General features: G+C 41.6%; 1 protein-coding gene and 2 non-coding genes across 3 annotated transcripts; 2 read left to right on the top strand and 1 right to left on the bottom strand.

Annotated features, from left to right (window-relative positions):
• Positions 1 to 53541: 53541 nt before the first annotated feature.
• On the top strand, positions 53542 to 212125 carry LOC126176846 (beta-1,3-glucan-binding protein-like). The gene is made up of 9 exons (XM_049924034.1): positions 53542 to 53729; positions 123379 to 123606; positions 130115 to 130275; positions 131919 to 132052; positions 132342 to 132508; positions 143573 to 143818; positions 156389 to 156525; positions 166445 to 166546; positions 210970 to 212125. Exons 1-9 carry the CDS (start codon positions 53609 to 53611, stop codon positions 211069 to 211071), a joined length of 1398 nt encoding a protein of 465 aa, XP_049779991.1. The 5' UTR covers positions 53542 to 53608; the 3' UTR covers positions 211072 to 212125.
• Positions 135970 to 136044, top strand: Trnat-ugu (transfer RNA threonine (anticodon UGU)). The gene has a single exon. It is a non-coding gene; the product is annotated as a tRNA-Thr (tRNA).
• On the bottom strand, positions 137083 to 137157 carry Trnat-ugu (transfer RNA threonine (anticodon UGU)). The gene has a single exon. It is a non-coding gene; the product is annotated as a tRNA-Thr (tRNA).
• Positions 212126 to 212444: the final 319 nt, after the last annotated feature.

The raw sequence follows: 212444 nt of genomic DNA, 5'->3' as shown, positions 1-212444 counted from the left end.
CTTATATTTAAACTCCAAAAAATCTATAAGTATTCATACATTGTGACCCTGTTAAAAGCCTGAGTAACTACCTATGGAGTATAAGTAGATACTATAATACTGAATAATACACCCATTTTAAAAACACTGATTTATTGTACTTGACAGCACAATGTGTACAGCACAAAGACAAAAAAAAGAAGGGTGCCAAGACATGGATCTCTGCTTGACACTCCAAAGAACATGGCAAAGAGAAATCAAACCTTTGTAGTTGGTGACGGTTGATGTTTAACTACTTCTGTGAACGTCGCCACATAGCTGCCCCTCCCCCCCTGCCCCCCCCCCCCCCTTTGCAGTATGGAGTACCAGTCAGTTCGCAGGGACAGTGTGTGATTGGTAACTCCTCGGTGTCGTCTGGGATCGGTGGCGATGGCTGTGCTAGCAGTCCGAGGGGCGCCACTGGACGGTGTAGTCATAGAAACTCTGAGGGTGGCGAAAGCGTCGGCCGGCCCTGGAGTGTGGGTGTGGTGAAAAGATCTGTGACGCACACAGCACATGCACGAAAACGAACCCGTTAGGGCACATGAATGCTCTGGTAGCATCGCCAGATGTGGAGGGTGGGAGTGGGAATCGTCACACTAATGACGTGGTTGGTGTGGAAATAGGGGGCGATGCACTCGGTTTTACCAACAGTATGTTAGCAGAATCTCCTCGGATGGTGATAGAGAGGTTCGTGGTGTCCTCTGGGGAAATGTCCACCCGCAGTTCAATCGTGCCCTGGTCAGTTCTGGGTAGGGGTGCTCAGAAACCTTGGAATGGGGAGCCGGGAGGGGTCAGAGGTTTGTGCCGACCCGGCGAGGGAGTCACGGGAGTGTGGGGATAATATGTGCTCTGTTGGGAGTACCTTGATGTTCCCATCGTGGGGGCAGAGGTCTGAGATGGGGGTAAAGAGCTTGACAGAGAGCTGTTAGTGTCACTGGACTCGGCTCGAGATGAATTGGACAGTGAAGGTCGGGGCGAGAAACCTCGGAAGGGTGAGCCGGGAGTGCTGCAAGTTGCAGGGGCCTAGAAGTGGGAGTGGCTGGGGGTGAAATAAGGGAGCTCTATTGTGAGCTCTGAATGTTATTAGAGGAATCTGCATCCTCAACACGAGGGGGCGGGGATGTCAGCTCCATGTACGCTGGTTTTATCCTGTGAAGTGATACAGTGACTGGGTTGCCTTTGACCTTGATGTCTAACATCTGGTCTGAGTGTTTCATAATTTTATGTGGGCCAGTATAGGGAGGCTTTAGGGGAGTCCACACTGTGTTGTCGCAGAGCATTATGTGTGTGCAGGTCCTAGCACAGTGAGGTTTGCTGGGCGTGGAGTTCACACTGAAGAGTAGAGTGGCTCGGTCAGCAGTGCGGATGCGTTCTCCAGTTGATTGATCTTCGTGGCTGGTGATGGCAGTTTGGACAGAGGCAGTTTCCCGATCCATATTGACATGAGAGTGTCATTGGGCAGGGCCTGTTCGTTGACGAGGAGTCGTAAGCATCACCACAGCTGTGACAGAGTTTTGTCACTGAGGTGATCCTTGTAGATGAGGTTCTGCCCCTTTACCGTTGATGCCTGGGTGACACGTTCCAATATTATCTCCTTGACAGTTGTGTATTTGTCCACCTGTAGGGGTGTACTTACTAAATCATGGATCAGCTCTACACGGTCGTGGAGGTTGATCAGCAGACAGATGAATCTTGAGTCATTATTGAGCTAATAGTATTGAAAAGTTTGTTCTGCGAGAGCGAACCAGAATTCAGGGTGCCCTAATGTGAACGCTGGTTGTTTTGGTAGCCTCTCAGGTGGCGGCGGTTTGGAAGCGGCCGATAGGTTAGCTGCAGGCGTGGATGTTAGGTCCAATGTAGGGGGGGTTGCTGTATCTTCGAGCCTTCGCAGTGCGGCCGGTGTGAATGGTGGCACTGTAAAAGTGGGTGGTTGGGCGGTAGGGTAGCTCGGCGCAACAAAGCAGTCAACCGACGGCGCTGGCACAGTACATGTTGTGGTACATGGCTGAGCCTTAGGCCAGCGTTCAGTCAATGTTACTTGGTCCCCTGGCGGAATAGTTCACTGTGCTCAACTGGAGCAAAGTGGTACTACGTGACCACAGTGCATTGTTTACAATGTTCACATGGCACGTCTAAAGAGGTTCCATGAACTGATATGAAAAAGTCTTGAGGTACGGTCTCTGGAGAAGGTATGGTAACACTCGCATTATTAGAGTAACTGCCTGACAAGTCGACAGAGGGATTCGTGAACTGTGCAACTTGTTGCTGTGCCACGTTTGCAGAAGGATACTGTTGAAGTCTATATGGGACAGAATCAGGTCCATCTACGGAATTAATGCTGTCTCCTTGCACACTGTAATTAATGTTTCGTGGCACTGCTGTAGATTTAGGAGATGCAAAAGGGTTGTTCCGCTGGTGGGATTCATACACTACTGGCCACTAAAATTCCTACACCACGAAGACGACGTGCTACAGACGGGAAATTTAACTGACAGGAAGAAGATGCTTTGATATGCAAATGATCAGCTTTTCAGAGCATTCACACAAGGTTGGCGCCGGTGGCGACACCTACAACGTGCTGACATGAGGAGTTTCCAACCGATTTCTCATACACTAACAGCAGTTGACCGGTGTTGCCTGGTGAAACGTTGTTGTGATTCCTCGTGTAAGGAGGAGAAATGCGTATCATCACGTTTCCGACTTTGATAAAGGTCGGATTGTAGCCTATCGCGATTGCGGTATATCGTATCGCGACATTGCTGCTCACATTGGTAGAGATCCAATGACGGTTAGCAGAATATGGAATCGGTGGGTTCAGGAGGGTAATACGAACACCGTGCTGGATTCTCCAACGGCCTCATGTCACTAGCAGTTGAGATGACAGGCATCTTATCCGCATGGCTGTAACAGATCGTGCAACCACGTCTCGATCCCTGAGTCAACAGATGGGGATGTTTGCAAGACAACAACCATCGGCATGAACAGTTAGATGATGTTTGCAGCAGCATGGACAATCAGCACGAAGATCATGGCTGCGGTTACCCTTGACACTGCATCACTGTCAGAATCGCCTGTGATGGTGTACTCCATGACGAACCTGGGTGCACAAATGGCAAAATGTCATTTTTTTCGATGAATCCAGGTTCTGTTTACAGCATCATGATGGTCGCATCTGTGTTTGGCGACATCATGGTGAATGCACATTGGAAGCGTGTATTCGTTATTGCCATACTGGCATATCACCCGGCGTGATGGTATGGGGTTCCGTTGGTTACACATCTCGGTCACCTCTTGTTTGCATTGACGGCATTTTGAACAGTGGACGTTACATTTCAGTTGTTACGACCTGCGGCTCTACCCTTCATTCGATCCCTACGAAACCCTACATTTCAGCAGGATAATGCACAACCGCTTGTTGCAGATCTGTACGGGCCTTTATGTATACAGAAAATGTTCGACTGCTGCCCTGGCCAGCACATTCTCCAGATCTCTCACCAATTGAAAACATCTGGTCAATGGTGGCCGAGCAACTGGCTCGTCACAATACGCCAGTAACTACTTTTAATGAACTGTGGTATTGTGTTCAAGCTGAATGGGCAGCTGTACCTGTACACACCATCCAAGCTCTGTTTGATTCAATGCCCAGGCGTATCAAGGCCGTTATTATGGCCAGAGGTGGTGGTTCTGGGTACTGATTTCTCAGGATCTATGCACCCAAATTGCGTGAAAACGTAATCACATGTCAGTTCTAGTACAATATATTTGTCCAATGAATACCCGTTTATCATCTGCATTTCTTCTTGGTGTAGCAATTTTAATGGCCAGTAGTGTATTTCAGTGTAACATGGGGGAAGCATGGTGTCACAAAACCAGAGTCACTCAGATTGTTGTTATGTACTCGAAGTGGCGTGGAAGAAGGTTCCGGCGCTGTAGCGTGAGCTGATATCACTGTAGCAGGGTGTTGGAAATCCAGCGGGTTAAACACGCCTTCTTCATTGTGCTGGTAGACGCTGAACTCCGGGTGTGTGTTGCTCATGGTCTTGGTCTCCGTGATGCGGTTGAGTCGATGGATGTAAATAGTGTTTTTCGCGACACCGTAGTCCCGAACACTTAACTCGTGCGAAATGCTGGAATAACGAAGTCGGGGTCACCATTATGGGGTATAAGTAGGTACTATAATACTGAATAATACACCCATTACTAAAAACACTTATTTATTGTACTTGACGGCACAATGTATACAGCACAAAGCAAAAAAAAGGGCGCCAAGACGTGGGTCTTTTCTTGGCGCTCCAAAGAACATGACAAAGGGAAATCAAACCTTTGTAGCTGGTGACGGTCGATGTTTAACTACTGTGAACGTCGCCACATATCTTTTGCATCATGAACTGCTGCAAGACATGGAGGAAGTGTCAGTGAGATTGTAGAAGGTGTAAACCTTGTTGACTCCAGTGACGTCGCAAGCCACGCTAGGTTTCTTCGTTGAGGATACACTGTGTGGTGAAACAAGCTAGGATACTTTTACTTCCCATCTTGTTTTGCCATCTGCCTCCTTAAAATTTATTTTTTCATTTTTGAATTAATTACCAATAATATATGAGTGTAATCTGTATTTTCATACGAGAGAGTTGATCTTCAGTTTTAAAGAATGTAACACCAGATTTAATTTTGTGCCTAGTTTAATTATGTAATTGATTTTCTAATTTATTTTGACTTACTACTTGTATTATAGGGTGAAATCAGTAATTCTTTCGTAACATGAATTCTACCTTTGATGTATAAACAAATATAAATTCTATATTATTAACTTTTTGAGGAACAGCTAATAGTAATTTTAAAGTATCTATTAGGCTCTCTTTGAAAACATGTTAGCAAAGCCAGCCCTTAATTAATTCCAGAGTAATTAAGTTTTGTCCAAAGTATAGTCTTGTAAGTAGGCTGTTTTTGTTTTCTTATTGGCAACGTTACGTAGCGCTCTGTACGAAAATCACTGGCTGTGCTGTGTGCAGTCTGTGGCTAGTTTGCATTGTTGTCTGCCATTGTAGTGTTGGGCAGCGGCAGCTGGATGTGAACAGGAGCGTAGCGTTGCGCAGTGGGAGGTGAGCCGCCAGCAGTGGTGGATGTGGGGAGAGAGATGGCGGAGTTTTGTAATTTGTCATGAACTGCTATATATATTATGACTGTTAAGGTAAATACATTGTTTTTCTCTATTAACATCTTTCAATTGCTAACTATACCTATCAGTAGTTAGTGCCTTCCGTAGTTTGAATCTTTTATTTAGCTGGCAGTAGTGGCGCTCGCTGTATTGCAGTAGTTCGAGTAATGAAGATTTTTGTGAGGTAAGTGATTTCTGAAAGGTATAGTTTAATGTTACTCAGGGCCATTGTTTTGCAGGGATCTTTGATAGTCAGATTGCGTTGCGCTAAAAATATTGTGTGTCACTTTAGTGAATGTTTGAGTACGTTCAGTTTTGCTCAGCTGTTGAAAATCAAATAGTGTAAGAGGTTTATCAGCACAGTCGTGTATAATTGTTCCTAAGGGGACGTTTCAGTCTGTGTACTTATATTTGTAAATTTCATGATTTAAACAAATAATTTGGCCTAACTCTTGTAGAACTATTATAAAAGAAGAAATATTTCGATGTATTCAGTTAATTTAGTGAGTTAAGTTTTAGTTGTAATTTCTGTAAATTTAATTTCGAACAATGTGTAGTTTCGGCACCTATTATTGTGGTCATGAGACAGTCAGTCCACGGCAGAGTTTCAGACGAGGAACCTGTGTTGGTTAGTACGACGACAATGCATCAACTTAACAGTGAAATAAGTGTTACACCAACAGGCCGTGCGTTAAAGTAATAACAGTGGCTGCTCAATTTGAAAGATTGTGAACTGTGTTGTCAGGCTTTTACTGCTCGTAGATGTTCATCAGTAAACTATTGTAGCAGTATGTGGATGTTCGCCTGCAACCTATTAATGAGGCTTATTGAAAGTTAAACAATAGTGCACTGGCCATATAACTGTGTAATATTGGGTGGTTGTGAACAGTGAAAGTAACACAGTGAAATGCAACTGGGCATCTGTCAGCTACATCATTTACAGTAGACAGTAGTTGTACTTCCGCAACCCATTTTTCAGCCAGTGTAGCAGCCAGTACGTGAACACAGAGGACAACAAACGAAGAGATAAAGCAGGGAACATTGTCACAATTGAGCAAACAGCATGATCGACATGGTCCTAATGACTGTCAGTTGGGTTTAACTCTGGAAGTTTGGGCAGGGTAGTATGGTTGAAGTCACCCTGATGCTCTTTGAACCACACACATGTACTGCAAGATGTGTGACATGTTGCATTGTCCTGCTGGTAGATATGCCAATGAAAAACGTGTGTAGGGGTGGACATTGTCTCGAAGGATAGCTGCATATTTGTGTTGATCCAATGTGCCTTTCAGAATAGAGATATAACCAAGGGAATGCTATGAACAAATCCCCCATACCATAACACTCCCTCATCTGCCCTGGACATCTTGCTTTCAGATATTTCATGCCATACACACTAACAGCCATCTATTTGATGTAGTATAAATGTGAGTCATCTGAAAAGACTGTGTGTCGCCACTCAGTGAATGTCCAGTTGCGGCAGTGGTGTTAAAATTCCAGCCTTCATTGCTGATGAACAGCAGTTGGCATGGGTCTTTGAACAAAACACCTGCTGCAGAGGTGCGCTTGTAGCAATGTTCTCTGAGGAGACATTGCTGATAGCTCCAATAGCTCCTTGATTAATCTAGGCAGTCAGATGTTTTAACAGTTGCACGTCTGTTGTCCCCCATACACATCTCTGCAGCCATCATTCAGCCCAGTCATCTGTGGCTGATGGTGCACTGCTGTTGCCTTGGTGCCGATTTTGGATAGCACCATTTTGCCATGCATGGTGTACTTTAATCACAGCAGCATGCAAACGGTTTAGATATAGCTGTTTTCGAAATGATTCTACCCTTGGCCTGAAAGCTGATGATCATGTCCATTTGGATGTCACGTAAATCACTCTGTTTCCACATTATGACAAAGACTGCACTATTTCAGTGTCTCCCCGACTCGCTTTATATACCTTCCACAGCTAGTGCTACCTCTGAGTAGTTATCGCACATTGACATCGAACGTATGCAGTAATCATATTAATGTGATTGGATTATATATTTACCTGTGCTAGTTATTTTCTTTTTATATTCTTTAATTGGAAAAGGTTTTTCATGTGTCACAGATGCAAAAACACATTCGAAATGTGTATCAAAGTATGACTAAAGTCTGTGGCTTAATGCTACAACAAGAATTTTGTATGACATTTTAGTATTGGAGTACACACTTAACATTTTAAAGTTCTGTAAAGTGAACTTTTTCTGATGTCTTGCAGTACCTTTTTGTACACTTTGAAAAATACAGCACAAGAAGGCAACAGTGCATATTTCATTGACACAATTGCTCATGGGGCCTCAATACAATCCACTTTTCAACTACCAGAATTCCTCATATGAATGTTCCTCAATTTAGTGATGCATGCTGTACCCACTGAACTAGGAATCTTCCCCCGGGTAGATCTGCATCTTGGAGATATCTTCACCATCTTTCACTAATGTAACATGCACACAAATTTTAAAAATGAAAATCATAAAAAGTTTGTTGGTTCATCAGTGGTAGGCTAAATGTATTATACACAACAATGAATGTGCACATGAACTGTGAAAACAATGATTAACTTACGCATTATTGACAGGATTATTAAATAAAAACTAGCTTGATTACCTACACAACATGCAAACTTACTGTAAATTACAGGCTGTAATGAATCCTCCTCCTCTAACATTTTCTTTTATTTTTTATTTTTTATTATTATATAGAGATACCTGATACCATGTACAATCTCGAATCTCGCGCAGGTTAAACTTCTCAGCTGTTTCATTAAAATAATTCATATGATTTTGTATATGATGTAATACATTACAGGCTAACATGTATAAAAAAGAAACTGTGCTAAAATTTATATGTACCAACAGTTCAAATTATTCTTCGGTAATTTCCAAGAATGATTGCCTATCGAAGTCGCGGGGTCCAAACGATGCATATCAGAAGTGCGATTGTAAATCGATCATGCGACCCTGGTGGCGGGTGTTATGAGTATGTTTATGGTGGTCACTACAGCAGCGACAAAAGAGCGTTGCAAAATAATTGTAATTACAAAGGAGACGACTTACGTTACTCCTCGTCGGTGTTGTCCTTATGTGAAAGTCCATGTGATGTGTACGCTACGGGAACTATTCCCTTTTTGCCACAGCCTTGGTAATCACGCAAAAATATGGGTAGTGTCTCACCTGCATTAACTTTCCTGCAAACACAACTTGTGGAAATAGAGGTACCGAAACAAGTATAGTTCGTCTCTTTGTCCTGGACTTCCTTCTCTTTTAATGGAAGACTTCACAGATTTCCATAGCCGCTCGATGCACACTGGGGTTATCCGAAGACACAAACTCTACAGAGTGGTTGTCGAGCTCGTGGTCGAATCCTTCTGCTTTGAGTGTCTTGCAGGACTGAAACCCATCTGTAGTGACTTTTCTACCAGGCAGTATGAAGTGCTTTATCAGACTCACGAAAGTGACCTTTTCTGTGGACAATACTATGACAATGAAACACTTCTGGGACTCTCGTTCTATTCTTCCGAATAGCCAAATATGGTCGATTTCACTCTTTGAAGGTTGTCCTCTGCTTCTTCCTTCTTGCTATGTGAGATTCGTGCATTTCAACAACTTTACTCAATCCACCAATAGGTACACTGTCGTTCGTCACTACCACATAACACACTTCTCTGCAAAACCCGAAATAATCGCGCACGGTAGTAGCAGTTTCCGATGCTGTTACTTGCAAGGTGCAGTCTCGAATCCAGCAAGATAGAATTACGCTGGTTAGATGGATAATTTGGTAGAGTCGAACCACGTATTCTTCCTGATACTCGTTCGTTTTCCGCACTGTCCGCAATGAAATTGTATCGGTATTTCAGCATTGAAATTCTTCTTTCAAAGTTTTACACACTTCGCACCACCATAGTCTATGCGATACCTCCTTTTCTCGTCCAGTAGTATTCCATATTTGCGACAAAAAGTGAAACAATTTTCTACGCTGGATAAGCATGGAATTAGATTTTCCCAAGTGAGAGAATCCGCCGAAGAAACGTGAAGAACACCAGACATCCCACTCACTACCAGACATAAATCGTCTGGGTTTCCCTAGCGATTCACAAATAATTCGTGGAGGTATGTAACTTATAGCAACTAATGGAAGGACGGAAAACAGATAAAAATGACGATCACAAACAATTCATCATACTGACCGCTACCAGTTGCATGATCCATTTACAATCGCACGTTGGATATGTATCGTTTGAACCCTGCGACTTCGATAGGCAATCGTTCTTGGAAATTACCTATTCTTTTGAAATATTAGAAATGACAATTTTTGGCATACTTAAAATTCGAATTATTAATTGCACAATCTAAAACTAATTACTAAAATACCATTTCTGGATTAATATATAAAATGATATTTTAGTGATGATTCATCTTTTGTTTTGTAAAGACTTTTGCTTTGTAAATTCTTAGGAATAGTGAGTGTGCTGCAGAATGTAAGGAGTGGTGGATATGTATGCCTCTGATGAAACTGCATGTATTTTGTTAAACTTGTTAACAACAATGTAATTGTTGGTTTTTTGAATGTGGAAATTGTAAAGTCGGCGTGATTCAGAAAAATGGGATAAAATAAACATATTCATAGCAACAGTCAACTCTTCACCAGTTATTTCTCCAACAAGGGCTTAAGAAATCAAAATTTTTCAGCTGCAAGAACGTACTCTCTAACGTTCCCGACTTAAAGTGAGAGTGTTAATCAGAGTTATTTCGGTTTATTCCCCCAAACCACCACCCTTAAGAGGTGACTTGGAATTTGCAGCCACTCTTCTTCACTGGATAGCTGGCTTCTGTAAACCCTCTTGACTTCTCCGTCGAATAACGCTAGGTACAGGAATTTTCAGACTCTTTCTTCTTATGAAATAAGCAGACATACAATCTTTGCTTTTCGTCGATTAATGATGTATTTCTTTCATACACAATAAAACTCTCACTTTCAACATAAATATATAACTTCTGGTAAGTACCTCGTACAGTCAAACGTCAGAAACAAATTACAGTTAAAAGAAAGTTGGCTTTGATACCGTAACTTTTGTTAATTTAAATCAGAAAATTGCTATTGCCTATAGTAGGGTGACAAAACGTCCCGGAAAACCGGGATTGTCCCCGTTTTCATCCCTGTGTTCCGGTGTCCCGAAATTCAGTTTTTAAATACATTTCGTGAAACTTTCTCAAATTTTTGGGATTTCGCTATATTAAAGGAAATACAACACAAGAAATTAATATATTTTAGCTTATTTATCTAAAACCTCCATTGTCCCATACTAGTAATCACAGTATCAGTATTTATACACTCAGGCAATAATTTACTTTGAGCAGTACTTTGGCCAACAAGTAGTAAGTTGTATTATTGTAACAGAGCTATGAAACCGTCCTATTGTCGCGCCACTTAATCACACACTCATTGTCAGAACAGTATAGTAGTTGTTTTGTCAGACAAACTGCAATAGTTTTTTCTCATATTAGTGGTATTATTGCTGCAGTACTGTGAAACGCAATGCCGAAACATGCCTGCAAGTTCAGTGACTGTTATTCCAAGGAATGGAATTTCATTAAGAAAGGTCGTTTTGATTACGAACCAGTGTGTTCCGTATGTAACTGTTTTATTAGTATAAGTCATGGTGGACGTTCCGACATAGTTGATCACATCAGTCCAAAGAAACACATTAACAGATACAGTGCACCGAGCTGCAGTAAAACTCTACAAAATTATTTTGTGAAACATCAGTCAAGTGAAGAGACGAAAGATCGAGCAGCCGAGCTTATACTAGCCTACCACACGGTAAAACATCACCAAACTTATAGATCTAGTGATTGTACTAATAAGCTTAACAGCATTATGTTTGATGATTCTTCCATTGCAAAAAAGTTTAGTTCAGCAAGAACTAAAGTGTCAGCTTTAGTGAAAGTAGTTATTGCTTCCCAGATTGTAAAGGAAAGCCGCCTTGAATACATCAAAAAGTCTTGTTTCTATGGGATATCCAATGACGCCAGCAATCATAAGGCAACTAAAATATTTCCGTTTGTTGTTCAGTTTTTCGATATTAATCAGGGAATTCAGACCAAAGTTTTGAAGGTGAGTTCCCTACCTAATGAAACATCTGACGAAATTTCAAGATTTTGTATGAATACTATCGAAATGTTTGATCTTGAGAAAAATAAATGTGTGGCATTTTGTGGAGACAACACGAACACAAACTTTGGTGGTTTAAAAAGACAAGACAAGACAAGGCAAATGCAACGTATTTACCAAATTAAAGGCAACATTGCATGAAAACATTGAAGGCATAGGGTGCCCTGCACATGTTTTACTCAATAGTGTGCAGACATCTGCTGACAGTTTAAGCTGTGATGTTAAAACTATCGTCATGAAGGTATACTCACACTTTTACATATATACTGTTAGAACAGACAGGTTTAAGGAGCTCTGTGATTATGTGGGAACTGAATATATGAGTGTAATGTGTCACTCGAAAACTCGCTGGTTATCACTGTTTCCAGCAGTTGAAAGAGTAATCCGCCTGTTGGAACCGTTAAAAGATTTTTTCCTAAATGAAGACAAAGCCCCCAAAATACTGGTTCAGTTTTTCAGTAACCCTTTAAGTGAAGCCTACTTATGGTTCATTCACAGTCAGCTTAGCACTTTGCAGCATGGGATAAAGGAAATTGAGGGAAACACGAAAAGTGTAATAGAGGTAAATGACGTTTTGAAAAATACTCTGGAAACTGTTACCAAGAGGAGAGAACAGCAGTTCATTTCTTTTATTGTTAAATCTGTCCTTAAAAGAGAAGTAGTATCGGAAGCAGCGGAAAGGAGTTTGAGAGAAGACGTTAACAAGTTTTATGACACTTGTGTAGAATATCTCAGCAAGTGGAGCGCCTCATAATTACCCTCATCGCCGGTGTTTGATTGGATGTTACTGAAAAGAGTGCCCTAATGGGAAAGTGTTGAAGAGACAGTTTGTTATTTGAAGAGTAAAGAGATTGAAATCGATGATTCCATTCTCTTTGATCAGTTCGGCATACCGACAAATTTTGTTGAAGAAAGTCTTCACAAGTGGAATGATAAAAAAAAACCACCACCATTGGAATGTCATGAGAAGTGGGTGAGTTTTTTTTAAAAGCTGTGACTGTCTTCAGGATTGCTCTGAGTTGGTAATAATTGCAAGGTATTTATTTGCAATCCCAGACCTTAATGCCAATGTGGAAAGAATATTTTCGTTCATGAATATCCAGTGGACTGATGAAAGTAACAGAATGGAAGTGGACTCTCTTGAAGCAATCCTGTAGATCCTGTACAACTATAAAATGGATTGTGCCGAGTTTTATCACTGTGTCTCAAAGAACAAAGACATGATCAAGAAGGCTGGAGGCAGTGAAATTTTTTATATGAGACTGTCACTGTAGCGCAAACTGCTGTCGTAAATATTTTGGTAGGAAAGTTAAGTGACCTTCACGTAAAGCGTGGTGGGCAACCAGCTGCGCGATACTCGCCTGGGATAAAGCCATTAGTGTGTGCCTTTCAGAGGCACAGGTGGTGAAAAAAAGAGACCATTAATCTCGCTATTGACATTCCTTTGTAGAAAGCATCACAAATATGACACGCCCATTACTTGAAAACCTATGATTACTCGTACTTTCTGCTACTTACTGAAATGCTTATGAATTGATGAGAAATATTCGTACATCTGCGCACCTGATTATGACAAGTGTCTTTCTACGAGAATTGAGAGAATATCTACTAACTTATGAAATGCCTCATTAATACTGAATGATTATTTTATGCTTTACTTCGTACATAGTTGTTTATTTTATTTGATATCTGTTTTCCAGGTGTGTTGCATCATTGCTTTTATAAAATAAAATTAAATGCATTTGCTAATGTGAACACTTTCTGTCAACAGATCTGTTAGATAATAATTTTATGATCCACATTCTTCAAATAAATAAATAAAAGGAGCACTTGGAAAGGAAAGAACAGTAATAAGGGACTAATAACAGTAACTGCATACATAATTTACTTTTCAAGTACTTGGTAATTTTTATGGTAGAATAAGTTGTGGTGTACCACTTTAATTACATAGACATTAAGATGTGAATAGACATTTCCCTTATCTGCATTGTTGTCTTTAGTGTACTATTTTTTCTGCTTGAGCTTTGTCATGTTTAGGTATAAGTTATTGCGTTTGCTGCTGCTGTGTGCCAGGCATAGTGCTACTGAATTTCACTTTCTATTACTCTGTTAATACAGTTTTACTACTGATTTATTTTTCTTGTTGCTGCACATTGGCTCATATTAGTTGTAATGTTGCATTTTCTCTGTTAATTTAGATGTACTGCTGCTTGCTTTGCCAATTTGCATTTTTTGTCATTGCTGTTTGTGTTAATTGTTTTGTGCTGCTGCATTGCCTCGTCCCTTAGTTTAGCATCTGAGCCCAGTAGATTTAAGGTAGCTTAAGATGGGGTAGGCTATATAAGAGAACAAGTTGTGATGAATTGGAAGAAATGCATTGAGAAGCTATAAGAAAATGGTTTGGCCAAAAAAGTATTTTGAAAGAGGATATGAACAAAAAAAGTAGGGTCTAGGGACAACAGGTTTAGGTAGGATTTTCCTGGAAATAAATGATGAGGTAAGATAATGGAAAATAAATAATGAGGTAAGAAATATGTGAACACATAAATACAGAAAGCATGCTTGGATAGGATTTTTTTGGTGGAAAAAAATGTTGAAATAAGACGAAAGATCTATGGAATGAAGTTTTGGGTTGGACTGAAGTACCAAATGTTACACTGAAAACAAACCCTGTCCTTTCCTCCTCTGTTATTCTGCTATGTGTTTGTGTACTATTGTGTATTTGTGTTTTTCCTGTCGTTATGTGTTTAGCTAATAAGATTTATGTTGTAGAATTTTTCTAATACTCAGCTACATTCACTATGATGAGGAATACTGTTATCCTCAGATATAATTTGCATTTATAATATGTTATTTACTTTGTAAAGATGTTTAGACATTATTTATTCTGTTCTGTTTTAATGCTCATGTGTGAAATTAATGTTTTGAAAACTATTCTCATTATTTTATATATTTACTTATGTCATAATTCCTGTAACACTGATGTATATGTTTATTTCTATTCTTTTGTAAAGCCCCTATTACTACAAATGTTATCTGTATTGTAATGTTCCTTAATGATGTATTTTGTACCTTTGTTATTGTATTCTTATGTTATAAAATTGTAATTGACACCAGTTCATCAAATTAAGTAACTTGTAAGTTACATTTCACTGCACACGTTTCTGTTGGACATAGTATATGGACAATATGTGAGAAGTAGGGACTGATGGTGTTTGCGTGTGTTAATAATTCAGCAAGGGACTGGATAACAGCATTGCTGGTTCTAAAGACATTTCAAACACATTTTGTGTGAGTGGACAAGTGGTGGTTTATGAACTTGCTATATTCTCCACAAGACTCTTCGATGGTGCTTGGGCACCTGCACAGTCGCAACAGATGGCTGCTGGCTGTCTCTAAAAGGACTACAGTGGGTCTGCACCTTTGATGACCCACCAATACCGTAATCTCTAACAAGACTACAGTGGTCTGCTCTGTGATGACCTACCACCAATATTCTCAAACTTCGACTGACTCTGCTGTGGGTTTGCTCTGGTGTGGCCCATTACCTGTCAGCATGTCAAGAGTCAGCACTGTTTTTCCGTTGGAAGGACAACACTACTTCTTCAAGACTGCATGGAAATCCACTACTTCCGTGTGCATTTTCTTTGGCTGCTCAGACTTTGAGAAAAAAAAAACACTGCAATTTTACTGTGATGAATGATCAGGACTGTCTTCATGGACTGTGAGAAAATTTTAGCTTTTGACCAACATTGTATCAACAAGTGTGTGCATTTGATTTCTTTGTTATTGTAATTATGAAAATTTTTTTCAAATCTGTATTGGCCACTGCCCAAAACAATTTGTAAAATTTTTTGTGGGGAGCATGGGGGCTATGTAAGTAGGCTGTTTAGGTTTTTATATTGGTAACGCCACGTAGCGCTCTGTATGAAAATCACTGGCTGTGCTGTGTGCAGTCTGTGGCTGGTTTGCATTGTTGTTGGCCATTGTAGTGTTGGGCAGTTGGCTGTTAACAGCGTGTAGCGTTGCGCAGTTGGAGGTGAACCGCCAGCAGTGGTGGATGTGGGGAGAGAAATGTCGGAGTTCTGAAATTTGTAAGACTGGATGTCATGAACTGCTATATATATTATGACTTTTGAACACTATTAAGGTAAATGCATTGTTTGTTCTCTAGCAAAATCTTTCATTTGCTAACTATGCCCATCAGTAGTTAGTGCCTTCAGTAGTTTGAATCTTTTATTTAGCTGGCAGTAGTGGCGATCGCTGTATTGCAGTAGTTTGAGTAACGAAGATTTTTGGTGAGGTAAGTGATTTGTGAAAGGTATAGGTTAATGTTAGTCAGGGCCATTCTATTGTAGGGATTTTTGAAAGTCAGATTGCGTTGCGCTAAAAATATTGTGTGTCAGTTTAGTGTTGATCAGAATAGGTAAAGAGCGAAATGTCTGAGTGCGTTCAGTTCTGCTCAGCTGTTTGAAAATAAAATAATGTAAGAGGTTTATCAGCACAGTAATTAATAAATTTTTCTAAGGGGATGTTTCAAATCCTACTATACTTCACTTCCACAAACAGAACACCACATAAGTTTTCACATAAATGAATCACATTTCGAAAGCCCAATTACTCGCAGTCCGTCAGAAACTATTACAATAAATACAATTCCAAAAACGTCTCAAAGTTCTCGCACGTCCACCATCCGCAACTCTAGAGAGTCAGCAGGTAAGTAAAAAGTATTTTCTTTTACATAATTCAACTGTTCACAATGACTGACGTAGCACCGCCACGGAGTAAGGCGCGCTTGCTCGTAGTGCTGGGCATGTAACTTCTGTGACGAGCGCGGCAACCACTTGCCCGCGTTGATCAACCGTCCACCTTGTAGCAGTCTCTTGGCACACGTTCACCCCGCGCACACAGAAAACCGGCGCTAGGTAGACTCTCCCGTCTCTTCTTTCTCTCACGCTCGTACGTTAAATATCGGGTGTTCGAGACGGTGGAAAGCCGAGGGTCTCTAGAATTTACACCGAAGTTCTCGAGGCACTACAACGCCTGCCCTTTATACTTAGTGAATGCCAGGTACACCCCTCCCCCCTCCCCTTTATCCTTTCTGAGTAGGCCTCACGGTTCATTAACCTAGTATGCATTTCTATGTATACCATAATTAAGGATCTTCTGGCAAAGATACAATTCTATCTTAAATTTCGCATTCATTCTTTAATATATCATTTACTCCCTCGAGTCCTCCTCTACTTATCAACTTCTATATTTTCAATAGATACTACGTCTACATTTACTCTTTTACATCCCACTATCCTTCAGTTCATCAGAGTATTTATTACACTGATGTTTCTCAATGATCAATGTGACTAATTCCTCTCCTACTTTCGTTTTCTTTCTTTGTTCACGCCTCTTTCTTATTTACCCATTACTCATTACTACTTTATAGTTGTTCGTTATGCAGCATTTTTGTTCCATAAACTTATATCCTTTTCTCTCATTGCACACGATTTCATTGTGCCTATTCTAATCTCTATTTAGAACTGTCACCATTCTTTGTTTATGTGCACCTCTTCTTATGCACATTCAATGTAGAACCGTCATAGCTTCCTATATATGGGTGCATAATTCCATATGTACACACATTTTCCCCTACAGTACTTGGCAGTTGTCACATTGTGACAGGCTTTGTCTTATGTGATTTTATGTTTGTGTAGAAGTGTGTATTTGTGTGTATGTGGATGTGTGTTCGTGTAGTCTGATTTTTCGGCCTTCTTATCTAAAGATAAGATTTAGGTTTCTAGTAAACACGGAAATAAGGAAGGACTTTAGCGATAGAAGTTTGTGAATATGAAAAGAGGGAAAAATACAGGTCCTCAAATGAGAAGTAAGAAAAGAAAAAATGGAGGTGGATGCTAGGATTGAAGAAGAGAAAGAAGATAGCCCCAAAGACAGGAAGTCCTTCCAACCCCCCTTTCCTAGGATCCCTACGCCTCAGGTACTTGAGTGAGAAGCCGGTGTAGATATGCTGTTTAATCGTCCCCTACAAAACGGACTTGTCCCACTTTCACTCTTTGAGGTCCCCAAAGGAAATCCTAGCAACCCTATGGAAATGGCAAATGAAGACGCATCAGGCACACTTGTTTGTGATGGTTGTTTGAAAGGTGTGACTTGTGTTAGTCATGATTTATCAGTTCTTGTAAATCATGCTTCTAGGTACAATACTCACCACTTTCAAAATTTATACAAACCTTCACATCTATTTCACATCTCATAAAAGGTATAAAATACTATATACAAAATAGAAAATCTATACCCTATGGTATAACAGTTGTTCAGCTAGTTACATCATATATTTTCCACAAATATAATGCTCTATTCAGTTTATTTCGTCTAGATATCACTTTTCTTTTGTGATTTTCTTAAGTTGTCCTCTATTATATAGTCATATCCGGTTTTCTAAGCAATAAGATTACAGGATAGTTCTAGATTTTAAAGGAATGCCGTGCAGGAAAGCTATTTTGGAAGAAACACCGAAGAGAACTCGGGATCTGACAGTCGTTACTCTGCCCGTTAACATAGAAAGTTAACGTTCCTGGGGATATGCAATTTTACATCCTTTACACTGTATTTCCTCTTCTCTAATCCAGTTGTGGGATCTACTAAAAATAACGTCTTAGGATGGATCACCTCTTGTACCCGGTACAGTCCCTTATACTTTTGGAAAAACTTATGAGTCTCTTTCTTCAGAGTTGAGCTGTGAAGATGTTGTTTTATAAGAACCAGGTCATCGACTTGGTACTGAGGTTGCACATCATTTTCGTTATGCTTGCGTACTCTTTGTAGCGCCTTTTCAGTTAATTTCTTAGAAACTATTTCCTGATTTACTTCGTAATTGACACTAGGTTGTTCAGGCCAATTAAAACACTTAATTAGAGGTTCCCCTCTTAAAGGTTTGTGTATGACTTCTAAAGGTGTCAACCCAGTCGATAAATGGGGTAATTCATTTAGGATAAGTTCAAAGTCCTTAATTTTCGTTGCCCACGAAATAAGGTTTCATGGCAGTAAGTACAACATAATTTTCCAATTCCCTTCATTACTCGTTCACACAATTTGATGATGGGTTATGATTGGATATTAACACTTGTCAAATACTTACCCACGTTAGGAATTCTCTAAATTCGTTACTCAAAATCTGGTCTGTTATCCGTTAGAAACCATTTTGGTTTGCCTACTTGTAGAAAGTATTGTTGAAAACATTGTATAACCGTCTGCGTATTTACTCTTTTAATGGGATAGAGTTTAACATATTGTGACCAGCGTTCTATGATAACCAAAAATATGATACTCCTCCCTTTCCTTGTGCAATTGGTCCAAAAAGATGTGCCACTGTGAGGTCGTGTAATGACTTAGAAATAATAGGATACATTTTGTATTTCATGTGAGTATCTTTCTCTTTTATTTTCTGCCCGATTTCACAGGTTCTAATCAAAGATGCTATTTTATGACCTAGTTTCTTGAAATAATAAAACTTATTCATGTTGTTGTTGTTGTTGTGGTCTTCAGTCCTGAGACTGGTTTGATGCAGCTCGCCATGCTACTCTATCCTGTGCAAGCTGCTTCATCTCCCAGTATCTACTGCAACCTACATCCTTCTGAATCTGCTTAGTGTATTCATCTCTTGGTCTCCCTCTACGATTTTTACCCTCCACACTGCCCTCCAATGCTAAATTTGTGATCCCTTGATGCCTCAAAACATGTCCTACCAACCGATCCCTTCTTCTGGTCAAGTTGTGCCACAAACTTCTCTTCTCCCCAATCCTATTCAATACCTCCTCATTAGTTACGTGATCTACCCACTTTATCTTCAGCATTCTTCTGTAGCACCACATTTCGAAAGCTATCTTATTCATATGGGATACCCATTTTTTTGATTCTGAAGTGTCCATATCCTGTGTGAACATACCACACAAGTTCGTCTTCCATTACCTTCGGAATACATAAGCGCCAACGCTGTAATGTTACGCCGTCTCTCCAAAAGTAATGATCTATAATTTTCCATATTCTTAACTGATTAGAAGGTAACGAGTTCTGGATACACACAGAAAATATTTCTGTGAAATAAGGATCATGATGGATATCCCAGTTATTCTCTTTTCCCTTTCCCTTTACAATGATGTTCGGATATTCCACCGACATAAAATTAATGGAAAAAATAACGCCAGGCCCTTCCATACATTTCAATTCTTCCATTCCTATAGGTAGCCTCGATAAAGCATCAGGTGCAATATTTTCAGAACATTTTATGTACCGTATCTTAATATCATATTCCTGTAGAAAAAGCATCCATCGCATCAACCTACTGTGTAGAAATCGAATACTCATCAGAAAGGATAAAGCATGATGATCTGTATAAATATGGATTTCTGATACCCATGCTAGTTTTTGAAACTTTTGAATACTCCACACAATCGCCAATAGTTCGTTTTCGGTAGCTGTGTAATTTAGTTTGTGCTTATTTAGTTTACGGCTAGCAGAAGCTATGGTTCTGTGTTCTACATTACTTGGATCCCACTGTCATTGGAAAAGTTTGGCAGCAACACCGTAATCAGATGCATCTGCCGAAAATTTAAACGGTTCGCCCATAACTGGATGATGTGATATGGGTGACTTAACAAGCGCTCTTTTAACGTTTTAAAATGCATCATTTGCACCTTGATTCCAAGTCCACGGTACTCCCTTTCTTAATAAACTTAAAATTCTTGGGTCATTTAACTCTTGCCCTTGTGTGTACCGTCGATAGTATCCGGCCATACCTATAAATCCTTTTAATTGTCTTTCATTTCTGGGCTGCGAATATTCTTTTATAGCTTTTATGCATTCAGTGTCTGGTCTGATTCCCTTTAATCCTATAATACGGCCTAAGAACTTAAGTTCTTGGTGCGCAAAAAACGATTTAGACAGCTTCACTATAATACCTTTTTCTTTAAATTTTTTCAGAGTATTGCACAAAGTTAGATAGTGGTCCTCCCAAGTAGCAGATATTGTTAAGATATCTTCTACGTATATTATCAAATCCTTCAATAAGTATCTCCCTATTGCTTCATCTAACACACGTATAAATATGAACACAGAGATATTAAGTCTGAATAGTGAAAATTCGAGATGCCTCGAGCTAGTGATGAATGCTTGCGTTAGATACGTATGCAATATACGGTTGTATGATCATATCAGTCCTTCATACTCCCAGCTAGGTTGGATACGCCCACATAAGGCACGCGATCTCCACACGATGTGCTTACTTCATCGATTTCTTAGCCACTGGTGCCCCCAATACTTATCTTCTCACATTAAACACCTATCATCATTCCACAACCGCAATACCAGATCGGATATGTCTAGCATCTTGGCTGTACCTTTCTCCTCTCCATCATAGCTTCGAATTTTACCATTCTATTTCTCTTCCTCTAACCTAACTACCTCTTCTATATCTCTTTCACCCCATTCTATCGTCTTATGTCTCTGCTTGATGAGAATAACTCACAAGCTGCAAGAATATAACGAGAAAATTCCCAACTAGCAATAGGACTGACATTCATAAAAGAAAAAATATGTTTACTTTCCTATACATAGTCATTACTATTATTATTATTCTTGATTATTATAATTATTTTTTGATTGTTATAATTATCATTGTACTACTTTTATAATCTCTAATTTTTTTCTGTAGCATTAATACTGTATAACATGTCATATGTCCTTAATGTTCTGTAGAAACTGAACTTTGTTGAATCTGAGTATGCCTGGTTAGGTGTAAGAGAGGGCCTGAAGGCCCTAACCTTGCCAGGTAAAATAAATGCATAAATAAATAAATAAATAAATAGCAATACATTGAAATGATAAGACTTTCCATCAAACAAAAAGGCTGTATACTTTTTGAATTCTGGATTATTTTTATCTGCCAATATCCCATAGTGAGGTCCATTGTACTAAAGAATCTCGCCCTTCAAACTTGGATAGCAATTCATCGATATTAATCGGTCAATCTCTCTCCATTTCTATATGTCTAATGTATGAGCATCTAAGACTAATCATATCCCGCCTGTTGCTTTCTTTACCATGACCAGAGGATTATTCGTTACACTAGAACTTCGTTCTATAATATTATCATCAGTCATTTTGTTAATCTCATCCTGAACTGCTTCCTTCAGACTCACGGGTATTGGATATGGTTTGCAAAAGAATGGAGTGTCATCTTTGATTTTGAACTTACAGATATAGTCGCTGATTTTACCTGGACAATCGGAAAACACCACTTCATACACTCCATTAAAATTTTATACAAAACTCGTTTTTGTTGATCGGTTAATATTAGGGATTCATTAACTTTGTCTTGTGTATCAGTTTGATGCGCCACTTGATCCACATTATCGATTTTTGGTGATAACTGTGCTGTAGCTGTTAATCGTAGACACTCATTTGTTTGTTCCTCAATGTGGCTATTTGTTAAAATGGTGTCCAGCATCTACTGTCCCCTCTACTATAACAAAGAAGATGTTTGTCAAAGTTTAAAATGGCTTTAAACTCTAAAAACCAATCTAAATCAAACAGTACATCTCTATTAATATACTCAACTATTAATATCGTTTGACGAAATAACATATGTCCAATACTACAGTTCACTTGAGTTTCGTATTTTACAAGTTTACTTTTTGTTCCCATTATCCCGATTATGTATACTCCAGTCACTGGCAATAACGGTAAGTGCTGTTTATTCTGTATAGAGTTAAAAATGCGTTTGAGATGGGTGATACCTCACTCCCCAAATCTATATAAATATGTTAACCTCGGAAGCTTCCATTGTCCCTGCTATTATATATTGGTCACGACATTTTGGTAAATGATTGTTGCAGTGTCTGTGTGTTTATGGGTTGCATTTTTTCATATGACTTGTCAAGCCAATGGCACACGGCATCTCTTGCCACAATTGTCACAAGCGTATCTGGCTGCTGAGGCAGGAGCAGTGGTAGCATTGCGAAGCTTTTCCTGCCTTAATCTGTCTAACAAGCCTTCATCATGCATCGACATTCCAGATGATATATCATCACGCCACTCTGGTCTCATGCTAGCCCGTGCCTTCCATCTGTTTGGGTCGATTCCAAAGCTCTCCGTATCTCGTTTACAGGAGTCCTTGAACCTCAATGCAGGACGTCCTACAGGTCTTTTGGCTATAGAGATCTCTCCAATCATCACCTCACGTGGTAATCTGTCGGGATCCATATGGTGGACGTGTCACAGCCAGCGGAGTCGTCTCTGCTTCAAGATAGCTGAAATACTGTTGCAGTTACTTTTAGATAGCACTTCTTCGTTGGTTACTCGGCCCTTCCACGTTACTCCGAGGATGGATCTGAGGCACCGCATGTGGAAAGCATTAAGGCGACGTTCTTGTTTGGCATAGGTAGTCCATGTTTCCGATGCATACAAAAGGATGCTGAGGACGTAAGTTTGATATACAAGAATTTTGGTGGTCAAAGAGAGTTTGTTGTTTTTCCAAACACGTGTAGAGAGTTTGCCAAAAGTTGTCGCAGCTCTTCCAAAGCGAGCATCAATTTCCTTGTCAACAGACATGTTTGATTCTATAGTAGATCCAAGATAGCAGAAGTTATCTGCGACTTGCAGAGTAGTGCCATCTAGTGTGATATTCGGCTTTGTGTTAGCACCCTGAACCGTAATTACTGTCTTACTGCTGTTTACACTCATCGAGAATAGGTGGCATGCGTGACTAAATCTTGATACTAGTTCTTGCAGCTCTTCTGCGGAGTTCGCAACAATTGCAGCATCATCAGCACACAGGAGTTCACGAGCGACTATCTCGTAGCGCTTTGTCTTACTCTTCAGAAGACTGACATTGAAAAGCCTTCCATCTTTCCTAGTATGCAGATGTACTCAAACATTGCAATTCTCGAAAGCCACTTGGATCAGACCCGAGAGGAAAATTCCAAAAAGTGCCAACACACAGCCTTGTCTTACGCTACAGTTTATACTGAATGGTTTAGATGTACTGCCATCGAAGATTACAGAGCCACGCATATTGTCGTGAAAAGATCTTACTAAAGACAGCAAAGTTGGGGGACATCCAATTTTTTCCAATATACTATAGAGTCCCTCCCTACTGGCGGTGTCAAAGGCTTTGTTGAGGTCAACAAAAGCCCCATATAATGGCACTCTGTGTTTGTGGCACTTCTCTTGTAGTTGTCGCAAGGTGAATATCATGTCACTTGTGGATCTGCCAGTTCGAAATCCACACTGTGACTCAGGGTAGATCCGAGCAGCCAAGGTTTCCAGTCTCTTCAGGATTATCCTTGCATACGCCTTTCCAGCAATGCTCAAGAGAGATATTCCTCTATAGTTGTCACAATTACATCTGTCGCCTTTTCCCTTATAGATTGTTACTATATTTGCATCTGAATGTCTTGAGGTACTGTGCCTTCTTCCCAGCACTGCATTAGTATCTGATACAATATCGGCAAAACGCAGTCAAGTTTGATGATTTCTGCTGGTAAGTTATCACGGCCTGTACTCTTGCCTAGCTTTAGACTTTTAAGTGCGAATTTTAATTCGTCAACAGTGTGAGGATCATCAAGCTCAGACATAACAGGCTAAGTTGGTAAGGTACCCAAAGCTTCTGAAGGGTTATTAGTAGCTAATCTTGGTTCTTCAAGCAGCAAATACTCCTTGTGGGTATTTTGTGTGTAAAGTTAACATACTTATATGGAATAAGGCCTTCTATTGCATCTCCACGACCTGGGACCTGGCCCTGGATCCAGATGGAACAATGTTTTCCTAATACCCAGTGTATGATTAGCGGGGGGGGGGGGGAGGGGGGGTATTTCCCCCCCTCTGCATCAGGCCATCCCCTCCTCTGGTCCTAGTTTATGCATCCCAACCTGGGATGTTTCAAATGGTTCAAATGGCTCTGAGCACTATGGGGCTCAACATCTTAGGTCATAAGTCTCCTAGAACTTAGAACTACTTAAACCTAACTAACCTAAGGACATCACACACACCCATTCCCGAGGCAGGATTCGAACCCGCGACCGTAACAGTCCTGCGGTTCTGGACTGCAGCGCCAGAACCGCTAGACCACCGCGGCCGGCTCATTGGGATGTTTATTTCCCACGCACTTGTTGCTTTCGCCTAAGGTGCGTCATCCGTTTACTTGCGAGCTTGCGAGAGAAGTAGTGTGGTAGTCATACCGCAACAGTCGTACCGCAGAATTGGGTGAGCTGGAGGCTCAAATTCCCACCCCTGGCCCTGACACAGGGTGGTGACAGGCCCGGTACCTGTGCGAACATTTATTGTTAGGCTACCTTTTGCCAACGCTGTGGCGCGGACTAACAAGCCTGGAACGAAAGCACAAAGTAGTGCGAAGTGAGCAACGGTACTGGTCAGACGGGATCAGACAGTCTGACTTCGCTAGCAGCGAACCATGTGGGTGGAGCTTACCACAGGCCCCTCAGCATCGTGTACTCCAAATTAATTGGTGCCGTTCGTACGTTGCCTCGCACCCGCCAAACACACGGCGATCTTCACACGTTCCCACTTCAGTAGCTTCATTAGTGAGTTGAGTGCGTCCGGGCCTGTAAGAACTACGGAATTTCAGGATGTCATTCAAACAAAGCAAAATTCCTGATTTCCTTAAGAGCAGTGCATTACCTGATACGTGTACAAACTCTGACAGTCAGGATGCTAACAGTGGTGCTAAAAGAGTTAAAATAGACAGTGAATGTAAAAAAGAAAACGGTAATGATGTTGCTAATACAGGGGAAGAGACTGAATCTCCGGTGACTGAAAACTGTGGCACGTCTCAAGGTAGGAATGGGAGTAACAATACTCTTGAGATTATAGTAGGAAATTGTGTTGCCTCATCAAGTTTTCAAAACTGGCAAAAGACTAAGCCGTGGCTGTCCGTAAATGACAAAAACTTAGTAATATGCACAGTGTGTACAGAGTTCGTGAACTTTAAGTGGAAAGCAGTGAACGTGAGCGTATCGATAACGCGTTTTTAGCTGGTGTTTCTGCTAATAACGTCAAAAAACTAAGTGATAAAATCGGGGATCATGCAAAGTGCAAATCACACATGAAGTGCGTAGAAATCATGAGTATAAAAGAAGCGAAACGTTTAGAAAAATGCGTGAGTGACAGTGAAAAGTTGTGAGGAAAGCAGCATCAAGAAAATGTAATCGCAACCGCTTCGTTGTTCAGATCTGCATATGTAACAGCTAAACAGAAATTATCATTCAAATCGTATCCTGCAGTAATCGAACTACAAAAGCTTAATGGTTTATCAGTCGGTAATATGCTCCATTCTGACCATGCATGCCGAAATATCATTATGTTTGTAGGAGAAGAAATGAAAAAGAATCTTGCTCACTTTCTTGTAGAATCGGGTACAAACTTTAGTATCATGATGGACGAAAGTACAACAGTTTCCAATAAAACTTGTTTAATAATACATTTACGTTTGTCCTTTGAGGGAGTTGCTTGCAATTATTTTTTTGACATTCTTGAATTAGAAAGTGGGACAGGAGAAAGCATTTTCAGCACATTGTTAGCAGCTCTTGAAAAGTATGGCATTACAAATGATGTACTAAAAACCACCTTGTAGGTATCGCAACAGATGGTGCCTCAACAATGCTTGCACCTTACAAAGGCGTAGCCGCTCTACTACGTAGTCATTTACATAAGGATTTAACTGTTGTTCTTTGTGTGAACCACAAAATGGAATTAGCTGCCCACGATGTTATGAATGATGTAGCAGATGTATACCATATACAGTTTTTTTTAGAATCCTTATATTCTGTGTTTTCTCGAAGTCCCAAAAATCTGAGACTACTACGAAGTGATTCACAAGAAATATCCTCGCAGCTGTTAAAACTAAGCAGTATTTGTCGCGTACGTTGGGTTGCTTCCTCATTTAATGCTGTTCGAGCTGTTCTTGAAAGTCACAGTTCTCTTGTCCATCTTTTTGAAAAACTGAGACGTGATGATTCCCGATCAACTCAGAAGAGATCTAAATTTGAAGCTTTACAAAAACATCTCACAAAGTGGTTGCTTGTAATGGAATTAGTTATGCTTTATGAGGCCCTAGAAGTTCTGCAAGTATTATCATTCTTTATGCAGAACAGAAATTCTTCAGTCCTTAAAGCAAAACAAGGAACTGACGTGGCTATAAGAACTCTTGAAACACTGAAAACAAATGACTTGCCACGAATTAGGATGAGAGTACAAGAGTTGGAGGAAAAGCGCACATTCAAAGGGGTATTAATTAAAGAACCATCTTGTGATGAATATAACAGATTTCAGACATTTTGGAAGAAATTTTTTCAGTCTTTGGTAGACAATATAAAAAACCGCTTTGAGGACCTGGGTTTCTTTTCGGATGTAGCAGTATTAAATTCAGATACATGGCCTTCAGATGATTATGAACGTGTGTTTTATGGTGACATGTCAATTTCTCGCTTGTGTAATAAGGTGGATTTTAAATTACGTGAAAGCATGTGTGGGTCACTAGTTAAAGATTTTCGAATCTATGAAGAAAATCCTCAACACATGCCCAATTCTGTGAAGGACTTGTGAAAGCAGTCGAAGTTATACCTATAGCTACGGCTGATTGTGAACGCGGCTTTAGTGCCATGAATTTAACACTGACTGATCAGAGAAATCACTTACAAATTCTGACACTTTCAAATCTAATTTTCATTTCAATAAATGGACCTCAACTGCAACGCTTCGATGCAGAAAAATTTGCAGCAAGGTGGATTAAGTCTCAGCAGCATAGCGCCCTTGACAAACCAACAGGAAAACCCTCGAATCCTCAGGAGCAGCCTCGTTCATCTCGTCTCTTCAATTAAACTCTGTAAGTTAAAATGACAATTATATACTGTAGTACTAGCTGAACTGGTCACACTTTGTTGTGGGTTTGTCATAATACGATGATTTAACAAATTAACATTCACTTATAATTTCAGTGTTAAAATTAAGCACAAAAAACGCAAAAATTTTAATTTGACATTTTATTCATCTCATATTTTAGTATAGTTTGAGTATCGTATATTACATGAATCATTTACATAGTTGTTAATTAACAACATATGAAGATTTATTAATTTTATAAATAAGGTAAATAAACTCGGCATTGCCTGGATGTCACTACCTTCCCCTTATGTCCAAATCCTTCTTTTCCCACTGCCCATCTTCTCCTGCCCTTCTCTCTTCCCATATGCTTTTCTCCTCTATCACCTCCTACCCCCTCCATCATTCTCCCCTTCGCTAAGGTCAATTTCTCTCCCCCTCTAAGTCAATCTCTTCCTCCTCTCTCTTTCTGTCCCTGTGACATCCAACATTTACATATTGAAAGCAGTAATTTGGTCTACAATTGTCATAAGGACAATGCTGGATGTTTTTTTGTAGTTGATGTATTCGCTTCCAGTATTCGGAGGACACATAATTTGCACATGTTTGCATATATGGCTCCTACGCAGTGAGGAAAATTCCACTTCACTTCGAAATTTCTTGCTACCTTCTGCCATTCTTTAGTGCCCTTTGGAATCTGAAAAGTAAAACATGATCATTACTTTCCCTATTTTTTCAGACTGATGGCCCAGAGGACACAGTATCAAAAGATGACAGCGATGTAGCTCTTGAAGAACATGTACCACCCACATATGTCAAGCACATATTTTCAAATGTTCTTTTTAAAGCAGACTTGGGGGAGTATGAACAGCAAACTCTGAGCATCGAAACATTGGTTGCAAAACCTAGCTGTGAAATTGTATATGTGGACAATAATAATTGTGACGAATTTGTTCAAACAGAGACAGAAGAGCTCGAATTAATTCAATTTTAGAAATAAGTATTTTTAACAGTTCTTTAATATCCATTTTAATTTGCTTAAAAATGCCAATAAAACATTACTTAAATGAAATCAGTATTGAATGCTGCGTGCTTACCTTTACGTAATTCTTCAACAACAACGAAAAAGCTTCACATACTTCTGGTACTATGAGGGAAATAGCAGAATATGATACTTTAAATAAGTACATTAGTGACTTGTATGAATCGCCAGTGGCTAAAAATCGTAATGTGATGGCCCATCAAATTCTTGGTGAATAACTGTCTTGGCAGTTGTTATCTTTCTTTATAATAAGAGGTGTAATTAACTCCAGTAATTAAAGTCTGCAGTCGACATTCTCGTAAAATTACTAAATAACGCACCATCGTCTGCTTCTAGTTCCTAGGATACTATTTGGTGGACCTTCTTTAAATACTCTTCTCTTCCATCATCGTTTTCTTTTTCTTTGGTTTTCATCTTCGTTGTTAGCTGCATGTGCAAGTACCAAGTACGCCGCCGCTGTGATCACTTTATCATCCATTATACTGCAAGACCGATACACGTGTGGCACAAATTCTGTTACTTTGGTATAAATTAACCTGCCGCATGCAACATACGCCGTAAGATGTTGCCTGTTATAGCATGCTACAAGACGACGCACGCCACATTTCCCTAGCATGCCACAATGTTGCAAGACGTCGCCCCAGCGTAAATGAGGCTTTAGAGCCAGGTCTGTATTGTACGGTGGATGTGATTTGAAAGTGATGGAGACGTCATTGCTGCGGTGCAAAATTCGTTACAGATGCAACCGAAAAACGTATTTTCCGATGAAATAAAAAAAACTCGTAAAACGTCGGGAAAACTGCATTGAAGTCCAGGGAGGTTACGTATAAAAATAACGCATGTTTCAGTTTTCTATCACCAGAATAAGTACAGCTTTTCCCAAATGTGCCTTTACTTTTTGAATTCCCCTCGTATACCTCTATGTAGATGATTTTGTAAATAAGCTTTACCTATAATGTACTTTTAAAGATATAACAAGGGATGGCTTTCCTCATAGTGCATACGCGTGAATAGGGAGTATCGGAATAACATCTATTTATAAATAACTGTTTAACCATGGATAACGCCACGGTCCAAGCTAGTAACATAAATAATTATACTAACCCCTTACGACATCCCCCCCCCCTCTCCAGTGGTAAAAGCACAAATCGCACACTGCTAATTCCTACTAATTGGTTACCGACACGAGATACTACATTCCCAATCTGTGTTTTATGGTTGTTGTTGTGGACTTCACTCCTAAGACTGGTTTGATGCAGCTCTCCATGCTACTCTATCCTGTGCAAGCTTCTTCATCTCCCAGTACTTAACGCAACCTACATCCTTCTGAAACTGTTTAGTGTATTCATCTCTTGGTCTCCCTCTAAGATTTTTACACTCCACGCTTCCCTCCAATACTAAATTGGTCATCCCTTGATGGCTCAGAATATGCCCTACCAACCTATCCCTTCTTCTAGTCAGGTTGTGCCACAAATTTCTCTTCTCTCCAATTCTATTCAATACCTCCTCGTTAGTTATGTGATCTACCTATCTAATCTTCAGCTTTCGTCTGTAGCACTACATTTCGAAAGCGTCTATTCTCTTCTTGTCCAAACTATTTATCGTCCACGTTTCACTTCCATACATGGATACACTGCATACAAATACTTTCGAAGACGACTTCCTGACACTTAAATCTATACTCGATGTTCACAAATCTTTCTTCTTCAGAAACGCTTTCCTTGCCATTGCCAGTCTACATTTTATATCCTCTCTACTTCGACCATCATGAGTTATTTTGCTGCCCAAATAGCAAAACTTCTTAACTACTTTAAGTGTCTCATTTCCATCAGCATCACCCGACTTAATTCCACTACATTCCATTATCGTCGTTTTGCTTTTGTTGATGTTAATCTTATATCCTCCTTTCAAGACACTGTCCATTCCGTTCAACTGCTCTTCCAAGTCCTTTGCTGTCTCTGACAGAATTACAATGTCATCGGCGAACCTCAATGTTTTTATTTCTTCTCCATGGACTTTAATACCTCCTCCTAATTTTTCTTTTGTTTCCTTTACTGCTTGCTAAATATGCAGATTGAATAACATCGGGGACAGGCTACAACCCTGTCTCACTCCCTTCCCAACCGCTGCTTCCCTTTCATGCCCCTCGACTCTTATAACTGCCATCTGGTTTCTGTACAAATTGTAAATAACCTTTCGCTCCCTGTATTTTACCCCTGCCATCTTCATAATTTGAAAGAGAGTATTCCAGTCAACATTGTCAAAAGCTTTCTCTAAGTCTACAAATGCTAGAAACGTAGGTTTGCCTTTCCTTAATCTTTCTTCTAAGATAACTCGTAAGGTCAGTATTGCCTCACGTATTCCAGCATTTCTACGGAATCCAAACTGATCTTCCCCGAGGGCGGCTTCTACCAGGTTTTCCATTCGTCTGTAAAGAATTCGTGTTAGTATTTTGCAGCCGTGGCTTATTAAACTGGTAGTTCGGTAATTTTCGCATCTGTCCACACCTGCTTTCTTTGGGATTGGAATTATTATATTCTTCTTGAAGATTGAGGGTATTTCGCCTTTCTCATACATCTTGCCTGGCTCTCCCAAGGCTGTCAGTAGTTCTAACGCAGTGTTGTCTACACGCCGGGGCTTTGTTTCGACTTAGGTCTTTCAGTGTTCTGTCAAACTCTTCGCGCAGTATCATATTTCCTATTTCATCTTCGTCTACATTATCTTCCATTTCTATAATATTGTCCTCAAGAACATCGCCCTTTATACACCCTCTATACACTCATTCCACCTTTCTGCTTCCCCTTCTATGCTTAGAAATGGGCATCCATCTGAGCTCTTGTTATTAATGCAAGTGGTTCTCTTTTCTCCAAAGGTGTCTTTAATTTTCCTGTAGGCAGTATCTATCTTACCCCTAGTGATATGCGCCTCTACATCCGTACATTTGTCCTTTAGCCATCACTGCTTAGCCATTTTGCACTTCCTGTCAATCTCATTTTTGAGACGTTTGTATTCCGTTTAGCCTGCTTCATTTACTGCATTTTTTATATTTTCTCCTTTCATCAATTAAATCTCTTGTGTTAACCAATGATTTCTACTAGCCCTCGTCTTTTTACCTACTTGATCCTCTGCTACCTTCACTACATCATCTCTGAAAGCTACCCATTCTTCTTCTACTGTATATCTTTCCCCCATTCTTATCAGTCGTTCCCGACTGCTCTCCCTGAAGCTCTCTACAGCCTCTGGTTCTTTCAGTTTATCCAGGTCCCATCTCCTCAAATTCCCACGTTTTTGCAGTTTCTTCAGTTTTAACCACAGTTCATAACCAATAGATTGTGGTCAGAGTCCACAACTGCCCCTGGAAATGTCTTACAGTTTAAAACCATACCTGGTTCCTGAATCTCTGTCTTACTATTATATAATCTGAGACCTTCCAGTATCTCCAGGCTTCTTCCATGTATACAACCTTCTTTTATGATTCTTGAACCAAGTGTTAGCTACGATTAAGTTATGCTCTGTGAAAAATTCTACCAGGCGGCTTTCTCTTTCATTCCTTAGCCCCATTCCATATTCACATACTAGCTTTCCTTCTCTTCCTTTTCTACTATCGAGTTCCAGTCACCCATGAGTATTAAATTTTCGTCTCCCTTCACTATCTGAATAATTTCTTTTATCTCATCATACATTTCATCCAGTGTACGATTTGTGCTTTTACCAGTGGGGGGGAGGGGGGATGTCGTAAGGGGTTAGTATAATTATTTATGTTACTAGCTTGGACCGTGGCGTTACCCATGGTTAAACAGTTATTTATAAATATATGTTAATCCGAAACTCCCTATTCACGCGTATGCACTATCAGAAAAGCCATCCCTTGTTATATCTTTAAAGGTACATTATAGGTAAAGCTTATTTACAAAATCATCTACGTAGAGGTATACGAGGGGAATTCAAAAAGTAAAGGCACATTTGTGAAAAGCTGTACTTATTCTGATGATAGAAAACTGAAACATGCGTTATTTTTATACGTAACCTCCCTGGACTTCAATGCAGTTTTCCCGACGTTTTACGAGTTTTTTTTATTTCATCAGAAAATACGTTTTTCGGTTGCATCTGTAACCAATTTTGCACCGCAGCAATGACGTCTCCATCATTTTCAAATCTTCTTCCCTGTAGTGCTTCCCTTAAGGGTCCAAACGTGTGAAAATTGCTTGGAGCCAGGTCTCGACTGTATGGTGGATGTTCCAGCACCTCGAATCTCAACTCCTTTATTGCATCGGCTGTCCGTTTGGCAGAATGTGGACGAGCGTTATCTTGCTGCGGGATGACACCTCTTCACAGTTTTCCACGACGTTTGGATCTGATTGCAGGTGTTAGTTTCGTACGCGACACATCACATCCACCGTACAATACAGACCTGGCTCTAAAGTCTCATTTACGCTGGGGCGACGTCTTGCAACATTGTGGCATGCTACGGAAATGTGGCGTGCGTCGTCTTGCAGCATGCTACAACAGGCAACATCTTACGGCGTATGTTGCATGCGGCAGGTTAATTTGTACCAAAGTAACAGAATTTGTGCCACACGTGTGTCGGTCCTGCAGTATAATGGATGATAAAGTGATCACAGCGGCGGCGTACTTGGTACTTGCACATGCAGCTAACAACGAAGATGAAAACCAAAGGAAAAGAAAACGATGGTGGAAGAGAAGAGTATTTAAAGAAGGTCCACCAAATAGTATCCTAAGAACTAGAAGCAGACGATGGTGCGTTATTTAGTAATTTTACGAGAATGTCGACTGCAGACTTTAATTACTGGAGTTAACTACACCTCTTATTATAAAGAAAGATAACAACTGCCAAGACAGTTATTCACCAAGAATTTGATGGGCCATCACATTACGATTTTTAGCCACTGGCGATTCATACAAGTCACTAATGTACTTATTTAAAGTATCATATTCTGCTATTTCCCTCATAGTACCAGAAGTATGTGAAGCTTTTACATTGGTGTTGAAGAACTACGTAAAGGTAAGCACGCAACATTCAATACTGATTTCATTTAAGTAATGTTTTATTGGCATTTTTAAGCAAATTAAATTGGATATTAAAGAACTGTTAAAAATACTTATTTCTAAAATTGAATTAATTCGAGCTCTTCTGTTTCTGTTTGAACAAATTCGTCACAATTATTATTGTCCACATATACAATTTCACAGCTAGGTTTTGCAACCAATGTTTCGATGCTCAGAGTTTGCTGTTCATACTCCTCCAAGTCCGCTTTAAAAAGAACATTTGAAAATATGTGCTTGACATATGTGGGTGGTACATGTTCTTCAAGAGCTACATCGCTGTCATCTTTTGATACTGTGTCCTCCGTGTCATCAGTCTGAAAAAATAGGGAAAGTAATGAGTATGTTTTACTTTCCAGATTCCAAAGGACACTAAAGAATGGCAGAAGGTAGCAAGAAATTTCGAAGTGAAGTGGAATTTTCCTCACTGCGTAGGAGCCATATATGCAAACATGTGCAAATTATGTGTCCTCCGAATACTGGAAGCGAGTACATCAATTACAAAAAATATTCAGCATTGTCCTTATGACAATTGTAGACCAAATTACTGCTTTCAATATGTAAATGTTGGATGTCACAGGGACAGAAAGAGAGAGGAGGAAAGATTGACTTAGAGGGGGAGAGAAATTGACCTTAGCGAAGGGGAGAATGACGGAGGGGGTAGGAGGTGATAAGAAGGTGGGAAAAGAAGGATATGAACATAAGGGGAAGGTAGTGACATCCAGGCAATGCCGAGTTTATTTACCTTATTTATAAAATTAATAAATCTTCATATGTTGTTAATTAACAACTATGTAAATGATTCATGTAATATACGATACTCAAACTATACTAAAATATGAGATGAATAAAATGTCAAGTCAAAATTTTTGCGTTTTTTGTGCTTAATTTTAACACTGAAATTATAAGTGAACGTTATGATAACCCACAACAAAGTGTGGCCGGTTCAGCTAGTACTACAGTATATAATTGTCATTTTAACTTACAGAGTTTAATTGAAGAGACGAGATGAATGAGACTGCTCCTGAAGATTCGAGGGTTTTCCTGTTGGTTTGTCAAGGGCGCTATGCTGCTGAGACATAATCCACCTTGCTGCAAATTTTTCTGCTCGAAGTGTTGCAGTTGAGGTCCATTTATTGAAATGAAAATTAGATCTACATCTACATCTACATCTATACTCCGCGAGCCACCTTACGGTGTGTGGCGGAGGGTACTTATTGTACCACTATCTGATCCCCCCTTCCCTGTTCCATTCACGAATTGTGCGTGGGAAGAACGACTGCTTGTAAGTCTCCGTATTTGCTCTAATTTCTCGGATCTTTTCGTTGTGATCATTACGCGAGATATATGTGGGCGGTAGTAATATGTTGCCCATCTCTTCCCGGAATGTGCTCTCTCGTAATTTCGATAATAAACCTCTCCGTATTGCGTAACGCCTTTCTTGAAGTGTCCGCCACTGGAGCTTGTTCAGCATCTCCGTAACGCTCTCGCGCTGACTAAATGTCCCCATGACGAATCGCGCTGCTTTTCGCTGGATCATGTCTATCTCTTCTATTAATCCAACCTGGTAAGGGTCCCATACTGATGAGCAATACTCAAGAATCGGACGAACAAGCGTTTTGTAAGCTACTTCTTTCGTCGATGAGTCACATTTTCTTAGAATTCTTCCTATGAATCTCAACCTGGCGCCTGCTTTTCCCACTATTTGTTTTATGTGATCATTCCACTTCAGATCGCTCCGGATAGTAACTCCTAAGTATTTTACGGTCGTTACCGCTTCCAATGATTTACCACCTATGACATAATCGTACTGGAATGGATTTCTGCCCCTATGTATGCGCATTATATTACATTTATCTACGTTTAGGGAAAGCTGCCAGCTGTCGCACCATGCATTAATCCTCTGCAGGTCTTCCTGGAGTACGTACGAGTCTTCTGATGTTGCTACTTTCTTGTAGACAACCGTGTCATCTGCAAATAGCCTCACGGAGCTACCGATGTTGTCAACTAAGTCATTTATGTATATTGTAAACAATAAAGGTCCTATCACGCTTCCTTGCGGTACTCCCGAAATTACCTCTACATCTGCAGATTTTGAACCGTTAAGAATGACATGTTGTGTTCTTTCTTCTAGGAAATCCTGAATCCAATCACAAACCTGGTCCGATATTCCGTAAGCTCGTATTTTTTTCACTAAACGTAAGTGCGGAACCGTATCAAATGCCTTCCTGAAGTCCAGGAATACGGCATCAATCTGCTCGCCAGTGTCTACGGCACTGTGAATTTCTTGGGCAAATAGGGCGAGCTGAGTTTCACATGATCTCTGTTTGCGGAATCCATGTTGGTTATGATGAAGGAGATTTGTATTATCTAAGAACGTCATAATACGAGAACACAAAACATGTTCCATTATTCTACAACAGATTGACGTAAGCGAAATAGGCCTATAATTATTCGCATCTGATTTATGACCCTTCTTGAAAATGGGAACGACCTGCGCTTTCTTCCAGTCGCTAGGTACTTTACGTTCTTCCAGCGATCTACGATAAATTGCTGATAGAAAGGGGGCAAGTTCTTTAGCATAATCACTGTAGAATCTTAAGGGTATCTCGTCTGGTCCGGATGCTTTTCCGCTACTAAGTGATAGCAGTTGTTTTTCAATTCCGATATCGTTTATTTCAATATTTTCCATTTTGGCGTCCGTGCGACGGCTGAAGTCAGGGACCGTGTTACGATTTTCCGCAGTGAAACAGTTTCGGAACACTGAATTCAGTATTTCTGCCTTTCTTCGGTCGTCCTCTGTTTCGGTGCCATCGTGGACAACGAGTGACTGAATAGGGGATTTAGATCCGCTTACCGATTTTACATATGACCAAAACTTTTTAGGGTTCTTGTTTAGATTGTTTGCCAATGTTTTATGTTCGAATTCGTTGAATGCTTCTCTCATTGCTCTCTTTACGCTCTTTTTCGCTTCGTTCAGCTTTTCCTTATCAGCTATGATTCGACTACTCTTAAACCTATGATGAAGCTTTCTTTGTTTCCGTAGTACCTTTCGTACATGATTGTTATACCACGGTGGATCTTTCCCCTCGCTTTGGACCTTAGTCGGTACGAACTTATCTAAGGCGTACTGGACGATGTTTCTGAATTTTTTCCATTTTTGTTCCACATCCTCTTCCTCAGAAATGAACGTTTGATGGTGGTCACTCAGATATTCTGCGATTTGTGCCCTATCACTCTTGTTAAGCAAATATATTTTCCTTCCTTTCTTGGCATTTCTTATTACACTTGTAGTCATTGATGCAACCACTGACTTATGATCACTGATACCCTCTTCTACATTCACGGAGTCGAAAAGTTCCGGTCTATTTGTTGCTATGAGGTCTAAAACGTTAGCTTCACGAGTTGGTTCTCTAACTATCTGCTCGAAGTAATTCTCGGACAAGGCAGTCAGGATAATGTCACAAGAGTCTCTGTCCCTGGCTCCAGTTCTGATTGTGTGACTATCCCATTCTATACCTGGTAGATTGAAGTCTCCCCCTATTACAATAGTATGATCACGAAACTTCTTCACGACGTTCTGCAGGTTCTCTCTGAGGCGCTCAACTACTACGGTTGCTGATGCAGGTGGTCTATAGAAGCATCCGACTATCATATCTGACCCACCTTTGATACTTAGCTTAACCCAGATTATTTCACATTCGCATTCGCTAATAACTTCACTGGATATTATTGAATTCTTTACTGCTATAAATACTCCTCCACCATTGGCGTTTATCCTATCCTTGCGGTATATATTCCATTCTGTGTCTAGGATTTCGTTACTGTTCACTTCCAGTTTTAACCAACTTTCCGTTCCTAATACTATATGCGCACTATTTCCTTCAATAAGAGATACTAATTCAGGAACCTTGCCCTGGACACTCCTGCAGTTTACCAATATTACGTTAACTTTTCCTGTTTTTGGTCTCTGAGGACGGACGTTCTTTATCAACGATGATAATGTCCTCTCTGGTAAGCCGTCAGGTATTTTATCGTTTCGCCCAAGGGGGGGTCCCTCTAACCTAAAAAACCCCCGTGTGCACGCCACACGTACTCTGCTACCCTAGTAGCTGCTTCCGGTGTGTAGTGCACGCCTGACCTGTCTAGGGGGGCCCTACAGTTCTCCACCCAATAACGGAGGTCGATGAATTTGCAACCATTATAGTCGCAGAGTCGTCTGAGCCTCTGGTTTAGACCCTCCACACGGCTCCAAACCAGAGGACCGCGATCGACTCTGGGCACTATGCTGCAGATATTAAGCTCAGCTTGCACTCCGCGTGCGATGCTGGTTGTCTTCACCAAATCAGCCAGCCGCCGGAAGGAACCAAGGATGGCCTCAGAACCCAAGCGGCAGGCGTCATTCGTTCCCACATGTGCTACTATCTGCAGCCGGTCACACCCAGTGCATTCAATAGCTGCCGGAAGGGCCTCCTCCACATTACGGACGAGACCCCCCGGCAAGCACACCGAGTGCACACTGGCATTCTTCCCTGACCTACCCGCTATTTTCCTGAGGGGCTCCATAACCCGCCTAACGTTGGAGCTCCCTATAACTAATAGGCCCGCCCTCTGTGACTGTCGGGACCTTTCCGGAGAATCGGCCACTGGCCCAACAGGCGAGGTATCCTGTGGTGGCTCGGAAACGATGTCATCACCACTAGGAAGCACCCCGTACCTGTTGGAAAGGGGTAAGGCAGCTGCCACGCGGCCAGATCCCACCTTCGCCTTTCGGCCAGGCACGCGCGAGCCCACCACTGTCCGCCATTCACCCTGGAGTGATGGCTGACCGGTAAGATGCTCACTGCCGGAAGACGCAGCGACATCAGGGGTTCCATGTGATTCCAAGGCCACCGAAGTAGGCATAGGTCTCACCACAGTTGCCCCAACGCCACTACGAGCCGACGCCTGCGCCTCGAGCTCGATGAGCCTAACAGACAAAGCCTCCACCTGCCCCCGAAGAGTGGCCAATTCTCCTTGCGTCCGCTCACAACAACCACAGTCCCTACACATGACTATGTTTACCCTACCCTATACGGTGACAAATTCCCAAGATAATCTTCTGATGAGCTACTCTGATAATCAAGAAACACTCACTGAAATACGAGACGCGAAAACTACGCTAGGTTTTCCCAGAAAAACTATTTAAAAGCTAAGCGCAGCAAATAAGTACAAAAACGCTTTATACAAACAGTACTCGCTGCTGCTGGTGCTCTCGCTCTGGCTGTCACAAGACAACTGCTGATTCAAGTGACTAGTGGCTAACGGCCGCGAAACAAACAAAAGACGGTTTTAGGGCGCTTTCTGTTCTAAACGATCAAGAAAACACTAAGAAATCTAACACGAAAACTACGTAAAGTTTTATCAAGAACTGTTAGTTACTATGCAGAGCAGATAAACACAAATAGAATCCCTTCCTTAGTAGAAGGTCGTAAACAAAATGCAAAATAAACGCTTTGAAAGTGTCAGAATTTGTAAGTGATTTCTCTGATCAGTCAGTGTTAAATTCATGGCACTAAATCCCCGTTCACATTCAGCCGTAGATATAGGTATAACCTCGACTGCTTTCACAAGTCCTTCACAGAATTGGGCATGTGTTGAGGATTTTCTTCATAGATTCGAAAATCTTTAACTAGTGACCCACACATGCTTTCACGTAATTTAAAATCCACCTTATTACACAAGCGAGAAATTGACATGTCACCATAAAACACACGTTCATAATTATCTAAAGGCCATGTATCTGAATTTAATACGGCTACATCCGAAAAGAAATCCAGGTCCTCAAAGCGGTATTTTATATTGTCTACCAAAGACTGAAAAAATTTCTTCCGAAATGTCTGAAATCTGTTATATTCATCACAAGATGGTTCTTTAATTAATACCCCTTTGAATGTGCGCTTTTCCTCCAACTCTTGTACTCTCATCCTAATTCGTGGCAAGTCATTTGTTTTCAGTGTTTCAAGAGTTCTTATAGCCACGTCAATTTCTTGTTTTGCTTTAAGGACTGAAGAATTTCTGTTCTGCATAAGGAAAGATAGTACTTGCAGAACTTCTAGGGCCTCATGAAGCATAACTAATTCCATTACAAGCAACCACTTTGTGAGATGTTTTTGTAAAGCTTCAAATTTAGATCTCTTCTGAGTTGATCGGGAACCATCATGTCTCAGTTTTTCAAAAAGATGGACAGGAGCACTGTGACTTTCAAGAACAGCTCGAACAGCATTAAATGAGGAAGCAACCCAACGTACGCGACAAATACGGCCTAGTTTTAATAGCTGCGAGGATATTTCTTGTGAAACACTTTGTAGTAGTGTCAGATTTTTGGGACTTCGAGAAAACACAGAATATAAGGAATCTAAAAAAACCTGTATATGGTATACATCTGCTACATCATTCATAACATTGTGGGCAGCTAATTCCATTTTGTGGTTCACACAATGAACGACAGTTAAATCCATATGTAAATGACTACGTAGTAGAGCGGCTACGCCTTTGTAAGGTGCAAGCATTGTTGAGGCACCATCTGTTGTGATACCTACAAGGTGGTTTTTTAGTACATCATTTGTAATGCCATACTTTTCAAGAGCTGCTAACAATGTGCTGAAAATGCTTTCTCCTGTCCCACTTTCTAATTCAACAATGTCAAAAAAAAATTGCAAGCAACTCCCTCAAAGGACAAACGTAAATGTATTATTAAACAAGTTTTATTGGAAACTGTTGTACTTTCGTCCATCATGATACTAAAGTTTGTACCCGATTCTACAAGGAAGTGAGCAAGATTCTTTTTCATTTCTTCTACTACAAACATAATGATATTTCGGCATGCATGGTCAGAATGGAGCATATTACCGACTGATAAACCATTAAGCTTTTGTAGTTCGATTACTGCAGGATACGATTTGAATGATAATTTCTGTTTAGCTATTACATATGCAGATCTGAACAACGAAGCAGTTGCGATTACATTTTCTTGATGCTGCTTTCCTCACAACTTTTCACTTTCACTCACGCATTTTTCTAAACGTTTCGTTTGTTTTATACTCATGATTTCTACGCACTTCACGTGTGATTTGCACTTTGCATGATCCCCGATTTTATCACTTAGTTTTTTGGCGTTATTAGCAGAAACACCAGCTAAAAACGCGTTATCGATACGCTCACGTTCACTGCTTCCCACTTAAAGTTCACGAACTCTGTACACACTGTGCATATTACTAAGTTTTTGTCATTTACGGACAGCCACGGCTTAGTCTTTTGCCAGTTTTGAAAACGTGATAAGGCAACACAATTTCCTACTATAATCTCAAGAGTACTGTTACTCCCATTCCTACCTTGAGACGTGTGACAGTTTTCAGTCACCGAAGATTCAGTCTCTTCCCCTGTATTAGCAACATCATTACCGTTTTCTTTTTTACATTCACTGTCTATTTTAACTCTTTTAGCACCACTGTTAGCATCCTGACTGTCAGAGTTTGTACACGTATCAGGTAATGCACTGCTCTTCAGGAAATCAGAAATTTTGCTTTGTTTGAATGACATCCTGAAATTCCGTAGTTCTTACAGGCCCGGACGCACTCAACTCACTAATGAAGCTACTGAAGTGGGAACGTGTGAAGATCGCAGTGTGTTTGGCGGACGCGAGGCAACGAACGAAGGGCACCAATTAATTTGGAGTACACGATGCTGAGGAGCCTGTGTTAAGCTCCACCCACGTGGTTCGCTGCTAGCGAAGTCAGACTGTCCGATCCCGTCTGACCAGTACCGTTGCTCACTTCGCACTACTTTGTGCTTTCGTCCCAGGCTTGTTAGTCCGCACCACACCGTTGGCAAAAGGTAGCCTAACAATAAATGTTCGCACAGGTACCGGGCCTGTCACCACCCTGTGTCAGGGCCCGGGGTGGGAATTTGAGCCCCCAGCTCACCCAATTCTGCGGTACGACTGTTGCGGTATGACTGCCACACTACTTCCCTCGCAAGTAAACGGATGACGCACCTTAGGCGAAAGCAACAATGACAAAATGATAATGATGATTTAGTTCTAAATATTTTGAAATGCTTAACTACTACATAACACTTTTTCAAAATTAATAAGCAAACATATTAGTAGTATTAATAGTAAGACTGTATTAAAAACTTTCTGTGTTCGGCTCCACAAATTTAAATTATATGTAAAGTTTTACTCCAGTGCGTGGGAAATAAACATCCCAGGTTGGGATGCATAAACTAGGACCAGAGGAGGGGATGGTCTGATGCAGAGGGGGGGAATCCCCCCCATCCCCCTCTGCAAATCGCACACTGATGTACAGTGGATACAAGCAGAAACAGACACATACAAGATGATAGCACAAATGCCTGAAGTGATAATTTTGCAACAGGAAGTCACCCGAGCAATTAATTGTACGCACAATTGGAAAGCCCCTGGAAAAGATAAAATGGCAAATTTCTGGCTAAAGAAGTTCACCTCAACACGTTCACATCTAACTAAATTATTTAACAGTTACATTGCAGACCCATACACATTCCCTGATACACTTACACATGGAATAACTTATGTGAAACCTAAAGATCAAGCAGACACAGTAAACCCAGAAAAATATCGCCCCATAACATGCATACCAACGATATACAAAATATTAACTTCAGTCATTACACAGAAATTAATGACACATACAACACAGAACAAAATTATAAATGAAGAACAAAAAGGCTGCTGCAAAGGAGCACGAGAATGTAAAGAGCAACTGATAATAGACGCAGAGGTGACATATCAAGCTAGAACTAAGCAAAGGTCGCTACATTACGCATACAATGATTACCGAAATGCTTTTGATAGTGTACCCCACTTATGGTTACTACAAATATTGGAAATATACAAAGTAGATCCTAAGCGTGGAATATACCAAGGAGAGTCATTAAGTCCTTTCTGGTTCTGCCTAGCTCTGAACCCACTATCCAACATGCTAAACAATACAAATTACGGATATAATATTACTGGAACATACCAACACAAAATCACACATTTGCTATACATGGATGATCTGAAGCTACTGGCAGCAACAAATCAACAACTCAGCCAATTACTAAAGGTAACAGCAATGATATAAATATGGCTTTCGGAACAGACAAATGTAAGAAAAATAGCATAGTCAACGGAAAACACACTAAACAAGAAGGTTACATCTTGGATAACCACTGTGACTGCATAGAACCGATGGAAAAAACAGATGCCTATAAATATCTAGAATAAAGACAAAAAATAAGAATAGATAATACAAATATTAAAGAAGAACTAAAAGAAAAATATAGACAAAGACTAACAAAAATACTGAAAACAGAATTGACAGCAAGAAACAAGACAAAAGCTATAAATACTTATGGTATACCAATATTGACCTACTACTCGTTTGGAGTAGTGAAATGGAGTAACACAGACCTAGAAGCACTCAATACACTTACACGATCACAATGCCACAAATATAGAATACATCATATACATTCAGCAACAGAAAGATTCACATTAAGCAGAAAGGAAGGAGGAAGGCGATTTATCGACAAAAAACACCTACATTATGGACAGGTAGACAATTTAGGAAAATTCTTTATATAACGAGCAGAAACTAGCAAAATACACAAAGCAATCACTTATATAAATACATTGGCTACACCATTGCAATTTCATAACCACTTCTACAACCCTTTAGATCACATAACATCAACAGATACGAAGAAAGTAAATTGGAAAAAGAAAACACTACATGGCAAGCACCTGTATCATATAACACAGCCACACATCGATCAAGATGCATCCAACACATGGCTAAGAAAAGGCAATATATACAGTGAGATGGAAGGATTCACGATTGCAGTACAGGGATCAAACAATGAACACCAAATATTACAGCAAGCATATTATTAAAGATCCCAATACCACAGCAGATAAATGCAGACTTTGCAAACAACAAATAGAAACAGTAGATCACATCAGAAGCGGATGTAAAATACTAGCAAATACAGAATACCCCAGAAGGCATGACAATTTAGCAAAAATAATACATCAACAACTTGCCATACATCATGAACTAATAAAACAACACGTTCCCACATACAAGTATGCACCACAAAATGTGCTGGAGAATGATGAATACAAATTATACTGGAACAGAACCATTTTAACAGATAAAACAACACCACATAACAAACCTGACATCCTACTCACCAATAAAAAGAAGAAATTAACACAACTAATCGAAATATCCATACCCAATACAACAAATATACAGAAGAAAACGGGAGAAAAAATTGAAAAATACATCCAGCTGTCTGAGGAAGTCAAGGACATGTGGCATCAGGATAAAGTTGACATTATACCAATTATACTATCAACTACACAATATCCACCAGTACATCAACGCAATACAGCTACATCCAAACATATATATACAACTACAGTAATCTGTAATTATTGATACATGTTCAACTATCTGTAAGTTCCTAAATGCAATGTAACATATATCGTACAGTTAAAAGGAAGTCACGCTTGATCAAGGTCCGTGTCACTTTCCATTTTTAACCAGACATAATGTCTGAGAAAGAAATGGCTCTGAGCACTATGGGACTCAACTGCTGTGGTCATAAGTCCCCTAGAACTTAGAACTACTTAAACCTAACTAACCTAAGGACAGCACACAACACCCAGCCATCACGAGGCAGAGAAAATCCCTGACCCCGCCGGGAATCGAACCCGGGAACCCGGGCATGGGAAGCGAGAACGCTACCGCACGACCACGAGATGCGGGCAATGTCTGAGAAAGGAAAGAAATAATAATAATAATAATAATAAATCAGGTAAATAGGATGAACAAAATTAATTATAGTAGAAATTCAAGGAATGGTTGGGTGGAGGATAGCCAGAATGGGCATAGAAATAGTAGGAGAAATTAAAGGAACAGAAATAACAAGTATGTGCTGAACATTCTGTTTTGAATGCAATTACATTGCAATAATGCTTACCTCAGCTCTCTCTAATTTTTCATGTTCCCTGAGGCATTCAAACCCTTCTCCTATCCTATATGTGGTTCATAAGTGAATCAGAAACATTCTATCGTCGACTTTCATGTGATTATGCTGCAGGGTACTTTAGTAAAGGAATATTTTAGAAAAGAGTTCTTCATTGTTATATATAAACGTTGTGTTAGTGATGAATAATGGAATCATAACAAGAAGCAAGAAAAGGCAATATAAAAAAACCATCAGTGATATTTGGTAAAAATCTAGGAGATACTGTGTTTATTCTGGTTTTATGAAATATGATGAAAGTAAATTGGTGTGATGGTTAAAGAATCTGTCAAAGAGGTAAGCTAAACAGAAAATGAAAGGTGTCAGCATATGCAGAGGAGAAGGTGCAGATTATCTGGAAACTATGATTAACATCTGAAGTAATCAGCTCAAGTGCGAAATTAGTATAATTTGGTGTAGCAGTAGGGGCAACATGCAGTAAAAACCATCTTGAATACTAGGTCTTAATATTAATTGTGGTATAATAGAAGTGTTTGTGTTCAGTGCAACAAGTATATGGAGATAACTATATACCTATAGAAGTGTCTCATGTAAAGACTGCTCTAACATTGAGGAAATAAAACTTCAAACATAGTTGCCTGGAGTAATGTGTGTGGAAAAAATAAGCCAGATTTGCATGTATGTTGTCCTTCAGGCTAGGATCTCAAGCAATTTGATAGAATACAGTGAAATAATAGTTTTTCTAGGTGATAATTTTGTCTGATCAATAATGAAAGTTAGCAGGCTGGTGTGGCCGAGCAGTTCTAGGCACTTCAGTCTGGAACCGCGAGACCGCTACAGCCTCAGGTTCGAATCGTGCCTCAGGTATGGGTGTGTGTGAGATGTCCTTAGGTTAGTTAGGGTTTAAGTAGTTCTAAGTTATAGGGGACTGATGACCTCAGATGTTAAGTCCCATAGTGCTCAGATCCATTTTAACCATTTTGATAATGAATGTTAAGCTTGCCTTAGCTATAGGATATGTTACTGTGGAGTGTTTTTCAGTAGAATCAATTTTGCATTACATAAGCAGAGCAGGTGTTTATTTATTAGATAATGAAGCAACAATGAAATAATAAAGTAATGAATAATGTTTTAATGGCTAGGAATCCTGTCTCTGCAGTAGGGATATTTTCTGAGAATGCACTCCACAAGCTAATGATGTAAGAAATCTAAGTAAAAGAATGGATCTGACAGACACAATGGAGTAATGAAAAAGATAACTGTATACAAACAAATGTGGTGTAACTGTATTGATGATGTAATTGTGAACTAGGCAACATTGGGTACTGTGTATATTGTGCAGTTCATGACACTGCAGCTGGGAATGAGAGCTTAACAGAAAGAGCAATATTTTAGTGAGGTACAAGTCATATAATGCTGGATTATCAGATCTATAGATTATTTGAAAACTTCTATTTGTGTTCTGATGAATATTGGGCTTAAAGTGGTAACACTGGAATGAAGAAAAGTAATTTTGATGATTAACTGATAAATGTGGTGCTATAGTGATGTGAATAGTCAGACAAGCCAACTATTTGGTAACATTTTGTGACTTTGTGAGGATTTAATTTTTTGGTTGAATGACAGTAGTATTAAGAGTGGAGAAGTAGGGAAATGATATGGTACAACTTCTGTCCCCTTAATTGTGATTTGAATAGTAGTTAAGTTATGTGACATTGACTTTATTCTTCGTCCGTAATGTAATGATTAGTAAATCTATGCTGCTGCACATCTTGAGTTTTTGCTAGTGGTAATGTACATATTTTTGACATTAAAGTGATATGAGTCTATAAATGTGAATTTCAGACCATGACTTGGCGTTTTAGTGATTTTGCAAATGGAAAAGAAATCCAAATCTTTCAAGTTTAACCAGTTTGAGACGGAGTTATGACCTAGAGTAATGTTTTGTTGTGTAAAGTGCAATTGATTTTAAAAATTTTACTAGTCCACACCTTTCATGCTATAGTCAATCTTAGTGCTAATTATTGTGATGTTATGAGAACGGTGTAATGTATTTATTTATAAAGTAATGACTATTATTCGCCATTATTGTGAAACATTTCTTCCTTATAGTTAGAAGTGAAAGTGAATGTACTAAAGTAGGGTATTTTGTCTAATTTTTTCATTTGCTGTTGCGGAGGAGAACCACCTCCAACGGAACTGATAGCAGTACATTTCCTCACTAACAGCCACTTGAACTTGTTGAAAGCGTGGACGACTTGGTGAGAAAATATGCTAAAACTCAAACACATTAAAAGAGTGCAAGTGCTTGTGCAGAATACTGAACATTGAAAAAGTGAAATTTTCTGACTGAAAATGAACTGCAAGATGCAGTGCAATTTAACTTTTTGCAACCCCATGATCACTTATTCTTTGAAACAATACAGGACTTGTATAAAGTGAAATGTAGAAAAACATAGGCCTATTTAGAATATATTTATCTGGTAAAGAGTTATTGAACAACTGAACAAGACAATCGGCATTAAAGCACAAACATGTAGGGTGCGCATACAGCAATAGAGAGATATTTCTATCGTATTTCTGACAAATGCATCTTTTATATACCACGTCATCATTTTACGATTGAATCTGATGTTAAAGATGCTGTATGTATTGTACTGTACTGTAATTGTATTCAGCTCATAACATACATTTTACAGCTCATCTGATCGTTTTGCTATTAGTCAAATGTCGAAATACAAAAAAATGTGTGTGTGTGTGTTTGTGGGGGAGGGGGGGGGGGGCGGGGATTTCGAGAAAAATGACGTTTTTGATAAATCCGGATGCACTGTTGATGCGGTCATTAACAATCATAGAACTTCTCTTTGAAGTTCTTTTTATATCTATTTGGACAAGAAGAGAATAGAAGCTTTCAAAATGTGGTGTTACAGAAGAATGCTGAAGATTAGATGGGTAGATCACATAACTAATGAGGAAGTATTGAATAGGATTGGGGAGAAGAGAAGTTTGAAAGAAGGGATCGGTTGGTAGGACACGTTCTGAGGCATCAAGGGATCACCAGTTTAGTATTGGAGGGCAGCGTGGAGGGTAAAAATCGTAGAGACCAAGAGATGAATACACTAAGCAGATTCAGAAGGATGTAGGTTGCAGTAGGTACTGGGAGATGAAGAAGCTTGCACAGGTTAGAGTAGCATGGAGAGCTGCATCAAACCAGTCTCAGGACTTAAGACCACAACAACAACATATCTATTCCACTTCCGAAGGTTTTCGTTCAGAAACATTAAAATGAATTTTTTGTTCAAGAGGTGTTTCCCACCTTAGCGACCGTACAGTCACATATAAAAAAATGTGTGTCTTATTTTGCTCTACAAAACATATTCAAAGCCAATCAGAATGGAAGTGGATCCTTTCGGTTGGTTTACTACTTGTTGGTAGACAACTATCAGTCTTTTGAGATACAGTAAGTTTTGTTAACATCATTCCAAATTTAGTTCCTAGGGTGCGACACATTCTCAAACTCACCAAATCAGATACATAAAAACTGGCAAGTTTTGCCCCAGCCTCGGAAAAATTTCTATGGACACCCATGTATGCTTTACATCATACTTGTAACAAAAATTATAAATTCTCCCATGATCGTTTGCGAAAAGGAACGAAACTGAAGGAAGAGAGGAAGAACATAAGTCTACTCTAGCATATTACAGATGTTACACACGATATTTTAAATATAAGTGTGAGGGAGCCTATCTACTGCGAGTCGCCTGTCTGTGTGTGCAGGTCCGAAGTGTGTAATAAGAAGCCGTAGACAAGGCGGTCGAACGGCACCGACAAGTGTTTGCCTGTCGAGCTATGGAAGCCGTAGTTAAAGAACAAGGGGTGTTTATGTATTCTGGGCTGTTTTATAACTTTGACTATTGTAGTGAAAAGAAAAGAACACTTGAAATATTGTTAATTATTGTTCGTTTTTTAAATGGAGGGGATAAGAGTGTGTTCAGATTCAGAATGAGGTTGGACTTGGGTTTTAAGTCAACATTTTCTTATGTGTAAATGAACTCTTTTTTTAACCTTTGGACACGCGAAGAGACTTACTTGATAGTGTTTGTTTACGTGGAGAATGAGTTTTTTAAAAGTTTGATGTTCAAATATACGTCGTGAAGTTAAGCAAAAGAAACTGCGCACGTCTGCTTATTTTTATGAGTAGAAAGAGTCTTGAGAAATTCCTGTTCCTATCAGAGATACTTCAGAAGAAGAAGAGAAAAGGAGGTTGCAGCAGCAAGCTAACCAGCAAGGAAAGGTGGCTGACCATCTCAAGTAAGTCTATCGTTAAAGAAGTGGGATTTTGCACACATACTTCGCCACTTTAAGTCGTCCAAAGCGTTATAAAGTATAGATTCGTATCTGAAGCCTTCGTAGCCCCTTCAGCGCACGAGAAATTTCAATATTGTTATTAGTCTTCTGTGTGGTGTTACAGTTTCTCTCATGATGCATCCTGCTTTTTAACAGAAAACGTTGCAAGTAAAAGGAGGGTCACACATGTTTCTCTACTAGCTTTGAAATAATTATAGCAATCATATTCCACTTACTGACAACATTAATTCCTGTCGTGTTTCAAACTGATTGTTTTTGACAAGTGTGAACTCGTTTGAGGTTCTTTATGGTTGGGACCTTTTCTCAGCCACTGTTCTTATGCCACGTTACATGCCAACAGACGGGGCAGCTTCACTTACGAAGCAGTCAAGGGCACGTGCAAACACCATACTTCCTCTCTGTCATTCTGTCATGGCTCTACATCGACACACCTTAGAACACTGAGTCTATACAACCGACTGGCTGACTGGAAGAGCTAAACGTTTCTACCAAGCTGCGGCCTGGCTTTGCGCTGCTCTTAACATGAACTTGGCCTTGTTAACCTCCCACATTTATGAGGTGCGTGAGAAAATTAATGTGACTAATTTTTTACCTATCAATTTTTTTAAAAGAGTTTTGTCCTCTTGAAAGTAGTTTCCTTCGGCAGTTGTCCGCCAGTATCGGTAGCAGCGCTGAGTGACTTCAACTGGTAGGGCCTTTAAAATGTTGCCTACGTTCTTTTGAATGTACTCCTGAGTCCCAAAGTGACGTCCTTTGAATACATTTTTCAGCTGTGGGGAAAAAGAGTCACATGGATTGGAATCAAGTGAATAGGTGGCCTGTGGAAAAAACCGGGAATGACTTCTGAGGTCAAAAATTACATAATGGAACTGGCTGTGTGACATATGGTGTCGTCACGATGCAGCACCCACGTGTCTTCATTTTCCAGCCTCACTCGGTTCACCCTTTGCCTGAGCCTGTCAAGGACATCTCTGAAAAACACTTAGTTGACAATTGTCCTGGAGGAACAAATTCTTTATGCATGACACCCGCAAACGAGCATTGTTTTGATCGTTGATTTTCTCATTCAAGCTCTTTTAGGTCGAGGAGACTCATTTCTCCACAAACCTTTCGCATGTGCAAAAATTTTGTCAAAATTTGATGTATGGTGAAAGTTCGTGACATGTCACTCATCATTCTTATTGTCAAACGTCGGTTTCAACTCTCAACGGCACGCACACGTTCGACATTTTCACCGGTTTTTTGAAGTTGAAGGTCCCCATGAGCGAGGTTCATTTTCAATGTGTTCTCGTCCTTCCAAATATGATTTGTGCTAGCGCAAAAGTTGTGCTCCTGATAAGGAATGTTCCCCATAGGCCTGTCTCAACTTTCCAAAGGTCACATTCGCGGATTTCCCAAGTTTAACACAAAACTTGATGGCTTAATGTTCCTGTAAATTCCGCTGATCTATTTTCGTAACACACAACAAAACCACAGCTACACTTTGCGCTCTCAAAAATAACATGATGGCTGTAAGGAGCTGAAACTCGGACTGAGCATCTGGAAGGAATGAACACACCAGTCTGAACAAGTAGAACAACACAGTGTTGCCAGTCTCATAACTTTTCTCTCACACCTCGTATTACTCTCATATTTGCGCTTTGTTGGTTTGGTTGTTTATTCATCTCTGTACTTTGGCGACATGGCAGAAGGCTTTGCATAGGTTCACAAATGCTAGGAAAAATCTTTATTTTTCTTCATTCTGCCTTCCGTTATTAGGGCGTGTTTGATTTATGATGCGGTAGAACTATCAGCTAAAGGATAAATCAGTTACCTGCGAACATCATCACCTACGACTTAACAGCTCGTCCCTGTCAGATGCAAAAAACACCGAAATCCCCTAATTTGTGAGGCAATTTAAAAATAATCTTCCATTCTTTCAGGTCTGACTCATCCGTTGGGTGCAGAAGGGCTTAAAGATGCTGCCTAAATTCGTACAACATCTAACGCACTTTCATTGTTGAATTGTTGTCCGTAGAAGCGGAAATGGCGTCAGTTCAGGAGAACGCAAAAACTGTGCTTTGTTACGCAGTTTAAATCCATTGTTATGGTGCAAAGGCAGATTCGTGGTGTTTACAGGTAAGCAGCACCAGACGCCAAGAGCATAAAAGCATGGCACAGTCGGTTTCTGGAAACTGACAGCATTACAAAGGGCCATGGAGGAGGTTAAGAATATCCGCCAAACATTCCAACTAAGTCCACGAAAATCAGTTCGCCAAGCTTCACGACAACTTCAGATGCCTCATGCAACTGTTTATAAAGTCCTCAGATACTGCAGGCCATAAAGCCTGATGACAAGCAGGCGTCGATACGAATTTGCATGTGAAATACTTAAGCGAATCGACCAGAGTCTTGTGTAATGTTTTCCGACGAGGTCACATCCTACACCACCGGCCATTAAAATTGCTACACCAAGAAGAAATGCAGATGATAAACGGGTATTCATTGGACAAATAAATTATACTAGAACTGACATGTGATTACATTTTCACGCAATTTGGGTGCATAGGTTCTGAGAAATCAGTACCCAGAACAATCACCTCTGGCCGTAATAACGGCCTTGATACGCCTGGGCATTGAGTCAAACAGAGCTCGGATGGCGTGCACAGGTACAGCTGCCCATGCAGCTTCAACACGATACCACAGTTCACCAAGAGTAGTGACGGCGTATTGTGACGAGCCAGTTGCTCGGCCACCATTGACCAGACGTTTTCAATTGGTGAGAGATCTGGAGAATGTGCTGGCCAGGTCAGCAGTCGAACATTTTCTGAATCCAGAAAGGCCCGTACAGGACCTGCAACATGCGGTCGTCCATTATCCTGCTGAAATGTAGGGTTTCGCAGGGATCGAATGAAGGGTAGAGCCACGGGTCGTAACACATCTGAAATGTAACGTCCATTGTTCAAAGTGCAGTCAATGCGAACAAGAGGTGACCGAGACGTGTAACCAATGGCACCCATACCATCACGCCGGATGATACGCCAGTATGGCGATGACGAATACACGCTTCCAATGTGCGTTCACCACGATGTCGCCAAACAAGGAAGCGACCATCATGATGCTGTAAACAGAACCCGGATTCATCCGAAAAAATGACGTTTTGCCATTCGTGCACTCTGGTTCGTCATTGAGTACACCATCGCAGACGCTCCTGTCCGTGATGCAGCGTCAAGGGTAACCGCAGCCATGGTCTCCGAGCTGATAGTCCATGCTGCTGCAAACGTCGTCAAACTGTTCGTGCAGATGGTTGTTGTCTTGTAAACGTCCCCATCTGTTGACTCAGGGATCGAGACGTGGCTGCACGACCCGTTACAGCCATGCGGATAAGATGCCTGTAATCTCGACTGCTAGTGATAAGAGGACGTTGGGATCCAGCACGGCGTCCCGTATTACCCTACTGAAGCCGCCGATTCCACATTCTGCTAACAGTCATTGGATCTCGACCAACGCGAGCAGCAATGTCGCGATACGATAAACCGCAATCGCGGTAAGCTACAATCCGACCTTTATCAAAGTCGGAAACGTGATGGTATGCATTTCTCCTCCTTACACGAGGCATCACAACAACGTTTCACCAGGCAACGCCGGTCTACTGCTGTTTGTGTATGAGAAATCGTTTGGAAACTTTCCTCATGTCAGCACGTTGTAGGTGTCGCCACCGGCGCCAAGCTTGTGTGAATGCTCTGAGAAGCTAATCATTTGCATATCCCAGCATCTTCTTCCTGTCGGTTAAATTTCGCGTCTGTAGCACGTCATCTTCGTGGTGTAGCAATTTTAATGGCCAGTAGTGTATTTCTCTAGAACTGTGAAAAGCATAACATTGGAATTTGGTGGTCGCAGAATGCACACAGTGTCAGGAAAAAGATAAGAGAGAGCCTGAAAGTGAACGTTTGGTGTGGCCTCGCGTGTTACAAGATAATTGGACCATTCTTCTTTGCTGAAACAACTGTTACAGGAACGACGTACCTAGGGCATGCTGGAGATCTTTCTTTCCCCAGGTTGAAGACTTGCAGTCAAACCTTCGGTTTCAACAAGATGGTGCTCCACCTCACTAGTCGCTGGATGTTCGGAAAGCTCTAAATGCATTTTCAGGACGCGGGTTAGGACGAGGTGCACCCATGAATTGGCCTCCACGTCCTCCTGGACATCACACTGTTGGATTCTTTTTCATTGTGGATTCTTTTTCTTCGGGCATGTTGCAGCGAACCCGGAAGGAAATTGGAAACAGACTCGACATTCCTCGTGTCACCGGAGGGGCTCAGGTGGAAGTGTTTTGATCTTTTATTGTAATTTTTTCAAAACCTATCTTCACATGCAACCAATAAATTTCGGTGTAGACACCCTGAATATTCAAACACGAATTACGAAAAATCTGTGCAGTTATCTTGGGTTAAAGGGCCGCCATCTCCTCATCGTATCGAACGACAGTACTGCGTGGACCTGGATGGTAGGCAGTAGTCGGAAACTATAGTTTTCTCGTCATTTAACCCCATAATCAAAAGTTCTATTTGTTACTTCGGTGAGTTGACTGCCTATTCCGTTTCCTCCGTTCCCCTCTGACCTCCGGATAGAACCGGGTTTGCATGGGGGGGGGGGGGGGGGGAAGGAAGGTGGATGGGTGGATGGGGAAGGCAGAAGTCGGAAGCGCCAAATGTGGTTTATGTGGCTTGCGAGCCGGCTCGTCACCCGGCAGCCGGGCAGATCGGTGCTAGCAGCCGGGTACAGCCGCAGCCGCCGCCGCAGCCGCCACTATGCCTCTGCTCGTACTGGCGCTCCTGTTCTGCCTCGCGGCCGCCTTCTCTCCGTTCTACGACGTCCCGCAGCCGATGATAGAAGCCCTGAAGCCGCGAGGACTCCGGATATCCATACCAGGTGAGCCAGCCGGCCAGGCGCGTCGCGTTTGCAGGATTGCGGCCGTCAACCGGCGCCCAGGTTGATGCCATGTTGCTTGACTTTCAGAAGGCAATCACTACTCATCATGCAATGCAGGCTTTTACGACCGCATGTTTCAGCTGCTGAGAATTTTTCCGGGTTGTATGGCCGTGGTCCACGGAACTCTTCAATCCCTGACGTTGGACATGTCCAACGCAGCCTTGGATGAAACGTAGTACTGAGTAGTGATTCAGCGGCTGAGAATTTTTCCGGGCTGTATGGCCGTGGTCCATGGAACTCTTCAATCCCTGACGTTGGACATTGTAACCCCCCCCCCCCCCCTCACTTATCGACCTTAATGACAGTGAAGAATTAAACCGCGTGTACCTAATGGAAATTTGGGAAAAGCAATCGTCACCGAAGTTAATTTGTCGGTAAAGAGGGAGGAAAGGGTTACATCTAAATGAAAGGAAAAATGCTAATGAAACAGGTGGAAATTAATTTTGAAAAGGGGTAAACTTAATAAAGAAAGTAAATGTGCGGCCGTTACGTTAACAATTAACTAGCGGTAATTACATATTTGAGATTTGGGGGAAATTACGGTCGCCAGTCCTAAGGACAATTACTATAGTAACTGGAAAAGAAAGGTTATTACACATATAATTAGCACTAGAAGCGTGGCAACTGAAGGTTGACACGTGTAGTGTGAAAACTGAAAGTTTGTCAGAAGTAATAAATTTCGCTACACTCTGACTTAATTTAGCAAAAGAATTAATAAAACCGGAAAGTCGAAAGTTAATTTAGTGACTGAATATAATAGTGAACTTTGTTTCAGAAGCACCACGAAATTCAACAAAATAAGGTCAGTCTTGGGCTACCTCAATAATCGTTTCAAAAGCTACTTGAATCTACGCAATTTAGAAATAAGAGATTTAACTCTGAACTTGAATTAAATGATTCTGAACAATTAACAGTAGTAAAATTTAGTACGTACCAAGCTGAGCTGTAGTCACAGGTAAGCTAAAATACGGTAACAAAACTCGCACTCTTAATTTGTGCTTGTGTAATCTAAATATTGTAGCCAGCTATGAATACTTTAACTGAACTTTGAAATTAAAGCAGTGAAATCGAATGATTCTGGCGTTTGAATTTCAACGACACTCGGGTTCATTTCGGAAAAGGAAGGGACCCTGCTTCGCAATGCAATTGGGACAATGAGCAACACAGGTTCATGCTAAGTTGCTGTAATTTTGTGTTGCAACAATTTTAAAAGCTGAGGTCTGCCATACAGTTCTGAAACTTTACGTGCTTTTAGTCTTCCTTGTTGGTTGATTGAAGGTTTGAAGTCGTCGATCGAGGAGGTGGCGACAGTCACTCATTGTCGGCCGTCGCTGTTGCAGAAGCTGGATGTTGGTGCGCCTTCTTCTCGCCACGGTCACCAGGCGAAACGGGCTCTTGATGTGTGCCGGCTATTGCTTCCCGTCCGCGACACCGTGTCAGAAACTATCATAACAAGTCGAGCGCAATTACATGCTGCCCAACCCCGAAAGCGCGGCAACTCGCGGGAGCTTCACACAACACACCTGCTCCACTGCACCACCCCAGCCAGACTCTCTCTGCTCAGCCCGCGCTCCACGCGGCAGAGTTAACACTACCAAAGATCCCAAACACTTTCGTTCTCCACACGACCTATCGATGTATTCGTTCGAAAGTATAGTTTTCCCTAGGCCAGACCCAGTGTATAAATACAAATAATATTCACAAAACAAACCAATTATACATGCCATAACTGCATATATATACAAATAGTAAAACAATTACAATATATAAAGACACAGAAATGTTATATCTTCAGGTACAAAATAAGGAAAAAAATTTGCAGTGCAATAGATGGAAATAGGAGGATATGCATTTCCGGCGTTACAACATCTTAAGATGTCCAACGTAGCCTTGGATGAAACGTCAGGGATTGAAGAGTTCCATGGACCACGGCCATACAACCCGGAAAAATTCTCAGCAGCTGAATCACTACTCAGTACTACTGCTCAGTCAACAACGTACGAGAATGACATTTTCACTCAGTAGCGGAGTGTGCGCTGATATGAAACTTCCTGGCACATTAAAACTGTGTGCCGGACGGAGACTGGAACTCGGGACCTTTGCCTTTCGCGGGCAAGTTCTCTCGCTTCGGCACACAGTTTTAATCTGCCAGGAAGTTTGATATCAGCGCACACTCCGCTGCAGAGTGAAAATCTCATTCTGGAAACATCCCCCAGGCTGTGGCTAAGCCATGTCTGCGCAATATCCTTTCTTTCAGGAGTGCTAGTTCTGAAAGGTTCGCAGGAGAGCTTCTGTAACGTTTGGAAGGTAGGAGACGAGGTACTGGCAGAAGTAAAAGCTGTGAGGACGGGGCGTGAGTCGAGCTTGGGTAGCACAGATGGTAGAGCACTTGTCCGCGAAAGGCAAAGGTCCCGAGTTCGAGTATCGGTCCGGCATACAGTTATAATCTGCAAGGAAGTTTGACAACTTACGAGATTACCAGATACTGGACCAGAGTTTCAGATTGGATTCAGGACATATTAGCACTCAGTACTTAATCCTAAACGGGACGAAATCGACAGACGTAAACATACCGCAAGGGAACGTTGTGGCGCCACTACAGCTTTCAATATAGGATGATTCAGTTGCCCTTACCGATGTAGTTTTATGCAACCCTAAATTCTGTACCTGGCCTTCAAAAACCGTGCGTGAGATTCTCATTTTCAGTCGCTAGATACGCGCAAACTATTAGTCCTACAGAAAAAATGAACAGGACCTTTTTTTGTAGAATATTTCATGTTGTTACGTTTTGTACTGAGATACGGTTTCTCTAGCGGCCGTAGTTTTCGACTTATTCTACAAAAAAGTTCAAAAATGACCTTCAAAAATACCTACACCCTCACCCACACTCATCTCTCACTAGTCAGGTTTCTAGTATGTTGTTCGTGGCATTACCTTCTAAAACTCATTCCGCACAGCCCATGAGGGCCAAAAGGTGCCGACTGGCCGCCGTGCCATCCTCACCCCACAGGCGTCACTGGATGCGGATATGGAGGGGCATGTGGCCAGCACACCGCCCTCCCGGCCTTGTGTCAGTTGCCGGGACCGTAGCCGCTACTTCTCGATCAAGTAGCTCCTCAGTTTGCCTCACAAGGGCTGAGTGCATCCCGCTTGCCAACAGCGCTCGGCAGACCGGATTGTCACGTCACCCACCCAAGTGTCCGCCGCTCGTGGTCTCGCGGTAGCGTTCTCGCTTCCCGAGCACGGGGTCCCGGGTTCGATTCCTGGCGGGGTCAGGGATTTTCACCTGCCTCGAGATGACTGGGTGTTTGTGTTGTCCTCATCATTTCATCATCATCCAGGAAAGTGGCGAAATTGGACTGAGCAAAGGTTGGGAAATTGTACGGGCGCTGATAACCACGCAGTTGAGCGCCCCACAAACCAAACATCATCATCATCATCACACCCACCCAAGTGCTAGCCCACCCCGTCAGCGCTTAACTTCGGTGATCTGACGGGAACCGGTGTTCCCACTGCGGCGAGGCTGTTGGCGCATTACCTTCCACCATTGTATAAAATTTACGACTACACGAACTAATCCTGATATTCGATCTCTTTTTGGTCTCTACTGAGTGGGCTATCACGCCGCCAGCATAGTCATTTGTTTCGTTAACATTATTAAACATACCATTGAGTGCAATGAGAGAAAAACGACTTTTGAACACATTACGCTGAAACAAATTACGTTTACAGTTCGGTCCAAATTTATAACTTACAGGCAACGTAGTTTCTTAGCCAGTAGGCCTGACGGATACAAAAATCAAACCTTTCACTTTCTGCTGTTAAAATTCCGAAAAATATTAGATAAAATTTACATAAACGTCAACTCTACAATTTTCAGTGGTGCTCGACTAAGCCAGTGGTGTAATAAGGCTAGTCAGTGAAGCACAAAATAAGTCGACTGTAGCAAATAATTCGTACAGTCCCAAATTTTTGTACATTGATAGGAGGGAGTGACATGAAAAACATACCGACACTCCTGACCGGTGGGGCTGGGCGTGGGACTGGGGGTGCGTTTGATGGTCACTTTTCTACATTTTTCTTGAATGATTAAAAAATTACGGTCCCTAGCGAAAATACATCCAATATTTGATTACATTTAATTTCCTCCAAACAGGAGCTGTTCATCTTTTCGATAAGTCTAATTGTTCGCGCGTAGCGGGCGAAAGAATATGAAAATCTAGTTTGCGGTTTTTGAAGTCGAGATATAACACTGCGGGCTGCATAAAACTACATCAGTAGGGGCAGTTGACTCATCCGGTATACAGGGTGGTCCATTGATCGTGACCGGGCCAAACATCTCACGAAATAAGCGTCAAACGAAAAAACTACAAAAAACGAAACTCGTCTAGCTTGAAGGGGGAAACCAGATGGTGCCGTAGCTGGCCCGCTAGATGGCTCTGCCATAGGTCAAACGGATATCAACTGCGTTTTTTTAAAAATAGGAACCCCCATTTTTATTACATATTCGTGTAGTACGTAAAAAAATATGAATGTTTTAGTTGGACCACTTTTTTCGCTTTTTGATAGATGGCGCCGTAATAGTCACAAACGTATAAGTACGTGGTATCACGTAACATTTCGTCAGTGCGGACTGTATTTGCTTCGTGATACATTACCCGTGTTAAAATGGACCGCTTACCAATTGCGGAAAAGGTCGATATCGTGTTGATATATGGCTATTGTGATCAAAATGCCCAACGGGCGTGTGCTATGTATGCTGTTTGGTATCCTGGACGACATCATCCAGGTGTCCTGACCGTTCGCCGGATAGTTAAGTTATTTAAGGAAACAGGAAGTATTCAGCCACACGTGAAACGTCAACCACGACCTGCACCAAATGATGATGCCCAAGTAGGTGTTTTAGCTGCTGTCGCGGCTAATCCGCACATCAGTAGCAGACAAACTGCGCGAGAATCGGGAATCTCAAAAACGTCGGTGTTGAGAATGCTACATCAACATCGACTGCATCCGTACCATATTTCTATGCACCAGAAATTGCATGGCGACGACTTTGAACGTCGTGTACAGTTCTGCCACTGGGCACAAGAGAAATTACGGGACGAAGACAGATTTTTTGCACGAGTTCTATTTAGCGACAAAGCGCCATTCACCAGCAGCGGTAACGTAAACCGGCATAATATGCACTATTGCGCAACGGAAAATACACGATGGCTGCGACAAGTGGAACATCAGCGACCTTGGCGGGTTAATGTATGGTGCTGCATTATGGGAGGAAGGATAATTGGCCCCCATTTTATCGATGGCAATCTAAATGATGCAATGTATGCTGATTTCCTACGTAATGTTCTGCCGATGTCACTACAAGATGTTTCACTGCATGACAGAATGGCCATATACTTCCAACATGATGGATGTCCGGCACATAGCTCGGGTGCGGTTGAAACGGTATTGAATAGCATATTTCAAGAGAGGTGGATTGGTCGTCGAAGCACCATACCATGGCCCGCACGTTTATCGGACCTGACGTCCCCGGATTTCTTTCTGTGAGGAAAGTTGAAGGATATTTGCTATCGTGATCCACAGACAACGCCTGACAACATGCGTCAGCGCATTGTCAATTCATTTGCGAACATTACGGAAGGTGAAGTACTCGCTGTTGAGTGGAATGTCGTTACACGTATTTCCAAATGCACTGAGGTTGACGGACATCATTTTGAGCATTTATTGGTATTTATGTGGTATTTACAGGTAATCACGCTGTAACAGCATGCGTTCTCACAAATATGTTCACAAAGGTACATGTATCACATTGGAACAAACGAAATAAGATAGTTCAAACGTACCTACGTTCTGTATTTTAATTTAAAAACCTACCCGTTACCAACTGTCCGTCTAAAATTGTGTGCCATATGTTTGTGACTATTACAGCGCCATATATCACAAAGTGAAAAAGTGATTCAACTAAAAGAGTCATATTTCTTTATGTACTACACGAATATATAATAAAAAATGGGGTTCCTATTTTTAAAAGCCTCGTGATGACTGGGTGTTGTGTGATGTCCTTAGGTTAGTTAGGTTTAAGTAGTTCTAAGTTCTAGGGGACTGATGACCATAGATGTTGAGTCCCATAGTGCTCAGAGCCATTTGAACCAATTCTATTTTTAAAAAACGCAGTTGATATCCGTTTGACCTATGGCAGCGCCATCTGGTTTCACTCTTCAAGCTAGATAAGTTTCTTTCTTTGTAGTTTTTTCGTTTGACGCTTATTTCGTGAGATATATGGCCCGGTCACGATAAGTGGACCACCCTGTATACAACTGATCCGATGGATGCCGCTCGAAGTTCCCTGCGGCTTTTCGCAGACGTTGCTGTTGCCTGCAGGATGGTTGCAGCTCTGGAAGACGACCTGCAGAGAATCGACGAATTCTGCTGGGCATGGTAGATGATTTTGAACGCAAATAAATATAACGCATTTCATACAAAAACGCGAAGACGTCCATTATTGTTGCATAACGCTATTAGCAAGAAATCGCTCTTAACTGAAACAACTATAAAATCGTCCAGTGCGACCTAAATTGGAATGACCATGGAAAACCAGTTATAGGAAAATCAGATGCCAGACTGAGGTACAATGATAGGCGTCCACAAGGGTGAGATGGGACTGGGTGGGGTGGGGGGCGGCAAGTGAGGTCAATTTCCCCGTCCTACAGTCTGAAACAGAAACACAAACTTTTTATTCATTGCGGAGTTCTCATTTATTACGATTCTGTGATTATATTAAACCTATTCTATTCTATTATACAGTACCCAGACTATTCAGCCATTACGTAGCCGAGTGTGATAGGAAATACTGTGATCTTTGCAGTCGCTGCATAATTTTTTATTTCTTCGCTTGGCGAGGTATAACCTTGTGGGTTGCGTGCAAAAACATCGGTAGGTGCAGCTGAACCAGCCTGTATAAACAAATGATCTGGTGGGTACCACCCGAAGCTGCCTGTGGTAAATTAAGCCATTTCCTTTGGCTCGGTCGTGGTTTCGGCGTCGTGTTACAATGAAGACGATTGTGAATCGTTGCAGAACAGCTCCAAATTAAAGTCCTTTAATATTTCTCTGCCGTTTCCTCGTAACCGGCCTTACTGTGTACCAGCAAAGGAAGCGTCCAGCAATCGGTACGGGGAGTCAGTCGCCAGTTCCTCGGACACCCCTCTCCTCCCACATCGGTACAACATAAACATGGATGTAGTATACCAAGCCGGCATCGGTCGTAGATTCTCAAAAGCACACTGCACAGTTTAATTAGCACAGTTGTAGACTGCAGTGCATATAGCAAAGTTCGTAGTGATACATAGCAGAGATGTTTTTGTATCATTTATAAACCCAAATGCATCATTCGGAAGTAAAAAACATGCCTTTTCTTGCACTAGTAATGAAAACCAAAACAGCATGAAATTTTAGTGACATTTCTGGGAGCTGTCACGTTCTCGAAAACGACGGAACGGCAATATTACTCGATAGACAGAGACTGAATTGTAAAATTCTGCAATATATCACCGGCAGTGTAGCTCAACAAACTGTCAAACAGAGGATACGACGGCTGTCTTGGTTCGATGAAAGGGTTGTTGAGAGACAGTTCTGCCCTCCCCCTCTCCCTCTCCCCCCTACCGCCCCTCCAGATTTTAGTGTGATTTTTGGAAGCTTACGAAACAAATTTAGGCGTATGCTCGGCCAGAATTATACTTAACATCAACTACACGGAATATTTAGCATTTTGCACACATTTATTAAACTGTGACTGCCAGTGAAACATAGGAAGTAGATGACATAACTATGTAATCCTTTAACATGATCAGATGTGATTTCTTGTAAGTGAACAACGTGAAAGCATAGGGTATGAAAGAAATACAGTAACAAAAAATTTGCCGGTTGGGGGGAGAATGGATGGGCTGAGGAAGAGGAATTCATTGCACCAAGAGGAGAACTAAATACATAAATCCTCTGTTTGTTTTCTTGTGTTCCGCTCTAGTTCACACACAACCGTTCAAACACCAGTGGACTGTGTCAAACGCCTTTTCTTTTTGTGGGAGTGGCAATTGATCCTATGTAACGAAAAGTGAGACGTCATCCACATGAATACTAAAAGGAATTTCGGTTACATGATATATCACACAAATCTAAAGGCTGTCAATTCAACTAAATACCTAGGATTACAATTACGAAGAACTTAGATTTGAATTTGACTGTTTTTCACAATGTTGAAGACCATCTAATTTAGAATCTGTGGAAGGAACATTACAAATCAGTTCTTTCGCAGTTTGTTTTAGGTATTGTTGTTTGTCTGATACCTCTCACATCCTCGTGGATTTCCACACGGTGTGTCTACGAAACGAACAGAGTATGAAACCTAATCTCTGATTTGCTATTACTCTCTACCGGCACATTCTGAGTCACATCTTACCTAGACTATTTCGTTGCTCGTCGCTAAATGGGAAACCATCTACAAAACACCGGTTCACTCAGTCTTCCTTCGTCGTAAACGTCGGATATTAGACAGCGAATGTATGACGTCATCATATTTCATGGTTTCAAGCGATGGATCGTGCTCTGAACTTCACATACGACCACTGTTTCTGTCGCGCACATCTTTATGGACACGTGTCACCAATGTTGCGCGACATTCAACTAATTGCAAATGGCGCCTGTTTGTCATCCAACACAACCTTCGCGCAATACAGGTCCAAAATGTCAGTGACGTCACCATCAACCAATGGAAATGTTTCTGACAATAAACAGAAATAACTTTGCCCCCATAGAAGCAAAGGGCATGTCGATTGTGTTCACTTTTTTCAGACAGTAGTGGAAGCGGGTAGCGGAATCTGGTAGTTTCCAGCTGCGCTTACGTATCGGCAGTTGTGTCAGACATCCGTGTACGTTTGTTACAATAACATGTAAAGGAAAGTGACAGTCACGCACAGAACAGGAAAACGTGCTCTTGGCTTCAAGGATGTGGCCAGGCTGTGGAGACGCGTTTTCCGTTCCAGGCAGGACAGGCGGGCAACATGGCAACAGCCTGAGGATCCGTCTCAGCGGGTTTGCGAAAACAAGAAGTGCTCACCGGAAGAGTGCAGCATTTACGGTCAGGGAATCAATGATCTTCCGATTTTTGGTGTAAAGGAAGGTAGCGATTACTCGTAACAAGTGATAGCGTAGCAGTCTGGGTTCAGACTCGCTAATGTTCAGGTCCTGTTCTCAACTTTAAGACAAACATGGAGGAAGGTTTCCAGAAGATGCTAATTACTAGTACTGCAGTGGTAGAACTGTTGGCGGCATATGACACTATACATCTAACACTGCTTGTAAATCTATATACAACTTTCTCGCACGACCATTTAATTTGTGCGAGGGGAGCTCAATAAATAATACATTTTTTGTGAAAGCAGGTTGGATTTATTGAGGATTTCAATAATCATACACTACTGGTCATTAAAATTGCTACACCAAGAAGAAATTCAGATGATAAACGGGTATTCATTGGACAAATATATTATACTAGAACTGGCATGTGATTACATTTTCACGCAATTTGGGTGCATAGATCCTGAGTACCCGTGGTCTAGGGGTAGCGTCTTTGATTCATAATCAAAACGTCTTCGGTCCCGGGTTCAATCCCCGCCACTGCCTAAATTTTGATAAATAATCAGCATTGGCGGCCAAAGACTTCCGGCATAAGAAGTCAGCCTCATTCTGCCAACGGCCTTGTCAAAGAGGGCGGAGGAGCGGATAGAGGTTCAGGGCACTCTCCTGTCCTAGGGGTGGGAAATTGCCCCTAAAGGCGGAAGAATCAGCAATGATCAATGACATGAGGATGCAGAAGGCAATGGAAACCACTGCATTAAAGACATGTAACGTGTATCCACAGGACATGTGGCCTGTAATTGAAGAAGTGTCATGATCTCTCCATTGGCAAAAGATTCCGGAATAGTCCCCCATTCAGATCTCCGGGAGGTGACTGCCAAGGGGTAGGTTACCATGAGAAAAAGATTGAATGATCAACGAAAGGATAACGTTCTACGAGTCGGGGCGTGGAATGTCAGAAACTTGAACGTGGTAGGGAAACTAGAAAATCTGAAAAGGGAAATGCAAAGGCTCAATCTAGATATAGTAGGGGTCAGTGAAGTGAAGTGGAAGGAAGACAAGGATTTCTGGTCAGATGAGTATCAGGTAATATCAACAGCAGCAGAAAATGGTATAACAGGTGTAGGATTCGTTATGAATAGGAAGGTAGGGCAGAGGGTGTGTTACTGTGAACAGTTCAGTGACCGGGTTGTTCTAATCAGAATCGACAGCAGACCAACACCGACAACGATGGTTCGGGTATACATGCCGACGTCGCAAGCTGAAGATGAACAGATAGAGAAAGTGTATGAGGATATTGAAAGGGTAATGCAGTATGTAAAGGGGGACGAAAATCTAACAGACATGGGCGACTGGAATGCAGTTGTAGGGGAAGGAGTAGAAGAAAAGATTACAGGAGAATATGGGCTTGGGACAAGGAATGAAAGAGGAGAAAGACTAATTGAGTTCTGTAACAAGTTTCAGCTAGTAATAGCGAATACCCTGTTCAAGAATCACAAGAGGAGGAGGTATACTTGGAAAAGGCCGGGAGATACGGGAAGATTTATATTAGATTACATCATGGTTAGACAGAGATTCCGAAATCAGATACTGGATTGTAAGGCGTACCCAGGAGCAGATATAGACTCAGATCACAATATAGTAGTGATGAAGAGTAGGCTGAAGTTCAAGACATTAGTCAGAGAGAATCAATACGCAAAGAAGTGGGATACGGAAGTACTAAGGAATGACGAGATACGAAAAAAATGGTTCAAATGGCTCTGAGCACTATGGGACTTAACATCTATGGTCATCAGTCCCCTAGAACTTAGAACTACTTAAACCTAACTAACCTAAGGACAGCACACAACACCCAGCCATCACGAGGCAGAGAAAATCCCTGACCCCGCCGGGAATCGAACCCGGGAACCCGGGCGTGGGAAGCGAGAACGCTACCGCACGACCACGAGATGCGGGCGACGAGATACGTTTGAAGTTCTCTAACGCTATAGATACAGCAATAAGGAATAGCGCAGTAGGCAGTACAGTTGAAGAGGAATGGACATCTCTGAAAAGGGCTATCACAGAAGTTGGGAAGGAAAACATAGGTACAAAGAAGGTAGCTGCGAAGAAACCATGGGTAACAGAAGAAATACTTCAGTTGATTCATGAAAGGAGGAAGTACAAACATGTTCCGGGAAAATCAGGAATACAGAAATACAAGTCGCTGACGAATGAAATAAATAGGAAGTGCAGGGAAGCTAAGACGAAATGGCTGCAGGAAAAATGTGAAGACATCGAAAAAGATAGGATTGTCGGAAGGACAGACTCAGCATACAGGAAAGTCAAAACAACCTTTGGTTACATTAAAAGCAACGGTGGTAACATTAAGAGTGCAACGGGAATTCCACTGTAAAATGTAGAGGAGAGAGCAGATAGGTGGAAAGAATACATTGAAAGCCTCTATGAGGGTGAAGATTTGTCTGATGTGATAGAAGAAGAAACAGGAGTCGATTTAGAAGAGATAGGGGATCCAGTATTAGAATCGGAATTTAAAAGAGCTTTGGAGGACTTAAGGTCAAATAAGGCAGAAGGGATAGATAACATTCCATCAGAATTTCTAAAATCATTGGGGGAAGTGGCAACAAAACGACTATTCACGTTGGTGTGTAGAATATATGAGTCTGGCGATATACCATCATACTTTCGGAAAAGCATCATCCACACAATTCCGAAGACAGCAAGAGCTGACAAGTGCGAGAATTATCGCACAATCAGCTTAACAGCTCATGCATCGAAGCTGCTTACAAGAATAATATACAGAAGAATGGAAAAGAAAATTGAGAATGCGCTAGGTGACGATCAGTTTGGCTTTAGGAAAAGTAAAGGGACGAGAGAGGCAATTCCGACGTTACGGCTAATAATGGAAGCAAGGCTAAAGAAAAATCAAGACACTTTCATAGGATTTGTCGACCTGGAAAAAGCGTTCGACAATATAAAATGGTGCAAGCTGTTCGAGATTCTTAAGCTATAGGGAGAGACGGGTCATATACAATATGTACAACAGCCAAGAGGGAATAATAAGAGTGGACGGTCAAGAACGAAGTGCTCGTATTAAGTAGGGTGTAAGACAAGGCTGGAGCCTTTCGCCCCTACTCTTCAATCTGTACATCGAGGAAGCAATGATGGAAATAAAAGAAAGGTTCTGGAGTGGAATTAAAATACAAGGTGAAAGGATATCAATGATACGATTCGCTGATGACGTTGCTATCCTGAGTGAAAGTGAAGAAGAATTAAATGATCTGCTGAACGGAATGAACAGTCTAATGAGTACACAGTATGGTTTGAGAGTAAATCGGAGAAAGACGAAGGTAATGAGAAGTAGTAGAAATGAGAACAGCGAGAAACGAACATCAGGATTGATGGTCACGAAGTCAATGAAGTTAAGGAATTCTGCTACCTAGGCAGTAAAATAACCAATGACGGACGGAGCAAGGAGGACATGGACTTGGAATAGCAGTTGAACGGAATGGACAGTGTCTTGAAAGGAGGGTATAAAATGAACATCAACAAAAGCAAAACGAAATTAATGGAATGTAGTCGAATTAAATCGGGTGATGCTGAGAGAATTAGATTAGGAAATAAGACACTTAAAGTAGTAAAGGAGTTTTGCAAAATAACTGATGATGGTAGAAGTAGAGAGGATATAAAATGTAGACTGGCAATGGCAAGGAAAGCGTTTCTGAAGAAGAGAAATTTGTTAACATCGAGTATTGATTTAAGTGTATGGAAGTCGTTTCTGAAAGTATTTGTATGGAGTGTAGCCATGTACGGAAGTGAAACATGGACGATAAATAGTTTGGACAAGAAGAGAATAGAAGCTTTCGAAATGTGGTGCTACAAAAGAATGCTGAAGATTAGGTGGGTAGATCACATAACTAATGAGGAGGTATTGAATAGAATTGGAGAGGACTTGACTAGAAGGGATCGGTTGGTAGGACATGTTCTGAGCCATCAAGGGGTCACCAATTTGGTACTGGCGGGAGGGTAAAAATCGTAGAGGGAGACCAAGAGATGAATACACTAAGCAGATTCAGAAGGATGTAGGCTGTAGTAGGTACTGGGAGATGTAGCAGCTTGCACAGGATAGAGTAGCATGAAGAGCTGCATCAAACCACTCTCAGGATTGAAGACCACAACAACAACAACAACAGATCCTGAGAAATCAGTACCCAGAACAACCACCTCTGGCAGTAATAACGGCCTTGTTACGCCTGGGCATTGAGTCAAACAGAGCTTGGATGGCGTGTACAGGTACAGCTGCCCATGCAGCTTCAACACGACACCACAGATCATCAAGATTAGTGACTGATGTATTGTGACGAACCGGTTGCTCGGCCACCATAGACCAGACGTTTTCAATTGGTGAGAGATCTGGAGAATGTGCTCGCCAGGGCAGCAGTCGAACATTTTCTGTATCCAGAAAGGCCCGTACAGGACCTGCCACATGCGGTCGTGCATTATCCTGCTGAAATGTAGGGTTTCGCAGGGATCGAATGAAGGGTAGAGCCATGGGTCGTAACACATCTGAAATGTAACGTCCACTGTTCAATGTGCCGTCAGTGCGAACAAGAGGTGACCGAGACGTGTAACCGATGGCACCTCGTACCATCACACCGGGTGATACGCCAGCATGGCGATGACTAATACAGGTTTCCAATGTGCGTTCACCGCGATGTCGCCAAACTCGGATGCAACGATCATTGTGCTGTAAACAGAACCCGGATTCATCCGAAAAAATGGCGTTTTGCCATTCGTGCACCGAGGTTGCTCGTTGAGTACACCATCGCAGGCACTCCTGTCTGTGATGCAGCGTCAAGAGTAACCGCAGCCACGGTCTCGTAGCTGATAGTCCATGCTGCTGCAAACGTCGTCGAACTGTTCTTGCAGATGGTAGTTGTCTTGCAAACGTCCCCATCTGTAGACTCAGGGATCGAGACGTGGCTGCACGATCCCTTACAGCCATGCAGATAAGTTGCCTGTCATCTCAACTGCTAGTGATATGAGCCCGTAGGGATGCAGCACGGCGTTCCGTATTACACTCCTGAACCCACCGATTCCATATTCTGCTAACAGTCATTGGATCTCGACCTACACGAGCAGCAATGTCGCGATACGATAAACCGCAATGGCGAAAGGCTACAATCCGACCTTTATCAAAGTCGGAAACGTGATGGTATGCATTTCTCCTCCTTGTACGAGGCATCACAACAACATTTCACCAGGCAACGCAGGTCAACTACTGTTAGTGTATGAGAAATCGTTTGGAAACTTTCCTCATGTCAGCACGTTGCAGGTGTCGCCACGGGCGCCAACCTCGTGCGAATGCTCTGAAAAGCTAATCATTTGTATATCACAGCGTCTTCTTCCTGTCGGTAAATTTCGCGTCTGTAGCACGTCTTCTTCGTGGTGTAGCAATTTTAATGGCCAGTAGTGTATTATTCCCCACTATTTTTGCTACAAAACCCTATTTTTGAACATAATTTCCTTTCAATGCTACGGCGTTAACGCCACATTACTGGGAGCGTCTGTATGCCCGCATGGTACCGCACTACTGGTCGACGCCAGGGCTATGTGTTGCAGCATCAACAACCTTCCCATCACTTACGTACTGCTTCCCGCGGAGTGCATCCATCATTGGGCGAAACAGGTGGAAGTCGGAAGGTGCGAGGCCCGGGCTGTATGGTGGATGAGGAGGAACGGCCCCATGAAGTTTTTGCGCTCCTCTCGGGTGCACAGACTGCTTTGCGGTGTCGTGGAGAATGAGAAGTTTGTTTACATTTTTGTGGTGACGAATCTGCCAGAGCTGTTTCTTCAGTTTCCTGATGGTAGCAAAATACACTTCGGAGTTGATCGCTGCACCACGAGTCCCAGAAGACCGTCACCATGACTTTACCGGCTCAGGGTGGAGCCTTTGATTTCTTCTTCGGAGGAAAGGTGGTGTGGCACTACTCCGTGGATTACCGTTTTGTTTCCGGTTCGAAGTGACGAACCCACGTTTCGTCACCCGTGACGATTTACACAAAAACTGTCACGATCATCTTCGCAACGTGCAAGCAGTTCCCCACAGGTGACCCTCCGCAGCGCTCCATGGTCTTCTATTAGGCAGCGAGGAATCCAGCTGCCACACACTTTTGAGTACCAAAACTGGTGGAGGAGTGTGTCAGAACGACCAACAGAGACGTCCAGTTGAGCAGCGAGGTGTTTGATTCTGGCCCGTCTGTTACCTGGAATGGAGTGCGCGCACGTTCCAACATGTAGGAGTCATAGCTTGAAAGGTCCCCTTTGAAAAATTATACGAGACTGTGCTTAAACTGACACGCAATATTTTTTTTAGCGCAACGCAATCTGACTTTCAGAAATCTCTACAAAGGAATGGCCCTGACTAACATTAACCTGTACCTTTCACAAATCACTTAGCACACAAAAATCTTCGTTACTCAAGCTACTGCAATACAGCGAGCGCCACTACTGCCAGCTAAATAAAAGATTCAAACTACAGAAGGCACTAACTACTGATAGGCATAGTTAGCAATTGAAAGATGTTAATAGAGAACAAACAATGTATTTACCTTAATAATCATAATATATATGCCATCCAGTCTTACAAATTTCAAATCTCCGCCATTTCTCTCCCCACATCCACCACTGCTGGCGGCTCACCTCCAACTGCGCAACGCTACGCGCTGTTCACATCCAGCTGCCGCTGCCCAACACTACAATGGCAGACAACAATGCAAACTAGCCACAGACTGCACACAGCACAGCCAGTGATTTTCATACAGAGAGCGCTACGTGGCGGCGGCGTTACCAATATAAGAACCTAAACAGCCTCCTTACAAGCTCTGTGCGTCCGGCTGGCACGCGGGTATCGGAGCTCGGTAAGTATCTCGAAAGCGTGAAACACGTCGGCACAATACATCCACTGTCTCAGACGCGACGTTTACGAGGAAGAACGACTTGTTGAATCACTGGTATGAAGGTGGATGTCCATTTCAGCGCTGGGTAACAAAATCCTCTACCGTCAGACGTGGCTCACAAAGTGGCGTGAGGAAATAAGAGCAGATCACAGATTAGGTTAAACATTCTGTTCGTTTCGTAGACACCCGCCAGGGTAGCCGAGGGCGCTAACGCGCTGCTTCTTGGACTCCAGTAGGCGCGCCGGCCCCGGATCGTATCCGCCCGGCGGATTAACGACGAGGGCCGGTGTGCCGGCCAGCCTGGATGTGGTTTTTAGGCGGTTTTCCACATCCCGCTAGGTGAATACCGGGCTAGTCCCCGTGTTCCGCCTCAGTTACACGGCTCGTAGACATATGAACACTTTCGCACTATTCCATGGATTACACTCGACACAGGCGGTTGGGGTACATTAATTCCGACCTGGGGGGTACAGGGTGGCGGCAGGAAGGGCATCCGGCCACCCCTTACACTTTAACATGCCAAATCCGATCAACGATGGCTGACCCTGCGTAATTGCGGGACAAGACTCAAGCGATAGAATTCTGTTCGTTTCGTAGACATATACTGAGCAGATCCACAAGGATATGACACATACCAGAAAAACAAAACAACCTAAAAGAAACTATGAAGAAGACGGTGTAGTTGTAGAATTTTGGAACACATATTGTGTTCGACTATAATGACTTTTCTGGAGACTAGAAATCTACTCTGTAGGAATCAGCATGGGTTTCGAAAAAGACGGTCATGTGAAACCCACCTCGCGCTATTCGTCCACGAGACTCAGACGGCCATAGACATGGGTTCACAGGTAGATGCCGTGTTTCTTGACTTCCACAAGGCGTTCGATACAGTTCCCCACAGTCGTTTAATGAACAAAGTAAGAGCATATGGACTATCAGGCCAGTTGTGTGATTGGATTGAGGAGTTCCTAGATAACAGGACGCAGCATGTCATTCTCAATGGAGAGAAGTCTTCCGAAGTAAGAGTGATTTCAGGTGTGCCGCAGGGGAGTGTCATAGGACCGTTGCTATTCACAATATACATAAATGACCTGGTGGATGACATCGGAAGTTCACTGAGGCTTTTTGTAGATGATGCTGTGGTGTATCGAGAGGTTGTAACAATGGAAAATTGTACTGAAATGCAGGAGGATCTGCAGCGAATTGACGCATGGTGCAGGGAATGCCAATTGAATCTCAATGTAGACAAGTGTAATGTGCTGCGAATACATAGAAAGATAGATCCTTTATCATTTAGCTACAAAATAGCAGGTCAGCAACTGGAAGCAGTTAATACCATAAATTATCTGGGAGTACGCATTAGGAGTGATTTAAAATGGAATGATCATATAATGTTGATCGTCGGTAAAGCAGATGCCAGACTGAGATTCATTGGAAGAATCCTAAGGAAATGCAATCCGAAAACAAAGGAAGTAGGTTACAGTACGCTTGTTGGCCCACTGCTTGAATACTGCTCAGTAGTGTGGGATCCGTACTAGATAGGGTTGATAGAAGAGATAGAGAAAATCCAACGGAGAGCAGCACGCTTCGTTATAGGATCATTTAGTAATCGCGAAAGCGTTACGGAGATGATAGATAAATTCCAGTGGAAGACTCTGCAGGAGAGACGCTCAGTAGCTCGGTACGGGCTTTTGTCAAAGTTTCGAGAACATACCTTCACCGAAGAGTCAACCAGTATATTGCTCCCTCCTACGTATATCTCGCGAAGAGACCATGAGGATAAAATCAGAGAGATTAGAGCCCACACAGAAGCATACCGACTATCCTTCTTTCCACGAACAATACGAGACTGGAATAGAAGGGAGAACCGATAGAGGTACTGAAGGTACCCTCCGCCACACACCGTCAGGTGGGTTGCGGAGTATGGATGTAGATGTAGATGTAGATGTAATGTTCCTTTCACAGATTTTAAATTAGGCGGTTCTCAACGACCCGGAAAATGGTTGAAAATTTTCAACGTTTTTCTTTTACATCTTAATTAAAAAGATTTTATAAACGTTTAAATTTATACGTAGTGAAGTAGGTAAGATAATTCAGAAGCAACTGTGGCCAAAAATCGTCAGAAATAAAAAAGTTCGTGAGCCTAGACAAATCGCCTTTTTACACTAAAGTTACACCATAGTCAGGTATTAAATGACGTGTGTGTTGTGAGGTGTAGTTAATAAAAAACACATCGGACAGGTTTGCGCGACCATGCTGCGAAGATAAGAGGCCTCACCCGACGACTCGCCGTGCTTTTGTTGACTGCTAGGTGTCCGGAGTCATTCTGCAAGCACCTATAAAGATCTGTGATGCTCTGGTTTTCCGCCACACAAACTCGATCAGATTTGTTCTGCTTGGATCATACCAGCGCTAGAGACGCCATTTTGAGGACTACGTATAGCGCAGTGACCTGTCGGAACTCCATGAAACTGTAGGGGTTGAAGCGGAGATATTTCACGATGTCCCACAGAAAAGAAAAGTTTGTTTTCAACCGAAACTAACCGACGAAAACCTGTGTTGCGTTACTTATTGAACGCCATTCATGTAATCTAACTGCACTTTTTAATACACGACTGTTTTGAGCAGATAAAGAAATGCAGAGATCTAAACGTCTTGAGACCGTTGATTGTTCCCTGGAGGGGGGGGGGGGAGGAGGAGGAGGAGGAGGAATTAAAGAAACAAACTCACCCTACGTTTAGCAGACGTTGTGGTCCGAGGACATCCATCGGTCAGTGGACTGGGGCCGAAGTGTGCCCACGCCTGGATTAAAGTACAGTCTTCAAGCCAGTAAATTTGAATTAAACTATTTATACTTCCTTAGCCCAAGTAAACAACCTCCACGTACAGTAAAAACAAAGAACAAATATTTACAATTATGTACACAGATGGCCTAGGATAGGAATGCTAGGGTAAATGACGATGTGGTGATAGAAAGTGCTGTATTCTGAGGGAAATCTTACATGTGAACTACAAACACGCCTTATAAATATCTAAAGTCCGGCGTTATACAGGATGCGTCGCGTAAGATATAACATCTATATTATTTCCCGAAAGGTTTAAGATTTCGAAATGGAGTTTACGGCAAATGATAGCACATAGAGAGCCACGTAATTTTGTTGTACGAATTTCGGAGAATGTGCTAAAATTGAATGCCACACACACACACACACACACACACACACACACACACACATTCACACTAAGCCAAAAAAAGACTCACCATGAAGGAATTACTTGAATGAGACGGGTATTGGTAGATGTGACGTACTGTAGTACCCAATAGGATCCGATCGACCAGAATTGCTTATAGAGTGATTCACGTGCAGCCTGCCGGCCGGAGTGGCCGTGCGGTTCTAGGCGCTACAGTCTGGAGCCGAGCGACCGCTACAGTCGCAGGTTCGAATCATGCCTCGGGCATGGATGTGTGTGATGTCCTTAGGTTATTTAGGTTTAATTAGTTCTAAGTTCTAGGCGACTAATGACCTCAGAAGTTAAGTCGCATAGTGCTCAGAGCCATTTGAACCATTTTTGAACCACGTGCAGCCCTCATAATGTAGCTGTCTTGTAAGTCCCTCAATCTCTTTGCTGTACAGTCGTTTGACTATAAAAAATGGATACCACAAGAAATCAGTAGAAACACTGTTCTTTAAAGTAATCAGTGCAGATGTTAATCAACATCACGATGCTGCAAATATTAGGAAATGCGTCATTGGAGATGAGACAGTCCTTAAAGCTTGCTAACTCAGTTTCATTACAGTAAGTGACATTTCAAAAACTCTACCGCACTCATTAGAATTTGAGTTATCTAACTCCGTCTCGTAAATCATTCCAGCAATCTTTAGGCAAAATTAAATATTTTTAAGAATAAGATATTTTGAGACAAAGTACTCCTAAAGTACTCTGACAATTCGAAGTATTTTTTCCTCTTTAAAAGGTTTTCCAACACGTGTGAAATATCGTTCCTGATACGAGTGGTTTGATATAAAATGGTGTTAAACTAATCAGTTAAAAGCAATACGATTAACTCCGACAAGTTCTCTATACAAACCTCAAAATAAGCATCGTAACACCATCAATTTCTCTGTACTCATGATTGAGCAGATATTTGTTCCCATGTTTGAACTTTAAACGATACGACGAACTTTTTTTTCTGGATCTGGACTGAAACCAAGTGCCTATAGCCAATGTAACTAAGCAAAGCCTTGATGCCTGACCGAGACCCGATCTCAGCAACGTTCGTCTTTGGTGACTCGGTATAAAAAGTCATAAGATTTTCGCCATTATCAGTTAGCAAATCCGAACTGAACATTTTTGTGCTCTGCCTGGAATTTTGTCAAGGCCTTTATCTTCCCGATAATTAACAACGAAAAACGTTCAAATTAATTTCAAGCAATAAAGTCTGCACGTGTTTAAAAGGAAGTGTCATGATGTAAAATTTGTGATGGGGACTCGAACCCAGCACTTAATCAGATAGTTAACTAAGTAAATTCAAATTTAGATGCCGAATTTTTCCACAAGCAGCGAGATATTCGAATTTGCAACAGGAATACATTTTTTATTTTTGTCTGACGGAAAATCGAACATGGAACCTACCGTCGTTGCTTTCTGTCCTGTTTGCTCACCAGTAGTGAGGCGTATGCATGTTTGACTAGAAATAACACGGCCTATCGTTATTGGTTAAAAATGAAAATTATTTATCTCTAGTAGTTAGGTGTGCATATGCTAGAGCTTGAAATGAAACCACGAATATGTTTTGTTGGACCGGGATTCGAGCCCCCATACGTGCCTTTCATGGGGATCCGGAGGAGTTAGCAGTCTTGGGAAAACAACGAACTACATTGTTCCATGTGGGTCAAATACCACAAAAGTTGATCCGAATTCTAATCCCAGACCCGGAACAAATTTTTCTACATCGAAAATTCAAATAACTAAAGAGCCCTGTGACCTGAAGCGGCCATTGGTTCGTTAAATAAAATGAGTTTTCTAGTGTAAGGAAGCTCACTGGTGACAGAGTTTCTGTTTGCCGCGACTCGGCATCTGCTGTGGCCCAATCTAAACCGGCTCTGCGGTGGCGGTGGTAGGTTCCTATGGGACCAAACTGCTGAGGTCATCGGTCTCTAGGCTTACGCACTACTTAATCTAACTTAAACTAATTTACGCCAAGGACACACACACACACACACACACACACACACACACACACACCCATGCCCGAGGTAGGACCCGAACCTCCGACGGGGGCAGCCGCGCGAACAATGGCAAGGCGCCCTAGACCGGGCGGCTACCACGCGCGCCAACCGGCTCTACCCAAGTTGGTAGCGAAGAGACAACATGTTTATATGCCAATTCTGAACTACGGTGCAACCTGACTTTCTTTTCTTGACATTAGTAGGCATGAAAGAGATCAGTTCTGTGTGTGTTTAAAATACATAGAATGGGGAATAGAACCCGTACCTCGCAATTAAGAACTAGGCTCAACTAAAAAACAAGGATCAGTCCACGAGAGCACTTTTTTAATGCCGGACCGGAACTCGAATCCGGATTTCCCGCTTATCGTGAGCGGTCGCCTTAACATTTTTCGTTTTATTTTTTTTTTCATTCAAACAGGAACAATAGAAAACACAAAACTACCTTTTTGTTGATATTACAGAATGAGATTGACAGTTGCTTTATATATACAAGCTGGAAGGATAACTATAAACGAGACTGACGTAATATTGACATTGTGATAAGTAGTAAGCTCTGGAACGTAATCGTTTGTCAGAAATAAAAAAAAAAAACATAATTACGTTAAAAAGAAATACTCATGCTATGCTTCAAATTTCAATGAATATCTTTCACAAATTAAAGCAAATCCTGGTTCTCATACACTACTGGCCATTAAAATTGCTACACCACGAAGATGACGTGCTACAGACGCGAAATTTAACCGACAGGAAGAAGATGCTGTGATATTCAAATGATTAGCTTTTCAGAGGATTCATACAAGGTTGGCGCCGGTGGCGACACCTACAACGTGCTGACATGAGGAAAGTTTCCAACCGATTTCTCATACACAAACAGCAGTTGACCGGCGTTGTCTGGTGAAACGTTGTTGTGATGCCTCGTGTAAGGAGGAGAAATCCGTACCATCACGTTTCCGACTTTGATAAAGGTCGGATTGTAGCCTATCTCGATTGCGGTTTATCGTATCGCGACACTGCTGCTCGCGTTGGTCGAGATCCAATGACTGTTAGCAGAATATGGAATCGGTGGGTTCAGTAGGGTAATACGAAACGCCGTGCTGGATCCCATCGACCTCGTATCACTAGCAGTTGAGATGACAAGCATCTTATCCGCATAGCTGTAACGGATCGTGCAGCCACGTCTCGATCCCTGAGTCAACAGATGGGGACGTTTGCAAGACAACAACCATCTGCACGAACACTTCGACGACGTTTGCAGCAGCATGGACTATCAGTTCGGAGACCGTGGCTGCAGTTACCCTTGACGCTGCATCACAGACAGGAGTGCCTGCGATGGTGTACCCGACGACGAACCTGGGTGCACAAATGGCAAAACGTCATTTTTTCGGATGAATCCAGGTTCTGTTTACAGCATCATGATGGTCGCATCCGTGTTTGGCGACATCTCGGTGAACGCACTTTGGAAGCGTGTATTCGTCATCGACATACTGGCGTAACACCCGGCGTGATAGTATGGGGTGCCATTGGTTACACGTCTCGGTCACCTCTTGTTCTCATTGACGCCACTTTGAACAGTGGACGTTACATTTCAGATGTCTTACGACCCGTGGCTCTACCTTTCATTCGATCCCTGCGAAACCCTATATTTCAGCAGGGTAATGCACGATCGAATATTGCAGGTCTTGTACGGGCCTTTCTCGATACAGAAAATGTTTGCCTGCTGCCCTGGCCAGCATATTCTCCAGATCTCTCATCAATTGAAAACGTCTGGTCAATGGTGGCCGATCAACTGGCTCGTCGCAATAGTCCAGTCACTACTCTTGATGAACTGTGGTTTTGTGTTGAAGCTGCGTGGGCAGCTGTACCTGTACACGCTATCCAAGCTCTGTTTGACTCAATGCCCAGGCGTATCAAGGCCGTTTTTACGGCCAGAGGTGGTTGTTCTGGGTACTGATTTCTCAGGATCTATGCACCCAAACTGCGTGAAAATATAATCACATGCCAGTTCTAGTATAATATATTTGTCCAATGAATACCCGTTTATCATCTGCATTTCTTCTTGGTGTAGCAATTTTAATGGCCAGTAGTGTTTAACATGTAAGTGAAGTTAAATTTCGGTAACTACTGTCTTGTCATACTACAAATAATATTTCTGTATTGCTTGAAGGTATTAAACTGAACATTATTCTCGCATTACATTAAAAAAATCACACATCGCATTGGAGAAACATATTTCCAATCCACTCCTGTTCTGCCTTGCGGGTATGTGTTCTCGTAAGTACAATGTAGCCACCGATTCATATCTTCTGTTCATGCTTTCTTCGCATCGATAATTTAACTTGTAAGTAGCCTGTTTATATGTTTGTATGTTGGTAGCCCTATGGACTGCATTAATATCACTGACAGCACTGTGCGCCCTCTGTAAGAGACTTTGGCTGGTCGGACTCGCAGTTGAGTGTTAATAGTTACCAGTGTTGGAGGTTAGCAGCGGACGATTTGGACCTGTGTCCTCCGTGGAGATTTAGTACTGGTTGGACATGGATTGTAAAATGATGATCGATGTATCTCCTAATGTTTGGGAAATGGAATTATTGATGATTATATAATTTTGGAACTGGATGTCACATGAGTAAGGTAAAATCTGCTACATACATTGTTAGCTCTCCAACAAAATGTTTCTTTCGCTAACCGCATGACAATTAGTACTTAGAGCCTATAGAAGTTAAAATCTTTTTATTTAGCTGGCTGTATGCTTGCTGTATTTGCTGTAGTTCGTGTCTTGAAGATGTTCTGTGAGGCAAGTGAGTCATGAAAAAGTGTAGTTTATTGTTAGCATGTCTTCTAATTCAGGGCCATTCTTTTGAGTTAATTATTTGCAGTCAGACTGCGTTGCTCTTGTATACTCTGGGTCATAAATGATTAAGATAAGTTTGAGTTGTATTTGTCAGGGAAAATTCTGTAGGTCAGTGTTGAAATGATAAAAACAAGTAAAGATACAGTAGGTTCAATTTCACTCAGTAGTTTAAGAAAGTTCAGTTGCATTCAACATTTTAAGTAAAAACGTGGAATTCTCAAACTGCTCCTACTCTGGCTGTCCAAGCTATGTGGGGGCTCTTGGAACGCACTCCGTAGGAATTTAGAGAAATACTGTCGGTATTTCGGATTGTTCACAATCTTTTGATGTCGTTCCTGTAAAAAGGTCCGAAAGTCCATCAAATTCTTTGGGCCATCTCTGAACAAATAGAGCATCTCTGTCCTTCAAGCCAAGTTACGTCATTCGTTTTGATACGTGGGTAGTAAGTCCCATCTGGGAAGAATGTAATCCCTGGTTCAATGTTGTGTTGTCCCATTTGGAGAAAAAAAGCGATCATTTGTGTCGCCAAACGCCATACTTCTGCCGAGGGGCCGCATAAGAGACTCTGTTTATCGCTGTCCAGAGTTTGGCACTGAGAGCGCAATGTTGATTCTGTCATACTGCAAGGTGGCAGTATAAATAAAGGTCAATTTCGCACCTTGATAAGTGTTTTATACATAGTAGCGGGAAGGTGAATATGACACCTAACTTACTTCGGCGGTAATGAGCAGATTTGCCTATAAGTGTGTAATGTAAAATGGATGACAATCGACGGTATTAACACACCACTCCTATCTAATGCATGTCAATGAGCAGAAGTGAAACAAGCCGCGAGAGGAAACGTTTTGTGTGGAAGCAGGTGCAGGCAGAAGCAGAGGCTGCACCACGGGAGGTACCACAAAAACCTCTTAGGGGGCGTCCCATGGTAGCAGTCAGCGACCGGACAGGTAACGCATACTGGAGAGTAAGTAACAGGTCAGCAGAAGTAGGACAGAAAGAAGCTTTAGAAACCTGTGTTTCGGAATTCCAAATGGATAAGAACAAAAACAGTGATGCAGTTGAGCACGTTGTAAGTAGGCTGTTTATGTTTTCTTATTGGCAACGTGCACACGTTTCTGTTGGTCATAGTATATGGACAATATGTGAGAAGTAGGGACTGTTAGTGTTTGCACATGTGTTAATAATTCAGCAAGGGACTGGATAACAGCATTGCTGGTTCTAAGGACAATTTCAAAAACTTTGTGAGTGCACAAGTGGTGGTTATGGACTTGCTATATTATCCGCAAGACTCTTCAATGGTGATTGTGCACCTGCACAGTCACAACAGATGGCTGCTGGCCATCTCTACAAGGACTGCAGTGGGTCTGCATCTTTGATGACCCACCAATACCATTATTTCTACAAGGACTACAGTGGGTCTACACCTTTGCTGACTCACCAGTACCATTATTTCTACAAGGACTGCAGTGGGTCTGCACCTCTGGTGGCCCACCAATACCGTAATCTCTACGAGGACTACAGTGGGTCTACTCTGTGATGACCTACCTACCAATATTCTTCAACTTCGACTGACTCTGCTGTGGGTTTGCTCTGTTGTGGCCCATTACCTGTCTGCATGTCAAGAGTCAGCACTGTCTTTCAGTTGGAAGGACAACACTACTTCTTCAAGACTGCATGGAAATCCACTACTTCTGTGTGCATTTTCTTTTACTGTTCAGATTTGGAGAAAAACACTGCAATTTTTCTGTGATGAATGATCAGGACTGTCTTTATGGACTGTGAGAAAATTTTAGCTTTTGACCAACATTGTATCAATAAGTGTGTGCATTTGATATCTTTGTTATAGTAATTATGAAAAATTTTATCAAATCATTATTGACCACTGCCCAAAACAATTTGTAAAATTTTTTGTGGGGAGCATGGGGGCTATGTAAGTAGGCTGTTTATGTTTTCTTATTGGAAACGTTACGTAGCGCTCTGTATGAAAATCACTGGCTGTGCTGTGTGCAGTCTGTGGCTAATTTGCATTGTTGTCTGCCATTGTAGTGTTGGGCAGCTGGATGTGAACAGCGCGTAGCGTTGCGCTAAAAATATTGTGTGTCAGTTTAAGCACAGTCATGTATAATTTTTCTAAGGGGACGTTTCAACGTGAACAGCGAGCGGTCCATATGTGATGCATGCATATAACTTTCAGGCGTCTGGACTGGGCACAAAACGTCCGATTGGTGGAAAAGAACTAGGAAGGAGTAAAGTGCCGAGATTTCGACGTAGTTTAATGGTAGAGCCCTTGCGATTGGCAGAGAGTGTTTCCACAAAATAAGAGGAAAGCTCCTATTGGTCGAAAAAAGCTGTGATGTGAAGAACGAAAGAACCCAGGTGGGAAGACAGTTCGGCTGCGAGAAAGGCAAGAGCAAAATTTTCGGGGACTCTTATCCGAACTGGCGTCAAGCGCAGAACGGGGCACATAATGCTCTGTACGATGCAGAGGAGAAATTTGTGTGAACACCGTGGAGAAACGAACCAGCCAATTAGTTAATAGTTCTTACGAGGACTGAGAGGACATTATAATATGCATGCTGCTCCAGCCATGCGCGTGCATATCGCCATATTCCAAGACTAGGGATGAGTACATGTTTTCTCCCATAACGAGAAACATAGGGAGAGTTTCTGCTGGAAAAATCAGCAAAGCCATAATTAGTTTTTATAGGAATTTCAGAGGACGAGAGCAGCCATGCAGATGACAGCTCATCGCAGCTAAGGTAAGTACTGCGAGCAGAGGCGTAAACTTGCTGGTTCACCAGCTTGTGTCCACTGTAAACTCGAGCGACGTTAGGTAATCTTTTGCTCAACTTGTCACAAAACTAACCATCCTCCGTAGACTTGATTGTCATCCTAAATAGTACCGAACTTTGGACTGGAATCGGATGATTTATCTTAGTGCTGCCCAACATCATGACGTAGTTATAAGAATGATTTTGTAAAGAAACTTCTAGTTAAAATTTACCATTCTTGTGTTTAGGATTATTTCACTTTATGAGGATGAGATGCATACGTTTGACAACTGTCGTAACATTGTAAAACGTGTAAATGCTTGTATTTCTGTAATAAGATTGCAACATTAAACCAAAAACATTTAGCAGCTTACAGAGTTGTTGTTCTTTCCTCAAAACCTTACAATATGAATCGCATGGAGTCTGGATCGGGTGGCATTTTTACCATTAACTGTTAGGTACCACGTTGCGCATGTCTCTGTGTCTAAGGAAACATGGAGTATCGATCGCCATACTATTTGCCAATTGATCTGAGGACGCTTCCTCTCAATAGGATTGCTGTGTCGTCCGGTCATCTCCGGCCGTGGTGGCCGAGCGGTTCTATGGGCTACAGTCTGGAACCGCGCGACCGCTACGGTCGCAGGTTCGAATCCTGCCTCGGGCATGGGTGTTTGTGATGTCCTGAGGTTAGTTAGGTTTAAGTAGTTCTAAGTTCTAGGGGACTGATGACCTCAGAAGTTAAGTCCCATAGTGCTAAGAGCCATTTGAACCATTTGTCGTCCGGTCGTTGGTATCCGATGTGTGGCACGCGCCGTTGCGCGTCTGGTTTCCGACAGAGCCGTCTGAACGTGGCTTTACTCTGTAAAAAAAAGTGCGTATATGCTGGAATGACTGAATGACTGAGAAATGTGCTGGACCGTCGCCGCCGCCACCATGCTCGTTTCGTCATCCGCAGTCGTCGGCTTTTCGACTGGCCTGTCCAACTGTTGGGCACTGTCACTGTTCGGTGAGGCGTCATTCTGGAACACATTTGCATATGTGGGAGGGAGAGACGTCGCCACAGATGTTGCTACAGTTTCACCTGTCGGTATCTGTGCAATTCTTCGTCGGAGACACGCTGAGCGAACGTGGCTTTCTTGACCATAACCTGAGCAACTTTTCAATTGACCGTCGTAAATGACTATCGCTCTGCAGCCCCCAATTGTGAGATAAGATGGCGCATTTTGTGATAGCTCGATGCGTATTTGTCGCGCATCATAAGTACCGGGTACATGGTAAAGGTTGTCCATTTTTCTGCTATGCGACTAAGTACCCGTCCATACGATTGTAACGCGTTAACCACGATCTCCGCCGGAACCTCAAATGCTCTTACAGTTCTCAATCCTAGTCTCGCATGATCAATTGCTATCGTTCCGGCATGGTCGCCTGAATGTTTAAATTTAACTCCATGTTTATGCAGGCGCACCAGCTTGTCGCACACCGTGTCGTTGATCTGTTTGACGTACACCACACTGCTTGTGATAGATAACTGGATGCCAGTCATATCTTATGGTTCAATTTTAATCTCTTCACGTTTAAATCGTTCTATTTCGAATGTCTTCGGTAGCGCAAATTCATTATTAAGGCTGATCTTGAAAGTAGATTGTCGGTACGAATGAGCCATTCTATTTCGTAAGCGCAAGCACTGGCGAAGGCTAAGACGAAGTAAACAACCGCGTACGCGCCACGCACAGCGGCAGGGACCTAAACAGACGGCCGAGCCGCACGACTGCGGAAAGGAGACTTGCCGCTGCTGAGGGGCTCATTTGCTAGTGCCAGTGTGATGTACGTAGCTTACAAATGAGACACGGTGAGAAAATTAAGTTGTCTCTTAACTGGTTATTTATTAGCAGATTTCTGACACAGAAAATATGCTAGTCTCATATTAGCGAGATTGAAAGCTGCTTTTAGACATCATAACGTCACTTCGAAGCCGTTTTGAAATTTTCACCGTTTCAAGAAATTTCTGAGATCGAGAAATACCATTGCAGATTAGGAAGATGCCATTTATTTCGATTAACACTGCCATTACCGCTATTAACTTCTTCATTGTGCTGCTGCTACACTCACGGTTGAAGGAAGCACTTAGTGCTTTTTGGTCACATTTAGAAGCAGTTGCCCCAAAGACAGGTAAATACAGGGTGATTCAAAAAGAATACCACAACTTTAAAAATGTGTATTTAATGAAAGAAACATAATATAACCTTCTGTTATACATCATTACAAAGAGTATTTAAAAAGGTTTTTTTTCACTCAAAAACAAGTTCAGAGATGTTCAATATGGCCCCCTCCAGACACTCGAGCAATATAAACCCGATACTCCAACTCGTTCCACACTCTCTGTAGCATATCAGGCGTAACAGTTTGGATAGCTGCTGTTATTTCTCGTTTCAAATCATCAATGGTGGCTGGGAGAGGTAGCCGAAACACCATACTCTTAACATACCCCCATAAGAAAAAATCGCAGGGGGTAAGATCAGGGCTTCTTGGAGGCCAGTGATGAAGTGCTCTGTCACGGGCTGCCTGGCGGCCGATCCATCGCCTCGGGTAGTTGACGTTCAGGTTTCATAACTACCTTTTTCGTAGGACTCTCCATACAGTTGATTGTGGAATTTGCAGCTCTCTGCTAGCTCTGCGAGTCGATTTTCCTGGGCTGCGAACAAATGCTTGCTGGATGCGTGCTACATTTTCATCACTCGTTCTCGGCCGTCCAGAACTTTTCCCTTTGCACAAACACCCATTCTCTGTAAACTGTTTATACCAACGTTTAATACACCACCTATCAGGAGGTTTAACACCATACTTCGTTCGAAATGCACGCTGAACAACTGTCGTCGATTCACTTCTGCCGTACTCAATAACACAAAAAGCTTTCTGTTGAGCGGTCGCCATCTTAGCATCAACTGACGCTGACGCCTAGTCAACAGCGCCTCAAGCGAACAAATGTACAACTAAATGAAACTTTATAGCTCCCTTAATTCGCCGACAGATAGTGCTTAACTCTGCCTTTTGTCGTTGCAGAGTTTTAAATTCCTAAAGTTGTGGTATTCTTTTCGAATCACCCTGTATTTAATTCGATGCAGGCGGTTGCGGCGTTCTGTGGGAATTGTACCGTAACAAGTAGTTATTTACATATTTCCGCGTCTATGGAATACTTTTCAAGTTGGTATTGTCGGCATTGTAAAAGGAGTACAGCAGTGGGCCGAGCACCGACCCCTGCAGCACTGCACCTCGTATCGGCTGTCGCGTCGATCTTCCGCCGTCTGTGCAGACACGAAATGTCCGTCCGGCGAGGTAGGAGCGGATCAGGACTCCGTACGACGTCGGTTCCCCGTGTGCAAAGATTTTGTATACGAGGCAGTTGTGCCACACGAAGGCCCTGCAAACATCGACTAGCACCGCCCCGAGGTACTCTCGCATCTCCAGAGCGCGCATGGCTTCTTCTACCAGCCGCGGCAGCTGGTGGGTGGTGGAATGTCCGCTCCTGAACCCAAACTGCTCGTCGGGAGTGAACGCCTCTTCTTCGTCGTGGCGCAGCAGCCTCTTGATGTAGAGCCGCTCAAACACCTTCGAGATGGACGGACGCAGACTGCTGCGTCTGTAGCCGGTGGCCAGACGAGCATCGTTGTCTGTCTTCGGTGCTGCCTCGATTTCCGCGTGCTTCCATACAGAGGGGAAGACTCCAGACCGAAGGATGTTGTTGAAAATGCCAGTCAGAGTCCGACGGACTATCGCCTGCAGGTTATGCAGGAGGTGATGTCGACGCTATCAGCTTGTCCCGCTCTCTTGGTGTCCAGCGACCGCAGCTGTTCCGCCACCTCTTTTTCAACGCTGAGAGCGATTTCGTCGTCCTCCCTTGCTGCCGGATACGTCGGTAGCTCTTCCTCCAAATGGCGGATGTGATCCAGGTCGACGACATCGTCAACAGTATACAGTCGGGGCCGATACTTAATGGATTTGATGGTATAAAATTTGATTTTTGTTTTCCACTTGATGTCCGTCAGTACCTTCTGCCTGGCGGCTAGTTGCCGCAGATCAGTCACGTTGCAAAACCGGACAGAACCACTTTGGAACTCCCGTGTTGAACCATCAGCAGCTAAATTCGAGTGTTTCTGACGAGGTAACGCTACCGAACTGCACGTCTACGATTTTGCCGAACAATATGGAGGTTTGGACGTGGTCAAGTGGGGGTGGAACCGCGGCCAACCGCCGGGAGTGTACACACCGTCCGCTCTCTTCTGCTGGCAGCTTCCGACCCGACCAGACGCTCTCCTCTCCTGCGCTCTTGGGCAGCAGCCCATTCAGTTTCGGCGGCTTCTCTAGGCCTGCCTTTCCTTTTTACGGCATTAAACATACATGCATTCAAAATACGTTTGATTTTTCACCTCAACGGGTGCCCACTGCTTTCCCTTCCTCGCCAATCCTGACACGTTAACAACATCTATAAAGTTTTCAACAACTGTTACTGCCAGTACCCTGGCCTTCTCGCCTGGGCTGTAGACGACTTTCTGGCCGACCTGTAGCGGATGGATGCGTTACCGCCGACGAAGGAAGCTCTTGACGACGCACCACGCGCTACCGTCTACCGTCTTGTGGATTAAGCGTTGCCACCATGTCAGCCCAATACCGATTTCTGTGTTCCTCGACCGCTGCCTTGATGTCTCGTCTCATGCCGTTTAGGTGGTGTTTGGTGTCCGGCTGGTGTGTGAGCTGCCACTCGCGGAAAGTCTTGTTCTTCCTGATCGCCACCACAGTGTGTGTAATGTGTGTGTGTGTGGGGGAGGGGGGGGTCCTGCTGCCGATGTGGACATCCTGGTGTGGCTACTTCTGCAGCTCGTAGCAGCTGACGATTGAAGAACTCCAGTGCGGTGTCGGGACCCAAGGTGTCAGGGTCTAGCATGTCCTCCAGCTGGCTGAGAACTTCGTTCTGGGATAGCTCTTGTTCATTTTCTTGAAGCAGCGGCGGCGGGTAGGTAGTGCTGTGCCTTCGATGTCGATCTCGTAGGTGACCAGCAGATGGTCGGACGACAAGGCGCCGGGTGTTGTGGCGGATATGTGTTGCTCGACACCTTTGAGAATTGCGACATTGAGCACGTCCCGCAGTTGGCAAGATAGATCGTTGGATCGAATGGCCGTAGTATGGTGGCGCCGTGCGGGACGACCGTTGTTTGGTCGTTCGGTTGGTCGTCTCATCTTCCGACGTATATTTGGTCCTTTCACCGTTTCCGGGCCTGGGCAGTTGGTCGGTTGGCGTGGAGCAGCGACGAAATCTTCGCGGCGCCTTGTTTGGTTGGGCCCGCTGGCGGCCTCTATGTGGTGTGGAAGGGTGTGGTGCTGTTCTGATTGCTGCGAGGTTCGTGGCTCACCGATCCTGGACATGAAAGTTGAGTTTTGACTTAATCTACCTGCAAGTCACGACTGTCGACATTGTGTCGTTTGGAGTTCGTTGTCGGCAGTTGGGATATTCCCGCGAGCAACAGCGTGTGTTTTCAAGTTGGCAAATTTTAGCCACCCTCTGGTGGAGTTTAACTGTACTTGGTTATTTGAACTGAAGTGCACCAGTGGAATCTTCTGCCTTGTGGTCGTTAGCGTTCCGGTTACCTGCCCTGGCCATTAACGTAAATTCGGGCAGTGTATTTTCCTCATCGTGTTGTCGCTGTCCAGCACGGTGTGTACTTTGACAGGTCAATGTATAAATGGTTGTGGGCGCCAATACCTTCTACATTTTCAATAAAATTCTTCAGGGTATCAGACCGCATCGTCATAATTTAAAATGCGCCAACGTTTCGGCCAGCGTTGCAGCTAGCCTTCATCAGGGCCTTACGTTAAACTGCTAAATGAAACACACTTGGTTCCTTAAATAGCTGCACGAGAAAACCGTGTCGTTACTTGATTGGCTGTAAAAGGAGGAGGAGGAGGGGTGAAAGGTATACTTTATTGGTGTTTCCTTTATTATCTGTCATTGGCTGAAATAGCTGTTTTCTATTGGTCTTTATATTAATCCACCCCATTGTAGGAGACGGACGAATAGCGAACAGGTGATGGCTGTGACGTCACACTGTTTACATGCTGTCCAGAAGCCGGCTGCGGCGTGCCATTGCTTTGTGTGTTCGCGACCACTACTGCGGCTCTCCGCGTGTCTGCATGGGCCGCCACGGCTCTGCCGCCGCTCCGTAGCCCTGCTATTGTAGGCAGCCAAGACCTCGGAAGCTTGTACCCGTCCTCTCTATTCATGTTGGCGGGTCTTTTGGCTATGTCTAGCGCCTCTCTAATCTTTCTTTTGAAAGTGAGAGGCTGTTTCGCCAGGACGCGGGCTTCTTGAAAAAATATTGGTTTCCCTCACTCGTCTCAGTGTTCCGCCACTGCTGACTTGGTGTGTTGTTTCAGGCGGATATATCTTTCATGTTCCGAGAGCCTTGTGCTAATCGGACGTCCCGTCTCACCTATGTAGACTAATCCACACGCACAACCAATTTCATACACGCCAGCTGTGTGTAGTTTGTCAACTGCATCCTTGGTAGAACCGAGCATGTCTGATATTTTGTTTCTGCTTCGGAAAATTGGTTTGATGTCGGCTTTTCGTAGAATTTTGCCAATACGTTCGGTGACCCCTTGTACATATGGTAACACAGCAATGCTCTGTGCCTCCTTCTCCTCTGCAACACTGGCCGAAACGTTGGCGCATTTTAAATTATGACGATGCGGTCTGATACCCTGAAGAATTTTATTGAAGATGACAACGGCCGCGGAAGCCTACGCTTACACCTTCTACATTGTTCCACTGAACTCCCTGTTGTGTGCTGGTGGGGTGAAGCGGTCGTTATCTTGTCGGTGGGTCCATTGACTGTCAGCTGGGTTGTCACCGGATCGACAGTGGTTGGGCCGACTGCCTGTCTCACCTAAGCGAACGTTAGCGTTTGAATTCCAGGCTGACCCTCGGAATTTCTGAGCGCCCTTGGGTGTACTGCATTTTCTTTTTTGTTCTTGTTGTTTGTACTTCCATGGTTTCTAGCCGATTATTATACTAAGGTTGTTTTGCCCTTTAAGTGGCAAATGGTTTGGGCCTTCAGCCTAAGAACTGTTTCACATAAAGCCTTTGGCATTTTTAAAATTAATGTTATTGAGTCTTAAGTGTTGGGCCTTCAGCCGATTTTTAATTTAATTTGTTTGCTCTTAAAGCGCCGGCCGGGGTGGCCGAGCTGTTCTAGGCGCTACGGTCGTAGGTTCGAATCCTGCATCGGGCATGGATGTGTGTGATGTCCTTAGGTTAGTTAGCTTTAGGTAGTTGGAAGTTCTAGGGGACTGATGACCTCAGAAGTTAAGTCTCATAATCCTGATAGCCATTGGAAACATTTTTTGCTCTTAAAGTTTCAGATTCTTTGGGCCTCCAGCCTAATGAAGGATCTGTTTTAAGATAATGCTTTGCCTTTTAAATTTCTGATTCTGGTTGAGCTTTAAGTTATTGGCTTCCAGCCGTTTTTAAATTAAAGTGGTCTTCCCTTACGGCATGAGATTATACGGAGCCTTCAGCCACTAATTAAGTTCCAGTGCTAAAGCTGTGTGTTTTTTAAAATTTTTCTTGGCTCTTGTAATGTTTGATCAAATGAAAGGTTGTATGTTCGAGTGTAACTGACAGCCGCTTATTTTGGCCCCTTTCCACAACTTAAACTACCTGTCCTGTCCTGCGAGTTTAGCAGGGCGTCTCACGTGTGTTTAGCGTTAAAATCGCCCGCAATGAAAAGCCTCCGCCCTTCCCCCCCCCCCCCCCCCCCGCCGCCCCCTCCCCAATTTTCAGCGATGCGTCGATGTCAGCGATTTCCAGGTTCCCACTCGGTGGCCAGTGTACCCCGATGAATGGGATCTGCCCGACAGCGACGTTGACGGCCACTCTTGCGGACTCCTTGGTGTCTAGCTCGGACACGTGTATCACATGACGTTGAAACGATCTCTCGATGTACAGGGCTATTACAAATGATTGAAGCGATTTCATAAATTCACTGTAGCTCCATTCATTGACATATGGTCACGACACACTACAGATACGTAGAAAAACTCATAAAGTTTTGTTCGGCTGAAGTCGCACTTCAGGTTTCTGCCGCCAGAGCGCTCGAGAGCGCAGTGAGACAAAATGGCGACAGGAGCCGAGAAAGCGTATGTCGTGCTTCAAATGCACTCACATCAGTCAGTCATAACAGTGCAACGACACTTCAGGACGAAGTTCAACAAAGATCCACCAACTGCTAACTACATTCGGCGATGGTATGCGTAGTTTAAAGCTTCTGGATGCCTCTGTAAGGGGAAATCAACTGGTCGGCCTGCAGTGAGCGAAGAAACGGTTGAACGCGTGCGGGCAAGTTTCACGCGTAGCCTGCGGAAAATTGGCTCATGCCACAACTGGAGACCGACAGCGCCGACTTCATCTTTCAACAGGATGGTGCTCCACCGCACTTCCATCATGATGTTCGGCATTTCTTAAACAGGAGATTGGAAAACGGATGGATCGGTCGTGGTGGAGATCATGATCAGCAATTCATGTCATGGCCTCCACGCTCTCCCGACTTAACCTCACGCGATTTCTTTCTGTGGGGTTATGTGAAAGATTCAGTGTTTAAATCTCCTCTACCAAGAAACGTGCCAGAACTGCGAGCTCGTATCAACGATGCTTTCGAACTCATTGATGGGGACATGCTGCACCGAGTGTGGGAGGAACTTGATTATCGGCTTGATGTCTGCCGAATCACTAAAGGGGCACATATCGAACATTTGTGAATGCCTAAAAAAACTTTTTGAGTTTTTGTGTGTGTGTGCAAAGCATTGTGAAAATATCTCAAATAATAAAGTTATTGTAGAGCTGTGAAATCGCTTCAATCATTTGTAATAACGCTGTATATGGCGGTGCCGCCACTGGTCGTCAGCCTGTCGTTACGGTAACAGTGATAATTTACGACCCGAAAATTCACGACAGCTTTGAGGTGAGCTTCGCACACGAGACATATGTCGATCATTCTTCCTGATGTAACTGGAGAAACTCTCCCTGGCGAGGAAAAAGACTTTTAGCGTTAAAGCTGCAAACTGTGAGCCCACAGAAGAGTCGACTATACGTGGTGGTTCTTCGTGGCGACAGTGTTGGCCTGGAGGGCCGCCGTGACTGCTGTCACCAGGACAGGTAGTTTGCTGCACGTGCTCGTTCAGCGATCGCAGTCGCAGAAGCGATCGGAGTTCTTCGGCGACTTCTCTACATCTACATCTACACTCCGCAAGCCACCCAACGGTATGTGGCGGAGGGCACTTTACGTGCCACTGTCATCACCTCCCTTTCCTGTTGCAGTCGCGTATGGTTCGCGGGAAAAACGACTGTCTGAAAGCCTCCGTGCGCGCTCTAATCTCTCTAATTTTACATTCGTGATCTCCTCGGGAGGTATAAGTAAGCAATATATTCGATACCTCATCCAGAAACGCACCCTCTCGAAACCTGGCAAGCAAGCTACACCGCGATGCAGAGCGCCTCTCTTGCAGAGTCTGCCACTTGAGTTTGTTAAACATCTCCGTAACGCTATCAGGGTTACCAAATAACCCTGTGACGAAACGCGCCGCTCTTCTTTGGATCTTCTCTATCTCCTCCGCCAACCCGATCTGGTACGGATCCCACACTGATGAGCAATACTCAAGTATAGGTCGAACGAGTGTTTTGTAAGCCACCTCCTTTGTTGATGGACTACATTTTTTAAGGACTCTCCCAATGAATCTCAACCTGGTACCCGCCTTACCAACAATTAATTTTATATGATCATTCCACTTCAAATCGTTCCGCACGCATGCTCCCAGATATTTTACAGAAGTAACTGCTACCAGTGTTTGTTCCGCTATCATATAACCATACAATAAAGGATCCTTCTTTCTATGTATTCGCAATACATTACATTTGTCTATGTTAAGGGTCAGTTGCCACTCCCTGCACCAAGTGCCTATCCGCTGCAGATCTTCCTGGATTTCGCTACAATTTTCTAATGCTGCAACATCTCTGTATACTACAGCATCATCCGCGAAAAGCCGCATGGAACTTCGGACACCATCCACTAGGTCATTTATATATATTGTGAAAAGCAATGGTCCCATAACACTCCCCTGTGACACGCCAGAGGTTACTTTAACGTCTGTAGACGTCTCTCCATTGATAACAACATGCTGTGTTCTGCCTGCCAAAAACTCCTCAATCCAGCCACACAGCTGGTCTGATATTCCGTAGGCTCTTACTTTGTTTATCAGGCGACAGTGCGGAACTGTATCGAACGCCTTCCGGAAGTCAAGAAAAATAGCATCTACCTGGGAGCCTGTATCTACTATTTTCTGGGCCTCATGAACAAATAAAGCGAGTTGGGTCTCACACGATCGCTGTTTCCGGAATCCATGTTGATTCCTACATAGTAGATTCTGGGTTTCCAAAAACGACATGATACTCGAGCAAAAAACATGTTCTAAAATTCTACAACAGATCGACGTCAGAGATATAGGTCTATAGTTTTGCGCATCTACTCGACGATCCTTCTTGAAGACTGGGACTACCTGTGCTCTTTTCCAATCATTTGGAACCTTCCGTTCCTCTAGAGACTTGCGGTACACGGCTGTTAGAAGGGGGGCAAGTTATTTCGCGTACTCTGTGTAGAATCGAATTGGTATCCCGTCAGGTCCAGTGGACTTTCCTCTGTTGAGTGATTCCAGTTGCTTTTCTATTCCTCGGACACTTATTCCGTAGGCTCTTACTTTGTTTATCAGGCGACAGTGCGGAACTGTATCGAACGCCTTCCGGAAGTCAAGAAGCCGTGGCGGCGTCCTCTGCTGCTGGGCGGCGGCTGCTGGCTGTTGTACGGCACGTTTTGCGGGCCGCAGTGCAGCGGGGGCAGGAGGACGCTATGCGCATCGTCCGTGCCCTCTGGGTGCTACTTGTGGAGCGGTTGGTACTCCGACTTCATCGGCTGACTGCTTATAGGCCGCTGTGGTCGACTGCTGCTGTCGGCCTGTTGGCTTCGCCTGGTGCCGTTGGGGGGGGGGGGGGGGCTGCGAGTGCCTCACCCCCCTCCCCCTGTCGGCATCCACGAAACTGGTGCCTGGCTACACCTTACACCTTCTTAAACGGCGCTTCCCTTCTCGCTGGTTGTTGCTGCGCTTCCTGTACGCATTGCAGCCACAGTAGCTCGCGACGTGTGGTTCACTGTAGTTGCAGCGGAGTGGCACGTCTTCTCTCTTAAGGGGCTCCGGAACGCCCTATACTTGCAATGTTAAAATAACGCTTATAAATTACATCTTTCCTCACAAAGTATTTGAGGTAGGAAGTTGAACTTTTCACAGATTATTTATTGGAATATGGGCTACAACTTAACATAGGGATTTTACAAAATTTTAGTTCAGTTATTAAAGATGATTTTTTTTTCAATTGTAATGAAAATTCACAACATTTTTTTGCAATTTTTTATTTATATATTCAGAAACATACAGTTTTTTGGAAAAAGGCTGTGTTAAATTATGCAGAAGGTACTGTGTAACATTTACTGAACGTTTGAAACAAATATGTTTGGAAGATCCTTAGAAAACATGTAATTAGTATGAGAAAATAAAAGTTTTGGGAATCGAGCGACAAAGATTGGATTAACTTTTTAGTGCATTCCAGGTCCATAGGATGGATTATCTTCATCCTCTGCAAACTCCTCCTCCAGCTTCCTCTTGTTCCTCCTCCTGTTTACTCTTGCTTGTATTTCTGGACTCTTTACAGCCCTGTCTGCAGCCCGAAGGCGTTCCTTGTCTAAAGCAAGCATCGCTCGTACCAAGTTAGAACCTACCTTCTTTCCCATATTTCTAAATACGTTGCACCTTACAATGTTGCCATCATTGAAAGTCGCAACAGCAACTTTACTTTTACTCATTATTATACTTCAACAAAACAGAGACTCAAGAAACAGAATTAATTACGAATATTTTCGAGATAACGACAGAGTAAGTAAACATGAAACAATCGACAATCACACCAGCGATATATATTGAACCATCACAGGTTAGCCACAACACATACCTTATCTCACATCACTAAAATGTACCTGATGAACACGGACATTAATAATAACACCATTTGACAGCAGTTTAACAGCGCCACAGTGGGTCACGCCCATGTAGAACAAATTTAAAAAAAAATTTAAAAATAGTTGTACTCTTCGGAATTGAATATATTATATATCTATTAAAAGGTAATAGTCTGCAGATTCAGAAAACGCAAAAAAGTAAAAATAGAACTTTTCATGATTTTGAGCCTTTCCGGAGCCCCTTAAGAGTGCACTCTTTACTCTGGCGCGGGCAGTGCATTTGGGCATCGGGGTGGCACGAAACAGTACTGCGCGACGTGGTCGAGGCCGTGGCGCGAGTAAAACTGAGCTCGCCTCTCCTTTGCTCGAAGTGGTTTGACGGTTACTCGCACTCGGGCGACGCGCTTCAGCGTGGAAAGTCTTACAATCTTCAATGTTGTCGACCAGGACGGTGCAGAATCGGGGCACGTCCAGCGACTCCAGTTCTTCTTTGAGGTGACTCGGTTCGACCTTCATCGAGAGGCGGCGGATGGCCATCTTGAGTAGTTTGAGAGGGTCTACGTGATGCAAGTAGCTGTGGAGCCCCTCCTTCTTAATCAAGTCCACGAGTTTCTTGTGGTCATCGTTGCTGCAGAATCTGAACTGCAAGAAGTCATTTCTGGCAACTGCGACTGTTGCTGACTTGATCTCTATAGTCAGCTCCAGGAAATCGTTGGACGTACCCCAACATCGGACGATGAGTGTCAGAGGGGGAGGAAGTTTCCTCCCCTATGACGGCTCAATGCCACTCACGCCAGGGCCAGCCGACTCAGGGAAGACACTGATTCAGTTTTCCGTCTGCATCGCTTGCACCAACTGGAGCACTTTGGTCCTTGCGGTGCGATAAATCCCTCATCGTCCTTCTCCTGGCTTGGAGTGAGTGGAGCCGCTTCCTTCTGCAACTTTTTCTATGGTCTCGGTGCAGGCGGTTTGTGGTGTAGTGTCATCATCGTCGGACACAGTGAAATGTCCCCTTAGAACATTTATATACGACTGTGCTTAAACTGACACACAATATTTTTTTAGCGCAACGCAATCTTTCAGAAATCCCTACAAAGGAATGGCCCTGACTAACATTAACCTATACGTTTCACAAATCACTTACCTCACCAAAAATCTTCGTTACTCGAACTACTGCAATACAGCGAGCGCCACTACTGCCAGCTAAATAAAAGATTCAAACTACGGAAGTCACTAACTACTGATAGGGATAGTTAGCAAAAGAAAGATTTTAATAGAGAACAAACACTGTATTTACCTTAATAATCATAATATATATAGCAGTTCAATTTCAAAACTCCGCCATCTCTCTCCCCACATCCACCACTGCTGGCGGCTCACCTCCAACTGCGCAACGCTACATGCTGTTCACATCCAAGTGCCCAACACTACAATGGCAGACAAGAATGCAAACTACCCACAGACTGCACACAGCACAGCCAGTGATTTTCATATAGAGCGCTACGTAACGTTGCCAATAAGGAAACATAAACAGCCTACTTACATAAAGAAAACATAAACAGCCTACTTACATAAAGAAAACATAAACAGCCTACTTACAACAGCTCGGCGTTTCCGTGAAGGCTGCGAGGTTTCCAAATATTCTTGTGGCGCGCTGTTCGGGAGTATGCCAGTGCAGCAGCAGCAGCAGCAGCATCCTGGATCGCTGATTCATGCTTCGCGGCAACTCGTGAGGTAGTCTTGTTCTGCACGGCTGCGGGCGGCGCCGAAGGTCGAGCCTGTGCTACCCGCGTCTCAGGCGTCCTAGCGCGGCTGCAGGTAAAGCAGGCGTTTCCATCTGCGTGGCGACGCTGGCAGCGTCTTTCAGGCGGCTACATCCACATGGATACTCTGCAAATCACATTTAAGTGCCTGGCGGAGCGTTCATCAAACCACCTTCACAATTCTTCCTGATTCCAGTCTCGTATAGAGCTCGGAAAGAATGAACACCTATATCTTTCCGTACGAGCTCTAATTTTCCTTATTTTATCGTGGTGATCTTTCCTCCCTATGTAGGTCGGTGTCAACAAAATATTTTCGCTTTCGGAGGAGAAAGTTGGTGATTGGGATTTCGTGAGAAGAAGCCGTCGCAACGAAAAACACCTTTCTTTTAATGATTTCCAGCCCAAATCCTGTATTTCTACATCTACATTTATACTCCGCGAGCCACCCAACGGTGTGTGGCGGAGGGCAGTGGCAGTGGCACACTCTCCCATATTTCGCGATAAAACAAAACGTGCTGCCTTTCTTTGAACTTTTTCGATGTACTCCGTCAGTCCTACCTGGTAAGGATCCCACACCGCGCAGCTGTATTCTAAAAGAGGACGGACAAGCGTAGTGCAGGCAGTCTCCTTAGTAGATCTGTTACATTTTCCAAGTGTTCTGCCAACAAAACGCAGTCTTTGGTTAGCCTTCCCCCACAACATGTTCTGTGTGTTCCTTCCAATTTAAGTTGTTCGTAATTGTAATTCCTAGGTATTTAGCTGAATTTACGGTCTTTAGATTCGACTGATTTATCATGTAACCGAAGTTTAACGAATGCCTTTTAGCAATCATGTGGATGACCTCGCTCTTTTCGTTATTTAGGGTCAACTGCCAATTTTCGTACCATTCAGATATCTTTTCTAAATCGTTTTGCAATTTGTTTTGAGCTTCTGATGACTTTATTAGTCAATAAACGACAGCGTCATCTGCAAACAATCTAAGACGGCTGCTCAGATTGTCTCCCAAGTTGTTTATATAGTTAAGCAAAGTGACTATAACAGTACCTTGGGGAACGCCAGAAATCACTTCTGCTTTATTCGATGACTTTCCGTCAATTACTACGAACTTTGACCTCTCTGACTGGAAATCACAAATCCAGTCACATAACTAAGACGTATCAAAAGTCTTCCGGAAATTCAGAAATACCGAATCGATCTGAAATCCCTTATCAATAACACTCAACACTTCAGGTGAATAAAGAGATAGTTGTGTTTCACAAGAACTATGTTTTCTAAATCCGCGTTGACTGTTTGTCAGCAGATCGTTTTCTTCGAGGTAATTCACAGTGTTCGAACACAATAAATGTTCCAAAATCCTGCTGCATATTGACATTAACGATATGGGCTTGTAATTTAGTGGATTACTCCTACTACTTTCCTTGAATATTGGTGCGATCTGTGCAACTTCCCTGTCTTTGGGTACGGATCCTTCGTCAAGCGAACGCTTGTATATGATTGTTAAGTATGGAGCTAATGCATTAGCATACTCCGAAAGGAACCTAACTGGTATACAGTCTGGACCAGAAGACTTGTTTTTATTGAGTGATTTAAGTTGCTTCACTACTCCGACGATATTTACTTCTACCTTACTCATGTTGGCAGCTGTTCTCGATTCAGATTCTAGAATATTTACTTCGTCTTCTTTTGTGAAGGTATTTCGGAAGGCTGTGTTTAGTAACTCTGCTTTGGCAGCAGTGTCTTCGATAGTAGCCTCTCCGTTGCTATCGCGCAGAGAAGGCATTGAGTGTTTCTTGCCGCTAACATACTTCACATACGACGAGAATCTCTTTGGATTTTCTGCCAGGTTTCGAGACAAAGTTTCGTTGTGGAAACTGTCATAAGCATCTCGCATTGAAGTCCGCGCTAAATTTCGAGCTTCTGTAAAAGATCGCCAATCCTGGGGATTTAGCGTCTGTTTATATTTGGCATGTTTGTTTCGTTGTTTCTGCAAGTGTTCTAACCCATTTTGTGTACCAAGAAGGATCAGCTCCGTCGTCTGTTAATTTATTTGGTATAAATCTCTCAATTGCTGCCGATACTACTTCTTTGAATTCAAGCCACATCTGGTTTACACTTATATTATTAATTTGGAAGGAGTGGAGATTGTCTATCAGGAAGGCGTCAAGTGAATTTTTATCTGCTTGTTTGAATAGGTATATTTTTCGCTTATTTTTGGAGGATTTAGGATTACAATATTCAATCTCGCTACGACAAACCTGTGTTCACTAATCCCTGTATCGGTTTTGATGCTCGTTACTAACTCAGGATTATTTGTTGTTAAGAGGTGGTCAAGCGAGTTTTCACAACCGTTTACTATTCGCGTGGGCTTATGAACTTTATTTATTTATTTAATCGTATGGTGATGTTATACAATCTACAGTTGATATAAGACAAGTGATTTTATACAATATACGTATAATATAAGACAAGATTAAACCTTAAAATCTGTGTTTTTAACCAATTAATTTTGCTGGGTGTGAGAGGTAATAAGTCGTCGGGAATTCCAGGGTATGAATGAAGCGGACTAGATGTTCAATTGTCTGCTCTTCTTGATTACATTCAACATTGGTGAACTGATCCAGCCCCATTTGTACCTGAAGTAGCTACAACAACCATGTCCAGTCCTTAACCTGTTGAGGCGGCAGCAGAGGTTCCTCGGTAGGTCAAAACCTTTTGCCTTCTTTGTGGGATCGAGGTAATGGGCTCTTGTTCCCAATATATTTGTTGACATTCATGTTTCCATCTTTCATTTAGATCAAAGCCATCCGCGATGAGTTGTTCTGCAGTAACACTTCTTGATCGTAATCGTTGCTGTGGTGGATGACAGAATTCCTGGTGCAGTGGTAGAGAGGGTGATGTAGAGATTTTCTTGGCCTTCCTCAGTAGAGCTTGTTTCCGCCTTAAGTGAGGTGGAGGGATGTAACTCAGTACACGTAACCAGTGGCATGGGGTTGATTTGATGGAACCAGTAATGCAGCGCATTGTGTCGTTCAGTTTTGTGTCAACCTTCTTCACATGTACACTTTCCAACCAGACACGTGCACAGTACTCGGCAGCAGAGTACACAAGACTGACGCCATCTAAACGCAGAAGCCGGCCGGAGTGGCTGAACGGTTCTAGGCGCTACAGTCTGGAACCGCGCGACCGCTGCGGTCGCAGGTTCGAATCCTGCCTCGGGCATGGATGAGTGTGATGTTCTTAGGTTAGTTAGGTTTAAGTAGTTCTAAGTTCTAGGGAACTGATGACCACAGAAGTTAAGTCGCATAGTGCTCAGAGCCATTTGAACCATAAACGCAGAAAGTCAGCAGAGGTTCCCCATGTGGTACCACTGAGCTTATATAGTATGTTGTTCCTTGCTCGAAATAATTTTCAGAAAATGCGTTTAGCACAATTTCGTATGATATTTTATGCGTACCTCCGGAATTAAACATGTATTTTTGCCAGCATATCGTGGGTAATTAAAGTCGTCACCAACTAGTATAGTATGAGTCGGGTACGTGTTTGAAATCAAACTCAAGTTTTCTTTAAACCTTTCAGCAACTGTATCATCTAAATTTGGAAGTCGGTAAAAGGATCCAATTTTTTTAATTCCGGTTGATAACAATGACCTTTGCCCGTACTAACTGACAGGGAGTATATACTTCAATTTCGCGACAAGTTAAACTACTACTGACAGCAACAAACACGCTTCCACCAACCGTCTTTAGCCTATCCTTTCGGAACGCAGTTAGGTTCTTTGCAAAAATTTCGGCTGAGCTTTCAGTGCTTCCTGTATCTACGTTCTTCCTGTGTTCAGCCTACACCCTTTGTGACTGAAGCCCTTCTTGTGTTTTCGCGAGACCCTCTAACCTAAAAAACCGCCCAGTCCACGCCACATAGTTATCCGTGTAGCCGCCTCCTGCGTATAGTGGATACCTGACCTATTCAGCGGGACCTGAAACCCAACCACCCTTTGGAGCAAGTCGAGGAATCTGCAGCCAGCACGGTCGCAGAACCGCCTGAGTCTCTGATTCAGACCTTCCACTCGGCTCTGCGCCAGAGGTTCGCAATCGGTCCTGTCGACTATGCTGCAAATGGTCAGCTCTGCTTTCATCTTGCAAGCAAGACTGGCAGCCTTTACCACTTCTGTTAGCAGGTCGAAACCCCGAGAATTTCTTCTGATCAAAAGTGATACACATAATTGGTACCGACGTGAGCCACCACCTGCAGTTGGCTGCACCCTGTGCTCTTCATGGCATCCGGGAGGACCCTCTCCACATCTGGAATGACTCCACCCGGTACGCACACGGAGTGCACATTGGTTTTCTTTCCCTTTTTGTCAGCCAAGTGCCTAAGGGGTCCCATAACGCGCGTAACGTTGGAGTTCCCGACTACCAATAAGCCCACCCTCTGTGATTGCCCGGATCTTGCAGGCTGAGTGGTTTCCTGTGAAACAGTACAGGCGACAGCGTCTGGCTCAGCGACAATGTCAGCCACAGACAGCACCTGGAACCTGTTTGTCAGACAAACCGGGGAAGCTTTATGTGCGGCCGCCTGGGAAGTATTTCGCCGCCTGCTTCGCCCCGGGGCGACCTCCCACTCGACCACAGGTGAGGGGTCAACCTCAGAGCGAGCAGTAACTGGGTTGGCCACCGGTGAGGACCGATCGGAGGACTCGGACGTGCTGCGGAGGTGAGCTGATCGCTGTATGTTAGCGCTAGCTCCCCAGCATGTATGGACGACGCGGAAAGGGAGGCAAAGCTGCTGTCCTGCTGCAATTGCTGAGCCTCGTGCTCGGCGCATCAGAAGACGGGGAACGCAAGAAGACGGCGGAGCGGAAGGAGCAGTGCTATCACTGCCAAAAACTTGGCCATGTTGCCAAGTACTGCTGTAATGCAGTGGCGTGCCTTCGTTGTGCGCAAGCACACGATTCGCGCCACTGCGCCAAGAAAGACGCCGCACGCTGCTGCGCCAATTGTGGCGGCCCTCATGCGGCGAATTACCGCGGGTGCAGCTACATCGAGAACTGGAGTCTCGGCGACAAAGCTAGACGGAGACACAAGACCACCAAGAACTTGGATACAGCCGAGGCCGTTGCGTCCTCGCCACCCCCCGCCTCTGGCGGATCCGTGGTGGCCCATGACGTGGCTGTACCACCGGACGCAGTCAGCGAGGCGTGCGCCAGGGTCCGCGCCGCCGCCGATGAAGAAATTGCTGCCCTCAAAGCCGCAATGGCGGAAGAGAGGGCAACACTCCGAGCCGAACTAGCCGAGGCTCGGCTGCTGATGCACAGTCTCCGTGATGCATTGGCCAGCCCCACACAGCACAGAAGAAGGATGCCGACACGCAGACTGCCGCCCCCGTGGAACCTGTAGTAATACAGGAAGCCGCGAGGGTGGAAACACAAGACGCAGCCGCACAGACAATCATCGCGGCGAAGAACATGGCAACCCAAGTCATCATGGAGGAGGCTCCTTGCCCCCTCTCCAAGACGCAGTTGCAGAAGGTAGTGTCCATTCACTTGGACACTCTCAGGTCCTACAACGCCCGCCCTCCTCTCACGCCTGTTCAGTGGGAAGCTCTCTTCGTCTCAATAGAACAACAAGAACAAGAAGAAGAGAACGCAAGCCAACAACAAGGGGCGAGGACCGCCGAAGACGCCGAAGCTGCCAACTGGGAGGATGTGCCACATACTAAAGTGTCACAAGCAGACACATACTACAACAAGAAGAAGAAGAAGGACAAGAAGAGATACCCTGACGCCAGGAGGACTTTGAAGACTCTCCTCCTCACTGCGCCCGACACCCATCACCCATCACCATCATCATCAAATATCCGCTCTGTCAGTCGTTGACTGACAGTCCCAGGCGTCGACAGGGCCAGTCAAGTAAAGGCCCCTAGCCGATGCATACCTGTCAATTCACGTGACCTACCGTCTGTCTCTGACCGGCAATCATATGTACCCAAACATGCACAACCGTCCCAGTTATTCCCAAACGTCCCAGTAAACTTCAACCCATCTAAGTGGAGTAAATGTCTAACGACAACAAACTCCCCCTTAACATCCTCAAGAAGAGGAATTCAAGTGCAAAGCAGCAGCAGCACGTGCTGGACGTCCGTTGGATCCCCACGGCCGGCCCACAGCAGTGGTGGCCATCCACTGCAGCCTCAAACTGTGTAACCGAAGCCATCGCAGCCTGAAGCTGAGAGCGAAGTTTCACCAACTCGGCTCGCATCCGCACACAACAATCGCAGTCCCTGTCTACACTGAAGATCATGGAAAACTAAACGATGCAGATAAACTGACTATCGGCACGTGCTGCACAACTCTACTGTAGACCCCGACGAAAACGCAGGAACTGTTTCTAATAATACGCAGATATTCAAAACCCTAACTACCGAAGAACTCAGGTGAAACTAAATAACTCGCCCGTCGCAAACGAAAACGCGAGCACTGTGTCTATTAGATATTAAATTTACGCGCAGAAACTCAAGAAACTAAGTTATTAACGCACACAGATGATATAATAAAATTCGCTCCTGGTTAGGAACTCGTAAATGTCAAGAAAGCGGTTACTTCCCTGTTGCTGCGTCTGTCTCGGTCGGCTACTACTTCCTGACTGTCTACGATGACAGTTGCGTCTCCTTCCTGACGGTAGAGGTGGCCGCCGGTTCTCAAGCGGTGCACGATACACATCGCCCGAGTGTGTACAAAATGGTTCAAATGGCTCTGAGCACTATGGAACTCAACAGCAGCTGAGGTCATCAGTCCCCTAGAACTTAGAACTACTTAAACCTAAGTAACGTAAGGACATCACACACATCCACGCCCGAGGCAGGATTCGAACCTGCGACCGTAGCAGTCGCGCGGTTCCGGACTGAAGCGAATGTGTACAGTTTCGTGGGTCGCGTGCGTGCACGTTTAAGGGGCTCCGGAAAGGCTCAAAATCATGAAAAGTTCAATTTTTACTTTTTTGCGTTTTCTGAATCTGCAGACTATTACCTTTTAATAGATATATAATTTATTCAATTCTGAAGACTACAACTATTTTTAAATTTGTTTTGAAATGTGTTCTACATGGGCGTGACCCACTGTGGCGCTGTTAAACTGCTGTCAAATGGTGTTATTATTAACGTCCGTGTTCATCAGGTACATTTTAGTGATGTGAGATAAAGTATGTGTTGTGGCTAACCTGTGATGGTTCAATATATATCGCTGGTGTGATTGTCGATTGTTTCATGTTTATTTACTCTGTCGTTATCTCGAAAATATTCGTAATTAATTCTGTTTCTTGAGTCTCTGTTTTGTTGAAGTATAATAATGAGTAAAAGTAAAGTTTCAATGATGGCGACATTGTAAGGTGCAAGGTATTTAGAAATATGGGAATGAAGATAGGTTCTAACATGGTACGAGCGATGCTTGCTTTAGACAAGGAACGCCTTCGGGCTGCAGACAGGGCTATAAAGAGTCTAGAAATACAAGCAAGATTAAACAGGAGGAGGAACAAGAGGAAGCTGGAGGAGGAATTTGCAGAGGATGAAGATAATCCATCCTATGGACCTGGAATGCACTAAAAAGTTAATCCAATCTTTGTCGCTCGATTCCCAGAACTTTTATTTTCTCATACTAATCACATGTTTTCTAAGGATCTTCCAAACATATTTGTTTCGAACTTTCAGTAAATGTTACACAGTACCTTCTGCATAATTTAACACAGCCTTTTTCCAAAAAACTGTATATTTTTGAATATATAAATAAAAAATTGCAAAAAAATGTTGTGAATTTTCATTACAATTGAAAAAAAATCATCTTCAATAACTGAACTAAAATTTTGTAAAATCCCTGTGTTAAGTTGTAGCCCATATTCCAATAAATAATCTGTAAAAAGTTCAACTTCCTACCTCAAATACTTTGTGAGGAAAGATGTAATTTATAAGCGTTATTTTAACATTGCAAGTATAGGGCGTTCCGGAGCCCCTTAAGTCTGTGTCCGCTTTTCGCGCCCGTGATCTCTCTGCGACGTAGTGAGAGTACGGGTCAGTCGTAGGTTGCAGGCAGGGAGGGGCCGCCGGCAGAGCACGCTCTCCCGGCACCCCGGACAGATTAATAACCGTACGAGAATCTTGATAATTTGCAGAAGAGCAGTAGAAAAGTCCGGTTACAGACAATTCCCACACAGTTATTAATTTGTCTGGAAGAAGCTTCTGTTCTCTCGGAAGGAAAGAAAATTGCAATTACTCCAGTGACGGTTCCAACAGAGGTTATTGTAGCTAATATAGAGGCGGGGATTTGATTCTAAAATGTAGACTTTCACGGCCGGAAATATCATGTCCATTATAATTATCCGGGCTGTTATGCCGTGGTCGGTTGATGAATTCTGTGTCGATTCACAACGTTTCGTCTCCGACTGCGGGAGACATCTTCAAGGGGGTCCGTAGCTCAATGGAAGGTCCAACACACCCACTGGCTCGCTACTGACTGCCGCCAAATTCCGTGTCCGCGCGCTCCCACGCCGCGGCGTGACGTCACGTGTTTTGAAAACGTCAGTGCAATTGGCCGCTGCAATTGTTCGCCCACCTACTCGTTAGCCAAGTTTTTGACTACGCTGCTAAAACCACATGTGGGCCGTTCGGACTCTTATATAAAGAATTCGACACATTTCATCAGCAGATTGAATGGCATAGTGGTCCAGCCGGAGGACATATTGGTCAGCTTCGATGTGGTATCGCTGTTTACCATGGTTCCACTTAATGATGTATTGGAACAGCTGGATCGAATTTTTCCTGCCGATATTTCAGAACTGTTTAAGTGTTGCTTGACGACCACATACGTCAAGTGGAATGAACAGTTTTATGAGCAAACGGATGGCGTGGCTATGGGAAGCCCCCTAAGTCCCGTAATTGCAAACTTCTTTATGGAGAAATTCGAAGAACAGGCCTTAGGTACTGCCAGCAAAAAACCAAATGTATGGTTCCGATACGTGGATGACACGTTTGTGCTGTGGAGACATGGTAGGGAGGAACTAAGCCGATTCCACGAACATCTGAACAGTATAAACTCGAGAATTCAGTTTACAATGGAGGAGGAGGTAGACGGCAAGTTGCATTTCCTCGATGTGCTTGTTTTTAGAAACGAAAATGGTAGTTTGGGCCACTCAGTATACCGCAAACCCACGCACACGGACCGTTATTTGCACCGGGATTCGAACCACCACCCACAACAGAAGCGGGGTGTTATCAAGACGTTAGCGGACAGAGCTAGAAATATTTGTGAACCTGAGTTGCTCGACGCTGAGATGGAATATCTCCACAATGCACTAACGAAGAACGGATATTCGTCCGCCGAAATAAAACGTGCGTTGAGGCAGCCACGTAGAAATCATACTGACGTACAGGCTACCGCAAAATCTAAGGTTTTCCTGCCGTTTGTTAAAAATGTAACGGAAAGAATAGGGAGGATCTTGACGAAGCGGAATATTACCGTAATTTACAAGCCCACCAGGAAGACACAGGAATACCTTAAGCCTGCCAAGGACGCTCGCAAACCACTGGAAAAAGCTGGAGTGTATAGGATCCCATGCAGCTGTGGTGATGTTTATGTGGGTACCACTAAAAGAACTGTTTCTAAACGTTTGGAAGAGCACAAGGGAAATTGCAGAAGAGGAGAAACGGAACGATCAGCTGTTGCGGAGCATGCTTTCCAGCCAGGGAACCACAATATTCGTTTCGAGGAGACGCAAGTACTAGCGGCCACAAGCGGATATTACGAAAGGCTCTACAGGGAGGCAATCGAAATCGCTAAACAGCCAAATAATTTCAACTGTAAGGAGGAGGGTGTGAAATTAAACGGCATATGGACGCCGGTGTTAAAGAAGATGTGTACCACCCACCCACTACTGGGTGATGGCAACGGCGATCGACGGCGACGGACAGCGGCCAATTGCACTGACGTTTTCAAAACACGTGACGTCACGCCGCGGCGTGGGAGCGAGCGGACACGGAATTTGGCGGCAGTCAGTAGCGAGCCAGTGGGTGTGTTGGACCTTCCATCGAGCTACGGACCCCCTTGAAGATGTCTCCCGCAGTCGGAGACGAAACGTTGGGAATTCATCAACTAACCACGGCATAACAGCCCGGATAATTATAATGGACGGGGATTTGATTGTTAGCATCGCATTTCGATGATGAAGTTAGGATGGAAATAGCTAGGATACTACGTAAAGTTAAGCCACCTAGAAGAATTTGTCTCAAGGAGAAAAGAAGGCGTTGCGGGAGAATAATACGGGCAAGAATATTGTCATATTTACTGCTGGTAAGGGTAATGCTACCGTTGTGTTGAAGCGTGTCACAGCAACATCAGTGTCCTCTTGGATCCTACCACAAATAAATAGTTGAAAAAATACCCTCCAACGAAAGTGTTAACAGCTATCAATCTATTAACAAAAAAGTATTCCATTCCTACAGATGATAAAAAATATCTTTGCAAAACGGAAGTTTACCCTGTTAGATAATACAGGCTACCTACGGTTCAAAGCCTAATGTCCCACTAAGACCGATAGTGAATGCTTCTGGATCCCCTAGTCAAGAGTTGGCTATACATCTCGCCTCCTTGTTATTATGGTATATCGGTAAAAATGATAATCATACTAAAAATTCTATTTACTTTATCAAAAAATTGAAGCAGAAGTGATATCATTGTCAGTTTTGATGTGGTATCACTGTTCACCATGGTTCCTATTAGAGAAGCACTTTCTTACATAGCTGATATATTTCCCACTGATATGGTAGCTTTGTTTCGACATTGCCTATCCACGACTTATTTTCAGTAGGCCGATAGTAACGTGCTCTCTGAACAAATTGAAAGAGTGACAATTTAGCATCAGGATGAAGAGAAACTGAATGGTTCCTTGGTGCTAATCCAAAGATACAATTTACTATGCAGACAAAGAATAATGGGTAGCTTAATTTTTTGGATGATTCACTAATTAAACTGCAAGACGGGACTTCGGGTCACAAGGCATATAGGAAAGGTCGAAATACTGGTCGTCACCGTCGTAAGGAGGAAAAGAAGTGTCATTAAAACATTGGTGGACAGGGCTAATAAAATCTGTGAGCCAGTTTGTATGCACGAGGAACTAAATCATTTGCGAACACTTTTAAGAAAAATGGATACGCTGATAATGACATAAATCGAGCACTCCATCCCAGAAGAAAAGTGTCCGAAAGCAGCAACAAAAATAACAGTCGGTGGGGAAAGTTTTTTTCCATTTATTCACAATATTACGGACCGTATTGGGAAAGTTCTGGCCAAGTTTCAAGTTGAAACAATCATCAGAGCCACCAAGAAGATCAGTGAATGTTTTAAGACCAGCGAAAGACGCACGACACCTTTTTGCAACCCCTGGGCTGTATAAAATTCCTTGTAGTTGTGGGAAGGTTTATATTGTAACGACAAAAAGAAGTGTTAACTCCCGCCTAACCGAACACAAAAGGAACTGCCTTCTGGCCTTCTGGAGCACACCGACAAATCGGCTGTAGCGGAACACCTTTTTGAAGACGGTGCTCATGAAATAAAATTTAGCGAGACGAGCGTGCTAGCTAAAACATCGCATTATTATGCATATATGTACAGAGAAGCCATAGAGATTTAACAGAAAATAAGATGGCATAAAGTTAGATAATATAAGGCGGTCGATTTTGTACTAACGATGTGTCAGTCGATTACCTTTGATAGTAATGACGTTTGTCAGACATACACTATGTGATCAAAAGTATCCGGACACGTGGCTGAAAATTATTTATAAGTTCGTGGCGCCCTCCATCGATAATGCTGGAATTCAGTATGCTACTGGCCCACCCTAAGCCTTGATGACAGCTTCCACTCTCGCAGGCATACGTTCAATCAGGTACCTGAAGGTTTCTTGGGGAATTGCAGCCCATTCTTCCCGGAGCGTTGCACTGAGGAAAGGTATCGATGTCGGTCGGTGAGGCCTGGCAAGAAGTCGGGGTTCCAAAACATCCCAAAGGTTTTCTATAGGATTCTGGTCAGGACTTAGTGCAGGCCAGTCCATTACAAGGATGTTGTTGTCGTGGAACCATTCCGCAACAGGCCAAGCATTATGAACAGGTGCTCGATCGTGTTGAAAGATGCAATTGCCATCCCCGAATTGCTTTTGAATAGTGGGAAGCATGAAGGTGCTTAAAACATCAATGTAGGCCTGTGCTGTGATACTGCCATGCAAAACAACAAGGGGTGCAAGCCACCTCCATGAAAAACACGGGCACACCATAACACCACCGTCTCCGAATTTTACTGTTGGCACTACAAACGCTGGCAGACGACGTTCACCGGGCATTCGCCTTACCCACACCCGGCCATCGGATCGTTACATTGTGTACCGTCATTCGTCACTCCACACAACGTCTTTCCACTGTTCAATCGTCCAATGTTTACGCTCTTTACACCAATCGAGGCGTCGTTTGGTATTTACCGGCGTGATGTGTGGCTTATGAGTAGTCGCTCGACCATGAAATTCAAGTTTTCTCACCTCCCGCCTACCTGCCACAGTACTTGCAGTGGATCCTGATGCAGTTTGGAATTCCTGTGCGATGGTCTGGATAGATGTCTGCTTATTACACACTACGACCCTCTCAACTGTCAGCAGTCTCTGTAAGTCAACAGACGAGGTCGGGCTGTACCCTTTTGTGCTGAACGTGTCCCTTGACGTTTCTACTTCACTATCACATCGGAAACAGTGGACCTAGGGATGTTTAGGAGTGTGGAAATGTCGCGTAGAGACGTATGACACTGGTGACACCCAGTCACCTGACCAAGTTCGAAGTCCTTGAGTTCCGCAGAGCACCCCATTCTTCTCTCTCACGATGTCTAATGACTACTGAGGTCGGTCATATGGAGTACCTGGCAGTAGGTAGCCGCACAATGCACCTAATACGAAAAACGTATGTTTTTGGGGAAGTCCGAATACTTTTGATCACATAGTGTAGCTTCACTGTGTATAGCACGTGGCGAGTGGTAGCGCCCTCTATGCGCTCCATATAAACGGGACATCCAAGGCCTAATAGCAAATCGTTGTCTCATTTTCCCGCAGTTGGCAACAAAACGTCAGGATAAAGAATTTCTACTTTTCGACCACTGCCTCTCAGTCCGGAAGTTTTAATTAACAACGGGAAGGAGTGTTTAAGAAGAGAGTGAGACAGGACTGGACGAGCATATCCCCAATATTATCCAATCTGTACACTAAAACCAAAGAAACGTTCGTAGAGGGCACTGAAATTCAGAGAGAAGAAATAAAGATTTTGACGCTTGATGTGACATTGTAATTCTGTTAGCCGCGGAAAAGGATTTGGAAGAGCATTTGAACGGAAGGACAATGGAGGTTATAAGATTAACATCAACAATAGCAAAACAAGGGCTAGTTGAATATGCTTGAATCAAATCATATAATGCTGAGGAAATAAGATCAGGAGATGAGACACTAGTACATGTGTTATGCTATTTGGACAGCAAAGTGACTGACGATGGTGGAAGCGGAAAGATATAAAATGTAGACTGTCAGTGGGAAGAAAAGCGTTTCCGAAGAAGAGAAATTTGTTAACATGGATATAAATTTGGTGTTAGTAAGTCTTTTCTTAAGGTATTTATATGGAGTATAGCCTTGTATGGAACTGAAACGTGGATGATAAACAGTTTAAAGTAGAAGAGAATATAAGCTTTTGAAACATGGTGCTGCAGAAGAATACTGATGATTAGATGGGTAGATGGCGTAAGAAGATATTGTATAGAACTGGGGAGAAAAGAAATTTGTGGCACATTCTGACTAAAAGAAGGGATCGGATGATAGGACACATTCTGAGACATCAAGGCATCGTCGGATTAGAATTGGAGGTAATCGCAGGGGGTAGTTATTGTAGAGGGATACAAAGACATGAATACAGTAAAGAGGTTCAAATGGATGTTGGTTGCAGTAGTTATTCGGCGATGGAGAGGCCATGACAGGATGGAATAGCGTAGAGAGCTGCATTGTGAAACTAGTCATCGGACTGAGGCACCACAACAAGTCAGAAGTGTACGAAGTTTGGTTGAAGTTGCTCCAAGCGTTCCAGACGTATGCTTTACATTTTTATTCGGTTAACTGAAGGCATTGCTCCAGCGAACGTCGTACGATTGTGCTGAAATGCGCGTAATTGAGCTTCCAAGCATGTAGTACACATAATGGTGATTCCACTTTCTTGCATGCCCACTTCACGGCATTGCAGTTTAATGGCCGACAGTGTAGGCAGGTTGGTCAGACACAGCCTGGAGAGCTTGAAAAGGTGTTGTAGGGTGGGTTGATAGGTTGTGCTGAGAAGTAATTGTTAAAAAATTCGATAAGTTCCGCCGCTTCTGAGTTAATTAGCATTAAAGTTAGCCAATCAGGCCGGTACACCCGCAAATTCCAGGGAGCTCCCAGCTGCAATTAGTGTTAGTTGTTCTCACAGCTTAGATGATAGTGCTCGAGACTGCTCAGCCTTTGGCTCAGCTTTGGTATCGCTGTCCTGTTCGGTATAAGAAACCAAACGATGATCACGTTCGGCGAAACCGTCTCTGGATGGCCGCTTGAATTTACACGCACAACGGCCTGACTGTCTAATTCTAAGCTAATTAACTTGGAAATGGTGCAACATACCGAACTTTTTTTTTAACAACTATGTCTCATCACAGCCAACCCTGTAGCACCTTTACAAGCTTTCCATACTGTTTCTTACCACCCTGTACATTCCTTCTTAGAGAGGACTTGAGCTCACCTGCAGCGATAATACAAGGTGATTCAAAAAGAATACCGCAACTTTAGGAATTTAAAACTATGCAACGACAAAAGACAGAGCTAAGCACTATCTGTCGGCGAATTAAGGGAGCTATAAAGTTTCATTTAGTTGTACATTTGTTCGCTTGAGGCGCTGTTGACTAGGCGTCAGCGTCAGTTGATGCTAAGATGGCGACCGCTCAACAGAAAGCTTTTTGTGCTATTGAGTACGGCAGAAGTGAATCGACGACAGTTGTTCAGCGTGCATTTCGAACGAAGTATGGTGTTAAACCTCCTGATAGGTGGTGTATTAAACGTTGGTATAAACAGTTTACAGAGAATGGGTGTTTGTGCGAAGGGAAAAGTTCTGGACGGCCGAGAACGAGTGATGAAAATGTAGCACGCATCCAGCAAGCATTTGTTCGCAGCCCAGGAAAATCAGCACGATGGAGCGCCACCACATTGGCACTTATCTGTCCGTAACTACCTGAACGTCAACTACCCGAGGCGATGGATCGGCCGCCCGTGACAGAGCACTTCATCACTGACCTCCAAGAAGCCCTGATCTTACCCCCTGCGATTTTTTCTTATGGGGGTATGTTAAGGATATGGTGTTTCGGCCACCTCTCCCAGCCACCATTGATGATTTGAAACGAGAAATAACAGCAGCTATCCAAACTGTTACGCCTGATATGCTACAGAGAGTATGGAACGAGTTGGAGTATCGGGTTGATATTGCTCGAGTGTCTGGAGGGGGCCATATTGAACATCTCTGAACTTGTTTTTGAGTGAAAAAAAACCTTTTTAAATACTCTTTGTAATGATGTATAACAGAAGGTTATATTATGTTTCTTTCATTAAATACACATTTTTAAAGTTGTGGTATTCTTTTTGAATCACCCTGTATTTTAGCAGACATACATTTTGACTCCACAGCCGAGAATGCATAGACCGGGATCTTCCTGGTCGACTAGAGTTTCCTGTCGCGCCGGGACTAGAACCCTCTTGGGCAATCGACTTCCGTCTGCCAGCAAGTTTCGCCACTCCGAGAGACGGAAGGTGCGCCTGCAGCTGTTGAAGGAACAGCCGGCGGGACACGATAAGGCGCGGAGATTGCATCTGCACACTCTTTCCGTAACTGTTAATAGGCCACGATTTCCTGCTCTGAGGAACGTGTCATCGACCTTGCCATGCAGTTTCCTTATATTGAAACGATTCTCTAATCTTCTCAGACAGCATTACAGCCGCTGATAACACATGCTGTCAAAATTCACAGAGAATTTACACACAGTATTCTTTTATTTGTTTTCCTGCTACAATATTTATTGATGAACTAGTAACCAGCATTTCATATGTTGTATTTTTTTACAATAATAAATTAAAATGTCATAGACAAACGCAGCATTTACTTACACTATTATACTACAATTTATAAGTTGAAGAATGTGAACTCTAACATCTCAGTTAAAAACTATCTCCAACATATTTCAGGGAAGCAAAATAATGTGCGACTAACTGAAGGCTACACTCCAGACTTAAAGCGCTGGGGTCACTAATTGTTCTGTGTTAAGTTTGGTGAGGGAGATGGGGCGTTATAGCAGTAAGAATTACAATTTTTCTAAACTCCGTTTTTGTTCGGAAACCTCTTCCTCAAAATTCTTTTTGTCATAGGCGTCAAGAGTTACCAAAAATACTAGCAATTGTTTAACAGACCGACTGGGTATGGTGGGGATGGAATGCTGGGTTCGGTTGTAAGCAACATTATTTACAAGACAAATCTTGAAAACGGAAGTTCAGCTGTTTAGAAACACAAGCTATTTAAAACCGACGTCATAAAATTAATGAATCAAACTCGTAATAGATGGGCCGATAATGTCGACCAAGTTTCGAGATTTTCTGCACTTGACGTGGAGATGAAATTAACTGGCGCCAGAAAGGATCTTGAAAGAACACCGCAAACCATTACATAAAAAACGTCAAAATCACTTATGAGCAGCAGAGTGAGAATAACGGCTAATATAAGACTCCGTACACAAGCAGCATAGTAATCCACAAGTGACGGTCGAATACAGTGTCCAGGCCAGAAACCGCTCTCTCGCACTTCGCCCGCCCGTCCACTCGCAGACCCACAAAGCGCCCCAATCGTCAGCTCCGTCGTTGCTGCTTACTTGTCCTGGAGAACCGTCTAATGGTTCAAATGGCTGTGAGCACTGTGGGACTTAACATCTGAGGTCATCAGTCCCCTAGACGTACAAGGAGACGGCACGAGTGTGGGATCGGGGATTTGTCCGAAATTTTGTGTGGTGAAAGAGGACCCCTAACACCTCACGTGGTTAAAATATTAGGACGCACTACTCGGAAAACCCCGGAAAAATCGATCCAAAGTTTCTTAGGTGACTTATGAGCATAAAATGTGAGTCCATTGCCGAGCCGCCGTCTGGCCTAGACGTTTAGGGCTCGGACTCTTACGCCAGAGGTCTCGTGTTCCGTTCCTCCACTTACACTTTTTTTCTTCTGTTTCATTTTCTTTTGTTATTCCACCAGTTATTCAGAAAGTTTCCCAAACCTACATTATCATTAACAAATTAGTTACATTATTAAATAAAAATTATTTTCTATTTGTCCAACAACACAATTCATGGCGGTGGGTTTTCCATTTTCCATTGTGAAGAATGTAAGGAGAATCATTGGGTTTTTAATCACAATAACAAATTCGAATGGGAAACATTCAAATTTTATGCATATAATAATTATAAACAAGAACCGCAGTGGTAATTATCGTAAAAACAATAATTTTTGCTACATCTTGCGCAACATATAAAAGCGGATTTTTTTTTTACAATCACAGGGCGTTTGCAATAAATCTGTACAAAAATATGCCCCATTAACATTTACGAAAATGTTTTGAGTTTCTGATAATGTTGAGGCAAACCAGGCATATTGAATCATGTCTCGGAATATTGGTGACGACAACTGATGGTGAATCATAGAAAGAATTTTTATACAGTCTTCCCAGCAATTAATTCCATGATTCTCCTGCAACAATGCGCTGCAATTTTGCAAGCAACAGAAGAAAAAAAAAGAACTGCTGGAGGAAGAATCGAACCCGAGATCTCTGGCGTAGGGGTCCGACCGCTAACCATGTAGGCCAGATGGCGGCTCGGCAAGCGACTAACATTTTATACTCATAAGGCAGCTAAGAAACTTTGGATCGATTTTTCTCGGGATTTTCCGAGTAGTGCATCCTAATATTTTAACCACGTGAGGTGTTAGGGGTCCTCTTCCACCACGAAAAGTTTCGTACAAATTCCGGACCCCACGGTTGTGCCGTCTCCTTGTTAGAACTCCTTAAACCTAACTAACCTAAGGACATCACACACATCCATGCCCGAGGCAGGATTCGAACCTGCGGCCGTAGCAGCAGCGCGGTGCCGGACTGAAGCACCTAGAACCGCTCGGTCACTAGGAACCGTCTACCGCCAAGATGCCGTTGCTCAGTGCGGAAAAACATACGCTAACTCCCCAATGCACCACTGTCCATTGCTAAATTACGAAATCTGATTCGCAAATTGTGAATCTAAATTGACATCAGCTGCACTATTTATCGGTGATGCCAGACCGGCACTCGAACCGTATTTCCCGCTTAACGTGAGCGATCGCCTTAATCACTTTTTTTTATTACAGAGAGCTGAGCTACGATTTTGGCCTCAGATATCCTGACACGCCTCCACGACCGATCCAAACTTCCAAATGTCACACTTGTCCACGTCTTCTAAGCTCTCTCTCTCTCTCTCTCTCTCTCTCTCTCTCTCTCTCACACACACACACACACACACACACACACACACACACACACACACATGATTCCTGTCACGTTGTGGCCGAGCGGTTCTAGGCGCTTCGGAACCGCGCTGCTGCTACGGTCGCAGGTTCAAATCCTGCCTCTGGTATGGATGTGTGTGATGTCCTTAGGTTAGTAAGGTTTAATTAGTTCTAAGTTCTAGGCGACTGATGACCTCAGAAGTTAAGTCGCATAGTGCTCAGAGCCATTTGAACCATTTTCTTGTTAAGTCCCATAGTGCTCAGAGCCATTCTTTTTATTCATGTCAGAGACGGACATTCGATGTGGTCGTAGCTTTAACCCGTCGTTGCACGTAATTCTTTTTATGTTATTGTACAATTTCTGTGTTGACAATTCACGTTATACAATGTTTCTTCAGACATGAATGCATTTTTTTTAATTGGCTTTCGGAACGTTCCATACAGCCATCTCAACACAGGAAATGTTGTATTACAATCTGTTTTGACAGTTCATAGTGGACATTATTTTATGTCGTACCGTGGTACGAAGTTACATGTGAGTAGCAAAGGACTGATTCGTCATAAAACAACGTTTACAATCAGAGTGTATTGAAACGAATAAACGAGAGGAAAATGGAACACACACACTGGTCAGTGTGGCGTTCGCTGTGTTATTCAGTGGTTTGGTATTTAACTAATTTTTAAATGAAAATGATAATCTTATTTTATTACAGTGAGTAATTACAAAATAATTTTTTCTCCCGGCTATAGATTTGGTCAAATTGCTAAAGAAATCCAAGTTAACGTTGCGTTAAAGTGTTGTCTGTGAGCTGTGTGTCACTAAATCACAGTTCATACAACAGACTCTATACAACTATTGATTATGATGGAAACAGTTATCTTCAGCAAAATGATCGTTAAAACCACCGAATATCAGCCGCGCACAACACTGACGTATGTTAGCTGAAACAATATTCTTCGCAACTAGTGAGTAATTAATTTCGGCTCCATACATCAGCAATAAAAAGTTTGTTATATGGATCGTGCTATGAGCACTGTTTTTAAAGAAGCAATATGATTCGAACTATTTTCATTAAAATGAGTTCGGGACCACCGGCGCACATTTATTTTTACACAATTTTATTACCTTCGGCATTTATGTCTGCAGAGTTGCGTAATTTGAATTTGCCTCTGTGATAATTGTTAAGATGGCGGCAGACAACTGATAGAGACTTTCTATTGTTAGATCAACTTTCCTTTTAACAGGATAAGTATTTGAAATGCTTATTAAACTTTACTTTCATATTGTGCACTATTTAGACTTATTTTCATCAAGCAAACCTTTGATTTTTTCCTAAGAAACACAGATAAAAACGCGATACAAATTGCTATCGTCAATGGCTGCGCTCCTTGCAGCGGAAAGAAATAATTAACACAGATAATGCTTATTGAGAGAGGAATTAAAGTCACAAATAATTATTCACACATTTTTATAATAATAATAATGAACTCTATTCTCAAGTAATAATTAATAAATAATTACAATTTATTAACAGACCTCAGTTTGATATGCGTCTTGCGTCCGCAACCTACAAAAGCCAACCAACAAAAGGTAAAAACAAAGGAAGACAAACGCAGATCATAAAAGGAATTTACAATTATCATTGTCTTTGTGTAATATACAGCGATGTGTCCAATTACATCATAAAATATTATATAAATAATTAATATTTATCATCGTTTTCACTATTTTTTCATATGTCGGATAGATAATGTTCATAACTGTTAGAGGCATAATTTCCTCTCGTTGCACTGTAGCTAAAATTTATCTCGTGGATGTTACAAGGTGCAAGACGACAAAAAATTATTTTAAATTGAGAAATAGGAAAATGAATAAAACTTCTGTACAAGTATGTGTATTTGTTTCCCTTAGAAAACTGAAATCTTCTCATTTACAGATGAGATAAGCACCTAGAAACAATCTAGGGACCATGTGGATTTACATGCAACAAACAGCGAAAAGTTATACTAAACTGAGAATTATGAAAATGAATAAAAATTCCACACGCGTTTAGGTATTGATTCCGCTGCAAAATTGAGACCTGTTCATTTATCAATGACATGCAAAAACTTGTGTTACACCGAGAATTAGTACATGAATAGAAGTTCTACAGGTATCTAGGTATTAGTTCAGTTTAAAAAACTGAGATCTCTTCGTTTACCTGTGAAATACGACTCTAAAGACAAACTAGGTAGCACGTGAATGCACATGTGTCAACAGGAACAAAAAAAGGACTGTTTTAAACGCAAAGTTAGCTTTAAATTGGATCTGCACAAGTTAAGTGAACAGCCACAAAGGACATACAAAAATTATTACTGATCTAAGAACACGAAGCATGATCTCTTCGACTGCTCATCTGAACCTGTGACTGAGCAAAGGTACAAGTTTTGCGAACTCCACTAGTAGCGAAAAATTATGAAATTCAACACATCATTATATGCAAGTACATTCCTTGATTTTACTCGATACATTGATGGAGAAATTAGCCTGGGAAACGTTAAGCAAAGATATGGTTTCTTTGTAATACTACGACACGTGGAAGATGTTCAAACTACACAATAAACGTTTCCCGCAGAAATTACAATTACTTACCCCCATGAAAAGTTGCGTACGGAATGACTACTAAATTCCTCACTGAGAGCCAAAAACTGAAAGTGGAAATTTTAAACAAAACAGTAACTCACATATAAGTCATTCCAGTATCTAACCTCATACTAGTACAGAGTACCCACAAAGACAATCTCTCTCATCCAGGCCCACCAGAAAAAAAGCGTCAGATTACAGCTAGCAGTTAGCGGATCTGCAGAAAATTTGTGGAGGGGAGAACTGACCAGATAAGGACCAGGCTTTCTAATGAACTTTACCATACATCCGTGACCAAACAACCCATACTGTTGACACAGTGAACTTCCGTGTCTTCCTAGTTGGCGCGAGTACACTAGCAGATAACTAAATTCAGCGAGAATTCACATTCATATCGAACATAACCATGCATTCTGGGTTAAATTTCAGGATTAGGACACAGGAAAATGCTGGTACACAAAATAAAGAGGTAATAATTGAAAACACTGTTTTTTTCTTTCTTTGAGGCTGCCGCGAGAGGTAAAGGACGACTGGACAACATGACTGAAATACACTCCTGGAAATGGAAAAAAGAACACATTGACACCGGTGTGTCAGACCCACCATACTTGCTCCGGACACTGCGAGAGGGCTGTACAAGCAATGATCACACGCACGGCACAGCGGACACACCAGGAACCGCGGTGTTGGCCGTCGAATGGCGCTAGCTGCGCAGCATTTGTGCACCGCCGCCGTCAGTGTCAGCCAGTTTGCCGTGGCATACGGAGCTCCATCGCAGTCTTTAACACTGGTAGCATGCCGCGACAGCGTGGACGTGAACCGTATGTGCAGTTGACGGACTTTGAGCGAGGGCATATAGTGGGCATGCGGGAGGTCGGGTGGACGTACCGCCGAATTGCTCAACACGTGGGGCGTGAGGTCTCCACAGTACATCGATGTTGTCGCCAGTGGTCGGCGGAAGGTGCACGTGCCCGTCGACCTGGGACCGGACCGCAGCGACGCACGGATGCACGCCAAGACCGTAGGATCCTACGCAGTGCCGTAGGGGACCGCACCGCCACTTCCCAGCAAATTAGGGACACTGTTGCTCCTGGGGTATCGGCGAGGACCATTCGAAACCGTCTCCACGAAGCTGGGCTACGGTCCCACACACCGTTAGGCCGTCTTCCGCTCACGCCCCAACATCGTGCAGCCCGCCTCCAGTGGTGTCGCGACAGGCGTGAATGGAGGGACGAATGGAGACGTGTCGTCTTCAGCGATGAGAGTCGCTTCTGCCTTGGTGGCAATGATGGTCGTATGCGTGTTTGGCGCCGTGCAGGTGAGCGCCACAATCAGGACTGCATACGACCGAGGCACACAGGGCCAACACCCGGCATCATGGTGTGGGGAGCGATCTCCTACACTGGCCGTACACCACTGGTGATCGTCGAGGGGACACTGAATAGTGCACGGTACATCCAAACCGTCATCGAACCCATCGTTCTACCATTCCTAGACCGGCAAGGGAACTTGCTGTTCCAACAGGACAATGCACGTCCGCATGTATCCCGTGCCACCCAACGTGCTCTAGAAGGTGTAAGTCAACTACCCTGGCCAGCAAGATCTCCGGATCTGTCCCCCATTGAGCATGTTTGGGACTGGATGAAGCGTCGTCTCACGCGGTCTGCACGTCCAGCACGAACGCTGGTCCAACTGAGGCGCCAGGTGGAAATGGCATGGCAAGCCGTTCCACAGGACTACATCCAGCATCTCTACGATCGTCTCCATGGGAGAATAGCAGCCTGCATTGCTGCGAAAGGTGGATATACACTGTACTAGTGCCGACATTGTGCATGCTCTGTTGCCTGTGTCTATGTGCCTGTGGTTCTGTCAGTGTGATCATGTGATGTATCTGACCCCAGGAACGTGTCAATAAAGTTTCCCCTTCCTGGGACAATGAATTCATGGTGTTCTTATTTCAATTTCCAGGAGTGTATATTAGCTTGGTGCGTAAGTTCGTAGCGCTTTTGTTCTGCAGGTTGGTATCCCGGTTGCTTTGTGGTTGATTATCGATTGTCATTTTTTATTTCTAGTTCACTGTTGCTATTGAAGATTACATATTATCGTTTTGTCACCTGGTGATAGTGACTGGTACTGCGGACGCTAAAAAACGGAGTGCCAAGTGGAGAAACCGGATCATTTCCGACATATTCTTCTGTTTGAGTCCAACAGAGGGGCGACGGGAACGAAGACCGCCAGAAACCTTTGCGCCGTGTATGAGGAAACTGCCAATAGACAGAGCATGACAAGAAAATGGCTTTCTTGAGTTAAGGAGGATTGTTTTCACATTAGTGTCTCTCTAAATTTAGGAAGACCTATGGGCGTTTGGTGAAGGTCGTTTAAAATTATTAATCCACAATGATCGACGTCAGTTTACTCAAGAACTGGCAAATGTGATGAAGCGTGATCATTCCACCACCATGCAACATTTGCGTACAATGGGGAAGATGCAAGAATCAGATGTATGGGTACCGCATGCTCTAAGCCAAAAACAAAAATCAGTGGGTGTCCATATGTACATCTCTGTTTGCTCATCATCAATTGGCTGGTGAACAAGACCGACCTCTATCGTTCCTGGTGATGAGAAAGGTGTCTTTATGCTAACGTAAGGAAAACAAAGGTATGGTTGAGCCCAAACAAAGCAGCAACTTCCCGTGCAAAGACCTGTGTGCATCTACAAAAGATAATGTTATGCTTCTGGTGGAACAGCGACCGTGTGGAGTACTATGGATTGCTTTCCCGAGATGTAACCATCACTGTTATTGTCAACAAATAAGACGTCCTGCAGACGCAGTCCAAGAACAACGACGAGGGAGACTATGTGAAGCGATGCTCTTCCACGCCAACGCCCAACCGCATTCTGCTAGAATGACAAAAAACACTATACAGGAGTTTGGTTGACAAGTCATTCCACACCCACCTTATTCACGTGAACTTGCGCCCTCAGATGTTCATCTTTTCGCTCTCTATCGAATAACCTTCAAGGGACTTCCTGTTCGAATGGAAATGCACTCCGAACATGGTTCGACGAGTTCTTCGCCTCAAAACCACGTGATTTCTGCAGCCGCGGAATTGAAAAGTTACCCCAGCATTGGTAGACTGTTTTAAATAGTGAATGAGAATATATTATTGATGACTTAAGTTTCTCTTATGTGTATATTTTGTGTTCATTAAACTTATAAAACGCTATGAACTTATGGACCGACTCAGTACGAAATGCATCTGACAGGGAGGACGATGAGTTAGAATCACTGTCGATCACTGTTTGTGACGGCACTGACAACTTCGGGAAACTGAATTTCATTTGTAAAAGCCCAGACGAGGGAATTATCTGTTATGGGGTACAAGAATGCTGAGCTTCCGAAGAAACTGAAAGTTTTAGCAGTTTTAAGCACTTCACCAAGACTTTGATCAGACTCAGCCATAGGTTTTGCAGCAATCACTTCTCGAATTAATGATTCCACATACAAAGCTCTACAGTTCTGTCACTTGAAATTTTGCTTTCATGCGAGATCCTGCAAGTCAGCAACACATGCCGAGTTTGACAGTCACTGTTGTTTATGGCAGTGATTAAACTGGAGCCTAGCAACAAGAAGGTACTTCCGCTGACCGTAGTATTTATTTGATAGAACACACAGATCACTGAAAGACCATTCATTAGGGTCTGAAAGTGGTTGCAGTTTTTGCACCACTTCGTATAAATAACGACTAGACGACAAAAATGAATCACTTTGGTGCCTGTCAGAAATACTATAAATAAAACAGTAGTTCAATGTGACGGACGTAGACTTTAGTTGTCCAAAACTTGTCGAAGGCAGCGAAAACCGGTGAGAGCATAGCCATGCCCACTGACTGACATGGTTGTTGCTGTTACAATACGAGCTGCAGCAGGGCGGCCTGCAGTTCTTCGTGCAGTTCCTCCTGGAGCTGCAAACTGTTGGTGGCATTGTCGCTGCTGCAGTGACTACCGTTGCTGCCAAGTTACCAAAACTTGGGGTCACTAACACTGACAATGGATGCGACATGTCGCCGTAAACACGAGGGGGCAAGAACTCGTCGCCACTTTTATGTTCACTCCTGATACGAATGCGTAATCCGTAATCAAAGCCAAGTTCTTCGTGAACTGAACACAGAAGAAATTCCAGTGGTGGTAACTATAAAATCAAAGTCCAGAGCCGTGTCAACATCCATATTGAGGCTAGGCGTGACTGAACAGTGAACATGAGGCGTACTGTACTAGACTGGCCTGCAGCTACACGGCTAGGTCCGTTCTGTCGTCGGGCAGGCCAACTCGGGCCACTGGTCGTGTCTCTGGAGGCGCCTGACAGACGCTGACTGTAGTGCTTCACATCCGCTTTCGATCGTGTCCATTGCCGGGGATTTTAATTAAATAATACCTAAGTCACGACAGATTGCTGTATTTATGTTCCAAACGTTTTGTATATACACTACTGGCCATTAAAATTGCTACGCCAACGAGAAATGCAGAAGAACTGACATGTGATTACATTTTCACGTAACTTGGGTGCATAGATCCTGAGAAATCAGCACCCAGAACAACCACCTCTGGCCGTAATAACGGCCTTGACACGCCTGGGCATCGAGTCAAACAGAGCTTGAATGGCGTGTACAGGTACAGCTGCCCATGCAGCTTCAACACGATACCACTGTTCATCAAGAGTAGTGACTGGCGTATTGTGACGAGCCAGTTGCTCGGCCACCATTGACCAGAGGTTTTCAATTGGTGAGAGATCTGGAGAATGTGCTGGCCAGGTCAGCAGTCGAACATTTTCTGTATTCAGAAAGGCCCGTACAAGACCTGCAACATGCGATCGTGCATTATCCTGCTGAAATGTAGGGTTTCAAGGGATCGAATGAAAGGTAGAGCCACGGGTCGTAACACATATGAAATGTAACGTCCTCTGTTCAAAGTGCCGTCAATGCGAACAAGAGGTGACAGAGACGTGTAACCAATGGCACTCCATACCATCACGTCGGGTGATACGCCAATACGACGATGACGAATAAACGCTTCCAATGTGCGTTCACTGCGATGTCGCCAAACACGAATGCGACCATCATGATGCTGTAAACAGAACCTGGATTCATACGACAAAAGGACGTTTCGCCATTCGTGCACCCAGGTTCGTCGTTGAGTACACCATGACCTAGTAGATAGTGTCGGAAGTTCCATGCGGCTTTTCGCGGATGATGCTGTAGTATACAGAGAAGTTGCAGCATTAGAAAATTGTAGCGAAATGCAGGAAGATCTGCAGCGGATAGGCACTTGGTGCAGGGAGTGGCGACTATGTATTCTATGTATTGCGAATACATAGAAAGAAGGATCCTTTATTGTATGATTATATGATAGCGGAACAAACACTGGTAGCAGTTACTTCTGTAAAATATCTGGGAGTATGCGTGCGGGACGATTTGAAGTGGAATGATCATATAAAATTAATTGTTGGTAAGGCGGGTACCAGGTTGAGATTAATTGGGAGAGTCCTTAGAAAATGTAGTCCATCAACAAAGGAGGTGGCTTACAAAACACTCGTTCGACCTATACTTGAGTATTGCTCATAAGTGTGGGATCCGCACCAGATCGGGTTGACGGAGGAGATAGAGAAGATCCAAAGAAGAGCGGCGCGTTTCGTCACAGGGTTATTTGGTAACCGTGATAGCGTTACGGAGATGTTTAACAAACTCAAGTGGCAGACTCTGCAAGAGAGGCGCTCTGCATCGTGGTGTAGCTTGCTCGTCAGGTTTCGAGAGGGTGCGTTTCTGGATGAGGTATCGAATATATTGCTTCCCCCTACTTATACCTCCCGAGGAGATCACGAATGTAAAATTAGAGAGATTAGAGCGCGCACGGAGGCTTTCAGACAGTCGTTCTTCCCGCGAACCATACGCGACTGGAACAGGAAAGGGAGGTAATGACAGTGGCACGTAAAGTGCCCTCCGCCACACACCGTTGGGTGGCTTACGGAGTATAAATGTAGATGTAGATGTAGATCGCAGGCGCTCCTGTCTGTGATGCAGCGTCAAGGGTAACCGCAGCCGTGGTCTCCGAGCTGATAGTGCATGCTGCTGCAAACGTCGTCGAACTGTTCGTGCAGATGGTTGTTGTCTTGCAAACATCTCCATCTGTTAACTCAGGGATCGAGACGTGGCTGCACGATCCGTTACAGCCATGCGGATAAGATGCTTGTCACCTTGACTGCTAGTGATACGAGGCCTTGGTATCCAGCACGGCGTTCCGTATTACTCTCCTGAACCCACCGATTTCATATTCTGCTAACAGTCATTAGATTTGACCAACGCGAACAGAAATGTCGCGATACGATAAACCGCAACCGCGATAGGCTACAATCCGACCTTTATCAAAGGTCCTTACACAAGGCATCACAACAACGTGTCACCAGGCAACGCCGGTCAACTGCTGTTTGTGTATGAGAAATCGGTTGGGAACTTTCCTCATGTCAGCTCGTTGTAGGTGTTGCCACCGGCGCCAACCTTGTGTGAATGCTCTGAAAAGCTAATCATTTGCATATCACAGCATGTTCTTCCTGTCGGTTAAACTTCGTGTCTGTAGCACGTCATCTTCGTGGTGTAGCAATTTTAATGGCCAGTAGTGTATGTTACGAACATTGTTTGACGCAGATATTGTACATAGTATTTGCATTTTAAATTGTTTAGTCCAGCATATAAACGACTCTAAAATACCATTGGCAATGGCTGCGACATGTCGCCGTAAACACGAGAGGGCAAGAACTCGTCGCTACTTTTATGTTCACCTCTAATACGAATGCGTAATCCATAATCAAAGCCAAGTTCTTCGTGAACTAAACACAGGAGAAATTCTAATGGTGGTGACTATAAAATCAACGTCCAGAGCAGTGTCAACATCCTTTAGAGGCTACTGTACTATTCCGATTACATCTGAACTCGACCCTACTTTTATGTTCACCCCTGAGACGAATGCATAATCCATAGTCAAAGCAAAGTTATTCGTGAACTAAACACCGAAGAAATTCCAATGGTGGTAACTATAAAATCAACGTCCAGAGCAGTGTCAACATCCATGTAGAGGCTACTGTTCTATTCTGATTACATCTGCAAACAGCAAAAAGCATTGTTGAAGGGGGGTGGGGGTGGAGGAATGAGAAGGATGGCTACACTTTCCCTACACAGAGCATTCTATTGAGCATTACAGTCCGTACACCCTGGAAACTGTACTTACCTCCTGTGGCTTCTATGTGCCCCTTGCATTTTTGGATATTTCTCGCTATCTTATTAATGAAGCTGCACTATGTACTATCACATATGAAGCACTGAACTTTTATTTCTTTCGCATTCTTTTGCAAGGGTTTGCCGGTAAAAGACTAAAATAAATGGCTTACACACTTTCTTATGTGATAGTTGAGAAGGCGTACGTCTCAATCACTCTGTTGGTTTGTCCGCAGATGATCTGGGTGTGGAGCTGTTTGCTGTGCACGCCAACCTGAACAAACCCATCTCACCGCTGGAGGCTGGCCAGATCTCAGTGGACATCACCAGGCCCAAGGGCAGCCGCTGGGTCTACGAGGACCGTCGGGTGCGCCTCAAGCCTGGTGACGTCATCAACTACTGGCTGTACGTGCAGGTTGATGGGCAGGGGTACCGCTTGGACGACCAGACTTTCGTCGTCAAAGGTACGAGTTATAAGCGTCACAAACTTGTTTAACTTTTCTTTTAAATGGTGCATTTTGAACAAAACCAATTATGATACACAGGACATAAAATCCCATCTGAGGGCTGCTATCATTTTTATGTTAATACTTGGCAACCAGTGCTGTACAATCGCAATAAAGCCATAAGATGTTCAATTGACTCTTTTATTAGAACATGTTACGCATTTCGGGATTACACCCATCTTCGGACATCACAAACTTTAACTCCTTCCTAACCAACCAAGCGTACAGCCTTGATAACTCAAAGAAAGTGTCCAATAACACTGGCTGTGTCGCACTTATAGTCATATGAGATAACGCTGCGCTACAGTCCTCTGTCATTGGAGGAAGCCGGTGGCAACTCACCCCCATCCATCTGTCATAGCCAGGACAGCAACGAAAGATTCCTCGCTGTCCCAAGGCTCATCAACCACCAAGTCTATCACGTACGATTTTCAAAGAAATACATTACATAGGATTTGTCTGGATATAACAACCATCACCACCATTACCAGTTCCGAAATATCAGTAGCCTGCCTGCTGCACACCTGTGGCGACGGCATAAAACTTATCCCTATTATCGTACTTGAGTGTACGCGAGACAGCTTCGCTTCCGCTCCACGTGAAACGAAATCCAATAAGATTCCACCAAACGCGGAAGAATACATGGTGTAGTGTTAAGATGAACATAGTATAGCAATATGTCTTAAAAGCACGACCTTACTCTTTTCAGATTCTCACTTATTGTGTTCGTTTCATAGCTTTGGTTACTGATAATAACTTGTCACCAGTGCCTATGAGTTTATTTTGTACACTACAGCACTAAAGATGATCACTATGTGATTGAAAATCGATTTTGCTGTCAATAAACCATCAATATTACAGCCAACGCTGACCTTCCTTCTAATTTCACGTATAGGGGACTCTATGGAGTCGCCAATCAACAGTATAAATGCGGTGAACCTAATGTTATAAGATGGCGGACGTCGGCTTCAAGTTTGTGGCGTAATGACAATTCCCTTCTTTTTTTACCTCCATGGGTTTAATGTTCCGTCGACTACAAGGTCAATAAAGATGGAGCGCAAGTACGGGTAGGAGAAGGACGGGTAAGGAAATCAGATCGTCCTTTTCAAAGGACGCATCCTGGCATTTCAATAGCGTGATTTGGGGAGAAATCACGGACAACTTCAATATCGTTGGGTGGATGGGGATATGAATCGGTGTCCTCCCGAGTGTGGGTCTTACCACTGCTTTATCGCTCAATTGCTCTCAGAAATATTAGCATCAAAAAGTCATACTACAAATTAATTGATGCAGCTTTCAACATCAGTGAAAGATGAGCCATTGATTGTGAACTGTCTCAACGAATTAAAGCAGTGGAGAAACGCTTCGTCGAGCTTTGCGAGGAGAAAGGCTGAAAGAACCCTTAACTGATCTTAGAAGCAACACTTGTTTATCCAGTAGTTGACATTTATTTACAGCTACATACAACGTTATAAGGAATCATCTATGTTACAGATGCATATGTACCAATACCATCCTTTTTCAAGTCTACCGCATATGACGACGATCTCGAAAATGAAGCAGCTCAGTTTTACAATGACATTATCTCATGACGTTTCTCTGCTGTTTCCAGCGCAGCTAACATAAATAAGCACTTCATTTAAAATACAAATATAAATTGTCTTGTTACAAGAGTTAGCAGGGCTGATATCAGTTATTGTGACTTATTCACAGCCGACCCGATGTAGCTAATAAAAACTATAGCTACTGCAAAAGCTAAGCGTTCCTTTTCCAAGTAAAATACGTTTTAAAAAATACGAATACTTATGATGTACAGTGAGTCAGGGATGGATATCCGGTTTGACAACATTATCAGTAGTAGTAGGGTGTCGCGAATGATCATATGCTTTTTTGATTCGTAAAAGAATGTAACACAGGGGTAATCAACCATTTTTACCTAGCGCCCAATTTTGTATCTCTGTTAGTAGTAAAATTTTCTATTAACCCACCAGTTCCACAGCAATGGCGATGAGTAGAGAATTAACTTTATTTTATAAAATTACTACAGCATAGTAAAAAAATTTTAATGTATATAATAACAGAACTGGCGTTTTACGGATCGCAGCGTGGAGTGTCAGATCCCTTAATCGGCGAGGTGGGTTGGAAAATTTAAAAAGGGAAATGAATAGGTTAAAGTTAGATATTTTGGGTATTAGTGAAGTTCGGTGGCAGGAGGAATAGGACTTCTGGTCAGGTGAATACAGGGTTATAAAAACAAAATCAAATAGGGGTAATGCAGGTGTAGGTTTAATAACAAATAAAAAATAAGAACATGGATAAGCTACTAGGAACAGCATAGTGAACGCATTATGGAGCCAAAATAGATGCGAAGCCCACACCTACCACAGTAGCACAAGTTTATATGTCAATTAGCACCGCAGATGACGAAGAGAGTGGAGAAATGTATGATGAGTTAAAAGAAATTATTCAGATAGTCAAGGGAAACGAAAATTTAATGGTCATGGGGGACAGGAATTCGACAGTAGGAAAGGAAGAGAAGGAAATGTTGTAGGTGAATATGGACTGGAGGTAAGGAATGAAAGAGGAAGCCGCCTGGTAGAATTTTGCACAGAGCATAATTTAATCATAGCTAACACTTGGTTTAAGAATCATGAGAGAAGACTGTATATGTGGAAGGGACCTGCAGACAGGGGAAGGTTTCAGATTGATTATGTGATGGTAAGACAAAGAATTAGGAACCAGGTTTTGTCCGCAGCTCGTGGTCGTGCGGCGTTCTCGCTTCCCACGCCCGGGTTCCCGGGTTCGATTCCCGGCGGGGTCAGGGATTTTCTCTGCCTAGTGATGACTGGGTGTTGTGTGATGCTTAGTTAGGTTTAAGTAGTTCTAAGTTCTAGGGGACTGATGACCACAGATGTTAAGTCCCATAGTGGTCAGAGCCATTTGAACGATTTTGAACCAGGTTTTAAACTGTAAGACATTTCTATGGGCAGATGTGGATTCTGATCACAACTCATTGGCTATAAACTGTAGATTAAAGCTGAAGAAACTGCAAAAAGGTAGTAATTTAAGGAGATGGGACCTGGATAAATTGCAAGAACCAAAGGTTGTGGAGAGTTTCAGAAGGAGCATTAGGGAACAGTTGACAAGAGCAGTGGGAAGGAATACAGTAGAAGACGAATGGGTAGCTTTGAGAGATGAAATAGTGAGGGCAGAAGAGGATCAAGTAGGTAAGCAGACAAGGGCTGGTAGAAGTCCTTGGGCAACACGAGAGCTATTGAATTTAACTGATGAAAGGAGAAAACATAAAAATGCAGTAAATTAAGCAGGCGAAAACGAATACAAACGTCTCAAAAATAGTGCAAAATGGCTAATCAGGAATGGCTAAAGGACAAATGTAAGGGTGTAGAAGCATATGCCACTGGTGGTAAGGTAGATGCCGCCTACAGGAAAATTAAACACACCTTTGGAGAAAAGAGACCACCTGAATAAATATGAAGAGCTCAGATGGAAATCCAGTCCTAAGCACAGAAGGCAAAGCAGAAAGGTGGAAGGAGTATATAGAGGGTCTATACAAGGGCAATGTAGTTGAAGATAATATTTTGGAAATGGATGAGGACATAGATGAAGATGAGATGGGAGATATGATAATGCGTGAAGAATTTGATAGAGCACTGAAAGACCTAAGTCGAAACAAGTCTCCTGGAGTAGACAACATTCCGTTAGAACTACTGGATGCCTTGTGAGAGCCAGATGGGTGAGCAAGATGCATGGCGAAATACCCTCATGCTTCAAGAAGAATATAATAATTCCAACTCCAAAGTAAGCAGATGCTGATCAGTTTAATAACTCATAGTTGCAAAATACTAACATGAATTCTTTAGAGACGATTGGCAAAGCTGGTAGAAGCTGTCCTTGAGGAAGATCAATTTGGATTCCTTAGGAATCTAAGAACACGTGAGGCAATACCATCACTACGACTTATCTTAGAAGGTAGATTGAGGAAAGACAAACCTACGTTTATACTCGTAGTATTTGTAGACTTAGAGAAAGCTTTTGACAACGTCGACTGAAATACACTCTTACAAATTCGGAACTTGGCAGGGATAAAATACAGGGAATGAAAGGCTATACACAGTTCATGCAGAAACCAGATGGCAGTTATAAGAGCCGAGTGGCACGAAAGGGAACCAGTGGTTGAGAAGGGAGTGAGACAGTTTAGTAGCCTACCCCAATGTTATTTAATCTGTATATTGAGCCAACAGTAAAGGAAACAAAAGAAAAATTTAGAGTAGGAATTAAAGTCCAGGGAGAAGAAGTAAAGACCTTGAGGTTAGCAGATGACATTGTAATTATGTGATTGTAATGATGTCAGAGACAGCAAAGGACTTGGAAGAGCAACTGAACGGAAGGGACAGTGTCTTTAAAGGAGGATGTAAGATGAACAACAACAAAAGCAAAACGACGCTAATGGAATGTAGTTGAATTAGGTCAGGCGACGATGAGGGAATTAGATTAGGAAACGCGACACTTACAGCAGTAAATGAGTTTTGCTATTTGGGCACTGTTGATGGTCGAAGTAGAGAGGATATAAAATGCAGACTGGCGATGGGAAGGAAAGCGTTTCTGAAGAAGAGAAATTTGTTAACATCGAGTATAGATTTAAGTGTCAGGAACTCTTTTCTGTAACTATTTGTATGGAGTGTAGCCATGTATGGAAGTGAAACACAGACGATTAACAGTTTAGACAAGAAGAGAATAGAAGCTTTTTAAATGTGGTGCTACAGAAAAATGCTGAAGATTAGATGGGTGGAACACATAACTTATGAGGAGGTACTGAACAGAACTGAGGAGAAGAGGAATTTGTGGCACAACTTGACTGGAGGGAAATGTAGAGGGTAAAAATCGTAGAGGGAGACCAAGAAATTAATACACTAAGAAGATTCAGAAGAATGTAAGTTGCAGTAGTTACTCAGAGATGAAGAGGCTTGCACAAGATAGAGTAGCATGGAGAGCTGCATCAAACCAGTCTTTGGACTGAAGACCACAAGAACAACAATAATAATAGTTGCTTAATTAATTTTAAAATCACATGAAAAAATAATGAAAATGTTTTTAAAACCCCTACCTGGCTATTGCTCACCATGAAACTTGTAACACCCACTGGTTGGCGATAGGCAACCATTGGGCTGTAACAGAAATGGTTGGAAAATGGTACCTTGAAAAACTCGAAGCAAGATACCATATGTTTCTTAAGAACATACTTGGAGAAAGTTCAAGATCTAGAATTCGGTGCAGAAATCATGAATGTTCAGCCTTGTACTACACTGTCATTTGGCAAAATTGCTGATGATATGCTGTATGCGGTGGAGATCAGAAACATTACTCTCCTCAGATAATGACATGTTGATCCTTGTGCTTGCATTCTGGTAAATTACGTGTGTTGGTTGAAGTCCATGAGGAATGCATGAATTACACTTCAGCAACCTTAAGACATGCTGGAGAATGGGTCGAGCACATCTTGTACCTCCCATGTTTTACCACCAGCATTTGTCTCGGTCTGTACAAATGTGATGTAACTCGAGAAAGAATAAAGCTGTGCTTGTGTTAAAGACATTATTGTTTTTCTTGTTAAATTTGCTGTCTGTTTGGTGTCTCACACGACTCTCTTTCCATTCGAAAATTAAGAGTTGCATCCAAGGTGGTGGCTTCCAAAATATGTGCTGTGTTGGTAATGTAGTCCCACAGGTTTTCCTCCCCCACCCATATCATGCTACTTGTAGGTTTCAATACTTTTTCGTTTATTAGTACTAGTATACAAGTCCTCCATCACTGTTTACGTTCTTTTTAAGTTGTTAATTGTACCAAACAGAAATTCCTGCAAGAAGAAAGTGGCCGTGAATTCTTACATGTGTATAGATTCTGCAGAAATTTTTATTTATTTCGCATGAAAACAATGAACTTTTGTAGTGATTAAAATGGATTTTGGTCAATATTTGCGTGATATTGCTTTCTCAATTTGACAATAGGAAATACTGTGACGTTTCTAAGTGGGGCACTGGGTACCTTCAGAGCAGCATCCAACGCATTTTTTTCCTATAATGCTGTCCTATGGCTAGTTACTTGCCAATTTAATTTCATTCTGGTATTTTACTGGTGAATGTCACAGTTTAAATTTGATTTAATTGTTTTAGCAAACAATAGACCTACAGCTTTTAATATAAATACATTTACAATGGTAAGCACACTGAATGTAGGGAAGAGGCTGCAACATGACTCTCTGGGTTTGACCCCACAAGTAATTGTGAGAACATTTTTCTGCAGTGTTCATAATATGTTTCGACTTGTCTGAGTTTCGCGACATATATTCGTAGTTCAATGATCTTGTAAAAATGGTGCATATAAACTAACGCAGCAATTGTTGTATCTGCATTTAAAGCACTTTAGCCAAGGGTTTTTCCTTATACAGAGCTGGTTGAGCCTGGAAGTGGAAAACTACAAATATGTGAACCCACCATCACAACAGTCAATGGAAAGCCTACCTGTAAGGGACAACTAATATTCGAAGAAAGTTTCTCCATATTCAACCAGAGCAAATGGCAGTATGCTGTCCAGCTAGCAGGAAGGCCAGTAAGTAACTTGAAAAGTTTTTCTTTTCCTATTTACTATAGAACATTTTCATATTCAGAATAAATGAAGAACAAGTAGTAACAGCTACTGAAACACATAATAATAGTTTGCGTGTGTATTTGTTTGTGCATGTCTTGATAAGTGTCAATGTAATTTCTGGAGTGAAAACAGTAAACAAGAGTGAAGAAAATATATCAGAAAATTTCACTAGTTTTTGAGGTGCTGCACATTTGTCACCCAAAATGCACATACTGATGTCTCTCTTTCTCCTCCTCCCATCTCTCTCTCTCTCTCTGTCTTTTCCCGCACGCGCGCGCGTGTATGTGTGTGTGTGCGTGTGGATGTCAGATGGGGATGTGAATATAGGTAACTCATACCTGAGGATGAGAGGGGCCCACTTGTTATGAGGATAACAGAAGACAGATGAAAGCTTCGAAGAAAAATGGCTCAAATGGCTCTGAGCACTATGGGACTTAACATCTGAGGTCATCAGTCCCCTAGAACTTAGAACTACTTAAACCGAACTAACCTAAGGACATCACACACATCCATGCCCGAGGCAGAATTCGAACCTGCGACCGTAGCGGTCGCGCGGTTCCAGACTGAAGCGCCTAGAACCGCTCGGCCAGCTACAAATACAAAGCTGGCGGTGTCGGAGAGGGCAACGATCAAGCATAATACTTTGGTGAGCACTGGGGCAACTTGTTTTCAGAGATGACAAAACTACAGTGTGAGAAGTGACGATCAATTAAGAAAAAGACAAATAAGAAATGAATTGAAGAGTACAGTACAAGACCTGTGAGGTGGTGGTGGGAAAAAATCAAGGAAGAATGAGATGGTATAGGAGTTTAGTGGCTTGGTGTTCGATTGGATATGTTTACTATTTATGTGTAGGCTTTAAGGAGTGCAGTATTTGGTATGAAACTGGTGACACCTGCCAAAGTGGAAGTATTGTTCCTTACCAGTGGGTTTCATGAGGACGATGGTTTGAAAGTGATATGGGGATCGGTGTCCAGGAATATGACTTTGGACATGGAAAATTTTAGTTGGGAAAAGCATTACGCTGTTTCAGAAAACGGAGTTCTTCACTGTGAGTTCAGACAACTCAGTTGTCATTGATACCTCTATACTAAGAATAGGTGCCCAACTTCTAGCTTTTTATATCTTTTGTTACTTTTACAGTTTCTTCTTAGTTTTATTAGTTTTGTATGGGCCTATCCGAAGTAATTTTAGATAGAATTACTTCTGTGCACGTAAATACTTTCACCCATTCTACCTCCTTGTAATTATACACTTTCCTCGAGTGAATTTTCCAGTTGGTACATCTGAATTAGTTACTACTGAGACAAAGTCTTAAGCAACAATTTGTCCCCTTAAGAGTGTCTGTATCTTACTATGTATTTTCCCTATTTACTAAACTTTGCTGTCATGTTATAAATAAATATTTCAATTCTGAAATCTGGATACTGAGCTATAATTTGTGTCAGAAAGTATGTATTTGAATGATGAGTTTTTACCCATTTCAGCACCTCGTGGGCGAACTTTTCATATCTGTCTCACAACATTGTCAATTATTTGTAGCTGGTATTTAATCATGGTTGTAAAATTGAACACGTACTACTTTCATCCACTTCTGTTGATAGGATTACCAGTTTGTACTGTATACAGAGAACCCAGAGAACTCTGTTGTGAGAGATGATAAGTTGGTTATTACTCCAACACTGCTGTCTCCAGATGACAGTGATTATATTTACTATGGACATATTTCTGTTCCAAGGTACGTTCATGGTTGACATGCATTGCCTTTAGTAAGTATGTGCTCTAATGTGTTTGGATTCTCTTATGCATCCTTGTTCTGCAATAAACCTGCACATTATTTTTCTGCTTGATGTTCCCTCAGTAAAATAAAAAATACATCAAGATGACACCGTTCTTAGCTGGTACTCAAGTTCTCATTACTAAAGTTGTATAGTTTCCTTAATTATCAGACAATAAACAAAGAGTCACCGTAATCTGAACCTCGACCACGGCTACTTACTAAATTTTCAAATGATTGGCTTTTTCAGATGCACAGGCCTGCCAAACAGTGCTGAATGCGACAAAACAGCTGCTGCCTGGTCAATCCTGCCACCAGTGCAGTCAGCCAAACTACACACAAAGTACTCATTCTCATTTGCCTATGGTGTTATAGAAATCCGCGCTAAGTTACCTATGGGTGACTGGATTTTCCCTGGTAAGTTAATACAAAATCTGCATCGGATTTTTTGCATTAGTGTAATAAGTGCTATATTCATTGTTATATGTAAACAGTCTGTCTTACGTCAGAGGAAGCATCCTTGTATAATAATATGTAGGAATTTGGGTGATGGTGATTGCGAATGATATTCAAGTACTGAATCCACGAATTATACACTTCAACACTTGTTCACTTGGTTCAACTCTTGTTCACACAGTGTAATCAGAGGGCACTTTACACCATAGCAAGAGACACGTGCACACTATAGGACCTGACAACGGAGACAATAATTTACAAAGAAACACACTTGTATTTGTTTATGTTTGTCAATACTGGTGGCTGCTGTCGAAGTCAGGAGTTGAACCGAAACAGACTCCCTCCCTCCCCCTCGTCGCCTCCAGTGCGGAGCGAGTAGGAAGCAGGTCCTATTCCGGGGTGTAGTTACATAGAAGTGCTGGTGGGTGCAGAGGTCTGCCGAAGCAGGATGCTTGGTGGCGATGTTTGGGGCTGGTTGGTGGAGGTCGAATTCTGCTGTTGAAGCAGCGCTGTCTGCGTGAAGTTCCTCAGTGGTGATGTTGGAATCAGATGCAGTTTCTGTCGAGCAGAAATAAAGATAAACGCCGTTGTTTCCATCCAGCACCCAATCAGATCTGAGGCACGCGGCCGAAAATGTGGATAATTTGTCTTTCAGTAGGATTGAAAATGTCTGTTCCTCACACCTGAGGACTTTGTAGAGCCTGGAATACAGAACGGTGTCATCATTAGTATGATGTGAGTGCAGTCGCTTAATGCTCTGCGCACAAAAGCTGGCCTTACACTGCGTGGAAGAGGGTGGGAGGGGTGGATGCTAGCGACAAGCCATTTTACTTTATGCACCAAGGATGCTAAGTCTAAAAGGTGAAGGTAAGACGAAGTCTGCCAGCTATGAACGGCGTGCTCCATATAAAACCTCTGCAAGGGAGGCCTAGAGGTCATGGGACACCCAGCAATACCCATGGTGATGCGTCAGTCCATTGTGCTTTGTGGTGAATCAAAGAGGTCTTGATGGTGCAGTTCCATCTTTCCATCAACCCATTGCTTTATGGGTGGTAAGCAGTTGTATGAAAGTGTTGCATGGGACAGCTCTGCAAGAAGGAGTGACTAAGACTGGCATCTGTGGTCTGTCATGGCCACAGGGCAACCAAAGTGAGATATTAACAAGTCTGCAAATGTCTGTTTTGTAGATTCTGTCATTACATACTCTATTGTAGCGGCCTCCACCCAACAAAGTGTATGGCTGATGGCCGATATGATGTATTAATAGCCGATGAATTCCCGCTAAGATCCGACTAAATCCAGATGAATATGTGGAAAATGCTCTTATGGTACTTTAAAGATGGCTTGCAGTGGAAATGCGTGCTGTGTTTTGCTGTGCTGACACGTAATGCAGGTGTGTGACCATTTCCTGCTGTTTGTCTTAATTCCAGACCAGATAAAGTGTTCCATAATCAGTCTCGTGGTAGGGCGAACAAGTGGATGCGACAGATTGTATAGGCTGCCAAAGATAATTTTCTTGAATGACATTGGGACCAAAGGTCATGGTCCACCCTGTGATGTGCCACACCATAAGTGTACTATACGGTCAGGTATCTTAATGTGTTGGTCTTGTGCTGCAGCCTAATTGTTGAAGTCAATGAGTATGCTGAGGGCAGATTTAATAATTTAATACTAAATTTTCTGTCCCATTCACACGTGAGATATTCGTTAAAAATCGAGCAATAAAATCGAAGCATCAGAAGTGGCGGCGAGAAACATCCCTATTAGGGTTTTGGATTACATGGATCAACGGATGGTGATCCATGAAAAGTGTGAGCGGTCAGCCCTCGATGTTTTCCTGAAGTACATCATCCATCATCACCACCTAATAAAGTGCTAGTAATTCGTCATAGTGTGCCGACTACAACTGTTGGGGTCCTTTTAACTTGCGAAAGAAAATACCTAGTGGTTGCTGCACGCCATTCAGTGTTTGTTGTAAATTTGCAGTGATTTTTGTGTCACTAATAGTCAACAGTGATAGACAGGTGGACCGATGGCGATGGGTGAGGCAATATTACTGCTTCCAGTAATGACCATTTGATAGGCTGAAAAGCTCGTAACATATCCCCCATTCACGAAAAAATTTGGTTTCCCGTAGTGTTCATACTGGAAAGGGTGTTGGTGAGGGGTGCTCGGATAGCTGCCGCTGGTGGAATGTGACAGCAATAGAAACTGATCATACCCAAAAATTTGCGAAGTTCCTTGTAAGTTGAAGGCCGAGGTGTTAGCTGAACGAATTCAATTCTTTGCTCTGTCGGTTTGATTCTCTCTGATCTAGAAATGTTACTTCCTGTTGTTGTAACTGTTCCAGGGTGTTACAAAACTGTTAAATATGATCTTTCTGCTCAAGTGGTGAAGAAGGAAAAACGAGTACATCGTTCAGGTGTGGAAAGCAGAACGGGAGTTGAGCAGTGTGGAGTTGATGAATCTCTGCCACATTTGAACCGTATCTTTAAGTCTGAATGGCATGTATAGTAATTCAGGATAACCCAAAAGGGCATAATAATATCAGTTTTAGGAATGCCCTTTACTGCCATCGTTGTATGCAGGTACACATTCTTGGAATTTATGGTCCTGAAAACGGAGGTATCCAATAGTGAATGGAAAAAGTCTTTAATGTTGGGTACTGGGTATCGACCAGCGATGGTTCTGGCATTGAGGGCCCCGTAGTTTTTACACATAATGTTATATCACAATAGCTTACACAGTAACATCCAAAATACTTAAATCATTTATTCACAACGAGACTGGTTTACACTAGCACTTCACAATCCATAGCAATTACACAAGTACAGGGCACTCCAGTTTGCATCCAAGATAGTTGAGAGAGTATCCTAACCTCTACAGGGTTCCTAGTATGAGCGGTCTCTAACCACAAGTACGAGCGAAGGCAGGAGTAGGATTGGCTGTACGATGCTGTTGCAATGGCCTAGATACCGTCCTGGTAGTTCGGGAATATGGCATGTGGTAGTGCCAGAGGCCCGAGTAGAGACTCACTTCCATCTTGCAACACTGGCCCTGTAGTGGTCACCTCAAAATGGACTACGCAGCCAGTCGGAGAATCTATATGCCCGGTCTGTGTGTGTTATCTTTGCAGCTGCGTGGCTGGCCGCTCTTTGCGCATGTTAACGTCCGCCACTGTCGGCCAGTGGCTGAATGATGGCGGATACCACACATACGACACTTGCTATTCTTTTTGGGTGCCAAATGGATCGGTGAAGCCCAAAAACCATTCAAGTGGTGGACAATGTCCATAGTTAACAATTCAGATGGGCAAACATCTATTAGGAGCTCTACGAATGTAGTGGGGTGGACATGTTGGGAATGTGGGTCTCACGGGGAGCGTGCAAGGGATAATGCCCTGCAGGCGCACTATCCTCTGTGCCCTCGGTGGCTCAGGTGGATAGAGCGTCTGTCATGTAAGCAGGAGATCCCGGGTTCGAGTCCTGGTCGGGGCACACATGTTCAACATGTTCCCAATGAAGTAAATCACCGCCTGTTTGCAGCTAGGGTATCCATTTATTTATCATTTCTCTTACAAGGCACAGTGCCTCCGCCCAGATAATTTACTAATCGCTAAAGCAAACATTCAAATAACCCAAAAGGGCATAATAATAACAGTTTTAGGAATGCCCTCTACTGCCATCGTTGTATGCAGGTACACCTTCTTGGAATTTATGATCCTGAAAACGGAGGTATCCAATAGCGAATGGAAAAAGTCTTTAATGTTGGGTACTGGGTATCGACCAGCGATGGTTCTGGCATTGAGGGCCCCGTAGTTTTTACACATAATGTTATATCAGAATAGCTTACACAGTAACATCCAAAATACTTAAATCATTTATTCACAACGAGACTGGTTTACACTAGCACTTCACAATCCATAGCAATTACACAAGTACAGGGCACTCCAGTTTGCATCCAAGATAGTTGAGAGAATATCCTAACCTCTACAGGGTTCCTAGTATGAGCGGTCTCTAACCACAAGTACGAGCGAAGGCAGGAGTAGGATTGGCTGTACGATGCTGTTGCAATGGCCTAGATACCGTCCTGGTAGTTCAGGAATTTGGCCTGTGGTAGTGCCAGAGGCCCGAGTAGAGACTCGCTTCCATCTTGCAACACTGGCCCTGTAGTGGTCACCTCGAAATGGACTACACAGCCAGTCGGAGAATCTATATGCCTGGTCTGTGTGTGTTATCTTTGCAGCTGCGTGGCTGGCCGCTCTTTGCGCCACTGTCGGCCAGTGGCTGAATGATGGCGGATACCACACATACGACACTTGCTATTCTTTTTGGGTGTCAAATGGATCGGTGAAGCCCAAAAACCATTCCAGTGGTGGACAAGGTCATAGCTAACAATTCATCTACAGCTGCTTTAGCGATTAGTAAATTATCTGGGCGGAGGCACTGTGCCTTGTAAGAGAAATGATAAATAAATGGACACCCTAGCTACAAACAGGCGGTGATTTACTTCATTGGGAACATGTTGAACATGTGTGCCCCGACCAGGACTCGAACCCGGGATCTCCTGTTTACATGACAGACGCTCTATCCACCTGAGCCACCGAGGGCACAGAGGATAGTGCGCCTGCAGGGACATATCCCTTGCACGCTCCCCGTGAGACCCACATTCCCAACATGTCCACCCCACTACATTCGTAGAGCTCCTAATAGATGTTTGCCCATCATACTCATTACTCGTGGCAGATTAATCTACCAAGTCCTGTAAGAGTTTGGGCATAGTGTGTGCGGTCGCACAAGAAGGTCAATGGCCGGGAAGCCCAGGATCTCCTGCTTAAAATATGGCAGGAGATCCCGGGTTCGAGTCCCGGTCGGGGCACACATTTTCAACATGTCCCCAATGAAGTATATCAACGCCTGTTTGCAGCTAGGGTGTCCATTTAATTATCATTTCATTCTAACGAAAGCTGAACGGTCATCGACAGTAACTGTTCTTTCGGGAACAGATACTACCTTCATATATACCTTGTAAGAGACATGATGACCCTCTATGTTTCTGATTCGGTGGGCCGCGCTAGCCTTAATGCTATGGTCGTGTAGGGGCTGAATGCACTGTCACAAATTGCACTGGCACTAACCTGTATGTGAATTGCAGGCGCAGAAAGGAGACAGCTTAGTGAGAAGGTGGGGCAGTCTGCAATGATTCTAACAGATTTATCCAGTGTTGAATGGTGTTGATAGCATCTCTCCAGAAGCAGCGTGTCTTCAAGTTGTTCGAAGAGTCTGTCAAATCCAGATCCATTAAAACCTGTGTCAGTAGCTCATCGAGGTGAACACACTCGTTGTTATCCCCAGGTTTGTGGATGAAGTTCTCTACTCTGATTTGCAGGCCCTCCACATTACGTTGAGTATCCGTGAGGTTGAAGTCCTGTGAAGTTAGGCGCTCTATATTGGCGGCAGGTGCAGGTAACAGTGATAGCAGCTGACATTTGACGTCTTTTAACTGAGTGTGTCACTTAGATAGTGATACCTGTAAGGATAAATTCTCATCTTGTATCATGAGACGTTCTCCTCCGGTGGCATAGTAAAATTTATTGGCTGTTTATACACTCATGCTCTTAAATTAAGGATAATTGCAAAATGTGGTGCCTCCCATTCATGCACCAGTGCCTGTCAGAGCTCCTGAAGTGTCCTAGGGATTGAAGACGTGCAGCGATACGTCGACTGAGAGCATCCCAGACGTGAACAGGAAGAGCAACTCGATTCGCCTGATACCATCTGTTTCGGGTTACTCCTCCACGATGGCAGCTCGATGGGGCCGTGCATTATAATCCACCAGGAGGAAGGTGGGACCCACTGCATCCCTGAAAAGGGGGACATACTGGTGCAAAATGATGTCTGATACACCTGACCTGTTACAGTTCCTCTGTCAAAGTCATGCAGGGGTGCACGTGCACCAATCATAATCCCACCTCACACCATCAAACCACGACCTCCGCACAGGTCCCTTTCAAGGACATTAAGGGGTTCCTGGTTCCTGGTTCACGCCAGATGAAAACCCGGCGAGGATCATTGTTCAGACTATACCTGGACTCGTCCATGAACATAACCTGGGACCACTGTTCCAATGACCATGTACTGTGTTCTTGACACCAGGCTTTACAGGCTCTCCTGTGACCCGGGGTCAGTGGAATAAACTTTTCAGGTTTCTGGGCGAATAAACCATGTCTCTTCAGTCGTCTGTGAACTGTGTGTCTGGAGACAACTGTTCCAGTGGCTGTGGTAAGGTCCCGAGCAAGGCTACCTGCAGTACTCCGCGGCCGTCTGCGGGCACTGATGGTGAGATATCGGTCTTCTTGTGGTGTTGTACACTGTGGACGTCCCGTACTGTAGCGCCTGGACACGTTTCCTTTCTGCTGGAATCGTTGCCATAATCTTGAGATCACACTTTGTAGCACACGGAGGGCCCGTGCTACGACCTGCTGTGTGTGACCAGCCTCCAGTCGTCCTAGTATTCTATCCCTCATATCGTCATCAATATGTGTTCTTGGAGCCATTTTCAACACACAGTCACCACTAGCACGTCTGAAAACGTCTGAACACTTACTCGCTGCACCGTACTTTGACATGCACCAACACACCTCTGCGTATGTAGACTGCTGCCAGCGCCACTGTGCGACGACCGCAGGTCAAATACACCGCATGGTCATACCCCGAGGTGATTTAAACCCGCAGACCGTCCACCAGAGCGTTGTTTCACCATGTATCAGCATTATCCTTAATTTGTAAGCGTGAGTGTAGTTGTTCTTTCAGTGGCAAACATTAACTGCTGAAGCGTCTGCAGTGGTGTTTGAGGGCGTCAGTGAATTGTGGGACAGCCTGAGTCAGAGATCTCTCGATCTTTCCCGGGATGCAAACACCATACTTTCTATAAAAAGAGTGCTGCGTTTTACACATAAGGATACAGATGAAAGTGGCGAAGAAAATCCTCTCCCAACAGTGGTTCGTCCTCTTCCGCCTGTACCAATGTCTACTTGAAGGTCTTTCTGTCGCCGTATTTTCTAATACCCTGAGGTGAGGTAAAATGTGTAAGGTCGGTTGAACAGTATAGGGGACCAGAATAGTGCTGAGTTCGGAGCCAGAGTCTACCCGGAAATGCTGGCTGATATGTAGTCGAATTAAGTCAGGTGATGTTGAGGGTATTAGATTAGGAAATGAGACACTTAAAGTAGTAAAGGAGTTTTGCTATTTGGGGAGCAAAATAACTGATGATGGTCGAAGTAGAGAGGATATAAAATGTAGACTGGCAATGGCAAGGAAAGCGTTTCTGAAGAAGAGAAATTTGTTAACATCGAGTATAGATTTAAGTGTCAGGAAGTCATTTCTGAAAGTATTTGTATGGAGTGTAGCCATGTATGGAAGTGAAACATGGACGGTAAATAGTTTGGACAAGAAGAGAATAGAAGCTTTCGAAATGTGGTGCTACAGAAGAATGCCGAAGATTAGATGGGTAGATCACATAACTAATGAGGAAGTATTGAATAGGATTGGGGAGAAGAGAAGTTTGTGGCACAACTTGACCAGAAGAAGGGATCGGTTGGTAGGACATGTTCTGAGGCATCAAGGGATCACCAATTTAGTATTGGAGGGCAGCGTGGAGGGTAAAAATCGTAGGGGGAGACCAAGAGATGAATATACTAAGCAGATTTAGAAGGATTTAGGTTGCAGTAGGTACTGGGAGATGAAGAAGCTTGCACAGGGTAGAGTAGCATGGAGAGCTGCATCAAACCAGTCTCAGGACTGAAGACCACAACAACAACAACATGACTGGATTGTAAACAGTGTCTGCCGCTGCCGGTGATGGGTGGTGGGACTAAACTACACTCCTGGAAATTGAAATAAGAACACCGTGAATTCATTGTCCCAGGAAGGGGAAACTTTATTGACACATTCCTGGGGTCAGATACATCACATGACCACACTGACAAAACCACAGGCACATAGACACAGGCAACAGAGCATGCACAATGTCGGCACTAGTACAGTGTATATCCACCTTTCGCAGCAATGCAGGCTGCTATTCTCCCATGGAGACGATCGTAGAGATGCTGGATGTAGTCCTGTGGAACGGCTTGCCATGCCATTTCCACCTGGCGCCTCAGTTGGACCAGCGTTCGTGCTGGACGTGCAGACCGCGTGAGACGACGCTTCATCCAGTCCCAAACATGCTCAATGGGGGACATATCCGGAGATCTTGCTGGCCAGGGTAGTTGACTTACACCTTCTAGAGCACGTTGGGTGGCACGGGATACATGCGGACGTGCATTGTCCTGTTGGAACAGCAAGTTCCCTTGCCGGTCTAGGAATGGTAGAACGATGGGTTCGATGACGGTTTGGATGTACCGTGCACTATTCAGTGTCCCCTCGACGATCACCAGTGGTGTACGGCCAGTGTAGGAGATCGCTCCCCACACCATGATGCCGGGTGTTGGCCCTGTGTGCCTCGGTCGTATGCAGTCCTGATTGTGGCGCTCACCTGCACGGCGCCAAACACGCATACGACCATCATTGGCACCAAGGCAGAAGCGACTCTCATCGCTGAAGACGACACGTCTCCATTCGTCCCTCCATTCACGCCTGTCGCGACACCACTGGAGGCGGGCTGCACGATGTTGGGGCGTGAGCGGAAGACGGCCTAACGGTGTGCGGGACCGTAGCCCAGCTTCATGGAGACGGTTGCGAATGGTCCTCGCCGATACCCCAGGAGCAACAGTGATCCTAATTTGCTGGGAAGTGGCGGTGCGGTCCCCTACGGCACTGCGTAGGATCCTACGGTCTTGGCGTGCATCCGTGCGTCGCTGCTGTCCGGTCCCAGGTCGACGGGCACGTGCACCTTCCGCCGACCACTGGCGACAACATCGATGTACTGTGGAGACCTCACGCCCCACGTGATGAGCAATTTGGCGGTACGTCCACCCGGCCTCCCGCATGCCCACTATACGCCCTCGCTCAAAGTCCGTCAACTGCACATACGGTTCACGTCCACGCTGTCGCGGCATGCTACCAGTGTTAAAGACTGCGATGGAGCTCCGTATGCCACGGCAAACTGGCTGACACTGACGGCGGCGGTGCACAAATGCTGCGCAGCTAGCGCCATTCGACGGCCAACACCGCGGTTCCTGGTGTGTCCGCTGTGCCGTGCGTGTGATCATTGCTTGTACAGCCCTCTCGCAGAGTCCGGAGCAAGTATGGTGGGTCTGACACACCGGTGTCAATGTGTTCTTTTTTCCATTTTCAGGAGTGTAGTTTGGTGCACATTTGTGTTCTACAGCATTAGATAGTAGCGTTGCGATCTTTGACAACTAGTGTAGGACACAGGGTACGTTGAAGTGTTTGCAGTGAGAAATGCACTTGCGCATGGTGGTGTCGAAGAATGCGTGAAACTAACAGCTGCACGCTATCTGTTGGCTGCTTTCCATATTCGCAGACGAAGGCTGTGCCTGCCTGATTGTTGTCACGTTGGCACAGTGTATCCCAGCCGTATTAGGATCATGATCCGTACTAGTAGTGTCAGCGTCCGATACTGTTCGGGAGGTGCCTGCTACAGGACAAAATGATTGCCGCTGCTCCGTGCATGGTGTGTCGGCAAGTGATTGGAAGTGATCTGATATGATGGATGCTGGGTATTGAATGTGATCATCTTGCAACATGAAAACAGGAACTGCTAACTGTAACTTAACTTCCTGTCGGAGTGCTTCATTGCTTAGAAAACGATGTTCGAATTTCACGAGACAATTTATCTGTCCATATTGCCCACAGCGTAGGGTCGCTCATTACTATAGCATCCACTAACGTTCGCAACTGGGGCCAAAACTGTTCAATTTTTCAGAGGAGACAGCCTGTTCTGCTTGCTATTCGCGTAATTTATCACGTCTTTGATTCAAAGCAGCTTCGGCTGCATCGAATTTATTAAAGTGCGAGGGTGACAGAATGACATCACTGACGGTAGCTGCATGCCCACCTATGTGAGACAGTAAAGCGGTGCACTTAAGCATCATCAAAAATGTTTTTGGTACTGAACACTGATTCGACTATCAGAAACTAAGTATGTGATTGGTCCAATAAGAAATGTGTAAGCCTCGGAGCCGTGTGTTGTACAGTTTGACTGTTGGGAAAGTGTCTCTAAGGGACAAACGTTATTGTTCCACGGTTATGCGCGAGTGGAATCCAACGATCGATCGCCATGCGCTAGCAACTCCAGAAATCTTCTGGTGTGGCATTGCCAGCCGAACGCTGTCAATGTTTAAAAACCGATTCATTGCTTTAATGTAACACGTACCGCAGTGGGAAGAGTAAGGCATTGCTGTCGTGTTCATATACTGGTATCGAGTATGGGTTCTGTAGCAGAAGTAGATATAAACCCTTGATTTTCTTCCATCTAAGAGAAGTCAGTCAAGTCAATGGAAGGTTGCACTGAATGTTGCCAAGTGGTATCAGCCCATGCAAGAATACATGAGAGAAGCAGTTGATAGTCGTTTACACTCGCGTTTTCTGACTAAGCAGTTCCATACAGCTCGTTGCTCTATGCAATCCTTAGGACATTCCGTCCAAACTGGGGAAAGGCCCTAATAACTTCTCATGCACTTCAGTATCCATTGTCTTGGCGATAAGTGACGTGGCATGTTCATTGAGTACGAAAAAATAAACCGTTGTTGCTGGTCAAAAATGCAGAAATTTGAGTGACAGTGAGTACGAATGATATTCAAGTGTTGGAGCCACAAAGTATTGACTTTAACACTTTATTAACTCTTGTACATGCACTGTAATCAGAATACACTTTGCATCATATCATGAGGCACGAAAACACTAGCATACCTGACAACAAAAACAATAATTGCCAAGAGTCACACTTCTTCTTTGTTTTTATATATATACTGGCGGTCGCTGTTAGTGTTGGAACCGATGCCGCTTCAGGTATTTTATAAATATTTTCACTGACTGAAATATAATAAATTAACTTTTGCAGAGATCTGGCTTGAACCAAAAGAAAATTACTACGGACACCTCAACTATCAATCAGGGCAGATCAGAATAGCAATGGCACGAGGAAATGAAGATTTAACAAAAGATGGGGCCCAACTTGGCAATACTTTACTTGAAGCAGGCTGCAGACTTGGCCTGAAAACAAAAATTCGGAATGAGATGTACACAAAGAGTAACTGGACACCTTTTGGATCTGACTTCCATGTTTACAGAGTTATTTGGGATAAAGGTAGAGTAATGAAATTTTCCATTTTTTTTAAAAATAGTATTGTAAATTGTAGCAGTATGATTGAGGTCTGTAAAAATAAACTAATTTGGTTTAACTCCATTTATTTTTAGTCTACAAATTGAGCCTCTTTGTATTTCTCTGGAGATAACACTTTCTGAACATTTCAGACTGAAACTGTTAGGCATGCATGCACGCACTACTTTTTAAGAAGTCTACAGTCGAAAGTTTATTTAATGGAAACTTCTATTTCAGGAGACGTTTACCTCCAAACAAACCATCATATCAACTGAAGCTGTGAATTTCTGATAAATAAATGTACTTGACATTATTGGCCAAATTCAGCCACTCAGCCATTTTATTGTGGTCATGTGTGTACGATCATAGACAGCTAGCCATTAAAATTACAACAATGGGGAAGATAGGAAATAATGAAATTTTACATATACGTATCATAACAAGAAGAAAACACGATTAAATTGGCAGGTGATTTGGGCGTGTGCAGCATGTTAAATTTACCATGTTTTACGCAACTTAATTTCTAAGCAGTTTTTAAACAACACTTTTCCATTTTTATTATTAGATTTAAGTTGGTCTTCACTGCAATCGAGAGTGTTACACTGACACACTTGTTTGGTTGTAGGTCATTTTAAAGCTTTCTTCGGTGTGAGTTCATTTTGGGTTTCTTCTATCATTCATTTCTTCCATTCCTTTTACATGTTCACTTTAAGTGGTTTATTTATCGAGACATGAAGAGGTTGCAGTTGTGAAGTTAATCCTCTCAAAATAACAGCAAACCCTATATTTCCCTGTTTCAATTTATTTGTTTCACAGAATTTTTAAAATGACTACTGAACTGATCCAGAACAATAAAAGAACTCTTCTTCAATAAAGCACCTTTCCTTCTCTGCGACACTCTGTTAATCCATAATTTCCTACCAGCCTCGTCCATCCAGCCCTTTTTATGTACGTGCACAACAACATCTGACGGTATTTCATAAGATTTTGGCATTGCTCTGCGCTTGAAAATGATCATTGCATTAATTTCAGTACCGTCAGCACAACATGAAAGGATTATGGTGTAGTGCATTTTTCTCATGTCCAGTTGTTTTTACAGTAACAGTTTTAGCACCTTTCATGGCAACAGTTCTTTTACTCGGCACATCAGATTTCAGAGGAGTTCCGTCCATATTCGCTATTTGGCCTTGTTCCACACTGGTTTTCTTTCTACATTGGATAAGAAAGCGATGGAAAAATAAGATTTTCTCTTCATACTCTTATGGCATTTTTTGAGATATTTTGGTTTTGGTTCGCATACTAAGTCGACGATGCTTCATAAACCTGTAGTACCAGCCCCAACTCCACGCTTAATGTCTGTCAAGCTCCACTGTAGTGGTAGCTTACGAGCATGTATTTGGATCTTGCCATTTTGACGGCGTTCTTGAATCCATTTCAGTACGTCATCTTATAGTTCTGGCCATTTTGCTTTCAGTCCTCTATTTGCACATTTAGTCTTTATCATTTTTTTTCAGTTCTTCTTTACTACCCCGCCAATAGCGAGTGGTTTTCTTTCTGTTGGTGGAGGGCTCAGCTGTTCTGTTTCCATGTTCTTATGCGTATGCTATGATCCGCATCATATGCCGGCCGAAGTGGCCGTGTGGTTAAAGGCGCTGTAGTCTGGAGCCGCAAGACCGCTACGGTCGCAGGTTCGAATCCTGCCTCGGGCATGGATGTTTGTGATGTCCTTAGGTTAGTTAGGTTTCACTAGTTCTAAGTTCTAGGGGACTAATAACCTCAGCAGTTGAGTCCCATAGTGCTCAGAGCCATTTGAACCATTTTCCGCATCATATGAATACCATTTTTGTTCATTGTGAAACTAGCTAATACTAACAAAAATATTATATTGTTACCGATAACACAAATCACTTTCAATTCAAGTTCAATGGCACCGTAGACTGCAATGTTACATGACAGGCTAGACAGTGTTCTGCGCGGGTGGGAGACAGTGTTAGCGAGCAAATTATGTTCGTCGCATCGGTGCACTGCTGCTGCCAGTTGAATCCAATGTTGCCAGATATAGATAAGTTTCCCGTGGCATCGAATGTATGACCATATTTAAGACTGGCGGGAATTTTAAATCAAACGCTGGGTATTTTTATCTTAATTTCGAGTATAAGACGCACCTGAATTTTAGAGGCAATTTTTCGAAGAAAAACTTGCGTCTTATAGTCCGTAAAATACGGTACTACACACAGCTGCTGAGTGTGGCAGCAACTATGGCTCTAAGTCGACTGGGCGTTAAGTTGGATCGACCTTTGATACAGGTACGTCATTCCGTGCTGCTTCAACTCTGTGATAGAGTTCAACAGTCATAGTGGCTGGCAAATGGTAGCATGATAGTGTGCTGGCAACCCATGACCTGATGTATTTAATGGGTGAGTGATCTAGAGACCATAGTGATAAGCGATACAGTCAAATATCCTCTGTATTTGTTTAGGTCAGGACAGCTTGGGCAACATGCAGTTTTCTTTGTCTATTGAAAGACAGGGGAGAGCCAAAGGCCTTAATACACCTGCTGCGCAAATTACTAGCTGTGAACCAGAATAAACCATGTTGTGTGCCCAGTGGTACCCATTCCACCATGCAACGTTCACTCTCCTCAGAGCCTCCAAACGCAGATATGCCCAACATAATGCTGCACACTTATTCAGCACTCATCTTGGTTTCAAGCAGCGCTAGTTCGAGAACATTTTTCCACAGTAGTGCCTTATCATTTGGCGCCTCTCTCTCCTTCCTCCTATTCCTCATACACATTCACCCATGTCCGTTCTTGCTACTAATTGTAACACACACCGTAAACAAATCTTGGTCTTGGTCGCCTCTGGTGCTCCAAGTGGCCACTCCCACAGTGGTCAAAATAAATGTTGCATATTGGTAAAACTTTAGTATTGAAAGTTGTGATCCAGAAATATCATATCAATACGTTGTTTTGTTTGTAACGTAATTCTATAGCAGAAACAGTTCACGTTTCTACTGTGAGGGGTAGCGTATGCACTCTACGGCAACCGCACCACATGCAAACATTGCAGTACATGCAGTATCTGCCATTACGAGAGCCGTGTTGCTACACGATGGTTCGGACAACAATAATGTACCATCAGTGGCGCCGTATAGTCACTCTTATGGAGCAGGGAATCAGATAAGTGGACATCATAGAGAACGTTGCTATGAGACAAAAGTGGTGTCTCTAGAATCTGGAACAAGTTTCTAGGAGATGAGGATCTTGACGGAAGTGGCTGCAGAAGAAAAGCAACAGGTATGTAGCATTGATATCTGTGTATAACAGCAAGCAGAAACACTCAATTCAATGCTGCACACCTATAGCAGAAGTTCCAAGCAACTACAAGAATGTAGGTGTCAACACAAATGATACAAAATAGCCTCCATGAACAGAGATTATGTTCCAGAAGACCTCTCACGGCTCATGCTTTAAATTGGGTTCAGAGAGGGGCTCATGTCGGATGGACACAAAACAACTTTCTGGACTAGGCAGCAATGTGACACAATGCTCTTTCCTGTCGAGACCCGCATCAGTCTCCACACTGACAATACTGATATTCGTGTGTGGAAGCAGCGAGGACAACGTTCATATCGTAACTGTATCACAGACCACCACTTTTATCAAAGTGGTTCGTCATGTTTGGGGGGTGGTGTCGTGTGGCTGCAGTACTACCCTTGTGCGAATGTGTGGGAGGATGACTGGTGAGAAATATGTGGATGGCATCCTTGCATGCATTGTGGCTCTTGTCGGTAAACATCTTGGAGTAGCAGTTGTGCTGATGGACGAAAATGCACGCCGCATCATCACACTCTTGGGAACACCTTCCTCGTGGAGCATGGAATGAGTGGGATGTAATTTCCGCCATATTCTCCAGAACTCAGCTGCATCTAGAATGCATGCGCCATGATAAAATGAGTGGTGTGTAATCGTCCTGCCCCACCAGTGATGTTACAGGGCATCAATAGAGGCCGCTGAGATGGAATGGGACAATATTCCACAGGTTTATCTGGCCAACATGGTAAGGAGTACGCTTAACTGCACACAAAAGTGTCTCCATTTTCAAGGAGGGCAAGCTAGTTCACAAACACTGTGTTCTGCAAGATGACAGTGAGAAGTAACTAAGTGTTTGAAGCAGAATCAAAGATTTTGTTTTTGTTTATGTTTATCAAGTGGACACGTATTTATCCTCTTTATTTTTGTTTTCGACTACTTTATCTGACAGGAAAAAAATCAGTTTCGTTTATTATTATGCCCAGTATTGACAATACAACAATACACGGCATTTATTTTGACACTTTATTTGTGATACGTTCTGTTCAGCTATCTTACTGTTGTGATACCTCTGGTGTCCCTCTCAGCTCGGCGTCCCAAGTAGTGACTTGTGTCACTTCGGCCTTAAACTGGCCTTGGCTGTGGGGTGCACGACTCTTGGTGTCCCTCTCTCCACTGTAGCATCAAGGGAAGTTGCAAGATGAGCCACTGAGATGACAGTTTGTGGTGCTCCAGGTGTGACTGCGCAGTCTGCATGGAAACTTGCATTGCAGCAAACATGCCCCTTTTCTGATACAAGGTACATGACATGCTTGTACAATTCTGCATGACCAAATGAACAATTTGTTTGTAATCTTGGGCACTAGTAGATGGAGCTGCTGAGATCCTGTATTGCACAGAGTGTGGCTCCTCTGAAACCATCATTCTGTATTTGCATGACAGTGCAGCATGCAGCAGGTGATAAACTTCAGCCTTGACAGAATGTAACCATAAGGCTCTTCTGTTCTCAAATGTGCTGGCATTTGGGCTCAAAATGGCTTTGAGCACTATGGGACTTAACTTCTGAGGTCATCAGTCCCCTAGAACTTAGAACTACTTAAACCTAACTAACCTAACGACATCACACACATCCATGCCCGAGGCAGGATTCGAACCTGCGACCTTAGCGGTAGCGCGGTTCCAGACTGTAGCGCCTAGAACCGCTCGGCCGTCGCGACCGGCTGTGCTGGCATTTCTTCTTCTCACATAAGGCATAACATGATCTCATAATCAGACAAAACTGAAATGCAGTTTCTGAATGGGTAACATACCCTACCCACATAGACCACCTACCCTGTTCTCATAAGGCGTGTTATGTATTCTGTGTGTTGTATACTTTGAGCTATTGATCTGCATTGCATTCGCTTGAGATTTCCTTGGATGAATAAAGATAAATAAATAAATCTTTCCTTGTGTACAGAATGTAGGTGGTGGTTCCGCTTCTCGCTTTGTACAGTTCCGTATCCAAGCTCGTAATGCACTTCCTGTCAGGATGACATTTGTTGCATTCCATCTTCATGCAATATTGCAATTTTAATACCCAGAAGTTTTTGTGCAGCTTAACATGTGGTACATTCTGTCAAAACAAAGCACCAAACACGAAAGAACATTGCAATAGTATAGGTGCCTCGTAAACCGTACTAAAATGTTGATGGTGTTGAGACAGCAACCAGCCACAAATTTATTTTCAGTTCCTTTATTCAAAAGGTACCGTTACTGGTTTCGAATCATTACGATTCATCTTCAGACGGTTTTCATGGTTTCATTACAACATGTAGTGCGTTTTCTTTTTACAGATTAATTGTCCTAAAATATAAACAATACATAATTATAAGCACGCAACACAGATGGTTGTGTTACAGATTTGCATTCGATATGACTTATGCGAAACGTCGGTTTGGAGTGTTTGTTTTCATAGTTTTCGTCCACCAGAAGTGAATATGCTTCCACAGCATTCTTATCGTTGATTTTCTAGAATAACGTATTTATTCTTTTCCAGTTTATTGATTGCTTCCAGCATTGTGGAGAACGTAATTCGCCGAAAATATAAACAGTATCTTCGTTGCTTGCATAATGCGACTCATAGATTTGTCGAAAGATTCATCGCTCATCATTAAACAATTCCGATACTCATCTGGCTCTACTGCAAGTTCTCTTAGCGTGATAGTATGGCTGTGTGTAGAACATCTTCCAAGTCACTTTTTGCCCACAGCCACTTCATCGTGCTTACCTTTTCATAGTATGAAGCAATGCAATGCAGAGTGATTCCGTGATGATCAGAGATGACGGAAAAGCAAAACATAGCCTTGCCATTTTCTCTTGCTTTCAGGGCCATATTGTCAGTTTTAGCAAGCTGAACTTAGGTTGCAATTACAACACCGAAAGTTGTGTGAAAATTGCCGTGATATGGAATTTCCATTTTTGATAAATTTCTTACATCTGTATCTACATCCATGCTCCATAACCATCTTATAGTGTATGGCAGAGGATACTTTGTTCTGTTCCAACTGCGAATGGTTCACAGGAAGAACAATTGCTGGTAAGCCTCCACTTGGGCTCGAGTCTGTCTAACTTTACCTTCATGGTCTTTTTGTAGGATATATGTAGGAGGTTGACTTCTCTAGCAATGTGCGTTCTCAGAACTTCAACTGTAAACCACATTGTGATGCGAACACCTTTCTTGCAGCATCTGCCACTGGAGTTGACTGAACATTTCTACATCTACATCTGCAAGCAACGAAGATACTGTTCATATATTCGGCGAATTACGTTCTCCACAATGCTGGAAGCAATCAATAAACTGGAAAAGAATAAATACGTTATTCTAGAAAATCAACGATAAGAATGCAGTGGAAGCATATTCACTTCTGGTGGACGAAAACTATGAAAACAAACACTCCAAACCGACGTTTCGCATTAGTCATATCCAATGCAAATCTGTAACACAACCATCTGTGTTGCGTGCTTATAATTCTGTATTGTTTATATTTTAGGACAATTAATCTGTAAAAAGAAAACGCACCACATGCTGTAATGAAACCATGAAAACCGTCTGAAGATGAATCGTAATGATTCGAAACCAGTAACGGTACCTTTTGAATAAAGGAACTGAAAATAAATTTGTGGCTGGTTGCTGTCTCAACACCGTCAACATTTTAGTATGGTTTACGAGGCAACTATATTATTGCAATGTTCTTTCGTGTTTGGTGCTTTGTTTTGACAGAATGTACCACATGTTAAGCTACACAAAAACTTCTGGGTATTAAAATTGCAATATTGCATGAAGGTGGAATGCAACAAATGTCATCCTGACAGGAAGTGCATTACGAGCTTGGATACGGAACTGTACAAAGCGAGAAGTGGAACCACCACCTACATTCTGTACACAAGGAAAGATTTATTTATTTATCTTTATTCATCCAAGGAAATCTCAAGCGAATGCAATGCAGATCAATAGCTCAAAGTATACAACACACAGAATACATAACACGCCTTATGATATTCTGCAAATCGCATTTAAGTGACTGGCAGAAGGCCCATCGAACCACCTTCACAATTCTCTATTATTCCAGTCTCGTATAGCGCACAGAAAAAACGAACACTTATATCTTTCCGTGCGAGCTCAGATTTCGCTTATTTTATTATGGAGATCGTTTCTCCCTACGTAGGTCGGCGTCAACAAAATATTTTCGAATTCAGAAGGCCGCGCGGGATTAGCCGAGCGGTCTTAGGCGCTGCTGCAGTCATGGACTGTGCGGCTGGTCCCGGCGGAGGTTCGAGTTCTCCATCGGGCATGGGTGTGTGTGTTTGTCCGTAGGATAATTTAGGTTAAGTAGTGTGTAAGCTTAGGGACTGATGACCTTAGCAGTTAAGTCCCATAAGATTTCACACACATTTGAACATTTTGAATTCAGAGGAGAAAGTTGGTGATTGAAATTTCGTGACAAGATTCTGCCGCAACGAAAAACGCCTTTGTTTTAATGATGTCCACACCAAACCTTGTATCATTTCAGTGACACTCTCCTATTTCGCGATAATAGAAAACGTGCTGTCCTACTTTGAACTTTTTCGATGTACTTCGTCAATCCTATCTGATAAGGATCCAACATTGTGCAGCAGTATTCTAAACGAGGACGGACAAGCGTAGTGTGGGCAGTCTCTTAAGTTGATATGTTATATTTTCTAAGTGTCCTGTCAATAAAACGCAGTCTTTGGCTAGTCTTCCCCACAACATTTTCTATGTGTTTCTTCCAATTTAAGTTGTTCGTACTTGTAATTCCTAGGTATTTAGCTGAATTTACGGCCTTTGGATTTGACTGATTTATCGTGTAATAGAAGTTTAAAGGATTCCTTTTAGCACTCATGTAGATGACCTCATACTTTTCATTATTTAGGGTCAATTGTCAATTTTCGCACCATACAGATATCTTTTCTAAGTCGTTTTGAAATTTGTTTTGAACTTCTGCTGACTTTACTAGTCGATAAACGGGAGCGTCACCAGCAAACAACCTAATACTGCTGCTCAGATTGTCTCCCAAATTATTTATATAGATAATAAACAGCAACGGGCCTTTAACACTACCTTGGAAACCCCCAGAAATCACTTCTATTTTACTCGCTGACTTTCCGTCAGTTACTACAAACTATGACCTTTCTGACAGGAAATCGCAAATCCAGTCACATAACTGAGACGATATTCGATAAGCACGCAATTTCACTACAAGCTGCTTATCTGGTACAATGTCAAAAACTTCCGGAAATCCAGAAACACCGAATGAATTTGAAATCCCTTGCCAATAGCACTCAACAGTACCTGCGAGTAAAGAGGTAGCTGTGTTTCACAAGAATTTTGTTTTCTAAATCCGCGTTGAGTGTGTGTCAGCAGTCCCGTTTTCTTCGAGGTAATTCACAGTGTTCGAACACAATATATGTTCCAAAATCCTGTTCTTGAATCTTGGTGCGATCTGTGCAACTTCCATGTCTATGGGTACTGATCTTTCGTTGTGCGAACGGTTGTATATGATTGTTAAGTTTGGAGCTACTGTTTCATCACACTCTGAAAGGAATCTTCTGGACTGAAGACTTGTTTTTGTTAAGGTAAGTTAATTCGCTACTCCGAGGATATCTATTTCTACGTTGGCAGCTGTTCTTGATTCGAATTCTGGAATATTTACTTCGTCTTCTTTGGTGAAGGTATTTCGGAAGACTGTATTTAGTAATTCTGCGTTGGCCGCACTGTGGTCGATAGTATCCCAACTGCTATCGTGCAGAGAACAGAGAAGGCATTGATTGTGTCTTGCGGCTAGCATACTTCACGTACGACCAGAATCTCTTTGGATGAAGATTTCAAGCTTACTAAATTAATCTGTAACTAAATGACCTGCTTGTCTTTGGATCTTCTCCATTTTCTCTATCTATCCTATCTGGGATGGATCCCAGAGTGACAAACAATATTCAAGTGTTGTTCCAACAAGTGTTAGCTGCCTGCTTTGTTGTGGACTGCAGTTAATCAGGCTAATGTATTTACCAATCAGGATAACTCTACTTCAACCATCATCAGTTATTTTGCTCCCCAAATAGCAAAACACCTTTACAACTTTAAGTGTCTCCATTTCCTAATCTAATTCCCTCAGCATCACCTGATCTAATTCGACTACATTCCATTATCCCCTTTTTACTTTTGTTGATGTTCATCTTATATCCTCCTTTCAAGACACTGTCCATTCCATTCAATTGCTCTTCCAAGTCCTTTGCTCTGACAGAATTACAATGTCATAGGCGAACCTCCAAGTTTTTATTTCTTCTCCCTGAATTTTAATACCTACTCCAAGTTTTTCTTTTGTTTCCTTTACTGCTTACTCAATATATAGATTGAATAACATCGGGGAGAAGTTACAACCCTGTCTCACTCCCTTCCCAATCACTGCTTCCCTTTCATGCCCCTCGACTCTTATAACTGCCATCTGGTTTCTGTACATATTGTAAATAGCCTTTCGCTCCCTGTATTTTACCCCTGCCACCTCCAGAATTTAAAAGAGAGTATTCCAGTCAACATTGTCAAAAGCTTTCTCTAAGTCTACGAATTCTAGAAACGTAGGTTTGCCTTTCCTTAATTTTTCTTCTAAGATAAGTCGTAAGGTCAGTATTGCCTCACGTGATCCAACATTTCTACGGAATCCAAACTGATCTTCCCCGATGTCGGCTTCTACTAGTTTTTCCATTCGTTTGTAAATAATTCGTGTTAGTATTTTGCAGCTGTGACTTATTAAACTGATAGTTCGGTAATTTTCACATCTGTCAACACCTGCTTTCTTTGGGATTGGAATTATTATATTCTTCTTGAAGTCTGAGGGTATTTCTCCTGTCTCGTACATCTTGCTCACCAAATGGTAGAGTTTTGGCAGGACTGGCCCTCCCAAGGTCGTCAGTAGTTCTAATGGAATGTTGTCTACTCCCGGGGCCTTGTTTCGACTTAGGTCTTTCAGTGCTCTGTCAAACTCTTCACGGAGTATCGTATCTCCCATTTCATCTTCATCTACATTCTCTTCCATTTCCATAATACTGTCCTCAAGTACATCGCCCTTGTATAGACCCTCTATATACTCCTTCCACCCTTCTTCTTTCCCTTCTTTGGTTAGAACTGGGTTTCCACCTGAGCTCTTGATATTCATACAAGTGGTTCTCTTTTCTCCAAAGGTCTCTTTAATATTCCTGTAGGCAGTATCTAGTATCTTACCCCTAGTGAGATAAGCCTCTATGGTTCAAATGGCTCTGAGCACTATGGGACTCAACTGCTGTGGTCATAAGTCCCCTAGAACTTAGAACTACTTAAACCTAACTAACCTAAGGACAGCACACAACACCCAGCCATCACGAGGCAGAGAAAATCCCTGACCCCGCCGGGAATCGCACCCGGGAACCCGGGCGTGGGAAGCGAGAACGCTACCGCACGACCACGAGATAATCCTCTATATCCTTACATTTGTCCTCTAGCCATCCCTGCTTAGCCATTTTGCACTTCCTGTCGATCTCATTTTTGAGTCGTTTGTATTCCTTTTTGCCTGCTTCATTTACTGCATTTTTATATTTTCTCCTTTCATCAATTAAATTCAATATTTCTTCTGATACCCAAGGAGTTCTACTAGCTCTCGTCTTTTTACCTACTTGATCCTTTGCTGCCTTCACTACTTCATCCCTCAGAGCTACCTATTCTTCTTCTACTGTACTCTTTCCCCTGCTGTCAATTGTTCCCTTATGCTCTCTCTGAAACTCTGTACAACCTCTGGTTTAGTAAGTTTATCCAGGTCCCATCTCCTTAAATTCCCACCTTTTTGCAGTTTCTTCAGTTTTAATCTACAGTTCATAACCAATAGATTGTGGTCAGAGTCCACATCTGCCCCTGGAAATGTCTTACAATTTAAAACCTGGTTCCTAAATCTCTGTCTTACCATTATATAATCTATCTGATACCTTTTAGTATCTCCGGGATTCTTCCATGTATACAACCTTCTTTTATGATTCTTGAACAAAGTGTTAGCTATGATTAAGTTATGCTCTGTGCAAAATTCTACTAGATGGCGTCCTCTTTCATTTCTTATCCCCAATCCATATTCACCTACTATGTTTCCTTCTCTCCTTTTTCCTACTCTCAAATTGCAGTCACCCATGACTATTAAATTTTCATCCCCCTTCACTACCTGAATAATGACTTTTATCTCATGATACATTTCATCAATTTCTTCATCATCTGCAGATCTAGTTGGCATATAAACTTGTACTACTGTAGTAGACGTGGGCTTCGTGTCTATCTTGGCCACAATAATGCGTTCACTATGCTGTTTGTAGTAGCTTACCCGTACTCCTATTTTTTTATTCATTATTAAACCTACTCCTGCATTACCCCTATTTGATTTTGTATTTATAACCCTGTATTCACCTGACCAAAAGTCTTGTTCCTCCTGCCACCGAACTTCACTAATTCCCACCATATCTAATTTTAACCTATCCATTTCCCTTTTTAAATGTTCTAACCTACCTGCCCAAGTAAGGAATCTGACATTCCACTCCCCGATCTGTTGAACGCCAGTTTTCTTTCTCCTGATAACGACATCCTTTTGAGTAGTCCCCGCCCGGAGATCCGAATGGGGGACTATTTTACCTCCGGAATATTTTACCCAAGAGGACGCCATCATCATTTAACCATACAGTAAAGCTGCATGCCCTCGGGAAAAATTACGGCTGTAGTTTCCCCTTGCTTTCAGCTGTTCACAGTACCAGCACAGCAAGGCCGTTTTGGTTAGTGTTGCAAGGCCAGATCAGTCAATCATCCAGACTGTTGTCCCTGCAACTACTGAAAAGGCTGCTGCCCCTCTTCAGGAACCAAACGTTTGTCTGGCCTCTCAACAGATACCCCTCCGTTGTGGTTGCACCTACAGTACGGCCATCTGTATCGCTGAGGCACACAAGCCTCCCCACCAACGGCAAGGTCCATGGTTCATGGAGGGGGGGTGTAATACAATAGTGTCTGTATATACAATAGTGTCTATATATACAATAGTGTCTATATATTTTTTCCTTTGTTCCAAAATATAATTTTGTTTATTTGTTTTTGCTGTTCAAATTTACACAAAAAATAACAATATGGTTGAAAAAATTTTTGTTATTTGGTGCTGAGAGAATCACAATGCTAATTAAATTTTCAGATCAGCTGGTGTTTGTTGTCGATGGTATGGAGATTGGAAGAGTTCGACCACCACTAGGTGGCTTTAGTGGCTTGCAAGAATTTGCTTCATCACCTACAGTTCCTTGGAAGTCTAATCTTGCACCATTTGACAGAGAGGTATGATTCTTTGCAATTTCTTTATAGTTTTATATTTACAAGTGCATTGGAAGTGTTATCTTGCACCATTTAACAGAGAGGTATTCTTTATCATTTCTTTATAATTTCTTATTTTTACAAGGGTGTGCTGAAAAGTAATTCCTCTGAATTTTTATGTATAAACTCATAAAGCTTTTTAAGTAAAACAAACATTATTAATATATACACAAAGATGGTATCTGTTCGTTTGGACATGTGGGATACCGTGCAGCTTGTTAGAATGAAATTACAATGAAATAAACACCCTTAGCTGCTTACAGGTGTTGACATACGTCAGTGGGGACAGATGAAAATGTGTGCCCCGACCGGGACTCGAACCCGGGATCTCCTGCTTACGTGGCAGACACTCTATCCTTCTGAGCCACCGAGGACACAGAGGATAGTGCGACTGCAGGGATTTATCTCTGGCACAAACAGTGCCCGAACTCTTACGGGAATCGGCAACGCGCCCCGAGTAATGAGTATAATGGGCGGGGGCACTACGAATGTAGTGCGGGACAATACGTTGAGAATGTGGGTTTCGCGGGAGGTGTGCCAGAGATAAATCCCTGCAGTCGCACTATCCTCTGTGTCCTCGGTGGCTCAGAAGGATAGAGCATCTGCCGTGTAAGCAGGAGATCCCGGGCTCGAGTCCCGGTCAGGGCACACATTTTCATCTGTCCCCGTTGACGTATGTCAACGCCTGTAAGCAGCTAAGGGTGTTCATTTCATTGTAATAAACATTATTAACATTCTGCATGTTTATTCTTCATGTCTATTGCAGCCCTCTGCTGCTAGAGGGCTCCAAATTGTAGCGTGTAACATGGTGGTGTGGAATGTAACTATGTTGTTGCATGAGAAACAGCATGCAGTAATTGTATGTCAAATTCAAAGAGTTCATCTGCACCCTCTCCTTCAGCATGACAATGTCAGACCACACATGAGCTCCGTGACATCTGCAACAATCCTCCACCTTGTGTTCATTGTCATCAAACAACCTCCATACGCTCCTGATTTGGCCCCATTCAATGTGCATCTGTTTCCAAAACTTAAAGATCATCTTCACTTTGATAGTAAAGGAATGCTTGGTGCAGTGATGAGCTTGATGCAGATACCCTGGATAGCATTGTGTTACTTTATTACAATCACAATTACAAGAACATTAACAGAAAATGGTGCTAAAACCCAGAAAGACATCAAAGGTCAAAAGTATAAAGGAGATGACACACCACCCAGTTGAAGTGCAATGAGAATATGCACTGGTAGTTGCATTTGTCTCTCCCATTTGCAGGAGCACTGGTTTAACCCATTAGTGCCGGAATTAATCTTTTTCGTGATTTTTTAAAAAAATTTGCATTGTTATGTCTGTAAAAGACATAAATTACACAACAGAGTTGTTTTGACAAAAGTCATTACCACCATTAGCGAGATATTTCATGTTGCCATATGCCAACGCTAGGCACTTTCACTACCTAAATTTATATGGATTACAACTTCAACTAAAATAAGTAGGTTATTGAAATATCTTATTACATATACAAGTTTTGTGCAAATTTATTATTCAGTCTTCATCATACAATTGATACTTTATAACACAGTAAATTAATAATCAAAAATCAAACCTTGAACTCGGCATTATTTTACATGAAATGGAATAAAACAGTCAATACACAATCCCACATTACACTTTGAACACATTGTTCTCACAATAGATTTACAGTCCTTGTGTGCACACCTTTTCTTCTTCTTTCCTTCTGTGTGCTGGACGAGGTGGTCAGTCTTATCAGACATAATTGAATCTGATATGTGGCTGTTGGAACATGCCCTTGATGCTGATGGTCTCCCGGCTCCTTTTGGCAAAGCTTGGGGTCTTTGCAAGTACACTCTTGCTACTTCTCTCTTGAAATCAAGCTGAGAAATAGTTTGGTTTCTTGCTTTATTATACAAAATCCAACTGTTTTGTATGGCGACATCTATCATCCATGTAAAGAGACACCAGTACCATTTCTTGCTTCTTATTGCAATGCGATAGCATGCTATATTCTGATCCATCTGATCAGTACCTCCCATATATGTATTATATTTGGCTACCAGTTTTAGTCTGGGAATCATTATATTTCGCTTTCTTAGTTGCGAGAATCTCTTGACTTGGCCAACTTCTTGTGCACCACATGAAGAAGAGATCATTGTGACAACTGAGTTGTCCAGCCACTGCACATACAATAATCCATCATTCTTCTCTATTGGTGTCTCAAAATATTCCCGATCTTTCTTGGCATTATAAAGAATATCCAGTGCCTCAGCAAGCGAGAAACCTCTTCTAAAACAAAAGAGAGAAAATTCATCCTTTTACTGAGTACAAGCACCTAGCGTTACCATAGGGCAACACCGATGTTCAAACGGCCTAAATGAACATAATTTATTTCACAGCAAGCAGTAACCTCCAAGGAATATATATTTGAGCATTTAAAGAACAACCATTCTAGAAAACCAAATTATATATCATAAGTTAATGTGTAAAACATACTTACCCGAACTTATACCCCATTTTTCTTCGTCATTCAGCAAACAATGACTTCCAACACTGCTTATGCCACAGAATTTAAATGTATTGTTAAAACTGTTGCATTGTAGTGACCCTTACAGTCTTGCGGAATGGAATCCAGTGCTGCCAACACTCTCGCTTTGTTGATGTGGAATCAACGATTTTAAAAAAGTGTTACAAACGTTGCCATATGGCAACACACAGCACTAATGGGTTAAGACACTTGATGGAGACCACTTCCTCTCAGTCACTGTGCCATATCTTGAAGGAGTGGGGGCTGTGTTGAACAGCTGTAAATGGACCTGTAGAAGATGGTGTAAGTGGAGGAAGGACTGAGTTTTCATGAAACGACACATTTGCAAAGCTGAACAAGTCCTTATGCATAAATATCAGTTTATTCCCATGCAGCTTGGGTAGTGACATATGGAGAAGAGCCATAGTTTCACATAGGTTTGGCCCAAAATTTCCATTGCTGCTGGGAGGTCTGTCGGTTTGTCAGATCACAATTATGCTGGTAGCTGCAACATTTTTCCACAGACTAATTAAGGAGAAGAGTGAGTGCCCTAGTTCCTCCTTGAGTGTAGGCCTCAATCCTAGCAGGACCACCTTCAGAGTGCAGTGGAATCTTTGCACCATTCCATTGCTGGAAAATTGATAACTATTTGTATGGATGTGGTTGCACCCACAGAGATGAAGGAGTTCTTAGAATAATGCTGCCTCACACTGTCTACACCTGTCAGTCATAATAGTTTGTGGCACTCCAAATTGTGCTATCTGTCCACTAAATACTCTCTTGGTCACAGTTGTGGTAATGACGTCTGCCACCAGAAATACTTTGGCCATGTTGTAATGTGATCCACTATGGTGAGTAAATAGTAGTGGCCATTTTAGCAGGGTAGTGGCCCTACCAGATTCGCATGAATGTGACCAAATCTTGCTGAGGATGTGATGATGTTCCCTGTGGGGCCAACAATATGTCTTCCTGCCTTGCATTTATGACATCTCTCACGTTATTGTGTCCTCTTATGGCTGTCTTTATTCACTCCAGGCCACACCACCTTCCTCATCAACACTCACCCCATAGTTCTCACTACCAGATGTTAAAGGCTCAATATGCCTTGAAAACTGCTTGACGGAAATTTCTGGGACTGAACATACGTCATGTTGTCTGCAATGTTGCCCCATAATATTAAATCTCCTGCCGATGTTTTTACATGATTGGGTGTCAGATTAGATCGTCCATTCATTCATAATTCATGTTACTTTGGGTCAAGAGTTCATGCTTGGGCAATGTGGTTCCTGTTTACTGCTTTTATACTCACTCAACACAGTGATAAGCAATCAGTCACAATGTTTTTGCTACTGCTAATATGGTGGACATCCATGGTGAATTATGAAATAAAATCAGCGTGTCTGAGGAATTTCAGCAAGCCTTTTGGAGTCCTCTTGCTGAAGAGTGATGTTACGGTCTGTGTAAATAGTCAAAATGTGGCCTTCAATTGAATCTCTGAAGAGACAGACAGCTGTATATGCTATGAAAAGTTCCGTGTCTATAGTACTCCAAGCCTTTGACATTGGTATGAGCAACAGGGCAGAAAAAGGGAAAGGCTGCCAAGCGCCATCAAGTTCCTGAGTGCTGGCCCCACAATTGTCTGGCTGCCATCCACCATAATGGTGTGATGCATTAATCTGAAGGTGAGTAGCAGTACTGCCCTTGCAGCACACTATTTTACTCTGTCGAATGATATCATCAGCTCTGAGGAACTTTTTGCACCAGCCAAGTGTTTGCCTTTGAGTAGTTTTGTTAATGTGATGCTTGGGGAAGATGATGGTGGTAATAATTAAGCATTCCTAGACACCACCTTAAGTACTTCAATGTTATGTGCAGTGGAACCCGTTGTATGGCTGACACATGCTTCATCACCAGTCAATCCATCCACTGATACCTAAAAACCAAAGAACTTTATTTTGTTATAACCAAAAGATACTTGTCTAAACTGATCACCATGCCAGAATTTTTGAGTCAGAAGGAAACTTGATCTAAATGAGACTTGCATTCCTCCTGAGACTTTGAAAAATTAAAGATGTTATCCATGTAGCAAAATGAAAATTTCAGCCCACACGGCAAATGACATGTTTGAGCAGTGTTTTTCAACTCAAAGGGCAGTTAACAATACTTGCATAAATCAAAGAGCATGGTGATCATCATCTTGTGACTGTCTAATAGGACTACAGGAATTTGTGAATATGCCCATGTGCAATTGATTATGCTAAAAAAATATGCACCTGCCACTGAATTGTTCACATCCATGATATGTGGAATAGGGTATATATCCGGTATAGTTATGAAAGTTAACACTCAATAGTCTCTGCACAGCCTCCATGTAGAGTCTCATTTCTGGGCCATATGTAGAGGTGATGCTTATTGACTATTTGATGGCCTTGTCATGCATTGGTGCATTTTCCTCTCCATATTTTGCCTAGCTGCCACTAGTTTTCCAGGCATGAGATGGCATGACTTGGCTGCTACTGCCTGTCATGGCATGGTGTGTATGAAAAATTGCATGTTGTGTGTGTGTTTGCTCTTGATAGGATATGTGGAAATTCTTCTACTAGGCTGTGCCATTCATTGTGTTAAAACACTGCTGTGACTGTTGCTTTCTGCAATAATCCTCTCTAAATGTCCACTGCGAGGTCAAAGTTGTGTAAAAAATCAGTGCCTAGAATTGGTTTGGTGACATCAGCTACCAAGAAATTCCACGTTGTGTGTTCTTGAAAGCCAAGAGCTAGCATTAATGCTTCTGTAAGCTTTGATTGCTGAGTTATTTGCTGCTGTTAAATGTAGAGGAGCGGCTGTGCTGTCCAGTTGAAGTGAAATGAAATGTTTGTGGCTAGGGCCTCCCGCCAGGTAGACTGGTCGCTTGGTGCAAGTCTTTTTAGTTCACATCACTTCGGTGATGGGGATGAGATTATGATGAAGACAACACAAAAACCAGTCTCTGAGCAGAGAAAATCCCTGACCCGACAGGGAATCAAACCCAGGCCCCTTTGCATGGCATTCTGCTGCACTGAAAACTCAGCTACTGAGGCGGACCACTGTCCAGTTGGAACAGTCCTTTAGGTAACACATTGACATGTGATCCTATATCTCCCAAAAACTTCTTTTTGGAGCATCTATCCATTACTATAGCTGCTTTGCCCAGTTTTCCATGGTTGTGAATCCTAACCTCAGATTGTGATAGTGTCCATAGAAGTAGAGCTCTTCAAAGCAGGAATTTTCATAACCTGGTGTAGCTGCACTGTGATATATTACTTCCATGCTGGCTACCAGCTCAAAGCTGCCTAGCTGCTTGTCTGTTGTTTCAAGCATATGGAACACAGTATCCCATTTGGAGCAGCCTCCTGCATGTTGTTAACATGGGTATCTTGTGCTGAACACCTGAGTGTGCACTGCAAAGATTACCATTTGCGAATGTCTCCTGTGAATCTGGGAGCAAATCACATACGTATGTGGGTGACTTAATATTTCTACGTGATGACCTGGAGTGCCCTTTAGAGGCTGTCAAATGCTTTTGGGTACTGAGATGGTGCAGAACATTTGCGAACCTTGTCACTGAATCTTTGGTGAAGCCAATATCATGAGGATCTGTTTCTTCATGAACTCTTGTCATATTCCATGTAGTCTTGCCATTGTATAATGCCTGTGTTAGCTTCTCCTATGCATTCTTAGTTATGCAGGGCTGCCACCTGTGCAACCAAACTGTGAACTGTCTGTGCAAACTATTCGATTGCGGTAGCTTGTGCCTTGCTCATTATGCTTGATCTTGGGCTACCATGCTCACTTGTTTCCAACATTCTTGGTTCAGTTACTGTCTATAATGTTGCTTGCTTAGTATTCATGCCACCATTGCTTCTGCTCATCCTGGAAGCACTTGCAAAGATAAACTTTTTTCTGCAGCCAAAATGATTCTCATGTTTATGGGGAGTCTTTTAAGACACAACATGTGTACCTATTGCTCTGGCATTAAATCTAGCCCTGCTAGTAAGTTCATGTACGACATGGAGATCTGTTGCCTAAACCATCATCTGCCCTAACTTTTGCGCCCTGTGCCCCAGAGAGAGGGCGAAGTTTTTTATGAAACAATTTTGTAATACCCTATAGTTATGAGTGGGCAAAACATCTTCAGGGAAGATGTATCATTATTGATTTTGTACTGGCAAAAATGCTTTCTGCATCAAAGAACCAAAGTTCTGGACATCCTGAGCGCTGTTAATTTCACATGTTGCGCTGTCCTACCTTGTGTTGTTGGCTGTAGTATATGCTGTTGCTGTTGTTGTGGAGGGTCGGTACCTGCACCAACACTGAAATGTGGAGGCAGCCTGTTAACATAATCCTCCCATTATGTCCCTCTGTTCTCCAGTGGTGTCAACACTTCTCATTCTAATCCCAGTCACCACCAAAAGAATGCTTGGTACAATGGTGAGCTTGATGCAAACAACCTGGATAGCATTATACATCTTCATTACTGTTACAGTCCCAAGAGCACAAAATCAGGATCAGTATGAAAGAGATAACATACTTCTCAGTTGAAGTCATTTGTTACAGATGATTCATTGGTCACCACAATAAAGATGAAGTGGTGGAATCAGAGGAGATGTTGTGGCTCTTTCAACAAAGTCAAACATTCTACAATAATGGTATCAACAAAGTGGTCTCTTGTTGGGAGGAATGTGTTTGTGCCCAGGACAATTATGTTGAGAAATAAATAAGTAGACATGAAGAATAAAGATGTAGTGCGATAATAATGTTTGTTTCACTGAAAAAAGCTGTAAGAATTTTCACATAAAAAAGTTGGAGGCATTACTTTTCAGAATGCCCTCATAGGTACTTCTCCAACATGCCCACAGCATTTGGAGATTTTAGAATAAAGTCATCAGATTGCTTAATATATTTTTGTTTATTATGACTTTTTGACTAATGATATCATCATATTTGTAATCAACACCTAACATTCTTATGTTACTTGAATTTTAATTAGATATTTGATGATCGTAGTAGCCAAAATGTCATAATGAATGTAAATATTTTAAGCAGTCTAGGGCCTTTTGTTTTTAAAAAAATCCACTATTATTACAGACTCATTTAGAGAATTCATTTCCATTATTAATAACCACTTGAATTGCTGAAATGGGAGATCACTGCCCAAAACACTTACATATCTAGGATTGAATATGAGTCTTTGAACTTGTAACATATTATAAATTTGATTTAGGATTATATAAACTTATTAGTTCAGTTCCACTGTCTGACAAGTGAGAGAGAGCCCACTGAAGAAATTTTGTTTTATTGTGATGACATTTAAAAAAGCATTTTAGAATACTTTTGTAATTGTTGCAGTAACAAAATGAAAGATGATAGTCTTCAGCACAATCTCCTCTGACAATGTCATTTTTTTTACAATGAGGAAGTTATTCCTTTGCTGTCCTATAGATGTTGTGAAGCATAGGATTTTCCGTGAGAATATTGGAGGTTGTGTTAGCTCAGGAGCATAACAGTAGCTGTAGAATGCATTAAGGATACAGGATCATGCCAGCCAATAAAGCATTGACAGTGCTAAAACAGGACAAAGACACTGAAAGACTAGGCTCTGAATGCAAAGAAAAAGACAGGAATTACAGAACAAATAGACTATATTGGCGTCCGAATAGTTGTATACACTATGGTAGGAAATGTGAAGTGAAATAGACAAGGAATATTAAAATGATGAAATGTATGAGTAATTTATGTCAATGAGTATGGTAATAAAACAGGAAAAAGTATATAAGAAATTACATTATATGGGAAGCTGTGTGGAAGATTCTAAACATGTGTTAGTAAAAATATCATGAGAAGGAAAGTTAGTACTCAACACACAGCAGAGATGCTGAGTTGCAGATAGGCACAACAAAAAGACTCTCACAATTAAAGCTTTCAGTCATTAGGCCTTTATCAATACTACACATACACACACACACACACACACACACACACACACACACAAACGCAACTCACACACACGACTCAATTTTACATTTCTGTGGTTTGAAACACCACAAAAAATGAATCAGAGGTAAAAAATATATTTTAACTTTGTATTATGAAAATGTACGAATATATCACATCTATCAGTGTGTTTACATGTCTGCTCTATAAAATACAACAAACATGCATGTAAATGACAAATAAAGACTAATGCCTCTCCCAAAGCTCGTCCAAAGCCCAAAATAAAATCAGAGGACATTTGAAGTATTCAGCACTTGAGAGTTACATGGTAGTACAGTATCCAAAGTATGGCTGCCATGTCTCACTTGCCACAATAAAGAATTAAATTTGAATTTCATAAAATCTTAGACCAACACCATGATTATTTGTCAATGGATGGCTCTAACCAAGGGAACAATCTTGACCTCTTTGTCATTTGCTTTCGTCTTGTTCAGGACATTCACTTAATAAAACAAGTTTAGTGTCTTTGATGTAGAAGTACATGCAGTTTGAGCTATGAAAGTCATTATCTGCTCTTGCTCCCTGATGCCACTGCTAGCCATTCAGTGAATGAATGTACCCCGCAGAGAAACCAGCTCAGTCCATGTAAAACAACCTCCTTTGCCTACAATATCTAGGTAAGGTGGTGGAATTTTGTTGGAGCAGTTGGGGCAATGAACTGCGCGCACGTACAACAGCCAATGGGGCCTGTACAGTACCAACAGTGGTAGACTGTGCAGGCTCTCACACAAGTAGTGACATCGTGCGAGAAAGAATCAGGAGTCACTGTGAAGAGAAGTGGCTGCAAGTTAGCAAAAACAAGTTTTGGCTGTGGTGTAACTCCTTCCAACCATTGTGAGAAAATGATATCCTATTAACTCACATCCATATTGAGTACCTGAGACACGTGGTTTTCTCTGAAGCATAAAAATTTTAAACAGTGCGCACAGTCTGTTAAGCACAGGGCTGCCCATCGTTTGAACAAGTTGTTGCTCTCTGATTTGAGTGATGTATCTTAAGTTGTCATGTGCCTGTTAAATTTTTTGCCTCCCATCCTGACACCTACTATAAGTTCTAGAGAGTGACAGTTGGTACCTCAAGATGAGTTATACCATAAAGGTTTAAAAGTTTTCTCTTTTCTAGTTCTTCACAGACTATCGTTCAATTTAATATGATATGATATATACAAATACATTAATAATTAATTTCAACATATATTTATTTGCTAGGTAAATTTAAATATTAGCAAATGACCACTAATAATCATATTGTCATGTATCTGTAGTCTTACAGTAAAAAATAGTTTCTGCTATGCAACACACCTTTTATTACAGTTCTACATTACTTTGGGCGTTGGAGTTGGAGGACATCTAGAATTTCCTGATGGGTGTTTATCACATAAGCATCCAAAGCCGTGGAGAAACAGGGAAACAAAGGTAAAATACACATTGGCTTCAAGTATATTTCATTCCTAACTTGTAAAATTACTGCATTAAGTGTTTCATTGATCACATTCACTATATATTTATGTGATATGGAATGCTTGAACTGGTTTACAAATACAACACTTTATGTCACTGACTCTACAGTTACATGCTGTCAGGCCTGATAATCTAGTGTTAATGCCTGGAAACAGAGAGTTCACAGGATCCATTCGTGGCTGGGCCACAGATTGTTTACAGTCTATCTTTAAACTATCCTTAACTTCTCAGTATGTGAGGAGTGTTGTGGCCTTCACCATTACTATTAAGTTCTGTCTGGGTGTTACATGCGGTAATATTGAGGTTCCCATGTGGAAGTAAAGAACACTTTATTCATGGCACAAAATCAAAGTCACGTGCCAAGTGTAACGTAACTTCTGTTTAAAACAACCGTTTGAAGTATGTGTCAATTAACTGTCTGCAGATAATTCTACTTTGTTAATGGTAACAATACATGGTGCATCAAAAAGAATTATCCAGTTTAAAGAAATCATAACTATTATGTTATTTGAGATACACCATCAAAAGTATCTGGACACTCCCAAAAACATTTTTTTTTCTGTATTAAGTGCATTTTACTTCCACCAACTGCCAGATACTCCATATCAGTGACCTCAGTAGTCCTTAGGCATCATGAGAGAGCAGAATGGGGTGCTTCACGGAACTCACAGACTTTGAACGTGGTCAGGTGATTGGGTGTCACTTGTGTCATATGCGAGATTTCCACACTCCTAAACATCCCTAGGTCTACCATTTCTGATGTGTTAGTGAAGTGGAAATGTGCAGGGACACATACAGCACAAAAGCATACATGACAATGTCGTTTGTTGACTGACAGAGACCGCCAACAGTTGAAGAGGGTTGTAATGTGTAATAGGCAGACATATATCCAGACCATCACACAGGAACTCCAAACTGCCTCAGGATCCACTGCAAGTACTATGAAAATTAGGTAGGAGGTGAGAAAACTTGGATTTCAAGGTCGAGCAGCTACTCATAAGCCACACATCATGCTGGTAAATCATAAACGATGCCTCGCTTGGTGTAAAGAGCATAAACATTGGACAACTGAACAGTGGAAAAATGTTGTGTGGAGTGACAAATCACAGTACACAATGTGTCAATCCGATGGCAGGGTGCTGGTATGGTGAATTCCCACTGAATGTCATCTGCCAGCATGTGTAGTGCCAACAGCAAAATTCGGAGGTGGTGTGTTATGGTGTGGTTGTGTTTTTCATGGAGGGGCTTGCACCCCTCATTGTTTTGCATGGCACTATCGCAGCACTGGCCTACATTGATGTTTTAAGCACCTTCTTGCTTCCCACTGTTGAAGAGCAATTTGGGGATGGCAGTTGCATCTTTTTACACGATCGAGCACCTGTTCATAATGCATGGCCTGTGGCAGAATGGTTACATGACAATAACATTCCTGTAATGGACTAGCCTGCACAGAGTCCTGACCGGAGTCCTATAGAACACCTTTGGTATGTTTGCTGTATGCTGTATGCTGTATGCTGACTTCATGCCAGGCCTCATCGACCGATATCGATACCTCTCCTCAGTGCAGCACTCCTTGAAGAATGGGTTGTCTTCCAGCACCTGATTGAACATACGCATGCAAGAGTGGAAGCTGTTAACAAGGCAAATGGTGGGCCAACAGCATATTGAATTCCAGCACTACCGATGGAAGGCACCACTTGTAAGTCATTTTAAGCCAGACGTCCAGATATTTTTGATCACATAGTGTATGTGCATGAGAAATCTACTGTTGGAAAGGGCAATCTCTCGAGTTTTACATTTTGCGTGGTGTGGGTCATTAATAACTGTTTAGTATGATTTTCATACTAGGAATGGTGTGGATCCTCCTACAGCACAGAGCATTAGACAATGCCATGAACACTTCTGAGAAACAGGTTATTTGTGTAAAGGCAAATCACTGGGCCGTTCCCGAGTATCTGACATGGACGTTGAGCGCATCCGCCATAGTTTCTCAAGGAATCCACAGGAATCCATTTGCCATGCAGCTCAACAGCTCAACATGCCCCCAATGTCCATCTGGTGTGTGTTGCATTGACATACAAAATTTAACTACTGCAAGCTCTTCACGAAGGTTTGGTGTACTGTAATTGCATTTTTGGCAACATTCCATTTAAATGGAAAGGTGGACCATCATAAAGTGAGAATATGTGATATGGAACAACCACATGAAGTTGTACATCATGAGGGGGACTCTCCGAAATTTAATGTGTTTTGCCCAGTTTCACGGAAAACGGTGTATGATCCATTTTTCTTTGCCGAGAACACTGTTACAGGAAGCACATATCTTGATATCCTTGAGAACTTTCTTTTCCCAAAGTTGGAGACTGATTTGAATGACTTCATATACCAGCAGCAGGGGGCACTGCCACACTGGCATCTGGAAGTGCGGGAATTTTTAAATCAAAGGATTACTGAACGATGTTTGGTCGCACTTGACCAAATGATCCAGCCTTACGTTACTAGCCTCCAAGGTCACTGGACCTGACTGTATGTGATTATTTTTTGTGGGCTCTTGTGGGATTCTGTTTATGTGCCTCCATTACCAACAACAATGAATGAAATGAGACATCGCATAATAGCAGCTGTGGAAACTGTAACACAAGACATGCTCGCTGCATTGTGGGAACAATCTGAATACTGCATTGACATATGCAATGCATCTCAATAGGGGTATATTAAAGACCTATGGAAAGGTATGAAAAAAACTAACACTTTTTGAGTTTCCCATTCATCAAAATATAAAATTCATTGCATATGTTTATTAGTTTCAGAAATATAGACATGCCAAACCGAATTATTCTTTTTGATGCACCCTGTATATAGGACACCTTCAGGAGATCTTCACCTCTTTTCAAAGCTCCTTAACTTGCTTTTAATGACCTGTTTAAATGTAAAGTAGATGTCATAGTATATGGAGATTTCAGTATATAATTCAATATATAATACAATATTAATATCAGTTTTCTAATACGCCGCACTGTGAAGACAGGCCTTTAAAATTAGATATATACCTACAACCTCATCCCAGTGGTCAGCTTTCCTACCAGATTAACTCCAAATTCAACCACCCTAATTGACAAAATTTTTGCAGACCAAGGGAAAGTGAGCAGTGTCATTATGGGTAAAATACTAAATGGTTTCTCTGTTGTTGATAGTCAGAGAATTAATTTTAATAATGTGAATAGTTTCCAGAATAAAACCGAACCCTAACAGAAGGTAATCAGGCCCAGAAGTGAAGAAATGATTGAGACCTTTAAATCATGCCTCAGAGATCTAAACTGGAGGCACATCTATTGTAAAACAGATGTCAGTTCTAAATATAACACATTGAGCACTGAAATTATGGCAATATTTGAAGATTCCTTTCCAAAAATAGTTTACAGGAACTGACCCAAAGGAATCACAAAAAAAGCCATGGATCATAAAGTGGATAAGGATATCTTGCAAACAAAAATGAGATTTGTACATAACAGCAAAAAATTCAGGCAACCCTACCCAAATAAATCATTATAAAGAGTACTTTAAAATATTAATCAAAGTAATCAAGCAGTCAAAAAGATTACATCTGAGCTCCAAAATCGACCAACCTTGTTATAAAATCAAAAGTGTGTGAGACTGATAAGGAATGAGACAAAGTGCCAACTGTCTGAGTAAAACCAAAGACTTTCTCTTAAATATTGATGATAAAAAAATAGCAACCAAGATGTAATAGCAAAAAAATCTTCAGTGGCCATTTCTACTACTACTAAACAATTGGGCTGCAAGGGCTCCTTATAAAGTGCTGTGGAAATACTGTAATAATTTTTTCCTAATCCTGTAAGAGAGAGAAATGTACCCCTTTAACTAGAAATGAATTAAAGAAAACCATTGCCTCTTTAAAAATCAGAAGATTGTCAGTTATAGATAATATTCCATTAAACTTCTAAAAGCCTATTCAGATCATTTATGCTAAGTTTTGGCCCTTGTACAGGGTGATTCTCACTAATGTTTAAACACCCTAAATGATTGTAGATGACACTGATGTAAGTAACTTAATATAAGACATATTGGGCTCACAAATGTTGGGAAACACCCAAAGAGTGTATGACAGATACTGGACATCTGACATCACCAGATGACATACCTCACTGAACGTGCAGTGATTGGGCTATTGATCCTATCCCTCTGGTAGGTGGCAGTGCTGTACTTTGCTGTGCTATGCTACTCTCTTTTTGAACACCTTTTGTAAATGTAATCTGTTGTAAATTGTAAATGTAGAAGTTATTATCTTTTTTTAACAGACTTTATTTAGTAAATAAAACTTGGGTCATTTGGTAGTAGCAATGCAATTCGAAAGCTTTTACTCATTTGCTTGTGAGACAGTATACTAGGTTTTTGTTGCATTGTACTTTACAATAAATCAGCAAGGCTGCAAAACTGGTAAATGAAATAATAAATATTACCTCAAAGTAAACACATAAAAGAAAAAAAAAGAAAGAAAAAAAGTTTCTGCCATGCGATGGACATGGGCCTGGAGCCACACCAATGTTAATACTTGAGATGGGTTGACCAATAAGCTCAACCCTGCACATTCTGCGAGGTATGTCACCTGGCACATGTTCAACATTTGTCATTCACATTTCCCATATTTCCCAACATTTATGGGCCCATGTGTCCTATATTAAATTAATTGTCTCAGTGTCACCTACATTGCTTCAGGGCTTTTTAATGTTAATAAGAATCACCATATATTTTATGCCTCTGTGTCTCTGGGTGCCTTCCCAGATTGAATAAAGCTTTAGTGAAGCCTCTTTACAAAAAGGGGGAACAACACAAGTCATGAACTACTGTCCCACCTCTCTTGATCACATTCCCCGATAGACTGAAATATGCCATTGTAAAACCATTGCATAAAAAGGGGGATGCATCGGATGTCAACAACTACTGCTCAATCTCTCTTCTGACAGCTCTATCAAAAATTTTTGAGAAAGTAATGCATCCAAGAGTAGCCTCCCAAATTTGTAAAAATAAAGTACTAACAAAATGTCAGTTTGGTTTTCAGAAAGGCTTTTCAACAGCAAATGCTATATACGCTTTCACTGATCAAATATTAAATGCTCTGATTAACTGGACATCACCCATTGGTATTTTTTGTGATCTCTCAAAGGCCTTTGATTGTGTAAATCATGGAATTCTTTTAGATAAGCTAAATCATTATGGTTTGAGGGGGGGCAGTGCACAAATGGTTTAATTCATACTTAACTGGAAGAATTCAGAAAGTCTAATTAAGTGGTTCATGTAATGTGAAAACAACAGCTGATTCCTCAAACTGGGGGGGGGCTATCAAGTACGGGGTCCCACAGGGTTCGGTCTTAGGTCCTTTACTGTTCTTGATATACATTAATGACTTACCATTCCACATGGATGAAGATGCAAAGTTAGTTCTTTTTGCTGATGATACAAGTATAGTAATAACATCCAAAAACCAAGAACTAAGCGATGTAATTGTAAATGATGTTTTTCACAAAATTTTTAAGTGGTTCTCAGCAAATGGACTCTCTTTAAATTTTGATAAAACACAGTATATACAGTTCCGTACAGTAAATGGCACAACTCCAGTAATAAACATAGACTTTGAACAGAAGTCTGTAGCTAAGGTAGAATTTTCAAAAATTTTAGGTGTGTCCATTGATGAGAGGTTAAACTGGAAGCAACACATTGATGGTCTGTTGAAACATCTGAGTTCAGCTACGTATGCTATTAGGGTTATTGCAAATTTTGGTGATAGGAATCTCAGTAAATTAGCTTACTATGCCTACTTTCATTCACTCCTTTTGTATGGCATCATACTCTGGGGTAATTCATCGTTGAGTAGAAAAGTATTCATTGCTCAAAAACGTGTAATCAGAATAATTGCTGAGCCCACCCACGGTCATCCTGCAGACTTCTATTTAAGTATCTAGGGATCCTCACAGTAACCTCACAATATATATATTCACTTATTAAATTTGTTGTTAATAATCCAACCCAGTTCAAAAGTAATAGCAGTGTGCATAGCTATAATACCAGGAGAAAGGATGATCTTCACTATGCAGGGTTAAATCTGACTTTGGCACAGAAAGGGGTAAATTATGCTACCTCAAAAGTCTTTGGTCATCTACCAAACAGCATCAAAAGCCTGACAGATAGCCACCTAACATTTAAAAATAAATTAAAAGAATTTCTAGATGACAACTCCTTCTACTCATTGGCTGAATTTTTAGATATAAATTAAGGGGAAAAAAAAAACAATTTAAACATTAGTGTCATGCAATATTTTGTGTAATGTAATATCTTGTACAGACATCTTTTATTAACCTGACACGTTCCACATCATTACGAAGTGTCGTATTCATGATCTATGGAACAATTATTAATATAATCTAATCTAATCTATTGTATTACAGAATTGTGAGGCAGCTCTGTGAAAGATAGTTAGGTTTCCAAAAAGGTATACCCATAACTGAAGTTGTATTTTCTTTCAAGAAAGATGTACTGGAATCCCTAGATTAAAAGATAAAGCCAGCTGAAATATTTTGTGATCTTCCCAAGGGTTTCAACTACATGCACATGAAAAGCAGGTAGACTCACATAATACTGGGTACAGAAAGCTGATTGAAACATGAAATTGACAGTAGTGAGATTTTTGCGGAAAATTTAAGTGAATATCGAAATGATAGTCAAAACGGAAATAGTGATGGTGTATTTGTCATAGTAGACAAGACACTCAAATTTACTGAGATAGAAACTGAAGCTGAATGTGAGATTGTTTGGGCAAGACTCAGCATCAGAGGTGGGCATAAAATGATAACTGAATCCTTCTATTGCCCACGAAACTCACTCCCTGATGTAACCAAAAACTTTGGAGGAAACCTCAGTTCACTAGTACGTTCCCCAATCATACTGTGATCACCAGTGGAGACTTTAATTATCCAACAATTAATTGTGAAAATTACACTTTTGTTAGTGGTAGGCATGATAAGACATCCTGTGAAGCATTGCTAAATGCCTTCTGTGATAACTACCTACAACAGATAGTTAGGAACCCGACTCATAATGAAAATGTGTTGACTCTAATGGAAACAAATAGTCCTGATCTTTTTGAGAATGTCCACATCGAAACTGGTATCAGTGACCAAGATGTGGTTCTGACAACAACGATTAACAAAGTACAAAGGAAACTAAAACAAGCAGAAAGATATATCTGTTCATTAAGCAAGATAAAAAATCAGTAGTGTCATATCTTAGTGTGGAACTCGAAACTTTCAGCACAGACAGAACCATGTAGAGGAACTACGGCTCAAGTTTAAAAGAATAATTGACCATGTACTGGATAGATATGTACCCAGTTGAACAATTCATAATGGGAGGGAACTTCCTTTGTATACAGTCACTTTAAAGAACTTCTACAGAAACAGAGATTACTGCATAATTAGTGTAAAACAAAGTGCAGGGCTGTAGATAGAGAGATGCTCAACGAAACATATTTGACTATTAAGAGAGCAACACATGATGCTTTCAATGACTACCATAGCAGAATATTGTCAAATGATATTTCACAAACCCCAAAGAAATTCTGTTCATATGTAAAAGCTGTTAGTGGCTTCGAAGTTAGTGACCAGTCCCTAGTGAATGATATAAGAATTGAAGTTGAAGGTGGTAAAGTTGTTGTTGTTGTGGTCTTCAGTCCTGAGACTGGTTTGATGCAGCTCTCCATGCTACTCTATCCTGTGCAAGCTTCTTCATCTCCCAGTATCTACTGCAACCTACATCCTTCTGAATGTGCTTAGTGTATTCATCTCTTGGTCTCCCTCTACGATTTTTACCCTCCACACTGCCCTCCAATGCTAGATTTGTGATCCGTTGATGCCTCAAAACATGTCCTACCAACCGAGCCCTTCTTCTAGTCAAGTTGTGCCACAAACTTCTCTTCTCCCCAATCCTATTCAATACCTCCTCATTAGTTACGTGATCTACCCACTTTATCTTCAGCATTCTTCTGTAGCACCACATTTCGAAAGCTTCTATTCTCTTCTTATCCAAACTAGTTATCGTCCATGTTTCACTTCCATACATGGCTACACTCCATACAAATACTTTCAGAAACGACTTCCTGACACTTAAATCTATACTCGATGTTAACAAATTCCTCTTCTTGAGAAAAGCTTTCCTTGCCATTGCCAGTCTACATTTTATATCCTCTCTACTTCGACCATCATCGGTTATTTTACTCCCTAAATAGCAAAACTCCTTTGCTACTTTAAGTGTCTCATTTCCTAATCTAATTCCCTCAGCATCACCCGACTTAATTTGACTACATTCCATTATCCTCGTTTTGCTTTTGTTGATGTTCATCTTATATCCTCCTTTCAAGCCACTGTCCATTCCATTCAACTGCTCTTCCAAGTCCTTTGCTGTCTCTGACAGAATTACAATGTCATCAGCGAACCTCAACGTTTTTACTTCTTCTCCATGAATATTAATACCTACTCCGAATTTTTCTTTTGTTTCCTTTACTGCTTGCTCAATATACAGATTGAATAACATCGGGGAGAGGCTACAACCCTCTCTTACTCCTTTCCCAACCACTGCTTCCCTTTCATGCCCCTCGACTCTTATAACTGCCATCTGGTTTCTGTACAAACTGTAAATAGCCTTTTGCTCCCTGTATTTTACCCCTGCCACCTTCAGAATTTGAAAGAGAGTATTCCAGTTAACGTTGTCAAAAGCTTTCTCTAAGTCTACAAATGCAAGAAACGTAGGTTTGCCTTTTCTTAATCTTTCTTCTAAGATAACTCGTAAGGTCAGTATTGCCTCACGTGTTCCAACATTTCTACGGAATCCAAACTGATCTTCCCCGAGGTCGGCTTCTACCAGTTTTTCCATTCGTCTGTAAAGAATTCGCGTTAGTATTTTGCAGCTGTGACTTATTAAACTGATAGTTCAGTAATTTTCACATCTGTCAACACCTGCTTTCTTTGGGACTAGAATTATTATATTCTTATTGAAGTCTGAGGGTATTCCGCCTGTCTCATACATCGTGCTCACCAGATGGTAGAGTTTTGTCATGACTGGCTCTCCCGAGGCCATCAGTAGTTCAAATGGAATGTTGTCTACTCCCGGGGCCTTGTTTCGACTCAGGTCTTTCAGTGCTCTGTCAAACTCTTCACGCAGTATCTTATCTCCCATTTCGTCTTCATCTACATCCTCTTCCATTTCCATAATATTGTCCTCAAGTACATCGCCCTTGTATAAACCCTCTATATACTCCTTCCACCTTTCTGCCTTCCCTTCTTTGCTTAGAACTGGGTTGCCATCTAAGCTCTTGATATTCATACAAGTGGTTCTCTTCTCTCCAAAGGTCTCTTTAATTTTCCTGTAGGCAGTATCTATCTTACCCCTAATGAGACAAGCCTCCACATCCTTGCATTTGTCCTCTAGCCATCCCTGCTTAGCCATTTTGCACTTCCTGTTGATATCATTTTTGAGACGTTTGTATTCCTTTTTGCCTGCTTCATTTACTGCTTTTTTATATTTTCTCCTTTCATCAATTAAATTCAATATTTCTTCTGTTACCCAAGGATTTCTATTAGCCCTCGTCTTTTTACCTATTTAATCCTCTGCTGCCTTCACTACTTCATCCCTCAGAGCTACCCATTCTTCTTCTACTGTATTTCTTTCCCCCATTCCTGTCAATTGTTCCCTTATGCTCTCCCCGAAACTCTCTACAACCTCTGGTTCTTTCACTGGTAAAGGAAAAGCTGAAATGCTTAACTTTATTTTCAAATGTTCCTTTGCTAAGGAAAACACAGGAGAATTGCCCCGATTTAGTCCTTGTACCACTGAAAAGATGAGTGAAATAAGCATTAGCGTCAGTGGTGTTGAGAAGCAGCTAAAATCATTAAAATTGAACAGTTCCATGGCCTAATGGAATCCCTCTCAAATTCTGTACTGATATTGTGGTGAGATAGACTCTCTTCTAATTATAATCTATCATGCAATGGAAAATCCAGGACAAAATGTAACAATATATGAAAATGATAGTTGCAACTCACCATATAGTGGAGACACTGAGTCACAGATGGGTGCAACAAAAAGATTGTCACAAAGTAATCTTTCAGCCAACACAGCCTTTGTCAAAAATAGATGACACACACACACACACACACACACACACACACACACACACACACACACACACACGCAAAGGTCTTGTTGGCTGAAAGTTTACTTTGTGACAGTCTTTTTGTTGTGCCTATCTGCAGCTCTCAGCATCTCCACTATATGGTGAGTAGCAACTATTCTTTTCATAACATTGTTATAATCTATCGTAGATCTCTTGAATAAAAAACTTTGCCCAGCTCTTGGGAAAAAGCATAGGTCACACCTGCCTACAAGAATGGTAGTATAAGTGATCCCCAATAAAGTACAGTCCAATATCAATCACATCAGTTTGTTGTAGAATCTTACAACATATTCTTATCTCAAACATAATGAGGTATCTTGAGCAGTATGATCTCCTCAATGCCAACCAGTGTGGGTTCTGAAAACATGTATCATGTGGAACCTGATTCACACTTTTCTCACATGACATAACCTTAGATCAAGGCAGTCAGGTAGATGCAGTATTTCTTGATTTCTGAAAAGCATTTTACTCAGTACCCCATCTACTCTTATTGTTGAAAGATGATCATATGGGGTATCAAGTGAAATTTGTGACTGGACTGAGAACTCTTTGGTAGGGAGCATGCAGCACATTACCTTGGATGGAGAGTCATCTTCACATGTAGAAGTAACGTCAGGTGTGCCCCAGGGAAGTGTGTTGGGGCCCTTACTGTTCATGCTGTATATTAATGATCTTGCAGACAATATTAACAGTAACCCCAGACCTTTTACAGATGATTCAGTTCTCTATAATGAAGTACTGTCTGAAAGAAGCTGCATAAGTATTCAGTAAGATCTCAATAAGATTTCAATGTGATGCAAAAATTGGCAACTTGCTTTAAATGTTCAGAAATGTAAAATTGTGCTTTTCACAAAATGAAAAAAAAACCTAGTATCCTATGACTATAATGTCATTGAGTCACTCTTCAAAATGTCCATCTTATACAAATACCTGGATGCAACACTTTGTATGGTTATGAAATGGAATGAGCACATAGGCTTAGTAATGGGTAAAGCAGGTGGTAGACTTCAATTTCTTAGCAGTATCCTGAGGAACTGCCACCAGTCTACAAAGGAGATTGCTTATAAATCAGTTGTGTGACCAGTTCTGAAATATTGCTCAAGTGTGTGGGACCTATACCAGGTAGGACCAACAGGGGATATTGAACATATACAGTGAAGTGCAGTTATGTTATGTTATGTGGTTTATTCATCTCATTACATACAATTTTCAAATCATTTGATTTGATGTACAGGAGACATGTTAAGGTTTACAAAAGAAACTTTTTTCACTTTTTTAAGAGAAATACAAAAGTTTACATTATATTTTACATTTCTAAGTTACAGCTACACATGTACATAAAATAATAAATGTATTACAATCCCTGTGTTCAGATTGTGAAGCTGTCCTCAATGAATTCATCGACAGAATAATAACACTTTTCCACCAGGAGAGTAAAGAGCAATCTTTTCAGTGAACCAATCTCCATTTTAAATATATTACTGCCTTTTATTTTATTGAAAATTTTTAACCCCATATACTCTGGCGTTTGGGCATAAAGTTTTAAACGATGTGTTGGAAGTTTGAAGTTATCTCTGTGGCGAGTGCTGTAGTTGTGGTCAAAACGGAAATTGTCTAGTGTATGTTGATTTCTATATAGGAACACCACCATCTCATATATGTAAAGTGAGGGGATATATAGCACTTTAAAATTTTTTAACAGTGGTCAACAGGATTCCCGTTTTTTTGCAACACACATGTTTCTAATTACTTTCTTTTGTAATACTAGGAGCCTAGCGACATTTGCTGAATTTCCCCAGAAGATTATGCCATAACAAATAACTGACTCAAAGTAGCAGTGATAAACTATCTTTCTGGTATCCATGTTTGTGGCACCTAAATGCTAAGTTGTTCATTTTATTTGCTAAGTAATCTATGTGTACCTTCCAATTTAAATTTTTGTCAAGATTTAGGCCTAAGAACTTCACGTTGTTTGCTTCTGTGATATCCTGATCATTGCAAGTTATCTTTATTTCACTCCTTTCTACTGATTTAGCTTCAAATTGCATCATTTTGGTTTTAGTTATATTTAGTTTTAGTCCATTTTGATAGAACCAAGATTCAAGTTTTTCTAAAGTATTTTTGGCTTTTTCTGGAATATTTTCAGATACCTCATTTTCAATTAGAACTGATGTATCATCAGCAAATAAGACTGAATGAACATCAATAGCAAGTGGTAGGTCATTTACTTAAAAAAGAAACAGATAGGGACCCAATATCGAACCTTGTGGGACTCCTTGGGGAACTGTTTTCCAGTCTGATGAATAATTGGTTCCATTTGAAGTTAAAATTACTCTTTGTTTCCTACCTGAAAAGTAAGAGCTAAACCATTTTAAAGCAGTGTCTCTGATTCCATACATCTGTAATTTGTGGAGGAGTAATGCATGGTTCACTGAATCAAAAGCTTTAGTCAGATCACAGAATATACCTGTGACCTTTCTACCCTTATCTAATGTGGAGCATATTTTTTGGATAAACTCATTTATAGCATTCGCAGTGCTTTTACCCTGTTGGAATCCGAACTGGTTTTTAAAAATTATATCATTTACAGTAAGAAAGTTATTAATTTGTTTTGCTGCAATCTTTTCAAACACTTTAGAGAAGACCGGGAAGAGAGAGATAGGGCGGTAATTCCCCATATCTTCTGTCGATCCTTTCTTGAATAGAGGTTTGATCTCACCATATTTCAATACCTCTGGAAAGCATCCCTGTTCATAAGATTGATTTATAATAATTGACAGTGGTTGGGAAATAATATCGTACACATACTTGATTACAGATGTTGTTATTTCATCCCACCCATGTGAGGTTTTGTTTTTTAGAGACAATATTTCCTTTTCCACATCCCTTTGGGTTATTTTTTCAAATTGTTTAAAAGATGTGTTCTGGCTGTTTTCCAAATTTGTGGTGCCCTGATAGAATGTCATATCCACATCCTATCTTACTACGTTTAGGAAGAATTCATTGAAACAACTTGACATCTGAACAGGGTTTACTATAATTTCATTTTCATGTCTAATTTTCAAAATCTCATGAATTTTTACTTTGGCTCCTAGTTCAGGCTGAACAACTGACCACACTGCTTTTGTCTTATTTCTGTGTTCTCATATGAATTTATTATTTGCCATTTTTTTAGCTGCCGCTACAACTTTCCTAAATACAGCTTTATACTGTTTGACATAAATAACAAAATCTGGATTTCTGTTTGATTTTAACTCATTGTGGAGCTCTCTCTTTCTGGCACTAGAGATCTTTATTCCTGTTGTAATCCATTTGAGTTTACCATTAATTTTCTTTTGCTTATATCTACGAGGAAATGATTAATTAAATACCTCTAAGAAACAATTTAAGAATTTGTCATAGTTCATCGAGCTTGAACTATTGTAGTCTACAGGCCAGCTTATTATACTTAATTTACTGTGGAATAAATCCATTTTACTTTTACTGAGATCCCTTTTTATACACACTTCTGGAGGCTTTAGGTTATTTGCTTTTGGGAGCTCAATAAACAGAGCTGAGTGATCTGAAATACCCAAGTCTAAGCAGTATTTGTGCTTATTTCCAGTGTCAAATTTGTAGTTAGTAATAATATTATCAATGCAGGTCACTGATCTGCTGTTTTCCCTAGTGCCTTCAGAAAAATTTAGCTTGAAACCAGATTTCTGAATTAAGTCACTAAATTTTGTGGAATCATTGCTTTCAACTAAGACATTTAAGTTGAAGTCTGCTGCTATAACAACTTTTTTCTTACTTTCTTTCTGCAGTTTTTCCAGGAGGCATTCAAATTTGGTTAAAAACACTTTTGTTACCGCACATCCAGGAATTCTGTAGATTACTATAACCAGTGTATTCAGATCACTCAGTTCTACAGAGCAACTTTCAAACATGCTCTCTTCATTTAAATAATTAAAACTATCTCTTACTGTATAACTTATGGAAGAATTGACAAGAATGCAGGAGCCTCCATGAGATTTGCTTATTCTACAAAAGCTAGAAGCTACCTTAAAATTATTAATACTATTTAGTACTTTTATACTATCTTCTGTTAGCCAGTGTTCATTTAGACAGATTATTTTAATATTTACGGATTCTGAAAGCAGAATTTTTAGTTCATCGATTTTTGAGAATTTGCGATTTGGTAGTTCTGCCCCTAAGCCATTTATATTCCAGTGCATCAATAGATCATTTTTGCTTTCAGTTATTTCATGTGCATGCTTTGTTTGGTACCTAAACTTTTTATTTTCAGTTTGAATTTTTTCTTTGTCACCCCTACCACAATGAATTAGTTTCCCTTGCTTCTTAGGACATTACACACGTCTATGAACATTTTACTAAGGTTCACAGAGCCTAATCTATTCAAGTGCAGGCCGTCTTTTCCCAGACACTTGCAGTTTAAGAATTTGTTTGGGTCAATGAATACTGCACCGAGTCTGTTGCACTGTTCCCTAATGCCGGTATTTATCCTGTTGATGTAAGTATCACTTACCGATCTTTGATGAATAATTCCACTAATTACCAGCCTGGATGTTGGATATACAGTTTTCGCCGATCTAATCAGATTCCGTGTTTCATTCACGATTTCTTCCTCACTGTTACTGCGGATGTAGTTTGTGCCCACGTGGATTAAGACACCTCTGTAATCGTCGTTACTTAAAGTTTTATTACCAGTTTTGCCCGTGTTTCTTTTCGTGGACAATACATTCTTAAAATGTTTGTTGAGTTGATGCGATCGGATTCCAGGTCGAACATCGACCTTGCAGTCCGGCACAATAACATTTTTTAATATAGAATCACCTATTAACAGAAAATCGTTTTTGTCATCTTCCTTGTTCGTTGCACTTTTACATTTGTCCTTCTTATTATAGGAAACTGTTTTCCATTTATACTTATCACTTGTTTCACTGACAGAGTTCTCTGTGGTATTATTTGCCGTATTACACGAATGCGGATGTTTGCCACTTTGTTCAGTAATGGGTTGATTTCTACACACGCAGGATTTTCTTTCAATAACCAGTTCAGAATTTTCTTGTTTCAATGTTAAAATTTCCGCCTTCAGCGCTTCAATGTCACTTTGAAGCAATTTAATAATTTCTTCTTTTGAGTTCACGGTACTTACGAGTTCAGCCGTCTCAATACGCAAACAATGTGGACACGACCATGAAAACTCATCTTTTATGAGTTTTAAATTCACTTTCGCACATTTTTCATGAAACCAGTAGTTACACTTCACACAAAAGATGCCTTTCATGACGCGTTTCGAACATTCCCTACATGATGAACTATTTAATTTAACCTTTTTTGAGGACTGAGATGTGTCACAACACTCTTCTATCGGCGCCATCTTATCAGTGTGAATGGTCACAGGTTTTTGTGATCCATGGAAGAGTGTCACAAAGCTACTGAAGGAACTGAACTGTAAGAATCTCAAAGATAGATATAAGATCTCCTGAGAAGTCTACTGACAAAGTTTCAACAATTGGTTTCAAATGATGACTCTAGGAATATACTACAATCCCATACATATCATTCACACAGTGATCTTGAGGATAAGATTAGATTATTTACTGCACACACAGTGGCATTCAGACAATAATTCTTCCTGTACTCCAGAAGTGAAAGGAACAGAAAAAGACTATAGTAACTGGTACAGTGGGCTTTACCCTCTTCCATGCACCTCACAGTGATTTGCAGACTATAGATGTAGATGTATATGTGGATCACAAAATATCTCTCAACAAAACACACCACTATGACAATAGAAGGATGGCAGGAAACTGACTAAAATTCTCCCTCCAAGACAGGAAGCAGAAGGAAGTTTTGAATGAAAGCAGCAAAACAGGAGAGGAGGTAAAGTCTGACTGGGGCACAGTACTCCTCGTAGTCCCCAAGAGATCTGTCCTTGGTCTGTTGCTACTTCTCAAATATATAGAGCTACCTGTGTCATACAAAACATGCAAGTTCAGTACATTTTCTGATGATACAAGAATTGTGATAAAAAATGAACAGTTCACTAGTCTAGAGGCTGATGTCAATAAATTACTAACTCTTAACCTGGTTCAAAATAAATTCACTGTCAGTAAGCCCGAGCAAAATTAATTATATCCAGTTCAGTTTGGAACCCGAATTCCCACAGGAGATACCTACTGTACAAGACAGTCAGCAATTACAAAGGGTACACTGCATCAAAATCTTAGCTCCCTGCATAAATATCAGTTTAGCTGGGAACATCCTTTACTCCAGGCTACAAAAACATTGTTCTTGAGTATTTTTGCCACAAGGACTATCTCATGTATTGACATACCAGTATCACAAAGTTCACTTACTTTGGGTTCTTCCCTCTTTCTGCAGAAAAATGTGTCCAAATTATAACAATATTATGAGAAGGAAAGTTGTTCCTCACCATGTAGTGGAGATGCTGAGTCACAGATAGGCACAACAAAAAGCCTCTCACAACTTTCCTTATCATAATATTGTTACATTACATCTTGGATTTTCTGTTGCCTGATTTTTGTTTAAATTATATGGTTCCTGCCTTAATCTCTTTAAGAAACTTGGGACACTTACTACAATTTCCCAATATATTTAATCCATTATGAGCTTCATTATTAACAATCCTGTGCACCTTAAAAGCAATTAAATGTACCATGATCACAATAAAAGAAATAAGGCTGATCTCCACTGTGATCTCAAAACTCTAACTCAGGCACAGAAAGATGTACAGCATTCCACTATTAAAACATTTAATTCATTGTCAAATGACACTGAAGGTTTATACATGAGGGTTATCTGGAAACTAAGGTTATGAGGCATGTAGCTTTAGCATGGAATGTCCATGGTGGATGTTGTTACCATTGTCATGTACTGGGAAGGCAGCAGAAGAAACAGGCATTCCCAACGATCAGTAGCTCATCGATTAGTGTTGTGGTGACTGCTAGAAATGAGTATTCTCATTCCGGCTCCTGCCAAGTATGAAGTTCACGCTGTAATTCACTACCTAAATGCTAAGGCATAAATGCTGCTGTGATTCATTGTGAAACTGTTTCAGCTTATTGAGAGGATGTAATGTCAAGGCAGCATGTGATGAAATTGGTATGGAATTTGCATTTTGGAACAATGGAAATTCATGAGGAGGACAGAAGCAGAAGACCATCTGTTGTGATTGGTGATGTGGTGCAGAAAATTGAAGAACATCTTCTCTCTGATTGCCATTCGACAATTGATGACCTGCATGCAGTTTGTCCAAGCATTTCACAAACTGCTGGTCATGAAATCATAACTGATCAACTACATTATTGCAAGTTTTGTGTATGATGGATGCCAAGGATGCTCACCGAAGCACACAGAAGTAACAGAGTCAATGCCACTTACAATTTTCTTGACCACTTTGAGACTGAAGGTGAAGCTTTTCCCAGCTCTATAATGACAGGAGATAAAACTTAGGCTTATCGCCATACTCCAGATAGCAAACAACAATCAAAGCAGTGGCACAATACTCATTCTTCTTCACCCAAAAAATTCAAAACTCAGCTAACAGCAAGGAAAATCATGGTGTCAGTGTCTTGGGACAGAAAAGGGGTTCTGCTCATTGATTTTTTGGAAAGAGGTGAAACAGTAATTGATGCAAAATATTGTGAGACCATAGAGAAACTTTGCAGAGCCATGCAAAACCAATGTCATGGGATACTAACAACAGGAGTCTGTCTCCTCCATGACAATGAACATCTGCACACCACTCAAGTGACCTGAGAGTTGTTGACTTCATTTGGTTGGGATGTTTTGTCACCTGCACACCACTCATGTGACACGAGAGTTGTTGACTTCATTTGGTTGGGACGTTTTGTCACCCCACTCACAGCCCCAATCTTGCAGCTTATGACTATCATCTGTTTACTAAATTGAAGGAAAACCTCCAGGTAAAACACTTTTTGGAGATGTCTATGACACAGAAATCAAAAAACTCGTCCCATGGATGAAAAAATGTGTCATCAGGATTTCCTTCCAGCGAGTTGGGTGAATGATATGCCTCCATTGGTTTCTGTCTTGGTATAGCTTTTCCCTGTCCACTACATCCCATGTTACTCCTCTCCTCTTAAGATCTTCCTTAACCTGGTCTGTCCATCTCTTTCTAGGCCGCCCAATTGGTCTTCTTCCTGGGAAGTCAATCTCCAAATACTGGCATGTAGTTCGAGTCAGGTGCATTCACTTCAAATGATCGAACCACTTCAACCCCAAAGCACTCATCCTCTCCTCTGTAGTCAATGTCACCTGCAGATCTCTCCTTACATAATCATTCCTGACTCTGTTTCTCCTAGTTTTTTGTAGAGCTGACCTAAGGAACTTCATTTCACATGCTTGTGTTTGACTCTCTTCTCTCTTATTTATGACACAGGCCTCTAGACTACACATCATGATTAGCAGGAAATAAGTTTTATACACGGTCTGTTTGGCTCTTAAAGGGACTTCCTTGTCTCAAATCAGATTTTGTATTTGGTGGAAGAAGTAGCTCCTTTTGTTATTCTGTTTAAGACTTCTAGTCTGGAACTTCCATTGAGTGATATGATGCTACCCAGATAATTGAAGCTTTTCACACATTCAACCTTCTCCCCCTCCAGTATGATGTTACAAGATGTGGGTGTCCTGCTCATCTTCATTGCCACTGTCTTGTTCCTACTCACAATTAACTTGAATTTTTAAAATTTTGTGTTCCCGTAATCTAGTCTCCTCTGAACCTTCATTTCCTTCTCTCCCCAAATGATGATGTCATCAACAAAAACAAAAGCATTGAGATCTTCATTTTCTTCTTCCTTGATTTCATTCGTGATTGTGTCCATAAGTGTAATGGAAAGTAAAGGGGAGAGCGAACTGCCTTGCTGAACACCTCTCTTTGTCTTAAACCATTTTGATCTTCCACCTCCTACTTGTATACTGCTCTCACAACTATCATACAGCATCTGGACTTTTTAAATTAATGAATCAGGAACTTTATGTTTCCTCAAGCATTCCCATATTTTATCCCTTGGTACACTGTCATATGCTTTTTCCCAATCCACAAGTACTACTATCAAGTCCTTTCCTTTTTCCCAATACTTCTCCATTAATTGATGGAGGGAGAAAATGAGATCTATTGTTCCCCTATTACTTCTGAACCCATTTTGTTGTTCCTCTAATTGGTGTTCTAGAATTTTCCACAGTCTTTTTTCTATGATCTTTTCCATTCTCTTAAGGCATTGTGATAACAGTGTGATTCCTCTGTTGTTGGTGCATTTCTTTCTACTACCTTTCTTGAACAATGGTATTATAATTCCTTTTTTCCATTCATCCAGCAGTTTGTTTTCTTTCCATATCACCTCTGGCACCATTGTACTCCACAGACTCCTGCACCTTTAATCATATCCACTGTCAGCTCATCTACTGTAGCTGCCTTCCCACATCTGTTTCAGGGAATTCTTAGTTTCTAACCAAAAGATTGAATCCTCCTCCTCCTCTAATTCAATGACTTTGGTGTCACTTTCTTGTGCACCTTCCCCATTCAATAACATTTCAAAATAATTATTCATCTCTTCTCTGATACCTTCCATGTCTCTGATAATACCCCCATCGTCTGTTTCAATCGCTTTTATGTCTTCTCTTTCAGATATTTTACTTTTCAATAACTCGTGTAGCTGTTTTTGGTTCCTTTTGCTATCATACTCTAGTCTCTGGGTGAATATTTCCCAACTCTTTCCTTTTCTTCTTTTACAATTCTCTTTGCTTGGAGTTTCTTTTGGCGGTTTTTTGTCTCCAGTGTTGTCACCTTGTGTTCCTCTTTTGGCACCAGCCCCTGGTTCTGATTTCTTTTTTTTCAAACTCCATGTTTTTATTTGCCATATTACGTTTTTTAATTGTGTCTTTTACTGTATTGTTCCACCAACTGATTTCTTTGTCTTTCACTCTACCCATTGTTTTGCCACATATCTGCACAGCACTCTTAACTATTGATGTTTTAAATAGGTTCCACTCTTCCTCTACACTACCCCTTTTAGTTTATGGCAATTTTTGTGATACTAGATTATGGAAACTTTTCTTATTTTCTTCTTCTTTCAATTTCCATTCCTTAATTTTTGGCATTCTTTGTACAGCATTCAAACTTTTCATCTTATAATATAGCTCAGCTACTAGTAACCTGTGATCACTATCCAATTTCTCACTTGGTATGAGTTTAGTGTCCCTTACTTTTCCTCCAATTAATTTGTCTGTTAATATATAGTCTATAACTGTCTTAGATTTGCCATCCCAGCCATATCTAGTAATCTTATGGCTATCTTGTTTCTAGAAAAATCTATTCTTCACTAAGAGATTGTGGGGCAGCGGGTAATGTTTGTTAATTTGTTTGTTCATCGTTTTCCTCATGCGAGCCTGGCAACTAATTTTGTGGTCAGTCAGAAAGCAAAGGGAAACATACTGACCTAAGTTTCCAGTCTGCACAGCCACATTCTGGTCCAAGAAAAAAAGTTTCTATTCTCTCATTTCTTTGCGGGATCAGGACTATGATTTTAAATAAAAGTATGAAGTTGCAATCAAAATTGTATTGCATAAAGTTTCTAACATACAACACTTGGAAATTCACTATTGGCAATTGAAAGCAAGTCTTTCTATTCTAACAGCACATTTAGCAGTTCAGAGGTGACATCTATGGTACATTCCTACCAGTTTGTCTTTCGCCCTGACTAAAAATACTCAACTGAAAATTTGCAATAAATGTTCAAAATTAATGCTCACCATAAAAGTGGAAATAAAGTCACCACTTGCCATGCAGAATTGTAATTCTCATGGATGGCACACTAACAGTTACCCCGGAAAATTCTAAATGAGCCAGGATGGTGTACAGGCCTTGCAAATTCACTATCTGTTTTTACCGCAAAATATGTGCTTTGACACAGTTTGGCTCTGGCGTCATGCGAGGCAGAGCGAGATCCGATGTTTGACAGACATGAATCTTACAGTAGCTGAATGCGAAGTGAACCTTACTACTGTCTCTCGGGCTGCATTTATATAGGTGCCGGAGAAGACGGCCGTTGCAACATCTGTTGTCTACAGCTTTGTGCATACTGCAGCAGCTTCCGAACGACCACTTTCTCAGGCACATAAACTTAAATATAGTTACAAATTACTTCAGAAATCTCATAATTTTTATTTGTATTCAGTTGTTTGCAATCCCCGAAAAAGTTTCAAAAAATGGCTCTGAGCACTATGGGACTTAACAGCTGAGGCCATCAGTCCCCTAGAACTTAGAACCACTTAAAGCTAACTAACCTAAGGACATCACACACATCCATGCCCGAGGCAGGATTCGAACCTGCGACCGTAGTGGTCGTGTGGTTCCAGACTGAAGCGCCTAGAACCACTCAGCCACTCCGGCCGGTGAAAAAGTCTCAGCTTGCTAGAATGAAAATTTTGCCTTCTAGAATTTTTATAGCGGAACTATTGGTAGATCATTACCTCTGAACTGAATCTTTACTAGAACTTATGTCAGCAATTATTAATACTACAACTCTCAAATTTAATATAGCCCTATCAGTTGGTATCTTTTATCAGCCACTTTAACCAAAATTCTCTATCATTAAAATCACAGGTACTTAATCAACAACAATTGGATACATTTTAGTTACAAAATTGGTTTTTTATTTAATTACTCAAAAACTATAAGAGGTTGCTTAACATGGTCTTTCAGTTATTATTTTTGGGGTGAACTGAAGCATAAAACAAATTTTCATGTTTCTAACTCCATTATTTAGCATCTCTGATTTTTCCTAAAAACGTAGATTCCAGTGTTAACTTTTGTTCTATGGTTTTGGAAACCTGCACCACTTATTTATGAGCTCTAACTGCACCTTCTGACCAAATTCTGGCTTTTCAGCTTCATTATTTAGTGCCACTTATTTTTCTCTTAAAACGGCATTTTTACGTAAACTGTTGAGTCTAGAACATTAGGACTTGATATTTGAAACATTATAAAACTAAACTATATTTTAACAAAGTTTTGAACATAATTTTGATTTTTAATTTCATATTTAATTGTGGTGCAATACTTGCGTGCTACACGCAGATGCATTAAGGTGATGTGGCACTACTAGCAGTGAACTGGGATAAGTCCCGGCACACTCACTCACCTCTGTATCTCACACATGATACAGCGCTTGCTTTGCTTCAAGATGAGGAGCCAGATGAAGTGTGTCCTACAACAACCTATCATTAGCCTATCTCTTATCCTATCCTAAACCTCTCATTTTTCCTTACCATTATCAAACCTTACCAGGGATATGGCAAAGTCCTTAATGGTAGCTACCATGGAGAAGAACATCTTTGGTATGGCACAGCTGGTGAAGGAGGCGCCCTTTCCCTCCTAAGGGCAAATGAGGGGTGGAACCACTGCCTTGTGGTGAAGAGGGATCTTCAAAAGCTGAGGGAGTAAATCCTGAAAGAAAATCCTGAGATTCGTTAGGCTTAGCAGGCCAGAAGATGACAAAAAGTTGTTATTGCTTTCAATAAAAGGACAAGCCTTGGAGTAACTGTACTATGTTTTATGTAATGTACATTTGTAGTCTTTAACTCATTACACATACTAGCATCTCATCTCTTATAATGGATTATGGATTTTTGTTCGTGCTAACTCCATGTACACATCATTGCAACAAAGTTGAAGATATATGTCAAAACAACGACACCTTAAAATGCAATTTATGGCTCTTACTAGAGACAGCTGAAATACTAATTGGTGTAATAATTTCAGACATGGCCTACAATGCTGGAATCACTGTAATTGTACTAATTTAAATGTTCTATTATTTTAGCTATTGCTATCTAATGATGTGCAAGTATCTGTTATACTGTATATCTTATTGATCACAGTATCATAATTATATCAGATAAAACTCGACTCATTACATTTATGTATTTATCCATCCATGGTCAATATCTATTGTATGTCGACCTGCTTAGCTGGGTGGTAACGTGCTCACCTCCTATGCAAGGGGGCTCAGGTTCAATTCCTGGCTGTGGTGAAGATTTTATCCACTCGGGGAATGGGTGTTGTGTTGTCCTCATCATCATTTCATTGTCATCACTGGCGTGCAAGTTGCCCAATGTGGCATCAAATGAAATAAGACTTGCACCTGGCGGCCAAACTTCTCCAAATAGGAGCCTCCTAGCCAATGATGTCATATGCTTATTTCCATTTTTTGTCTATTGTATGGATGTAGTCAAAGGTAGCCTATTCATACTTCAAGCATAGCCAGATATGTAATACACATAGCTTAAACACATATACAGAGTATTACTTCTATTATTTTCCATCTTTCATACTGTTGTCCTTGATCATAAAATTAATTGTCTAATGTGTACATGTGCACAAATAATTTGCAAGTAATTTTAAGCGATTCATTGTTGGAGAAAATACATTCAATATCAGTATCTAGGCTGTGCAGAAGCATTTCAACTGTCAAAATGAAGATACCCTGGTTGGTTCAATGTCAAAAGATGGCTTCGATTTGGAAAAGAACCAACTGAATTTGAATTAGAAAAAGAAGTTAAGCTGTTGCAAGAGTTGGTTGTGACCATAAATGGAGACCACAAAGTTATCATAGATAAATCTGTACCAAACTAGAGAGCAAACTTCAGGGTTTTGTCTAAATTTTCTTTCCCACTTTTTTTTATCTTCATAGTTTTTTCTCCTTCTTTTAAATGTGTGTTGACAATACTTAACATATTAATTCTTGTTTTGTTGCATTTTTACAGTTTTCTCAAATAAATGTACCTTTGATACAGTTATTTAGGGTTTTAACTGTGGTTTTCATATCAAAAAATAAATGACAGTGGGATCTGATCTCACAAAAATTAATGCGCTGAGCTCTCCTGTAACTTTTTTAATGATTACATCTTCTGGCTATTTTTTACCAACAATATTATGCCAAAACTAATTGTGGAATGAACATACAAAAAGTGTATTCCTGTAGCACATGAGCTGCTTTGCACCAAAGTCATTGTTCATGGTGTGTAGCATGATCTTGCAATTTGCTTTCAAAATATTGTGAAATGCTCACTCAGTCCAGTTTAAATGTTAATCAAGATCCATTTGTTTATATACATTTTATAAATGTGTCTTTCACTTTTAGATTGATACTGTTGGGCTTTCTGTCCATATAGAAACTCACACTTTTATCAGATTAGACATTGTAAAAAGAGGGTGGTTGTTTGTACTGAGGTTAAAATTGGATGTGATAGTGAAGTTTTCTGATCACACATAACAGGTCTAGGTGAAACCAAATTAATTGTTGAATGTTTTTACCAATAAGGTCATTTAAAGAAAGTAGTGTCAGTTGTGCATAAATACCTAGATCATACAATTTTAGTTGGTGGTGATGTTAACCTACCAAGTATAAACTGGGACAGTATGGATTCATTGGAGGGGTTACAGACAGACAGTCTTGTGAAGTACTTCTGAACATGCTTTCAGAAATCTGTTTTGAGCAGCTAGTTTGGCAACCCACATGCAATGGAAGTATCTTGGACATTGTAACTACAAACAGGCTGGACATTATCGATGGTGTCAGTATCAGGATGGGGATTAGTGAGCGTGTTGTCATCATAGTGACCATGGTTACAAAAGTTAATAAATCAGTCAAGAGGGCTATAAGAGTATTTCTGCTAGAAAGAGCAAATAAGCTGTTGTTAGCAACTCACTTAGGCAATGAACTGCAATCATTTAGTTCGAGAGTGATGGACACAAATGAGTTATGGGTGAAGTCTGAACAGATTGTAAATTGTGCTGTGGAGAAGTATGTGCCTAGTAAGTGGAATAAGGATGGAGAAGACCCACTGTGGTTTAATAATGAAATTCAGAAAATGCTGAGGAAGCAAAGGCTGTTGTACTCTTGATTCAAAAGAAGGCACAAATATGATGACAGGCAATTATTAGTAGAGATTCCTATGTCTGTGAAAATATCTGTGCACAAAGCATACAACAGTTACCACCATCATACCTCGGCTAAAGATCTGGAGGAGAACCCAAAAAAATTCTGGTCCTATATAAAATCACTAAGCAGGTGTAAGACTTCCATGCAGCCACTTTTTGACCAGTCTGTTTTAGCAGTAGAATATAGCAAAAAGAAGGCCAAAGTTAGGTTTAAGAAATCGTTCATGCAGGAGACTCATACAAATGTACTGTCGTTCAACCATTGCATAGAATCTTTGTGGATGGTATAGTAATAAGCATCCCTGGCATGGAGAAACAACTGAAAGAGTCGAAAACAAATAAGTCATCAGGTTTGGATAAAATCCCAATTTGATTTTACAAAGAGTACTCTATGTCATTGACTTCTTACTTAATCTGCATGTATCGTGCATCTCTCAACCAGTGCAAAGTGCCAAGTGACTGGAAAAAAAGTGCTATTGACTCCTGTATATAATAACAACAAAAGTACAGACCAATATCCTTAACACCAGTTCACGGCAGAGTCCTTGAACATATTCTGAACTCGAATATAATAAATTTCCTAGAGACCAAAAAGCTCATGTCTGTGAATCAGTATGGCTTTAGAAAGCATCGTGGGAAACCCATGATATACTGTAAACTATGGATGAAGGGTACCAGGCAGATCCCATATTTCTATATTTCCGAAAAGCATTCAACATGGTACCCCACTGTAGGCTGTTAATGAAGGTGCATGCATATGGAATAGCCTCCCAGGTATGAGACTGGCTTGAAGACTTCTTAAGTAATAGGACTCAGTATGTTGTCCTTGATGGCGAGTGTTCATCGGAAACAGGGGTAACATCAGGAGTGCCCCAGGGAAGTGTGATAGGACTGTTGCTGTTTTCTATGCATATAAATGATCTGCAGACAGGGTGGGTAGCAATCTGCAGTTGTTCACTGATGATGCTGTGGTGTACAGGAAGATGTCAAGAATAAGTGACTGTAGGTTGATACAAGATGACCTAGTCAAAGTTTCTAGTTGATGTCATGAATGGCGGCTGGCTCTTAATGTAGAAAAATGTAAGTTAATGTGGATGAGTAGGAAAAACAAACCCATAATGTTCACATGCAGCATTAGTAGTGTCCTGCTTGGCACAGTCATGTTGTTTAAATATCACTGCAAAGTGATATGAAATAGAGCAAGCATGTAAGGATTGTGTCAGGGAAGGCATATGGTCAGCTTCACTGTGTTGGCAGTATTTTAGAAAAGTGTAATTCATCTGTAAAGGAGACTGCATAGGGATGTTAGTGTGACCTGTTCTTGAGTACTGCATGAGTATTTGGGGTGTACACCAGGTCCGATTAAAAGAAGATGTCAAAGCAATTCAGATGCAAGCTGCTAGATATGTTACTGGTAGGTTCAATTAGTATGCAAGTGGTACAGATATGCTTCAGAAGCTTATTGGGAATCCCTGGAGGGAAGAAGAACCCTACTGAGAAAGTTTAGAGAACTGTCATTTGAAGCTGACTGCAGAACGATCCACTGTCACCAACATATATTTTGCATAGGGACAGCAAAGATAAGGTATGAGAAATTAGGGCTCATATGGATGCATATAGACAGTTGATTTTTCCTTAGTCTATCTGCAAGAAGAACAGGAAAGGAAATGATTATTTGTGGTACAAGGTACCCTCCCCTATGCGCTGTGCAATGGCTTTCAGAACATGTTTGTAGATGTAGATGTCAATGTAACATAGGCAATTAAAAAATATTTAGCATTAATTTGAAGTTTCCTGTGACACCAACCACATGCTTGATGGTTTCTTCAGCTTTGTCCCTTAGTAATCCTGGTGACTCATTATTGATCCAAATGTGCTTTAATTGGTAAACAGTAGTGTTTTCCCCTGCGTTACGCTCTGAGAAAAGTTTACGTATTTTAGATTGTTGCTGTTTCTCTCACAAGTCAAATGTAAGGAATGTAAGTGTTTGATTTTGCTGATGAGGTGGTAGGGAAGTGCAGATTTCCTTAAATATTTTGTCAATCAGCTGCTTTCAGTTTGTGTTTCAGCATAAATTTATATTTTTGGAAGACTTCTTCAAATCTGATGCTAAATACCAACAAGAGACATGAGATATTGTGATTCATACATGTTCTTAAGTTTACTTCTTCCTTTATTTAACTGTTTGGCAAACTCAAACCTTTTTGTATTACACAAAGCAATTCTGTATGTGTGTATTTTACTTGTACTTTTTACTGTTATGTTTAATGTCAAAACCTGGAGGAATAGTCTGAAAGACCAAGGTTATCTAGAACATCACAACTTTCCTTCTCCATGTCAGTTGGTATGTGATCAATATTAGAGGCTAAATGAAATATATTTGACTGTCAAAAGGGCAGTCTTATGTAAAGCATCTTATAAAACTCAAAAAATTCTGCTCGTGTGTAATTTAGTGTCCAGACACCCATATATGACACAGAAACTGTGCAGAAAAATCAGAAAAGCTTAACTCTGCTTTAAAATGTTTCTTTACAAAGAAAAGCCAGGAGTACTGTCTTAATTCAATTCTCACATGACTGCACATAGTATCATTAACATTGAGAAACTACTGATATCACTAAAATTGAATGAAGGCCCCGAGCCCAATGGGGTCTCTACCAGATTCTGTACAGAATTTGTGACTGAGTTAGTCCTGAATATACAACTATGCTTAATAGATGAAAGAAAATGCAGATCACACATTTCTACAAGTGGGATAACAGACACAATACAAAACTATTATCCAATGCAATTTACATCCATATGTTGTAGAATCTTAGAACATATTCCAATCCCAAACTTAATGTAGTATCTAGAACAGAATGTCCTCCTCAGTGCCAGTAAACACAGACTGAAAATATCAGTCTCGTGAAAGCAAATTCACTCTATGTTTCACATGACATTCTGAAAGTCATGGATCAAGGCAGTCAGGCAGATGGAGTATTTCCTGCCTACTGAAAGGCATTTGACTCAGTACTAATGAACACTTATTAATGGAAGTGTGATCATATGGGCTATCAAATCAAGTTTGAGACTGGATTAAGAGACAGATGTGAGTTTATTGGTGGGATACACAGGAAATACCATCAGTTAAAAAAGTTGCAAGGCTCTTGTGTAATCAAGTGTACAATAGTGTTTACGTGTGTGGGATTCATATGAAATAGGACTAACAGGAGACACTGAACATATACAAAGATGAGTTACACATATTGTCACATTTTTGTCTCTCAAAGGGGAAAGCATCACAGAGATGGAGAAAAACGTAAACTAGCAGATGCTTGAAGAAAGACACCAATCTCATGAACACCTGCTTACAAAGTTTCAAGCACCAGTGTTAACTGAAAAATCTTAGGATGTACTAACATACTGGTCTCATAAAAACTCTGAAGATAAGGTTAGACTAATTCCATAATGCAGACAGGCATTTATGCATTCGTTTTTCCTGTGCTCCATATGTGACCTGGCGAAGATTGCATCAGCATCGAAGCATACTAGTGTAGAGTTTGTATCTGTTCTTGGGCGCCATGACCGACCTCATTTGAACTCTTCTGTCAAGAGAGTTAATTTGGAGCTGGAACGGCTGCTTATGTCTCAGTAGGTGGGATTATACTAGGCATGGCCTTCACCTCAACAGGAAGGGGAAGGGTAAATTGGCTGGGGAAATAGCAGGAAAGTTAAAGGGGGGAGGCACTGTCATGAGTGGTAAAATACCAGTGGTTATAGGGTTCAGAAAAGACCCATTTTTAGGGTAGGGAGGACAGAAAGAAAGCAAATTTTAAGAGAGGTTAGAATTGAGACAAACCTTAAGTTTGAGAAACAAATAAAAAAACATAATTCCAGCTTATTACATCAGCATAAACAGCTATTGGTTAAGAATTTTCAACAGTCAGCAGATATTATAACTCTACCAAATTTTAACTCAGTCAATGTGAAATGTCAGCTATCATTATTGCATCAAAATATTTGAGGACTGAGAAATAAAATTAATGAATTAACCATCTGCATAGATGAATTAGAGTCTTCAAACCCAGATGACATAATCTGCCTCTCTGAGCATCATGTGACCACTGGTATAGAACTTTTAAGTGTTACAGGATTTAAGTTAGCATCTCACTTTTGTAGATCAGAAATGGAGAAAGGAGGAGTTGCCACATTCATTAGGAACTGTCATAAATTTAAGAACATAAACATTCATAAATTTTGCCTAGAACAGCATATGGAAGCATGTGCATCAGAATTAGAATTTCACAAAAAATCCTTCATAATATTAAGTGTATATCGAGCACCTGCAGGTAACTTTAATCTGTTTGTAAACCACCTTGAAGCTGTACTGGCCCATTTAACAACCAAAAACAAAGAAATAGCTGTTGCTGGTGATTTCAATGGAGATTTCCTTAAAGACTCTCCCAATAAGAACTTATTTGAGTTAGTAACACTATCATTCAACTTAATTCCCACTGTAAAGTTCCCCACTAGTGTAGCCACTTGCTCACAAACAGCCATTGATAATATCTTTATAGAAAAGTCCAATGAACAAAATTGTATTACAAAACCAATAGTCAATGGCCTCTCAGACCATGACATGCAGTTCCTTCTGTTAAATGTTAATACTGAACAGGATATAAAATCTGTTAAATCTGAGCTCAAGAGGGTAATCAATAAGCCAAAAATTGATTATTTTAGGACACTCCTCAGAGACATTCACTGGACTGATGTTTACAGTGCTCATGGCATGAATGAAAAATATAACACATTTGCTAATAAAGTGCTTACCTTATTCGAACACTGTTTTCCCCAAAAACTTACCAAGGTTAGAGCAAAGTCTACAAAAAAGCCATGGATTACTCAAGGAATAGGGGTATCTTGTAAAACAAAAAGAAAACTGTATCTGTCAATCCAAAACAGTTCCGATGTTGATGCTATAGCACATTACAAGAAATACTGCAAAATATTAAAGACTGTAATACGAATGTCAAAGCAAATATATTACAAGGAAAAGATAGTCATATCAGATAACAAAATAAAGACAATATGGGATATATTGAAGGAGGAGACTAGTAGAACCAGACATGAAGAGGAACAAATAGCATTAAGAGTAAATGATACATTTGTGACAGATGTGTATAGTGTTGCAGAACTTTTTAATAAACATTTTATAACTGTTACTGAAAAGATGGGGTTGTCAGGTTCAGTAGATGCAGCTATGGAATACCTCAGACCAGAAATTTCAAGAAACTTCCATAATATGAATTTGACCCTCACTACCCCAACAGAAATAATGTACGTCATAAAATCTTTAAAATCAAAAACATCTAGTGGGTATGACGAAATATCAACAAAGTTAATTAAAGAATGTGATTCTGAGCTAAGTAACATATTAAGCTATCTGTGTAACCAGTCGTTTATCAGTGGAATATTTCCTGAATGGCTGAAATATGCTGGAGTTAAGCCACTGTTTAAGAAGGGAGATAAAGAAACAGCATCAAATTTCCGTCCAATTTCACTGTTGCCAGCATTCTCAAAAATTTTTGAAAAAGTAATGTACAGTCGGCTTTATAGCCATGTTATCTCAAATAACATACTGTCTAAGTAACAGTTTGGATTTCTAAAAGGTTCTGATATTGAGAAGGCTATCTACACTTACAGTGAAAATGTGCTTAATTCATTAGACAATAAATTGCAGGCAACTGGTATATTTTGTGATCTGTCAAAGGCATTTGACTGTGTAAATCACAATATCCTTTTAAGTAAATTAGAGTATTACAGTGTAACAGGAAATGCTGCAAAATGGTTCAAAACTTATATCTCTGGCAGGAAACAAAGGGTGTTATTAGGAAAGAGACATGTATCAAGCTATCAGGCATCATCCAACGGGGAACTAATTACATTACACAAGGTTCCATTTTGGGGCCCTTACTTTTTCTTGTGTATATCAATGACCTTTCATCAGTAACATTACCAGATACCAAGTTCGTTTTGTTTGCCGATGATACAAACATTGCAAAATAAATTGCAATAAATAGCAAATCAAGCGTAGTCTTAGAAAGATCAGCTAATAAAATATTTGTGGACATTAATCACTGGTTCCTAGCCAATTCTTTGTCACTAAACTTTGAAAAAACACACTACATGCAGTTCAGAGCTTGTAAGGAGTGTCCCACGAGTATATGTCTAACATACGATGACAAGAAGATAGAAGAAGTGGACACTGTTAAATTCTTGGGATTACAGCTTGATAATAAATTCAACTGGGAGGAGCACACCACAGAACTGCTGAAGCGTCTTAGCAAATCTCTGTTTGCAATGCGAATTTTGACAGATGTAGGGGATATAAAAATGAAAAAGCTGGCGTACTATGCTTACTTTCATTCCATAATGTCATATGGGATTATTTTTTGGGGGTAATTCATCAAGCCAAGCGAAAGTTTTCCAGGCACAAAAACATGCAGTAAGAGTTATATGTGGTGTGAACTCAAGAACATCCTGCAGAAGCCTGTTTAGGGAACGAGGGATACTAACTACTGCTTCCCAATATATTTATTCCTTAATGAAATTTGTCATTACATATATATCACTTTTTAAAACCAACAGGTCAATTCATAAAATCAATACTAGAAATAAGAATAATCTTCACAAGGATTTAAAGTCACTTAGTCTTGTACAAAAAGGTGTGCGTTATTCAGGAACACAAAAAGCTTAACAACCAATGAAATTCAGCTTAAGAGAAGCCTAAAGGATTTATTGGTGACCAACTCCTTCTACTCCATTGATGAATTTCTCAGTAAAACCAACTGAATTGTGTGTGTGTGTGTGTGTATATATATATATATTGTTATAATAGAAGGAAACATTCCAGGTAGGAAAAATATACCTAAAAACAAAGATGATGTGACTTACCAAATTAAAGTGCTGGCAGGTCGACAGACACACAAACGAACACAAACATACACACAAAATTCAAGCTTTCGCAACAAACTGTTGCCTCATCAGGAAAGAGGGAAGGAGAGGGAAAGACGAAAGGATGTGGGTTTTAAGGGAGAGGGTAAGGAGTCATTCCAGTCCCGGGAGCGGAAAGACTTACCTTAGGGGGAAAAAGGACAGGTATACACTCGCACACACACACATATCCATCCGCATATACACAGACACAAGCAGACATTTGTAAAGGCATTTTTTTTCGAGGGCTGTTTGGTTAAATCTGGGAGTGGGGCTGAAGGTGAGGCCTTTGGATAGGACAGAGGTTTCGGATTGCGAGAGAGGTTTTGAGGAAAGGTTATCTACTGAATTAGGGTGTTGTGGTTCCAGACTGTGTTGATTGGAATTTTGAGGTTTTGGAGGGAGTGGAGCTGGAAGCGGGAGATTGAGTAGATGGGAGAGACTGGGTTTGTGTGCAATGAGAGGAGGTTGAGGTTTGCTGGAAAGGTTGTGAAGGGTGAGTGAGTTGCCTTTCCGGAGGTGGGAAACCAGGAGATTGGATAGTTTTTTAAGGTGGAGGGTGGCATGCTGTTATAATTTGCGGTTGGCCTGTAGGAAGATGCTCTGAACAACCGGTGTGAATGTGGGAGAGGAAAGATTGAGGACTTTTATTAAGGATAGGAGTTGATGGGTGTGTTGATTGGCTGAGTGAATGTGTAGGTGAAGGATTAGGTGGGTGACCTTTACAAATGTCTGCTTGTGTCTGTGTATATGCGGATGGATATGTGTGTGTGTGCGAGTGTATACCTGTCCTTTTTCCCCCTAAGGTAAGTCTTTCCGCTCCTGGGATTGGAATGACTCCTTACCCTCTCCCTTAAAACCCAAATCCTTTTGTCTTTCCCTCTCCTTCCCTCTTTCCTGACGAGGCAACCATTGGTTGCGAAAGCTAGAATTTTGTGTGTATGTTTGTGTTTGTTTGTGTGTCTATCGACCTGCCAGCGCTTTTGTTTGGTAAGTCTCATCATCTTTCTTTTTAAATATATATGAATATAATAGAGGGAAACATTCCACGTGGGAAAAATATATTTAAAAAGAAAGATGATGAGACTTACCAAACAAAAGTGCTGGCAGGTCGATAGGCACACAAAGAACACAAACATACACACAAAATTCTAGCTTTCGCAACCAACGGTTGCCTCGTCAGGAAAGAGGGAAGGAGAAGGAAAGACAAAAGGATATGGGTTTTAAGGGAGAGGGTAAGGAGTCATTCCAATCCCGGGAGCGTAAAGACTTACCTTAGGGGGAAAAAAGGACAGGTATACACTCGCACACACACACATATCCATCCGCATATACACAGACACAAGCAGACATTTGTAAAGGCAAAGAGTTTGGGCAGAGATGTCAGTCCCGACTCTATATATATATATATATATATATGGTTATAATAGAAGGAAACATTCCACGAAGGAAAAATATATCCAAAAACAAAGATGATGTGACTTACCAAATGAAAGTGCTGGCAGGTCGACAGGCACACAAACGAACACAAACATACACACAAAATTCAAGCTTTCGCAACAAACTGTTGCCTCATCAGGAAAGAGGGAAGGAGAGGGAAAGACGAAAGGATGTGGGTTTTAAGGGAGAGGGTAAGGAGTCATTCCAGTCCCGGGAGCGGAAAGACTTACCTTAGGGGGAAAAAAGGACGGGTATACACTCGCACACACACACATATCCATCCACACATATACAGACACAAGCAGACTCCTTACCCTCTCCCTTAAAACCCACATCCTTTCGTCTTTCCCTCTCCTTCCCTCTTTCCTGATGAGGCAACAGTTTGTTGCGAAAGCTTGAATTTTGTGTGTATGTTTGTGTTCGTTTGTGTGCCTGTCGACCTGCCAGCACTTTCATTTGGTAAGTCACATCATCTTTGTTTTTGGATATATATATATATATATATATATATATATATATATATATATATATATATATATATATATATATATATATATATATATGGTTATAATAGAAGGAAACATTCCACGAAGGAAAAATATATACCTAAAAACAAAGATGATGTGACTTACCAAATGAAAGTGCTGGCAGGTCGACAGACACACAAACATACACACAAAATTCAAGCTTTCGCAACAAACTGTTGCCTCATCAGGAAAGAGGGAAGGAGAGGGAAAGACGAAAGGATGTGGGTTTTAAGGGAGAGGGATATGTGTGGATGGATATGTGTGTGTGTGCGAGTGTATACCCGTCCTTTTTTCCCCCTAAGGTAAGTCTTTCCGCTCCCGGGACTGGAATGACTCCTTACCCTCTCCCTTAAAACCCACATCCTTTCGTCTTTCCCTCTCCTTCCCTTTTTCCTGATGAGGCAACAGTTTGTTGCGAAAGCTTGAATTTTGTGTGTATGTTTGTGTTCGTTTGTGTGTCTGTCGACCTGCCAGCACTTTCATTTGGTAAGTCACATCATCTTTGTTTTTAAGTATATTTTTCCTTCGTGGAATGTTTCCTTCTATTATAACCATATATATATATATATATATATATATATATATATATATATATATATATATATATAGTAATGTGTTCATTGTTAAGTGTGTGTGTGTGTGTGTGTGTGTGTGTGTGTGTGTGTGTGTGTAAGTACATTCTAACTTCTGCACCATTTCAGTGCAGTAATGTGTTCATTGTAAAAAAGTATTATAGTAGTTGTGTTACATGTTTATTACCTTATAAGTAAATAAAAAACTTTTTTATTTTAAATTCAGTGCATTAGGATTTGTAAAATTACTTTCATATAGTGTTCATTAAAAAATGACGATCATTCCACTTGAGACCTGTGGAATGGTACATTAGCTTATTTGTTTTAGTTGTAAATATTTGTCATGTATTGTTGTTTTTCTGACATGTTCCACATCCTGGAGGACCTCCTCACTATGGATCAATTCGAATGAAAGTAAATCTAATCTAATCTAAACAGGAAATACCATAACATGTGTTACAATGAGGATTACCCTCTTCCATTCAGTTCACAGTGGTTTGGAATTCTCCATGTATCCATGTATGTGTAGATGTACAATTTAGATGCTGTGTTTTTAGATATCTTAGTGCCCTAGTGATTCATTGTGATACACAATAAGTGTGTAAGATATTGTTGAATATCTTTCACAAGTGTGTAAAATATTCAAGACTGTTTACATCAGAGAAAAATTCAGTAAACTAAATGAGACCTTTGTGTATCCTTGTCCTCATTATGGATGGTTCCCTCCCATCATGTGGACTGAATGACCTGCCTTTTCTTTTAACCCTTAAGGTCCCAGGTGTGGTTTCACAGACTGCTAGCATTTACAGTTACTCTGTTGCTAATGCATAATGGTGGGGCAGGAGATTACAGCATTGTCTGGTTGTTATTTCCCAAAGCTGTCTACCTGCTTAGCTGGGTGGTTACGTGCTCTCCTCCCATGCAGTGGGCCCAGGTTCGATTCCCAGCCGGGCTGGAGACTTTCTCCACTCATGGACCATGTGTTATGACTCGGCAGATGAACTTCCCCAGATGGGGCCTCCCATCCAACAGTGCCACACGCCCATTTCATTTTTTTTTTTTTTTTTTTTCCTGAAGTTGCCATGGTCTCCTTTGTCAGCAGCCACTTGAATGTGATGTTGACCTATACTGTTGCTGCTTCTTTCATTCTAGTGGCCTCTGAGACCACACCTGTAACTTTGTGTTACGGATTCAGTAGCCAGGTCTTTGTCTACTGTTCACGTTTAATGGACAATTACTTTGAGGATACTGTTTTAAAATGGTTTGAGGTCAGTTTAAGAAGTCATGTTGGATCACATAGTGGCAATGAAATGGAAAGTGAACATAATACAGCACAGGCAAAGTGTGAAAGTGAAAATAAAACTATTTTGCCAACTGTGAATTCCTTGGTGAAAGATGTGATCAAAGTGATAAAGACAGAAGTCTGAGCATTGAATCTTTAGCTAGAGGTTCTGCTAGAAATACATCAAAACAAATATTGCTCCTCGTCAAAGCCTCTTCAAATGATGGCCAGTGGCATTATTTTTCCATGTGTTGGACATAAGTGGGGTGAATGTGTTTGTCCTTCACAGCTCCTACAAAGACAATACTCAGGTTAACTGCTTTAATTTTTAAAAAACCTTGTAAATTCATTGGTGACACCACAAAGCAAAAGTGAGCCAACATGACTCTCATACACTGTGAACTTCATGCATCCTTCACCGTGCTTTGGGTGTAGCAGACCCAACAATAGAAGTTGTTATAGAACAATTGGAAAAACACTATACTGCTCCACCTGTGACTCAAAAAAGAAGAGAAAGATACCCTATGTTTGCCATTGTTGCAAGAAGCCAATCTGACTTGAAATCTCTACAAAAAGTTCCAGCGAGTGTAAAAAAGCCTCTGAGATGGAAAACTAAACATCTAAAGATACTAGTGTGATTTTAATTTTGTTGAATTTTTTGTGGTGGTTTTTTATGTTTTTTATCATTACATGTGTACAGGTAATAATCAATAATAATATAACAAAAGTAAAATTTTGAGTGCAGGATATTTGAGTTTTCATAGCATTAGCATTATCATGTAATGTTATGTTCATTTTGTGTAGTTTTCTATTTAAATGCGCTTTTTTCATAAAAATAAACTTTAAAATTTATTTGAATATATATTTTTTGTGTGGTATTAATGTGACCTTTTACATAAAATATGAACTGTTCCACTAAAGTTGCTGAATGCAATTTTAGTGGATATTTAAATATAGCGGTCACTCGGACCACACCTGGGACAGTGTATGATCAAAAAATGACCTTATAAGGTAAGGGTAAACATTCACCACTCTATCTTCCTTTCCTCCATGATGAAGGACCTATAAGTTCTGAAAACTATATAGTGTGTCCTTTGTACTTTTATTATGATTCTGTTGGCAGTACTGTTCACGTCACATCTGGAAGATAATAATTTATTCAATAATGTTTTGCAGAAAGTTAGTGTTTAAATAAGAATTTCCCTCTTAAGGTTAGAAATTATGTGCAAGTCTTAAATTCATTTTTTAATAAAAATATCCATATAATCATTGGGAGAATGGCAATGTTGGGAACAACTATGTTTTTTCCTTTTCTGACACATTGTAGTAGTAGTGTTCAGACTTATTGTCAGTTAGTCAAACGACAATATATGGATTGTGCACATTGTCTGATGAGGCAAAGTGTGGAATGTACAATAAAAATGATGTAGTTGTCTCTGAGACAACAATAGTGACTGCAACTCAAGTAGGTGGCGTGTATCTATTACAATGAGGTGACAAAAGCCATCAGATACCTCCAAGTATCATTTTGGAACACATTCTTCCAGGTTTAGTGCTGCAGCTCAACATGGCATGGACTTAATAAGTCATTGGAAGTGAGCCGTGCTGCCTCTATAACTGTCCATAATTGCAAAAGTGTTGCTGGTGCAGTATGTTGTGCATGAACTGCTCACCTGATTGTCTCCTGTAAATGTTCAATGGGACTTATGGCAGGCAATCTGGGTGGCCAAAGCACTTGCTCAAATTGTCCAGAATGTTCTTCAAACGAATCACAAGCAGTTGTAGCCCAGTGGCATGATACCATTGTTTGGGAACATGATGCTAAGGAATAGCTGCAAATGTTCTCCAAATAGCCAAACATGATGATTTCCGGTCAATGATCAGTTCAGCTGCACCAGAGAATGCAGTCCATTCCATGTAAACACATCCCACACCATTATGGATCCACCACCAGCTTGCACAGTGCCTTGCTGATAACTTGGGTCCATGGCTTCTTGGAGTGTGTGTCACACTCAAACTCTACTATCAACTCTTACCAACTGAAATGGGGACTCATCTGACCAGGCCACAATTTTGTAGTCATTAAAGGTTGAATCAAGCTGGTCATGGGCTCAGAAGAGATGCTGCAGGCATTGTTGTGCTGTTAGCAAAGGCATTCGAATTGATTGTCTGCTACCATAGCCCATTAGCATCAAATTTCAGTGTACTGTCCCAATGGATATGTTTGTCATATGTCTCACGTTGATTTCTGCAGTTATTTCACACTGTGTTGCTTCTCTGTTAGCACTGAAAATTCTATGCAAATGCCACTGCTCTCAGTCGTTAAGTGAAGGCTGTTGGCCAGTGTGTTGTCCATGGTGAGAGGTAATGACCGAAATTTGCTATTTCTGACTCACTCTTGATACTGTGGATCTCACAATGTTGCATTTCCTAATGATTTCTAATACTGACTGTCCCACACATCTAGCTCCAACTACCATTCTGTGTTCAAAGTCTGCTAATTCGTTTCAAGTGGCCATAATCACAGTGGAAATCTTTTCACATGAATCACCTGAGTACAAATGACAATTCATCCACTTCACTGCCCTTTTATACCTCGTATAAGTGGTATTACTGCCATCTGTATATGTGCATATCACTGTCCCATGACTTTTGTCATCTCTGTGTAAATGAAGTCTGTCATGATCCAGGTACTGTAGAAATCATTTATGAATCATAGTATCAAAGATTGGGCCATATGAGTCATGTAAGCATGCATTTATTAAAGGCAAAAAATGGCTAATAGACTGATTAAATGAATATCAATTTGGATGTTTGTATCTCTTGTATAAAAGGAAAACAGCCTCGACAAACTTCTCCTCATGCATGAAGTTGAAGAGCAAAAGATCTACTTGATACAGCACATACAGATATTTGTGGACCAATGAGGATGCCTTCATGAGAGGACCATGCTATCTTCTCACTTTTATGGATGATCTGTCAAGGAAGTCATACAGTCACATGCTAATATCACCAAAAGAAGTCTGTACTACTTTCATTTATTTCAGATTACGAGTAAAAAATGGAACCATTCACAAAATTAAAATACTTTCATCTACATCTACATCTAGATCTACATGGATACTCTGCAAATCACATGTATGTTCCTGGCAGAGGGTTCATCGAACCTCCTTCACAATAATTCTCTATTATTCCACTATTGAACAGAGCACAGAAAAAGAAACACCTATGCCTTTCTGTGTGAGCTCTGATTTCCCTTATTTTATTATGATGATTGTTTCTCCCTATGTAGGATGACATTAACAAAATATTTTCCCTTTTGGAGGAGAAAGTTGGTGACTGAAATTTCGTGAGAAAATTCCCCTGACAGGAAAAATGCGTTTATTCTAATTGTGTCCACCCCAAATCCTATATGACGTCTGTGACACTCTCTCCCTTATTTTGTGATAATACAAAATGAGCTGCTCTTCTTTGAACTTTCTTTATGTACTCTATTAATCCTATCTGGTAAGGATCCCAGGCTCCATAGCAGTACTCCAAAAGAGGATGGACAAGTGTAGTGAAGGCAGTCTCTTTAGTTGATCTGCTACATTTTCTACATGCTCTACCAATAAAATGCAGTCTTTGGTTTGCCTTCCCCACAACTTTTTCTAGTTGTTCTTTCCAGTTTAAATTGTTTGTAATTGTAATTCCTAGAAATTTAGTTGAATTTATGGCCTTTAGATTAGACTGATTTATCATGTAATTGAAGTTTAATGGATTCCTTTTAGCACTCATGTGGATGGCATCACACATTTGATTTTATTTAGGGTCAATTTACAATTTTCACACCATTCAGATATCTTTTCTAAATCGTTTTGCCATTTGTTTTGATCTTCTGATGACTTTACTAGACGATATATGACAGAATCATCTGCAAATAACCTAAGACGGACACTCAGATTGTCTCCTAAATCATTTATTTAGATAAGGAACAGCAGAGGGCCTATAATACTAACTTGGGGAATGCCAGAAAGCACTTCTGTTTCACTCTATGACTCTACAAGCCGCTTGTGTGGTACAGTGTCAAAAGCTTTTTGAAACTCTAGAAATATGGAATCAATTTGAAATCTCTTGTCTATAGCACTCTACACTTCTCTTTGAGGTGATTCATAATGTTTGAACAGATAGTGGAAAGGAGTCTGTCAGTTATTGTACGAAGTCATTATTAAAGGTGACTGGAACCTGACTTGAGACAACGATTCCATACACACCAGAAAAAATTAACTTGTGGAGTGAGTGAATCAGATAATAACTGAAATTGCAATCTTGATATTGACAAATACAGGACTAAGTAAAAATTTTGGCATGAAACCATTAATATAGCAATTTATCTAAAGAATATATTTCCAACGGAATTGGTTCAAAATATTACTCTTGAAGAATTATGGAGTTATTTTCAAATAAATCTGACACATTAAAAAACAAAGGTCCAAGGAACTTAAGATTCTTGCATATTGTGATGATTCTAATGCATACTATCTTACTGATCCAAATTCACAAAAGACAACTATGAAGGCCCATGATGTGCAAGTCATCAAAAATTCAAAATGCAACTATGGGAACATCATGAAGGATAATGCAACTGATGATAATGGCATGGACAGTGCTCAGCCAGCAGCATTACTGAACACTGTTGAAAAAGCAGGGGAACTAACACGACCTGTTGTTGCTGATGGAAGTGCAGTTTATCTGAAACTAGTGGCAAGTGTCACTGAGCAGACAGTGAATGGCAACATAGATAGGCACATTGAACCTGTGCAGTTAGAAATTACAAAAACATCATGTCAAAGGAAAAATGCCCCAAATATTTTAATAATGGTTTTGCTTGTGTCCTTGAGCCAAATTCACATAAAGGTGCACTGAGTCATCATGACTGTGACAAAAGGAAGCAAGCCTTAAATGGTGAATGTAAGTCTTTACTTGAAATTGAAACTTGGTCTTTGACCAATCTACTGCCAGGCAGAAAGGCAATCATCCAAGATGGGTATTCAAATTCAGAAAAATGTCTCTTGGTGAAACTGGTGGTTATAAGGTTGTTTTGTTGCAAAAAGTTATTCCCATATACTAGGAGTGGACTTTGATGAAATGATTTTAACTGGTGTTCATCATTCTTCATTTTGTAGCCTTTTAGCTTTAGCAGCTGAAGTTCATCTTGACACCACAAGTGGATGTTCGAACCACATTCCTGTATGGTGATCATGATGATGAAGACTACATTTGTAAAACCAAAGGCTAAATGACGAAGGAGTAGGAGACAAAGGTTTTAAAACTAAAGAAGACAATCTATCATCTAAAACAGGCTGCATGCATTTGATAATACACATTAGATGTAGAATTATGTGAAATTAATCTAAAGAAGTCAGAAAGTGATCCATCCATCTACTACACAACTGAGAAACAAAATATGCTCATTTTGGCCATTCACATAGATTACTTGACCATCTTCTAGAATCAAAACAACAGGTGGAAGGAAGAAGTGAAGAAAGAATTAGTGAATCAGTTTAGGATGAGCATCGACATTGCATGTGTCTACCATGCACTTCTTGGTGATATGCAGAGTACATGTGTAGAATGTAAGGAAAAGATAGATTGCTACTTACCATGAAAATGTCACATTAAGTTGCAGACAGGCACAATTAAAAGACACTTACACATTAGCTTTTTACTTCATCAGAAAAAGAAAGAGAAATGCACACACATTCATTCACAGAAGCAAACATACATCACATACACACATGGCCATCACCTCTAGCAGCTCTGGTCTGAGCTGCCACAGATTATGGTGGCCGAAAGCTAAACTCTAAGTGTCTTTTTATTGTACCTGTCTGCAACTTAATGTGTCATCTTTATGGAGTGTAGCCATCTATCTTTTCCTTACATTGTTGATATTCCAACCTGGAGTTTCCATAGTTTGTTTCAGTTTAGGGCTAAACGATTAGTGTTGATCAAAGCAAATATGATGGGAACATAATCAAGAAATTTGGTATGGATAATTGCAATCTGGTTGCACATCTACTCGAACCTGGTTTGAAGCTATAAAACAAGGTGAAAAAATTTACAGATGAGAAAATTGGTGTTACATGGCATTCCTTATCAGCAAGTGATTGGGTTACTACTATATGTGACTCAATACACAAGAACAGACATAGAATACACTGTTATAGATTGTAAGTAGATTCAATGCTGATTATCAAAAAATCCATTGGATAGTAGTCAAATAAATAACGAGAAACATCAAAGATATAATCATTGTAGGGCAAACTTTCTGAAAAAGTGGAAAAGCTAAAACTGAAGGCTTCTGTGTGCTGATTATCTGTCAGATCTTGATCAGTGGGTAATCAATGATAAATTATATTTTTAAGTTGATTGGGACCCCTATTACATGGATTTCAAAATGATGACAAGTGGTTGCTCTATCAACTACAGAAGCCAAATACATGGCCATTCCAATAGCAATACAAGTAGCAAGGTACCTTCAGGCATTGTTCTGTGGATTTTGTATCAAACACAGCTAAAAACCATTAGGTGTGTTCTGTGATAAGAAGTGTTCTTGTACTGAGTCAGAGTGGTGTGCATTACACTTAAACAAAACAAATTGACATGGGGTGCCACTATATTTGTGAGCTAATTAATGTGGAAAAGCTCAGTATCAAATTGATCAATACTGACAAGTGACAAGCTGATTTTTTGACAAAGAGTCCACCAAATATTAAGCATCAGTGTTGCTTCCAAGTGACTTGACTTTCAGAGTTCACAAATTACCATCTAGAAAACTTGTTGGTGTGTTGACAACAACTGTGTTTTCTTCTTTTGTGACACCTTTTAGTGTTATGTTGTTTTCATCTCTGATCTCTCTCACAACTATCAGAGAATAAGTAATTTTGATCATCTGTGTTGCTGGCAACAAGGCATATGCAAATTTCATTTATTACTAAGTCAGCTACATAATCTTTTAAAGGACTGTTTGGAGTAAATATCCAATAGGTACATAGGTAGTTAGTATTTGGAACAAATATGGCTTTCTTTTATCTATAGGTAATATTAATAATCAAACAATGGAAAATCCAGGATGGAATATAACAACATTATGAAAAGGAAAGTTGCTATTCACAATATAGTGGAGATGTAGAGTCGCAGAGTCTCAAGAAAAAGACTGTCACAAATAAAGCTTTCGACCATTGAGGCCTTCGTCAACAATAGATGACACACAGAGACACACACACACACACACACACACACACACACACACACACACACACACATACACAACTCTTTGCCATAGTTTGTCGGTGCCATTCATGGGGACAGACAGCTTGTTGGGCATGACAACATGACAACCAACAAGCTGTCTGTCTGCATGAATGGCTACTGACAAACTGAACTGTGGCCAAGAAACAAGTGGATTACCCTGTTGCTGAACACGCTGCCAAACATGACATTCATTTCAATGACTGCTTCACAGCCTGTGCCCTATCGATCCTTCCCACCAATACCATCTTTTCTGAATTGTGCAGGTGGGAATTTTCCCCGCAACATGTTCTATATTCCCGTAACCTTTCTTAGTCACTGTCCTCACCCATCCAGCCCCTTCCCTGTTCACATTCCAGCACTACACAACCTTCATTCCACTGTCACATCCAGTCATTTTACTTCCCCTCCCCCCCTCCCCCCCACCTCTCCCCTGCCTTCCATCTGACCTGCAGCACTTCACAGTCTGCCACCCCCACCACACTATCCATCCCCCTCTCCCTGCCCCAGCCTCCTCCTTACCCCCACCCACTCGCCACTCTCATCATCTGCTGGTCCTGATGTTCGCAGTGTGGTTTCAGTTGCCTGAGACTGCACATGTGTGTGAGTTGCATTTCGTGTGTGTGTGTGTGTGTGTGTGTGTGTGTGTGTGTGTGTGTGTGTCGTCTGTTGTCAATGAAGGCCTTAATGGCCAAAAGCTTTATTTGTGACAGTCTGTTTGTTGTGCCTATCTGCAACTCAGCGTCTCCACTATATGATGAGTAGCAACTTTCCTTTTCATAATATTGCAATATTAAAAATGCATTTTATGATTGGATCAACATAACTCAAACTAAAATTGATAAAATAAAATAAGATAAATATGCCAGATGAATGTGGAAGAAGCTGCATACTGTTTATGACAAGTGTTTTTTCTGAATTGCTAATTCTTATGATTTGTGATTATTTCAAGCTGGCAATTTGTCTTGTAGAGCAGTGTACACAATAATGAATTTATAGGAAAATTTTTGTTATTCTGGTTACAACTTAAGAATGATGGAAAATTCTGTTTCTTTTGCAGTCCATTCTACGTTTCTACAAGGACTTAGATAACTGGTATCCAACATGGGATTCTCAGAAGTCTGCACTGGAAGTGGATTATGTGAAAGTATGGGCTATGTAGTTTATTTCTCTGCCTTGGAAGTCTAAATTATTTTTATTTATTAGAGGTTTATCGTATTTCAAATTTAGTAAGTTTGTTTTCCAGCCAGTAATTTTCTTTTGGATATGCAATGAAATTAAGAAAATAAAAACTTTTTTTATAAATAGAACGCTAGATTTTGGCTATTTTTGTATCTACATATAATAGTCAGTACTTGTATGTTAGCATTAAATTCTCTCATTGAAAGTCATAAATTTAGCTCAGGATTTCTGGAGATCCCCAGACTTCTGTTTTATGTCCATAAAAATGTGATAAATGTTTTTGTATTCCAGATAAAGAACTCCACATTAGGCTATTCCCAGACTACACAGACCACATATAAATTTAAATATTGTCTTGTCATCTATAATGTCACATTTCATTTTAAAACATTATTTGTCATAAGTATCATCATCATGAATGTATTAATATGTGAGTGTCAAAAATGCCTTGGAACATTACACTTTCAGTATTGCTGTTGCAGATATTAAATACGTCAAAAGAAGAAAAAATACCTTATCTTAAGCATAGCCAATATAACATCAGCAAGCATGCTCACCCATTGTGAATATATTATATATTTTTTACTTTGTAGCCTGGAGCAACCATCAGTTGTAAAAATGTCTTAGCTTTACAACTTTGGTAACTCGTCTTTATTACACTGGTCAATGATGTTAAACAAAACATTAGTCAGATTCAGTGTGACCACATCCTGAATTAACTTGGGGGGATATATATACCTATGACCACTGCTAGTGAGTGAGGACTGCAACATCTGTGACGTGACCAAAGACTGTAGTGCATTCGCAGCTTTGTCTGTGAATGGATGTGCTTCTTGTGTTGTGCTTGTCAATAAATTGTTTTTCTGTCTCATTGTTCCTGTCTCATTACTGGTACATTCATACTGTCTTGTAGTGAATTCTATCAAAGTGGTGAACCCAGGTGCAACCATGACACACAATACAGAAATTTTCATCCTGAACTGCCTACTACACATTAAAAATGCAGTTATCTTTTGTTGGATTCTCAACACCACCAGATCATGTGAAGTTCATTGACAATGTAATTACAGTGTCCAAACCCATCCAGTGGTAAAATGTGAGTGCATCACAATGTTAAATGACACACCAACCATTGAATCAGCAGCCACCACACCACGACAATGACCAAAGACACACAACTTATTATTTGACCAAGATTACCCTGTGAATTCACACCCAGTGCAGTGAATCAATATATGACAACCGTGTCTAATAACTACCACACCTACTACAGTGTATGTTTTGCTCAATCGTTCACATTTTCTACATCCACATCCCAAAACAATCAGTTACTATCTATACATTGTGTACTGA

Source organism: Schistocerca cancellata, chromosome 3 (genome assembly GCF_023864275.1).
Source record: "Schistocerca cancellata isolate TAMUIC-IGC-003103 chromosome 3, iqSchCanc2.1, whole genome shotgun sequence".
Taxonomy (NCBI): domain Eukaryota; kingdom Metazoa; phylum Arthropoda; class Insecta; order Orthoptera; family Acrididae; genus Schistocerca; species Schistocerca cancellata.
This window is presented reverse-complemented; position numbering and strand designations above follow the sequence as displayed.

Coding starts and splice junctions, on each gene's coding strand:
- LOC126176846 (XM_049924034.1), top strand. CDS start 53,609: ATGCCTCTGCTCGTACTGGCGCTCCTGTTCTGCCTCGCGGCCGCCTTC. Junction 132,053..132,341: donor GGACATATTTCTGTTCCAAG/GTACGTTCATGG, acceptor TGGCTTTTTCAG/ATGCACAGGCCTGCCAAACA. Junction 166,547..210,969: donor GGAGAAACAGGGAAACAAAG/GTAAAATACACA, acceptor TTTCTTTTGCAG/TCCATTCTACGTTTCTACAA.